The sequence below is a fragment of the Kogia breviceps genome, chromosome 10, assembly GCF_026419965.1.
Source record: "Kogia breviceps isolate mKogBre1 chromosome 10, mKogBre1 haplotype 1, whole genome shotgun sequence".
In the NCBI taxonomy this organism is placed as follows: domain Eukaryota; kingdom Metazoa; phylum Chordata; class Mammalia; order Artiodactyla; family Physeteridae; genus Kogia; species Kogia breviceps.
In genome coordinates, this window is record NC_081319.1 from 53134684 (window position 1) to 53414824 (window position 280141).

At 44.3% G+C, this 280141-nt stretch overlaps 2 protein-coding genes across 3 annotated transcripts; both read right to left on the minus strand.

Annotated features, from left to right (window-relative positions):
* Nucleotides 1–10650: 10650 nt before the first annotated feature.
* Nucleotides 10651–158078, minus strand: CMTM8 (CKLF like MARVEL transmembrane domain containing 8). 2 transcript variants are annotated; one of them, XM_067005842.1, is made up of 8 exons: nucleotides 158030–158078; nucleotides 157742–157824; nucleotides 113276–113332; nucleotides 111492–111646; nucleotides 101559–102621; nucleotides 16388–16561; nucleotides 12474–12590; nucleotides 10651–10997 (listed from the first exon to the last, which is right to left on the minus strand). In XM_067005842.1, exons 5-8 carry the CDS (start codon nucleotides 101703–101705, stop codon nucleotides 10914–10916), a joined length of 522 nt encoding a protein of 173 aa, XP_066861943.1. In that variant the 5' UTR covers nucleotides 101706–102621; nucleotides 111492–111646; nucleotides 113276–113332; nucleotides 157742–157824; nucleotides 158030–158078; the 3' UTR covers nucleotides 10651–10913. The 2 variants fall into 2 exon arrangements, with proteins under 2 accessions (XP_066861943.1, XP_058933412.1); XM_059077429.2 differs by lacking the exons at nucleotides 111492–111646; nucleotides 113276–113332.
* A 4737-nt stretch (nucleotides 158079–162815) lies between these two features.
* On the minus strand, nucleotides 162816–230247 carry GPD1L (glycerol-3-phosphate dehydrogenase 1 like). Its single transcript, XM_059077397.2, has 8 exons — nucleotides 229998–230247; nucleotides 215895–216072; nucleotides 201079–201219; nucleotides 199501–199639; nucleotides 184887–184999; nucleotides 173297–173530; nucleotides 172948–173054; nucleotides 162816–165623 (listed from the first exon to the last, which is right to left on the minus strand). Exons 1-8 carry the CDS (start codon nucleotides 230042–230044, stop codon nucleotides 165527–165529), a joined length of 1056 nt encoding a protein of 351 aa, XP_058933380.1. The 5' UTR covers nucleotides 230045–230247; the 3' UTR covers nucleotides 162816–165526.
* Nucleotides 230248–280141: the final 49894 nt, after the last annotated feature.

Genomic DNA, 280141 nt, shown 5'->3' on the forward strand with positions numbered 1-280141 from the left:
TACTTCTAGTAGAAGCTGTCAAACAGAGATGCTACATTGCACTCCTTCCGGGTTACTTTTAAAATGAGCAAGCAGGACTACAGAAATGAAATGTTATCAGTGTTCTGAGCAGAGTGTCCCTGTGGCCAAACTTGATATATCTCCAAATGTTTTGAAATAACAAAAAAAATCTACCTCATGACATCATTGGATGCCAGTGCTGTCCTGTCATCAGAAGACTGTCAATGTGGCAAAGTCCTGATACTTTTAGAATGTGGAGATACTCATGCAATCTGTTTTGACAAGTCTCCCAGGTGATTCTGACGACCACTCAAGTTGAGCACCATCATTGCCTAAGTTGAGGCATTTCAGGAATCGTAGTACCATGTTCTCTATTTGTGTGTACATTTGAAAGTTTTCATGACCCCAAAAAATTGCCTCTAATATGTTTTCTGTTTAGATAATAGTCACAGTGCCTTCATTTCGTTCTCTATAAAACAAAAATAGTTGCATCTCGGGGCTGCTGTGACAATGTGATAGCTGTGCAGGCGCTCTGTGACAGCTCCAGATGCATGTCGTTTTCCATACAGATTTACATCTTCACTTTTGTACTTTTCCAAGGCTTCGGAACCCATCATGGAGATGACAGGGGGTCTTTGTTGAAGTGAAGGCTTCAGGGAAGCAGAAAAACCCATTAGTGGATAATTTCCCCTCCTTCCAGGGGCCCTCATCCAATTCTCCAGCAATCTTCTAAATCAGTGATTTTCAATGTATGGTCCCCAGACCAGCAGCACCAGCAGCACCCCGGAACTGGTGAGAAATGCAAATTGTTAGCCCCACCCCCCCATCCGCCCCAGACCTGCTGAATCAGAACCTCTGGGAGTGAGGCTCAGCAACCTGTGTTTTGGCAAGGTCGGCCCTCCACCTCCCACGTGATTCAGATGCATGACGGAGTTTGAGAACCACTGGCGTTTCCGGAGTCCACTGGAGCTGAGACTTGGCTGGGTTTCTTGGACTGCCGTTGGCCCACGTGCCACCCAGCTTAGATCGGAAATAATCACTGGTGGTGGCCACTCTGTTAATCACTTTATCATGATCACTTAAAAGCCCGAGCGAGAGGCTTGGCAGCACAAGAGCTGCGTGCTGGCCGGGAGTGCAAGAGGCTCCACAGACCAGACCTGCGGCCAAGTACACCAAGGTGTCTACATGGGGTGATGACTTCTTGGTGGGAAGGGCTGCCCCCCTGGGGAGGAAGGGCTTTGGTGGGTGCAGGGCTGGGTGCACTCAAAAGAGTGAGGGGGCCCACCCACATTTGCCATCTTGTCTTGCCACCTCTCCAGCCACATCTAGCAGCTTCCACTCCTTTGGACCCCATGCTCAAGGCTGAATGAACGTCTCGCCCTCCTGCTATATCATGCCTCTGAGTGTTTGTCTGAACTCCCTTCTCCACCCACTGTCGGCTGGTTAACAGCTCTTTATCCTTCAGTGTGTGTGGTTGGGATGGCCCCTCCTCCTCCAGGAAGCCTTCCCTGACTTCCCACCACTTCCCAGTAAGGGTAAGGTGACCCTGGTGGGCTCCCATCATTTGATTAGGAAGTTGCATGGTTATACTGTCAAGTCATCTTTGGAAAATACCAACTGCCATGACTCCTATGAGGATTAGATAAACTAAGGCCTGGAAAATCCTCAGCACAATGCCTGGCACATAGCAAGTCCTCAACAGTGTGCAGGCTCTTCTGGGCCTTTATCCTGACATCCATGGCACCAATCACAATGCCTGGAACCCAACGGTGCATCTTTGTTACTTTTCAATTTGATAGTGGAAGAACCATTTATTTATGCTTAATTGCCATGAAGCCCAAGAATAATCACGACTATCAGGTGTGACTAACAAGTCACATCAATTTCACTGGTCTATTAAATTGAAACTAAGTCTGAACATGAATGCTCACTCTGCATTATTTGTTGTGCATAAGGAATAATCTTCTACTTGAAAATGGGGGGAAACCTATCTGGAGATTCAAGAAAAGAATAGCATGGAAAGAGCACTGGATTCAGTGTTAGAAGACCTGGCTGGGAATTCAGGTGCCTCAGAGTAGGAATCTCCAGATCTGCAAAGCAGGGGGCGGCGCTGCTTACTCACAGGGATGCTGTGAGGAGTGAATGAGATTACATGTGTTCAGGCATTCGGTACACGTTAGTGGACCCTGAAATAGGCTGGGATGGAGGACGGCTGTGTCTGACAGGTTGGGGCACTGGCAGACGGGCAAACAGCATTCTGAGCCAGGACCTAGCAAAAAACAAGCAAGCAAACAACAAAGCAAAAACCTCTGGGCTGCCCTTGGTTCAGATCTGCCCTTTTTGTTCATAAACCTTGACCAGCTTACATGCCTTGTACCATGTCCCTCTGATACCCCCAAGAAACGTCTGTAAACAACTGAGGGACACAAAACATTGCTAACGCTTGCTGCCCCACTCGGGATATTTGTACTTGGTTCCTGCCTACACTTGAGAATTTGGCGCTGACTCACACAGGTGGTCCCTGAATTACCCCCACCCCCGCCCAATGTGTCTCTGGAAAGCCCACCCTATGGTGGATGTCACGATGCAGACTGATGTCTGGCAGTGGTTGATGAGAGCATGGTGACACTGGATGGATCAGCAGTGAAGCTGACCTTGGACAATTTTCTCTCATTTTCTGATAATTTCCTGTGTGTTGCCATGACTCCTCAAGTAGACTGTAGGCTCCCTGTAGACCATCTGCTTTGTGAATGCTCTCCACTGGCTGTGACTTGCTATGCTTTGGGGCTGTACATTTGCAAGAGTGGGCCAATGGAGGACCCCTAACTCCTTTAGCAGTGGAACAGTCTGCATAAAGGTCCTGGTTTTATTTGCTTGACCTTTGGAATGAGGAGATGGGACTTTAGTTGCTGGTCTGCCCACAAGTGAAGTTATCTGGACCTCAGTGTTCCTATCTGTGATATGGGCTGACAGCACTCATTTTTGAGGTTCAAACAGAAATGAATCTGAAAATGTTAAGAAAGGTAACAAAGCAACATACAAATGTAGGGAATAATTAGCTTTTTGTGCTAACGTTTTCTATCAGCATCAGTATTCCTATGAAGTTATCAGCACAGGGGAGGGAAGGAAGGGGAGAGGGAGGAGAGGAGAGGAGGCTCCTTTTCCTTCTTTATCCATGAAATCAATCTTTCATAAATGAAATAAATGATGACCAAAGATGACTACACTTCCCTTCAAAAGGAGACCAAGGAATGGGCATAGTCCCCTGAATGGTTTTTATGCAATTGCTCTGGTCATCTGCCCACCTTTATAAGAGAACTTGAAGATGTTAATTTTTCCACAAATAATAAGGACCCTTTTTTTTGGACCTGCTGAAACCACTGCCTTCTCTTCTTTTATTTAAAAATATTTATTTCCTGATGATGAAGGTACTTCCTGCTCATTGTAGAAAATTGGGGGAAATTCAGAAAAAACAAAGAAAATTAAAATCACCCCATGATCCCACCACCTTTTACAGTTTGGTTTGCTCTTCCTTTTGTAAACTCCAAGTTATACCACAAACATTTCCTGTTAAAAATGACTCACAAAGGGTTTTTAGTGGCAGCACTGATTGTGATTTTTTTGTGTGTGTACAACTTATTTTTCTCCATTATATATTTTTAGGAAGACAGCACTCTAACAACTGATCTTCGTTTTAATAACCAATCTAGTAACCACAGTTCAAGCACAGCTTGAAAAATGTGTTAAAAATACAAAGTTAAATCATTAATGATGGTGACTGAATAAACTTGGGTTGTGATGCATTAATTTGTAAAGTCTCATTCAATGGATTTAATTAATTATTGAATCATTCTCCTACTGTTAGGGTTTTAGGCTAATTTAGTTTTTTCCCCCCTATTATACATAAGACCAGGATTAGCATCTTTGTGCATGAATCTTAGACTCCTAAGAGAAACATCCCCAAGATCAAGGGAATGGATAATTTTTTTTTTTTGGAATGGATAATTTTTAAGGCTCTTCATATGTATAGTGAAATAGATTTCTGGAAATGTACCACTTCATCCCTAGAGCCTATGCAGTTTTCACCTGGTTCCTTTCCTCACAGCACAGATGTTCTCTATCCACTACGCTGGAAGAGCTGGAAGCTCAATGATGTCATCACGAAGAAGTTTCTTTCCCCCTCCGTCACCTTCATTCCCCGACTGGCTTCTCCTTGTGGTCGCAAGATATTTGCCAACAACTTCCTGCCTACACATTTCCTCAGAACTCCTTTCCCAAAACTCCCCAGCAAGCCTGGTCATGTGCCCCTGCCTGAACTAGTCGCTGTGGCTGAGGTGGGACTGGCTTAGGCCATTCCTAGAGCACAGTGGAGCTGGCTTTCCCCGAAGTTGCTGGGGTGAAAGTGGGTGGTGTGGATGTGCAATAAAAACTAGGGTAGTCAGATAACAAAAGGCGGGGAGAAGGGATGCTGAGGCAGCAACAAGGTCGGCTACTTCCTGGATGAGTTATTCCGAATATTCTAGAAAAAGTCTGCCATTGACACACAAGTTTTCTCAAAACACACCTTCCAAATGGAATGTCTCTTCAACTTTCTTGCCACTCACCTTCCTAAGTTTCTGAAAAATCATCACCTCTAGGTTGCCAAGCACTTTCCCCCAAACCTGATCCTCTTTTATATACACCGAACACCCAAGTTTACTTATAGCAACACATATTCTAATCTTCCCCATTATCCTAGGTCATCAGCACCAGAACAGTTACCTCACCTTCCTTTACAGCTGTCTGCTTACAACTGGCAGCAAGAACACAGCTAGAACATTTATGTAAGGCCAAGTTAGGAAATACATCTCAGGTTACCCTTTTTCAGTGTAAGTGTGCACACGTCTGCCCCAGGTTTATATGGGCTTTCCTCGGAAATACGGCGGGTCTGGTCCCAGACCACCACGATAATGCAAGTCACAAAAATTTTTTGGTTTCTCGGTGCATAATAAAAGTTCTGTTTACACTATACTGTAGTCTATTAAGTGTGCAGTAGCATTACGTCTAAAACACAATGTACATACTTGATTTTAAAATATTTTACTGCTGGGCTTCCCTGGTGGCACAGTGGTTGAGAGTCTGCCTGCCGATGCAGTGGGACATGGGTTCGTGCCCCGGTCCGGGAAGATCCCACATGCCGCAGAGCGGCTGGGCCCATGAGCCATGGCCACTGAGCCTGTGCGTCCAGAGCCTGTGCTCCGCAACGGGAGAGGCCCGCGTACCACAAAAAAAAAAAAAAAATTTTACTGCTAAAAAATCCTAACCATCACCTGACCCTTCAGGAGTCCTAATCTTTTTGCTGGTGGAGGGTCTTGCCTGGATGTTGATGGCTGCTGATCAAGCGGTTGCTGAAGGTCAGGGCATCTGTGGCAGTTTCTTAAAATAGGACAACAGTGAAGTCTACTTCATCAATTGACTCTGCCTTTCACAAATGACTTCTATGCAGCCTGCAGTGCTGTTTGATAGCATCTGACCCATAGATCTTCTTTCCAAACTGGAGTCAATCCTCTCAAACCCTGCCACTGTTTTATCAACTAAGTTTACGGAACAGCCTGAACCCTCGGTTGTCATTTCAACAAGCTTCACAGCATCTTCACCAGAAGCAGACTCCATCTCAAGAAACCACTGTCTTTGCTCATCCATAAGAAGCAAACTCTCTTCTGTTCAAGTTTTATCAGGAGATGCAGCAATTCGGTCCATTCTTCAGGCTCCACATTTAATTCTAGTTCTCTTGCTATTTCCGCCACATCTGCAGACTTCTTCCACCAAAATCTGAGGGCTGGAACTTCTTCCAAACTCCTGTCAGTGTTGATATTTTTTACCTCTTCTCATAAATCAAGAATGTTCTTAATGGTATCTAGAACAGTCAATCCTCTCCAGAAGATTTTCAATTGACTTTGCCCAGATCTGTCAGAGTAATCACTACCTATGGCAAAGTCTTATGAAAAATGTTATTTCTTAAATAATAAGCTGAAATGACTCCTTATCCATGGGCTGCAGAATGGATGTCGTGTTAGCAGGCATGACAACAACATTATCTCATTGTACATCTTCATCAGTGCTCTTGGGTGATCTGGTGCCTTGTCAATGAGCAGTAATATTTGGAAAGGAATCTTCTTCTGGGCAGTAGGTCTCAACAGTGGGCTTAAAATAGTCAGTAAACCATGTTGTCAACAGATGTGCTGTCATTCAGCCTTTGTTGTTCCACTTACAGAGCACAGGCAGGGCAGACTTAGCCTAACCCTTAAGGTCCCTAGGATTTTCAGAATGGTAAATGAGCAGTAGATTCAACTTAAAATCACCAGCTGCATTAGCCCCTAACAACAGTCAGCCTGTCCCTTGAAGCTTTAAGCCAGGCACTGACTTCTCCTCTCTAGCTATGAAAGTCCTAGATGCCACCTTCTTCCAGGAGAAGCCTGTTTTGTCTACACTGAAAATCTATTGTTTAGTGTAGCCACCTTCCCGAATTATCTGATCTTCTGCGCAACTTGCTACAGCTTCTACATCAGCACTTGCTGCTTCACCTTGCACTTTTATGTTATGGAGACGGCTTTTTTCTTTAAACCTCATGAACCAACCTCTGCTAGCTTTAAACTTCTCTTCTGCACCTTCTTCATCTCCCTTAGCCATCACCGAATTGAGATTTAGGACCTGGCTCTAGGTTAGGCTTTTGTGTTTTTTTGGCTTAAGGGAATGTTGAGGCTGGTTTGATCTTCTTTTTATCCAGACCCCTAAAACTTTCTACATATCAGTAGTGAGTCTGTTTTGCTTTCTTATCATTCATGTATTCGCTGAAGAGCACTTTTAATTTCCTCCAAGAACTTTTCCTTTGCATTCACAGCTTGGCTGTTTGGCACAAGAGGCCGAGCTTTCAGCCTGTCTGGGCTTTTGACATGCCTTCCTCACTAAGTTTAATCATTTCTAGCTTTTGATTTAAACTGAGAGACATGTGAGTCTTCCTTTCACTTGAACACTTCAAGGTCATTGTAGGGTTATTAATTGGCCTAATTTCAATATTGTTATGTCTCAGGGAATAGGGAGGCCTGAGGAGAGGGAGAGAGACGGGGAATGGCTGGTTGGTGGAGCAGCCAGAACATACACATTTTACTGATTAAGTTTGTCATCTTGAATGGGCATGGCTTGTGGTGCCCCCAAACAATGAACAGTAGTAACATCAAAGATCACTGATCACAGATCACCATAAGAAACATGAAAAAGTTTGAAATATTGGGAGAATTACCAAAATATGACACAGAGGCATGACATGAGAAAATGCTGCTGGAAAAATGGCACCAATAGGCTTGCTCCACATAGGGTTGCCACAAACCTTCAATTTGTATAAAACACAGTATCTGTGAAGTGCAATAAAATGAGGTCTGCCTGTATACCTGGATTGTTTTTTTCTGTGAAAATCTCTTTTCAATTTAATAATTGTCTAGGGAACAGAAATACAGACTTTTAAATTGATTTTCTACCCAGGGCTGCATCTTCAGTTAGTGATTTTAAATGTCTGTCCTCTACGCAGAGATATTCTATGTATTTAACATCTTTTGTGTGCTGATACCCTGAAGGGATTTTCCTACGAAGGGAGCAATTTTAAAATGTACAAAAGCAACTGACACTGAACATTCTTATCTCTAGATTTTCTTATAGTTTTAAAATATTGGCTAAATATTTACCTTTTGGGGCTATGAGTTGGAAATAGCAATGGAGAGAGATTAAATGCCTAAAGCATTTCATTGATTTGCCATGAGTGTGGAAATACATCAAATTAAAACCCAGGGCGGGGCCTCCCTGGTGGCGCAGTGGTTGAGAGTCTGCCTGCCGATGCAGGAGACACGGGTTCGTGCCCCGGTATGGGAAGATCCCACATGCCATGGAGCGGCTGGGCCCGTGGGCCATGGCTGCTGAGCCTGCGTGTCCGGAGCCTGCCATGGCCGCTGAGCCTGCGTGTCCGGAGCCCGTGCTCCGCAACGGGAGAGGCCCAAGTACCGCAAAAACAAAAAAACAAAAAACCAGGGCTTCCCTGTTGGCACAGTGGTTAAGAATCTGCCTGCCAATGCAGGGGACACGGGTTCGAGCCCTGGTCCGGGAAGATCCCACATGCCACGGAGCAACTAAGCCCGTCCGCCACAACCACTAAGCCTGCGCTCTAGAGCCCGCGAGCCACAACTACTGAAGCCCATGTGCCACAACTACTGAAGCCCGCGCGCCTAGAGCCCGTGCTCCACAACAAGAAAAGCCACTGCAATGAGAAGCCCGCACACCACAACGAAGAGTAGCCCTTACTCGCCGCAACTAGAAAAAGCCTGTGTGCAGCAACGAAGACCCAATGCAGCCAAAAATAAAATAAATAAAACAAAAATAAGTTAAAAATAAATAAATAAAATAAAACCCACCCAGCTCTATCAAAGAGAACGTGAAGGTTCTGGAAGGGCTGAGAGGTGAATGCAGACAGGAAGCACAGACAGCAGAGTGTAAACACACTCTATAACTATCCCTGTAACAACATTTTTCAACCCCAGAAACCTATTCTTCTTGTTATGCTGGCTGTGTTGCATGTGGCTTTGCTTTTGTTTTTTTCTTCTTTCTCGAGAGAACAATTAAACCCAGTTCAAAACTTATACCTTTAGCTGAATAATAATCATTTTGTTGTCTAAAAACCCACACTTAAAAATTATTCATGAACAAAGTCTCTCAGCATTCAAAAGAATAAATAATTTCCTTTCAGCCAAAAATAAATGTTTTTTGGTTTTTTGGTGGTTTTTTTGGGTGAACTTTTAAGGCAACACAAAGGGTCATGCTCTTGAAAAGCCACATATAAAGACATGACAGCAAGTCCCCTCCGCATGGATGCAATTGGCACTACCGGTTCAGGAAAGGCCTACGGCTGGTTGTGGTCTATTTGGAAGACATTTCAAAGTGGCTTATGAAATCTTTTACTCCGGAAGTTACTTCCTATATATGTGTCCATGATTATAGAAATCACACACACACACCCCCACACAATCATAAAAGCAGGCTTCTTTCTTTATGACTGTTTCCAGAAACAGACCTCTTAGGTTACAGTTTTTCTGCCTCTTATGGAGACTTGACTACAATATAAAGTACTTAAAAAATCTCCCAGGTAATGAAAGAGAATGTAAAAAAGAATATATGTGTGTGTGTGTGTGTGTGTATATATATATATATATATATATATATATATATAACTGAATCACTTTGCTGTATACCTGAAACTAACACAACATTGTAAATCAACTACATTTCAATTTAAAAAAAATCCACCAGGTACATGCAAGGTGAACATGCTTCTGGGAGTGTGAGAGGGAGAGATGGACAGAGAGGCAGCACACACAAACCCTGACTAGTTATTTCAGCTCTTCTTGCAAAATCAGCAAGTCGGAGGCTGTCCGGGTGATGACTGGGAACGCCGCTCCAGAAAGATCGCAGCCCCGGTCACCTGCAGGTCTGCGTCACTGAAGCTGAAGCTTCATGGCTACATGCGGGACCCAAAGAGGGCTCTCGTATTCCCAAAGAGGGCTCTCGTATTCCCAAAGAGGGCTCTCGTGTTCCCCACGGCCCACCCACTCCCACACTCCACCCCACCTCTCCTTCTTGGTGTCCTCTCCCCCCTGCCTTTTTGGACACACAACCCAAGAACATTCTTCATTGTTCCTTTCAAAGGTCTGGGGTGGGTGTCATTAGACACTGAAGAAATCCCAACTCTCCTTTAGAGGGGAAACAGAGCTTGGCTAAGGAATTAGGAGAACAGGAAAACTAACGCAAACAACACACAACAGAAAGAAAACAGCACTGCCACACGAGCAGAAAAGAGGAGGCCATGGGGCCATGTCCACAGAGTGCACGGCTGAACCTTCTCCCTATCATCAACTATACTAACGTTTCAGTGGTTTTTTTGTTTTTCAGTTTGAAAAATCACCCAAGATACACTGCCATTCCAGCAAGAACCATCTTGCCGAAAAACACTTCCTCTAAGTGCACATCTGCCTCCGGAACGGGGTTCTTCCCACTATCTCATAATATCTTAATAACAATGTTACAAAACATTAGGGCTTGGAGATTTGGAGCCTTTTGGTCCGATATGTTCCACCAAATATGGTACCTGTGTCTCTGTGGTCAGCAAGACGGTTTTTAAGGTACATGCAAGTATTTATCCTTTTAATGGTTATGAGCTTATTTTAATCTGTATTAGAAAAAAATACCACCAGCACATCAGCCACTGCGCTCAGAGCACCACTTAAGGTGAGCTCATTACTAAGTTCTAAGGCTAGTGTCTCATTAGATGCTTTCTGTGCCAACCAGTTGGCATGTGAGACTCATGCCGCCGGCGATCCCCAGACTTGGGCAGATGGGTCTCTCTGACCACACTGGCCTGGGGGCTGTGGACAGTGTCTCCTGGCAATATCACCCCAGGCAACCCCGTGAGGATGAAGAATTCCCCACAGCCCCCAGCCTCAGGCTTCAGCAATAGGTCTCCTTTCTTGAGTCAGACGCCACATTACCCTGGATTGTGAAACATTTAATGAAAAAAGAATCTGGCATTTTAAAAAGTTACGTTTACAAATTTGATGCATTCTTAATATTAGCAATTTATCTACTTCTAATACATTGCCTAAGAAAATAAGGTCTATGAAGACATCAACAAGATATTTAAGATTCATTATAAGCTACAGCACTTTGCAAAGAAGTATCCAGTTTAATTGTAACAAACCACTGGTGAGCAAATTTAACTAAGTATATAAAAACATTAGTTAAATACAATTCTCTGGAAATATACATTATACCTACAGCTGTTTTTACAGTGAGATTCTTCCTTTTTTTTTTTCCCTTTTAATTCTCAAAATGGTGAATCACTGTATGGTCCTGGATCTCCAAGCTATAAAACTGAAATATGTGTTTCCAGCATAGCAGATGGTGACCAGGAAGGCGAAGAACTGGAGAAAACAAAGCATAATAGAAAGGGGGTTTAGGGCACATCCTAATTAGCAAAAGTTGTCATTTCACCTCTACTGAATAATGCACTTATGGCATCCCTTGACTCCAAGCTTTCTCATCTAAACCTGCTTTATCGGTTCAATTACCTTCCTTCTGAAACCATTTCAGGCTAGGCTGTTTTTCCTTTTTGGAACCTATCTGGAAAGCCTGGAGTCTTACTCCAATAAGCCCAGGGTGTTCACGTGGGGATAAATATGGTGGTGTGCATCTGAGAAAAGCCCGTGTATTTGCCCGTGTATTTCTAATTTAGTATCGGTGATTTTAGACCAAAGCTTAACCTCACTGTCACAGGCTCAGTTTACACAAACAAGCTGAGTGGGTGGAAGGAAGCCAGGGGCCCACATGGGGTGTGAGTGCAGAGCGGGGAAAACGCCGGGCCCTCTCCTGGGGCAACCACAGCCCACTTCCACCTGATTCTTCATTAAAAAAAAAAAATTTATTGACGTCCAGTTGATTTACAATGTTGTGCTAATTTCTGCTGTATAGCAAAGTGACTCAGCTATGCATATATGTACGTTCCTTTTCGTATTCTTTTCCATGACGGTTTATGACAGAATACTGAATATAGTTCCCAGTGCTATACAGTAGGACCTTGTTGTTTACCCATCCTATATAGACTAGTTTGCATCTGCCCAGCTGATTCTTGCTGTGTGCTAACTTGAGCCCTGTGACTTTTAATCTCACGTGGACCCATGCTCTTTACCCTTAAACAGATATTTTGAAATATAGGTGAAGAATTCGATGAACACCCACGGATCACCCACCAGCTTTAACATCATACGGTTGGTCTTCCTGTCTAACTGCCCACCTCCCACCCCATCACTTCTACTGCAGATGGAATATTATAAGGCCCATCTCAGAGAAACTTTTTTTTTTTTCAGAGAAACTTTTAAAATTAGTTTTTTAAATTTGAAAAATACATACTTATGGTTTAAAAATGCAAACAGTACAGAAGCACGTAAATTAAAAAGTAGAAGCCCCTCATCCCTCACTCCTCATGGTACAGCACAGTCCCTGGAAGGAACCTCTGCTGGTGTCTATCTTCCTAGGCATCCTTAGAGCATAAACAAACACTTCTACTTCAACAAACAGAATCCTAGTGTGCTCATTTCTGCCTCTCTCTCCCACTGACACTGTAGGCAGCAGAATTATTCTTAGAATACCTCAAACGTTTTTTCTCCCTCAAACACTTATTTTGTTCTAGCATTCGGCTTTCACTCAAGCGGACTCTTTCAGCCTCTTTGTGCTCCAGGCCATCGGGAGGCCCCATGATGCTCAAACCAGGAAGTTCACTGCCAAGGTGTCCCTCCCGCAGGTGATGCTTTTCCCTGCAGGTAACTTTGTCCTCCTTGCCCAGATCCTCAGCCGGCCTTGGGGATGGAGGAGGAGACCGTGGGGATGAAGTGTTCACTCACCGACGAGGCTGCCCAGCTGTTGAAGTTGTGACTGTCCCTCTCCGGGGAGACAGAAGACGCATCCACAATAGCGGCTGAGAGGTATAAGACGAAGGCACTGCCATTAAAGCACAGACCCTGGGAGACAGAGGCGCAGAGTGTTTAGGGAGCCTGGGAAGGTCTGGGCACACCCGGACCTCAGAAGCGGCCAGAAGCACACCCCGGCTGTGGCAAGGGGCCCACCTGGACTCGTGAGGGGGGCAGGGGACAAGGGCGATGAGAAGGCAGCTCCTCGGCGCCTTGGGGGTACTCGGTGCACGCTGCTTCCTCGCTTACCAACGCTTTGAGGAGTTGCAAAGGGGCTCCTCAGTTGGAGCAGCAAATAAAATATCCCAACCAGAAGGCAGACGCGTCTGACGTTTAGCATCTGCCAGCAGCAAGTAAAATTGTCGAAATTTGGCTGTAAACATCTTAAAACTGGGGGAGTTTACACAGAAACCCAGATTTCTGGATTCCCTTAGGAAGGGAAAAAAACAACAACAACAGAAGATCTAGCGATCCTGGGAGCACATTTCCAGCTTACTTCTCTGTGAAGAATATCCTGCAATGGTTGTTTAAGTCAGTGCATCTGGGTGGCAAGGATTCAACAGAGTTTACGCTCACTTGCATGACTTTCTGGTCTCTTCACACGTGTGAGTGTGGAACCCCAACGTGGAGGGGTCTCCTGACTGCTGGCCAGGGTTCTAATCACTACTCAGGCAGAGAAGCATCCGGAGCAGGATGACATCAGAAAAAAACTGCTGGATGGAAGTCGACAGACATGGGCCCAATTGTGCGTGAACCTGTGCAAAGTCAGGAGGCTCCAAACCTCAGTTTCCTTAGCTATAAAATGGGGCCACACCTCATGATGATAAATTCTGAAAATGCAAATCAGAGCATTTTAAAACCAGGGAGTTTCGAAAGGGAGCAGTGTTAAACAAGAAAAAAAAAAGTAACATTAAAGGCAATATTTTAAGTTCTCAATGTAATAAATCAATGAAGGAGGCTTCGGTTTGGAGGAGAGACAGACTAATAGACGCTCTAGGCCAGAGGTCAGCAAAATAAGAACCCAGACCAGCAGTCAGGAGACCAAGACTTCGAGTCCCTTCAGAACTGTCACAAAATAGCTAAAAATATGGAAGTGGCTTTGGCACTGGCTAATGAAGAGCAGCTGGAGAGTTCTGAGGCACATGCTAGAAATATGGATGTTTAAAGAGATTCTGGTGAGGTCTCAGACGGAAATGAGGAATATATGTTACTGGAAACTGGAGGAAAGGTGATCCTTGCTATAAAGTGGCAAAGAACTTGTCTGAAAGGTGTTCTAGTGTTTTGTGGAAGGGAGAACTTCAAGCAATGACACTGAACATTTAGCTGAGGAAATTTTTTTAGCAAAGTGCCAAAGGAGTAGCCTGGTTCCCCCAACAGCTTGGAGGAAAATGAAAAAGGAGAGAGATGAATTGAAGAAGGAATTGTTAAGCAAAAAAGAACCAGAACTGGGACTTCCCTGGCAGTCCAGTGGTTAAGACTCCGCACTTCCAATGCAGGGGGTGCAGGTTCGATCCCTGCTCAGGGAACTAAGATCCCACACGCTGTGCGTGCGGGTGCAGCCAGAAACACCAAAAATAACAAAACCAAAAAGAACCGGAACTTGAAGATTTGAAAAATTCTCAGCTCAGCCATATTGCGAAAAATGAGAAAGCTCTTTCAGAAGAGAACACTCAGGGTGTGGCCGAACAGCCTTTTGATAAAGAGATTACAGGTACAAACCACAGATCTAATCGACCATCTCAGCAGAAGCCAGGAATAGGTAAGGGATTATACCAGTAGAAACATTACAAGTTTGAACTGAAGGGGATGCAGATGGGCCAAAATGAAGGAGGGCTGTGGAACTTCTTGGATTCTATGGGGCAGAACCACAGAACTATTTGACTGCGAAATAGCTTTATCTTTCACGAAAAGAATGAATCACCCGAAGGTGATTCAGAGATCATCAGGGCTGCCACTCTCATCTCAGGCCCAGTGGGCAAGCTGGTTCCTTCTCAAAGGGTGGGATTTCTGTGAGTCAGGATGTCCCTACCCCCAGGGGCAGGGCCACCCTGCAGAGACACCAGGGTGACAATGCTACCCCAATGCACCAGGAAGGCAGAGCACTGAACCAAAAAAAGGATTGTTCTGGAGACTTAAGATCAGATGGAATTTGCCTTGTAACTTTTGGGCTTGCTGGGGACCTGTCACCCCTTCCTTCTTTCCTATTTCTCCCTTTTGAAATGGGAATGTCTATCTGTACCCATCTCACTGCTGTCTTTTGGAAGCACTCAACTTGTCTGGTTTCACAGGTTCATAGCTGGAGAGGAATTCTGCCTCGGGATGAATTGTACCTCAAGCCCCACCCATATCTGACATAGATGATACTAAAAGGAGACTTTGGATCAAGACTTTAGTTGATGCTGGAATGAGTCTGGGGTATGTTGAGATGGAACGAATGTATTTGCATGTGAGATTGTGAGATGGTCTAGATTGGGGGGGGGCAGAATTTTTAAAAATATTATTTTTATTGATACTAGTATAGTATTTTTAAATACATTTATTTTTATTTACTTATTATTTTTGACTGTGTTGGGTCTTCGTTGCTGCACGCAGGCTTTCTCTAGTTGAGGCGAGTGGGGGCTACTCTTCGTTGTGGTGCGCGGGCTTCTCATTGTGGTGGCTTCTCTTGTTGCGGAGCATAGGCTCTAGAGACTGTGGGCTTCAGTAGATACGGCGCGTGGGCTCAGTAGTTGTGGCTCGTGGGCTCTAGAGCGCAGGCTCAGTAGTTGTGGTGCACAGGCCTAGTTGCTCCGTGGCATGTGGGATCTTCCCAGACCGGGGCTTGAACCCGTGTCCCCAGCATTGACAGGCAGATTCTTAACCACTGTACTACCAGGGAGGCCTGGGGCAGAATATTATGGACTGAATGTGTCTCCCCAAATTCATATGTTGAAGCCCTAACCCTCAACGTGATAGTATTTAGATATGGGGCCTTTGAGGTAATTAGGGTTAGAGGAGCCCATGAGAGTGGGGTCCCCCTGAGAGGGTTAGCACCCTTCTAAGAAGAGACGAAAGGGAGCTCACTTCCTCTCTTTCTCTCTCTGCCACATGAGGACACAGCAAGACCAGCAGGCACCTGCAAGCCAGGAGGAGAGCTTTCACCAGAAACCAACTATACTGATACCTGATCTTAGACTTCTAGCCTCTAGAACTGAGAGAAATTTCTGTCATTGAAGCTTCCCGTCTAGGGTATTCTGTTTTGGCACCCAAGCAGACAAAGACAGGTTCTGTAACCTACACAGTTTCTTACCTATTCCCCCTACCCCGCCCCCAGGCTGCGTCTCCCTTTGTAATCATGCATCCAGCATGGAGTCAGGACAAGAATGCAGCCACTCTTGACTATTCCTGCTCCCCAAAGTGAGGTCACCTAGGTGTTCAACTAACAGTGACTTTCATTTTTCATTCTAACTCTTCACCTCTCAACATCAAAGAACTCTGGTACACGAAGGGTTAAAGCCACGGCCCCAGGAGGGGTTTGGAGGACAGAAGAACTGCAGAGGCTATGCCCTGACACACCTGTTCCTAGATGACACTGTTTATAGGGAATTAATAAAACAAGAGTGCACGTAGAGAACAGAGCTTCTCTTGATTCAGTCTTCTGAGGACCTGTTTGCTACTTTGCCTAAAAGGAATTCCTGGACCTTCCAACAGTGCTGTTTCACACTCAAGCGTAAAACACCTGTGCTGGGTTCTCCCTGGCTTTGCCCTCTGCTTTCTTGGCAGAGACAATCCCGAATCGTCTGGAGAAGGACTAAATTCCGTCCTACCTAATGGGCAGTGGACAGGAAGAACACCCATGGTTTCCTTACCACCGTGGTCCAGGGCACCTGGGGAATCCTGGTGTAGGTCATCGTTATGTAGATGATGAGGAAGAAGACGGTGAGTACCCAGTAAAACACAGCTACAAACATGACCCAGCCAAACGCAGGGACCCGGAAGTACTCAGTTCCAGCGATCAGTGTCCATACCAGCAGTCCCAGAACCTGTAAAAGGGGAGAGGCCATGGAAAAGAAAAGGGAGGTGGGAGAGAAAATGAAGAAGGAGGAGGAAGTGGGGACAGAGAAAAACGTAATTATACAAAGTGTCAATTACAATTTTTACTCATATATACGGGTACATGTACCAAATGTGATCTGGCCGCAAGCTCACGTTCTTGCAAATGCCAGGAAGGTTAAATGAATGAACAGAAGAACAGGCAGGGCAGAGACCAGGACAAACAAGAAACCCACACCTTGTTTCTGTGGGAAGTCTCTGCGCAGCTCTGCCCGGCCAGTTGTGGGCTGGTTTTCTCGATCTTTCTCCCACCCCCACCCCCAGGAGAACACAGAAACTCAAGTTTGTACATGATGATCTCAATTTTTAAATGTCAGCACTAATAAAGAGGGACGAAACAACACACATCTGTGGCTGGAATCTGCTCCTGATACCTGTGAAGGGAACAAGACATAAGTCATGCATTTATTCCAGCAAACCCGACTTCACTGCTGCTACAGAGCAAGACAAGCCCGAAGTCCCACCACATCACCACTGAGTGAAGGAAGGACGCTGGTCTACGCTGTGTGAGTCTCTGGTCCTCAAGGAGGGAGGCCACGGTGAGGTGTGCTTTCCAGGGCCCAGAAGGACTTTATTCCTAACTCATAGTAAAGGTGGCATCTAAACCCTATTCCCAGGAGACAGCATCAGGCGTGTGGGACGGACTCTGGCAGCAGATCTGGCTGCTGTGTAACTCGGGGCAAGCGATTTCCTTCCTATCTCAGCTCTCTCCATGGGATGTGGGACAAGACATGAAAGTGACTCTGATCACAAAGCTGGTCATTCGGCGTTGACACCTGAGCACCTGCCCTGAGCACATGCCACAGGCCAGGCTTCCTGCTCCGCGGGCCCTGAGGATAGAGCAGGGCAGAAACCAAACAGACCTGCTCATGCACGACTTAGAGTAGTCTCATGGGGGGAAATATCTGAATAGTTACAGTTGTGAAAATGCTCTGAAGGAAATAAAGGGTGTGACAAGGGTCTGTGACGGGGGCTGTGGCCTTTCTGGCAGGGACAACAAATGTCCGAGGGGGCTGTGCTGAGGAAGAGCCTGAAGACCCTCTGGGAGCTAGTGAGACGGGCAGAAGACATCGTCCCAGGCAGAGAGCATGGCATGGGCAGAGGTCTGCAGGGGAAGGGCCTTCTGGAACCTTTTAGGAGGGTGGAGGACGTTAGGACATGGGTACAAGATGTTAGAGGGCTTGGGGAGGGTCAGATTACGTGGGCCCAGGACACCTAAGGATTTTGTACTTTATCCTAAGAGCTACAGGAGGATTCTGAGCAAGACAATGATAAGATCAGGTTAAGTTTTCGCAAGATCACTCTGACTGCATGGCGAGAACAGGCAAGCAGAGTGTGGGGTAGGGGTAGGGAAACAGTTCGGAGACTGCTGTAATAATCCAAGTGGAAGAGGATGATGCATCCAACACCAAGATGCTGGTGAATACTGGGAGGTGAGTGATTCATTTCAGAAGGAGACAGGACCTTCACAGATTTGACAGATTAGATTAGGATAAGGTGGAATTACCCCCAGGTTTCTGGAAAGACTCCCCAGTGGATTAGGGTGTCACTTCCTCAGCTGGAAAGATGAAACAGGAACAGGTTAAAGGGCTGACCCGGGCTCAGTTGACAACCTATCCAGTCTAGGCGAACCAGAGACCTCAGGATGGGGTTAGAAGTGGACAGTCCAGGGGGAAGAGTTCAGGCCCCTCTTCAGGAAAGAAGACTTCCTGTCAGGATCACTGAGCCCTCAGACAGGCTTCCAGGGGACCTTTTAAACTGTTCACTGAGACAAGCCCACCTCCCTGGCAAGGTCTGGATGTCTGTACTGGGGAGCAGGGAACAGACTCTAAATGCTGCTGCTTCCCCTCCTTAGAGCTGAAAGTTGATGTTCTTTTATCTGCTTGATGTGGTATATGAATTCTGAAGAAACATTTAATGGAGATGTATTTTTGCGTTTACATCTGTGGCAACGGAACTTATTGAAAGTGAAGAAGCACAAAACAGGATAAAATCCCAGAAAGTGCCAAGCCTCAACACCCATGGGGTTCTGGTCCGGAATTCATCACAACTGACAGGTCATCTACACACACAGGTGTGCTATTCCGTTGGATCAGTAAGACAGGTAACACACCTCTCATCCAGCATGGCAGGGTCTGAAACAACAACAAGGGCTTCTTGATTCAAACTGAAGGGGTCAGAAGGGCCCTCTGTTGATTCACACAGGAAATAACCACAGGAAGAGCCACTGCCACGTGGCAGCTGTCTCTCCAGGAGCGTGCAAGAGTTTAAGAGTTGCCAGGATAAGCTTGTGCCAGCTAAACAGGCTCAGCTAACAGCTCTTGGCTCTGAATGTGAAAATGGTTTTCATTATTAAAGCAAGTGGAGTCCACTATCCAGAGATGCCCTGTCGAATGTGCTAGCGGCAGTCATCTTTTACACACAGAGATAATATCGCTAACTGAGCTGTCTCTCAATAAACAGGAATACTTGACCCAAGATCTTACCAGCAAACACAGGAAAAGAACTGTCAAGAAAAGAATTACTCTACCCAAGTGAATTTCCTAGGTAAGTGAAATATATCCAGAAGCACACTTTTTGTCTCACTATAACCAATACTGATGAAAAGCACTCTACAAAATGGTTACTCAAAGACAAAAGAAAAGAAAAAGAAAAAGAAAAAAAGAACAACAACAACAAAATGTTACTCAGCTCTGTGCATGTGTGTAACTAAATCTTTGTTTAGACTACAAAAATACTGTTTGTTTTTTCACTGATAAACATTATTTTAAGCCAACCCTTTTTTTTGAATGGTAAATCTAAGACTTAAAAAAGTTTAAGAAAGTGATAAGTACAGGTAAAAATAAGCACAGCAGTATAAAACACACAAAGAAGTTACAAACACCAGTTGTAAATTCTCAAGAAACCAATATAAAAATTTTACATCCAGCCTTCCTAACTTCTTTCACTTGCATTTATAACTACCACCTGCAAATCCTTTTCTTTCTCCTTTAAAAATATGGATCACTCAGTATATGGTGCCTATAACTTGTTTCTTTCAGTCAGCCATGCCACCCAGGACCTCTTTCCAGATCTATGTCGATTTTAACAGCTGCCCAGTTTTCCATAATTCATGTAACCAGTTCCCTATGGAGAAAAATTTAAGTTGTCTCCTTTATGTTTGTACAAAAAATACCCAGGGAACATTCTTATATAATGTATACCTTTGCAAACCTGAATTCCAGGATAGATTTCTAGAAGTGGAATTTCTAGAATATTTTAAGCTTTAGAGGTACTGTCAAATTACTCATCAAAAAACTTGTGCTAATTCATCCTCTCATCTGAGTATGCCTGCTCTTCCCTTCCAACCTCATTAAATGCCCAGGTTTTAAATGATTAAAAACCTGACTAAAAACAAAACAAAAGAGATCTCATGTTTTGCCCTTCATTGCTTGACTGAAGTACAGCACAGAGGAAAGTGTACAAATCCTAAATGAACAGCTCAATGAATTTTCACAAACTGGACCAACTTGTGTCACCAGCATCCACCCAAGAAAGAGAACATGATCAGCACCGCTGCGGCGGAGGGGGTGCTCCATCACGCCTAGTTACTCCTTCCCTCCTCCGAGGGTCCCAACTCTCCTGGTTTCTGTCATCCTGTTTTGGAACTTCACAGACATGGAATCCTATCGTCCATGCTCCCATGTTTGATTTTTCTCACTCAGCATTGTGAGTTTCATCCACAACACTGAACGTCATTTGTTCACTCTCTCAGATGCCCAGCAATGGTTCTCAAACGTCAGAATCAACTGAAGGGCTTGTTAACCTACAGGTGGATGGGCTTCTCCCCAGAGTTTGTGATTAGCAGTAGGTCTAGGAAGGGATCTGAGAATCTGCATTTCTAAGTTCCCAGGGTATGCTGCTGGTTCAGGGACCACACACTAAGAACAGATGTACTGTATCCTTCTTGTTTATTTTAGTTTGCATTTTCCTGATCAGTCGTGAGGATGGAAGAGCATCTTTTCAAATGCTTATTAGCCACTTCTAGTTCTGATTTATTGACGTTTTAAAAAAAATCACTTTCTTTCTTTTTTTTTTTTTTGGGGGGGGGGGGTGGTACTTGGGCCTCTCACTGTTGTGGCCTCTCCCATTGCGGAGCACAGGCTCCGCGGCCATGGCTCACGGGCCCAGCCGCTCCGCAGCACGTGGGATCTTCCCGGACCAGGGCACGAACCCGTGTTCCCTGCATTGGCAGGCGGATTCTCAACCACTGCGCCACCAGGGAAGCCCTAAAAAAATCACTTTCTTACTGACCTGTAGAAACCTTTACATAACAGGGATGGTAACAAACTATATATGTGGCAATATTTTCCCATCCAGCTTTTTAAAATTCAGTCTTCAGTCACATGGGAGTTTAAAATTTTTACACAGTTAACTGGTAGCTCTTTGAACCTTCTTCTATTCCTATGTGCTTAGGAAGGGCTTCCTCAGCACAAGATTATAAAACGATTCTCCTATATTTTCTGATAGCTTTGTGTGTATGCTTAAATCTTTCAACAAACTAGGATTGAACTCTATATACGGGGTGAAGAAAGTCCAACTTTATTTTTTTTCTAGCAGATGGTCAGGTGATCTATTATCACTTACTGGTGACTTCTCACATTTTGGGTCAGTTTCTGGAAACTTTATTCCACTCATCTGTGTTGACTGCTGTGCCAGCACCAATTCCTGCAGCTTCAGCATGTATTTTAGGCTTTTGGGTAAAGATGTCAAAATGGACACATGAATCTAACTTTGTTCCTTCCCCAAACCTTTCTAAAATTATCATCAGAATGAGATGAATAGGAAAGGAGACAAAAGTGACACATTTTTGGAAGGGGCTCCCCTGAGTACCCAGCATAATGGATGAAAACAGACCCAACCAGGGTTCAGAAATCTCAGAACCTCAGGTGCAAAGAGAAGATGTTTTGACCAATCAAAGGACCACCAAGGATCAGAAAACAGAAAGGCTTTTTTAACCTTTTCCAGAAGCAGACAGAATGTTAGAAAATAATGGCAAATGCTTTCAGATTGGAAAGTGGCTTCTAACCCAGAAATTACTCAGGAAAATAATCAGTGAAGAGAAAGAGGGAGACTTTTTTTTTTCAGATATGCAACATCTAAAAAAAAAATCCACCTTCCACACATTCTCTCTCAGTAATCTACTGAAGGATATGACCCAACAAAATGAGGGTATAAACTCTAAAAGAGGAACTACTGAGTAAACCAACAGAACTCTGTGGGAGAAAGGTGAGGGTAATCCCCAGAAGGAGGGGAAATCCAGGCATGACAAACGCCCCAGGCACAGAAGGTAACCAGGTCAGATCGGAGTGACTCAAGACAGGGACTTCCCTGGTGGTCCAGTGGTTAGGACTTCACACTCCCAATGCAGGGGGCCCCGGTTCCATCCCTGGTCAGGGAAGACCCCCCCCCCATGTTGCAACTAAAAGATCCTGCGTGCCGCAACTAACACCCAGCGCAGTCAAATAAATAAATAAATAAATATTTTTTAAAAAAACAAAAAACAAAAGATAGGCATGGTGAAGGCCATCACCACCGTGCCTTTTGTCACTTTACCTTCTTCTTAACCTGGTGAGTCGATTAGGGAATCTGCTCCACCCCAAGTGAGGGAGGAAGCCAAGAAAGAGGAAGACAAGGGATCCAGGAAACCAGAAACTCAGCCCAACAGAAAGGTAAAGGGAATTCCAAGGTGAAGGGAGATTCCCAGGAGAAATGCATGCAAGATAAAAATGAGAACTCTGATTATCTGATGGGAATGGCTTGTGGGAAACCTTACTGAAAGGCTATTATTAGCTACAAAGAAAAGTGAGCAAATTCTTAAAAAATAGGTACGTTATTAACATCACTAAACACCAAAAGAAACTATTTGCAGCTGTTTGTAGTTAAGTGTTCACCGTAACACTTGACTCTAACATTTACACAGAGATAATAAATACTGAATATTGACCTGAACAAATGATAACAAGGAGAGGAAAGCAATAAGGATGATGCAATGGACTGAATATTTCAATTAACTGCCTTGTGGAATGAGATTGATTGACCCACCCACCCCGCTTCCTGAATGGTACCAGATATCTGTGTTTTTTCTATGAAGAAGGTTTTTTAATACTGAAAACCTTCAACGTCATGACCTCTTGAGACTGTCAGCGAGCTGATTCCAACAGCCCTGCTGGACGCTCCGCATGCACATGCCCCCATGCAGCTTCCTTATTCTAGGGTCCTGTGGACCAAGGAAATTGATGCCTTAGATTTTAAAAAATCACACTGAAAGACACACTGAGTTTGTCTGTGCGTTCTCTCCTGCCTCTGAAGCCTCTGAACTTTGTGACAGCTGGTCTGCTAAGGATCTCATTTATTCAAATGTACACTGAGCATCTCTTATATGAGCCAGGGCTTTTTCGAGGCACTACGGGTTGGCTGATTTCTTTCTGACTTTAGCCTGGAACCGGCATGGGCACCATCTGTCCTTCAGCCTTGAAAACAGACAGGTGACTTCTGACAATGAACTAGGCTACCCTGGGAGCAACACACCAGCTGTTTCCAGCTGGCTTTGCCCCGGGGGAGTTGTGTTGATCCAGGTGTGAGCTCAGAACACCTCCAAAATACCTCATTGGGCTTTAGATCATTGACCGTATTAATTCCTTGCAATAAAGTGGCGTTGAAAACTGGCTACTGTAGACTTACTCTTATGTGTCCTGCAAGGAGAGAACCAAACAATATGACCATGCCAGGCTGTCTCCTCCTGCCATGTTTAATACCACACACACGTGACAACATTCAAACATTCAAAAACCTCACTGAGGGCTTCCCTGGTGGCACAGTGGTTAAGAATCCTCCTGCCAACTCAGGGGACAAGGGGTTCAAGCCTTAGTCCAGGAAGATCCCACATGTCATGGAGCAACTAAGCCCGTATGCCACAACTACTAGGCCCATATGCCACAACTACTGAAGCCCACGCACCTAGAGCCCGTGCTCCGCGACGAGAAGCCGCCGCAATGAGAGGCCTGCGCACAGCAACGAAGAGTAGCCCCCGCTCGCTGCAACTAAAAAGAAAACCCACGTGCAGCAACTAAGACCCAATGCAGCCAAAAATAAATAAATAATTTATTTTAAAAAAAAACCCTGGGCTTCCCCAGTGGCGCAGTGGTTGAGAGTCCGCCTGCCGATGCAGGGGACGCGGGTTCGTGCCCCGGTCCGGGAAGATCCCACGTGCCGCGGAGCGGCTGGGCCCGTGAGCCATGGCCGCTGAGCCTGCGCGTCCGGAGCCTGCGCTCCGCGACACCGCAAAAAAAAAAAAAAAAAACAAAAACAAAACCCTGAGTGTGCACTGGTGGTGCAATGATGTGGGAAAACAGACATGTTCTTTGCCTCTGGAAAAGGTCGGTCAATGGATATTCGACTATGAACTATGATTAAGTCCTATGAAAGGAAACTAGGCTGATACAAGAGTGTAAAGCACAAGCACCCAACCAGGTCTGGATGGTCAGAGGCAGTTTAAGATTAAGTAGGTGAATGGGAGTTAGCCAGGCAACATTTGGGTGATGGAGGGAAAGCCAAGACTCTGTGATCTCAAAGACATCCCATCTGATGACATGAGTCTCCCACAGGCTCTGATCCAATACACGAAGGTCAGATGGAAGTTCAGTTCCAGAGGAGACTGACCCATGGCTTGGCATCGGATGTCAGTCTCCAGACAGCACCTTTTCTCAAAGTCAAGACTCATTCCATAGCGGTTTGAGGGCCAAAGAATGTGAATGCTGGAAGAGACGTTCAAGAGATGTTTGGGATCAACAAGCGTAGAGCTAGTTAGTGGTCAGAGCAGAACCAAACATCTAGTCTGATGTTATTTTAATTTGTAGCATCGGGTCTTGATGTCTTTCTCCCCTTCTCCACTTCCCCATTCTCTGGCTGGGGTGATGCTAGCACTCGCGATAACGTCAGACTGAGAAGCAGAGCTGGCTCAGTAGGGAAATCAGGTACTCCAGATGCAGCCTGTCCTTGGCCAAGTTACCAACCTGAGCCTGTTTCCTTATCTGTAAAATGGGGATACAGAAACTTTCCTCATAGGGTTGTTGGAAGACAAAGTGAGTTAATATGTGCACAGCAGTGCCTGGGATCAGCTGGGTGCTGGGTCAGTTATTACTATTACGCTAGTATTATTAAAAGGGTTGACAGTCACTCTCAGAAGTCCGTCCCCCTCCTCCTTTCCCAGTATCCTCTTCTCTATCTTTCAAGATTTTTACACCTGTATGGAGCCAAGGAGTCTTACCTATGTCCACCTCCCTGAAATATGGACTGAACTCGAGGCCTCTCCTATGGGCAAGATGCCCAACAAGATGCCAGGCGAAGTGAACCAGGAGCATTTGACCCTTCAGCTCTGTCCTCTGTGCCTGTGTGGACACCCTCAATATCATGGTTACCATGTTCTCCGTTCCTATTTGGTTAAATGGCATAATGCCAAGGCCATCTGGCCTGGTAGAAAGATTCAGGCTTTGAATTCTTACCAGCTGTGTGACTGGGCAAATAACATTTATCTCTTTAACCAATATTTTTTGGGCACTTACTATGTGCCCAGGCTCCAGGTAATAGTAAGAGCATATTATGTCCTAGAGAGTAAGGAAGAGCTTTACATGCCTCACCTCACTTTAACCCACACAGCTGCCCTCTGAATAACTTTCATCAGGACCGTCTTACAAATGGAGAAACAGGCACTATGTGTTACATAACTTAGTCCAGACTTTTAACTATGGTGCCACATAATATCAATAACATGCCCCAAATCAGTTAATTTCTCCATGCCTCAGTTTCTTCACCTCTACCCAGGGATAAAATGTATCTTCTAGAATTCACATGAGACAAGATGCTCTATAAATGGTAACTACTATTGTGATTAATAATGGCAAAAACAGAGCGTTTGGCAGACCACAAACCTGCCCTGAGGGCCAGCCACATGCAAGGCTGAAGAGGCCGGCACCTGCTCTGTTTTCTTGCTGTGCTGGTTCGGAGCATCACCTAGAATGCCATCAGCCAACCCCTCCCAAGTGCAAGTCTCTGGGCAGAGATAAGCTCTGGTAAAATGAGCAGATGCCTTGATGCAAACCCATGCCTGGTTCTGCAAAACAAAATTCCTCAGAGCTGTCCGCTGATGCTGGGCCACCAGGCAGCGCTTGAGCTCATCGTTACAAAGCCTGTTATCTGCTGGGCTCTCACGTGGCACCTTGGTTCATTTAAAATAGAGACAAATAGAAAGAAAACAGGGATGGCTGCAAATCCTGTCTGCTCTGATGCGTTAAACATCCGATTCAGAGAATTGCTGTTTTTAACTCAATGAAGACCAAGAAATCCTGGAAGAAAGCTGATATATTACAGAGGTTGACATCAGAGCCATCTCAGGTCAGCAACCACACCGTGAGCACCTGCTACAAGCCAGACACAGTGCTGGGTGCTCAGAGTCCAAAGGTGAGCAGGGCACGAGTCCCCACTCCTGAGGACTCTACCACCTCGTGTGAGAGATGAACACCATCCAGTTCCTTCTTTTTCATGGGGGCTGAAAACTGTGGGCCATGGTCACCTGCAGCCCGCTGCCTGTTATGTACAATCCACAAACATGGCCAATGCTCATCCACTTAATCGTTACCTAAGGCTGTTCTCATGCTACAGCAGCAGAGTGCATGGCCTTTGGCTGCAAAGCCTAAAATATCTACTATCTGGACCTTTACAGAAAAAAATTTAGCCAATCCTGTTAACGGTCACACTTACTCTCTGCATCAGGAAATATACACACGTGCACATATAGTTGGCATATTTTTGTTTCCTGCGTTGTTTCAAATAAACCAGATTATTAACACATTGAGCAAGGGGAGATGACAGGGGAAAAGCGTGCAGCATTTCCCTGCACCGTCGAGGAACTGTATCATACTCCAGATGACAGCTCCCTACACCTGCTGAGCGCTGTCGAGTCACCTCCACGCCCCTTCCAGATCAGCAGTGCTTCTGTTCAGCAAGCATGGCGAACTTTTCCATTTACCCACTAGAGGGTGACCGAACACTGCTGATGAAAGATTTAGGAGCTACGGTCCCTCTTCGAGGGGATGAGATTAGAGTTTACCATCTGTCTGGCTAAGTTCCTACACTTGAAGCACATTCCACAGAGGTGGCAGGATGTGGAAGAATAAACTCGGTCTGGGACCCACCCATTAGACCCAGATGTTGCCTGGAAACAGATCTGACAAGAAATGTACTCGGCTGGCTTGCGATAAGGATTGATTAATACAAAGACTTGGAAGGGCACATTTAATCCATGCGCCCCGACTAAGCTTTACTGAAGTATGCTTAACACCTGCTGCTTTCTTCAACAAAAAACTGTGCCTCTTCGGGCCTCTGCTTCCCAATCTGGGAAATGGGGAAGACGGAGTTAGGAAAGCACTTTTCAAATGGGAGTGGGGAGACCAGCACCTGGGAGATGCATATGTGAATCACCCGGGGGTATTTCAAACCACTTTCTTCTTGGTCATCTTCCCACTTTCACACACCATGAGGGTGGGTGTCTCCCTCTGGCCCTGCTTGACTGCTCAGGTACCATTATAGGAGACCCTTGGGTGCTGCAGAGCAGAACAAAGCTTGAGGCCTACGTGATGCTAGTAGTTTGTGACTTAACCTTGCTGTTGCTTGGAACTTTAGTGTGACATCTATGATCAATTAAAGGCCTGCTCTGACGGAAACCACAGAACCTCAATAGTCCCAGCAGGAAACTGAATGGAAATCTGCATACTGGGCTGGTTTTCAAATATATTTACAAATTCTTTGACACACCTCTTGAATACAGGCTCCTCTCAAATGTTTCTGTTGAACGGAGTATGGCAGAAATGATGCTATGTGATTTGGGAGGCTAGGTCATTAAAAGGATCCAGCTTCTCCTGGGCTCTGGGCAAGTTAGCAGCCACGTTGTGAGGACACTCAAGCAGTCTCGTGGGGAGGCCCACACAGAGAGGAACAGAGTCCTCCCACCAACTTGCCAGCCAGGAGAGTGACTGCCTTGGTGAAATGGATCTCCAGGCACAGTCAAGCCTTAACTGACTGCAGCCCCAGAAGACACTGACTGAGCCCCAGGAAAATGCCTGACCCAGAACTGCCCAGTTAAGTTGATCTTGAATTCCTGATTCACAGACACTGCGAGTGATAATACGTATTTACTGTTGTTTAAAACTGTTACGCTTGGGGGGTGATCTGTTAATGCAGTAATAGATGACTAATACACGAAGTTCATCCACTGTGGGCTTGTGTCCAAGAGGCAGAGTGGTAGGGAGGGAGGACCAAAGACCTAAGTTCGTCACTAACTTTCTGGCCCCGCTAAGCCTCAGTCTGTGCCTCCAGGAGATGGGCATGGCACCATCTAGGTTGCTGCAGGGTCTGAAGGTGTTTTATGACTTGCAAAGAGCTACATAAACAGCAGTGATTACTGGTCTCACGCTTTTCTCCTCTAGGAAACATGATGCAATGCTTAGCAGAGCTGGCATCTTGACAGTAAGGGTCCTAGAGTATTCAGCCAGTGAAATAAAGTGGGGTCTCTTCCTGTAGTTAGAACCATGGGGCTCAGGGCATTGAGGACATGCTAGAGGACACGCTGGCACAGTTTTCCTGTGAAGGGCCACACAGTAAATATTTCGGGCTTTCTGGGCCATATGTGCTCCATCACAACTATTCAGTTCTGCCACTGTGGCATGAAAGCAGCCACAGACAATATGCAAAAGGATGGGAGTAACTGTGTTCCACGAAAACTATTTACAAAAACAGGTGGCAGGCTGGACTGGCTGGCAGGCTATCATCTGCCAACCTCTGCCCTCGAGCCTTGCTTCTCCAAGTGTGTGGTCCCCAGAGCAACGGTCACACCTCCAAGGAGCTTGTTAGAAATGCAGACTCTGGGACTTCCCTGGTGGCCCAGTGGCTTAGACTCCGTGCTCCCAATGCAGGGGGCCCAGGCTCAATCCCTGGTCAGGGAACTAGACGCCACATGCCGCAACTAAGAGTTCGCATGCTGCAACTAAAGATCCCGCATGCCTCAATTAAGACCCTTCGCAGCCAAATAAATAAATATTTTTCAAAAGAAGAAAAAGAAGAAGAAATGCAGATTCTCAGGCCACCCAACACTGAATCGGCATCCCTGGGGGAGGGGTCCAGCCACACGTTCTGAAAACCTCCAGCAGCTCAGCTCTGAGAAGGCCCACCTTCCTTCCCTCCTTTCCCCCAAACCCCATGCACCAGGGGCTTACGAGGGATCTTGGGTGACAGTGACGTGATCAAAGATCTCAGGCCTCACAAAGGACACACATCATTTCAGTATTCTCCGTGAATCAGTGAACAACACTGGATTCATGGTCCTGGGTCACCAGTAAGCAAAGGAGCAGTCGGTCCTGGTCAAATAGCTTAGAGTCTGCAAGAAAACAGAACAAACTGTGTGGTAGCAGCACTCTCAGGGTGAAGGGATTGGGTTCAGTGACACCCAAAGGCCTCCTCAGTCCCTGAGGCTGAGGGAGCCCTTTGTGGTCAGATGCCGGCCCGGCTCCCAGCCCTGCTTGCTTCTTTCAGCAAAGTTCTTTGAATGTTGGTTTCCTTCCATTTTGGTGAAGCGCTGGGGTATAAAAGGCAAAGGGTGGAAGGAAAAGGGATACCATTTAAGGAATAGAAGAGGGATGAAAGGCTTATAGGGAAGAAGCAAAGGGAAGGAGGAGAAGAAAGGAATTATGGGGAGTGGGGATCACTACAAAGCAGCACCTTCTTCTTTGACCTGGGGGGACCCTCCATCCCATCATGACGATAACTGTCTTGCCTCTCATCAGCATCAGTGTCTGCCTATGGTATTGGCAGTTACATCACTCATCTCATTCAGCCACACACAGCCACGTCGTGTAGAGAGTCATGATCCCCAGTGTAAGGTCAGGTCCAAATCCACAGTCTACAAAGCCGGGTCTGAGGACTCCTTTCCGCTATGGAACCTCCCAGCACCGCCCACAGGAGCACAGCTCTGCTTGAGGTCAAGGAAGCATCTCACACAAAGGAGCCTTCCTGTGTGCTGACTCTACTGCATCGCAGGCCCCCCGTGGGCACGTTCCCCCCAGGGGTGGGGCTCCACCTCTGTCCTCCGCCCTTGAGGCACCAGGAGAAGGAGGAGATCAGACAAAGCAGGTCAGACACTGTAAACAGTAGAGTATCAGAAGTCACACAGCCGCTCTTTAATGTCAACCTTAAAAGAACTGTAATAAAAACCAAGCAAAGAGGATTATGAACTGCTTTCCTCCACCAAAGGTGCCGAGCGCTTGACCCACAGCTGCAGTGGGTCGAAAAGCCGAACCCTCAAATTGAGGAAGCTGGATCAATGTGCTGGACGTGGGGGGCTGTGTAGCTCTCTGTCCAGGCTGCTATTCTATGCAGTCTGTCCTTCCCTCGGTCCACGTGCCCTTTGGGTGTCTAAGTGACTCTGAGTGAAGGAAATAAGGTTGTGCTTCATCTTTAGCCAAGGGCTCGGATCCCTCAGCAGTCAGGTCTTGCTTCCATGGAGCTGGAAAGGCCCTGGCAACGTGCTCCCCTGCTGGTCCAGTGGTTAAGAATCCATCTTGCAGGGACTTCCCTGGTGGTGCAGTGGTTGAGAATCTGCCTGTTAATGGAGGGGACACGGGTTCGAGCCCTGGTCCAGGAAGATCCCACATGCCGCAGAGCAACTAAGCCTGTGCACCACATCTATGGAGCCTGTGCTCTAGAGCCCGCGAGCCACAACTACTGAGCCCTCATACCACAACTGCTGAAGCCCATGTGCCTAGAGCCCCCACAACAAGAGAAGCCACTGCAATGAGAAGCCCACGCACTGCAATGAAGCGTAGCCCCCACTCACCACAACTAAAGAAAGCCCACACAGCAATGAAGACCCAACACAGCCACAAATAAATAAATATATAAAAATAAAGTTCCCTTAAAAAAAAGAATGGGCCTCGGGCCTGGAATACAGCATTACCAAGAGATAAAGAACCAGAGAGCCTGTGCAGGGCTTATCACCTCGTGTGGGAATATCTTTCCCTGTTTCAAGCGCAGTGAGTGTTCCCTTGTTCTGCTTTAGTATGTACACAAAGGCCCTCAGGCATGTCCCCAGCTTTCAGACTCCAAAGCGGAAGCATTGAGGCCTTTCTGCTGTGGCTTAAGAAGGGTGCTCACAGGCCAACTGTCCTGTGTTGGCCATCATGGGGGCTGCCTAGTGATGTCTACTATTGAAACTGATGTCTCTTCTCCACATAGGTAAAGCAATGTCCCATCCAGTTGTGTTTTTCTTGGTAACTCCAATTCCAAGGTGCAGTGGCAGAAGTGTTTAAAGTGCTGCCTGAGATTGGTGATCAGTACAAGGTGTTCTGCTCCCTTGGGACTGAAAACTAGTGATGGTACTCAGCTTGCCATCTGTCTTTAAGTCATTTCCATACTGTTTTGATTACTGCAACTTTATAACAAGTTTTGAAATCAGGAAGTGTGAGGCCTCTGGCTTTACTTTTCTTTCTCAAGATTTTCTGGATGTTCATGATCCTTTGAAATTCTATATGAGTTTTAAAAATTTTCTGTGCTTCGGTGCTGGGAAAACTGGACAGCTACATGTAAAAGAATGAAATTAGAACACTCCCTAACACCATACACAAAAATAAACTCAAACTGGATTAAAGACCTAAATGTAAGGCCAGACACTATAAAATTCTTAAGAGTTTTCTTAGAGGAAATTCTAAGATTCTTAGAGGAAAACATAGGCAGAACACTCTATGACATAAATCACAGCAAGATCCTTTTTGACCCATCTCCTAGAGAAATGGAAATAAAAACAAAAATAAACAAATGGGACCTAATGAAACTTAAAAGCTTTTGCACATCAAAGGCAACCACAGACAAGATGAAAAGACAACCCTCAGAATGACAGAAAATATTTTCAAATGAAGCAACTGACAAGGATTAATCTCCAAAATTTATAAGCAACTCATGCAGCTCAATATCAAAAAACAACCCAATCCAAAAATGGGCAGAAGACCTAAATAGACATTTCTCCAAAGACATACAGATTGCCAACAAACATATGAAAGAATGCTCAACATCATTAATCATTAGAGAAAAGCAAATCAAAACTACAATGAGGTATCACCTCACACCAGTCAGAATGGCCATCATCAAAAAAATCTACAAACAATAAATGCTGGAGAGGGTGTAGACAAAAGGGAACCCTCTTGCACTGTTGGTGGGAATGTAAATTGATACAGCCACTACGGAGAACAGTATGGAGGTTCCTTAAAATACTAAAAATAGAACTACCATATGACCCAGCAATCCCACTACTGGGCATGTACCCTGAGAAAACCATCATTCAAAAAGAGTCATGTACCACAATGTTCATTGCAGCTCTACTTACAATAGCCAGGTCATGGAAGCAACCTAAGTGTCCATCAACAGATAAATGGATAAAGAAGACGTGGCACATATATACAATGGAATATTACTCAGCCATAAAAAGAAATGAAACTGAGTTATTTATAATGAGGTGGATGGACCTGGAGTCTGTCATACAGAGTGAAGTAAGTCAGAAGGAGAAAAACAAATACCGTATGCTAACACATATATATGGACTCTAAGGGAAAAAAAAAGTCATGAAGAGATTAGTGGTAGGACGGGAATAAAACACAGACCTACTAGAGCATGGACTTGAGGATATGGGGAGGGGGAAGGGTAAGCTGTGATGAAGTGAGAGAGTGGCAGGGACATATATACACTATCAAATGTAAATTAGATAGCTAGTGGGAAGCTGCCGCATAGCACAGGGAGATCACCTCTGTGCTTTGCGACCACCTAGAGGGGTGGGATAGGGAGGGTGGGAGAGAGGGTGATGCAAGAGGGAAGAGATATGGGAACATATGTATATGTATAACTGATTCACTTTGTCGTAAAGGAAAAACTAACACACTATTGTAAAACAGTTATACTCCAATAAAGATGTTTAAAAAAAAAAACACAAGAAAAAAAATTCAAATAAAAAAAAAAGAAGATGTGGTACATATATACAATGGAATATTACTCAGCCATAGAAAGAAATGAAATTGAGTTATTTGTAGTGACATGGATGGACCCAGAGTCTGTCATACTGAGTGAAGTCAGAAAGAGAAAAACAATTACTGTATGCTAACACATATATATGGAATCTAAAAAAAAAAAAAAAAAAAAAAGGTTCTAAAGAACTTAGGGGCAGGACAGGAATAAAGATGCAGACGTAGAGAATGGACTTGAGGGAAGGGTAAGCTGGGATGAAGTGAGAGTGGCATGGACTTATATATACTACCAAATGTAAAATAGATAGCTAGTGGGAAGCAGCTGCATAGCACAGGGAGATCAGCTGGGTGCTTTGAGACCACCTAGAGGGGTGGGATAGGGTCGGGGGTAGGGAGGGAGACGCAAGAGGGAGGAGATATGGGGATATATGTATAGGTGTAGCTGATTCACTGTTATAAAGCAGAAACTAACACAGCATTTTAAAGCAGTTGTACTCCAATAAAGATATTTAAAAAAATTTTTTTTCTGTGCTTTTGCGAAAAATGCCATTGGAATTTTGATAGGATTGCGTTGAATCTGTAGACTGCTCTGTGTAGTATGGACATTTTAACAACACTAAGTCTTCCAATCCACAAACACAGATATCTTTCCATTTATTTGTCTTCTTTAATTTCTTTCAGAAGTGCTTTGTAGTTTTCATTGTACAAGTCTTTTGCCCCCTTGATTAAGTTTAGTCCAAAGTATTTTATTCTTTCTTTCTTTTTTTTTTTTTTTTTTTTTGTGGTACGCGAGCCTCTCACTGCTGTGGCCTCTCCTGTTGCGGAGCACAGGCTCCAGACGCACAGGCTCAGCGGCCATGGCTCACGGGCCCAGCCACTCTGTGGCATGTGGGATCTTCCCGGTCCGGGGCACAAACCCATGTCCCCTGCATCGGCAGGCGGACTCTCAACCACTGCACCACCAGGGAAGCCCAGTATTTTATTCTTTTTGATGCTATTGTAAATAGGATTGTTTCTTAATTTCCTTTTCGGATTATTCACTGCCAGTGCATAGAAATGCAACTAATTTTTGTGTGTGGATTTTGTATCCTGCAACTTTGTTAAATTCATTTACTTGTTCTAACAGGAGCTTTGTTTGGTGAAATATTTAGGGTTTTTTACATACAAGATCATATCATCTGGGAAGAGAGCGAATTTTATTTCTTCATTTCCTATCTGCATGACTTTTATTTCTTTTTCTTGCCTACTTAGTTTGGTTAGGACTTTCAGTACTATGTTGAAAGAAGTGGTAAGAGTGGACATCCTTGCCTTTTTCCTCATCTCAGAGGGAAAGCTTTCAGTTTTTCACCATTGAGTACATTGTTAACTATGGGCTTTCATATATAGCCTTACTTATGTTGTTTGTTCCTAGTTTGTTGAGCATTTTTATCTTGAAAGGGTGTAGAATCTTGTCACATGCTTTTCCTGGATCAATTGAAATGATCATGCAGCTTTTGTCCTTCACAATGTGGTGTGTTATACATTAACCTTCATATGGTGAACCATCCTTGCATTCCAGTCATAAATTCCACCTGATCATGATGTATAATCTTTTTAATGTGTTGTTGAATTGGATTTCTTAGTATTTTGTTGAGGATTTTTTCATCTACATTCATTAGGGATATTGGTCTGCAGGTTTCTTATAGTATCTTTGTCTCATTTTGGTATCAGGGTAATGCTCACCTCATAGAATAAGTCTGGTAGTTCTCCCTCCTCTTCAATTTCTGGGAAGTCTGAGAGGACTGGTGTTAATTCTCCTTTAAATGTTTGGTAGAATTCTCCCGTGAAGCCATCTTGTCCTTGGTTCTTCTTTTTTGGGAGGTTGTTGATTACTGATTTAATCTCTTTCCAAGTTATACGTCTGTTCAAGTTTTTAATTTCTTCACAATTCAATCTTAGAAGATTATATGTTCCTAGAAATTTATCTGTTTCTTCTGGAATGCCCAATCTGTTGATGTATAATTGTTTACAATAGTCTCTTGTGAGCATTTTTATTTCTGTGGCATCAGTTGCAATGTTTCCTCTTTTATTTATTTTGTTTCAGTCTTTTTTCTCTTTTCTTAGTTAGCCAACCTAAGGATTTGTCAATTTTGTTGATCTTTTAAAAAAACCAATTAAGTGTTTCTTTCTTGATGGTGAGGATCACATACCTCTACAGCACACATATAGGTATATATATTCATGGGTTTTAATATTCACTGATTGAAGGTTCACCTATTACTGCAACAGAAAAGAATCCACAGAGAAGGAGGTTAATTTGCCATATTACTGAAGACTGTCCAGGCAGTTTCCGTTATCAGTATATTCTACACTTCAGTCTTTTTGACCTGTCATATAAAAAATGAAATTTCTCTCTACATTAAGGACAAGGAGAGGCTGCAGCACAGCTTATACAATTTGGTAGTTTGGAATGGACCCTTCCAATTGCCTTCCAAAAACCCCTCATGTGCTGAATCTGATATTTTGTAATTAAGAAAAATGCAATGGGATTATTTTGGCAATTTTGTTTGGGAGTCTCAAATTCAAACTTCACTCTAGTCTTCCTAAAAGATGTTAATCAAGTTTCTGTAAATCAAAATTTATTTTAAAAGCCTTAGAGAAGCGCCATTCACAAGAGGATGCATAAAATCCTGTTTGGGAGCATAATTACCTTGTAACTCCATGTAAACTTGAGTTTTCCTAGACTGCATCTATTTATAGCACATCTGTGTGAAACTCCATTTTTCCCTCCTTCCACCAGCTGAATGAGGGGTTGCTAATATTACTGTACACCAGGACAACCAAAGAGACAGGCTTGCACGAGGCCAGCGCATGCAAGAAAAAAGACAGAGCTCTTTCGCTTGAAGAATGCTCAGTGTGGCCAGGGAGATGAAACAAACAGAAAACAACACCGCAGCACAGCCCAGGGTAAGGGCCTAGGAAGTGCAATCACATCAAGAAATGCTGAGAGGTTCATTCAGGAGGAGCAAAAAATGACTCTGCGTGCTCGGAGAGGACTAACAGCCTCAGGAAGGCCAGGATGGCAGGCATTGGTGAGGCGGGGGCTTGGCACCCACCGCCTTTAAGGATGTGGGCGAAGACAGAGGGTTGGCAGCGAGAGACACGGAGGGACAGAGTGGTTGGGGCCACACTGTGGAGAGCTCGGGACAGCAGGTTAAGGAGCTCAGATTTTATTCACCAGGAGGGCATGACAGGACCAGAGGCACTTTTGGAAACAGATTATTTCTGGCATCAGCATTTCTGAGTTGGCACACCTTCAAGATCTCCTTTGGCAACGGCTGCATGGGGTGAACCAGTCATGTAATCGAGCGCGGCCCGTCATCGGGAGGATCTGTTTCAACGTAATGTTACCTGGAAGGCCAGCAGGTCGGGGGAGTGCCGGGGCCCCTGCCAGGCTGCCCTCTGCACCACCTGGCTGCACCTGCTTCATCTTAGGAGCAGACCTGCGATCCTGAGGGAAGGTTCTAAGCCAGCTGTCCTGAGCCGGCTTATTTCACGGCTCCCATTAAGTGTCTGAATCCTAGGTGATGCCATCATCTACCACTGCTCCTGGGAGGGTAATGTCCCTCCACTCAGTGGGTTCAGATGCTCTACCCAGCATTTTACAGTCAGCCACTGGCCCCTTGGGACCTCCTTTGTGACTGTCCAGGAATACTGTACACACGACTAATCTTGGGGAGGACGTGGCACTTTGCCACATTCCTTCTTCCACCAGCTGAATGAGGAGCACTAAGGTTACCGTACACCAGGACAAACAAAGAGACGGGCTTGCACGAGGCCAGCACATGCAAGAAAAAAGACACAGCTCTTTCCCTTGAAGAATGCTCAGTGTGGCCAGGGAGATGAAACAAACAGAAAACAACACCGCAGCACAGTTGTATGGGAAGCCACATTATCTTAGCATCAATTTTATCCAAAGATTTGGGGGTAAGTTAGGGGGAAAGTGCTATCACAGATAAATAACTAAATACCTGCTATAGACTGAAAGTTTGTGTCCCCTCCAAATTCATATGCTGAAACCTAACCCCCAATGTGATGGTATTTGGGGGTGGGGCCTTTGGCAGATGATTAGGTCATGAGGGCGAAGCTTGCCCGAGGCCAGTGCATGAATGGGGGTTAGGCCCCTTCTAGAAAAGTCATCAGGAAGTTCCCTCCTTCCCTTCTGCCATGTGAGGACACAGTGAGAAATCAGCCATTTATGAACTAGGAAATAGGCTCTCACCAGACACCAAATCTGCCAGCACCTTGATCTTGGACCCCCCGCCTCCAGAACTGTGAGAGAGAAATCTCTGAGGTTTACAAGCCACCTAGTCTATAGTATTCTGTTACAGGAGCCGAACGGACTAAGACAGTACTTTTTCACAGAAAATCAAAACCAGAAATATTGCAGAGGAGAAGGCTCACAGGAATTTTAAAAATAAAATATAAAACTCCAAAAAAAACCCCAAATCCACCTGGACAGCATCAAGCCTCACCCTCAGATCCCTGAGTTCACTCTCAGAGGTTGGGGATATTTTTGGTTGAAAAACTTGATAAGCCCAGGCTTATAGAAATAAGACTTGTTAATATGCATACTTACTGTCACATTTCCTTCCACTGAGTGTCTAAAAATGACAATCCCTTCCCCTCCCCTCCCCTGGGAGAAGTTAATTATCCATGGCTCAGCTTGGACTTTTCTCTGAAGAACAGGCAACCGTGGAGGTTTTTTTAAGGCTGCCAATAACAATGCATCTCTATTACTGGAACTTCTTCCCTGCAGCTGAGCTACACCTAGAAACCCCTTAGTTTATTTCACAATTTAAATAGGCAGGCCATGCTCCACAGGGCATGGTCACAAACCAGTGCTCCTGTTAAAACTGGAATAAGATGCTGCTGCCAAAGGAGCTGAAATTTTAAACAGTTCACCAAGCTCCTTCCTGGGCAAGATGATGTGAGAGACCCCAGCCTCCTTTTCCCTTAGACGAGCTTAACAGTAATAATTCCCTAAATGAGGAAAAAGGGTCCACCTGCTACTTCCTGCACTCTGGCAGAGAGGCCTGGCAGAGCTTCACATAAGAGGAGGACACACAGGCCAATAAACCTGAGATGATTACACTAAATTGGCAGCAGCCCACTGGAGGCAGAACAGTTTAACAAATAGGCATTTATAAGATTTATAACAAGTCCATGTTGTCTTTGGAAAGGAGAGCCCAGAGAACATCTTTCACAGGGGATAACTAGAGGCATTTGTGGATGGAAGAAGGTTTCCACTACTCACGAGGTAGGACACCTAGACGGGAGAAATGTTTTCGTGTTACAAGCAAACAGCTTCACAACTGGGCCTCCAACACCACACTTTACTGTTCTTATGTAAATGGTCCAGTAGATCGTGTTGCAAGCCACCAGTGAAAAGTTTCGTCATTGTGAACACACAGAAATGAAGGGAAGGGCCCTGATGGAAAAATAAAGCCCAGCCAACTCAGCTGTAGAAACGTGGGGCTGGCATCCAAGTCAAAGTTCACCAGAAATACCCCAAATTCACTTGGCCAGTTTCAAAGCCATTCATTGCTGCATCTACCCAAATGTGTTGGCAACTAGCAGAACTGATCAGCCTTGGGCTGGGTCTATATCATTTTAAAAGGGGGGGAAAAAAAAGAAACAACTAGCATTCCTTGAGTCCATATTATGGGCTAGGGGATTCCTAAGTATCACCACCTATCAAGGCAACAACTTGACAATGTTGGTAATTTTGTCCACATTTTAAAATGCAGAAACAGAAGTGAGGATGGCAATATGCCCAAAGCCAGCAGCAGGTATAGGATCTGCACCTGATTTTCTGATTCTAGAGGCTGTGGTCACTTACAAGATCTTGGGCCGCCTCTCTGGAGTTATGCTCAAAAAGCCGGAAAGGGATGTAGCAGGTCAGACTCCTTGGATGACAGACACTGCTCTGTGACAAAGCCTCAGAGCTCTTGGGAGTCTCTTGGATACTAGGAAAGAAAAGCTTGTGATGACTCGGCCTCTGGTTCAGGAGCTACGGGGAACTATTTATGTGGGAGGATTATTAGGGGTAGAAACTACAGAGCTACAGTATGGGTGAAAGTTACCAAGTTTGAGAGTCAAAGTCTGGCCCTGCTGGTGTAAATTTTAAAACACACTTTTTTGTTTGTTTGTTTGTTTTTGCGGTATGCGGGCCTCTCACTGCTGTGGCCTCTCCCGTTGCGGAGCACAGGCTGCGGTCGCGCAGGCTCAGCGGCCATGGCTCATGGGCCCAGCCGCTCCGCGGCACGTGGGATCTTCCTGGACCGGGGCACAAACCCGTGTCCCCTGCATCGGCGGGCGGACTCTCAACCACTGCGCCACCAGGGAAGCCCCAAAACACACTTTTTATACATAGAGCTTGCTTAAGTAATTTGTAAACTACTTAAGACGAAGATGGAGAGTGAGGGGAAGAAGCGGAAATGGCTGTTTTACCGCAGATGCTCGCTCCCAGAAACCCATGAATGCATCTCGAGGAAGTGAACTGGGAACAGGAAGCCTGGCAGGCGAGTGGCAAGTGGAAAGCTACCAGGGCAGGTCCACAACATCCACCCCGCAGTCCCATCTCTGCCCCCAGCCCTGCCGGCCTCGGAAGCTGAGCAGCCGTCAGAGTGCAGTCAGGAGGACCAAACCTCTTCCAACCAAACGGCCTGAATCTGGCTCCAGCATCCTCAGGCTGTTTGACAACCACTATGCTGGACCTCACGGCCTCCCTGCTTATGGGAAAGGTCAGGCCCCAGGGCTGGCACCTGGGCCAGCGTTTATGGTGAGAGCTCATGCGGTTCTCCAGGAGGTCCAACCCCACCTGCCCCTAAAACACCCACTTTGCAGAAACAGGAACCAAGATCAACCAAGATGCCGTGGGGAAGGCAAGAAGCTCCCTCTGCTGTCTCCACCTCTGGATTTCTCTGTAGCCCAGCCACGAAGAAGAAAAAGGCCACCCGTGTTGCCAGTGTCAGTGCTCTGGCCGCTCAGGAGGAGATGACAGCAACTCAAGTCTCAAGTCTAACTTCCTGGGGAGGGACTTCCTTGGTGGTCCAGTGGGTAAGACTCCCCGCTCCCAATGCAGGGGGCCAGGGTTCGATCCCTGGTTGGGGAACTAGATCCTTTATGCATGCCACAACTAAGAGTTTGCATGCCGCAGTGAAGATCCCACGTGCGCAACTAATACCCGGCACAACCAAATTAAATAAATACTTTTTAAAAAAAAACTTCCCAGGGACACCATTGATGGGCCGACTTGGGTCAGCTGCCCATCCCCAGACCACCCAACTGTAGCCATGGCTGGGTTTGCGGGGGAGGTGGCTGCCACCATTGCCTCTTCCACTGCCACCCTTTGTAGAGAGAAGGAAATTCCTAGAAACCCTGTAAGCAAAGAACTCAACAGGTGTCTGGAACCAGGACAGCATTAAAAGTGGCCCAGCAAGCAAGCTACCTGGGTTACCAATCCACGAGGACATTAAAACCCTCATGGATAAAATACTAAACTTGATGTCAAGCAAAATGTAAATTAGCCTCATGTTAGCTCCTCAATAACTTTAAATGCTCCTAATAAGTTATAAACCCACCACTAAAGAACACTTGAAAGATGACCAAAATAATGACCTACCTGATAACTCCAAGGGAAAAAAAAAAAAGCCATCTGATTAATACAGAGCTAACATGCCGTGCAGAATAATCTGGACTGAGCTGCCTGCTAACTTGGGTTCTGTAGTTTAGCTCTGGGACCTGTGGTTTTTCCTCTCAAACACACATAGTGGGGCTTCCCTGGTGGCGCAGTGGTTGGGAGTCCGCCTGCCGATGCAGGGGACACGGGTTCGTGCCCCGGTTCGGGAAGATCCCACATGCCGCAGAGGCGCTGGGCCCGTGAGCCATGGCTGCTGAGCCTGCGCGTCCGGAGCCTGTGCTCTGCAACCGGAGAGGCCACAACAGTGAGAGGCCCGCATACCACAAAAAACAAAAAAACAAAACAGAACAAAAAAACACATAGTGTTCAAGTTCCAAGTACCATGGATATAGGCCTGTTCCCGGACTCCCATGGGAAGGGAATTCATCACTGAGCACTGAAGTCAGCAAACTTTTTCTGTAAAGGGCCAGAGAGTAAATATTTTAGGCTTTGCAGGACAGACAGTTGCAGTAGCTCATCTCTGTGGCTGAGGCCTGGAAGTAGCTGATTTGCAAACAAATAGGCATGGCTGTGTTTGAACAAAGATTCCTGGAAACTGGCAGCAGCACAGATTTGGCCCCCCGGCTGCAGTCTGCCAACTCCTGATCTAGCGGATTACAGACACAATTTCCCTGAACCTAAAAAGCGGTTTGGGATACTATGGTGGGGCTCCCCTACCTGTGAGGCATGCTGCGCCTCACCAGAACATCTCCCTGAAGATGTCAGGACAGGATGTGCCTCTCCCTCTTGTGTCCCAGAAGGGAGGCCGGAGGAGTCAGTCCACACACACGCCCACAGGCACACTTTCACCAACTGTGTGGTCCTCCCCCTCTCCCCATACAATTTTCTATTTTCAGCAGATTGTCAAGTGAACAAGCCGGTGCAAGACCCAAGCCTCACTTAGGTCCCCAATGCCGTTTAAATAGTGCCATGTTTCCCTGGGAAGCATGCTGGCACAGCTTTCACACCAGCAGGAAAATACACCTCTGACTTGGGTGTTGCTTTTATTTATATTTATTTTAAAAAATTTTTTGGCCTCACCACTTGTCTTTCGGGATCTTAGTTTCCCGACCAGGGATTGAACCCAGGCCCCCAGCAGGGGAAATGCAGAGTCCTAACCACTGGACCGCCAGGGAATCCCCTTGGGTGTTGTATTTAAACCCTGTCTCCTTGTGGGTCATGTAAATAAAACAGCTGGTCCTTAGCCGATACCAGCATTGATTTCTCAAGACCAAGGTAACTGCTGACATAGGAAAACTCCAGAAAAGGAAAGTCACGAACTATTGCCCAAGAAGTATAACAATGCTTTAAAATAAGTTTGGGGGGTCTTGGGTAGAGGAGAAAGGAAGCCATTAGCTGCTAAAGGAACCACTGTCCTAACCCCGAATGAAGGACGGGAAGCAAAGTAAGATCACACGGTCAAATAAAGTCACTTCTGTTTTCCAGTGATTTTGCGAGGAGAGAAACTAAGTTTACGTGGAGTTTCAGTGATGAAAGGAAACCACGTCTCCTTCCTCCATCATCTCACCTACCACACCCCAAGTCGAGGACAAAAAGCAAAAACAGATGCCAGGGAGGAGAGAAGATGGCGGAAGAGTAAGACGCGGGGATCACCTTCCTCCCCACAGATACATCAGAAATACATCTACACGTGGAACTGCTCCTATAGAACACCCACCGAAGACTGGCAGAAGACCTCAGACCTCCCAAAAGGCAAGAAACTCCGCACGTACCTGGGTAGGGCAAAAGAAAAAAGAATAAACAGAGACAAAAGAATAGGGACGGGACCTGCACCAGTGGGAGGGAGCCGTGAAGGAGGAAAGGTTTCCACATACTAGGAGCCCCTTCGCGGGTAGAGACTGTGGGTGGCGGAGGGGGAAGCTTCGGAGCCGTGGAGGAGAGCGCAGCAACAGGGGTGCAGAGGGCAAAGCGGAGAGACTCCCGGCACAGAGGATCGGTGCCGACCAGCACTCACCAGCCCAAGAGGCTTGTCTGCTCACCTGCCGGGGAGGGCGGGGGCTGGGAGCTGAGGCTCGTGGGATCCCAGGGAGAGGACTGGGGTTGGCTCCATGAACACAGCCTGAAGGGGTTAGTGCACCACGGCTAGCCGGGAGGGAGTCCGGGAGAAGTCTGGAGCTGTCGAAGAGGCAAGAGACCTTTTCCTCCTTCTTTGCTTCCTGGTGCGCGAGGAGAGGGGATTAAGGAGGTGGACGTTGGGAGCAAGTTATATTATTTTTTTCCCCTTTTTCTCTTTTTGTGAGTGTGTATGTGTATGCTTCTGTGTGAGACTTTGTCTGTATAGCTTTGCTTTCACCATTTGTCCTAAGGTTCTGAGCATCTTTTTTTTTTTTTTACTTTTAAAAATTTTGCTTCTTAATAATTATTTTTTATTTTAATAACTTTATTTTATTTTATCCTACTTTATTTTATCCTCTTCCTTCCTTTCTACCTTCCTTTCTCTCTTTCTCTCTCTTTCTTTCTATTTTTTCTCCCTTTTATTCTGAGCCGTGTGGATTAAATGTTCTTGGTGCTCCAGCCAGGTGTCAGGGCTGTGCCTCTGAGGTGGGAGAACCAACTTCAGGATACTGGTCCACAAGAGACCACCCAGCTCCACGCAATATCAAACGGCAAAAACCTCCCAGAGATCTCCATCTCAACACCAAGACCCAGCTTCACTCAACGACCAGCAAGCTACAGTGCTGGACACCCTATCCCCAACAAAGAGCAAGACAGGTCTACAGCCCCATCCATTAGCAGAGAGGCTGCCTAAAATCATAATATGGCTACAGACACCCCAAAACACACCACCAGACGTGGACCTACCCACCAGAAAGACAAGATCCAGCCTCAGATCCACCAGAACACAGGCACTAGTCCCCTCAACCAGGAAACCTACTCAACCCACTGAACAAACCTTAGCCACTGGGGACAGACACCAAAAACAATGGGAACTATGAACCTGCAGTCTGCAAAAAGGAGACCCCAAACACAGTAAGATAAGCAAAATGAAAAGACAGAAAAACACACAGCAGATGAAGGAGCAAGATAAATACCCACCAGACCTAACAAATGAAGAGGAAATAGGCAGTTTACCTGAAAAAGAATTCAGAATAATGATAGTAAAGATGATCCACAATCTTGGAAATAGAATACAGAATATGCAAGAAATATTTAACAAGGACCTAGAAGAACTAAAGAGGAAGCAAGCAACGATGAACAACACAATAAATGAAATTTAAAATACTCTAGATGGGATCAATAGCAGAATAACTGAGGCAGAAGAACAGATAAGTGACTTGGAAGATAAAATAGTGGAAATAACTACTGCAGAGCAGAATAAAGAAAAAAGAATGAAAAGAACTGAGGACAGTCTCAGAGAACTCTGGGACAACATTAAACACACCAACATTTGAATTATACAGGTCCCAGAAGAAGAAGAGAAAAAGAAAGGGACTGAGAAAATATTTGAAGAGATTATAGTTGAAAACTTCCCTAATATGGGACAGGAAATAGTTAATTAAGTCCAGGAAGCACAGAGAGTCCCATACAGGATAAACACAAGGAGAAACACACTGAGACACATATTAATCAAACTATCAAAAATTAAATACAAAGAAAAAATATTAAAAGCAGTAAGGAAAAAGCAACAAATAGCATACAAGGGAATCCCCATAAGGTTAACAGCTGATCTTTCAGCAAAAACTCTGCAAGCCAGAAGGGAGTGGCAGGACATATTTAAAGTGATGAAGGAGAAAAACCTACAACCAAGATTACTCTACCCAGCAAGGATCTCATTCAGAGTTGATGGAGAAATTAAAACCTTTACAGACAAGCAAAAGCTGAGAGAGTTCAGCACCACCAAACCAGCTTTACAACAAATGCTAAAGGAACTTCTCTAGGCAAGAAACACAAGAGAAGGAAAAGACCTATAAGAACAAACCCGAAACAATTAAGGAAATGGTAATAGGAACATACATATCGATAATTACCTTAAATGTAAATGGATTAAATGCTCCCACCAAAAGACACAGACTGGCTGAATGGATACAAAAGCAAGATCCATATATATGCTGTCTACAAGAGACCCACTTCTAACCTAGGGACACATACAGACTGAAAGTAAGGTGATGGAAAAAGATATTCCATGCAAATGGAAATCAGAAGAAAGCTGGAGTAGCAATTCTCATATCAGACAAAATAGACTTTACAATAAAGACTATTACAAGAGACAAAGAAGGACACTACCTAATGATCAAGGGATCGATCCATGAAGAAGATATAACAATTGTAAATATTTATGCACCCAACATAGGAGCACCTCAATACATAAGGCAAATACTAACAGCCATAAAAGAGGAAATCGACAGTGACACAATCATAGTAGGGGACTTTAACATGCCACTTTCACCAATGGACACATCATGCAAAATGAAAATAAATAAGGAAACACAAGTTTTAAATGATACATTAAACAAAATGGACTTAATTGATATTTATAGGACATTCCATCCAAAAACAACAGAATACACATTTTTCTCAAGTGCTCATGGAATATTCTCCAGGATGGATCACATCTTGGGTCACAAATCTAGCCTCGGTAAATTTAAGAAAATTGAAATCGTATCAAGTATCTTTTCTGACCACAACGCTATGAGACTAGATATCAATTACAGGAAAAGATCTGTAAAAAATACAAACACATGGAGGCTAAACAATACACTACTTAATGACGAAGTGATCACTGAAGAAATCAGAGAGGAAATCAAAAAATACTTAGAAACAAATGACAATGGAGACACGACAACCCAAAAACTATGGGATGCAGCAAAAGCAGTTCTAAGAGGAAGTTTATAGCAATACAATCCTACCTTAAGGAACAGGAAACATCTCAAATAAACAACCTAACCTTGCACCTAAAGCAATTAGAGAAAGAAGAACAAAAAAACCCCAAGGTTAGCAGAAGGAAAGAAATCATAAAGATCAGATCAGAAATAAATGAAAAAGAAATGAAGGAAATGATAGCAAAGATCAATAAAACTGAAAGCTGGTTCTTTGAGAAGATAAACAAAATTGATAAACCATTAGCCAGACTCATCAAGAAAAAAAGGGAGAAGACTCAAATAAATAGAATTAGAAATGAAAAAGGAGAAGTGACAACTGACACTGCAGAAATACAAAAGATTATTAGAGATTACTACAAGCAACTCTATGCCAATAAAATGGACAACCTAGAAGAAATGGACAAATTCTTAGAAATGCACATCCTGCCAAGACTGAACCAGGAAGAAATAGAAAATATAAACAGACCAATCACAAGCACTGAAATTGAAACTGTGATTCAAAATCTTCCAACAAACAAAAGCCCAGGACCAGATGGCTTCACAGGCGAATTCTATGAAACATTTAGAGAAGAGCTAACCCCTATCCTTCTCCAACTCTTCCAAAAGATAGCAGACGGAGGAACACTCCCAAACTCATTCTATGAGACCACCATCACCCTGATACCAAAACCAGACAAAGACGTCACAAAGAAAGAAAACTACAGGCCAATATCACTGATGAACATAGATGCAAAAATCCTCAACAAAATACTAGCAAACAGAATCCAACAGCACATTAAAAGGATCATACACCATGATCAAGTGAGGTTTATTCCAGGAATGCAAGGATTCTTCAATATATGCAAATCAATTAACGTGATACACCATATCAACAAACTGAAGGAGAAAAACCATGTGATCACCTCAATAGATGCAGAGAAAGCTTTTGACAAAATTCAACACCCATTTATGATAAAAAACCCTGCAGAAAGTAGGCATAGAGGGAACTTTCCTCAACATAATAAAGGCCATATATGACAAACCCACAGCCAGCATTGTTCTCAATGGTGAAAAACTGAAACCATTTCCACTAAGATCAGGAACAAGACAAGGTTGCCCACTCTCACCACTCTTATTCAACATAGTTTTGGAAGTTCTAGCCACAGCAATCAGAGAAAATAAAGGAATCCAAATAGGAAAAGAAGAAGTAAAGCTGTCACTGTTTGCAGATGACATGATACTATACATAGAGAATCCTAAGGATGCTACCAGAAAACTACTAGAACTAATCAATGAATTTGGTAAAGTAGCAGGATACAAAATTAATGCACAGAAATCTCTGGCATTCTTATACACTAATGATGAAAAATCTGAGAGGGAAATTAAGAAAACACTCCCATTTATCACTGCAACAAAAAGAATAAAATATCTAGGAATAAACCTACCTAAGGAGACAAAAGACCTGTATGCAGAAAACTATAAGACACTGATGAAAGAAATTAAAGATGATACAAATAGGTGGAGAAATATACCATGTTCTTGGATTGGAAGAAGCAACATTGTGAAAATGACTCTATTACCGAAAGCAATCTACAGATTTAATGCAATCCCTATCAAATTACCACTGGCATTTTTTACAGAACTAGAACAAAAAATTTCACAATTTGTATAGAAACACAAAAGACCCCGAATAGCCAAAGCAATCTTGAGAACGAAAAATGGAGCTGGAGGAATCAGGCTCCCTGACTTCAGACTATACTACAAGGCTACAGTAATCAAGACAGTATGGTACTGGCACAAAAACAGAAATAGAGATCAATGGAACAGGATAGAAAGCCCAGAGATAAACCCACACACATATGGTCACCTTATCTTTGATAAAGGAGGCAAGGATATACAGTGGAGAAAAGACAGCCTCTTCAATAAGTGGTGCTGGGAAAACTGGACAGCTACCTGTAAAAGTATGAAATTAGAACACTCCCTAACACCATACACAAAAATAAACTCAAAATGGGTTAAAGACCTAAATGTAAGGCCAGACACTATCAAACTCTTAGAGGAAAACATAGGCAGAACACTCTATGACATAAATCACAGCAAGATCCTTTTTGACCCATCTCCTAGAGAAATGGAAATAAAAACAAAAATAAACAAATGGGACCTAATGAAACTTAAAAGCTTTTGCACAGCAAAGGATACCATAAATAAGACCAAAAGACAACCCTCAGAATGGGAGAAAATAGTTGCAAATGAAGCAACTGAAAAAGGATTAATCTCCAAAATTTATAAGCAACTCAGGCAGCTCAATAACAAAAAAACAAACAACCCAATCCAAAAATGGGCAGAAGAACTAAATAGACATTTCTCCAAAGAAGATATACAGATTGCCAACAAACACATGAAAGAATGCTCAACATCATTAATCATTAGAGAAATGCAAATATGAGATATCATCTCACACCGGTCAGATTGGCCATCATCAAAAACTCTAGAAACAATAAATGCTGGAGAGGGTGTGGAGAAAAGGGAACCCTCTTGCACTGCTAGTGGGGATGTAAATTGATACAGCCACTATGGAGAACAGTATGGGGGTTCCTTAAAAAACTAAAAATAGAACTACCATATGACCCAGCAATCCCACTACTGCGCATATACCCTGAGAAAACTATAATTCAAAAAGAGTCATGTACCAAAATGTTCACTGCAGCTCTATTTACGATAGCCAGGACATGGAAGCAACCTAAGTGTCCATCAACAGATGAATGGATAAAGAAGATGTGGCACATATATACAATGGAATATTACTCAGCCATAAAAAGAAATGAAACTGAGTTACTTGTAATGAGGTGGATAGACCTGGAGTCTGTCATACAGAGTGAAGTAAGTCAGAAGGAGAAAAACAAATACCGTATGCTAACACATATATATGGACTCTAAGGAAAAAAATGTCATGAAGAGATTAGTGGTAGGACGGGAATAAAACACAGACCTACTAGAGCATGGACTTGAGGACACGGGGAGGGGGAAGGGTAAGCTGTGCCGATGTGAGAGAGTGGCAGGGACATATATACACTACCAAATGTAAATTAGATAGCTAGTGGGAAGCTGCCGCATAGCACAGGGAGATCACCTCTGTGCTTTGTGACCACCTAGAGGGGTGGGATAGGGAGGATGGGAGAGAGGGTGATGCAAGAGGGAAGAGATATGGGAACATATGTATATGTATAACTGATTCACTTTGTTGTAAAGGAAAAGCTAACACACTATTGTAAAACAGTTAATACTCCAATAAAGATGTTAAAAAAAAAAAAAGAAAGAAAAACTTATAAATTCAGATTCCAGGCCACTTCCCAATATCCAGGTCTCTAACAGTAACATGTAAGTCTGGTGTTCCGTTTTCAAACAGTGGCTTGTCCTGCATTTTTAGGAATAAATTATACACAAAAGCATTTTCTCATCAGAGGAAAATGTCCACCATATTGGCAAACAGACTCCCAAATCTGAGCTCACACCCAGTCGGATGTGAGCTGAGCGTGGAGCCCTGAAATATTTATAAATGGACAATGTTGGACATTAAAAAAAAAAAATCACAGCAGTCCATATATTCTATGACTTAGGGGGAAAAAAAGAGAGAGAGAGAGAATTGGGACTTCCCTGGTGGCGCAGTGGTTAAGAATCCGCCTGCCAATGCAGGGGACACGGGTTCGAGCGCTGATCCAGGAAGATCCCACATGCCGTGGAGCAACTAAGCCCGTGCTCCACAACTACTGAGCCTGTGCTCTGGAGCCCACAAGCCACAACTACTGAAGTCCGTGCGCCTAGAGCCCGTGCTCCGCAACAAGAGAAGCCACCGCAGTGAGAAGCCTGTGCACCACAATGAAGAGTAGCCCCTGCTCGCCACAACTAGAGAAAGCCCGCGTGCAGAAAAGAAGACCCAACGCAGCCAAATAAATAAATAAATAAATAAGAACTGAACTTAGGGGACTTCCCTGGTGGCACGGCACATAAGCCTCCACACTCCCAATGCAGAGGGCCTGGGCTCTGCAGATGGGAAAACCAAGGCACAGAGAGGTTAAGTAACACCGAGGTCGTGAACAAAGACAGAGCCCAGTCTCTTTGTGTCCTATATCAGTGTCCTTCCCACTGTCCCACCCAACATTCCAAGGCTCTGGAGAAGGACCTGGGCAGTGGAGGTGCCCAGGTGTGTGCTAAGGGGCATTCCTGCAAATCGTCTGTTTTCTTCTGAGCACATATACACATAGAGATGGGCAGGCAACTTTATACATTTGTTTCTCCCCATATAGAAAACTCAACAGATTACTCTGCAGCTTGCTTGTTTTTTTCTTCACATCACTAAGGTCCCTAACTGTCTGTAGACATGAACCTGCTTCTGTGTTGTCTGATGCTGCCGAGAGCAGGACCGTTTAGCCTGAAGGCATCCTCCTACCCAGGCCAAATTAGAGACAAGCGGTGGGTGGAGTCTGAGGGAGCCATGGCTCCTCTTCTATTTTTCTGAAAAGGAAGCTTATGTCTCTTCCATCCTGAAGTAGTAACATGAGTAATAATACTAATAGTAATAATACTAATAGTAATAATAGTAATAATACTAATATTAATAATAGTACTACTACTAATAATAAAAGAAGAAAAATATGCTTCTCTCCGTCTCCCTTTTTTGTTTTTTCTTTCTGAATTGTGCTCCTAACGGGAATGGCCTTAACTTGCACCTCAGTTTCTTCTTTAAGCAGTATCCTCTTGTCTTCTAAGAGCTTACACTCTGCCAGATTCTTTTGCTGCTTTGTTCTCCTTTGCACATTCCCTGAACATGGTCCTCCAGGGCCTTGTCCACTTGTCCTCTTGTCCTACCCTGGTGGTCCCCAGACCAGGAGCAGCATCACCTGGAAGCTCCACTCCAGACATACTGAGTCAGAGACCCTGCGGGGGGATCAGTGAGTTGAGATTTAGCGATCTTCCTGGTGATCCCAGGGTCTGAGAGCCGCTGCCCCCGACAATTCCAGCCCACAGTCACCTCCCCTCATCGCTGTGTGCCCAGATCCTCACCTTTAACCTCAACTTCTTTCCAGCTGCACATCCACACATGCAGGTGTGCTAACACTGACCCCAAGGACTTCTTCTCTCCCCCAGGGTCCCTTCTTCCCATACCCCAATGCCACATCCCCACCTGCCCGGATGAGCCACCAAGACACCCCAGACTCCTGCTGTTCCCTCACCTTCCCCATCCAATCGGCTACCAGGCCAGGTCAATTCTACCTCTTCTCTCCATTTCTAGGGCCTTACGTCTGGTCCTCATCATGTCTCAGCTGGCCTAACCTGGGTGCTTCCAAAGAGCTGGCGGCAGTATGGGACTCTACAAGAACTCTGAGCACGGCTGGTCTGAGTGAGGCCTACAGCCAGTGCCTCGAAGGATGTCTGCATGTAGTCAAACTACGTGTAAGTATATGCTATGCCTCAGCAATCTTATTCCTGGGTCTGTGTCCCCCATATTCTCACACAGGTCCATGGGTGACATATACAAGGATGGTTATCACAGCATCCAGGGTTGGAAGCAACTTGGCCAAGCATCCCTGGGAGACAGGATAGGTAAAAGGTGATAGACGCACACTCTGGGTGACTGATCGCATTGATGGCCCCAATTAACCTACTACCATGCCCCTTGCAATGTGACTTTTCCGCTCCTTCCTTCAAGAGGTAGAGTATTTCCCCACACTCTGAATATGGGTTGAACTTGCGACTTGGTTAAGCCAACAGAATATGATGGCAATGAGTGTGTGTAAGTTCCAAGTCTAGGCCTTGTGCATCTCCCTCTCTTGGACTCCTGTCCTGCCACCACGTGACCAAGCTTGGGCTAACCTCACGGAGGATGACCACAATATACCAAGGACCTCTGAGATTACCCAGCCCCCAGCAGACCCCAGATGAATGAGTGATACCAGCTGAGATGAGCAGGGCCAGGCACAGATCAGCCAAACCGCTCAACCAATCACTCAGACTCGTGAAAACTGAGCGACTGTTGTTTCAAGTCACTAAGTTTGTGGTGGTTTGTCGCTAAGCATAACTAACTGATAACACACACTCCAAGGAGTACTACGCAGCAACTAGAAGCAACAGAACAGATGGGTGGGTAGCAAAATGAATTGATTCTAACAGCATAGAGCTAACAGGAAAAAAAGGTGAGTGAGATAATTTATGCAAATGCAATTGTGTTAAGATATCCACACAAGTCAATAAAACGCATTTTATGGAAAAAAAGAAAACATGCAAAATCAAAGATTTACATTTAAACCCTAAGTATGGTTGCCATGGTGTAGAGGAAAAGGAGGATAAAGGGGAAACAATAAGAGGCCTTGCAGAGGTCAATGCTAATGTATGAACAGAAGAGTGATTTCGTAACCCTCCACGCTGACTCATCCTGTAAACCCCAGCTCAGAGGAAGCTCCTGTTCTCGGCCTAATGCACCAGTTCCTCTCCAACAGCTAAGGTGGCCTGTAAACTAAGAACGTGCATTTACCAGAGTTTGGTGATTGTCTACTGGTCTGTTTTCCTAATGAGATGATCAGCTTTGAGCGCAGTGTCTTAATTTTCTTGGAACACCCAGTGCCTCATATACTGCAAACATTTGTTGATAACAGAACTCTTTTATCCTGTAAAAAGGAGCTTATCCACCTTGGTACTACTGACATTTTGGACCTGATATTTCTTTGCTATTGGGAGTATGTATGTGTGGTAGAGGACGGTGTCCTGTTTACTGTAGGATATTTTAGCAGCACCCCTGCCTCTAATTAGTAGATGCCAATAGCACCCTCCCAGTTGTGAAAATCAAAAATGTCTCCAGGGACTTCCCTGGTGGTCCAGTGGTTAAGACTCCATGCTCCCAATGCAGGGGGCACAGGTTCGATCCCTGGATCGAACTAAGATCCCTCAAACCATGAGGTGCAGCCAAAAAAAAAAAAAAGAGAGAGAGAGTCTCCAGATTTTGCCATATGTTCCTTATGGGTCAAAACCACTCCCTGGTTGAGGAACATTGCCATAAAGGATTGGGCTACATGATGCTACGATTCTGAGACGGTACTTTACAAACAGTGAACATGTTTGAAACAAATAACGTCTAAGATGACTAAATTATACCACACTCTACAGAATACTTCTCCAGGAGGATTCAGATTGCCAACATTTTTCCTTCTTAGATGGTTCTCATCCAGTAGCCCGAAACTAGTGTCTTTGCTCACTACCCTAAGGGGAGAGATGAAATATTCAATACAAAATCCACTTGAGTTTTCACGCCCATGAGGATAAGTTTTTAGTCAAACCTTTTCTTTTCTTTTTAATTAAAGTATAGTTGATTTACAGTATCATGTTAGTTTTAGGTGTACAGCACACTGATTCAGTTATACATATTTTTTTTCAGATTCTTTTCCCTTATAGGTTATTACAAAATATTGAGTATAGTTCCCTGTGCTATACAGTAGGTCCTTGTTGGTTATCCATTTTACAGTCAAACTTTTTATTTACAAAGTTTAAATGTCCCTTTAAGCCAGCAGTAGATGCTGCAGATTTTTCTCATGACACTGCAGAGGCTGTTTATCTAGCCAGCGCTGCTGAAGCGGACATCCCTGTTCTGTCCTATTAACTAAACATGAAAACCGAGGCGTAACCACGCTCACATAATTCTGCCTCATTTGTCTTGTGTGTGCCACCAGGGCAAACACCAGGCATTTCAATAACCTCACCCAGACCTTCAGTAATCACTCAGGCTACTGACTCCAGACAAATATTTGCCTTGGAAGTCTCTCTATGGGGAGACGGAGCTCAACTAAGCTTCTTTTGTTCATATAGACTGAGTGAAACAATCTGGAAACCACAGAGCACTCACATCATTCATTTCTTGCAATTATACAAATCAAGGAGCAACAGGGATGGTTCTACAAAGATCTGACTGGACGCCCTTCCTTTTAGCAGCCTCCAACAACAAATCAAACAGGACTAAGAAGAACATCAGTGGGTGAAAGTCTATTGGGAAGGAGTACACTCACATGGTCTCAAAAGAGGTCCCCACAGACTTATGACAAGAGCGCCCCATTTTACAAGATCTGGCAGATACCCCTGTAACCCAGAGACCACACTCAGCAACGCTGCTGTGGAAACAAGCCATGATCATGTGCCTCCTGATGTGACCTGGTCAGAAACATACAGCACCACCTACCTTGTATTCTTGCCCACACTGTTTAACCTGAACCTCATCATGAGGAAACAGACAAACCAGGCTGTGGAACATTCCAGAAGAAAATGGCCTGTACTCCTAAAATGTCAGTGTCCTAAGACAACAAAAGGCTGAGGATGTTCCTAGATTAAAAGTGACTAAAGAGACATGGCCACCAAATGCAATTTGTGATCCTGATTGAATCCTTGAACAGAAAAGGTGGAGGGAAAGGATATTACAGGGACATACTGGGACATTAAAGAACATCTTGGGAATGCGAATATGGGCTGCATTAACTATATAGTATTGAACTGATGATAAATTCATTCGTGATAAAGGGATTGCAATTACAGAAAAGAGGATCTTTGTTCTTGGGAGATACACTGGAGTATTTAGGGACTGTCATATCTGCAACTTCAGGGTGACTGAACAAAAAATAAAATACACAAGCAGAAACTAACACAACATTGTAAAGCAATTATACTCCAATAAAGATGTATTTTTTTTAAAAACACACACCCACAAAGAGATACATTAAGTGTGGCAAAATGTTAAATGGGAAAGTTAAATGAAGGAGTCTAGGGACTTCCCTGGTGGCAGAGTGGTTAAGAATCCGTCTGCCAATACAGGGGACACGGGTTCGAGCCCTGGTCCGGAAAGAGCCCACGTGCCGCGGAGCAACTAAGCCCGTGCGCCACAGCTACTGAGCCTGCATTCTAGAGCCCCGCGAGCCACAAGTACTGAGCATGCGTGCCACAACTACAGCGCGCCTAGAGCCTGTGCTCTGCAACAAGAGAAGCCACCACAATGAAAAGCACACGCACCACAATAAAGAGTAGTAGCCCCTGCTCACCGCAACTAGAGAAAGCCCGTGTGCAGCAACGAAAACCCAATGCAGAAACACACACACACACACACACACACACACACACACACACACACACACACACACACGGAGATACAATCAATCAATCAATCAATCAAAAGAATGATCTGAAATCAGTAGTTCTGATGCATCAGAGTTCTCAAAAATCCTAGAAATTTCTCATGGATACAATAATGGGCTTCAAGATTGTGAATCCCAAGCAAAGATTAAAGTAATGTTTGTAACATGTTAACAAACTGAATATAGAGAAATCTTGCCAGGAAAGGCCTCCACTTCTCAGCAAGCAGTGACTCTCAGCAACTTAGAATAAGTCAATGAAGATTTTCTTTAAAAAACCTTACTTATTTACAACCCAAATTTATTTACTTTGGACTCTGAGACTTGTACAGTTTAGACAGTCAGAGAGTTCATGTAATGGTGACCAAGAACAATTTGCTGAGAAAAGGAGGAGGCTGCCCAGTTGGGCACATGGTTGTTTGTAAGGGTTGGGGATTAGAGAGAAAAAATTAATAGTTTTTTTTTTTGGTCACGCTGCTACACACGGGATGCGGGATCTTAGTTCCCCAACTAGGGATCGAACCCGCGCCCCCTGCAGTGGAAGCACAGTCTTAACCCCTGGACCACTAGGGAAGTCCCTACTTTAAATGGTTTAATAGGGCCGCTTGGATATTAAGACCAGGTCCTTCTTCAAAGATGACAAGTTTCTGCACCAAATGCCCTGGTTCCTTTGTTCAAACTTAGCGAGTCAATCTCTTTCTGTCTGGGATCTCAAAAGACCCTGAAGCTACAGGCAAAACTTGGTGTATGTGTGCACACATTTATGAGGAAAGGAAGCTTAGATTTCCCTGGTTCTCCACAGACCCCTGACCTCCGCAAAAGGTTAAGGGCCAACGCCTTCTGAGATATGCTATAATCCCTTCTCTGGGCTTGAAATACCCAGGGAGCTTCAAGCACCCCACAAGAGTACTTTTTAATTCAAAAGAGTCTCTGATTCCTTATTTTCTGTTTCCATCTCTCTCCCCAAGGTTCTGGCTTGTCAGGATGCCAAACTACCTTTTTGAAGCTTTGTTTCATCTTTTCCTCCCTTGGCCCAGGAAATCTTTGCTCTCAGACTTAAAAACTTTGAACAGAGAAGTGGCCCTAAGGTATAGGGAACAGAAAGATCCTGTTAAAGGCACTTGGCACCATAAACTGAACAGCAAACAAAGGCACACAATTCCACACTGTACTTTTCCCCCATTATTTGTTCCAAGTAGAGAATTAACTTGAAAGTGGTTATCTTTATCTTTTATATGTTATTTTATTATGTGATTATTTTATGCTTTATATAAGAAATCTAAACTAAAAGTCTAGATTCTAAAATGCTATTCTTTTTTTAAATTGATTTTTAAAATTGAAGTATAGTTAATTTACAATGTTGTGTTAGTTTCAAGTGTTCAGCACAAAGTGATTCTTTTTATATGTGTGTGTGTGTGTGTGTGTGTGTATATATATACACACACACACATATATTCTTTTTCAGATTCTTTTCCATTATACATTATTATAAGATTGAGCACAGTTCCCTGTGCTATACATAGGTCCTTGTCATTTACAGAGTATGTTATTCTTACTTAGGAACAAAAATTAGAAATTAGTGACTACTCTTAATTCCACCAAAGGAATGAGTCTATTTTTGTTACAAAATTTTCAGCACCAGAAGGAATAGTAATGACTAGAGAGTCCCAGCTTTCCATTTTACATATGATATGCAAAAATGAAAGTATCCTGATTTATCCAGTGTCACACAGCTAGCTGGCTACAAACTCAAAACTCAGAACCTCTAAAGCCAGTCCAATGTTCTCTGGAATACCACCCGGCTTCTCCACATTAATGCCTTCTGAAAAAAATATTTTTCCTCCTTCTTTGTTTTAAGACTATCAATAATAAGAACCTCTGGCTGGAGCCAAAAAGCATTCTTGGAAAACTGTGTGAGCTGTCAGGAATGTCCAGTACAATGTCACCACTGTGCCTGGAGAAGCAATGCTTCAGCTCCCCTGAACCCAAGTGGGTACAAGAGATCCCCCCCAGCTGTGTCTCCCCTCTGCCCCTCTTCACCCACCTCCACCCTACCTTGACCATTTCCTGCACTCAACTGGCAGGTTGGAAGATAAGGCATAAATCTTTTACTCTTACATTGAATGATTTATTGAATTGCCTTGTTCTTAGTTTTAAACAGAAATGAACAGAAATTTCTACATTGTTATTTAAAAGGTACCATGTTGCTTTTTATCCATGTGGCTGTCAAAGTATACTTTTTGAAAAGTTAAACACTTGCCTCTCATGTAAATATAGAGGAGACATGCCAAAGATTAAACTCATTGATGAAGGAATCAGTAGGATGACAAAGCTGGCTCAAAGGAGGGCACAAAAACCGAAGTGGAGGGAAAAAAAATCTATGGAAAAAACAAACTCTGGAATAGACTAGAAATTCTGATACGAAACTAGTTAGGAAATTCCCTGGCTGTCCAGTGGTTAGGACTCTGTACTTTCACTACTGAGGTCCCAGTTTCGATCCCTGGTCAGGGAACTAACATCCCACAAGTCGTATGGCGTGGCCAAACAAAACAAAACAAAACAACCCAAAACTAATTAATGTCCTACAGGGCATAAAGCGTTAGCCTTGATTGGTCTTTCCTACCTGGGAGAACTCATTCACATCTTAATTGGACAAAAATCATTTGCCACTTATTAATATCAGCCTGTTTTCACAGGGCTTATGAGTGAAAAATGATTTTTATATTTTCAAATGATTGAAAAAAAATCAAAAGAAAAATATTTTATGACACATGAAAATTACATGAAATTCAAATATCAACACTCATAAATAAAGGTTTATTGGAACACAGTTGAATGCATTTATTTATGCATTGTTTATGGCTGTGTTCACAATACAACGAGTTCAGTAGTTACCACAGAGATCAAACGGCCTGCAAAGCCTAAACTATTTACTATGTGGCATTTTACAGAAAAAAAAAGTCTGACTTCTGCCCTAGAACATCAGATGATCTTCAGGAGGCTTGTTAGACAGCATTCTAGTAGGATACAGAAAGGGCACTCGGTCATCTCTTTTTGCCGTATTTTTAAGTTCTGGATAAATTTTTCTTAAATCTTTCCACCAGATTTTGATGTTTCTCCCCTTGAGTTAATGATTCCTGTAGAAGAAAAACCTAGGTCTAGTGTAGGAACAGCCAAGCTAGATAGAATCCTGGCATTCTTATGGTTAAACCGAAGTACTCCAACGTGTTTACAAAATACAGGGTAACCTAAGCCAACGTTTTCATTGATTTAAATCAATGCTCCCTTTTGAACACATCTCCAAAAGGAGGCGTAGAAGGAGGAGACAGGTTTGAAAATGGTGTGGCAACATCCTCTGACCTCGGGCTGTTTGTCTAGGACCACGGACTGTTCTCCATGGAAATACACCAGACTCTTTGAAAAATGAACCCAACCACGGTGGGTTTAAACTAGCCATGTGATGAGGGGTTGGCAGACAGGGGAGAGCAAATGAAATATAAAATCAGGACTGTTTTCATTTTATAAGCAAAGCTGGATGTAAAAAAAAAAAAAAATTCCCACTAAGGTTTCTCTGGAAAGAGACCAAGAATTCTGAAAAAAATTTTTAAGGAAAGATTTCAAAAAGCAATGAGTCACATGCCAATTGCATGTCTCATATTTTAGATCTTCTAATACTCAAAGTTTTTAGTTAGGAGATTATCGAGAGTGTGTGGGGATTCTATGAACAAGGAACACTGCCAATGACCATGAAATGTGCTGGGAAACACAAACCAGGCCTCTTTGCCTTCGCCCTGGGGTTCCTTGGCATCTCTGACTTCTCCCTGGCTATCCTCATCCAGGGTTCCCTCATAAACAAACACTCTAAGTCCTTAAATTAGTACCCAAACTATTACCCCCAATTCTTCCCACATACAGATCTTCTTTTCCTATTTTAAACTGCCAAAGCCCCCTGAGTTTAAGAACTTTATTTTCTTTAACTACCACAAGCTAGTAATGAAGTATTCCTCCAGATAAGGCCAGTGAACAATAGAAGAAACTATCTTTCACCACCAGTTTGTGCAAGACGCTGTAACGACACTACTGGGACTTCAGACAGACAAAGCAACCTGGAGCATCCACCCCAGCAGTGACAGGGCTGAGACCAGCTATGGGGTTGTCGGGATGAGGCAACCATTTATTCCACAAGGGGAGTTTGAGTCACAAATGTTGCTTCATAGAAGAGAACAGCCTGGTTACAAGTTCAAGTTCAGACTGTGTCCATTCAAGGCAAGGAAATGGTGTGATCCCTCTTCAAAAGTAGAGGGCAATTTCCCTCAAATCATGTTTTTACACTAACACATAATACGGGGATTGATTCTTTGTCCAGTGGCTAGAACACCAATCTCCCAGAAAAACAACCATCTTTTGAGAGCAAACACATAGGGAATGAGCTGAAAAGGTAACCTCCTGAGGCTTATTAAAATGATAAAAACGTGGACATTGGGCGGGCTGCTCTGCTGCCCTGAACCGGCGGGGCCAAGGATCTACAACACACAAAGGCACCCACGCAAACGTGGGCACACACACACCCCCCTCCTGTGCCTCTGTGGTCGAATGAGGCACTGCTCTTCCCAAGAAAAACCTGGGTGAGCAAGGCGGAGGTTGCAACCCATGGAATCTCAAATCCAGTAGGAACATCTGAAGCAACACAGAACATTATGCAACCCTATGGGCACCATTCTCATGGAATAAGTCGACAGAGCCCTCGGAGTGAAGCAACACTGCAGCCCCAGCAGGTCACTTAATAAATGCTCCAGAAGAAGAAGTGATCTCCCCAGGGTCATCGGGCCAGTAATGGGGCCAGAAGCAGAACACGTGGCTTATCTCAAGGGAGTAGTAAAGGGAAACCAGATTCCTACAAAGGAAAACAGGTTCCAACTGGGCCAGGCTGAATAAAGACACACAAGGAACAAGCATCCACGGTCTGTCCTATGCGTTAACTATCTCAGAGGAGATGGCGTTTGGAAGCCTCAAAGGACAGTGAAAATTGTGAAAGCAAGGAGGAAGAGCATTCTTGGTGGAGGGACGGCAAGAACAAAGACCCAGAAATGGACAAGTGCAGGACACTTGCCACTCGGGAAAGCAGACGAGGCTGCATTTCACTGAGCGCCTTCTTCAACATGAATAAGGTTATCAAAGTAGATGTTGGGACTTCCCTGGAGGTCCAGTGGTTAACACCCCGAGCTTCCACTGCAGGGGGCACGGGTTCCATCCCTGGTCGGGGAACTAAGATCCCATGTGCTGTGAGGCGCAGCCAAAAAAATAGAAAATTTTTAAAAAAAAATTTTTTAATAGATGTAATGCTGGCTGATGAGGAAACACATGGCATTGCTCACCTACAGAGCCAGCAAGAATCTGAAGTTTCTACAATACCGATGGTGTGGCAGTGGGGAAACAGCTGACGGGACTGCCAAAGGGCACGGCCCTCGTGGAGGGGAAAGCTGGTAAGAGCCACCAAAATGTTTACCCTTGACCCAGGAGCCCCACTTCTGGGGACCTATCCCACAGATACACCTGCACAAGGGGACCATGGCCATGACTAAGCAGCTGACCAGCAGCAGCCTACAAGCCAGGGCCCAATGAGAGGGGACTCGCTGACTCCATCATGGTGCTGTCACCAAGGATGCAAGCAGCTAGCTGCCCAGGTGTGAGGACCCAGGGGGTGGCTGGGATGTCTGTACACGGAAAAGTAAAAATAGGCAGACAGACAGAAAGACAGGCAGACAGATATCGCAGGAAGAGGAGCTGTGTATAGAGCTTGTTAAGGTAAAAAGGGGTGGGAAGTAAAGATACTTGCTTGTATTTGCCTGAAGAAGCAGTTCTCGACTTTGCAACAGTTTTGCCCCCAGAGGCATTTGATGATGTCTGGAGATATTTTTGATTGTCATGAGGCAGGTGGGTGCTTCTGGCATCTAGTGCATATGCACAGGACAGCTCCCTGCCCCCCAACAAAGAACTACCCAGCCCCAGACGTCAACAGTGCTGAGGCTGAGGAACCCCAGCCTAAAGAAATGACAGAAGGGACTTCCCTGGTGGTGCAGTGGTTGAGAGTCCGCCTGCCGATGCAGGGGACATGGGTTCGTGCCCCGGTCCGGGAGGATCCCACATGCCGCGGAGCGGCTGGGCCCCTGAGTCATGGCCACTGAGCCTGCGCGTCCAGAGCCTGTGCTCCGCAACGGGAGAGGCCACAACAGGGAGAGACCCACGTACCGCAAAAAAAAAAAAAAAAATGACAGAAGGATAAATAAGCCTAAGGCTGTCCTGTGTAAGAGGCAGGGTTAATGACAGGGGTGGGGGCAATATTTCTGTGCACAGCTTTTCATAATTTTGCCTTTTGAACCATGTAGACATATTACCTGGTATATGCCTGTTTGGAAACTAAGTGCAATTAAGAAAACAGAAACACAAAGCCGTGATGTGTGTGAAACAAGAGAGGCTCCACACTGGGACTCGGGGACCAGCTCTGCCACACCCCAGCCTCCTCATCTGTGAAACGAGGCACCTCTGTAAGAGGAGCTCCACATCCCTTGGGAATCTCCTCCAATTCCAAGCTGCCCTGCACCACAAGGAGGTCACAAGCTAAGGTGATGTGGGTTGAGTGAGGGGGCAGACATTTCTCCTACACACAAACTCAAACTCAGGAATGCTCAGATTTTTTTCTGAATATTTTCTCCAATAATCACCTTGAAAAACACAAAACATTCTGTTTCCAGAGCATGTTGTTAAAAATCAAGCCACGAGGTAATCCTGGACAGAAGAAAATGAGAGCTACAGATCATGGGAGGGATTTAAGGAGATATAATCTCACCTAATTCATAGCCTATGTTCAATTACCAAGTCATACAGGCTGGGAAAATAACTCCCACTAGCCATCCACAGAGTGGCGGCAAAGGCCACCTCCTCCTCTAAAAAATAAATTCACGGGCTTCCCTGGTGACGCAGTGGTTGGGAGTCCACCTGCCGATGCAGGGGACATGGGTTTGTGCCCCGGTCTTGGAGGATCCCACATGCCGCGGAGCGGCTGGACCCGTGAGCCATGGCCACTGAGCCTGCGCGTCCGGAGCCTGTGCTCCGCAAGGGGAGAGGCCACAGCAGTGAGAGGCCCGCATACCGCAAAAAAATAAATAAATAAATAAAAAATAAATTCACACGGGAGGAACTAGGTGTAAGGGGGCAGGATGTAGGGCCCAGGACTTGTGCCCTGGTCACTGGCTTAACTCACCACGAACCAGGTGGGTGTCGGGTACCTCAGACCTTTAGGTGGGAAAAGGAAAATTCAAGATTTCCAGATTCCTTCCTTTCCTGGATCCAACTGTGACCATCCCAGTGAGGCCACCACTCATGCCTGCAAGACAGCTTGGTAGAAGGGGATGCGGGCTGAACTGGCGTCCTCCCTGTTTCACTTCCAGCTACGTGGCTTTCGATAAGTCACTTAACTTTTCTCCATTTCTTCATCTGATTAAGTGAAACGTCTAAAGACTCGTCAACAGGTGACCTTCAACAAATACACTTCTCCACCCAAACTCATCTTTGCCTCTCATCTCCCATGAGATTGCCAGCAGAGAAAGAAAAATAAAATCTACATCATATCCCAGCCCTACTCAGCCTGTGTCAGTATTTCTCAATCTTCAAGAGTACATGGGCCTCTTTAAAGTGAATATGATTCTTACAACAACCCTCAGAGATGGCTAAGTCATGTAATGTCAGTATGAATGAGAACTAAACGCACACCCTTTATTTCTTGTTTTTGGCCACACCTCACGGCTTGTAGGATTTTAGTTCCCCGACCAGGGATTGAACACAGGCCCCAGCAGTGACAGCACGGAGTCCTAACCACTGGACCGCCAGGAAATTACCAAACACGTATCTTTTACTTATAGGTTCCTCCACACTGATAAACCAAACCAAACTTGCAATTCAATAGAACACAAAACCATAAATCCAATAAACTTCTCATCAACAACACTAGTTATTTTTCAGTAGCAAGATTTTATGAAACCAGACCTCTTTGCAACTGAGATACGGTACTGAAAGCAGTGTGTCAGTTGTTTTGTGTTTACTAGCTATGTCATATCCTGTGTGGAAATACAATTCTCCAGTCACTTTGCTCCAGCTGCTGCAAGCCCCTTCACGAACTGTGGCATTACTTGGCCTCACTTGGTCTAACCAGACCCCTATATAATCAGTCTGTTTGTTCTTTTGTCATTAGCCCATGATGGATGACTACAGCTCAGCATCAAGCTGATGCAAACACAAACACAAGTGTCTGCCCTGAAGATGCCTGGCAACCCTTGGGCAAACTCAGAATGTCCAGAATTTGCTTGTAACACTACAGTTACTCAAAAATTTTTTTAATTTCTAAAAACACAAACACTGACTCCAACCTAAGAAACACTGCCATATTAGATCACATCTAAAACTCCATAATCTAGCACCAAAGTACTCGAAATTTGACCCCAGACTATCTTGCTTCACATAGGAACACATTTTAGAAGCAGCTTAAGTTACACATACCTTACACTTACCCACACAAAGGTTTTATGATTTGGACTGTAATTATTTTGAATGAATTTGAGAAAGAGTTGACATCTGTACAGTACTGATGCTTCACCATTCATGAACACGGTATAGCTTTCCATTTCTTTAGATCTTCATCTTTCATAGTTCTGTTCTATAAAGGTCATATATAGTAAGTTTTAAAAACTATATTTGCAAACTGTTTATTGCTTGTGTACAGAAATGGAATTGACTTGGCCATCTCCATGCAGTTGGAAGATACATGAAATAATGAGGATTTTTATATAAAGACTAATTTTCTAAAGTATTTATTCAGATTCTATCAATCTAATCAACTTTTAAAAGCCTCCCAAGAGGGATTTATATATTCTACTAAACTTATATCACACTAAATCCAATGTTCTAATTTAAATGTATTCTGATTTGGTAGAATAACTGTAGTTCCTGTCATACACAATGACAAAATATAAAACTTTACTAGCACCCAATAAATCTAACACTAAAATTTATTTGAACACTAAGAAAATAATTCACCTAGTAATAGTTTAATAGTATTAGCAGCTGAAGAATTTCGTGATTTTAAGAGTAAAAGTAATGATCACATTGGCCCCCAACCTGGTTAGGAACAAAATATCTGGGAGGTTTAAGTAAAACTTTGAAAAAAAAAATTCATGACTATGTGTCATGCTAATTCTGATAAAGATAAAATATTGAAGAAAAACTTCAAATTGAGAGAACTGAGCAGTTGTGTGTGTGTGTGTGTGTCTCTCTCTAAGAAAATGGTGGCAATCTTACTGTATTCCTTTCTAGCTGGGAACTCCCTTACCTCATCTGGGTTCAAATATCACAGAAGGTACCCAATAAAAACGGTAGTTATACGCAAGGGCTTAATTTCTAAAATATGCAAACAGCTCATACAACTCAATGACAAAAAAACAAACAACCCAATCAAAAAATGGGCAGGGGCTTCCCTGGTGGCGCAGTGGTTGAGAGTCTGCCTGCCGATGCAGGGGACACGGGTTCGTGCCCCGGTCCGGGAAGATTCCCACATGCCGTGGAGCGGATGGGCCCATGGGCCGTGGCCTTTGAGCCTGCGCGTCCGGAGCCTGTGCTCCACAACGGGAGAGGCCACGACAGTGAGAGGCCCGTGTACAGCAAAAAAAAACAAAAAAAAAAACGGGCAGAAGACCTAAACAGACATTTCTTCAAAGAAGAAAAATAGATGGCCAATAGGCACATGAAAAGATGGATGCTCAACATCGCTAATTACTAGAGAAATGCAAATCAAAACTACAATGAGGTACCGCCTCACACTGATGATGACCACAGAATGGTCATCATTAATAAGTCTACAAATAACAAATGCTGGAGAGGGTATGGAGAAAAGGGAACCCTCTTATGCTGTTGGTGGGAATGTAAATTGGGCAGCCACTATGGAAAACAGTATGGAGGTTCCTCAGAAAACTAAAAATAGGATTACCATATGATCCCGCAATCCCACTCCTGGGCATATACCCTGAGAAAACCATAATTCAAAGAGACACATGCACCCCAATGTTCACTGCAGCACTATTTACAATAGCCAGGTCATGGAAGCAACCTAAATGCCCATCAACAGAGGAGTGGATAAAGAAGATGTGGTACATATATACAATGGAACAGTACTCAGCCATAAAAAATAATGAAATAATGCCGTTTGTAGCAATGCGGATAGAACTAGAGATTATGACACTAAATGAAGAAAAGTCAGACGAAGACAAATATCATGATATCACTTTCTAAAAATCTGTACAAATGAACTAATTTACAAAACAGGAACAGACTTACAGACTTAGAAAACTTATGGTTACTGAAGGGGAAAGGTGGGGGGTGATAAATTAGGAGGTTGAGAGTAATATATACACACTAATATATATAAAATAGTAAACAAAAAGGTTGGGACTTCCCTGGTGGCACAGTGGTTAAGAACACGCCTGCAAATGCAGGGGACACGGGTTCGAGCCCTGGTCTGGGAAGACCCCACGTGCCGCAGAGCAACTAAGCCCGTGTGCCACAACTACTGAGCCTGTGCTCTAGAGCCCGCAAGCCACAACTACTGAGCCTACGTGCCACAACTACTGAAGCCCACATGCCTAGAGCCCGTGCTCCACAACAAGAGAAGCCACTGCAATGAGAAGCCCACGCACCACATCAAAGAGTAGCCCCTGCTCACCACAACTAGAGAAAGCCCATGAGCAGCAACGAAGACCCAATGCAGTCAAAAATAAATAAATAAAAAATAAAATAACAGGCAAAGATAAATATTTTAAAAATGCACTGATATAATAGGAAAAAAACCCAACTCGAAACTGCTTTAAAAAAAAGAATGTAGGTATATATATATAAATAACTGAATCACTTTGCTGGACAATAGAATTTTTTTTTTGGAAGGTTGGATTTGCACACCCAACTTTTTTTTTTTTAAGGGAATTCCTTTATTTTTATTTATTTTTATTTATTTATTTTTGGCTGTGTTGGGTCTTCGTTTCTGTGCAAGGGCTTTCTCTAGTTGTGGCAAGCGGGGGCCACTCTTCATTGCGGTGCATGGGCCTCTCACTATCGCGGCCTCTCTTGTGGAGCACAGGCTACAGACGCGCAGGCTCAGTAGTTGTTGCTCACGGGCCCAGCTGCTCCGCGGCATGTGGGATCTTCCCAGACCAGGGCTCGAACCCGTGTCCCCTGCATTGGCAGGTGGACTCTCAATCACTGCGCCACCAGGGAAGCCCCTGGACAATAGAAATTAACACAACATTGTAAATCTATTATACTTCAATAAAAAAAAAATTAAACCTGAAAAAATATACAGTGGTTACATGCTAGGGACCTTATATATTGTGTGTCAGTTCTCAAAGCAACATGTTGACGTATTTATTGGGTGAGTATAACTACCTACGCAGAAAAGGGGATTCAGTGGATGTTAGCCAGCTCAAAATAAAAGATGGGAAGCACCACAAACCTGACTCCACTGCACATCACAACTCCAATTCTAACGTGGAGGCAACTGGGCTTCAGAGGGACTGAGGGACCTGCCGCCCTCCCAGAGCTGAGAGGCTGTTCAGGCAGGCTGAGCCCAAATCTATCTGACCTTCCAGGAGACAAGTTCACCTGGAGAACAGTCCACAGCGAGGTGCCTGGAGCTGAGGGGATTTTTGTGAAATCTGCACACAGGAAATGGGGCTTTCTGGACAATGCAGGCTGAGGCCTCAGGAGCGGCCTTCCTCCCAGCCCAGAGAGGGACGGTTACACTTAACCCCTTGTGTGGGGGGAACACTGACTCTGCCCCAAAGGCTTGAGTTTCCAGAGCTTCTGTGTGTGCCTGTAGCCGGTGGCATGGAGAATGAGCTTGGGAAAAAGGCAGGGCCCACAGGCCCATGAGCTAAGGGTGATTTCTATATTTTTAAATGGTTGGGGGAAAAGAAAAGAAGACAAATACTTCATAAAGTGAAAACTACATGAAATTCAAGTTTTAGGGCTTCCCTGGTGGCACACTGGTTAAGAATCCGCCTGCCAATGCAGGGGATATAGGGTTGACCTCACATGCTGCGGAGCAACTAAGCCCGTGCGCCACAACTACTCAGCCTGCGCTCTAGAGCCCAGGAGCCACAACTACTGAGCCCACGTGCCACAACTACTGAAGCCCACGCACCTAGAGCCTGTGCTCCACAGCAAAAGGAGCCACCGCAATGAGAAGCCCACGCACCACAATGAAGAGTAGCCCCCGCTCGCCAAAACTAGAGAAAGCCTGCGCACAGCAACGAAGACTAACACAGCCAAAAAATAAAAATAAATAAAATTAAAAAAAAAAAAGAAATTCAAGTTTCAATGTCTGCAAATAAAATTGCATTGGAACACACGCAGGCTCAATCAGCTACAGGCTACCCATGGCTGTCTCACTGCAGTGCAGAGCTGCATGGCCTGCAAAGCCCCGAACATTTGCTCTGGCTCTTTATGGAAAGTGTGCCAAGCCCTGAGTCGAGTGTTTGCCCTCGGGCAGGCCCTGAGTTCCACCCACATTACAGACATTTAATTCTCCCAACGCCAGAAGGAGGTGGCATTGTTCTCCTTGTCAGAAAACCAGAACAGCCTCAACTTCAAAGTCATCTGTGCTACCTTCATACAAACATCTGAGTACAAAAAACAGGTGCCAGGCACTGTGCTAACTAAGTAGGGGGGAATTTAGCAGTGAACAAAACGGATACAGCTTCTGCTTTCAAGGACTTTATATTCCCAAGGGGAGAAAGGCAAAGAGCAGTATGTAGTTATCAGTCGGGATAAGGAATACACCGATCAGCACAGGGTAGTGTGGGGCGGAAGCCAGTTCTTTTTTTTTTTTTTTTTTTTTTACATCTTTATTTGAGTATAACTGTTTTACAATAGTGTGTTAGTTTCTCCTTTACAACAAAGTGAATCAGTTATACATATACATATGTTCCCATATCTCTTCCCTCTTGCGTCACCCTCCCTCCCACCCTCCCTATCCCACCCCTCTAGGTGGTCACAAAGCACAGAGGTGAACTCCCTGTGCTATGCGGCAGCTTCCCACTAGCTAGCTATTTTACATTTGGTAGTGTGTATATGTCCCTGCCACTCTCTCACATGGGCACAGCTTACTCTTCCCCCTCCCTGTGTCCTCAAGTCCATGCTCTAGTAGGTCTGTGTTTTATTCCAGTCCTACCACTAATCTCTTCATGACATTTTTTTTTCTTAGAGTCCATATATATGTGTTAGCATACGGTATTTGTTTTTCTCCTTCTGACTTACTTCACTCTGTATGACAGACTCCAGGTCTATCCACCTCATTACAAATAACTCAGTTTCATTTCTTTTTATGGCTGAGTAATATTCCATTGTATACATGTGCCACATCTTCTTTATCCATTCATCTGTTGATGGACACTTAGGTTGCGGAAGAAGGTTCTGTTGCCAGTCCCTGCTTTAAAAAACAAACAAACAAAAAACCCCCCAAGGGCTTCCCTGGTGGCGCAGTGGTTGAGAATCCGCCTGCCGTTGCAGGGGACACGGGTTCGTGCCCCGATCCGGGAAGATCCCACATGCCGCAGAGCGGCTGGGCCCGTGAGCCATGGCCGCTGAGCCTGCGCGTCTGGAGCCTGTGCCCCGCAACGGGAGAGGCCACAACAGTGAGAGGCCCGCGTACCACAAAAAAAAAAAAAAAAAAAAAAACAACCCCAAAACAAACTTTTTATGTTAAATTATAGACTCATAAAACAGTACAGAAAGGTCTTGGGTACCCATCACCCAGCTTCTCCCAATAGTGGCATCTTACGTAACTGTAGTACTTTATTAAAACCAGGACACTGATATATTGAGACAGACACAATACACTTAACTAGTCTACAGAAATTATGTGGATTTCATCCACTTATGCAAATACTTTTTTGGGGTATATGCTCATGTATAATTCTGTGCAAGGTCCCTACTTTTTACTACTATATTACCTAACTTCCAACTGAACCGCCTCCAGCATGTACCTGCTGCGGCCCCAGAAGCAGTAACATTTAGGGGCTACTCTCTATGTGCCCTGAGGGTCCTAAGCTTCCTTCTTGGGTCAGGTCAGATGTGCCTAGACTGCATCTCTGGAGACTCTGAAACGCTCCCTCATTCAACTGCCCTGCAATGCCAGGCCTGCAACTTCCCTCTACAAGGAAAGGCCGCATGGACCCTGCGTCTGAAGTTCCTCCCAGGCTTCTCTGAGGACAAGATCCAGGACACCACTCAACATTCCTGATATAAATGCCCACGTGAGAGAACTCTCAAAAAGAGCCAGGAAGGGTGGCAGGGATAAATTAGGAGTTTGGGATTAACATATACACACTAGTATATATAAAGTAGATAATCAACAAGAACCTATTGTACAGCACAGGGGACTATATTCAATGTTTTGTAATAACTCATAAGGGGAAAGAATCTGAAAAAAAGAATATATATGTATAACTGAATCACTGTGGTATACCTGAAACACAACACTGTAAATCAAGTATACTTCAATTTAAAAAAGAAAAGAAAATTCACACACACACACACAAGAAAAACAAAACAGGGACTTCCCTGGTGGCACAGTGGTTAAGAATCCGCCTGCCAATGCAGGGAACACAGGTTTAAGCCCTGGTTCAGGAAGATCTCACATGCTGCAGAGCAATGAAGCCCGTGTGCCACAACTACTGAGCCTGCACTCTAGAGCCCATGAGCCACAACTACTGAGCCCGCGTGCCACAACCACTGAGCCTGCACTCTAGAGCCCGCGCGCTGCAACTACTGAAGCCCGCATGCCTAGAGCCCGTGCTCTGCAACAAGAGAAGTCACCGCAATGAGTAGCCCGCACACCGCAATGAAGAGTAGCCTCTGCTCGCCACAACTAGAGAAAGCCTGCACGTAGCAACAAAGACCCAATGCAGCCAAAAATAAATATGTTAATTAATTAATTAATAATAAAAAAAAGAGAAACAAAACAAAATGAGCCAGGAAGAAAACCAAACAAAACAAAATGAGCCAGGAAGAAAACCAAGCAACCAAACAAACTATCCCTCAAACAACTGACTGGCTTCTTCTGTTCCAGTAAAGAGAACTATAATACCATTCATTTACTCAATAAAATATTTATCGAGTTCCTCCTGCCTTCCAGGTACCAGAGTACCAAGATGAATAGGCACAGTTCACGGCCTCTGTGAGCTGTGATCTTGGCCAGAGGTGGAGGCAGACATGAAACATCTAGAATGTCTACTCTAAGTCGTAAATACACTTTTTTCGATGATGCTATAGAATCAGTTACTTAGATTTTTCAATAGAAACACAACATGATGACTAAAAGGAATAAAAAATTATGAGTGACAAAGCAGAGTGCAGCAGTCGTGGGGGGCAGCGCCCCTCCCCAGCACCACCACGGTGTTCACTCACCTGCTTCCTCCTGCTCTCCCGGGCTAGAGTTTTTCCCATTTTCTTTTGTTAAATTTAAGTGTATATTTACATGGGGGTTTATATATACTCATAAAGCTACTTCAAATCCTTTTTAGAAACAAGTGGGCTACAAATAAAATATCCAGTGGATAATTATAAACGGAGTTTCAGAAAAGACACCAAAGGCATTCTGAATATCCAGAGCATCATTTTCTGGCCAGAAACTCACAGTGCGTTGGAATCTCTGCGTGGATTGCCTCATTTCTTTGCTATTCCTCCTCAAAGGCTCTCTACCCCAGTACTCAAATGGGGGTATGTGCACGTGTGTGAAATGTACTGAAGATGTTTCTGGCGTCAAGATCAATCCTGGGAGCCAGAGGCAGTAAACATCCTATAGTGGGGGAAGAGTCCCAAGCAATGGTCAACATTAGCCACACAGGATGAGCTCAAGAGATTGTGGTTCAGCACAAAAAAGAAGAAATTCAAGTGGGCTTTGCCCTGTTAGAGTCAATTAGCCAAGTTCTGCTCCATGACATGTAGCTGTCACGGACAAAATGACACAGATTGTCCCACGTGGGAAAAGAGCAAAGAACAAGACAGTAAGGAGGCTAATAGCAGCTCCTAGATGATCACGTGCTAAGGCCCATTTCTCAACCTTTCTTCATGATTGTCCCTCATTCCCAAGGAACCTTTGTAAACATTTTTTCCCTAATGTCCTCCACTTCTCCCCTCCATGAAACATGTTTTTCTTTTAACAAACATTTATTTAGTGCCTATGATGTGTAAGGAGATATTTCAAGCCCTGGGGGTATAGCAGTGAGCAATATAAACAGTCCTTACTCTCACATAGCTCTCATTCTAGTGGGAGTGTCAGCCCCACAAAAGTACGTATGTCAGATTGTCAGATGGTGATACATGTTATGGAGAAAAATAAGGCAGGTACAAGGAAGCCGAGTAGCTGGAGAGGCTGACCCAGGAGTGGAACAGGACATGGGGTCTTGTAGACAGAACAGATCTTGGCTCTTACTCCAAATGAAATGGATGGGGCATAATATGACACACCTTAGCAGGATCTCCCTGGCTGATTTGCTGAAAACAGACAGGGGCTGGGGTGGCAGAAGCAAGGGAATCGGTTAACAGGCAACTGTAAAAATAGGACAAGAAAGGATGCTGGTTTGGCGGAGGGTGGTAATACTGTAGGTGGGGAGAACTGATAACATTCTGGGTAGATTTTAACTTTCTTTTCTAGTATAACCAAATCACCATCATCACAGCTAAAAAAATTAACAGTAATTATTTAATACCAATACTCAGTCAATATTCAAATATCCCTGATTATCTCATAACTGTTTCTACCATTGACTTGTTTAATCAATATCCAAATAAGGTCCCTATAATGTAACTCACAGACATTTACCTTTTAAGTCTCTCAATCTATAAGGTTTCTCTCCCATTAATCACTTTATTTTTTCCTTAAAATTTGTTTTTTGAAGGAATTGGGTAATTTGTCCTATAAACACAGTCTGGATTTTGCTAACTGCATTCTTTTTTAAAAAAATTAATTTATTTATTTGTAGTTTTTTGGCTGCGCTGGGTCTCCGTTGCTGCGCACGAGCTTTCTCTAGTTGTGGCGAGCAGGGGCTACTCTTTCTTGCAGTGCGCAAGCTTCTCATTGCGGTGGCTTCTCTTGTCGAGGAGCACAGGCTCTAGGCAGGCAGCCTTCAGTAGTTGGGGCTCGCGGGCTCTAGAGCACAGGCTCAGTAGTTGCGGCGGATGGACTTAGTTGCTCCGTGGCAACTAATGTGGGATCTTCCCGGACCAGGGATCGAATCCGTGTCCCCTGCACTGGCAGGCAGATTCTTAACCACTGCGCCACCAGGGAAGCCCCCACTAATCTTTTAACATGTGTCTCTGACCCCCATATTTCCCAAAAATTGGTACCTAGCATTGAGTTGCCAATGAAACGTACAAGAAGAGACAGTAGGGCTTCCCTGGTGGCACAGTGGTTGAGAATCCGCCTGCCAATGCAGGGGACACAGGTTCGTGCCCCGGTCCGGGAAGATCCCACATGCCACGGAGTGGCTGGGCCCGTGAGCCATGGCCGCTGAGCCTGTGCGTCCGGAGCCTGTGCTCTGCAATTGGAGAGGCCACAACAGTGAGAGGCCCAGGTACCATACACACACACAAAAAAAAAAAAAAAAAAAAAAAAAAGAAGAGACGGTAAGTTGGCCTATACAAATCTGGGATTCAGGGGAGAGGTCCAAGCTGGAGATAGAAATTGGGAATCATAGGGACTTCCCTGGCGGTACAGTGGTTAAGAATCTGCGCTTCCACTGCAGGGGACACGGGGTTTGATCCCTGGTCAGGGAACTAAGATCCTGCATGCCTCGTGGTGCAGCCAAAAAAGAAAAGTGGGAGTCACAGACATTGAGAGAGAGCATTTAAAGCATGATTCTGGAGATCAGTGAGTGCAAACAGACAAGAAAAATGTTGTAGGGCCTGAGTCCCCGCACTCCCATGTTTAGAGTTGGGGAAATGAGGAGGTATGAGGAAAGAAGATGAGGAGCACATCCAAGGAGATAAAAGAGAATGAATTTAGGACAATAACTCCAAATCCAAGAAAAGAAGGTATTTAAAGAAAAAAGAAGTAGTCAACTGTGTCAATGTATTACACAGCTTCAGTAAGATGAGGACTGAAAGTTTACTGTTGGGTTTGGCAAAGTGGATGCCACTGGTGACCAGAGCTGGCTGGGTGGGGTAGTGACAGGCTGACTGGAGTGGGTTCAAGAGTGAATGGGTTGAGAAAAGCACAGGCCAAAATCCCTGATGAACACAGATGCAAAAAATCCTCAATAAAATATTAGCAAACCAAATTCAAGATTACACGAAGGGCTTCCCTGGTGGCGCAGTGGTTGAGAGTCCGCCTGCCGATGCAGGGGACGCGGGTTCGTGCCCCGGTCTGGGAAGATCCCACATGCCGTGGAGCGGCTGGGCTCGTGAGCCATGGCCGCTGAGTCTGCGCGTCCGGAGCCTGTGCTCCACAATGGTAGAGGCCACAACAGTGAGAGGCCCGCGTACAGCAAAAAAAAAAAAAAAAAAAAAAAAAAAAGAAATAACAAGTGTTGGCCAGGATATGGAGAGAAAGGAACCCTTGTGCACTGTTGGTGGGAATGTAAATTGGTGCAGCTACTGTGGAAAACAGTATGGAAGTTCCCCCCAAAATTAAAAATAGTTACCACATGGTTCAGCATTCAAATTCTGGGTATTTAAGCAAAGAAAAATAGAAACACTAATTAGAAAAGATATATGTACCCCTACATTCATTGCAGCATTATTTACAATAGCCAACATATAGGGACTTCACTGGTGGCGCAGTGGTTAAGAATCCACCTGCCAATGAGAGGACATGGGTTCGATCCCTGGCCCGGGAAGATCCCACATGCTGTGGAGCAACTAAGCCCATGCGCCACAACTACGGAGCCTGCGCACCACAACTACTGATCCTGCATGCCACAACTACTGAAGCCTGCGCACCTAGAGCCCTGCTCTGAAACAAGAGAAGTCACTTCAATAAGAAGCCTGTGCACTGCAATGAAGAGTAGCCCCCACTGTCTGCAACTAGAGCAGGTCCGTGAGCAGCAACAAAGGCCCAACACAGCCATAAATAAATAAATAAAATTTTTTAAAAATAGCCAACATATGGAAGCAACCTAAATGTCCATCAACAGATGAATGGAAGGGTGGAAGGGAGGGTGATACAAGAGGGAAAAGATATGGGAACATATGTATATGTATAACTGATTCACTTTGTTGTAAAGGAGAAACTAACACACTATTGTAAAACAGTTATACTCAAATAAAGATGTTAAAAAAAAACACAGATTAATGGATAAAGAAAATGTGGTGTCTATATACATATATACACACATATACAGTGGAGTATTAGCCATACAAAGAATGAAATCTTGGGAGTTCCCTACTGGCCTAGTGGTTAGGATTCGACGCTTTCACTGCCATGGCCCAGGTTCAACCCCTGGTCTGGGAACTGAGATCCCACAAGCCGTACAGCATGGTGATAAATTAAATTGAATTTAAAATAAAATAAAGTAGGGCTTCCCTGGTGACACAGTGGTTAAGAATCTGCCTGCCAATGCAGGGGACACAGGTCTGAACCCTGGTCCGGGAAGATCCCACATGCCGTGTAGCAACTAAGCCTGTGAGCCACAACTACTGAGCCTGTGCTCTAGAGCCCGTGAGCCACAACTACTAAGCCCGTATGCCACAACTACTGAAGCCTGCACACCTAGAGCCCGGGATCCACAACAACAGAAGCCACCACAAATGAGAAGCCTGCGCACTGCAATGAACAGTAGCCCCTACTTGCCGCAAGTAAACAAAGCCTGAGCGCAGCAACGAAGACCCAATGCAGCCAAAAATAAATAATAAAATAAAATAAATAAATTTACAAAAAATAAAATAAATAAAATAAAATAATGAAATCTTGCCCTTTGTGACAATATGGATGGACCTAGATGGCGTTATGCTAAGTGAAATAAGTCAGAGAAATACAAATGTCATATGATTTCACTCATTTGTGGAATAACAAACAAAACAAATGAACATACAAAACAAAACAGAAAAAGACTCACAGATACAGAGAACAAACTGGTGGTCACCAGAGGCGATGGGCAAAATAGGCAAAGGGGATTAAGAGGTATAAACTTCCAGTTATAAAATAAATAAGTCACAGGGATGTAATGTACAGCATAGGGAATACAGTCAATAATAATGTAATAACTTTGTATAGTGACAGATGGTTACTAGACTTACGGTGGTGATCACTATGCGTACACCTGAAGCTAATATAATACTGCGTATCAATTATAATTCAATTTTTAAGAAGAGCAAATGAGATGAGAGAAATTAGGAAATAAAGACAAGTCTTTCAAGAAGTTTTGCTGCAGAGAGTTCCCTGGTGGTCTAGTAGTTAGTATTCAGTGCTGTCACTGCCGTGGCCCAGGTTTGATCCCTGGTCGGGGAACTGAGATCCACAAGAAAGTTTTACTGCAAAGAGGAACAGACAAAAGGGTGATAACTGGAGGAGTATATGATCTTGAAGAAATTTGCTGTTGTTTTCGAGAGGGGTCCCATGAGAGCACAGTCTCTTCATGCAGTTTTAATACCACAGACAAATCACTCACAGACATAGAAAACAAACTTATGGTAAGCAAAGGGGAAATAGGGGGCAGGGAGAAATTAGGAGTTTGGGACTAACATATACACATATGTATATACTATACACAAAACAGATAACTGACAAGGACCTACTGTACAGCACAGGGGACCATATTTAATACCTTATAATAATCTATAATGGAAAAGAATCTAATACATATGTATGTGTGTGTATATATATACACACACACATATACGAATCACATTACTGTATACCTGAAACTAACACAATACTGCAAATTAACTATATTTAATTTTTTAAAACTGTAAATTACTAAAAAACAATGAACTGTACACTTAAAAACAGGTATTTTATGGTATGTAAATTATACCTAAATAAAACTATTTTAAAAAATACCACAGATAAACCATATATCTATTTGTGCACTATACGTATATATGCACTTATACATGAAAAGAGTAAGATTTTTTTTTTGTTCCCCCCCACTGGGAACCAGTTTTCGCTCCCTTGCAGATAATATTGCCTCTATTGGGAATGCATGTGCTAAAGTAACCAAAATGTTCCAAGAGAAGAATCCGGCTACCCGACTCCTCCTACTTCCATTAATGTAAAATGAGTTCTTTGCTAGCCAAGGAAAGTGTTTTCAGGTATAGCCACCAGATGTATTCCAGGGAAAGCAGAGCTTATAGCTACATGTGTACTTCTACACAAAATCCTCCCATGGTGGGTTACTAGATAATTCCATATTCTGACAGTCATACATAAAGGCATCAAACCTCAGTTTTCCCCAAACAAAGACAGGAGTTCCAGGGTCATTCACTCTCCAAACAGTTGGGTGCAGCGAACTAAGCACCCACCATTTGGAGTCAGAAAGACCTGGTTTGAATCCACTTCTGCCACTTCCTGGTTGTGATCTCAGATCACCATAACTTCTTTTAGCCTCATCTATGAAATGGGATAAGGGTAATTCCAGATATAGTGGGCTCATGCTTTTGCCTGTTTTCTCTCTCCTTGGAGATCTACCTTTTCTGCAATGGAATTTGAGAGGGGATGACTCCATCCCCTGGTACCAGAAGTAGACAGATGACCGAGGTGTGGCCAGTGTGTTCTATCTCCTTGTCCATACTGACTGGACCAGGAATGGCCATACGACTTAAGGTAGGCCAATGCGAGACCTCCTCCAGCACTTGGTTACCACTATGAAGAAAAAGATTCATGTTCTTTTTTTTTTTTTTTTTTTTTTTTTTTTGCGGTACACGGGCCTCTCACTGCCGCGGCCTCTCCTGTTGTGGAGCACAGGCTCCAGACGCGCAGACTCAGCGGCATGTGGGATCCTCCAGGACCAGAGCACGAACCCGTGTCCCCTGCATCAGCAGGCAGACTCTCAACCACTGCGCCACCAGGGAAGCCCCATGTTCTTTTTTTTCCCTGGAATCAGTAACTATAAAAATAATATTGAATTGTGGGTGGCATCTTTGTCATCATGTAGAGAAAGCCTTCCTGAGAACAAAGTCTACACAGAAAAAAGCATGGCCAAGAGATGGAGAAAGATGAGTTCTGCTATCATTTGTGCTCCTGGTTCCAGCCATACCTGAAGCTAGACCCATACCTCCATTTCTCAGATACATGAACCAATAAGTGCTTCTCCTTTCTGCTGTTGTTCAAGTCGGTTTGGGTCAAGTTTCCATCATCTACAACTAGAAAGGCCACGATTAACACGCTATTTCATTGTGGTACATTAAAAATGTTTATAAAAGTTCTACAAAGTGTCTTTCTCTGAGTAAACACTCAATAAACGGTACTGATCATTACCCTGTTATGCACCAGGTGCTTTGCCAGGCATCGAGGATATAAAGGTAAGTAACAGGTATTGTGTAGAATGAGCAGTTTGTGTATTAGGATGGGACAAAGCAGAGAGAACTCAACTTGGGAAAGGAAGAAGGGGCTGAGTTATCCTGAGAAGGAGTTTGCTGGGCCTGAAAGGGAGGGAAGGGAATTCTAAACAGAGGTAACGGAAGTATAAAAGCCTGAAGGTGTGCTGAAAGAGATGATCAGGGTACAGCTGAGCAAGCCACCTCAAATGTTTACTGGGACCAAGCAGGTAACGTAAATGAGTGAAACCTGTGAGGTATAAGGCAATGAACAACTATGACTCTTGGGCTCAGTTGTGAGCAATCTGGACGGGGTGGAGGACTGCATCAAGGTGAACACAGGGCCTGCAGTGGCATAAAACAGGACCCACTCTCACCTTCTCTCTTTATGAAGAAATGGGTTTTAGTTATTCACACGGCCATAGAGACAGAAACCACACTTCCCCAGCTTTAGTTGCAGCCAGATGTGGCTAAACCAACAGGACATGCCAACAGAGAAGAAATGACACATGCAACTTCCAGGTGGGGTCTTGAAGGGGTGCAGCCTCCACTTTGCCCTCCTACTGGCGCCTGGTGCAGACATGACACTGGGAAACAAAGTAGGATCTGGGACCATAGATGAACCCACTGTTCAGGGCAGAGAGAAAACAAGACAGAAGCAGCTGGATCCCTGGCACCTTGGAGCCATCCTATCTGCTCTGGGAAACTAGGCTTTTGGCTGCTGAATGCAAGAAAAACACATTTCTGCCTGGTTTAAGCTCCATATCTTGGTCTTTGTCACAACAGTCAAACATGCATTTAACCAGTACTCTTACAGGTAGAGGCCAGCCACCTTTTGGTTCCAGAGGATGACTGCCATGAGGGACTGTAGACCCCAGGTTGTGCCTTGATCCAATTTTCCAAGAGAAAAGGGAAATCTAGATTTTCTTTTCCTTTTTTCTTTCTTTCTTTCTTTCTTTCTTTCTTTCTTTCTTTGGCCATGCTGCTGCTGTGCAGCATGCGGGATCTTAATGCCCCGACCAGGGATCAAACCTATGCCCCCTTCAGTGGAAGCGCAGAGTCCTACCTAACCACTAGATCACCAGGGAAGTCCTGGGAAATCTAAATTTTCTTAAAATATCTGATTTTTACGTATTGGCAATGAATTCTGATTTTCAACACTATACAGGCCAGGCTCATTTCTGTTCCACGGGCTTCTCTGAAACAAAGACTTGTCATTAGAACAAATAACAATTTAGGGTGACAACACTGACAAGACATTCACAGTCCTGAATGTTTGGGCCACACAAGAGAGTTTGTACAAGCTCTTATCACTCAGTACAGGCCTCAGGGCAGCTCCACCTCCAGAGCAGCAGCTGTCCAAGCCCGAGAGCAGCGGCGGCCATGAGGTCTGACCTGCCTGCAGCCCACCATGCAGGGCCTCCCTGGATACCAGTGGCCTCTGCCAGGCTGAGCGCTTCCCTTTCTTTCTCTCCCTTCCCCCTTCTTTTCAAGATTAAAGAATTTCTCATGAGACAGGGATGGACAGCAGTGTCTGGAGATGTCACCCATTTGTGCAAAAAAAAAAAAAAAAAATAGATGGTGAGAAAGGAATCCCTCAGTTTCCTATGGAAGGGCTGGGAGCCTCACCGAACAGGTTCACCCAGACAGACAGCTCCCTGGAGAAGGAGTGGGAGGTGGCAGAAGACCCAGAAGGTATGACATCCACTGCTCATCCACCACCTGAGCGGCATGGGCGCCGGGCAGGGCCCCAATTGATCCTTCTAAAAGGTAATCTCCTGGCGACGCAACTTCAGTTGAGACCCCCTTCTGCCCAGGAAAGCAGGGGAATCACCCACACAAAGGTCCACGGTTAACCAGAGGCAACTCCTCTCACTGCCCAGAGGCGATGACGCCCATCAAGGTGGTCAGACAGGTGCAGACCACGTGACCTCCTCGCGAGCCCATGTAACGACAGGAGAAATACCACGGCATTACTGTTGCTCGAGGAGCACAATGAACAAAACAAAACCAATCACGTTATAGAAGAAGTAGTTCCCATTTATAGTGCCATCTGCCCTCTAGGGAGCTGGTTCCTAGCTTGCTGCAGAACCCTTGTTCTGTGGCGCCCTCACCGGATTAAGATGCATAACAGAGGAAGACGGATTTGGAGGCAAGGAGAATGAGTAAGCCAGGAGGGAAGGGTGACACAACAACACTAGAATGGAGGCACAGGTCAGTTTGCACTGGCCAAGCTCCAGCCCCCATCACTAGTCAGTGCCCAAAACTAACCCAGGACTTGGGCGGGTGGACTTCTTATGGACGTGGGAGACGGGCAACAATGAAGGGCAGGGGAGATGGGGGAGGAGGCAGGAAGACCAAGAGAACACTGGCAGGAGGCCTTTAGGCTCCGCCTACAGGGATACTGAGGTTCTGAGCCATTTCACCAATACCCTTGGCAATGGTAGAGGGGGAAAATCTGCCTTTCAATTTAGAGCCATATGCAGTCTCTCCTTTGGGTTGGGTCTGGGTCTGTGAAGACTGTGATAGGCATAGTAGATTGGAAAAAGGTAAAGAATTTCTAGAAACGTAAGAGAATTGAAATTAAAATTTGAGTATATCAATTAAACTAAAGAAAGAATTATTAAAATGGAAGATATAGCAATAACATTGCTACATATGTATATGAGAACACAGAGTTGAAAATTATCAGTTTAAAAGACATGGCAGGGAATTCCCTGGCGGTCCAGGGTTAGGACTCGGCACTCTCACTGCCAAGGGCCTGAGTTCAATCCCTGGTCGGGGAACTAAAATCCCACAAGCCTCGCAGTGTGGCCAGAAAAAATTAAAAAATAAATAAAAGACATGGCAGATAGAGTCTGAGGATCTAACACATATTTAGTTAAGAGTTTCAGAAGGAGATGAAATAAAATGAGAAAGGTAGGGCTTCCCTGGTGGCACAGTGGTTGAGAGTCCGCCTGCCGATGCAGGGGACAGGGGTTCGTGCCCTGGTCCAGGAGGATCCCACATGCCACAGAGTGGCTGGGCCTGTGAGCCATGGCCGCTGAGCCTGCGCGTCCGGAGCCTGTGCTCCGCCATGGGAGAGGCCATGGCAGTGAGAGGCCCACGTACCGCCAAAAAAAAAAAAAAAAAGAGAGAGAGAGAGAGAGAAAGGTAATACTTTCAACATTTCAAGAGATAATGGCTGAGGGTTTTCCAATATTGTTGAAAGATCAATCACTGGATTCAAGAATCCCAATTAAACCCAAGGATACATAAAAAGAAATCCTCAGCTTGACCTATTATAATGAGATTGCTGTACATACAAAGACAATTTTAAAAGCAAAAGCAGTTCAATTAAAAAGGAATGATGGGGACTTCCTTGGTGGCGCAGTGGTTAAGAATCCGCCTGCCAATGCAGGGAACACGGGTTCGAGCCCTGGTCCTGTAAGATCCCACATGCCACGGAACAACTAAGTGCGTGCACCACAGCCACTGAGCCTGTGCTCTAGAGCCCACGAGCCACAACTACTGAGCCCACATGCCACAACTACTGAAGCCCGCGTGCCTAGATCCCATGCTCCGTAACATAAGAAGCCACCGCAATGAGAAGCCTGTGCACTGCAACAAAGAATAGCCCCTGCTTGCCGCAACTAGAGAAAAGCCCGCACGCAGCAACGAAGACCCAAAATGCAGCCATAAATAAATAAACAAATAAATTCATTTAAAAAAAAAAAAAGGAATGATGAATTACGCTTTGACTGCCAACTCTGACAGCAACCATGGAAACCAATAAAACAAAAGAATAATACCTTCAATGAACTGAGACAAAAATGACCATCAGTTTGGAATTTGGCCTAATAATCTTTCAAGAATGAGGAAGAAAAAGATTTTCAGAAGAACAAAAACAGACGGGAGGTCTAAGATGGAAGAAGGAACAGTGAGCAAAGATGTCAGGCAACCATGTGGGTTGTGGATAAAACTAACTTGTTGATTACATACAACAAGTGTCATGCCTACCTTGTAGGTAGGAAAGAGGACAGAACTAAATCGCTAGACCATATTTTAAATTGTGAGGGATGTCATCTGAGTTAGAGTTCCAAGGTCTCTGTTTCTGTGTAAGAGCAAAGGAAAAATACAGATTCATTTTAACCTGGATGACAGACTAAGCCTGCTTGCTACGATAGGTAGAGAATCTACCTAACAGACAGAGCATAACTTCCAAACAAATAAGAGAATGGAAAAAAAAAAAGAGAAACACAAAAAAGAGAATTTAACCCGTCTAAAACATGGCAGTCCAGGCAGCCATCAACACAGAAGAGGCAGATGACAGTACATTGATATAATGGACTACAACTTGGAAAGCGAGTGAATACACACATAGCAACGTGGAAGATGCTGAGTGATGAATGAAAGTAGCAAGTCGTAGAAGAAAATAACACGTGATCCTATATTCTGTTAACAGTCAAAATAAGTCAAGGCTAAAAGAATGGCCGGACCATGAACTTTACAGAATACAAAGCCAGGACGGTGGGTTACCTCTGGGGAAGTGGGCAGGGCACACCAGGGGCCTCTAAGATAAGGTCATGTTCTATCTCTTAAACTGAGTGGATAGCATATGATTACTTGTTTTATTATTCTTTAAATTATATATGGGTTTAGTGACGTATGTTATTTCACACAAAAAAGTTTGAAGGAATCTTAGCTCTGGGGGCATGGTAAAGTCTGCAGAGGACACACCTCCCCACTTCTCAATTATATGTCAGCCATGAAAAGACTGTGGCTCCACCTTTTTTAAGTGCCTCGGGAGCTGGGAAATACAAGTGCCAACTGCTGGCAGCTAAGCCAGCCTGATCTTAACGAGTGGCCTAGTTAACCTGAGCTCTGGTCTTGTACCTGTCGCTAAATCAACCTAATCACCTAAAGAGAAGTTAAAAAAATCCAACATTCGCCTCCCAGGGCAGTGTGAACATCAGCTCATGATTTGAAATGTGAGTGAAAAGGAAAACTGCTCAAGATTCATGTCACAGTTAAAGGAACCTTAGCCATGACTTCCAAACTATAAGCTAGGAAAATATTAAATACAGCTATTATATAGATCTCCTCAAACATCCATCTCTAAAGAAACTTCTGGGCCTGTGAAATCCGAAGAAAGGTAGGGCCTCAAAGCACACAGACTTTCTTCCCCCTAACGTAAACCTAAAGCTGAAGGAAGATTGGCTGACAAATCTTCCATACTTTCTCCCCTCAACGGCCGCACGCGGGTGTCGGGCACCACAGTGGCTTTGTGCCTCCAAGAATCTTATTCAAGAATGTCCCTTTGAGTCTGTTCAAAGTTTAGTGCTTCAGATAAAGTGCTTCTTTGTCTAAAGCGATCTTTGATGCCTGCCAATCCATGACTAATATAGATTTCTTGTTGCATCTTTTAAAAACCTCAGTTCAAAGATTTTTGTCCTGCCTCAACTCCTTTCTGGAAACAAGGCAGGTTATAAATCAACGATAAACATGTCTTTCTCCTCTGAATTATTTTTCCCCCAGAAAATGGCACTTCTGATCATTAGATTTGGGAGAGATGAAGGAAAGGGGGAGACAAGATAAGAAGCAAGGTCAATGCCTTGTGTGTTTTCCAAAACACCGCATTAAACTCAGACCTTTGGAAAACGGACCGCCCCGTGGCTTTTTAGACCTTCTCTGAGTAAAGTCTACACAGGAACACAAATAGATGAAATCTTTCCACTGCACCTACAAACCTGGCATCACTCATAATTGTGGTTAGATCACTCTACTAATCTTTCACAGTCTAAATGAACTAATTGTGTGGAAAGTTAAAATAAGGGGGTCTTTGTGGTTCTCAATGTAACTTTTAAGCTTTCTTTAGTTAAAATTCTAATCCTAACCCTAACCCCACTACACACCACAGAGGCTAAATTCTATATTCACGCTCATTGCTGGGTGCATGAGAACTCAAAGAAACTAAGATCTGGTCACTCATTCCAAATGCAGCCCTGTTCAAGGAGGATTAATCTACAGAGTCTGGACCTACTGAGAGAAGAAATGAACCTACATTTACCCAAGAAATAAACTAATATTTCCCTCTGAGACAGGGCTTACTTATATTTTAGCTCACTTCATCTGCTCACCTGTGAAGTCATCATCACCCTTCTCATTATTATAAATGGAAGTTCAAGAAATCTTAGCTTGGTCATGAAAGGTCACAGAGCTAGAAATCAAACGCACATCTAGAGGGAATTCTCTGGCGCAACTGACAGGTTCAATCCCTGGTCGGGGAACAAAGATCCCGCAAGCCGCACGTCCAAAGAGAGAAAAAAAAGAAAAGAAAATGCACATCTAAATGGAAAAGGTGCAAGTCCTTAGAATATTCTAGAAGTGTGACAAATCACAGGAGGTCTTCCACCTCCAACACAGTGACCCTGGTAGAATCCAATGAAGGTGGCTGTAGCAAGCATTGCACGTGGAGCCACTCAGCTCCACTCCCCTCCCCTCTCAGCATTGCTTACTCTCAAGAGAGGGTGGAAGGCCAGACTGCCGCAGCTCAGGTCCCACACATGATAGAGCTCTGGCAGACACACCCATGCAGGATTTAGAAGCCAAAGACCACATCGTGGGGCCAGAAGACAGGCTTCAGCAGCTTCTGCATTCCCACCAGCAGACTCAGCCGAGGCAGAGTTTGTTTTTTTGTGGCAGCCGTAACTGAAATCCCAGTGTCCCATCCCTAGCTTCAGAGCGTTAACAGATAAGTCAGGGGGCACGTGGGGCCATGTGTCACAATGGAGGTCTAAGATCCAGCAGCAATGAGGAGATCCTGCTTCCTCGTCTTCCTAGGATAGGCCAGTTCTGTGGTGTTATACTGGGAGGTGTTGCTGGAAGCTCAGCCTAGAGCCTGCTCCCCCAGCTCTACCAAAAATTTTGGAAGCCATCTAGTGATTTATAATAAGTCTCTTGATGCTACCACTAGCTAAAGTGGATGTTGACGTCTGCAACTGAACCTTGACCGAGACAGTGAATATAGTACTTTCCCGTAGAAGTGAGTTTCCACTGGGCCGGTTACCATGAATCTCAAGGGTAGGTATGGAAGAGGGAGAAGCAACCAATGGAATTGTTTCACCTTGCACCCCACAAAGGTGTGGTTGACTCACTCACATATAATTTGAGAACTGTTTCCTCAAATCATGGCTCAACTAGAAATGGGAATGAAAGAAGCGATTCCCCAAAACCTGGGGCTGGCTTCGTATCAAGTGAGATAATAAAGTTGGAAATTCATTTACTTTTAAAAGAAAATGAATGGTAAAATGCTCATCTAAGGAAAAGTACTACCACCTTCCTGGGAATAACTCTAGCCATAAATCTTAGCAAAAAAAGGAAGCAAATTGTGTTCTGCATGTGTTAAATTTCAGATTTAAGTCCTTGAGATGAATAAAAGACCAAAGGCCAGCAAGTAATAAATGCCTCTTGAGTTTCTGCTCAAATTTGAAAATCTTTAAAAAACTATCCTTCGATATCATCCTAAGCATATTTTTCTTTTCATGTCTTACATCCTATCACTCATCATTCCTTTAAATAAAAATAGAAAAGTGCTATACCACTATATTCTAAACGCTAGACAAAGGTTCTGGAACACAATAACTATTCAACACATATTTGATGACTGAATAAGTAAGATACACATTATTAATTTACATTGTAAAACTCACAGCATTATAGACTGGAAAGGACCTTGAAGAGCTTAAGAATCAATAAGAAGATGTAACAGAAGACAAGGGAACAGCTGAGGAGTCTTCTTAGGAACTATAAAGTAGTGTAAATCCCTTTTCCAAAAATTAATCTATGTATTACATAACAACACAATCAAAAGCCAAGATAATTTGACAGAGGAAAGGGGACACAGCAGTGAATGACTTTTTAAAAAATTCTAAAATTTATGGCTGGGGTGGTTTACATTATCAGATGTTAAAACGTATCCTAGAATGACAGATTTTAAAACTTGGGAACAGGGCTTCCCTGGCGGCGCAGTGGTTGAGAGTCCGCCTGCCGATGCAGGGGAAACGGGTTCGTGCCCCAGTCCGGGAAGATCCCATGTGCCGCGGAGCGGCTGGGCCCGTGAGCCATGGCCGCTGAGCCTGCGTGTCCGGAGCCCGTGCTCCGCAACTGGAGAGGCCCAAGTACCAAACAACAACAACAACAACAACAACAACAACTTGGGAACAAAGACTGGAATAGACTAGAAAGTACAGAATTGAGCCCAAGTCGATACAAGAACCAAATAAATGAAATAAAGAGAGCAACCCAGATTAGTGAATTAAAAATAGATTTACAGATTATCATTATATCATGTTGGGACGACCGAGAAGATATCTAAAAGCAAAGTTAGAGCCCAACTTTCTACCTTCAGCTAAAATAATTAAGGTTAAACATTAAAAAGTACTATAAGAAAAACACAGGTTAAAAATTAATGTATAATTAATTATATTTAGTTTTGTCAGAGAAGTAGAACTGTCTAATGAACCAGACATAAGGAAAAAACATGACTGATAAATTTAAAGATAAGCTTTACATTGTGTAAATAAAGTCAAGGCATGAAAAGCTAGAAAAAATATTTGCAACACAGAAAGGTCAATACTCTTTATATACATAAAAAATGCCTTTACATGAATAACAAAAGAGCAGAACTTCTCTCTCAAGGCAGCTGACTAGACCTGCATGCTTATCTCTCCATCCTTCCCAAGTTCCACTGAAATGACCAAAAACAAAAAACACCACACACATGCAAATAATTTTAAAATACACAGTACTGCTGAGAAGCTGGAAAGAGCAACAGCAACAATCTATAGCCATGAGGGATTCCTGGGAGGCAAGAGGGAACAAACTAAGGATAAGCAATGGGGTTTCCAGTCTTCAGCCCTGGAGAGGAAAACAGAGGACCATCAAAAAGGGGAATTCCCAAGCAAACGCTCAGAAAAATTCAAAGATTAAAGGTAACAGCAGAAGTGGGAAAAGGAATGAGCCAAGGGTAATCTGATAAGGACTAAATTTAAAGACTTAGAGAGCTGTCAAGTTAATCATTCTCTCCACATCCCCTCTAGCAGTTACTTCTGGAAACAGTTCCCCAAGATAAAGCTTCAAGACTTCCAGATGCTTCAACAAGCAATGTGCACACCTCATAACAAAGCCCAAGCAGCCACACTGCCCCCAATGCCCCTTCTACCCCATTAATAATTCCTTTCCTCTGAGAAAAAGACACTGGATGCAGGTCATGTGGTGAAAACCTGCATTCGCTGCTGGGGGCACAGGGTTTCTCACTTAAGCTGAGCAGTCTCCAACCATCTCATCTACAATTACAAATCGACAATCATGAATCACCAAATGATTGAGGAAGACAGCCGTATAGAAGCAACAGACTCAACAAGCAGAAGTGGTCTCTTTGTAAACTAAGAAAAGCTTAAATACGACTGACCTCTGAACAACACAGGGGTTAGGAGCACCTCTGACCCTCTGCGGTTGAAAATCCGAGTATAACTTATAGTCAGCCAACCTAGGATCATGTGATACTTTAGTATTTGCTATTGAAAATAACTCACCTGTAAATGGAACCAGGCAATTCAAACCTGTGTTGTTCAAGGGTCAATACCCACGAGTCTTAAAGTGAGTCAGTAAAAAAGCAATCAGACTACAAAGTAAAAGAATGACAAAATGTTGGGAATTAAAACTATCAAAGCCAAAATAAAAATTCAGCATTTGGGCTGAAGAGCAGAACATACTCAACTGAAAACCACCTGAATTTGGGCTGGAAGTGTTATTGTCCTGGAACTCTGCAAAAGAACAAAGAAACGGAAAGTATTAAAGAAAAGTTAGGAGATACTGAAGACAGTTTAATCTCTTCTGGAACTTCTTTTGAATGAAGATTATTTTTTGAACGAGAAAACAGAAAAAAAACAGATGCAGGAAATACAAGGAATTTCCCTGCACTTAAGACAGATTTGAATATTAGTTATAAAGGGCCCAACGAGTACTGGGAAAGATGAATTTTAAAATGCCCTTCTGGATTCACAGTGGTAAAGCATATGATCTCTAAAGAAGGGGAGAAAAGTCCAAGAGCTTTCAGGGAGATTTTTTTTTTTTTTTTTTTGGTTACTTAAAAGGAAATTTGAAAAAAAAAGGAAGTGAGAACCTGATTCCCCCAGAAGAGTGGGTTTGAAGCCTAGTAAAACAAGCCCTTGACTTAAATACTATAAAGCTCACAGTTTACTGCAACCGATGCAAAGGACATGTTCTCAGCAGGGAACATCTGGCTAGAGCTGTCCTGAGAGAGGGGTTTCAAGGTCTTCCTGACTTCTCCCAGGCTGGAATGAGGGCGTTCAGCCTGCCCAGGCACAGATCCCACCAGCACTCAGGAAACTCCAGGTGGAGGCTTAACAATCTTTTACTCCCAACCACATCAACCTGATGCTCCAGTATAAATTACCTCATATGGTTGCAAAACTGCCTTTCATGAGCCATTTCACCCTGATATAGTAACAACATTCCACCTACAATTTCTTGCTACACCATCAACACCAGCTTTCTACATTCTCATAGGTAATTTAAGTGCAAGGCATCATTCATGTATGGTTGTACTGCAACTAAATCTGTGGGAATGGCAATCACGAGACCAAGGCGGGTGGGGGGGACTGAACCTTACAGGCCTGTCCAGGGACTACCAGACCATCAGGTCTCTTATTACCACCACCGGATGCTAGAAGAAAATGAAGCAACATCTTCAAAGAATTAATGAAAAGAAATTTTAAGACCTACAATTTTATACCAACCAAATTATTCAAGTATAAAAGTAAAAGAAAGATGTTATTAAATGTGCAAGGATTCAAAAAATTCAACAACTTCAAACCATTGCTAAAAGAATTACTCAAGGAGGTACTTCAAAAGTGAAAAATAAACCAAGAAAGCAGATAACACAAAAAACAGCATGAAAAAAATTAAACCTGTAGTCATCAAAATAGTTGTTTGGTAATATGGGTGGAAAGCTTCAGACAACTGGCAAGTAATTATTCCTAAGAAATCATTTTTTTAAAAAGTAGTCCAGGGATTGTAAAATGGTGCATTCACTTTGGAAACCAGTCTGGCAGTTCCTCGTACAGTTAAATATAAAGTTATCACACAATCCAGCAATTCCACTCCTAGGAATACATCCAAGAGAAACGAAAATATATGTCTACATAAAAACTTGTACGTAAATGTTCTTAACAGCATTACCAATAGCTAAAAGGTGAAAACAACCCAAATGTCCATGAACTCATGAATGGATAGATAAAATGTAGCCATACAACAAACTAATATTTGGCAATATAAAGAAATGAAGTACTGATTCATGGTTCAACATGGATGAACCTTGAAAATATAAGGCTAAGTGAAAGAAGACAGTCACAAAAGATCACATATTGTGGGATTCCATTTATATAAGATGTCCAAAATAGGCAAATTTTATAGAGACAGAATGTAGAATTAGTGATAGCATAGGGAGAGTTGTGGGGAAATGGAGAATGACTGCTAATGGGTATGGGGTTTCTTTCTGGAACGATGAAAATATTCTGAAATTGATTATGGTGATGGTTGCACAACTCTGTGAATATTCCAAAAGCCACTGAGTTGTACACTTTAAGTGGGTAAACTGTATGGTATATGAATTGTATCTCAATAAAGGTTATTAAAAAAACAAAAAATTGTCTAACACAAAGTGCATGGTGAGGAATAGGTTAAGTGTTATCTCTTGAATGGAATGTGGTTACACATCTTAATTCTCTGGGTAGTTAGAAAAATATGCATAAATATTTTGGGTAGATTTTAAAAAGTAACTCCAAACAAAATAGAAATAGAATTTATAACTTTCAATCACTAGAGGAAAACATAAGGAAAACCAAGAATTCTAAATAAGTTATCACAATAAATATGAATGTGTTAAAAATTTCCATATTGAAAGACAAATTCTCAGACTCAGTATAGAACTAAAATCTAGTTATATTAACCAGATGACAAAAAGAAAATTAAAGGTAGGGTTTCCTTTGAGGAGATAAAAATGTTCCAGAACTAGATAGAAGTGATCACACAACATTGTGAATGTACTAAATGCCATTCAATTGTTCATTTAAAAATAGTTAATTTTATAGACATACCTCATTTCACTGCACTTTGATTTAATGCACTTCAAAGATATTGTATTTTTTACAAATTGAAGGCTTGGGGCAACCCTGCATCAAACAAGTCTTATCGGCACCATTTTTCTAATAACATTTGCTCACTTTGTGTCTGTCACGTCTGTTAATTCTCACAGTATTTCAAACTTTTTCATTATGTTAAGTAGGGTTTTTTCTGTTTGTTTTTAAAAATTAATTAATTAATTTTTTTGGCTGCGTTGGCTCTTTGTTGCTGCGCGAGGGCTTTTTTCTAATTGTGGCGAGTGGGGGATACTCTTCATTGCGGTGCGCGGACTTCTCATTGTGGTGGCTTCTCTTGTTGCTGAACATGGGCTGTAGGTACGCAGCCTTCAGTAGTTGCAGCACATGGGCTCAGTAGTTGTGGCTCGCGGGCTCTACAGTGCAGGCTCAGTAGTTGTGGCACACGGGCTTAGTTGCTCCGCGGCATGTGGGATCTTCCCGGACCAGGGCTCGAACCCGTGTCCCCTGCATTGGCAGGCAGAGTCTTAACCACTGCACCACCAAGAAGTCCCAATCTTTTTCATTATTATTACATTTGTTATGGTCATCTGTGATCAGTGATCTCTGATGATACTATTTTAATTGTTTTGGGGCGCCATGAACCCAGTCCATGTAAGATGGTGAACTTAATCGATTGCTGAAATGACAACAGAGGATTTAGAATATTACATAAACTTAGTTGATAAAGCAATGGCGGGGTTTGTAAGGATTGACTCCAATTTTGAAAGAAGTTCTACTGTGGGTCAAATGCTGTCAAACAGCACTGCATGCTAGAGAGAAATCATTCATAAAAGGAAGAGTAAACTGATGTGGAAAACTTCACTGCTGTCTTGTTTTAAGAAACTGCCACAGCCTCCCCAACCTTCAGCAGCCACCGCCCTGATCAGTCAGCAGCATCAACGTCCAGGCAAGACCCTCCACCAGCAAAAAGATTAGGACTCACTGAAGGCTCAGGTGATGGTTAACATTTTTTAGCAACAAAGTATTTTTAGTTAAGGTATGTACATTTGTTTTTGAGATGTAATGCCATTATACACATAATAGCTTACAGTATACTGTAAACATAACTTTTATATGCACTTGGAAACCCAAGAATTCATGTGAGTAGCTTTATTTTGATATTTTCTTTATTGTGGTGGTCTGGAACCACAATATCTCTGAGGTATGTTATGTGAATCTCACTTCAATTAAAAAGGGACAAGAACATATCAGATAAATGCTAGCCAATAAAAGCTGGGGTGAGTGGAAGTATTAAAATCAGACAAAATAGAACACAGCAAAGTGATCTACAAGGCTGGTCTTATATATGAACATAGACACAAAACCCTCAGATATTATACTAACAAATCAAATCCAAGAGTTAAAAAAAAGTCTTAAAATCCACTAGTTTATTAAAAGAATACCTTATAACTAAATAGAGATTATCCTAGGAGTACAAGAATGATTCAACATTAGATTTCCTAATACAATTCACTCCATTAGCAAAAAGAAACAAAAACTTATATGATCACCTAATAAAAAGGCACCCCCCAGCCAAATCCTATCTCCCCAATTCAACAACCATTCCTGATTAAAATAGTTACACAGTTAAACCTACCTTCCTTAATTCAATAAAGAATATCTACCAGAACCTACAGTAAAACCTGTATTATCATTAAAGCATTAGAAACACCACAATTAAAGTTATGAGTCTGCCAAGGATACCCATCTCATCCCAGTCATTCAACATTACACTGGCAGTCCTAACCTATGTAATAATGAAAAAGAAAAGTATAAATATAAAAAGGAAAAGAAAACCATCATTGTTTCACAGATATTACTATAATTTACTTATAAAATAATAAAACTATTAGAATTACTCAAATAAAATTGGCTACACAGAAGAGTAAAACAAGATAATCAACAGCTTTCTTACAAACCACAAATAGTCAGAAATTGCCAAATCCAATTCATTTTTTATAAATCCTATTTATCAAATATAGTAAGAAGTACATAAGACTCATCTGGAAAAAACTTACGACTTCAAGAGCATCAAATGACCTTAAATAAATAGAGAGATACAATATTCCTAGGTGATAAGATTCAATATTATAAGGACATCTCTTCAAATTAATTTATAAATTTAATGCAATCTCAATCAAAGTTGTAGTGGAATGTAAGGAACACTGATTTTAAAAATCACCTCTAAGTGTTAGTGTAAGTATACAAGCACAGCAAGAAAGAGAAAAATTTGTATGATTTACCCTACTGAATATTAAAATGCATGATAAAGCTACAGTCAATTTGGAAATGAGTCAGAAATAGAACAGGGCCAAGAAATAGTTACACATATGTGGGATTTTAATATGATTAATGGTGAGACAACTAGCTATGCATTTGTGGGAAAAAAGTGAGATTACATTCTTATCCACACAGAAAGAACTTACAGCTTTAGATGGAAAATTTTTTTAAAAATTATTTTTTAAATTTATGTATTTATTGTATAATTTGTATTTATCAATAAATAAATACACCCCGTGCGGCATGCAGGATCTCAGTTCCCCAACCAGGGACTGAACCCAGGCCATGGCAGTGAAAGCACTGAATCCTAACCACTGGAGCACCAGAGAACTCCTACTGGTAAATATTTTAGCATTTAAAGAAACTATATTTTCTTCAAATATTTGTATAATCCTGGGGATAAGGAAGCCATGTTGAAGCAAACTAAACCCCACAAGGCTAAATAAAAGTAACATTCTAGATTTCATGCAAATTAGAAACTTATTTTGATAAAAAATGTCATGAATGATACTAATAACGAATGACAAAAGAAAATTAATACCCATAATACACAGGAAACATAAATCAACAAAAATCGATATGGAAAAATATCAAGATATTATTAAATGAAAAATAAATTGCAGGGCTTCCCTGGTGGCGCAGTGGTTGAGAGTCCACCTGCCGATGCAGGGCACACGGGTTCGTGCCCCGGTCCGGGAGGATCCCACATGCCGCGGAGCGGCTGGGCCCGTGAGCCATGGCCGCTGAGCCTGAGAGTCCGGAGCCTGTGCTCCGCAACGGGAGAGGTCACAACAGTGAGAGGCCCGCATACCACAAAAAAATAAAAGGAAAATAAAATAAAATAAAATAAATTGCAGACTATGTAATACACTCATTCGTGTGTATTTGTTTTATACTACGTGTGTATTTGCAAGTGTACTGAACAAGTGTACAGGAAAATGTGAATGGTAGGAACTTCCCTGGCAGTCCAGTGATTAGGATTCCGTGCTTCCACTGCAGGGGACCCGGATTCTATCCCTGGTCAGGGAATTAAGATCCTGCACACAGCACGCAGGGCGTGGCCAAAAAAAAGAAAAAGAAAGAAATGTGGAGTGAAGGAGGTAGGTTAATGGAGACCAGAGACATTCAGTTTTCACTCTACATATACATGATTTTAAATTTATCTGCACAATGAACACACTGCTTTAAGCTTCTGTAATTACATTAATGTATAAACATATTCTCATTATAAAAAATTTAAACCATACAAAAGATAAGGAGTTAAAAAGCAAACCTCCCTATTCAAACACATCCCCCAAACCAATCTTATTTCCCTCCTAGGAGGTAATTTTCATCAACGTCTTTGCTCCCTTTTATATCTCTAAAACATTTTTTAAAGAAAGAAAGAGCCCCGGGATTTCCCTGGTGGTCCAGCAGTTAGGACTCCACGTTTTCACTACCAAGGGGCCAGGTTCAATCCCTAGCCAGGAAACTAAGATCCCAGAAGCCAAGCAGCTGGCCAAAAAAAAAAAAGCCCCATTTTTTTAAATGGGCGAAGGAAAAATAAAAAACAGGTAGTTACTAAAAGAAAAAGTAAATGGTTAATAAGCATAATTAAAATGTTCAATTTTAATAATCACAGGAACACAAACAAAAACCATTTGCTTTCTGTGTGAAGTCAAAGACAAATATATGATATGACTGACATGTGGAATCTAAAATAATGGTACAAATGAACTTATTTACAAAACAGAAATAGAGTCACAGATGTAGAAAACAAACTTATGGTTGGGGCGGGGTATAAATTGGGAGTTTGGGATTGACATATACACACTACTATATATAAAATAGATAACTAATAAGGACCTACTGTATAGGCACAGCCAACTCTACTCAGTACTCTCTAATGACCTATATGGGAAAAGAATCTAAAAAAGAGTCGAGATATGTATAACTGATTCACTTTGTGTACACCTGGAATTAACATTGTAAATCAACTTTACTCCAATCAAATTTTTTTTAAAGTTTGCTTTTTTTCACATGTGCAGGGCTCCCCTGAATATTCGCTGATGGTCTGCCTGCTAGGTGTCTATGCCAAGTCAGTTTTTATTAATCTGAACATCTCCCACCCCAAGAAAATGGGCAAATATTAAAAGTTTGAGCATTTGCTGAAACAAACCCTGTTAAACACTGAAACACCACTAGAGGGAATGCAAACCAGTTTAAACCTTTCTGTACAACTTGGCAGTAACACATAAGCCAACCCCACCCCACCCCCTACACACACACAAACACACACACACACAAAACTATTAGAACTAATAAATGAGGTCAGCAAAGTTGTAGGATACAAGGTCAAGGATACAGAACTCATTTGGATTTCTACGATCTAGCAATGAACAATTTGAAAATGAAATTAAGAAAATAATTCCTTCTTCAATAGCATCAAAAAGAATAAAATACTTAGGAATAAATTTAACAAAAGAAATGCAAGACATGTATGCAGAAGACTATAAAACATTGGTAAAAAAATAAGAGAAGATCTAAATAAATGGAAAGACATCCCATGTTCATGAATTGGAAAACAATTTTTTTAAGGCGGCAATACTCCCCAAATTGATCCACAGGTTGAACACAATCCATATTAAAATCCCAGCTGCCGGGGCTTCCCTGGTGGCGCAGTGGTTAAGAATCTACCTGCCAATGCAGGGGACACGGGTTTGAGCCCTGGTCTGGGAAGATCCCACATGCCGTGGAGCAACTAAGCCCGTGTGCCACAGCTACTGAGCCTGCATGCCACAACTACTGAAGCCCGCACGCCTAGAGTCCACGCTCCGCAACGAGAAGCCACCACTATAAGAAGCCTATGCATCTAAACAAAGAGTAGCCCCCACTCACCACAACTAGAGAAAGCCCGTGCACAGCACCAAAGACCCAATGCAGCCAAAAATAAATAAATAAAATAAATAAATTTATATATAAAAAAGAGAAAATTTTGTTAAAAAAAAATCCCAGACGCCCTTTTTGCAGAAATTGGCCAACGTGATACCAAAATTCAAGAATGGGCTTGTATTTGGAAATACAAACCAAAACCACTATGAGATACCACTTCATACCTTGTAGGATGATTAGAATCAAAAAGAAAATAAATCTTGGTGAGGATGTGGAGAAATTGGAACACTCATATTGCTGTTGGGATTGTAAATCAGTGCAGCCACTTTGGAAGCTGTCTAGCAGTGCCTCGACATATTAAACAAAGAGTTACCATATGATCCAGCCATCCCTTCCTAGGTAAATGCCCAAGAGAACTGAAAACTATGTCCACAGAAAAACTTGTACATGAAGGTTCACAGTAGCATATTCATAACAGTCAAAATATGGAAACAACCCAAATGACCATCAACTGACGAATGAATAAACAAAATGTTATATATATATAATACAATGAAATATTATTTGGCAACTAAAGGAATGAAGTACTGAGACATACTACAGCCTGGATGACCCCTGAAAACATTATGCTAAGTAAAAGAAGCCAGACAGAAAGGGCCACATATTATAGGATTCCATTTATAAAGAAATGACCAGGATAGACAAATCCATAGAGATAGAAAGTAGATTAGTGGTTACCAAGGGCTGAGGCCAGGGGAGACCAAGGAGTGACTGCTAACAGGTAGAGGTTTCTTTTTGCAGTGACAGAAATGTTCTAAAATCAGTAGTGAAAGCTGTACAAATGTGAATATCCTAAAAATCCCTAAATTGTACACTTTTATAAGATCAACTTTTCGTGAATGATATCTCAATAAAGCTGCTTTTTAAACACGGCTATGCCCAAACTCATAGAACTCTACACTAAAAAGGGTAAATTTTACGTATACCTCTATAAATTTGACTTGAAAGAAGATTTATATACCCTGTTACTCAATCTTAAGTAGTCATCTGTAGAAAACATTAAAGACCATCCAGAAAGAGGAAGCTTAAAGAAAGTTTGTTACAACATTGTTACAGAAAAGAAAGAAACCTGAACTGAGCAGCAGGAACCTGGATATTTATGGAATACTAGGTGGCCTTTAAGAATGCCAGAAGAGAGCTTCCCTAGTGGCGCAGTGATTGAGAGTCCGCCTGCCGATGCAGGGGACACGGGGTTTGTGCCCCGGTCCGGGAAGATCCCACATGCCGCAGAGCGGCTGGGCCCATGAGCCATGGCCGCTGAGCCTGTGCGTCCGGAGCCTGTGCTCCGCAACGGGAGAGGCCACAACAGTGAGAGGTCCGCGTACCGCAAAAAAAAAAAAAAAAAAAAAAAAAAAAAATGCCAGAAGAGGGCTTCCCTGGTGGGGCAGTGGTTAAGAATCCGCCTGCCAATGCAGGGGACACGGGTTCGAGCCCTGGTCCAGGAAGATCCCACATGCCGCAGAGCAAATAAGTCCGTGCGCCACAACTACTGAGTCTGCATGCCACAACTACTGAAGCCTGTGCGCCTACAACCCATGCTCCACGACAAGAGAAGCCCGCGCACCGCAACGAAGAGCAGCCCCCACTCGCCTCAACTAGAAGAAAGCCTACAGCGTAGCAACGAAGACCCAATCAGGCAAAAATAAAAAAATTTTTTTTAAAAAAAAAGAATGCCAGAAGAAATTAATCACTGTTGTGGAAAGGTAACTTGCTGGGGAAAGGTAACTTATCAGGTCTCCCCAGAAACTGGCACATTTAGATTGGGTAATCTGAGCAGAGTTTAATAAAGGTTTTATTTAGAAAGCAGGGTGCAGTAAGACCACAAGCCATAGCGCAGTGCCTGGCAAGAGGAAGCGGCTGGGAGTGACCAGTCAGCAGAGCCAGGGAAAACAGCCGAGTGCAGAGGGCTGCCAGACAGCCCGCCTGCTGAGCCCCAGCAGGGAGGAATCCCAGGAACCTGCTCCCCTCCCACCTTAAAGCCTCCTGCGGGTGCTGGGAGGACATCGGAATCCAGTGGGACATCAGAGGGGACCCTGGACACGATCCGTGAAAGTCAGCCTGCAGGGTGGAGAGTGCATCCAAGTGACAAATGGAAGATGTCCAGCACAGATGGTCATCACAGCAGTAAACAAGGAGTAGTTTACAAGTGACTACATTTTTAAAAAACTACAGATAAGTAACATACAACCACTTAAGAAACTCTGGAATGGTTTACTCCAAGGGGCAAACAGTGGTTCACCCAGAGTTCCTCAATGGTGGTGCTGTTGGCAGCTGGCAAAGCAATTCTTCATGGTTGGGTACTGTCCCAGGCACTTTAGGACATTAGCCTCCCTGGCCCCCAGGGCACTAAACACCAATAGAAACCTCAGGCATTACAATAACCAAAGATTTTTGAAAAGCCTCCCCACTCCCAGACGTGGGTTGGTACCATGCCTGATAGTAACCACCGTGGGGGTGAGAATTCAAGGGTTTTTTTTTTCCTCACCTGCATTTTTATAATTTTTCTACCAAGACTAGGTATTGTTTTTGTGAAATAGAAAAAATACGTTCACTATTCTTTAAAAAGAACTCAACAGCATAGAATAATTTAGGTTCCAGCTCTCGGGAAACCCTATTTTGTCCTTCCCCTAACTTTGCTCATAACAGTAAGTAAATGAAAGGCGATCTGACATTATTACACGGATGACAAAACTCATTTTGAAGTCACCAATAACAGGAAGGGTGAGATTAACTCACCTTCTGACAAATCACTTTTATTCTTCATATACTCATAACTGCTATGAGATCACAGCATCCTACGAGTCACAGGTCAAGTACTAGATTGCTTCCAGCTTGTTATAAAACTTTAAAAGGAAGGAAACCATTACAATTTGGTTTCTACACGATGTTACATTGGCACAGCCTAGAGTATTTTAGCTGGTTTAGCTATTATCACTCACCCTTGTGAGAAAGCCAGGGCAAGGGATTTTGACAACAGATTTGGGGAAACATTGTGTTTTGTTCTCTGTTACTTCCCCCAGGCTCAAGCTGGGAGTCAGGTTCTTAGTAATTCTTTGTCTCAGTATTTTGTATTTTCAAGGCAGAAAGTAGCATTCTTCTGGGGGCGGGTCTAACTTAATCTCAGGGCTGGAAGAGTAATAGTTTGAAACTGCCCTGCCCCCATCCTGGGATAAAGAAGCAGTGGTACCATTTTTCACAAAGTTCAAGAAACCATCCATTGTAAGCTGCATCCTGACCCAGATATTAAAACATGAACAAAAAACGATCTTGGATCAATAAAACATAGTATACCATTTAGGGTGATCCTTAGCATTTTTAATTTTAAAAGTTATTCTAACATAAAAAAATATTTTTAGTTTAATAGGCTCATATTACTGATGACAGTTTAAATTAATACAACTTTGGGGAAAGATAACTTCAGGATATGTATCAAAACAGAATATGTAAATTTGTGTACCCTTTGACACATCAATATATACTTTAAGGAACTTTCCCTCAAGAAAGTCAACTGGAGGGTTTCCCTGGTGGTACAGTGGTTAAGAATCCACCTGACAATGCAGGGGACAATGGTTTGAGCCCTGGCCCGGGAAGATCCCACATGCCACGGAGCAGCTAACCCGTGCGCCACAACTACTGAGCCTGAACTCTAGAGCCCGCGAGCCACAACTACTGAGCCCGTGTGCCACAACTACTGAAGCCCGCGTGCCTAGAGCCCGTGCTCTGCAACAAGAGAAGCCACCGCAATGAGAAGCCCACGCACCACAATGAAGAGTAGGAACTGCTCGCTGCAGCTAGAGAAAGCCCGTGCGCAGCAACGAAGACCCAACACAGCCAAAAATAAATATATAAATAAAATTAATTAATTTTAAGAAAAGAAAAAAAAGTCACTGGAAAAGTGTGGGAAGAGAGGGAAAAACAGGAAGATTGCTACACCACTGGCTATACTAGTAAAACCTAGAACATGTTAGTTTTAAAACAAAGCTGAGGAAATAAAATATAGTACTTCTATATGACAGAAAACTATAATAATGCAAGAGATCCAAGACCCTGAAAAATGTTCATGGTACGTAAACGCAGGAGTTAACAAACCCATGAGAAAAATTATAAGAAAATACATGCATAGGGGAAAAAAAGTATAAAAGGAATTTCAGAAAAAAAACTAAGAAAATGGAAAGATAAAAAAATCAAATAAAGGGCTTCCCTGGTGGCGCAGTGGTTGAGAGTCCGCCTGCCGATGCAAGGGACACGGGTTCGTGCCCCGGTCCGGGAAGATCCCACGTGCCGCGGAGCAGCTGGGCCCATGAGCCATGGCCGCTGAGCCTGCGCATCCGGAGCCTGTGCTCCGCAACGGGAGAGGCCACCGCAGTGAGAGGCCCGCGTACCGCAAAAGGAAAAAAAAAAAAATCTCCTTAAACATCCATGAGTTTTCCTGATTGAGAGAACACACCAGGTCCTTAGTATTATGGAAGAAAACGGATTCCTATGAAGGCACATCATTATGATGTTACAGATCTCTGGGGAGAAAGAAGATTCTACAAGCTTCCAGAAGGGGGGGGGTGGGAATCAAGAATTGGAAATTTTTTTTTTAAGAATTATAAGAGCTAGAAGATAATACAGGAATACTTTCAAAATTCTGAGGGAAAACAATTTCCAGTCTACCATTCTTTACGTAGTCAACCTATTAATTATGTGTAACAGTGGAATCAAGACATTTTGAAAGACGCAAATCTCGATTTACACATGCATCCTTTCTCAGGAGACTACCAGAGGCTGTGTGTTCCCCCAGCGGCAGTGAGTCAAGACAGAGAAGGACACAGGTCATGGGAAGGAGGGGGTCCAACCCAGGAGAGAGGGAAAGAGAATCTCCAGGGTGACACGCAGGAGATCCCAGGCCATCAGCTGTGCCGGGTGGGCAGGCTGGGCGGGAGGAGGTCAGTAGCTCCCAGAGGATTGATCAAAAGGATGACCCTGACTGAGTACCTGCTGTCTCTCAGTTTCCTGAGAGGGGATTCAAACAACTAAGGTAAAAGTTTGTGTCTAAATATCTAGACAACTAAAAAACGGAAATAGAATTACAAACTCCAGGGAAAACAAGAAATTGGGCAGAAAAGGAAAAGCACTCATAGACCACTCAGTGGCTCCTCTGTGAAGTGTTTCCGGTATCCTAAGGTAGCACTGGTTAGTGATGTAACCCAAAGACAGGAAAGGTGTATGTATGATGGGGGTGGTCCAAGAGAGCTAAAGCCTCATCTTTCAGAGTGGGAAGCCACTGAATAACATCTACAATTGGAGGGGGGGGTTGGAATCAAGAACCAGCATTATAAACACATTATTTAGAGTTCTAAGAGATGTGAACGTGGGTACCTCTGGTAGAGCGATGGTGGGGGAAACTTACATTTCTACCCGTAGAACCATGACTCTTTAAAACTTGTACATATATAGACATGTCAAAAATGAAAACCCAACTCTAGTAGTAATAAGGACAATTTTTCTTACATATTTCTCCATTTTTTTCAACAAATGTATTTAAATCGAAAAGTATACATGCCAACATATCAACAGTGGTTATTTCTAGTAACGGGATTGTGGACCATTTACATTTTTTCTTTCACTTTCCAACTTCCGGAAGAAGTATGTAACATGGAGTTTATTGACCATAAATCAGAAAACAAGAGGTGTTTTACTTTAAGCCTGGTCCACATCCACCCCAGGGTAGAAGCCCCATCTCTGTCATTTTAGCTTCTGCTTGTTCTGCTGGAGCAGGGGAGCCTGCCAACTCCTTCATTCACACAGCAAATATTTGTTGAATTCCTATAAGCCAGGCCCTGCACAGTGATTCCAATACCCCAGCTTTGTTTTGGATCTCCTGAAGGCCTCAATGCCAGCTGGTGGAACCAGCTGGGGCATGGGCTAAGCCAACACTTCAAACTCCTCGTGCACTGGATCCACCTGGGATTGGTTCAGCTGGTCTGGGTTGGGCTCTGAGACTCTGGAGGAGCAAGCAAGCTACTTGATGTGCACAGGTTTTGCTGAAGGTTTCTCAGAGCAACCACTGGGGTCCTCAGTCACTTCGGCACCATCATGGCCCCATATAGGCTAGATTTCAATCCCACAGATGTTTAAGTGAAAGTATACGAGATACAGCAAAAGGGGCGCTGCTTAGACAGCTGGAAGGGATGCGCCTTGGCAGTTAAGAGCAGGACCCTGGAGTCAGGCAGGCCTGGGTTTGAATCCCACCTCCACCACCCCCAGGTGCGACCTACTTCCTCTCTCTAAGCCTCAGTCTCTTCACATGTAAAATGAGATAATGATTAAAGCTACCTTCACAGGATAGGGTTGTTGTGTGGTACATGAGAGCACGAAGGCATCTAAAGCGCTTGACGAGACACTGGCACAGGATGAAGACAATAAATAGTGGCCACCACTAGCTGTTAACGCGGCCGGCATCCTTTCTCAGCCACGAAGGGACCTAAGGGGCGATCACTTGACCTCTCAGCCTCCATGTCTTCCTACGGAGAGGAGAAGGCACATGCTCGGCCTCCTCCCCAGGAACGTTCTGAGTCTTAATCCAGGATGTGCACAGCACCAAACAGGAGACCCTTTGGTCTTCAAAAAGCACCAGACAGGGAGACCCTCAGATTTTATTCAGTAAACGTCTCCTGATTCACCTCGATTTTACTACCAGGAAGCTAAATTTTAAAAAAAGAAAAAGTCTTCTCCTCTCCTCTGATCTACGTAAAGTTTTGCTTTTAGGGAAAAGACCACCCAGGTAGAGAGCAGGTAAGAGAGGCACCAGGTGTCCCTGACACTCATTAACACAAACTCAATGCCCACCAAGCATCCTGCTCCCAGAACACACCACGACCACAGAGAGGGCCCAGCAAGTCGAGTTTCTCTCCAACGAACCTCCCAAGGGTCACGACCCTCTCCCCCAAAAGAGCCCAAGGTGATGAGACCTCGTTCAGAGAGGGAGTCTCTGAGTTCGGCACCTGGGGATGAAGAAGAGGCTGAGCAAAAAGGATTCCTTCGAAGCCCTCCCGAGCATGTGAACAAGCTCCCAGGCGAGGAGCACTGCGCGGGGCCCACCTGCGCCCCGGCCCCCCGGCCCCGCCCGCTCGCCCGCCCGGAGGCACTCACGATCTCCGCCACGATGAGGAGTCCGGGCAGGGTGCGGAGGAACTCGCGGTCGTAGGCGAAGCTGCTGCTGGTGGTGGAGAAGTTCTCCGCGAAGGAGCTGGCGGTGGTGGTGACGGTGTGCGAGCGAGCGCGCTGCGACTCCTCCATCGTCGCGCCCCGGCCGGGCCGGCCCCACCTCGGGGACCCCCGGCGCTTCGGGGCTGGCCGCGCGGCCCTGAGCCTGGGGACACCGGAGTGGGGGGAGGGGAGGGCGGCGGCGCGGGGACCAGGGCGCGCGGGGGCCACCCGCCGGGATCCGTCCGGCCGCAGTGTGTGTCCGGCGAGTGCACGGCCGCCCCTGCTCCTAGGCGCGCGGGGTCTCGGCCTGCGCGGGGGCCCCGGAGCAGGAGACCGGGCGAGGGGAGGCCGCCAGCAGCCAAGGGAGGCGGCGGAGGCCGGGCGGAGGGGAGGGGGCGTGGAGAGGGGCGGGCGCGCGGCTGGCGGGGAGAGACCGCCCCGCGGAGGCGCCGAGGAGCGGCGGTCGCTTCACCTGTTGCGGGGCTCGCAGCCGGGAGGGCGCGCTGGCGCACGCTGAGCGGCGGGCTACACGGGAGGTTGGGGGAGGGAGGGCTTGGGGAGTGGGGGGAGGGAGGGCAGGGGTCGCGGCCGCTCCGCCAGGCCCCGCCTCCCAGGGGCGGGCCGCCGTTAACCTGTCTCCTTCCACCTGGCGGCGACTAGCCCTGGGTCCTTGGACCCCGGGGAGAGCCAGGCCTCCGGGCCCTGCGGCTCCGGGAATGGAGGGGGTGGGGAGGGGCGGTGACTCCAGGGGCGTAAGAGCAGCTGGAAGTACGATCCGGCCGGACCTTAGACCCGAGATCGATGCGAGGCCGCCGGGACGGTCCAACCAGAGCTTCTCCCCCTGCCGCCGCTTCCGCTGCCGAAGCCCGGCGTGATTTCTTGCCCCTCCTGGCAGGAACAATTTGAGGAACCAACTTTTTCGCCGGGTTTGGAAGGCGAGATGCTTCTTGGCGCTCGCAGTGGCTCGATCCCCGGGATCCGTGGAGACTCGGGGCTGGCGCCTGGCCTGGAGATGAGAGCGGGGAGATATTTGGGATCCCTGGTCATGATGAATCAGTGTCCCATAACCCTCGGGAGGAAATGTTGGAGGAAAGCTTGAACGGTGTGTGTGTTGTGCAAACTGAAGTTTCAGACCAACGGGCTGTACTTTCCTGGGGTGCGGGAGAGGATGAGGGAGCCCCACACAGTGAGGCAGCTTGTTAGAGGGTCGGGCTGACCCCAGCTCCAACACCGCACTTGCATTTCTCAGCTGTGTGACCAGGAGCAAGGGCCTCCACTTCTCTCTGCCTCAGTGGTGCCATCTGTAAAATGTGTAGATGGGCGCCTTGCCAACAGAAGCATCTTCGTGTCGCTCTCTCCTTTTGTATTGTGAAAGGATGGCAAGAAACGTTCTATTTTATTCAGAAACCCCCAAAAGGAAAGGAAATAATCCTTGTTCACAAATAAAGCGTTGCTCTGGGGTCACCACAAAGCCATTCCCTCTTATCTGTCCCAAGGCACGTGTAAAAAAGATCAGAAGGGGGTTTCCCTGGTGGCGCAGTGGTTAGGGGTCCGCCTGCAGATGCAGGGGATGCGGGTTCGCGCCCCGGTCCGGGAGGATCCCATGTGCCGCAGAGCGGCTGGGTCTGCGAGCCATGGCCGCTAGGCCTGTGCGTCCGGAGGCTCCGCAGCAGGAGAGGCCACAACAGTGAGAGGCCCGCATACCGGGGGAAAAAAAAAAAAAAAAGATCAGAAGGGACATTTTTTTCCACAATGTCCTGTCAGCTGAGCTGAGAAAGCAAAAACTATTGCATACAATCTAATAAAACAAAACAAGGAATTCGTTTCTTTTAATCTAGGGCCTACTCAGGAGGACCTCAGGGAGAAAAGTTAAGGCTTCAGAAGCATTACAAAGACGACGATTTAGAGAAATTCCATCCATGAGCATTTGCTAAGCATCTTGGGCTGGTGGGTAAAGAGAACAAGAAATATAGCCCTTTCCCCGAGAGCAGCGGTTCCCAACGTGTGGTACCCAGACCAGCAGCATCAGTATCAACCAGGAACTCTCAGAAATGCAAGTTCTCAAGCCCCATCCTAGACCCACTGAATCAGAAATTCTGAGGGCAGGGGCCAGGAAGCTGTTTTTGAACCAGCCTTCCAGGAGACTGATACATACTGAAGTTTGAGAGCTACTGGTTTAGAGAAACCAATTTTGCAGCTGTGGAAATAAGAGATACACACATGGAATGGCTGAAGAAGCTGTCTGTGGCATCATGCAGGACATTTGGTGAAGGCAGGAAGGAAGTCGAAACAGCTCTATTTCTGTATTACAAAGGACAAGCCCTTCTCAGAAAACCCCTGAGGCCAAATGGATTTCAAAACTCTGATCTTTAATTTAGAAAGGTAAAAGTGTACATATACCATACACCATATAACACCCTCAGTGAGGTCTGGAGTGGTACTTTAATCAAATACACTAGTTTTCGGCAATGAAAATACGTGAATGAAGTAAGTGTGTGTTTGGCTTATCTACTGCAGTGCGATAAATGCTCCCAAACATCAGTGGTTTAAAATAACAACCATCTTACTCATGAATCTGTGGGTCAGGAATTTGGGCGGTGCTTGGCTGGCAGAGTCTTCTGTTCCACATGGTGTTGGCTGGAGTCATTACCTCAGCTGTTTTCAGCCGGTGACTGGGCAGGTGTGGAAAGGCTGAAAAGCCTTCACTCACATTCTGTTCACTCCCTTTCTGGCACTTCAGTGCTCCTCTACCTGGCCTCTCTCTCTCTCCATGAAGCTTATTAGGCTTCCTCATAACATGGTGGGTTCAGAGTAGTTGGACTTCTATACAGTAGTTGGCTTCCAAGAGGGGAAAAAATAAGCAGAAGCTGCAGATCTCTTAAGATCCAGCCTTGAAATCTACAGAGCATCTTTTCTGCCACTTTTTTTTTTTTCTTTTGCGGTACGCGGGCCTCTCACCGCCTCGCCCTCTCCCGTTGCTCCAGACGCGCGGGCTCAGCGGCCATGGCTCACGGGCCCAGCCGCTCCGCGGCACGTGGGATCCTCCCGGACCGGGGCACGAACCCGCGTCCCCTGAATCGGCAGGCGGACTCTCAACCACTGCGCCACCAGGGAAGCCCTGCCACATACTATTGGTCAAAGCCAGTGATAAGGGCAGCCTGATTCAAACAGAGGGGAAATAGACACCATGTCTGGATGAGAGAAGCAGCAAAGGACTGTGGCCTTTGCTTTTAATCCATGGCCTTTCATATTTTAATCCATGAAGTGGGATAAAAAAAGACAATAAATAACTTCACACCATAACTTCACACCAGGTTAAGTCATATGTTTCTACCAAATACATATTCTGCAAACTTGAAACTTTTGGTTTTCAGCTTCTTAGATTTCAGAATTACAAAGAAGCAATTATACACTGGTTGTTGACAAATGGACTGCTCCTTTCCAACTAACTGTTGCCTAAATTCAGGGGCTCATCTTCTGCCTGGAAGCCTCCTGATGGGATGTCCATTCCTTCAATGACATGTTTATACAATCCACCCTTCATCTACCTGCAAGAATTATTGTCCTGAAACCCCAGGCTCAGATCTGGGTTAATGTCCCACTGTGCACACTATAAAAGCCACTAGGAGGTGGTACACCTCAGGCTTCCAGCCCTTTTCCCAAACTGCTCTAGAATGCTTCCCATTCCAACCCCAAATACATTTTCACATGTCTCTGTAGGTGGGACCACTGTATGTCCATAACCAGCTTTTCTCAGCCTAGAAAGCCTCCTACCTTCACCCACAGCTCAAATCTGCATCCTTTGGGCCCATTTCAAAAGCCACCTTTTCTGTGATTTCCATTCGATTTCCATAAAGCTTATTCTTATCTTCTTTGCTCTAGAATTCATTCATTTTACGTACCACTCTTTACCACTTCTTTTTTTTTTTTTTTTTTTTTTTGCGGTATGCGGGCCTCTCACTGCTGTGGCCTCTCCCGCTGCGGAGCACAGGCTCCGGACGCGCAGGCCCAGCGGCCATGGCTCACGGGCCCAGTTGCTCCGCGGCATGTGGGATCTTCCCGGACCAGGGCACGAACCCGTGTCCCCTGCATCGGCAGGCGGACTCTCAACCACTGCGCCACCAGGGAAGCGCCTCTTTACCACTTCTTGAGGGACTATGAATCACCCTTCTTTACCTCCCTCCCCACCAAAGGAGGTGTTGAATGAATGCTGAAACCCAAACTTTATTATTCTTTTATTTTTAATGTTGATGAGGTCTAGCTTATTTTCTTTTGTTGCTCATGCTTTGGATTTTATATCTAAGACTCCATTGCCAAATCCAAAGTCATGAAAATTCACACATGTGTTTTCTTTTTTTTAATTGATTAATTTATTTATTTTTGGCTGCACTGGGTCTTCGTTGCTGTGTGCAGACCCTCTCTAGTTGTGAGTGGGGCCGCTCTTCGTTGCACTGCACAGGCGTCCCATTGCGGTGGCTTCTCCTGTTGCTGAGCACAGGCTCTAGGCACACTGGCTTCAGTAGTTGTGGCTCGCAGGCTCAGTTGCTCCGTGGCATGTGGGATCTTCCCGGACCAGGACTCAAACCCGTGTCCCCTGCATTGGCAGGTGGATTCTTAACCACTGCGCCACCAGGGAAGTCCCCCAAACTTTATTCTTAAATGCAGAAAAATATCAGAGGAAGAAAAGGTAGGCCCTGCCCTCCTATAAAAAAGACTTCATACAGAACAGAGCTTTGAGCTTAGACTTGTAGGAGGTATCTAATTCATTTAAATGGAGGAGAAGGTGGACAGGTAAGAAAGACATCACCCAGCCTATAGGAACAGGCGAAGCGACACCACAAGTGCCAGCATGAGTAGGCCAGGTACGAACAGATACAGAGAAATCTAAGGAGATCTGTTTGCATGGAAGAAGGTTTTTATGTGGGTTGTTGAGGGTTTATACAGAGTCTGAAATATGGTTTCCATTAGGCCATATTACCCAAGAAGCAAGCTATGAGATGTAGCACTGCCAAGAGTCTGTGGAGCCCAGGCCATTCCATAGGGACCCAAGGCTCATCAATAATTCAGTGAGGGGGCTTCCCTGGTGGCACAGTGGTTGAGAGTCCGCCTGCCAATGCAGGGGACACGGGTTCGTGCCCCGGTCCTGGAGGATCCCACATGCTGTGGAGCGACTGGGCCCGTGAGCCATGGCCGCTGAGCCTGCGCGTCCGGAGCCTGTGCTCTGCAACGGGAGAGGCCACAACAGTGAGAGGCCCATGTGCCATTAAAAAAAAAAAAAAAATTCAGTGAAAAAGTGGACACCTTGTGACTTTTACCTACTGTCTGAAAGAGGACCAAGGGACATTCTCATTTATAAAGAATTTTTTATAGATTCACCTAACACTCGTTTCTCTTCATTATTATTCTAGTTTAAAATTAATTATGATATTTTCAGGCAAGAATCATCAATGGATGTTAGAATTAGTGAGTGGAAGTATGATGAGAAAAAAGGATATTTACATCATCTCAAAGTATCTCCCAAGAAGATAGTTTTCCCTTTGAATACTTATGAATTCATAAGTAACTCTGCAGTGGGGAGACCTGTGAGACACCACCAGATGTCAAAGTCAGTATCATCAGATAGCGTGTACCTCCCAATCTGACGCATCGAGGAGAAGGCAACATCACTTCTGTGGTCTTCTTATCAAAATGAATAACCTGATTTCAGTCATGAGGAAAAAACAGACAGACCAAAATCAGAGGATATTTTGTTAAGTATTAAGGTCAAAAAAGACAAAGAAACACTGAGGAATTGTTCCACACTTGAGAGCCAAGTGCAAGGTGAAATGCTAGATGAGTCAGAAAAAGAACCTCAGGGGACTTCCCTGGCGTCCAGTGGTTAAGACTCCGTGCTTCCAATGCAGAGGGCTCGGGTTCGATTCCTCGTTGGGGAACTAAGATCCCACATGCCACTCGGCCAAAAAATAAAAAGAAATAGAATATAATACAGGTGAATTCAAAAATATACAATAAAAAAAAACAAAACTCAGTGAGACAGTGGGGGAAATCTGAATAAATTTTGTAGATTAGATAACAGCATTGTATCAGGTTAATCCCATGATTTCAATCTTGATACTCTTGTTATATAAAATGTTAATATTTGTGGAATCTGGGTGAAAGTTTACAGAAAATCTTTTTTTTTGCCACTTTTTGGTTAGTCTGAAATTATTTCCAAAAATTAAGAAAATAAAAATAATTATTTATGGTTGATCACAAATAGGGTTCTCTAGTTTCAAATGTAGTTCAGATTCTCCAAGCCCATTTGATTTTGTAGTTTATCCATCCCAGAGCTTCCTGTCTCCCCTCCTCTTGTTATTAATGTGTCTTGTAGGGAAAGCAGGAGTTTGGCTTAGAAGTGAGAATGTTCTTTCACTCAGTCCTGAAAGCTACCAGTCAGTCTGGTCTGTCCTCAACTTGAAAACAGGCAGACATGGGGCCCAAATCCATTCACCAATGAAGCTGTAGGTCTGTTTGTTTGGTTTCCAAGATGCTCTGTCAATTTGACCAGAGGCCTTAAGTCCTCTGGGGTTAGCAGATAAGGTCAAACAAGTAAATGTATCAGCTGGTTTTGTTTCAGAATGGCTTCTTGAATTGTGGTCTTCTAACCAGATACACTGGGCTTAAAAATCTTAACTTTGTAGAAGGTTCTTACCTCACACAAAGGAGTCCATTCACTCCCATTTTTCTTGAAACATATGATCCCCCGGGTCACACTTTATTTTTGTGTTTTAGTTTTAGAAACAGGGACCAGAAATATTTCACTTTCCGCTTACCATAAATCCACATTTGGGAACCTGGAAATGCAGTGAAATCAGCCCAACATTCAAACTCAGTTGAGGGGCATGTAATAGAGAATGGTGGAGTCTGTGGTGAACAAGAGCACAAATGCTCTAAAAGGGCCACCTGGGTTTCTAACCCCGTGATTGCTACCTTGCAAAACTTTGGGCCTAGTATTGCTAGAAATCCCAGTTTATTTATTTATTTATTTTCAGCCACACAGCGCAGCTTGTGGGATCTTAGTTCCCTGACCAGAGATCAAACCTAGGCCCTCGGCAGTGAAAGCTTGGAGTCCTAACCGCTAAAATACCAGTTTGTAAATATTGCCAATTAACGTCCATTATTTTAAAAGACTGTAATGTGTCACCTTTGTGGGCTGAACAACGAATCTGAGAAACCATCAGTTGGCATCACCTGATTCAGGCAAAGGGGGAAGGCTCTCTTCTCCCTTCCCAGGCCCCCCCCCACCTCTCCCTCCCCCTGGGAGGCCCTCTAGAAGTCTGGGAGGGTGACTCTGAGCGTGGAGGGGCTGGAGGAACTACTGAGGAGAGAGGTGAGTGAAATGTGAAATCAGTGGAGGGATGCTTAGGGTTGACCAGGGTTTTCTGGAGCCGAGGAGGTTAAGAGTGGGAAAATTTAGAGGGGTTAAGAGTCAGCTGATTTAGAACTAGGTGTTTAGAAGGTGTAATAATAATAACTAAGTAGTAATTAATTTATTATTGGCTTATTTTGGGTCAAGCACTGACTGCCTTAAGTTGAATTCTATTCGATTTTTAAAAAATCTTCTTGGGACTTCCCTGGCGCTCCAGTGGTTAGGACTTGGCGCTTTCACTGCCGAGGGCCCGGGTTCGATCCCTGGTCAGGGAACTAAGATCCCACAAGCTGGGCAGAGCCAAAGAATAAAATGAAAAATAAAAATGAAAAATAAAAATCTTAAGGGTGTTGATCTCAATGAAAAAGATGGGCTCCCCAGAGTTCTTAGCTGCGGCCAATGGCTCAAGAAACATTGATCTAATATCTACAATGTGCTGTGTACTACTGAACTACACAGCTCGGTATGACTGTCCCTTCCTTTACTGAATATGTCATCAGAAGCGGGGAGAGAGCAGTCAATGAGTGATGGGTGGGATCCCTGCCAGGCCAGGGGTGGGCCCAAGGTCAGCCTGCACAGTGGGAAGGCAGCATGGTCAGCCTGGGGACCAGGGACTGTTTCTTCCAGAAGCAGACATTTAACTGTTTTCAAGGGCCATTCGAAGTTAACTAAGCAAAGAATCGGGATAGAGGAGGAAATTCCAGAGGAAGGACACAATTCCCCCATCAGGAAGCACTGGATCGGTGTGTTCACTGAGATATATGGTTTTCAGCGCTCCTGGCTGTCCAGGGTAAAAAACAATGGGCCTGCTCCCTCTCCATTTGGTCCATAAACATTAATTACACTGTGCTTGGCAAAGGGGGAGATGGGGAGAAATTCCATCCATGAGCATTTACGAAGCTTGTTATCAAACCATACCCACTCCTGTTCGAGTCACTGAGAGCTGCAGGGGTGCGTGCGTGCGTGCGTGTGTGTGTGTGTGTGTGTGTGTGTGTATGTATGTTATCATCTTCCTAGAGGAGTGAATAAAGTCAAGGTCAGGTACTTGAGGCTCTCATGATCGTCAAGCTTTTTACTTTTTCTGCAAGTACTTTACAAGCAAGTAGAAAATGAAATTGACAATACATATAACATTTCCACCAAACCAAAGCTCAAAAAGAGGACTGGGAGGTGGGGGCGTGGGTACCATTCACTCCCTCCCGAGGGGCAGCTTAGTTGACCCCTCACAACAGGTCCTAGAGTGGAAAATGACTGAGGTTTGTGGAAGGAAGGGCAAGTTTTCCTGCAGCACCTTGCGGGGGCCCATTTATCACATTCAAACAATAAAACAGTATCAGTCACAAGCAAGTGGAAACCCTGGAACGTGTCAGAATGAGGCCCACGCGGCTGGGCGCTGGATTCAGAAAGGAGACCCAGTGTGTTTGGAGGAGCCGCCCTAGAAGTCCCAAAAGGGGTGGGAAATTGGAAGCAGCTGCTGCTAAAAAATACCCTGTGCTTGTGAATATCGCTTTGTGGAGGCTCCATGGGCCTAATCTACAGACTTTGCTTTGTAGGACTGAAAAAAATTCTAGGCTCTAATAATAATCTGAAACAGAGGTGAATTTGAGGGTCCTGTTGCCAACACCTTTTAATGAATAAAAGTTAATTAATGCTAATGATAGCGTTAATTAGGTGCCCACTGAGCAAATTCCTCTGACCCAGGTACTGGATGAGCAAAGACCTGTCCCCACGTAGCTGACCACACCCAAAGAAATGCCAGGAACCTTCCCAAATGAAATCAGAAGCACACCCAAAAATTGGACGGCAGAGATAAAGAGCAGAGTAATTATACCCACAAGTGTCTCTCCAGAAGACTCTGGAGAGGAACGCATTAAGCAAGCAATTTAGGGAGTGGGTGTTTGCTTACCAACTACCTTTGCTTTAGAAAGAATTAATTGGAGGGTTTGTTTATAGATGATTAACTGTTTGAAGGAAGAGAGAGGATGGAGCTGAGAAATTTAAAGGCAGCTAGGATCTTTAGCCAAAGAGTCCCAGAAGCACGAGAAACACCCCATCTGTACAAAGAGATACATCTGGGCTTCCCTGGTGGCACAGTGGTTGAGAGTCCGCCTGCTGATGCAGGGGACACGGTTTCGTGCCCCGGTCTGGGAAGATCCCACATGCTGCGGAGCAGCTGGGCCCGTGAGCCATGGCCGCTGAGCCTGCGTGTCCGGAGCCTGTGCTCCTCAACGGGAGAGGCCACAGCAGTGAGAGGCCCGCGTACCGAAAAAAAAAAAAAAAAAAAAAAACAGAGAGAGATACATCTAAATGCATTCTTGAAGAGTTGCTGGCAAATAAAAGGTAAAATGTATCATGGGGTTGCCTGTTTATAATGCCAAGAATCACCCCCTTGTGTATTTGTCTTGGAATTCCCACGGTCCAATCCACTTGGTAAGTTTGCTATTTCTTTGCACGCAGCATGTACTTGCCTTGGATGGTGGGGGAGAGGCTCCAAGCCTGGGTAGCACGTCCACATTTGCACAAGCCCAAGTCGTATTAGCATCAGGCTTATTAATGGATGGATGACATAACGGATGGATGACAAACTGCACTTGGGTTTCTCCCCTCCCAAGACCTGGTGAATCTGTAACCAGAAAAGCCAGTTAGGTCTCCTGGCACAGTCAGGGGTGGGGGCTGATGGAGTAGGCGCAGGTGCACTAGTTTTGTGGGATCTGTGCTTTTCAGAGGGGGGCATCCTGTGAGAGCTTCGGAATGTATTATAAACTAACTGCCCGGGAGAATGGAATTCACCGTGGACTCCTAGCCTCGTGCTTGGAAGCTGATAAGCATGCAACAAGATCTGAGGCGGGAATAGAGTAAAAAGAAGTACTTTTCATAAAACCACAGTACTGTGGGACCTCTAAACAGGTTGTCACAACTGAGACAGCGCTCGGCAGGGAGCCTCATACGTTATTCTTATTTTTAATTATTATTATTATTTTGGCCACACCGCACAGCTTGCAGGATCTCTGTTCACTGACCAGGGACTGAACCCAGACCAGGGCAGTGAAAGCGCCAAGTCCTAACCACTGGACCACCAGGGAATTCTCACGTTATTATTGTTTTGATGATTGTCTCCATCTTTAGGAATGGATCATGTCCACCCCATCACACAAGGAGGGGTTGTGACATAGGTTTTTTAGGCCCAAATTGGAGATTACAATCGCTTCTCATCAGCAGTCTTTTTACAGGACTGATTTTAGCAACTCTGACATGACAGAGACTCTAGCTGTCTTCAGATGTCCCCAGTCCCCTCCTTCCTTTAATAACAGAACTCTAGAGTTTTAGCAGGGCACACAGTCACCTAGTTAAGGACATTTCCCAGCCTCCCTCAGAGTTAGGTGTGGCCATGTAGCTAAACAAATAATAATAACAATAACAACTTACAGTCTCATAGGTTTCAGGTAACTATTCTAAGTGCTTTAGATGTACCAACCCATTTAATTTTCACAATAACCCCATGAAGGATTAGGAAACAGAAGTGCAAAGACATTAACTGACTTGGCCAAGACCCCAGATGGTAAGTGGTAGAACTGGGATTTCAACCCCAAAATGGGGGCCCAGAGTTTGCCTTCTAGCTCACATTCAGCCCAGTGGAATGTGAGTAGAACTTCCAGGCCCTGCCTTCAAAGGGGAGAGGCTCACTCTCCATCGCCCTGTCTCTCCTTCCTGCCAGTGGGAAATTGCCATCTTAAGCTATAAGATGGAAGCCGCCTGTTGAAGCTGGTGGGACAAGATGAAAGGATGGGTGCCCAGCACCATAAGCCTGATGCCTTATGCTCAGCGTGTTACAGGAGAGAGAAAGAAATCTTTATCTGATTTTAACCATTGCTATTTGGGGAGAGAAGGGTTAGGGTTAGGTAGTCTTCGTTACATTAACACTGTAAGAACATAACCTAATGAATCCACCTTAGGTCAAGAGTGAAGTCATGGAGGGAAGGGAAACATGTCTTTGAGCACCTACTGTCTTCACACATTGTCTCATTCATTCCCCACAGAAGTTCTGCAAATAGGCCCATATTTGGAATGAAGGATCTGAGGCTCAGAGTAGGTAAGAAACTTGCCTAAGACCACACAGCTCATAGATGGATGGGCCAAGATTTCAAGAAACCTTCTCCAAAGGCCTCTTTTCCACTGTTCCACAGTGATGCTCTGGGAAAAGGTGACTCATTTATAAGATGCATTTCTACAACATCTGTAACGTGATCCATACCCTTTTATGAGTTACTCCTCAAAGCAATCCGATCAGATTGGTGCTCTTAGTTCCATGCTGTAGATGAGAAAACAGGCAAGACAAGCAATTATACCCCCAGCATCCAGAGAGGGCTAGATTTAGAAGCCACAGCTGCAGAAATTCAAGGCTGATGATTCCTCTACAAAGAGAACAAATTTGAGAACCTAGCAGTCCTTATTTTTAAACTTGTGAAGTGTCTTCTCCTTTTTCAGGAATTTAAATGGTGGGGGATAGAAGGGGAAGAGGTCATTTGCTGATGATACAGAAGTGCTGTGTTTAGTATGAGTTTTACAGATTTTTCCTATTTGACTATTCAAGGTTTGTTGGTCACATCAGACCTTCTGAGTTGCGGGGGACAATTACATAAAGACCCCCCAACCCAGAAGCTGGCCCTCTTCTAGAGACAAAGGATGTGGTCACCGAGGGTCTCACTCATTCTGGCCATAGACAGCCTCAAGATGGGAGACCTGGGGACCCCTGGGTCCTCAGTACCACTTTGCCTCTTCTCCTGTTTCCTGCAGGAAACCAGCTTTCTCTGTTCCTGGTCTATCTGGGGGGATATGGTAGCCAAAACTTCTCTACTCCATTTCTCCTGGGTTAACAAGGGCAGCCAGACCATGCTGGAATCTGCATCTCCCACCCAAATTCTCAGGGAAGGGGTCCAAGAGTGCAGTTTAAGCTCACTGCCTGCCCCCTCATACAATCAACCAATCAACGATGGGATGGCTGATGCACCACAACACTGTGGATTGGGAGGGGCATTCCCATGGAAACAGCAGTGGCCAGATGACTTAGTACAAGGGGTCCTCAAATCTAGCTGCACATCAGTCATCTGAGGAACTTAAAAAACTGTCCAAGTCCAATCCCCACCTCCAGAAACTTTTATTTAATTGGTCTGGATGAGATGGAGTATGGAATCCTGGCATCAGTGTTTTGGGGAAAGTTCCCCAGGTGATTCTTTGTAGCCGTAATAGGGCATTTGCAAGGTATCTTAACAGCAAAGAGGAACATTTTCAGGAAGATTTTTAAGCAGGAAGCTGTGTGTTCTGAAAAGCTGTTTGCTTTGCTGTGATTTGTCAGTGGCTCCATTCCTCTTTATGTTAAAGAAACGTCTGAAGATCTTGCTACTTGAAGAGTGGTCCCTAGACCAGCCGCTGCAGCAGTGGCACTGCAGAACCTCGGGCCCTGCTCAGACCTGCTGGACTAGACTCTACATTTTAACAAAATCCTGAGTGCTTCCGTGCATATTAGAAGCACTGCTTTAAGCCCCTCAGTTCTCAAACCTGGTTGCACATTGGAATCACCTGGGGAATGTTAAAAACTACTGAGGCCAGGCCCTACCCCCAGGGATTCTGATTTAATTGGGCTGAAGTATAGCCTGGGTATGGGGATTTTGAAAAAAGCAAGTAGGGAAGTCAGTTCTGAAGATCCTACTCTGTTAGAATGGTGAATTCCAAGAAAGCAGTTTTCCTGCTTTGTACAATTTGCTGTAGGCTTAAGGATGGTAAACAGCTCCAGGCAAAAATACAGCCCTAAAGATTCGACTTAAACTTTTACAAGAATTGATTTGGAGACCGTATGCCTGTCCAACTCTCTACCCCTTCCCTCTCCAAGCCGTACCCCTAAGGTATCAGCCTGGCATTCTCTCCAGGCCCCTGCTTGAGGGCAGGGGAAGGGGTAATAAATATGAGTTTTCCAAACACCTCTGTGTCTACAACACAGGAGAGAGTTTTTCTCTTCTTTCTTTCTTTTTTTTCTAAGTGGGCTGCTCAGTTTATGTTTTGCCCTGCTCTGAACACTGCTCTGAACAGCTGAACTGAAAAGCACTCCAGAGTCCATCAAGCGGGGCAGACAGCATGGGAGGGAAATAATGGAAAACCGTGGCAGAACAATTGTCCTTTTATACAAGGTGACCTTCGCTGGGGGAGGGGACTCTTTTGTTTTATTATTCTCCAAATTAGCCTCACAGGAAAGGGTCGGTGCTCTCCCCCGAATGCCCATCACCCCAATCCTGGGCTTTTCTTTGTCACCTTTCAATCTCCCCAACTCCGTAGTTTTTCTTTTCTTGGGAAAGAATCACGTTTCCTAAAAAAGGGTTGAGGCAGATGTTGAAACTCAAAACCAAAGAACCTAAATCTGTAGGATTTCAGGAGCACCAGTGACCGATGAAATACGACAGAGTAGAGACAAAACTGAACAAACAGGGAACTGGGTCATCTCCCCAATACCTGGCTCCAAGAAGCAGCCACCTTGAACTATGAAAATATGCCACGGTTCCTTAGATCTTCCTGAACCAGGTCTTGAAATCGAAAGGTAACTTCCAGTGTGACAGGATGGAATTGTTGGACTTTGAGGTTGCCTCTCCAACATCGATCATACCCCTCCATCATTGTAGGGTTGGTTGCCAAGGTGGGAGAATGAGCCTGACCCCACCCCCAGCCCCTTGGCTGGCCCCTGATTGGTTCAAGGCAGTCGGGATACTCCTACCTCTGCATCCTGATTGCTTGGAAGAGAAGCCTATCTCAATATTGTGAGGGGAAGCTGGACTGAGGACCGAGCCTACACGAGGGAGGAACACTGAGCTAAAAAGCAGAGAAGCACCCCTCAACGTGGCCCTGAGGAGTCAGCGCATATGCAGCCCAGCGTCCGCATCCCTGGGTCGGGAGAAATCTGCAGCGTGCGTTCCACCCCACTTCTGAGAGCTACCCGAGGGACTAAGCTTAGGTGCCCGGAGTCTGTAACTGACTTAACAATGCTCCCTTTATTGGCCGCCTTCCCTTCCCCTTATCACTTCCCAGCGCTTTTCTCGTGTTCCCTTCAGATCCCAGAATAAACTACTTGTACTCAAATCCTCATCTCATGTCTGCTTCTGGGGGAAATCTAAGCTAAGACAGTTTTGTTCAAGTCGAACTTTTAGAACAAATAGGTAGCTTTCTCTTTGTGGATGCTGTGGTGTTTTTTGGTCCTCTGCCTGGATTGATTGACCCTTCTCCCTGGTCTCTGCTAGACAAACTCCTACTCGCGCTCCAAGACCCAATTCAGATTTGTCCTTCTCTGTGGGTTCTTCCTAGAAGACTTAGTCATGGCCTCCCTCGTGCCATCACTGGACTGTGAACAACCCTCCACCGTTGGAATGACCTTATTGGAGATGGGCATTTACCTGGCAGTCTTTCTTCCAAACCGAGGCAAGCTTCTCTTCCCCAGGGACTTGCACAGAAGGTGGCACACAGCTGTCATTCAATAAATATTTGTTGAGTCCATGTGTGAATCCCTGACATGATAACATGGTGGTTGTTTTACATCACTAAGTTTTGGGATGGTTTGCTACATAGTACTAGCTAACCAGAACAGCCATGATTAACTTTTTCACCTTGTGCATGCTACTTAAACTTTCAGATCTCTTACCTGAAAAATGGGGATGATAATAGTCATACATGCTGTCTAGCTGGGTTTTTGTGAGTGTAAGTTAAGGGATTTGTGCCTGGCACGTAGTAATTGCCCAAGGAATACTTTCACTAGAGTTCTTAATGGCAGGGCCAAACACTGAACTTGTGATCTTTTTTTTTTTTTTTTTTTTTTTTTGCTGTACGTGGGCCTCTTACTGCTGGTCTCTCACGTTGCGGAGCACAGGCTCCGGACGCGCAGGCTCAGCAGCCATGGCTCACGGGCCCAGCTGCTCCGCAGCATGTGGGATCCTTCCGGACCGGGACACAAACCCGTGTGCCCTGCATTGGCGGGCAGACTCTCAACCACTGCGCCACCAGGGAAGCCCTGAACTTGTGATCTTAAAGAGATGTTTAATAACCAACACAGCTGGCTTTCCAACAGGGTCCTTTTAAGCAGTTTCAGTTCTGAGACTAATTCCTCTCCCAGAGGTTTAGTTCTTCACCTGTCACAGGTGGTGTTTTGGGGGGCTTTGGGAGACAGGGGCTTGTGGCAGATGGGTACCCATTCCCCATCCCTTTTCCTGGCCTCACCCAGGGCCCAGAGGGCTCACTTTAACTGCCAGTAGGGCAAACAGGCTTCCCAATTCCCTTAATTCCTGATTCTCACAACATTCTGCTGCCATCGTACAGAAGATGAAGCAGTTAGCCTGTGCTAGCCTTGCAAGGGCCTCCCCTCCCCTCCCTCCAATCTCCTGCTGAGGCTCCCGAGTGGCTAAAGAGAGCAGCCTCCAGGGCAGTCTGGTACCAGAGCAGGATGGGAAAGGGTCAAGAGGAGAGCTACAGGGGCAAACCGAAGTCCTCCAGCTCAGCATTGGTGTCTTGATTGAATTTTCAGGGGGAAAACCATAAAGGCTCAAAAAAGATTAAATCACTTTCCCAAGGATACAAGGAAGTGGATGGCGCTCCCTGGAGGGATGGCCTAGTTATTCTCCTTATAAATATGTCTTTGAATGCAAGTTCCTTGATAATATCAGAGCAAGATTTTTTAAATTGTTTTGGTGGTGGAGGGAATGGGATGCAACCTAAATATATTCGAATCTTCTTTTAAATCATATTTATGTCAATTAGGTTGGGTTTTTTTGTTGTTGTTGTTGTTTGTTTTTTGTGGTAGTTGGGCCTCTCACTGTTGTGGCCTCAGGCTCCGGACGCGCAGGCTCAGCGGCCATGGCTCACGGGTCCAGCCGCTCCGCGGCATGTGGGATCTTCCCGGACCGGGGCACGAACCCGTGTCCCCTGCATCGGCAGGCGGATTCTCAACCACTGCGCCACCAGGAAAGCCCCTAGGTTGGTTTTTTGTTTTGTTTTTTTTTGCCGCACAGCAAGGCTTGTGGGATCCTAGTTCCCCAACCAGGGATTGAACCTGTGGCCTTGGCAGTGAAAGCGTGCAGCGCTAACCATTGGACTGCCGGGGAATTCCACAATATCAGGTAGTCTCCTTGAGAAAATGTTTCTCTCACTGGGCTGGGTCTAGGGCTGGGCTGAGAGCAGGGTGACAGTGATTAAGGTAACTCCCTCAAACCCTGGAAATCACTGGTTTTGAATGGAAAGGCACCCAACATTTTTCCCATTTTTCCAAGTAGGTTTACAGTGTGACTTAACTTCGTTCTTCCTTTTCTCATATGTTTCAACTAAGTCTGGGTTCTAATAAAGACTAAACTGACACATGTTGGCCTCCCTTGCTAGTGAGCAGTCATTATTTGCGGTATCTAAGGACTGCATACCGTAGTCAAATGCCAGAGGCTTGAAACTACTTCAGGCATGAATAAAAGCCGGCCTATTTTTAACTATTGCTGGTCCCTGGATCTCCCTGAGCCTTATCTGGGAGGCAGGAGTGTAGCCAGAAGCACAGATCCTGAAGCCAGAACACCCAGGTCTGTCATTTCTAGCTGTGTGACCATTGGCAACTAACTTAACCTCTCTGTGCCTTGGATTACTTATATATATATGGAATATATTCAGTCATATATTATATATATATATATATATATAATATATGACTGAATCACTTTGCTGTTCGCTTGAAATACTGTAAATCAACTATATGTCAATAAAGAAAAAAACCCCTGACCCTCTGGAGTTGACATTCTAACACTGTTGGTCGTAGACATCAAAGGTAGACTTACCATGAAGATCAAGGCTACAGGCCCTTCCAAAGGCTCTATGGGGGCCCCTACCAATGTCTTTTCATTTCTTGCCTAATTTTGTACTCATAATTGTGTATTCTCTTTCTTTAAGAGGGCCCTCAAAACTGCAGAAGCCTGAGTCTGCAAACCCCACAAAACCTGAGTCTGCCTTCTTTTTAAAAAATTATTTATTTATTTATTTGGCTGCACTGGCTCTTAGTTGCAGCACATGGGATCTTCACTGCTGCGTGTGGGATCTTCGTTGTGGCACGTGGGATCTTTAGGTGCAGCATGTGGGATCTTTTAGTTGAGGCATACAGGATCTTTAGTTGTGGCATGTGGGATCTACTTCCCTGACCAGGGATCGAACCCGGGCCCCCTGCATTGGAAGCATGGAGTCTTAGCCACTGGACCACCAGGGAAGTCCCAAGTCTGCCTTCTTACTGTTTATTACTAGTAATAATTATTATTTGGGTGATAATAATCATTATCATTTGTTGGGAAATGAGGCAATGTTGTAGGTGACTTCTGAGGTCTTATGTTATTACTCTGAATACCTATTCCTTTAAGTATCCCAAAGAAGGCCATCCCTAATGGACTCACAGGCCAGGTGCAGAGCCTTGTGGATCCAAATAGGAATTAGAGCATCTCTTCCTTTGTCACCTCCCCCATTCCCTTTGGCACACTGTGCCATCTAGTTAAGCCTGAAAGCTGTCAAAAAAGAAAATTGTTTGCATCAGCTGCTCCACTTGATTCATTCCCTTAAGGCTGTGGACTGGGCTTAGACTCTTTTGGTGAGAAGGGGGCTTGGGGACCATAGGGCTCCAAACCCTCATTTCACACACACAAGAGCAACCCAGGGTGCTCAAAACTAGGACCCGATTTCAGTACTCTTCCCTATAGCGGCCTGGATCTGGCATCCAGAGAGGGGACAACCCATATTTGTCAAAATATCATGTAACAAGTATTCAGGTGTTTTTTTCACAATGTACCTACTGCTCAGGTATCTGCAGTACACATGCAAATATAATTTCTAACCTGCCCCCATGGAGTGGCCTCTTTGGATGGCAAACAAGACTTTGCTCCCTTTAAATGCCTCTGTACACAGAGTGTGTGCAGCCCCACCTCACCCCATGCAGCTGACTTGGGAAAACAAACATATTTGTCAATAGGCACAGCCATTAAAGACCCATGCAGGAATTTTATTTTACAGGTTCTAAGTCCCTCTAGAAAACCTTTTTCTTTTTGGACAGGGAATATCTAAGGAAGTAGATTTTAAATAGTTGGTTTCATATCAGTTATCTTGTGCTATTTATTGCCATTCTGAAAAAAAACGTATAAAATAGAATTGTCTATCATGTAGATTCTGGGGGGAATTACATGCAAAATTAATTTACTCTTTAAGCCAGACAGCATATATAATTATCTGCTGTGGCTAGGATTGCAGTTTTAAAGAGTGCTGGGAATAGCAAGTGGTGAAAAACGAAAGATTTGGATAGGAGCTTTCAAATATTATTCCATTAGAACTGGTTTATTAACTTTGGTATTAAATTAACATATCGATGGCATACTCGTTCCAGGAACAAATTTTCTTTAAGTTTCTCCATGTATCCAAATGCCCACAGAACTTTCAAAAATTATGCTGGGCAATTTCACTTTTTTTTTTAAAAATTTTTGTTTTATTTATTTATTTGTCTGTGTTGGGTCTTTGTTTCTGTGTGAGGGCTTTCTCTAGTTGTGGCGAGCGGGGGCCACTCTTCATCGCGGTGCGCGGGCCTCTCACTGTCGCAGCCTCTCTTGTTGCGGAGCACAGACTCCAGATGCGCAGGCTCAGTAGCTGTGGCTCACGGGCTCAGTTGCTCTGCGGCATGTGGGATTTCCCCGGACCAGGGCTCGAACCCGTGTCCCCTGCATTGGCAGGCAGATTCTCAACCACTGCGCCACCAGGGAAGCCCCAATTTCACTTTTAAAAATGCCTTGAGGGACTTCCCTGGTGGTGCAATGGTTAAGAATCCGCCTGCCAATGCAGGAGACACGGGTTTGAGCCCTGGTCCAGGAAGATCCCACATGCCATGGAAAAGTAAAGCCCGTGCGCCACAACTACTGAGCCTGTGCTCTAGAGCCCATGAGCCACAACTAACGAGCCCATGTGCCACAACTACTGAAGCCCACAGGCCTAGAGCCCATGCTTCGTAGCAAGACAAGGCACTGCAATGAGAAGCCTCGGCACAGCAACAAAGACCCAACACAGACAAAAAAAAAAAAAAAAAAAGGCTTTTAGGGATTTTGCTGGTAGTCCAGTGGTTAGGACACTGCAGGGGGCATGGGTTCCATCCCTGGAAGGGGAGCTAAAATCCCACATGCCCTGTGGTGAGGCAAAAAAACCCATTGCCTCTTTTTTTTTTTGAATGTAAGTTTTACTGTGGGTGTGTATCACAGGTTCAATATATATGAATTATGTCAAATTGATTACATTGTTTTTCAAAATAAAGAATTTTTGATATTCTACATCAGCTTCATAATATAAATGCAGAAAAGCTACATTATTTTTTTTCTAAAGTTCAGAAATAGCCATTCTGCTCACTCGGTATACTATAAACCACTAACTATTATGTAACCTCTTCCTTCCAAAGAAATATTTCTCCACTCACACAAGTTTAATAGAATGTTCCACCATGAACTGACTTCCCGCCTTAGAGACATGAGATTTTCATCCTGAAATCTCTTTCTTACAAAAATGTCCAATTAGCATCCTAGCATTACAGAAAAGAAATGCTTTTTTCCAGATCTCAAATTCCATACAACTTTATCAAGACATCATGTATGGTTTTTTTTCACACACACAGACTGTATTTTATTTTTACAAGAGATAAATCAACTGACACCAAACATTGTAAATGGATGACCACAATAAAAGCAACAATGATTGCAATTACCAAACACGAAACACACTCATACTATGTCATAATATTGACATTCAGTGCAGTAATCCTCCACTGTAACCCACTGCCTTTTATACAATGGTCTTTTGAATAAAAGTTCGGGGCTTCCCTGGTGGCACAGAGGTTAAGAATCCGCCTGCCAATGCAGGGGACATAGGTTCGAGCGCTGGTCTGGGAAGATCCCACATGGCGCGGAGCAACGAAGCCCATGCGCCACAACTACTGAGCCTGTGCTCTAGAGCCTGTGAGCCACAACTACTGACCCTGCATGCTGCAACTACTGAAGCCCGCGTGCCTAGAGCCTGTGCTCCTCAACAAGAGGAGCCACCGCAATGAGGAAACCCGTGCACCGCAACGAAGAATAGCCTCTGCTTGCCACAACTAGAGAAAGCCCACGGGCAGCAACGAAGACCCAATGCAGCCAAGGATAAATAAGTAAATTTATTTTTTAAAAAAGTTATTCACAAGTTAAATAACTTAATTGCACATGATTTTTCAAAGCATAGCTTTAAAGTACTAGGGGATCTGAAATGGATGGTAATTTTTATTTCAGTTTTTTTTTTTCAGCCCGTGTGAGTTTACGTATCTTGTCTAGGTCTCATAGTAATATTGGTTAGCCAAAAAGTTCGTTCGTTTTTTTCCCTAAGATGGCTCTAGTAGCACTTAGTTGTCTTTAACTTCATTCGAAACAATTTTGTTAGATTGTATTGTGACAGCTGTCATATTAGCGTGCATTTAGAAAAAAAACTTATCAAAACTGGTGAATTTTTGTGTAGCCATTTTAATATTGAAGACAAGAAAAAAAGCAACATTTTTGGCATATTATGCTTTATTATTTCAAGAAAGGTAAAAACGCAACTGAAACGCAAAAAAAGATTTGTGCAGTGTATGGAGAAGGTGCTATGACTGATCGAACATCTCAAAAGTGGTTTGCGAAGTTTCGTGCTGGAGATTTCTCGCTGCACGATGCTCCAGGGTCAGGTAAACCAGTTAAAATTGATCAAATCAGTTGGATTTGATCAATCCAATTTGATATCGATCAAATCGAGACATTCACTGAGAACAATCAACATTATACCACACGACTGACATACTCAAAATATCCAAATCAATCGGTGAAAATCATTTGCACCAGCTCGGTTATGTGAATCACTTTGATGTTTGGGTTCCACATAAGTTAAGCGAATAAAGCCTCCTTGATCGTATTTCCGCATGCGATTCTCTACTGAAACGTAACAAAAACGTTCTGTTTTTAAAACAAATTGTGACGGGTGATGAAAGTGGATACTATACAACAATGTGGAACAGAAGAGATCATGGGGCAAGCGAAAGGAACCACCACCGACCACACCAAAGGCCAGTCTTCATCCAAAGAAGGTGATGTTGTGTATATGGTGGGATTGGAAGGGAGTCCTCTAGTATGAGCTCCTTCCAGAAAACCAAATGATTAATTCCAACAAGTACTGCTCCAAATTAGAACAACTGAAAGCAGCACTCGACAAAAAGCGACAACAGAATACGCATAATCTTCCATCAGGATAATGCAAGACCACATGTTTCTTTGAAGACCAGGCAAAAACTGTTACAGCTTGGCTAAGAAGTTCTGATTCATACACCTTAGGCACCAGACATTGCACCTTCAGATTTCCATTTATTTCAGTCTTTACAAAATTCTCTTACTGGAAAAAAATTTCAATTCCCTGGAAGACTGTAAAAGGCAACTGGAAGAGTTCTTTGCTCAAAAAGATAAGTTTTGGGAAGATGGAGCTATGAAGTTGCCTGAAAAATGGCAGAAGGTAGTGGAACAAAACAACGAATACATTGTTCAATAAAGTTCTTGGAGAAAATGAAAAATGTGTCTTTTATTTTTACTTAAAAACCGAAGGGGGACTTCCCTGGTGGTGAAGTGGCTAAGACTCTGCGCTCCCAATGCAGGAGGCCTCGGTTCAATCCCTGGTTGGGGAACTAGATCCCAAATGCATGCTGCAACTAAGAGTTCGTATGCTGCAACTAAGAAGTCCGAATGCCTCAACTAAAGATCCCGCGTGCTACAACAAAGACCCAGCGCAGCCTAAATAAATAAAAATTTTTAAAAAAACCGAAGGAACTTTCTGGCCAAACCAATAGTATCTTCTCTGGGAGTTCCCCAGTGGCCAAGTGGTTAGGATGCTGGGCTTGCACTGCTTCGGCCCGGGTTCAGTCCCTGGTCGGGAAACCGAGATCTCACAAGCTGCGCAGCCAAAAAAAAGAAAAATAAAGTGTCTTCTCTGACTCTCAAAACTGTCCCACCTTGAGGATAACTTACCTGGTCACCCTAATTCTACTGCAGGTCATGCTGGGTAAAGGTGTCTCCCTACAAAGACTGTCAGTTGTTTACTGAACGATTAACTGCCAGTCACCAAAGGACCGATATTTCCTACTGAGGTAGATGGACTAAGCCCAGTGTTAATGATTTCATTCTATTTACCGAATTGTGCTGGAGCCCATTAGCTAACCAGCAACTGGCCATTAACATGCTGGGAAAAGAAAAAAATAAATGATAGAGTTACAACAATATACCAGGCAGAGGAAAACAAAGGAGATGAACATGAGCAAAAGCCAGGGAGTGTTCCAAATATAGAAATGACCCCAGAATCTGTTTTTCCTTTTAATTGAAGTATAGTTGACTTACAATGTTGTGTTAGTTTCTGGTGTACAACAAAGTGATTCATATGTGTGTGTATATATATATATATGTATGTATGTGTATATATATGTATACACAGATATATAGATATCCAGATATATTCTTTTCCATTATGGTCTATTACAGAATACTGAATATAGTTCCCTGTGCTATACAGTAGGACCTTGTTATCTCAGAATCTTTTTATTTAACAAGATCTGCTACCGAAAAACCAAAGTTTATAATAACCTATCTGGGAAGAGAATCTGAAAAAGAATGAATATATGTATAACTGAATCACTTTGCTGTACACCTGAAACTAACACAACATTGTAAATCAACTATACTCCAATATAAAATAAAAATTAAATAAAAAGGAAAAAGAAAAAAATTAAAATAAAAAGTATATCTGGATGTTAAAAAACAACAACAACAAAAACCAATGTTTGGAAAAAATGGAATCTACCATGCAGTCAAAAATTATTAAGGGGACTTCCCTAGCGGTCCAGGGGTTGGGACTCTGTGCTTCCAATGCAGAGGGCGCGGGTTCGATCCCTGGTCTGGGAACTAAGATCCCACATGCAGTGAGGCCGAAAAAAAAAAATTAATAAGATCTTTCAATAGTTACAGTAATAGCACAGCTGGAAAGATAAAATTATTTATAGTGTATGACTTAGCTGTGACTGGAGAATGATATATTTTGCTCCTGAAAAAATTAAAATGATGTTTTATGAAATTTTAATCACTATCTAATCCTTTATGAAAAAATCTAGGACGTTTGGGGAAATGCATGCAAAAAGTCAGTTTTAATTCAGCAGTTCATATTTATTTATCAGAGTAGTAGAAATAGTTTTGATGTATAAATTTATTCCCATGCTGAAATTATTCCTAAAACATAAATTTCAGAACCACTAAAAATGGAAAAAGGTTTCCCTCTGACAATGAGGAATATTCAGGAACATTTTCACTGGGTGATTTGAGTCTTGTAGCTGTTTAAGGAAAAGTCTACTCTGAGCATGTTTCCTTCCCCAAATTATTAAAGCAATAAAAATTCATTGTATAATATTCCATCAGTAAAGAAATGCCAGAAATGAAAATTACTTCTTCCCTATTCCACTCTCCAGAGGTGACTATCATTTTTGCTTTCAACTGAAGTGGGATATTTTTTAAAAGAAATCTTTTTTTTTTTGGCTGCGTTGGGTCTTCATTGCTCAGCACGGGCTTTCTCTAGTTGTAGTGAACCGGGGCTACTCTTCATTTCTGTGCGTGGGCTTCTCATGGCGGTGGCTTCTCTTGTTGCTGAGCACCGGCTCTAGGCACGCGAGCTTCAGTAGTTGTGGCACATGGGTTCAGTAGTTGTGGCTCACAGGCTCTAGGGCACAGGCTCAGTAGTTGTGGTGCACGGGCTTAGCTGCATGTGGGATCTTCCCAGACCAGGGATCGAACCCATGTTCCCTGCATTGGCAGGCGGATTCTTAACCACTGTGCCACCAGGGAAGTCCCTAAAAAGAAATCTTTAAAGCTTAGAATAAATATGCTTTGTGAACAAAAAAAGTGAAAAAAATTAATAATATCAATGCCAAGATACTTTTTCCAAGGGGCAATTTCTCTTTACTTGTTAATGGTGTAAAAATCAATTTCCAATCATAAAGCCAAGATATTAATGATCCAAAAGATCACCTTTTTTTGGAAATTTTTATTTTGAAATGATTATAGTCTTGTTATACTGAATATTTTTCTCCCTAAAATTCAAATGTTGAAGCCCTAACCCCAGTGTGATGGTATTAGGTGGTAAGTTAGGTCATGAGAGTGGAAACTTCATAAATGGGATTACTGGCCTTAAAAGAATAGGCCAGACAGCTGGCTTCCTGTCTTTCTGCTACGTGAGGATACAACCCAGAGGCCTCTGACCAGACCGACCATGCCAGCACCCTGATCTCAGACTTCCAGGCTCCAGAACTGTAAGAAATAAATTTCTGCTGTTTATAAGCCACCCAGTCTCTGGTATTTTGTTATTGTAGCCCAAACTGACTAAGAAAAGTCTCAAAAGACGTTGCAAAAATAGTACAGAGGTCCCAGGTATCCTTCACCCAGCTTCCCCTAATGGTTACTTCTGACATGACTATGGTATACTATCCAAACCAGAAAACTGACAAGATCATTTCTTTTTGAAACACCAAGTGTTTGGGGGAAAATTCTGCCATAAATATGACAAGAGACCAGTTGGATTCTTTATAGTCAAATAAGATTATTCTCCAAGGTATCTATATAGTAGAAGGACCTAGTAACAACTATCATTATCATATGTAACCTGACATCAAGTCACAGGCCTGGATAGATGTCAACACAGAATATTTAATGGCCTTTGATGGACTACATATTGGTTTAAATGCTATGCCATCCTGGTTTAAATAAGCTGAATTTAAAGTAACAAAGGATATTGATGGAATGAATACATTTATACTTAATGGTAATGAGACTGGAAATACATTTCTTTTTTTCTTTTTTTTAATTGGAGTATAGTTGCTTTACAATGTTGTGTTAGTTTCTGCTGTACAGCAAAGTGAATCAGCCACACGCATATATATGTCCCCTCTTCCTTGGATTTCCTTCCCATTTACCTCACCACAGAGCACTGAGTAGAGTTCTCTATGCTATACAGTAGGTTCTCATTAGTTATCTATTTTATGCATAATAGTGTATATATGTCAATCTCAATCTCTTAATTCAGCCCCCCCCTTCCCCCCTTGGTATCCATACATTTGTTCTCTACATCTGTGTCTCTATTTCTGCTCCACAAATAAGTTCATCTGTACCATTTTTCTTGATTCCACATATATGTATTAATATACGATATTTGTTTTTCTCTTTCTGACTTACTTCACTTTGTATGATAGTCTCTAGGTCCATCCACATCTCTGCAAATGACACAATTTAGTTCTTTTTTATGGCTTAGTAATATTCCATTGTATATATGTACCAGTACCACATCTTCTTTATCCATTCCTCTGTTGATGGACATTTAGGTTGCTTCCATGTCCTGCCTATTGTAAATAGTGCTGCAATGAACACTGGGATGCATGTATCTTTTTTTTTTTTTTTTTTTTTGAGGTACGCGGGCCTCTCACTGCTGTGGCCTCTCCCGTTGCGGAGCACAGGCTCCAGACACGCAGGCTCAGCAGCCATGGCTCACGGGCCCAGACGCTCCGCGGCATGTGGGATCCTCCCGGATCGGGGCACGAACCCGAGTCCCCTGCATCTGCAGGAGGACTCTCAACCACTGCACCACCAGGGAAGCCCTGCATGTATCTTTTTGAATTATGGTTTTCTCTGGGTATATGCCCGGGAGTGGGATTGTTGGATCATATGGCTCTGTTCTTAGTTTTTTAAGGAAACTCCATACTGTTCTCCATAATGGTTGTACCAATTTACATTTCCACCAACAGTGCAAGAGGGTTCCCTTTTCTCCACACCCTCTCCAGCATTTACTGTTTGTAGATTTTTTGATGATAGGAAATACGTTTTTCTTTAAAGTACTATTTATTTAACTTAAAAAATATTTATTTATTTGTTTGTTTGGCTGCGCCAGGTCTTAGTTGTGGCACACAGGATCTTCATTGCCGTGTGCAGGATTTTCAGTTGGTGGCATGAGAACTCTTAGTTGCTGCATGTGGGATCTAGTTCCCTGATCAGGGATTGAACCCGGGGCCCCTGCATTGGGAGCATGGACTCTTAGCCACTGGACCATCAGCAAAATCCCTAAAGTACTATTTAAATACAACATCGCCTGGCTTCCCTGGTGGCGCAGTGGTTGAGAGTCCACCTGCCGATGCAGGGGACACGGGTTTGTGCCCCGGTCTGGGAAGATCCCACATGCCGCAGAGCGGCTAGGCCCATGAGCCATGGCCGCGGAGCCTGTGCTCCTTAACGGGAGAGGCCACGACAGTGAGAGGCCCGCGTACTGCAAAACAAACAAACAAAAAAAAACAACATTGCTTCAAATGGAAATCAGCAGCTGTACACAACCACAGAACTTATGGCACTGATATTTCAGTTGTAACAGAAAAGCCTGTCTCCCAGGCCACACTTAACATTAGTTCCTCAAAAGCACGGTTTTAATTTATTTTGGAAACACCTACATTTGGTGCATCCTTCACTCTTGAGATTACATTTAGCAAAATCCAAGAAAACAAATAATAAAGTAACGTGGGTATTACCACTGTACAGTTTTATAGTTATTAAGCAGGTGGTTTGGGGATTGGAAAACATAATGACAGTATATTTTTATAGGCCAGAACTACTGAACAGAGGAACATAGAAGGTCAAAGGGCTTTTCAAGATTAAAAAAAAAATCTATTTATTCAAGAAATACTTGCTGAAGATCACCTGGTAGGCAGGCACAGGTCTCGGCACTGGGTAAACAATGCTGGAAGAGCCTTTTTTTTTCTTTTTCACATTTTGACACCTCAGAAATAGAGAGGTCATTAATGGTGTCCTAAAATCACTGTTGGCCATATGGCAATTGTGGTGTAGTCATCTCTGCCTACAAATTTGTGAATTTAGCTATAATTCCTGGTTGTGATACTGGTTAACTGCTACCCTTCAATGGTTTGGTCAACAAATCATTTAAGAAGCATTTGAAGAAGTAATATGAGTCCTAGTTGTTGTATGAAAATCTTCCATTGACCCTTCCAGTAGCATCCTGAAAGCACAAAATCAAAACTTGCAAAATGGGCGTCAGGTCATTGGAAAAAAATTCTAGAGACAATAGTGGAGTACTTTTTTTTTTTTAAAGAAGATGTTGGGGGTAGAAGTTTATTAATTAATTAATTAATTTTTGCTGTGTTGGGTCTTCGTTTCTGTGTGAGGGCTTTCTCTAGTTGCGGCAAGTGGGGGCCACTCTTCATTGCGGTGCGCGGGCCTCTCACTGTTGTGGCCTCTCCTGTTGTGGAGCACGGGCTCCAGACGTGCGGGCTCAGTAGTTGTGGCTCACGGGTCTAGTTGCTCCGTGGCAGGTGGGATCCTCCCAGACCAGGGCTCGAACCCGTGTCCCCTGCATTAGCAGGCAAATTCTCAACCACTGTGCCACCAGGGAAGCCCCAGTAGTGGAGTACTTTCTAAAGAGATCCTGAATATATGACATTCTTGATGTCTTAGAGGATAATATCATGTTGGAAAACATTTACACAAAGACTCTGGATTGAAAAGTAGTTCAGAAGAATAAGACTACAAATGTGAATTTTATTACTCACGTATATATTATATCTACATACATGGTATATATGTGTGTAATATGTAGCATATCATACACATGATATATAAGATACATATATATGAATCAACAAATATATTTTCCTTCTACATAAATGCAAGAGGGATATATGATCAAATATATGTTTAAATAAACTTATTTAAAAGCTCAAAGAGGACTTCCCTGGTGGCGCAGTGGTTGAGAATCCGCCTGCCGATGCAGGAGACACGGGTTCTTGCCCCGGTCCGGGAAGATCCCACATGCCGCGGAGCGGCTGGGCCCGTGAGCCATGGCCGCTGGGCCTGCGCATCCGGAGCCTGTGCTCCGCAACGGGAGAGGCCACAACAGTGAGAGGCCCGCATACCGCAAAAAAAAAAAAAAAAAAAAAAAAAAGGCCAAAGAAATCCAATAGGAAAGGGACATTTTTTCAACAAATGGTGCTGGAACAATGGCTATCTATTTAAAAAAATAAAAAATAAAGAATACTGACCCCAACTTACACCATATACAAAAGTTATTTTGACAGCTTAAGGCTGTGGATATATGGTGTAAAAGTGTTTCAACTTTTTTGTATGGTTGAAAATTTTCAAAATAAAATAAGTCTAAAAGAGCTCTATCAATCAATGCAAAATAAAAATTCTAAGTGGTAAGGAGTCATTGTCCCCTAGTTTAATTGACAGGGTGTTTATTTTTCTTAATTGTACACAAGATAATGATGTATCTTAAAGTTGACAGAATTTCATATTTGAAGAAATACAGTGGTTCCTAGGATGGAGGAAAATACAGTCCTCTTTCACCCTTTGGGACATGAATCTGAGATTGGGAGGTGTTAAGTGCTATTACAGGGTGGTGTGAATGCACCCCTAAAGTAACCCTTACATGTTAGAGCTTTGCAGTTTGTATTGGGTGTCCACATTATAATTGCAATGAATTATAATTCACTGTAATTTCTTAATCATCTTGCAGGTAGGTCACACGATTAGCTCAATGTTCATTGGTCAACGAATGAATGAATGAACACATAAAGAAACTAGGGCCCACATCATTAAAAAGTCTACAAATAACAAATGCTGGAGAGGGTGTGGAGAAAAGGGAACCCTCTTACACTGTTGGTGGTAATGTAAATTGGTGCAGCCACTATGGAAAAAAGGATGGAGTTTCTCAAAAAACTGAAAATAGAATTACCGTATGATCCAGCAATCCCACACCTGAACATATACCAAGACAAAACTATAATTCAAAAAGATACATGCACTCCTATGTTCATAGCAGCACTATTTACAATAGGCAAGACATGGAAGCAACCTAAATGTCCCTCAACAGATGAATGGATAAAGAAGATGTGGTACATGTACATAATGGAATATTACTCAGCCATAAAACAGAATAAAATAATTCCATTTGCAGCAGCATGGATGGACCTAGAGATTATCATATTAAATGAAGTAAGTCAGATAAAGACAAATATCATATGATATCACTTATATGTGGAATCTAAAATTCAATACAAATCAACATATCTACAAAACAGAAACAGAATCACAGACATAGAGATCAGACTTGTGGTTGCCAGGCGGGGGGGGAGGGATGGATAGGGAGTTTGGAGTTAGCAGATGCAAACTATTATACATAGGATGGATAAACAACAAGGTCCTACTGTATAGCACAGGGAACTATATTCAATAACCTGTGACATGGGCTTCCATGGTGGCGCAGTGGTTGAGAGTCCACCTGCCGATGCAGGGGACATGGGTTCGTGCCCCGGTCCGGGAAGATCCCACATGCCGCGGAGCGGCTGGGCCCGTGAGCCATGGCCGCTGAGCCTGAGAGTCCAGAGCCTGTGCTCCACAACGGGAGAGGCCACAACAGTGAGAGGCCCACGTACCGCAAAAAAAAATAAAATAAAATAACCTGTGACAAACCATAATGGAAAAGAATATGAAAAAGAATAGATATATTTGTATAACTGAGTCACTTTGCTGTACAGAAGAAACCAAACACAACATTGCAAATCAACTATACTTCAATAAAATTTTAAAAAGAAAAAAAATTTAAAAAGAAAGAAAAGAAAGAAACCAGGGTACAGAAAAATTAAGTATCTTAACCTAAGATCATCCAACAAGTAAGGGTTCTAAGACTTGGTTCTTCTGACACCTCTTCCTGCTAAACCATTTACCTTTGATTGGGTTCCCTAAAAGCAGAGCCTGAGCTGAGGATGTCCTGTGCATGATTTATTGAGGTTGTTATCTCAGGAAAAACCTGTAAGGGATGAAGGGAGGCAGGATAGGGCCAGGGATTGAAGCTCCGTGGAGAAGGGAGTTCAGCCAAAGTCCAGCCTCAGCCTGCTCACAGGAACCCTGGAGAGGGAATGTCCCACCTTGGGGCAAGGGCGCTGGGCTTGTTTACTCCTATATCAGCCTGTTCACGGCTTGGGAGCCCCACCTTCTCATGTAGGGGGTAGGCATCTTTGAGCAAAGTGGCTCTGAGCCAAAACTCAATTGCAGCTAGAGAATGGGGGTGCCAGCCAGGGAAAGGGGGCCTGGGCAGAGCAACACAGCCTCCCCTCTACTGGTGGGAAGAATGTTCTCTTTAAGACTCAAGAGAATATACAATGGAATACTATTCAGCCATAAAAAAGAATGAGATTTTGCTATTTGCAGCAATATAAATGGACTTGGAGGGCATTACGCTAAGTGAAATAAGTCAGATGGAGAAAGACAAATACTGTATGATATCACTTATATGTGGAAACTAAGAAATACAACAAATTAGACTTCCCTGGTGGCGCAATGGTTAAGAATCCGCCTTGCAGGGGACATGGGTTCGAGCCCTGGTCCAGGAAGATCCCACATTGCCACAGAGCAACTAAGCCCATGTGCCACAACTACTGAGCCCGCATGCCACAACTACTGAAGCACACGTGCCTAGAGCCAGTGCTCTGCAACAAGAGAAGCCACCACAATGAGAAGCCCGTGCGGCAACAAAGAGTAGCCCCCGTTCGCTGCAACTAGAGAAAGCCTGCGTGCAGCAACGAAGACCCAGCACAGCTATAAGTAAATAAATAAAATTTTAAAAATATCTACAACAAACTAGTGAATATAACAAAAGAGAAGCAGACTCACAGATACAGAGAACAAACTAGTGGTTACTAGTGTGTGGGGGGGAGGGGCAATATAGGGCTGCAGGAGTGGAAGGTAGAAACTATTGGGTGTAATATAGGCTCAAGGATGTATTGTACAACATGGGGAATATAGTCAATATTTTGTAATAACTAAATGGAATGTAACCTTTAAAAATTGTATTAAAAAAAAAAGACTCAAGAGGAGAGGAGGCCTGATTTAGCCCACATTGTTTACCCTCAGCTTTATGCTTTGGTCACGAGGAGTAAAGAAATGAGGCTGAGCCTGCCAGTTCTGCTTTATGAGTGACAGCTCCACAGGGCGCCAGCTCTCCCCACGCTGCCTCCTCCCCCTCCTCCCTCCCCTTCTCTCCTCTTTCCCTCCCCTTCTCTCCTCCCCCTCCTTCTCTTCTTCCTCTTCTCTTCCTTCTCTTTCTTCTTTTTAAATTACCTAGTGACCAAGAGCCAAGCACAACAACTAAATGAGGTGCTCAGTATGAATATTATCCTCTAGTTGGTGTGCCAGCATTCCACATCCCCTTGCATTTCTTTACCACTTCCCTTCACACAAGCTCTCTAGCTAAGTCTCTTTGGTGTCTTTGTCCTAACACAGCCCTCAGGCTGCTGGGCACCGCTTACAAATGCCTGGCAGTTACAGACCTTCCCCAGGAGCCCTTAATCCCTGTGGCCCTGAGTCAAAGGGACCCTCCCACCATCTAGTTCCACCTTGGGTTTCTTTTGGGAACACTTCCTGATACATAACTTTCACATGAATCCTAGTCTCAGAATCTGTTTCTGGGAAATTCAACCTAAGACATTCCCTTTTTTTTTTTTTTTTTTTTTGTGGTACGCGGGCCTCTCACTGTTGTGGCCTCTCCCGCTGCGGAGCACGCACAGGCTCAGTGGCCATGGCTCTCACGGGCCCAGCCGCTCTGCGGCATGTGGGATCTTCCCGGACCGGGGCACGAACCCGTGTCCCCTGCCATCAGCAGGCGGATTCTCAACCACTGCGCCACCAGGGAAGCCCAAGACATTCCTTTTTATCACTCAGGGAAACTGAGATGTAAGTTGCCCAAGCAAAAAAAAAGTGATTAACACTGAGATGGGTCTCTTCTGGTTCTCAAATCCACATACCAACCATTCTGTTCAACACGGCTTTGTGAATCAAGGTCCTCATTAACGTCCAGGTCCCTCTGCAGGACAGCTCTGCACAAAATGCTGCTAGGAAGGGCCAGCCATGCCAAGCCGGCCACCTCTTTATCCACCATCCCAGGGTTCATTAAAGTTAGTTCTTAGAGAGTAGACTCTGCTGTCCTCAACTTTGCTCCCCTCCTCCTGTAGAACCCAGCAAATTTTCCAATATCCAGATATCAAGGACCAATGCCTGGCAATGATAAACTTTTCACTGTACCATAACGAAAAGGAGGGGAAAATGTCAATGTGGTAAATTTTGTATGACAGCTAATATATTCCATTTAAAGGACTCTTCTTTACTCTGAGATGGTGCCTTTCCAACATTTTTAATGTTGAAATATCCTTTCTTATATAAGGTAATAGTAAAAGTAGATAGCAGTTGACTTTTTTAAAGTGGTCTAATGCAACAATATTAAAGTTGGCAACTCTGTTATAATAGATTTTTTTAAGGTAATGGTGGGTGGGTTGGGGGGCAATTTTATTCCTTTTGAAATCCAGTAGTCCAGAAGTTACACTCTTGGGGGTGTACCAGGCCCTGCGGGTGTCAGGAAATTTTCTTATTTCAGTAGAACCCTTCCTTAATCATGACTACCAGTGTTAAACAGGATTCTCTTGATAGCAAGTGACAGAAATCCAATGATCTTAGATTAAAGAGGATTGTGCAATGCTCTCATTACTTCAAGAAGGTGCTGGTAGGCCTCACAGACAATGGAACTAAGCACTCAAAAACCACTGTGACTAGGAGTTTGGGATTAATATATACACACTACTATATATAAAATAGGTAAACAACAAAGACCTACTGTATAGCACAGGGAACTCTAGTCAATATCTCGTAATAACCTATGATGGAAAAGAATCTGAAAAAATACATATACATATGTATAACCGAATCACTTTGCTGTACACCTGAAACTAACACAACATTGTAAATTAACTATACTTCAATAAAAATTTTAAAAAACCTCACTGACTCTCCATGTTCCCAAGTATAACAATTGTGTATTTTTTAAATTAATTAATTTATTTGTTTATTTTTGGCTGTGTTGGGACTCTGTTGCTGCATGCGAGCTTTCTCTAGTTGTGGCGAGCGGTGGCTACTCTTCGTTGCAGTGTGTGGGCTTCTCATTGTGGTGGCTTCTCTTGTGGAGCACAGGCTCTAGGTGCACAGGCTTGAGTAGTTGTGGCACGCAGGCTCAGTAGTTGTGGTTCGTGGGCTCTAGAGCGCAGACTCAGTAGTTTTGGCACACGGGCTTAGTTGCTCTGCGGCATGTGGGATCTTCTTCCCAGACCAGGGCTCAAACTCATGTCCCCTGCATTGGCAGGCGGATTCTTAACCACTGAGCCACCAAGGGAAGCCCAACAATTGTGTATTGTTACATAACAAACCACTTCAAAAATCAGTAGATTAAAACAACAATAGTCATTTATTACGCTCATGAATCTGCATTGGACACGGTTTGGCAGAGAAGGGAAGGCTCATCTCTGCTCCATGCAGTGTCAGCTGGAGGCCTCACTTAAGGGCTGCTTCTAAGGTAGCGCGATCATGTTGGCAAATTGGTGCTGTTAACTGGGTGATCATCTGCACTGAGGGCTCCAGGTGCAGGTCTCTCCATGTAACTACTGCTAGCATGAGAGCTGGATTCTAAGGGCAAGCACCAGAGGGCCAGCCAGGGGGAAGCTGTATTGCCTCCTATGAGCTGGCCTCTTAGTCAGATGGTACCGCTCTGCCCCCCTTATCAGGGCAGGGCAGTCACGAAGCCCCACCCTGCTTCAAGGGTTGGGGATAAACTTCTCCTCTTGACGGGGAGTGGCCAGGTTCTGGAAAAGCATGTGGCATGAGAAATACGACCGTGGCCACCTTCTGGAAACACCATTGGCCACATCTAGCATTGTTTTCATTCTCTCCAGTGGATTTCTCCCAGGCATGGAAGGCATGGCCATCTGTGATTCTCAGGCTCCTATCTTCAGCTCCTTCATCGGAGAGGGATGCTCTCTTGCCTTTGGCCCAGCTTGGGGTAGATCTTTGTACCAGTTACAGTGGGAAGAGATTGAATAATGTGATTGGCTTATTTGGGGTTAGGGGTTTACCAATCACTGTGGCCTTCAGGGTGAGATCTGAAAGAACATAGCCCTAAGCATGGGACCAGGGGCATGATAGGGGCAAAACACAGAGCCAGCAGAGGGGGGCAGTACTATCCTGAGCAGACAGGTCAATAGATGTCCTCTACAGGGTTTGCTCATAAAGGCTGCTCTTCCCCTCCCCCACGGGGTGACAAGGAATGTGGCCAGGGCCCTGATAAATGGGATCTCTGCTTACAACCCCGAGAGAGGAATTGTATTACTTTATAGACCCAATTCTGACAATATAACTACAGGTTTGGGTGAAAGCTGTGGAGATTTACGTTTAAAGAAGCAAACCCGGCAGGCTTAGCAATAAATGGAATTCATTTCTTTCTGGAAGTTTCTGCCCCCGAGGAGGTGTGACGTTTCAACCTATATGCTCCTGATGGCTGCAAGCAACGCACATACGTTTCTCAAAACAACTTCTTCAGTTGAACACTTCAGCTTTTGAACGCCAACTTTGGCCCCCAAAACGCAAGCCACTTGAGGTCATCTGAATAAAATCGAGATTTTGGGATAGTCAAGACCTTCTACCATCTGGCTCCAGCTAAAAAAAACAAGCCTCCATTTCCACTACCAGTGTAAACTGTAACAGAATTTAAAATAACGTTTTAGGGGGACTTCCCTGGAGGTCCAGTGCTTAAAACTTTGCCTTCCAATGCAGGGTGTGCAGGTAAGATCCCTGGTCAGGGAGCTAAGATCCCACATGCCTCGTGGCCAAAAAACCAAAAGCATAAAACAGAAGCGATATTGTAACAAATTCAATAAAGACTTAAAAAATGGTCCACATCAAAAAAAACTTTAAAAATAAAATAACGTTTTAGGGAATTCCCTGGCAGTCTAGGGGTTAGGACTCCAATGCTTCACTGCAAAGGGCCTAGGTTCGATCCCTAATTGGGGAACTAAGATCCCATAAGCCATGTGGTGTGACCAGAAAAAAACAAAACATGTTTTAAACACTTTTCAGTATTTTTATTTGTCACCTTTGCTAGTTTCCTAGGTGGTGGATTATGGACCCTTTTTCTTTTTTTTTTTTTTATTGCAGTACGCGGGCCTCTCACTGTTGTGGCCTCTCCCGTTGCGGAGCACAGGCTCCAGACGTGCAGGCTCAGCGGCCATGGCTCACGGGCCCAGCCGCTCTGCGGCATGTGGGATCTTCCCGGACCGGGGCACGAACCCGTGTCCCCTGCATCGGCAGGCGGACTCTCAACCACTGCGCCACCAGGGAAGCCCTATAGACCCTTTTTGTTTTCTTCTTCATCTTTTTCTGTATTTGAGGAAACCTAACAAACATTACTTTGGGGGAAACAAAATTCTTCCCTCAGTAGAGGGGTCCTCTCAAACCTGTCAGGCGCTGCTGGAGCTCTTCCGTGGGGGAGAGCACACTGCGTGAAAGGCTGAGCATCTTCCATCACCTGACTGTTATCCCTGTGAGATGATCACAGCAGCCCCCAACCTGCCTCTCTCATGCCCAGGAGTGCAGTTCTGGGCTCTGGACCAAGACGCACAATCCTCAACCACCTTCCCACCACTGCCCCCTGGGTATTTTAAGATCCTTATCCAGGTCATCCCACACCTCAGCCTAAGCTTTGTCGCCAAGTTAACCAGATTCAGGATGGTGGACAGGAAACGCCACCTGCCATTCTAGTCAACAACGAATGTTGCCCACTATCAAGCCATCAGCCATTGCAGCACCCCCGACGGTATAACGTCCAATTTACCTTCATTTACAAGTGTCAAAAAGAATAACTTTCAAACATGTGTAAGGTCAACTAAGGCATCTGCTAAACCATTATGCTGGTCATTTTGAAGCCTGGATGACTCAGGAAGAGTCTATTTTTGTGCTTATTGTTGAGAGCAGCAGGAATCAACAGGAAAGCAAACCCCATGAGTGAGATCAGATCATCTCGGACAATGGGTTGTGGAGCCACTGTCCCAAAGCTGTTGGGTGAGTCTGAGAGTTAGGTCCCCCCCCCCCCACACACACAAACACACTGGAGCAGCCCAGGTGCTTCTAGGAGCTTCACAGAGCAGAGGTCAGAGGCAGATCAGGGGGCCTGGGAACCTGCCAGCCTCTGATTTGTGTGGGGTAACGGTCAATGAGGTAAGACAAGGAAATAAAAATGGTTTCTGCTTGCGCTGATGCAGGCCAGGCCCTTGGGCTGGAGTGTGTGTGCCTCTATGTGTGTGTGTGTTTCTGTGTATGTCTGTGTGTGTGTGTGAGCATATGTTTTCCTGACCAGCACAGACCTATCTCTGCTCAGTGTTGGATTGTTAAAACTTCTGAAACCAAATAGTCCTTCTCATCTTGCTGTTTATAGAGACTGACAGATTTCTTTTATTATGTAAGTTTAAAACGCTTTATGCCTCCTAAGACGTTTATGGACCCCTAACCCACCGCTGTGTGAGGGAGCTGGCCTGGTTTAGACACCTGGGAAAGCAAGCAGTCTGGAAATACTTAGAGAAATTAGATTTGCCAATATGTACCCATAGCCTAGCATTCCTCACTCCTGGGGATATGCCCAGAGAAACTCATTCCTGAGTTCGTGAGGACACATATAGAACATTCATTGCAGCATCCTATGTGTGACAGAGGGCTATGTCTGCGCATCACTGCGGAGTAGAAAAGTAAACTGTTGAAGAGAGGCAGACCATGGAATTCCTGGACCAGCCAGCGTCAATGAACTAAAGATACATACAGTAGTATGGACAGATCTTGCAAATATGATGTTGAATGATAAAAATTTAAAAATAGAAGGAGAGGGCTTCCCTGGTGGTGCAGTGGTTGAGAATCCTCCTGCCAGTGCAGGGGACACGGGTTCGATCCCTGGTCTGGGAAGATCCCACATGCCGTGGAGCAGCTAAGCCTATGCGCCACAACTACTGAGCCTGTGCTCTAGAGCCCGTGAGCCATAACTACTGATCCCACATGCTGCAACTACTGAAGCTCACGCGCCTAGAGCCCGTGCTCTGCAGCAAGAGAAGCCACCACAATGAGAATCCTGCGCACTGCAATGAAGACTAGCCCCCGCTTGCCGCAATTAGAGAAAGCCCACACGCAGCAACAAAGACCTAACACAGCCAAAATAAATAAATAAAATAAATAAATAATTTTTTAAAAAAAATAGAGGGAGAGGGGACTTCCCTGGTGGTCCAGTGGCTAAGACTCTGTGCTCCCAATGCAGGGGGCCTGGGTTTGATCCCTGGTCAGGGAACTAGATCCCACATGCCGCAACTAAGAGTTTGCATGCTGCAACTAAAGATGCTGCAACTAAAAGATCCCGCATGCCGCAACGAAGATCCCAAGTGCTACAACTAAGACCTGACGCAGCCAAATAAATAAATAAATAAATATATATTTTTTTAAAAAATAGGGATTTCCCTGGTGGTCCAGTGGTTAATAATCCGCCTTCCAATGCAGGAGATATGGGTTCAATCTCTGGTCGGGGAACTAAGATCCCACATGCCACGGGGCAACTAAGCCCGTGCGCCACAACTAGAGATCCCGCACACCGCAACTACTGAACCTGCACTCTCTGGAGCTCACGCGCTACAACTAGAGAGAAGCTTGCACTCTGCAACTAGAGAAGCCCGTGTGCCACAATGAAGATCCTGTGTGTGGCAACTAAGACCCGACACAGCCAAATAAATAAATTTAAAAATATATATATGTGTGTATATATATATATAATATATATATATATAATAGAGAGAGATCTAAAATAGTACTTCTCAACATACAGATGGCCAACAAGCACAGAAAAGACGCTCATCATCGCTAATTATTAGAGAAATGCAAATCAAAACTATAATGAGGTATCACCTCACACCAGTCAGAGTGGACATCATTAAAAAGTCTACAAATAACACATGCTGGAGAGGGTATGGAGAAAAGGGAACCCTCTTATGTTGTTGGTGGGAATGTAATTTGGGCAGCCACTATGGAAAACAGTATGGAGGTTTCTCAAAAAACTAAAAACAGAGCTACCATATGATCCAGCAATCCCACTCCTGGGCATATATCCAGACAAAACTATAATTCAAAAAGTTAATGCACCCTAATGTTCATAACAGCACTATTTATAATAGCCAAAACGTGGAAGCAACCTAAATGTCCATCAACAGATGAATGGATAAAGAAGATGTGGTACAGGGACTTCCCTGGTGGTCCAGTGGTTAAGACTTCACACTTCCAATGCAGGGGGCAGGGTTCAACCCCTGGTCAGGGAACTAAGATCCCACATGCCATGCAGTGTGGCCAAAATATTAAAAAAAAAAAAAAAAAAGATGTGGAATCTCAGCCCCACACAGACCCACAGAATCAGAGTGTATGGGGTGGGGCCCAGGAATCTGTGTTTTCTCCAGGTGATTCTTATGCAGCTGAAGTTGAATTACCATTTACACACATTTCAAATACATACATACATTAAACAATTCTCTGTATTTTCCCAAAGTAGGTTCATATCCAAAGAAATCTACACATTACAGTAAGTGCTCATGGGGAGAAGCACGGAACTGAGGTGAAGGGGGAAATCCAATGAAATAAATATAAAAGTGAGGCCCGGCCCGCTCTTGATGATAGTAAGTGATAAACTGAATGAGTAACTTAATTCTGCAAAATCCTAAAAGTAAACTGGAGAGAGAGGCACTGCAGACACAGGGAAATCTTTTTTTTTTTCCTTTTCCCTTTGTGTTAAGTGCACTGACTGCTCCAGCCAGCAGAGGTATACGCTGTGAAGTGTTCACACCTGTGCATGAGTAGAACCTCGGTTCTCCTACTCCCATTAAGCAATTTTTTTTTTTTTTTTTTTTTTTGGCTGCGTTGGGTCTTCGTTGCTGTGCACGGGCTTTCTCTAGTTGTGGCGACTGGGGCCTACTCTTCCTTGTGGTGCGTGGGCTTCTCATTGTGGTGGCTTCTCTTGTTGTGGAGCATGGGCTCTAGGTGCGCGGGCTTCAGTAGTTGCATCATGCAGGCCCTAGAGCGTTCGGGATTCAGTAGTTGTGGCTCGGGGGCTCAAGAGCACAGGCTCAGTAGTTGTGGCACATGGGTTTAGTTGCTCTGCGGCATGTGGTATCTTCCTGGGCCAGGGAATGAACCTGTGTCCCTTGCATTGGCAGGCGGATTCTCAACCACTGAGCCACTGGGGAAGTCCCTAAGCAAATATTTAAATATATCAGTTTGAGGGAATGCCAAAGTATTAGCCTGCCCAAAACGTCCACATATTTTATTCCAGCCCTGAGAGGATTACCTTATTTTAAGAGGCCTGTCAAACAGGTGAGAGGCTATAGTTGGAAGAAAAAAAACACTTTCTCCAGGAACAAGTTAGCCCGCAGATCCCATAGGATGTGGCCAGAAAATCAGGTCCAAGGATCCCTTGGCCCACCCAACAGGGAAGCTGAATGACCACAAAGAAACAAACTTCTCTCCTGTTATATTTTTTTTTCCTCTTTTGTTTGAGAATCTTACTTCTGACTGTTGGGAAAAGCAGAGCAGTGGTTTCCTTGGCTGAGCCCTTAAGCATTAGTTTATTTAGGAGCCAGAGGACCTGATAGATGTAGTGGTGAAAAGGTTGGCACTGTGCAGACCAGGAGCCCTGTTTATCTGGATGCCCCCTCAGTGGTGGAGGGGCTGAGTGGCCGGCTGGGATGGTTTATGGTAACAGGTCCCCAGGCTGGGAGTGGAGAAGGCTGGATTTATCCTAGGAATGCAAGTTTGGCAACAATTGAAAATCCATCAATGTAATATACCACAAAAATAGAATCAAGGGGAAAAAGCCACTCCTACTGTATAGCACAGGGAACTATATTCAATATCCTGTGATAAACCATAATGGAAAGGATATGAAAAAGAATGTAGGGCTTCCCTGGTGGCGCAGTGGTTGAGGGTCTGCCTGCCGATGCTAGGGGACATGGGTTCGTGCCCTGGTCCGGGAAGATCCCACATGCCATGAAGCGGCTGGGCCCGTGAGCCATGGCCGCTGAGCCTGCGCATCTGGAGCCTGTGCTCCGCAATGGGAGAGGCCACAGCAGTGAGAGGCCTGTATACCGCGAAAAAAAAAAAAAAGTATATATGTGTATAACTGAGTCACTTTGATGTACAGCAGAAATTAACACAACATTGTAATTCAAGTCTACTTCAATAAAAAATAAATTTTAGGGGCTTCCCTGGTGGTGCAGTGGTTGAGAGTCCGCCTGCTGATGCAGGGGACACGGGTTCGTGCCCCGGTCTGGGAAGATCCCACATGCCGCGGAGCGGCTGGGCCCGTGAGCCATGGCCGCTGAGCCTGCGCGTCCGGAGCCTGTGCTCCGCAACGGGAGGGGCCACAGCAGTGAGAGGCCCGCGTATTGCAAAATAAATAAATAAATAAATTTTTTAAAAGTGGGGAAAAAAGCCACATGATCATCTCAACAGACACAGAAAATGCATTTGACTAATTCAATACCTTTTCATGATAAAAACACTCAACAAACTAGGACTAGAAGAGAACCTCCTAAACTTGAAAAAAACAAAACAAAACAAACCTAAACTCAACTAAACTAAGCTCACATCAACTAAACTAACATCATACTCAATGGCAGAAGACAGAATGTTTTCTTCCTAAGACCAGGAACAAAATAAGAATGTCTGCCCTCACCATTTCTATTCAACATTCAACAATTTGACAAGTCTACTAGGCAAGAAAGTGAAATAAAAGTCATCCAGATTGGAAAGGAAGACATAAACTGTGTGTCATCTATTTGCAGATGACATGATCTTATATATAGATAATCATAAAGGGCCCAGTAAAAATTATTAGAACTAATAAACAAGTTCACCAAGGTTGCAGGATACAAAGTCAGTATACAGACCTTGTTTTATTGCACTTTACTATACTTTGCAGATACTGAGTTTTTTATAAACTGAAGTTTCATGGCAACCCTGCATCAAACAAGTCTAGTGGCGCCATTCTTCCAACAGCATTTGCTTACTTCGTGTCTCTGTGTCACATTTTGGTAATTCTCGCGATATTTCAAACCCTCCACCTACAAAAAGATTATGACTCACTAAAGGCTCGGAAGATGGTTAGCATTTTTTAGCAATAAAGTATTTTTAAATTAATGTATGTACATTTTTAAAGACATAATGCTATTGCACATTTAATACAGTATAGTGTAAACATAACTCTTATATGCCTTGGGAAACCAAAAAATGCATGTGACTCAATACTGTGATATTCGCTTTACTGTGGTGTCTGGAACTGAACCCACAATATCTCTAATGTATACCTGTACAAAAATCAATTATATTTATATACACTAGCAATGAACAATATGAAAATGAGATTAAGAAAAATTCAATTTATAATAGTATCAAAAAGTATAAAATACTTAGGAATAAATTAACATGAAAAGCATAAGACTAGTACACTCAAACTATAAAACACTAAAAGAAATTAATGAAGACCTAAGTGGATGGAAAGATATCCCATGACTATGAACTGGAGGATATATTGTTAAAATGGCATATTCCCCAAACTGATCTACAGATTCAATGCCGTCTCTATCAAAATCCCAGCTGGCTTTTTTGAAGAAATTGACAAGCTTATCTTTAAAATCATATGGAAATTCAAGGGACCCAGAATAACCAAAACAATCTTGAAAAGGAGGAACTAAGCTGGAGGACTCACTTCCCTATTTCAAAACTTAATATAAAGCTACAGTCTTCAAGTCAGTGTGGTACTGGTGTAAGAATAGACATATAGACCAATGGAATAGAATTGAGAGTCCAGAAAGAACCTCATACATCTATGATCAATTCATTTTTGGCCAGGGTGCCAACACCACTCAATGGGGCAAGAAGTCTCTTTCATAAATGGTGCTGGGATAACTGGATAGCCACATGCAAAAGAATGAAGTTGGCCCCTACCTCATGCCATATATAAAAGTTAACTCAAAATGGATCAGAAACCAAATATAAGAGCTAAAACTATAAAACTCTTAAATGAACACATAGGTTTAAATCTTCACACATATACACACTACTATATATAAAAGAGATAATCAACAAGGACCTACTGCACAGTACAGGGAACTCTATTCAATATTCTGTAATAACCTATACGGGAAAAGAATCTGAAAAAGAATGGATAAATGTATATGTATAACTGAATCACTTAGCTATACACCTGAAACTAACACAACATTGTTAATCAACTATACTCCAATATAAAATAAAAATTAAATTAAAAAATATAATAAAATAAAAGTACTCTGCTCAATACTGTAAAAAGAAATCTTCAAGATCTTGGATTAGGCCATAGTTTCTTAGGACATGCAAAAGCGACCAAAGAAAATGTAAATAGGACTTCATCAAAATTAAAAACCTTTGTGCTTTAAGGACACAGTCAAGAAAATGAAAAGAAAACCCACTGAATGGGAGAAAATATTTGCAAATCATGTATTTGACAAGAGACTTGTATCTAGAATATATAAGGAACTCTTACAACTCAATAATAAAAAGACAATCCAATTTAAAGATGAGCAAAGGATGTGAATATCAGTTTCTCTAGGAAGATATACAAATAGGCAATAAGCACATGAAAAGATGCTCAACATCATTAGTCATCAGGGAAATACAAATCAAAACCACAATGAGATACCACTTCACACCCACTAGGATGGCTATAATCAAAAAAGCAGAAAATAACAGGTGTTGGCAAGGATGTGGAAATTTGGAACCTTTGCACACTATTGGTGGGCACTTAAAATGGTACAGCTACTGTAAAAAATAGTATGGCAGTTTCTCAAAATGTTAAACATAAAGTTACCATATGACCCAGCAAGTCCACTCTGAGGTGTATATGCAAGAAAATTAAAAACATATGTCCACACAAAAACCATACGTGAATGTTCATAGCAGCATTATTCATAATAGCCAAAAAGTAGAAACAGGGACTTCCCTGGTGGTCCAGTGGGTAAGACTCCACGTTCCTAATGCAGGGGGCCCAGGTTCGATCCCTTGTTGGGGAGCTAGATCTCTCATGCATGCCGAAACTAAGAGCCCGCATGCCACAACCAGGAGCCCACAGGCTGCAACTAAGAAGTCCACATGTCGCAACTAAGAAGTCCTCATGCCGCAGCTAAGGCCTGAAGCAGCCTAAATAAATAAATAAATAAATAATTAATTAATATTTTTTTAAAAAAGTGGAAACAACCCAAATGTCCATCAATTGATGAATGTGGTATATCCATACAATGGAATATTATCCAGCCATAAAAAGAAATGAAGTACTGATACCTGCTACAACATGAATGAACCTTAAAAACAATTATGCTAAATGAAATAAACCAGATACAAAAGACCACATAGTGTAGCATTCCATTTATATGAAATGTCCAGAACAGGCAAATCCATAGAGATGGAGAGTAGATACAAGTGGTTGCCAGCAGCTGGGAGAAGGGGAGAGCGGGGAGGGATTGCTAATGAGTTTCCATATAGTGTGGCCAGCCTTCTTGGTTTGTCTGGGACTGAGGGATTTCATGGTGGGTCTCTCAGTGCTAAAGCTGGGACAGCTCCAGGCAAACCCGGAAGAAGTGGTTGCCCTATTCCGTATCTGTAAATGCAAGTGTTATATTAGGTTGTCTCTAAGGTCCCTTCTAGCTTACAAATTCGTTGAGATTTTATTTGTGAAAAAAAACAAACAAGCAACAACACACGATCAAAGCCCAGAACAAGAAAAGCCTGTTTTTCTTTCCCTGTCTGGTAAATGATACGTCCCGGGCAAGCTTGCTGTCCAGACCTCTTGGTCATTCCCAGGGTATCCATAGCCTTCCCTGAGTGTGGGAGAAGCATGGGTACCATCCATCTACAAAATACCCCTTTTCAGTCTCTAACCCCAAACCAAAGAGATCAGAACATCTGGATGTAGGACCCAGGCCAAGAGGATTTTTAAAAAATCTGCCAGGTAATTCCAGTGTGCAGCCAGGAACCAGAGACAGTGGGATCTGACACCTGCCCTGCCTCTCTTTCCCAGCCCCTCCCATGACTGGGCTAAGGGCTGCTGTGAAGTATCAGAGGAGCCGATCAGAGTCTCTTTCAGGAATTTGAACTAAGACATTTTGGGGGAAGCTTGAGAAAGGCAGGAGAGGCCATAGTAGGTCACAGGTGAGCGGTTGTGCAGGGGGGTGGGTTGAGAGCAGAGGTCAAAGGAAATTGAGGAAGATCAAGAAAAACTAAGCAGACAGGGACCCAAGCACAGATTTCATAGGAGGCCACAGACTAGTGACTGCTGGTCCCGCTCTGCTTCCATTCCAGGGTTTGCCTAATTCTGTGGAGTTTTATAATAAATCCTCTTTCTCTTAGCAGGAGGAGATATTGCATTTTCTAAAGATGGCTACAACAATATCTCCAGCCCGCATGCTCCCCTCAGTGTGACCTCACCACTTCCCCATCGGAAGGTGGCAGGTAATTTCTCCCTCCTTGAATCTAGGGGTTGACCTTATGTTGTAGCCAACAGAATGCAGCAGAAGTAACTCTATGTGACTTCCAACGCTGAGTCAGAAAAGCCATGCAGCTTCCATCTGGTACTCTGGGGACCTTCTCTCAGGGACCCCTGAGCCACCAGATAGGAAATCTGACTCCCCTGAGACCACCATCTGAATAGGTCATGTAGGCTCTCCAACTGGCAGTCCCAGCTGAGCCCAGCCCTCCAGGCATCCCCACCAAGGCGCCATATTGGATTCTCCGAACAAACCCATCCACTAGCTAGTACCACTGAGCGACCTCAATCAACATCATGAGAAGAATTGCTCAGCCTGAGCCCTGCCCACATTCCTGACCCACACAATTTATGGGATGTAATAAGAAGGTTGTTCTCAATCTACAAAATTTGGACTAGTTTGTTACACAACAAAATAGAAACAGGTAGTCTAAGAAAATCTGTATTCCTTGTCATCAAAGAGCCTGATGGGCACACCAACTCTTTCCCAGGGTTTGTCCCCATTCCTAACTCACCTTTGGTTTAGTTTGTTTTTTGTGTTTTGTTTTTGGCCATGCAGCGTGTGGGATCTTAGTTCCCTGACCAGGGATAAAACACACTCCCTCGGCAGTAGAAGCGTGGAGTCTTAACCACTGGACCACCAGGGAAGCCCCACCTTTGGTTTAGCTTTCATCAGGCCCCCAACCACCAACCTCCCACCACCGACAGGTGAAACTTGCACTGTGGATAGGAATTGCTGACACTTTTCACAATCAGAATTGTCCCTAGGGCTTCCCTGGTGGCGCAGTGGTTGAGAATCCGCCTGCCGATGCAGGAGACACGGGTTCGTGCCCTGGTCCGGGAAGATCCCACATGCCGCGGAGCAACTGAGCCCGTGAGCCATGGCCGCTGAGCCTGTGCGTCCGGAGCCTGTGCTCCGCAACGGGAGAGGCCACAACAGTGAGAGGCCCGCATACCGCAAAAAAAAAAAAAAAAAAAAAAAAAAAGAATTGTCCCTAAAAAAACCACAGCACAATTATAAAGTATTAAAAGAAAATATAAGAAATATATTGTTTAAAGTTGTGAAATATACATAAAACCATTTTAACCATTTTTAAGTGGTATTAAGTACATTCACATCATTGTGAAACCATGACCACCATGCATCTCTAGAATTTTTCATCTTGCAAACCTGAACCCCTACATCCATTAAACAACAGCTTCCCATTTCCTTCTCCCCTCAGCCCCTGGTGACCACCACTCTACTTTCTGTCTCTGTATTGGACCACTCTAGGTACCTCATGTAAGTGGAATTATACAGTATTTGTCCTTTGGGGTCTGGCTTCTTTCACTTAACGTAATGTCTTCAGGGTTCATCCATGTTGTTGCAAATGGCAGAATTTCCTTCCTTTTTAAGGTTGACTAGTATTCCATGGCATGTATATACTGAATTTTGTTTATCCATTCATCCATTGATGGACACTTGGGTTGCTTCCACCTTTAGGCTATTGTGCATAATGTTGCTATGAACATGGGTGTACACATATCGGCTTTCAATTCCCTGAAGTGGAATTGCAGGATCATATGGTAATTCTAATTTTAATTTTTTGAGGAACCCCTGTATTATTTTACATAGAAATCGCACCATTTTTCATTCCCACCAGCGGAGCACAAGGGTTCCAACTTCTACACGTTCTCATTAACTTTTTTTTTTTTCTGGCGTTGTTGGGTCTTTGTTGCTACACGCGGGCTTTCTCCAGTTGTGGTGAGCGGGGGCTACTCTCTGTTGCAGTGCGCGGGCTTCTCACTCTGGTGGCTTCTCTTGTTGCGGAGCAAGAGCTCTAGGCGCACAGGCTCTATGCATACGGGCTTCAGTAGTTGCAGCACGCAGGCTTAGTAGTTGTGGCTCACCGGTTCTAGGGCGCAGGCTCAGTAGTTGTGGCACACAGGGCTTAGTTGCTCCGCAGCATGCGGGATTTTCCCAGACCATGGATTGAACCCGTGTCCCCTGCATTGGCAGGTGGATTCTCAACCACTGCGCCATGAGGGAAGCCCTCTCACTAACTCTTGTTATTATTATTATTATTATACACATCCATCCTAATGGATGGAAAGTGGTATCTCATTGTGATTTTGATTTGCATTTCTTTAATAACTAGTGATGTTGAGTGTCTATTCATGTGCTTTTCATGTGCTTATCTTCTTTGGAGAAGTGTCTACTCAAGTCCTTTGCCCGCTTTTTCACCCGGTTGTTTGGTTTTTCATTGTTGAGTTGTAAGAGTTTCTTGTAAATTCTGTATATTAACTTATTATTATTTGGTCGCACTGCACAGCTTGCGGAATCTTGGTTCCCCAACCAGGGAACACGGGCCACTGCAGTGAAAGCATGGAGTCCTCACCACTGGACAACCAGGAAAATCTCTTGACCCCTTATTAGATTAATGATTTGCAAATATTTTCTCCCATTTTGTGGACTGCCTGTAAGCAACATTGAAAGAGCTGGGACTAATGCAACATTGTAAGTCAACTGTACTTCGGTTAAAAAAAAAAAGAGGGATTTCCCTGGCAGTCCAGTTGTTAGGACTCCACGCTTCCACTGCAGGGAGCATGGGTTCGATCCCTGGTTGGGGAACTGAGATCCCACAAGCTATGTGAACCAGCCAAAAAACAAACAAAAAAAAAAAAAAAAAGGAGAGAGAGAGAGCTGAGAAACAGCTGGGTACTTTCTGAGCATGGTACCAAAAGAGAAATAATAAAGGAAACAGTCAGTGGATTTAAATACATAAAAATATGTGTTAGCTATGATTAAAAAATACCACAAACCGGGACTTCCCTGGTGGAGCAGTGGTTAAGAATCTGCCTGCCAATGCAGGGGACATGGGTTCGAGCCCTGGTCTGGGAAGATCCCACATGCCGCCGAGCAACTAAACCCAAGCACCACAACTACTGAGCCTGCGCTCTAGACCTCACAAGCCACAAGTACTGAGCCTGTGTGCCACAACTACTGAAGCCAACATAGCTAGAGCCCGTGCTCCACAACAAGAGAAGCCACTGCAATGAGAGGCCTATGCACCACAACAAAGGGTAGCCCTCTCTGGCCGCAACTAGAGAAAGCCCACGCTCAGCAACAAAGAGCCAATACAGCCCAAAATATAATTAATTAATTAATTAATTTTAAAAAATAATAAAAAAACAAAACCACAAACCATATCAAAAGTCAAATGACGCAGGAAAACTTTTTTTTGCAATATATAGCAATGGATTTTTAATATGTAGCAAGTAAAATCCAAGTAGTCTAGTAAACAAAAGCTAAACCCCAATAAAATTAAACAGGGCAAAAGACACAAATGTATAGTTACAGAAGAAGAAATACACGAGCCTTTGTACACATAAAATGTCTTGTGGAAGCAAAACTGACATCTTGCTTCCATGAAGTCCCAGGTTTAGGGGAAAATACACTTTCAGGTCTGTCAAGTTCTAGCCCCTCGAATAAATGGACTCCTGAGCATTGCCTGTAAGGTGCTGACAACTTAAGGCAAACAACTTTATCCCTGACTTTTGCAGTGCTGCTGTCTGAAGTCTGGCCACGACCTCATAGAAATAACACTGTAAGGAGATTGCTGGTTTTCAGTCCTGAACATACCAACTGTAAATTCAGTCACCTTGGTAATTCTGCAGTGTTTGGCTTTAATGACCTGCTGTGTTTTTTTATTTGAATAGCAGATCCTTCTGGCTGTCTCATATTTCTTGCAAGGAAACTTCTTTCCTTTTCTTACTGCTATTATCTGAGTCTTCAATTCACTGGGAATCAATGAAATGCACATTAAAATAAAATATTAAAATATCAAGGTACCATTTTCACCTATTCAGTGGGCAAAGATGTATTTTGCCAAGATACTGCTCAATGCCAGCTGGGTGGGCAATAAGTTGGGCCCACCTATGTGGCTACTAACTTTTTTTTTTTTTTTTTTTTGCCACCCTTTCTCCTACCCCCACACTCCGCTAAAGCTCTGCTACTAACTTTTAAAATACACACTTTAGGGCTTCCCTGGTGGTGCAGTGGTTGAGAATCCGCCTGCCGATGTAGGGGACGCGGGTTCGTGCCCCGGTCTGGGAAGATCCCACATGCCGCGGAGCGGCTGGGCCCGTGAGCCATGGCCGCTGAGCCTGCGCGTCCAGAGCCTGTGCTCTGCAACGGGAGAGGCCACAACAGTGAGAGGCCCGTGTACCGCAAAAAATAAATAAATAAAATACACACTTTAAATCCTATAATTCTAGTACCTGCAATTCAACAATGGTTATTTAGGTATATCCTAAAATTAAAAAGAAACAAACACTAAAAGGTCTTCAACTTACAAACAGTCAAATACATTTTCTAAGTATATGTAATACTCTGGGGAAATACTCTTGATTTAATGTAAAATGAAAAAAGTGGGATCATACAGGATGATGTAAATTTGATAATAAAACCACATATATGGCATTTTCAAAACTCATAAGAAAAAGAAAGCATTTAAATCACCACCCTTTCCTTTTCTTTAAGGAAAAAATAATTGATATGACTGCTGTCGTTTAATAACAGAGCACACTAGAACTTACGAAGTTCAATTAAGGTGGAATTATATATAATGTTGTGTATTAAGGTCAGTTAAAGTGGGTGAGACTGGATGTGGCGGTTGGGAATGAGCAAAAGAAAAGAGCGGGGAAGAAAGAGAGCTGGGATAGCGTGGGGGGACTGAGAGGGACAGACAGACAAACCTAGAAACTTAGGCAGAACGATCAAATGAAATCAATTCCTAGAGCATTGTTTTCATGTCCTCTCTGCCCCCCTGGCCCCCACACACACTCCGGGCTATTGTTTCAGATGGTTCTCTAACAGAAACCAACAAGAACACAGTCTCTCCTGCAGTTACAAGTGAAAAGAAACTATGTTCACATTGAATCCTTGTCAGAACAGCAGGACATCAGAGATGTCTCAGAAGTTGTGGTGGGCTGTTCTGGAGACATAATAAATCTTATGGCAAACGGCTCTACACCCTTCCCTGGAAATCACCAATAAATGTTGTGCAGGAGCTCCCACCTCTGGAAGGCGGGGACTTGGGCTCAGGCTACTGAATTATTTATTAGAGCCCTAATTTACAACAGTGAAACCAGTTTAAACAAATTAAAAGGGCAGGGTAGCGCAGTAAGCAAGCACTGGCTGAAAGAAAAGAACAAGCTGTTATTTACAAAGGATGCACAGGCACAGGTGCAGACATGCCATGTGATCAGAGAGGCAGCATACCAGCAAATTAGCAAACGTCTCTTGCAGAGATCAAAAACAGGAGTAATTGCCCACAGCCGGCCCGGGTACCAGCTGCTGAGCAAGCGATCCTGGCTTCTGTCGGATACAGAACTGGTTCTGTGTAAAGAGCTTTGAAATGCTGGGTCAGATGAGGTCTCTCCTATCTCAAACTGAGACTCACACCTTGAATTGCCCAGGTTTGAGAATGCTTGACTGGATGAAAACCCTCCAAGGAGCCTGCTTTAAGTAACAGGGAATGTCCCAGAGCTGGAATTAGGAAAGTGTCACCAACACAGGAGATTTAGCACCCGGTTGCCTGGAAGATAAAGCAGGGTTCCTTGGCACAGTATGAGAGAAGCAGGTCAAGTTAGCAGCTTAGCAATTCAGCTACCCCTGGAGAGAACCCAAGAAGCCATCCAACACCAGTGAGTGCCCTGCTGGGTGTGCATTTCAGGAACCTCAGGGTCTTTGATTCTTGTGTAGTCACTCCTTCCAATAAGTCAAATTGGCCCAAGCTCTGAGGTGGCTGCAAATAATGTAACAGAAAGTTCAAGAGGACCTCACACAAGATGTGGTACATATATACAATGGAATACTACTCAGCCATAAGAAAGAGTGAAATAATGCCATTTGCAGCAACGTGGATGGACATAGGCATGATCATAAATACTAAGTGAAGTAAGTCAAGAAGAGAAAGTCAAATATAATATGATATCACTTTTATGTGGAATCCAAAATAGGACACAAATGAACTTATCTATGAAACAGATACAGACTCACGGGCATAGAGAACAGACTGGTGGTTGCCAAGGGGGAGGGGATTGTGGGAGGGATGGAGTGGGAGGTTGGGATTAGCAGATGTAAGCTTTTACATATAGAATGGATAAACAACAAGGTCCTACTGTATAGGACAGGGAACTATATTCAATATCCTGGGAGAAACCATAATGGAAAAGAATATTTTAAAAAAGAATGTATATATATGTATAACTGAACCACTTTGCTGTACAGCAGAAATGAACACAACATTGTAAATCAACTATACTTCAATTAAAAAAAAAAAGAGGACGGGCTTCTCTGGTGGCGCAGTGGTTGAGAGTCCGCCTGCCGATGCAGGGGATATGGGTTCGTGCCCCGATCCGGGAAGATCCCACGTGCCGCGGAGCGGCTGGGCCCGTGAGCTATGGCCGCTGGGCCTGCGCGTCCGGAGCCTGTGCTCCGCAACGGGAGAGGCCACAACAGTGAGAGGTCCGCGTACCGCAAAAAAAAAAAAAAAAAAAGAGGACCTCGCACATGTATCTGTGAGTTAGATAATGGCAGGATGCACAGAACAGACGTATCTTCCTGCCCCCTCCCTCCTGTTTCCTTTAACTCGGAAAAGTGGCCTTAGCCTCAGCGCTGGGGCATGGCTGTGACACTGGGACAGATGTAGGGCAGGACTGTGACAAGGAGATGTAGACAACACCTGGTAAAGGGGTGAAACTTTCTACCAACATGCAAAGTGGAGTTGTACTGCCCACCTGGAACCGTGAGCTGGTCATCGTAGCCATGAGATCATAACAGCACGACAGGGCACATAATCAGGGCACAGAGGAAGCCATCACATGGAAGGAAATCCTCGGAGAGATGAGAAGGCAGGGAAATAGATTTGACAGCTTGTTGCTGCCAGAGCTTCCTTAGCAAAGATAAGATCAGGATTGGGTTTATTTAAATAAAAAGAGACAAATCCTGGTGTCTACCCAAGATGTTTGTTCCTATTGTATTTAATCTGTTGACAGGAGCAGGAAAGAAGTCGGTTTGGGGTAAACACTGCTTCAAGCAGTAGCCGTTCCTCGCAGAGCAAGTTTGGACACTGGATGCTGAAAACGGACCAAGAAAAACCAGCACATCCTGGCAGCATGCCCTGCACAGGGGCTTCAGCTGTGTTTTTTGAGAAACACAGACCATCTTCATCAGCAGAGCTTTGAATGCACTAGGATGGGAGGTCAGAGAGCGGAAGGTGAAACTGGCTATCACACTCCAATTCCTTAGAAAAGGGACATACAGGTCCCTTCCTGAGAGCCATCCAGTCAGTTTTGCTAAACAGAACTGCAAACCCTTAAGACATGTAGAATCAATATTCCTACATTAAAGTGGTTTACAGGAAAAAGTTGAGATTGCTCCTAAAAGACATCTCTTTCAGAGCTTCTCAGGCCAGCAGGTCAGGGGAGTCACCCAGGGAATCTGGGACCTGCTCAAGACCAGTGAATCCGAATCTCTGAAAATCGTTTGCAGAGCCTTCCAGATGGTTTCAATATGAACGCAGGGTAAGAAATAGCAGTGTAGAGCAGAGCTTTTCTAACTTTAATGGGCATACATCTCACCCGGGGATCTGCTTAAACCTGAGTTTAATCCCAACAGGTCTGGGGAAGGCTGAGAGCCTGCATTTCTAACGAGCTCAGGGGATGGGGATGCTTGATCCAGGGCTACACTTAGGATGTCAAGGGCCTCTAGAGCTACCTCTTTAATTACGGGGATTGGATTAAAGTTTCTTATCAATAGAGTACAATTCAAAGCCAGGGATAAACCTTTGTATCATTTTGGTCAAAACAACTTTTCTTATCATGTGTGGGAGGAAGACAGGGCTAAGCAATCAGAGCAGGTGGGCAGAAATCAGAAGAATTTTAAATTTTGGTCACATTTTTCAGTAAACATTATTTCAACTGATGAATCAGTAAACTTAATGTGGTACATCCCTACACTGGAATATTATTTGGCCATAAAAAGGAATGAAATCTTGATACATACTACATGGATAAACCTTGAAAATATTACACTGGGAATTCCCTGGCAGTCCAGTAGTTAGGACTCCATGCTTCCACTCCAAGGGGCCTGGGTTTGATCCCAGTTTTGGGGAACTAGAATCCCACAAGCCTGTGGTGTGGCAAAAAAAAACAAAAAAAAACACCCCAAACAAACAACTATGCTAACTGAAAGAAGTCAGTCACAAAAGACCACATATTAAATATTGCATTTACATGAAATGTCCAGAATTAGCATATTTATAGAGATAGAAAGCAAATTAGTTGTTACTTAGGACTGGAGGGATGTGGGGAAAGGAGAGCTAGCTAAAGGGCAGGGGACTTCTTTACGAGGTCATGAAAATATTCTAAATATTCATGAAATATTCTATAATTGACTGTACTAAAAAACCATTTAATTTTACACTTTAAATGGGTGAATTGTATGACATGTGAATTATCTTTCAATAAAGCTGTTAAAAATATACTGAAAGGGCTTCCCTGGTGGCACAGTGGTTAAGAATCTGCCTGCCAATGCAGGGGACACGGGTTCGAGCCCTGGTCTGGGAAGATCCCACATGCTGCAGAACAACTAAGCCCATGTGCCACAACTACTGAGCCTGTGCTCTAGAGCCCGCGAGCCACAACTACTGAGCCTGCGTGCGCGCCTAGAGCCGGTGCTCCACAAGAGAAGCCACCTCAATGAGAAGGAGCCCGTGCACTACAAGGAAGAGTAGCCCCCACTCGCCGCAACTAGAGAAAGCCTGCATGCAGCAATGAAAACCCAATGCGGCCAAAAATAAATAAATAAATTTAGGGCTTCCCTGGTGGCGCAGTGGTTGAGAATCCGCCTGCCGATGCAGGGGACACGGGTTCGTGCCCCGGTCCGGGAAGATTCCACATGCCGCAGAGTGGCTGGGCCTGTGAGCCATGGCCGCTGAGCCTGTGTGTCCGGAGCCTGTGCTCCACAACGGGAGAGGCCACAACAGTGAGAGGCCTGCGTACCACCAAAATAAAAAATAAATAAATAAATAAAATAAATAAATTTATTTTTAAAAAATTACTGAAAGATCTTTGCAGTGCATATAAGCAACCAAACATATAAAGAATGTATAATATGGGCTTCCCTGGTGGCGCAGTGGTTGACAGTCTGCCTGCCGATGCAGGGGACATGGGTTCATGTCCCGGTCCGGGAAGATCCCAAATGCCGCAGAGCAGCTGGGCCCGTGAGCCGTGGCCACTAAGCCTGCGCGTCAGGAGCCTGTGCTCCGTCCACAATGGGAGAGGCCCGCATACCGCAAAAAAAAAAAAAAGAATGTATAATAATTTTATGTATTATATATGATATATATTATATTCTTTATATACTATCTTTAATATTATATAGAATATATTATATAAAATACAAAGATTATGTAAAGCCTTGTAGGAGTAAGTCTATTGAAAAAATAAAAAGGCAAACAACTCAACAGGAAAAGAGACAGAGGACGTGCACTGACAATTCACAAAAGAGAAAACCAGAAGGGTCAATATACACATGGAAAGAGGCTCCACTTCTTTGGAAGTCAGGGAAATAAACATTAGTATATCAACCAGGTATCAATTCAAACCCATCAGATTGGAAAAAGAAGTGCAAAAATTAGGATGATGACACTAAGCTATGCTAAATGTATTCTCATGTGTTGCTGGTGGGAAGAGTAGATTGATCCAAAATCTTTGGAAAGCAATTTAGCAATATTTGAGTACATCTAAAGTGTGTCTATTCCATGACTTGCTAGTATACACATGTGAGAAAGTCTCACCCATGTATACAGGAGGCATGCACAGGGATATTCTTCCTTTATTTTCTGTATTAGTAAAAAACTTCAACAACTTATATGCCATCCATAGGGAAATGGATAACTATATTGGGATTTATTCACATAATGAAAAATTAGCGTTTAAGAATAAATGAATTTGAGCTACTGTATGTAGTAAAATATTTAAAATATGATTCATATTACCTCCTAGAAGTAGTCTAAAGAGAGCAAAGGTACAGGAGAAAGTCAAGTTGGCAAATACATATGTGACTTGGACCTGACACTCCATCACCTCCACCACATTGCCTTGGCCAAGCCAGTCACACGCCAAGCCCTATCTTCAAGGGCTGGGAGATAGACTCCATCTGTAAAGTCTCATAGCCAAGGTGGATTCAGGGAGGGCGGAGGAATTGGGGCCATGATTGAAATGAAACAAAAGTCCAGACCTTGCCCTGGGCACCTCAGTCTTATTTAGCGGTTCCTGGGCTCTAGACCCCCTCCCCTCCACACCTCATAGACCTCCCTCAGGGCAATCCGACCTCATAACGGCCTCACCCAACACCTCTGACTCATCAGCTTTTGATCTGTGGTCCACAATGTTCTCTTGTCTCCTGGACATCTCCCTGCAGAAGGCCTCAAGCAATTCAAACCAAGTATGGATTTGTCTTTTTCTCCCCAGGTTCTTTCCATCTTGAACTTCCCTAATGTGTTCAGGGAGCTGTAAGAAGCAACTTAAACATGTTCTGACTCCTCAAGAAACCAGACACTATCTACAGACAAGGAAATTGAAGCCCAGAAAGGTTAAGTAATTTGCCCAAAGTCCCACCAGGCCAGAACTTGAATCCCCACCTGACTCCAAAGTCTTGAAACTAGATGTGGACCCCATGTAAGGGGCCAGAAGCTTTTAGAACTTGGTGATTTATTTTTAAGAAAAAGAATACAGGGAATTCCCAGGCAGTCCACTGATTAGGACTCTGCGCTTTCGATGCCGAGGACCTGGGTTTGATTCCTGGTTGGGGAACTAAGATCCCACAAGCCACACAGTGCAGCCAAAAAAAAAAAAAAAAATTTTAAGAAAACAAAGTTAGGTACAAGGCTGTAGAAGGGATAAGTACAAGTAAGAGTCTTGAAGCTTAAATTTCATTCACTTCCTGATAAAATAGCCTCTAAATGGAAATCACACTATCTCCAAAGATAACGAATAGGCAAACCAGGGAGACGATTCAGATGCAAAGAGGTTTTTTTCTTCACTGCATACCAACCTCCTGGCTGAAACTTCTTTAAAGCATGGAAGGAAGGTCCATCGTTTAGAAGTATTTCCCCAAATATGTTCCTGGAGTCTTTCCTGAAAATAAAAAGGAAGCAGATATTTTTGTTTTTGCCAGAATGTCGGTGTCAGAATAAGAGGGAGAAGAAGACAGACATTTAACAAAAACAGACATGAGTGGGAGTCCAAAATCAAGGAAGGGAAAGAAATCCAGAAGCAACAAAATCCAGTCCGATGTTTAAGTGCATACAGGTCAGAGTCAAAGCAAAACATCAAAACTTACGGTTCTGGGTTACAAAGTCAAAACGAAACCTAGATACTGGACAATTGCCCAGAACAAACTCCACTCAGCTCATAAGAAATGCGTGGCCTTCTCGCCACTTGACCAAAAAGCCACAGGAACAATGATGCTATTTTTTGCAGGCTGCCGACTGCCTGGGGCAAAGTCATTTCCAAAGAGTGACCTCTAGTGGACAGGAGGGTCATCGTTCACTGGAACAGGGAATTTCCTGACAAGCATCTTAATCGGTTTCAGCTTGCTTTTTATTGATGCAAGAAAGAGCCTTCTGGGGTTTTGCTTAAACAATGAATTTGTGATGTTTTAAATTTTTAATTAACGTTTCTTATTTCAACATTCCTCGTAAACATTTCACTTACATGACATATTCTGTGCCTATATAAACCTTCAGCACCACCAACTCTTTTTTTTTTTTTTTTTTTTTTTTTTTTCTGCGGTACACGGGCCTCTCACTGTTGTGGCCTCTCCCGTTGCGGAGCACAGGCTTCGGACGCGTAGGCTCAGCGGCCATGGCTCACGGGCCCAGCCGCTCCGCGGCATGTGGGATCCTCCTGGACTGGGGCATGAACCCGTGCCCCCTGCATCGGCAGGTGGATTCTCAACCACTGCACCACCAGGGAAGCCCCAGCACCACCAACTCTTACAGCTGTTAGTAAGACAGCTTTTTTTTTTTAACAAAGTTGTAGTTTTGAATAACAAAATTTTACTTTTTGTGGTAAAACTGGTAGGAGAGACTTTTAAATTTTTTGTTTCTTTTTTGGCCACACTGTGCAGCTTGTGGGATCTTAATTCCTGACTAGGGATTGAACCTGAGTCCCCGGCAATAGAAGCACTGAGTCCTAACCACCGGACTGCCAGGGAATTCCCCTGAATTCTTGATAAATACAAAATTGTGTATTTCTCGGATTTATTGGTTCGATTTAGATCTTTGTTATAAAGGTATCCCTAGTAGAGGTTATAGAAGTAATCAGAAAAAGCAAATGAGGTCAGAAGCGTGGTTGAGAGTCCGCCTGCTGATGCAAGGACACGGGTTCGTGCCCCGGTCCGGGAAGATCCCACATGCCGCAGAGCGGATGGGCCCATGGGCCGTGGCCTTTGAGCCTGTGCGTCCGGAGCCTGTGCTCCGCAACGGGAGAGGCCACAACAGTGAGAGGCCCGCGTACCGCAAAAAAAAAAAAAAAAAAAAAAACCCAAACAACAACAACAAAAACTAGGTGTTGATATATTCAGGGAAACTGGGTGGCCCTGAGAGGTTTCTGTACTATCTTTACAACTTCCTGTGAATCTATATTTCAAAATAAACAGTTCTTTAAAAGTTGCTTAAAACAAACCACTGATATAAAAGATGGTCAAGATATAACGTTAACTGAAAAAAAAGCAAGGTGTATAGTAAGCTCTATTTTGTGTAGGAAAATGGTAAAGGGATTAAGTATATATTTGCTTATGTAAAATGAAATTCTAGAAGAGCACATTAGAAACTAGTAACAGTGGCTACTTGGGCAGTGGGCAAATGGGCTTTATTTTGGAATCAAGTGACTGTTTCCCAAAGATTATTTTAAATAAGAGCTAACAAAAAAGAATCACAACACTTCTATCAAAGCATAAAAACATTGCATTTCCATTTGCAACAAGTTGAATAACACCAACTTGACAAACTACAAGTTCAATGATGTAGGTACTTTTCCAATGGCTCAATTTTACTCAATGTGTAAAATTCAGAGATGTTTCATTCCTTAGTTTTTGAAGCGGAGCTGAATAGTCACTTCTTTTGGCTTCAGCTAGACAAGGTTTTTATTTTTTATTATTTTTAAAAATTTATTTATTTATTTTTGGCTGCACTGGGTCTGTTGCCGTGTGCGAGCTTTCCCTAGTGGTGAGCAGGGGCTACTCTTGATTGCAGTATGTAGGCTTCTCATTGCCGTGGCTTCTCTTGTTGCGCAGCCCGGGCTCTAGGCACGTGGGCTTCAGTAGTTGTGGCTTGCGGGCTCCAGAGTGCAGGCTCAGTAGTTGTGGCGCACGGGCTTAGTTGCTCCGCGGCATGTGGGATCTTCCCGGACCAGGGCTCGGACCTGTGACTCCTGCATTGGCAGGCAGATTCTTAACCACTTTGCCACCTGGGAAGTCCTAGACAAGGTTTTTAGAGTTGACAGCAGGCATGTAGGGTTATCGTAAATCTAATGACATTTCTAATTAGAAGCTTTTGAAATGAGGAAGACAACTTAAGGACACTCCAGTGTTAAGGAAGCACATGTTAGGGAGGTCCCTGGCAGTCCAGTGGTTAGGACTCGGAGCTTTCACTGCCAGGGCCTGGGTTCAATCCCTGGTCAGGAACTAAGATCCCACCAAGCCACGTGGCATGACTCCCCCCCAAAATATATATATGCACACGTTATAAGTCCTGGACCTTTATGGCATTAATTCTGGAGAAGGGACAATTACATATACAAAATCTGGACTTAGCTAGTTAGTCCTGGGAGGAGAGGAAACAGACATAAACACAGTGTACCCACCCACATTCCAATACAGCATCCTGTGTCCAAACAAGCGATGCCAAAATAGACATTAGGATGCTATCGGGACCAATGTATAAATTCTCTGAAATCTCTTGATATTTCTGTAAGTTCCATCTCGTCTTAACTCTTCAAATGTCTTTTTAGCAACATCTTAGGGTAAGTTATGCCAGCTGCTGTAATAAATAACACTTAAATCTCAGTGGCATAATAATGATTTTTGTAACTATCAGTCCAACGTGGACCGAGGGTGGGGGGACTTTCTCTACACAGTCATGTAGGAATCCAGGCTTTAAGAGCCAACATACGGCTTCCAGGTCATCCTGGAAATTGATATCTAGTCAGCACGCAGGAAAAGAGTAAAGACAAACAGAATCATAACCCCAGGAAATGGCATTTTTTTCTTCCTTATGTCATTGGACAGAATTCAATCACCTAACTGCAGGGGAGACTGGGAAATGTAGTTTGTGCATCTCAGAAAAAAGTTTACAATTTAGTTAATATATATCCTTGTTTCTGCCATAAGCAGCTATAAATCTTTCTCCTTTAATATGTTAAGATTTCCTGCTTTTCACTGACCTTCACAGTAATCCTTTGAGCTAGACTGCACGGATATTATTCCCTCTTAAACAATGAGGAAATGCACTTCAAAGAGGACTTGGCTGCCTTGACGAAATGGATACTAAGAAAATGAAACATGATCTGGAACCCAAGCCTTGCGACAGTGCTACATCACCCACCCAAACGAAAGGGGATGCAGCTTGCTTCAGTACTCATCCAAACGAAAGGGGACGCAGCCTGCTTCAGTACTCGTCCAAACCAAAGGGGATGCGGCTTGCTTCAGTACTCAAATCAATCACACCTTCAGTAAATTAGTAGATTATGCTTATAGCTTTCTCAAACAACTTATTTCCTCAAAATAAAAAAGAAAGAAAAGGTTCACCATCAACTTAAGTTTACAAGTAGTCATACAAAGTTATAAAGATTATGTGGTGAAATTTTAATGGAAATATATTTGGGAGAATAACAAAATTGATCACATACAATAAATTCTGGACAAATTTCAGACTTTATTTTTTCAAAAATTGCCTCTCCCTCTTCGTTCTTCTGGAACTTCTCTCAGATGTATGTTGAATCTTGAATCTTATCCTCTACTTACTTCTTAAATTCTCATTTTCTCTGCTACCTTCTGTTAGTATCTTCATACCTATTTTCCAGTTTGCTAATTCCCTTTACAGCTCTGTCAAATCTACTCTTTAATCTGTCCAAAGACATAATGTAAATTATATTCATCTCAAGATGTTCTAATAGGTTTGTTTTCAAGTCTCCTTGGTTGTTCCTCCACCCCCAACAGTAATTTGACCTTAATACTTTAATCCTCCTTTTATGTCTCTATTTTTAAAATTACTCTTCAAAGCATCTCTCATTTTGCTCAATTAAATATCTGGGCATCTAATTCTTCTGTTTCCAAAAAGCTGTTGACTTTCACTCATAATGAACTATTTTGCAATTATTTTATAATTTTAAACGTGCATATTGAGTGGGAGTATTTGTACGAAGTGCATACTTATGGGAAGCCTGTGCAGCCTGGATCCAGAGTGATTTCTGCAGGTGTTTTTGTTTTTGCTTCTGTCAGTTACCTACCGGCATTACTGGCTCAAGTTCCGATGTTTATGTTAACTTGGCTTGTGGTTCCTGGATATAAAACTTCAAACCCAAAGCCTGTTTGTGGTGCTGGCATGATCACAGGTTTTCAGCAGAGACCTTTTTTCTCTACCTGGAGTCCAACTTTCTTGCTTCTGCCCATATATGTGTTTTCTTAGTTCATCTTCTTCCCAACAGTGTATCCCTTGGAGGTTCTAGCATAAGCTTTACAGCCCAAACCCCCAGGTGATAATGGACAGCACTCCCACACCCTCCCCTGAAGCCACAGAGCCACCTCAAAGCCTTACTGCTCTGGCCATCAGCCCCCATTTGTTTCAGGCTCCTGGGGATTTCCCTCACAGTCCATTTGATGGCTGCAACTGGAAGGTCTCCATCCTACACTTACAATTATATAAAAAGATCAGCAAGCAATAGAAAGGAACACAGACCAATGGAAGCAGATGTGTTTGAGGAATGCATTAGAGATAAAGCCTTTCTTTTAAAATTTGCCTTTTTATTGTTGTCAATGCAACACAATTCAGGGAGGAAAAAAAAGAGCTTCTTAAATAAAACTATTAAATAAGCTGATTTAAAAAAAACAGGATCAGTAGCACAGGTTTAGGGGATTAAATGTTTATTAAATCAAGCTTTTAAATTATATCCACCTACAGTCTGTAAACAAACATAGTACATGTGTAGGTAAAAGGCTCAGATTAGAGCTAGTGGAAAAACTGAAGATTCCTTTGTACAGTGGCACCTCACTACTCCCTAGGCCGATACCATGGGGCCAATGTTATAGCTAAGAGTTAAATGAAAAAGCAGAAGGAGTTTAGCTCAATTCCACCTGCTAGGATGGGTTTCAAGACAGTTATTTGTTCCACATTATAGTAGGTTGGATTATACAAGGCAACAGCGTAGTTTTTACATTCACAGATTTGGCTGAAACAGTATAAATTAAGCTTCTCTTCTAGATGTCTCCCTCCCCTATTACCACAATTAGTAAGAAAGGTGAATTAAAATAAATGATGGACCACAGGTGGTTATAAAAATAGATAACTTGTAGAGTAATAAATATCTACAGTTAGCAAAGCACAAACTTATATAAAATTTACTTTTTCCCATATGTGCAGAATATTATAATTATGTTCAAGAGGTACAGTCAGAAGACCTCAGAGTGGTAAGAGGGCATTTATAAAGAAAAAACACTCAAGTACAAAACCCAGAGTAGGAAGCTGAATGCAGATGAGAATATACAAAAGACAAAATCCAAATTCCTCACATCTGATGATCCTACTTGACAGACACCACAATTAGCTTACAGCCCTTCATGTATCTTAAAAAGCAACACTTTGTTACCTATGTACAAACTTTTCAAAAGATTAATTATGAGACAAAAATGGATTGACTTACCAGTGGCCCTAAAATCAATGAAACTTGTAGCATTTTGTGTGCTTTCATATACTTCTGTGTATAGGAGTTTTTAAAATTCCCACAAAATCTGTTCTATAATCATTTTGGGTATAGAAAGGAAAAAGTCCCAAGCTGGAAAATAAAAAAGGTCAAAATCTCAAAGTGACTGAAAATCCATGAATATGTAAGACATACATTCCCTTAAACACTTATCAAGTACTATGTTAGGTAACTGCAATGCTATCCTGAAACCAATCACATTTACGAAGATACAGTAACTCCCATTCTAATTCTAGAATTAAAAGCACTTAGTCCATACAATGTGCGTTTCAGCGAGGTTGACATCCACTTGGCTGTACCTCACAGTGTCACCTTAAAGATACGTCAAAGATCCATGGCAGACCTGAACTGTAAAGGTTCAGAATGAACAACACCACAGGTAGTCATTCATCCTCATTTTTTGCAGAGTGAAAGGTATACTCGAGCTGTCCTAAGGTCACCTCAGCCTGGAAACTGGTAAGTTTCCTTGCCAAAAAAAAAAAAAAATCTCCATAATCTGTCTGGGATTTGCTGGGTTAAATAAACAGGTTCCACCAACACACATTCTACCCCTTCAGGAGGGGTGTACAGATGCAGCTTTTCCCAAACTCACTGGACCTTGCCAGGGAACACCAGAACCACCAATGGATCCCAGGACACTTGTTTCCTATGGAACACGATTTGAGAAATGCCAATCTAAAATAAATTTTCTACAGTAGTGGTTCTCAAACAGTAGTGAGCACTGAAACACATGGAAAGCATGTCAAAACAGAGACACAATACCCCCACTTTAGAGGTCTGGTGTGGGACCCAAGAACCTGCATTTCTAAGAGACTCCAAGTGAAGCTGCTGGAGTGAGGTCCACACTGAATGATACCCTTCTAGACATGGACCCATGCAAGCCTCAGCTGCAGGAAGCCCGCCAACGGCCTCAAGAAAGGCTGCAAATGGCATTTGCTGCAACCAATTAGCAGGAGTTCAAACCAGCTCAGTGATGTCTGAGAGCCTCTGGCTGTGCCCCTACTCACTGGGCGACAAGGCACAGTGACTGCACCTTAAAAGACGAATAACAGCAGCCCCCTTTCAGGGGATCTGTGAGGTTTAAAGGAAATATTTGCACAAAAGTACGACCTGACAAAAAGCATCATACAAGTGTCATTAATCAGAAGAATGTGTCAGTCACAGCAGAAAAATCCGAGATGAGTTTTCTGCCTTCTGCCACTGCTGAGCCTTTATGAAAGCACATTCTGGTAGCTAATGAAGAGAAAAGAGGCTAAAAATGCAGAAAACTACAGTGAGAGGAAAATATGAGTGGATTACCTAATTAAAAATAAGTAATTGTTAAAAAAAAAAAGATCAACCCACAATCGAAGTAGTTAATTATGTTGGCTTTGAGATAGTGTTTAAAAGTTACAGTATGTTAATCTTTGAACTCACTCACTCGTCCACTTTACCATGTTAATGTTGGTTAAATTTTAACCTCAAGAGAATGAGAAAAAAAATTCCTTCACTGGAATACACAGGAATTAGATCCAAAACTTTTAGCTGTGATAGTTCCAATCTGATAAGCTACCACAGTGGGAAAATTTCAAAAGTGATTTTTAAAAAGGGCCTTTAATTTTGTTTCATAGAAATATCCACAGAATGAAAAAGGAACACACACTCACACGTTCATATATGTGCGTCTAGATGTTGCCCAGTAACATCTTAGCCAATGAACTTCATCTCACAATTCAAAAATGAACCTGTAAAAATTCATACACATCCATGATGGGATTACAGTCAAGCAAACATCTTGTTGCCAAGTCCCGGTTTCCATCTGAATCCCAATGACTGATTGGAAAGGCAGGCCTTTCCCTGACAGGTTGCAAGATTCACTTTATATATGCTCTGGATGGCTCTGGAGACAAGACAACATCTCTTGAACGGGCCTGCCTTCGTAGCAGATCTGGTACACCGCAGTGAACAATGGAAACCTGGTCAAGGGAACAGGAAAAAACAAGTTAAGCCATCTGGTCTACCTCACAGAACCCACTAGTCTTTCTCTCCTGCCTAATGGATTGCAGACTAGCATATGCTACTACTGGAAAACAAAGCGACCGCCTTCACATCCCTCCATTATTTGGTCTGCAGAGAGCCTCTGCACGGTGGCTGTAAGAACTTGGTACAACCTAAACCATCCCCTGCCTCGCTGTTTGGAGTGCGCTGTCTACACTCACATCCCGGGGTAGTCTTTACAGGGTGATCTGTGGTCAATGACATCAAGAGCTGTGGCTCAGGCTCTTGGCCAAATCTAGAATGAATCCAAGTTTTTGTCACCTTTAAAAGGTTGGAGAATAAATTTTAAATCACAGGGAGGTACTGCTCTTGCTTCTCCAAAATGAATCATCCAAGAATGAAGATGAGGCAGCCCACACAGCACCATAAATAATGCAGGCCTGGAACATTCTCAAAAGAATCAACGTGGGGACCCACCATTAGCGAAGTGCTGATCTCATGTTGGAAGTGGGGTTTATTCTGCCTTTTCTTCCAAGATGTGAACACAGGTATAAATGAAAGTTTGAAATGATGAGGGCATGAAGGAGTGAGCTAATAATCCACTGTAAGAAAAGATAACATTATCCCAGGGTACTGCTGGCTCAGCAAGTTATCTGTTTATTTTTTTTATGGCAAAAATCACTAAGGAAATAACTTTATAATTTCAATCAGGCTTTTAAACACACACACATACACACACAGCCTCAAGTGAGCTTGAAAGAATCACAGGAATCTTAAAAGCCATTCTGAAAATTTTCTAGTTAAGCATCCTATAATGACAATGTAATTTAAGAACAGCAAACAGTGCTGATTAGTCATATGTCTTTATGACAGTCTGTCACTGTGGGTTTTTTAAGGTTCAGAATGTTCTGGGGGTTTTTTGGAGTCAGGTAGAGAACCAAATCTGACTCCACAGCCTATTAACTTTGGGCAGGTTTCACAAACCCTCTGACCCTGTTGCCCATCTGCAAAATGGGGCTGGACACTCAAGATTATTGTAGTAACTGACTTACGTGTAAGGTGGACAGTACGACACTTGACATAATGGTGGATGTGCAATAAATAAACAGCTTATAAATGCAGCCACAGGGTGGCCACTGGGCCCCAGACTGTTCGAGAGTACAGGGTCCAAGTCTATAGTTTGTTCACCTCCGCATCAGCACAGCCTGGCCCAGTGCAGGCAAGGGGCAGGTGCTCAGTGAGTATTTGTTGAATAAATTCTTGTGAATGGGAGTTAGAGCCTGGAGATTTCAACCCCTTCCATGGCTGAGTTTTCCTCTTCCTAAGATGAGAACAACTTGTATGTCCCTCAAGCAGGGTGGCAGGTGGTAAGTGGCCACCCGAAACCATTCCCAAACCCCTTCTCTCCTTATCGAGATTGGAAATAGCCTAAAGCTCATTTTCTCAGCCTTTCTTTCACCTAGAATTGGCCCAGTAATTTGTAGCCAGCAAGACACAATACATCTGGGAGAGTTTCTGGGGAAGATCTTTCTCTTCTTGAGAGGCACTGGAGGAAAAATCTGCTACCCAGGCTGCCCTTGCTCCCTGCCCCTGAGTGCAGTTGTGTATGTGATGCTTGGAGCTGCTGGAGCCATCTTGAGGCTTTGAGGGAAGGTTAACAAGATCGCTAAGCTTCTAATCCAGAGGTGCTGAGCCAACACCAATAATGTCCACCTCCAGATTCTTTGTTATGTGAGAAAAATAACCCTACAGTTCAAAGCATTTTAACTGGGCGTTGCTCTTGAAGTCAAGAGCAATTTTCATGACCAGCCATTTCCAAAATGTGTTCTGTAGGTGAGATGTTAACAAGTGATACAGAGGTAGGGAGAGGGGGGATTTCTATCAGTAAGTAATTTATTTAACCCTCACAACTGCCCTATGAGGAAGATAATATTATCTCCACTCTACAGATGAGGAAACTGAGGCACAGTTTCTGACTTTGTAGCCAACACTCAACCACTAGGTTATAATGCCCGTCTAAATGCTATTTTCTAAATTTTAAAATGCTACAAAGCCAATTAGATAAGTTTGGGGAACTCTCTAAAGAAGGTTAGAAGTGAAAGGAGGACAAGGAAACCATAAACAGAATGAAAAGACAACCTAGTGGATGGGAGAAGATATTTGCAAATGGTATGACCAATAAGGGGTTAATATCCAACATGTATAAACAGCTCATACAACTCAACAAGAAAACAAACAACCCGATTAAAAAATGGGCAGAAGTGAATATACCTTTTTCCAAAGAGGAGATGCAGATGGCCAACAGGCACATGAAAAGATGCTCAATCATCAGGGAAATGCAAATCAAAACCACCATGAGATATCACTTCACACCTGTCAGAATGGCCATCATCAAAAGGAACACGAATAACAAATGTTGGCCAGGATGTGGAAAATATTTACAGTCCTGTTGGTGGGAATGTAAATTGGTAGAGCCACTGTGGAAAACAGTATGGAGGTTTCTCAAAACACTAAAAATAGAACTACCATACGACCCAGCAATCCCACTACTGGGCATATATCTGAAAAAAACAAAAGCACTAATTTGAAAAGATACATGCACCCCAATATTCATAGCAGCATTATTTACAATTGCCAAAATATGGAAGCAACCTAAATGGTCATCAACAGATGAATGGATAAAGATGATGTGGTACATATAAACAACGAAATACTCCTCAACCATAAAAAAGAATGAAATTTTGCCATTTGCAGCAAATGGACTTGGAGGGTATTATGCTAAGTGAAATAAGTCAGAGAAAGACAAATACTGTACCATATGACTTATATGTGGAATCTAAAACATACAACAAACAAGTGAATATAACAAAGAAAGAAGCAGACTCACAGATATAGAGAACAAACTAGTGGTTACCAGAGGGGACGAGGAGAGGGAAGTGGGGAGGGGCAATACAGGAGTGGGAGAACAGGAGGTACAAACTATTATGTATAAAATAAGCTACATGCATATATTTTGTAACATGAGGAATATAGCCAATATTTTATAATAACTGTAAATGGAGTATAACCTTTAAAAATTGTGATTCACTATACTGTATACCTGTAGCATATAATATTGCACAGCAACAATACTTCCCCCAAAATAAATATTTTTTTTCAAAAAGTGAAAGGAACGGGTTTCCCTGGTGGCGCAGTGGTTGAGAGTCCACCTGCCAATGCAAGAGACATGGGTTCGTGCCCCGGTCCAGGAGGATCCCACATGCCGTGGAGCGGCTGGGCCCGTGAGCCATGGCCGCTGAGCCTGCGTGTCCGGAGCCTGTGCTCCGCGGCGGGAGAGGCCACAGCAGTGAGAGGCCCGCGTACCACACACACACACACACAAAAAAAAAGTGAAAGGAAGACAAAAGATAATATTTTATTTAAAAATGGTCATAAACCAAATAAATCAGCTATCCTACTGATGGATACTGAGGGCTTAGATGTGTCAGGCCTCAATCATGAGCAGGGATGTGCATTATTATAAATGAGGCCCCAGCCCTCAAGGAGCTTACAACACTGTTATGGGCTGACTGTACCCTTCCCCCAAACTCACCCAATGCTCCAGCCCCTCAGAATGACGATATTTGGAGACAGGGCACTGAAGGAGGTAATTAAGTGAAAAGGGTTCATTAAGATGGACCGTGGGACTTTCCCAGCAGTCCAGTGGTTAAGACTCTTCCTTCCAATGCAGGAGGCTTGGGTTCGATCTCTGATCAGGGAACTAAGATACCACACGCCGGGTGGTGTGGCCAAAAAAAAAAAAAAAAGATGGGCCCTAAACCAATACGGCTGCAGTCCTCATAAGAAAAGGAGACTAGGACTCAGACGTACAGAGGGGCGACCACGAGAAGACGCGGAGAGAAGAGGCTTCAGAGAGGTCAACCCTGCCGACACCTTCGATTTCTGTCCTCTATAACTGCGAGAAACACATTTCTGTTGTGTGAGCCACTCCGTCTGTGGCATTTTGCTGTGGCAGCCCAAGCAGACTAATACAAACACCTGATACTCACACATGGTAATAAAGACACAGGCACAAGGACATTAAATAAAGCAAATTTCACAACAGCAGAAAAACCCCAACAATGTCTATTAATGTCTTAATGTCTATCAAGAGAAGATTGGTTAATAAATAAACTGAGGTTCTCCCACACCATGGAATGTTCTGCAGCCATTAAATGAGACCTCTAGGTACAGATGTGGAATGATTTTCAAAATACATCCTAGGGGACTTCCCTGGCAGTCCAGTGGTTAAGACTCCACACTTCCAATGTAGGGGGCACAGGTTCGATCCCAGCTTGGGGAACTAAGAAGCCACATGCTGCATGGCATGGCCCCCCCCCAAAAAAATTCTGAAGTGATGAAAAGGGACAAAGCAGACTGTGGAGTTCGCTACCCATCAAACAAACAAAAGGGCCATGTGGAAAGTTCACTGAACCCTGAGAAAGCCACCTCCATCTGGGGTAGGGATCAGGACCCACTTTAACCTATGCGCCTTTTTGTATGACTTTAATTTTCTTTTCTGACAAAAGCATGTGCCCCCACCCACCAAGTTTGAAAAATAAAAGTAAAATTGTAAGTTTATGCAATAAGTCCATAACACATTAGCAGCAATAGTGTCTAAAACAGGGGTTGGCAAACCATGGCCTATGAAGCAAGTATGGCCTGTAACTTGTTTTTGTGCCATCTGTAGGCTAAGAATCATTTTTACCTTTTTATTTTTTTCAATTTTTTTTTTTTGTGGTACGCGGGCCTCTCACTGTCGTGGTCTCTCCCGTTGCGGAGCACAGGCTCCGGATGCACAGGCTCAGTGGTCATGGCTCATGGGCCCAGCCGCTCCGCGCCATATGGGATCTTCCTGGACCGGGGCACGAACCCATGTCCCCTGCATCGGCAGGCGGATTCTCAACCACTGCGCCACCAGGGAAGCCCCATTTTTACCTTTTTAAAGAGCTATGAACAGAAACAAAGACTATAGGGCAGAGTCCTGTATGTGGTCTACAAAGATGAAATCTTTGTTATCTGATTCTTTACAGAGAAAGTTTGCTGGCTGCTGCTCTACACAGTAAGGTCAAAGCAGGGAAAATGATTTGTATCTGGAAGATACGAAAGAGGTTCTCTGAGGACAGACCTGGCTTGCCTTGTGGGCGATGATGGTTGAGATGCTCATAAGGGGGTGTCCAGGCAGGCCAAACAGCAGGAGAGATGCGCACAGGAGTCTGAGAAGGAGGCGGTTGGGGCCAAGAGAGGTCTGCTTCCAATAAAGCAGGGGTCACAGGACACAATGTTGGAAACAAAGTTGGTACTCAACTGAGATGCCAACCTAAGGCCTGTGGACCTCCTTCTCTAAGAGCAGGAGGCCTCTCTGAGTTAGAGGTGACCACAGCAGTCATCTGGTCTACGACTTTGACTTTGTGGATAAACGGCACAGAGCAGCTAAAAACATGACCTGCCCAAGACCACACAGCTAATGAGACACAAGGCCACTGGCCTCCTGCTCAGCGCTTTCTATAGCAGGGAAAGGAGAAGGAAATGGAGGAAGACCAGCATGGTGATGGCTGGAATGGAAAAGAAAGAAATCCAGGTAAGTGGCGGTACAAAGGGAGAATAGCAGGACTTGGCTCTACTTGTGCCACTGGGGGCAGGTGCAGTGGGGGATGGACCCATGGGACTCGACACTAGGCCTGGGAGAAGGGCAGGTGCCCCTCAATCCAGCAGTGACCTCACTAAGCACAGGGATGGCCGGGTCAATTTCTAATCAGAAGAAAATGGGACATGACTGTGGAGAGGCAGGTTTCTCCTGCTTGGTCACACTTGCTTTTAAACAGGCAGGTACTGATCCCAGAACACCTGTTCCAGCCTGTATCCTCCAGTAGTTAGACAACACACACAGACTCACACTGGCCAATGTGTCAACTCATAGAATCCTATCAAAGGACAGGACCCTATCCTATCTGTATACTGTGGGATCGTAGGACTCCATCTTGGTTGCACACAGATGCCACTTTAAAACTGTGATTGGGAGAGACTCACCATCATCAAACACCCAGGTATTTTTTTTAAGACTTAAAACAAAAATTCCTGATAAAGACTTAACCGTCATTAAAGTAGCCCCAATCACACACAGACCCATCAGTGTCTGCTGTTAAATATTAAATAGGTAAGGAAAACCATGCATGTCATGGGCATTTTCCTTTTAATCATGATTAAAAGGTAGTTCTCCTCCTCCGAGGCTTGTTTAGGACTCTCCCCTCTGCCTGGCTGGCACTGAAAGCCGTTTCAAAAAAATCAAATGCAAATTAAGGACGGAAGACAAATGCTCTGTTGCCCCTCATTTCTAACTTCCAATAGGGAACTGGATGGCTGAACAAGCGGAAGAGCTGGACGCAGGCGGCAGGATCAAGATGCAGGTGCTTGGGACCAGCAGCATCTAGACTTACCCATAGAGGGTAAGGGAGCTGATGGCAGACCCCTGACCCACCTCCCCATGCAGAGAAGTGCACGCTGGGGACCAGCTCCCTACTCTCCCAGGCACCCACCTCTCCAGACTATTACAGGAGAGTTAAGGATGTCCAGAATGTACCACACAAGCATTTACTGGGTGGTGTGGTGGTATCGTGATTATGGAGACAGGCTTAGCAAATCAACAAGAGGAAGGGCTGGGGCAGCCTCAGACGCTGGGCAGCTTCTGTGGGACTACGGGGCTTCCTCCCTCCATCCCTCAGCAGAGCAAGCTGATCCAAGCCACCTCTAACATGTGACCCGCCTGGACAGGCAGCAGAGGATGGGTGGGGAGACTACGAGGCTGCTCATCACACCTTAAACAGGGCACCTCTAGTGCTGGAGTCCTGGGGGGAACTTGTCCTTCCTTCTTTTCTGCATTGTTTGACATTTCATTAACAAGGCTATATCTTTTTATTAAAAAGACAAAGTAATCTTTTTTAAAAATCTAAAATGTATGTCACGTAGCTCTTACCAAACACCCTGCAGGACAAGCCAGAATCTCAAACTTCCTATTTTGTGCTATGCCCTACAGCGCTGAGCCTCCCTCCCTCGTTTTGTGTTTTGTGTAAATGCTCATTTTCAGGGTAGGCAGATGTTTCCTGCCATAGACCCTCACATCACACAAAGGATGGAACTAATCCAATAACTTTCTGCACACACTCATCAAATGCCTGTGCTCACGCGCTGACCAGGCTGGGGGTCGTAAGCAAGGCGGGGGGATGATAGCCGCTCCTCTGGCCTCGTGGACAGTGGGACACTCACTTGTCGAGCAGCCCCTTCTGTTTGAGTATGCGGTACACCTCGGCCGAAGTCTGAGGTCCTTGCAGCTTCTGCCCATTCAGCATCTCCTTTTCCAATTCTTCGATGGTCTTAAAAACAAAGGATGAAAACAATCTCCTGTAAAATCTAGAGCATCACTTATTTTAAGAGCAGAGTCGGGGAGGAGGGCTGCAAGCCAAGAAAAGATAATGACGTACAAGGCAGAGGGTGTAGGACTGAGGCGCTTTTAAGCAAAGGCAGATGTGGGGTTAGCAGGAGAAGCCCAGCACACACAGCCTCCACCCCCAGGACAGCGGCTCTCCCCAGCCTGGGATCCCACACCGGGGGCTACCTTTCCGGTCCTGGCAAAGGCCTCGGCCACCCTGCGGTTCCGGCCCCCATAGCAGGTGGTGATCAGATCAGCCACGCCGCAGCTCTCCAGGAAGGTGGCCGTGGACACCTGGCCCTTGCAGAAGATCCTGGCAAAGGAGATCATTTCCATGAGCCCCAGGCGGATGACAGCGGCTTTGGTGTTGTCGCCACAGTGGAGGCCGTCGCAGAACCCGGCTCCCACGGCCACGATGTTCTACAAAGGAGACAAGAAGCCCAGGGATGCCGTCACACGCCCGCTGGGGGAGAGAATGCAGGGAAGGCAGGGACACTGGCTCCCCTGGGTCCCACGTGACCCAGGGTTCTTTTTTTTTTTTTTTTTTTAACATCTATTTATTTATTTGGCTGTGCCGGGTCTTAGTAGCAGCATGCGGGATCTTCATTGCTGTGTGTGGGATCTTTTAGTTTCAGCATGCGGGATCTAGTTCCCCGACCAGGGATTGAACCCAGGCCCCCTGCATTGGGAGCTCGGAGTCTTAACCACTGGACCACTAGGGAAGTCCCACGACCCGGGGTTCTGCTTTTGTACCCGTGAGAGAGAGAGAGTAGAAAGAAGGGACCAGGCTCCCATATTCCCATTCACAGGGCAAAGAGCCCACACCTGTGCTCAGAGGGAGGCATCAGCCAGAATGGGAACGGTGGATGGTAGTCTCTGGTCAAATACTGTTTGAACAAACGGCTTTTTTTTTCTTTTATAGTTGAATAAATCAAATGCTTTATTCAACTATAACATTCACAGAAAAGTAGTCAAATCGTAAGTGCACAGCTTGATGAATTTTCACAAACCAGACACACCTGTGTAACCAGCACCCTGATCAAGGAGTAGAATGTAACCAGTGTACACCAGAGTGTAAGCCAGGAAGCCCCCTCTGACCTTCTCCTGGTCACCCCTGCACCAAAGGTAACCTCTCTCCTGACTTCTAATGGCACAGGTTTACTTTCCTTGTCCTTAAACTTTATATGAATAGAATCATACAGGGTGTAATCCTTCCTATCTTCTCTGTCTCAATTTGACATCACGTTTGTGAGCTTCAGCCGTATTTTTACACATAATGCATTTATTTTCATTGCTACGTTATATTCCACTTTGCAAATATACTGCAACTTATCTGTTCTGTTGATTGGCATTGGGGTAGTTTCCAGTTTGGAGCCATTACAAATGGCTCTGCTATGACACCTGGTACATGACCTCTGGTGGCCGTGAGCAGGCATTTCTGTTGGGAGCGTACCTGGGTCAGAAGTGCTGCGTGATGATGAATGCATATGTGCAGATCAAGTTTCTGCCTTTTGTTTCATTTAATAATCCCTGGGTTTTCCCTGGTGGTGCAGTGGTTAAGAACCCACCTGCCAATGTAGGGGACATGGGTTTGATCTCTGGTCCGGGAAGATCCCACGTGCCACGGAGCAACTAAGCCTGTGCGCCACAACTATTGAGCCTGCGCTCTAGAGCCCGTGACCCGCAACAAGAGAAGACACCACAATGAGAAGCCCGCGCACTGCAGCGAAGACCCAACTCAGCCAAAAATAAGTAAGTAAATAAATAAATAAATTTAATAATCCCTAAATGTTCTGAAGCGCTGGGTTGTTGCATGGCTCTATGCTGGACACCAGGCAGATCAGACACAGACTTGCCTCTTCAGAAGCTGATAACCTAGTTCAGGGGTCAGCAAATTAGGGCCAAGTGTTATAAGTAATGTACTGGAAACCAGGAACCCCCGTTCAGTTACATACTGTCTGTGGTTGCCTGTGTGCTGTCAACAGATCTGAGTAGTTGTGCAGAGACCTGTAAAGAGGTCTGCAAAGCCCACATATTCTAACGGGCTCTTCTGGAAAAAGTTCGCCACCCCCAACTTAGCAGGAAAATAAAACCTGTGCACAAGTCACAATGATGCTCAGCAGAAAGCGATATTCTGTAAGAGGTACTGAAGGTTGGGTCTCATTTCAACCCATGTGTACTGAGCATGCACTGTGGGAAGCCCCGCTGGACCCTGGAGGGGCTGAGGGTGCCCTCAGGGGGTGGGGGGCTGCAAAGATAGAATTAGACACAGGGCATCCTCAAGGAGTTGACAATATCACTGGGAAAAGACATAGAAAAGCACATCAGGAGACAGAAGGACGAGATTGCGCGGAGAAGCTTCATTTCAAAGCAGGGAAACCTGCATGGAGGAAGTGGCATCTGAACTGGGTCTCAAATCTTATATAAAACCAGACAATCACATATGCCAAGTAATGCCTGAGTGGAGGTGATGGGGGGTGGCAGTGGAGGGGTGGACTTGTTTGGGACACCAGTCAACCCTCAGGTTCCCAGCTCCTTCCATGTTACCAGCTCCCTCTCCAAGCGCACTCAATGCAGGAAAAAATGCAAGTATTTTGCCTCTGTATAACCACACAAGCATTTTGCCATAATACCTGATGCCTATATATGGATTTGTGCCTTAAGAGACTTTAAACTATGAAGCCAAGTTAGTAACAATGAGAAATAAGCTAAAATAAGTGCATTTCTTCCTCACTCCCCCTAATTTTTTAAAAATTAATTAAAGAGAACATTTTAATAAACATTCAGGACTATAAAATCTGAGGGATAAGGTAGAAAATGGAATGACCCGGGGAGGAAAAATGTCTTCTCTGGTTGGTATGCAGTTTTTTATAAACAGATCAAACACAGCACTGATGCGGCCAGGCTCACCCTGATAGGACGCGGCCACTTCAGATGAAAAAGTTCCCATGAGCCCTCTAGAAGCTTCGGTGGGCTTCCAACAGAGCAGGACCCTTTCCTGGCTCCCTGAGTGGCAGGAGATGAAGACAGCTGAATGAGGGGCCAGAAGGCAGGGGCCCTAAATGAACCTTCCCTTCCTCAGCAATCACATCAGTCGTTACTCTGGCTACTCCTCTGCAAAGGCCAGGATCCACGCAGACCCCAGCTGCTACAGCTGAGCTGAGGAATCCAGCCTCCAGACCCAGGAGCATGTTTTCATAAGGTACCACCTCTGCCTGTACCTGTAAGCTTCTCCAGTCCTTCCCACCACACAGGCAATGCAGACTGTAGGTCTCAGCAGCTCCCTGACGGCAACCACCAGCCCCGAGCACCTGCTGCGTGTGCACAGGGATGGGGGGAGGGCGATTCCTGGCCGGGCGCACTTGGCGTCTGGCAGCATCACATGCAGAGGAGAGGGGAGAGGCAGAGTGAAGGAGCTGGAGAGATGCTGACAGGTGAACGGGGATCCATTCTGCGGCTCTGCCCCAGAGCTGCTGAGCTGGGATGGAACAGCTGGACCTTTGAGATGGGACACTGTGCAGAGACCAGGAGCGAGAGAACACCCAAGGCTGGGCTCAAACAGGCCCAGTCACCCCTCCTGGCATAGCAGCCAAACTGAGGAAGCACGTAGGGAGATACGAGGGGCACACACATGACATCCAGAGGGCTTCTGGTTCTCAGTCTGCCTTGTCGCTGTGTGACCTTGGGATAATCACTCCACCTGTCTGAGCCTTCTTGGCCTTGGTTGTTAAATTCAGGGCTTGGACGAGATCTCTCAAGGCTCTTCTGGTGATGACATTCCTCCAGGGAATCTGGCTCAGTTGGGGCCTGCCCCGGGACTGCAGACAGTGGGACACCCCTGGGGCAACAGAGAGACACCTAAGAACGTGCAGAGGGACTGACCACAGAGACGACGAAGTCAACTGTTGGTGAGCCCACCAAATGGTTTTATCGAAGTTACCATGGCAACATGCCAAGGCCTAGCTTCCAAATGGTTAGATTATGGAAATGGCTCTCTGATGCCTCCTGGGCTGTGTCTCTGTGCCCCGCGCCCCCTTCCTCACAACGCGACCCACTCTGGAGGTCACTTGACAAACCAACCCCAGCCAACATCTACAGACTGGATGGGACATAACACGGACTTCCATTCAACAAGGGGCTCCTACGGATTATTTACGAAGCGCCTACAGTGAGCCCACCAGGCCACTGCACACACGGTCTCATCCAAATTCTCATGGCAACCCCGGCAAATGTGTGCCTGTCCCTCTGGCTGGCTCACCGAGGGTCAACGGCTTGCCAAGAACGCCCGGCTGGTAAGTGATGCACATGGGACACACCCCTGGTGCCTGGCTCCACGGGCCCACTGCTCCCTGTCCCCTACTGCTTCCATGGTACGGCAAATGTGGCCTGGCCACTCCCACCCCTCTCTGGGTCCAAGAGACCTTCCTGAGACCTCTGCAACCAGATATCAAAGAGGACTGCCTCTTGGGCCTGCATGGAGGCTCAGAAGGCAAAAGCGGGAGGCCTAGGAGAAAAGATTTATGGGAAGGAATAATAAAAATAACAACAAAAGTTAACCTTATTGATATGGGGAGGGGGAAGGGTAAGCTGGGACGAAGTGAAAGAGTGGCATGGACATATATATACTACCAAACGTAAAATAGATAGCTAGTGGGAAGCGGCCGTATAGCACAGGGAGATCAGCTGGGTGCTTTGTGACCACCTAGAGGGGTGGGATAGGGAGCGTGGGAGGGAGATGCAAGAGGGAGGAGATTTGGGGATATATGTATATGTATAGCTGATTCACTTTGTTATACAGCAGAAACTAACACATCATTGTAAAGCTATTATACTTCAATAAAGATGTTAAAAAAAAAAGTTAAACTTAATGAACTGTTTCTAAGTGCTTCATATATTATTAACTGATTTAATCTTCACAATGTTCCAACAAGGCAGGTCCTGTTACTACACACAGTGAGAGGCAAGGAAACTCAGGCACCTGGGGTAAGTAGCCCACCCAAGGTTGTACAGTCAGGATCAGGAGAGCTGGGTTTTGAGCCCTGGCAGCCCAGCTTCCTAGTTCTCTCCAGGGAGCAGAACACACAAGGCTGCTCCAGGCCAGTGAGTGGAAGGCACAGGGGCCAGCACAGCAAGACAAGAACTTTCTAACAAGAAGAGTTGACCCCACCCAATGGAAAAGACCAAAGCAAAGGGAGTGCGCTCTCAGTCACTGGAAGCATCCAAGCAGGAGCTGTACTGCATGAGCCCTGAGCTCCAAAGCGTGCTTCTAACCTTCTATGTCACTGCGCTCAGAGAAAAGGCAGAGGAGGTTGCCCGTGGCCCAGGGGCACACAGGTTCGGACCACCTCCCAGTTTCCCCTGGATGTCTGGCCTCCCCACCACGGGGAAGAGGGGCCGCTGCAGAGTCAACCCCTCCCTTCTAAGGGGACCCTGGGCCCATTTAATCACCATATGATGCATCCTGAAATCCTCACTCTCTCACCTACCACTTATCACTGTCAAAAGAAAACTAAACACACTGAGCTTGTTAGATCATGTCTGAATAGCACCCGAACAGATGTCCTCTGAGATCGCTCAGCTGTGAAATTTATCACTATCTGCTGGGCATTTAAATCTGCTTTAGGGCTTCCCTGGTGGCGCAGTGGTTGAGAATCCGCCTGCAGATGCAGGAGACACGGGTTCGTGCCCTGGTCCGGGAAGATCCCACATGCCGTGAAGCAACTAAGCCCGTGAGCCATGGCCGCTAGGCCTGCGCGTCCGGAGCCTGTGCTCCGCAATGGGAGAGGCCACAACAGTGAGAGGCCCGCGTACCACACAAAAAAAAAAAAAAAAAAAAAAAAAAAAAAATCTGCTTTAAACTATTCATGTGAATAGTGAAAATTTATTCACTATTTTAAACACAGAGCTAAAAATACCATGATTTTCAGAAGACAGTCATCCTTAAGCCCCTGCCCATTTCCCGGGTGATAGCAATACTCAGAGGCAATCATCCTCCGCGAAGTGCGGTCTCTGCAATCCTGAATCAGGGCGGGTTGGATAGGGCTCAGTTTCTTTCGCTCCCAACCTCCATGAAAAGACTACAAAACTGGAGGAGCAGCCCATGTGACCCGCAGTTTATGAAAACACTCTCACCACCTAGAGAGAATGGCCCTGCTGAAACCCAAGTCAGTATTTTCTGTAAGTCCAACAACCTGCCTGACTCTTCCTGAGGCCACCTCCGAGGACATCTGACCTCGCCTCGCAGAAACCTGAAAAGTGTAGGCTAACTACGCCGAGGTACCACGTATGGTTTGCAGGTTGGGTACTGTGTAAGGCCACCTGGCTGAGATGTCTAGGAGGCACAAAGTCAAGCCCACTCTCAGCCCACCAGGCTGCACACCCTGATGAGAAGCCGCCTTAGCGAGAGCAGTGTTGTCCAGCAGAGAAGTTTCTGCGATGACGTAAATGTTTGCTATCTGCTCGTCCAACAGAGTAGCCACTAGCTGCTGAGACTCACTGAAGACTAATGTGGCTACTGAGTCTGAAATGGGGCTACTGTGACTCAGAAACTGTTTTTTAAAGTTTCAATTAATTTGCATGTAAACACACACAGCCACATGTGGCCCTGGCTGAGACCGGGCACCAGGCTGTGGCCCACAGTACATTCATCACAGCCAAAGCCCCGGAGGAAACCTACACGCCCAGCAATTAGGGTGGTGAGCCTCACCACAGACAACCCTACAAAGAATGCCGAGCCTCTGTGGCACAGGTAATAGGTGTATCTCCCAATCTACTCTCCTTTTCTTCCTGAGTCCTAGAGTTCCTGATTTTCATGCAAGTATATGGCTACACAGAGAGAGGGGGAAATTTCCCAACCTCCCCTGCAGCAGGCGTAGTCACACAATTAAGTACTAAATGCCCATTAAGATGAAGCCAAAGTGTTACACTGTGACTCCCAGAACCTGTCTTAAAAGCCAGCTGCCACATGTCCTTTATCCTTTTTTTCACCCTGCTGCCTGGAAGGCAGATGTGACGGTTGGAGCTCTGGTCACCATCTTGGAATACAAGTACAAGAGTCATACCTTGTGAGCTGGAAGGAGCCTGGGTCCCTGAGGATTTGGTGGACTGGAGCTGTCATATGGATTCAGGATTTTAACACAAGAAAGAGATAAACTTCTACCTTGCTTAGCCGCTATTTTTTGTTTTAATTGTTTGTGAAACTCAATCTGGTTTTAATGCACAGGTTTTATTTATTTACATAAATTTATTTATTTTTAATTTTTGGCTGTGTTGGGTCTTTGTTGCTGCATGTAGGCTTTCTCTAGTTGCGGTGAGCGGGGGCTACTCCTCGTTACAGTGTGCGGACTAATTGTGGTGGCTTTTCTTGTTGTGGAGCATGGGCTCTAGGCACGGGTTTCAGTAATTGTGGCGCATGGGCTCAGTAGTAGCGCAAGGGCTTAGTTGCCCTGCGGTACGTGGGATCTTCCTGGACCAGGGCTCAAAATCCTGTCCCTTGCATTGGTGGGTGGATTCCTAACCACTCACTATACCACCCGGGAAGTCCCAGCCACTATTATTTTGGGTCTCTGTTAATGAAACTTAATCCTGGAAAGTATTTATTAAAAATAACATAGGTTGAGGACTTCCCTGGTGATGCAGTGGTTAAGAATCTGCCTGCCAATGCAGGGGAAAGGGGTTCGAGCCCTGGTCTGGCAAGATCCCACATGCCGCAGATCAACTTAGCCCGTGTGCCACTACTTAGCCTGCACATCACAATTACTGGAGCCCGCGTGCCACAACTACTGAAGCTCACGTGCCTAGAGCCCGTGCTCCACAAGAGAAGCCACCGCAATAAGCCTGCACACCTCAATGCAGGGTAGGCCCTGCTCTCCACAACTAGAGAAAGGCCTCGTGCAGCAACAAAGACCCAATGCAGCCAAAAATAAATTAATTAATTAAATAAAAAAATAACATAGGTTGAGCTGTACACTTATGGTTTCTGTACTTTTCTATATGAAGTACCTCTTAAACTTTACATTAAAACAAAAATTCACTGCTAGTGAAAGAAGCCAGACACAGAAGAGTACACATTGCACAACTCCATTATAAAAATTCTATAGTGTACAAAAGCAGATCAGTGGCTACTGGCTTGGGAGAGAGGGGTGAACTATAAAAAGACATATACGTGGGCTTCCCTGGTGGCGCAGTGGTTAAGAATCTGCCTGCCAACGCAGGGGACACAGGTAAGCCCTGATCTGGGAAGATTGCATGTGCCGCAGAATAACTAAGCCCGTGTGCCACAACTACTGAGCCCGTGCGCTAGTGCCTGCGAGCCACAACTACTGAGCCTGCGTGCCACAACTACTGAAGCCCATGTGCCTAGAGCCCATGCTCCTCAAAAAGAGAAGCCACTGCAATGAGAAGCCCACTCATCACCACGAAGAGAAGCCCCCGTTTTGCGGCAACTAGAGAAAGCCCACGCATAGCAACAAAGACCCAACGCAGCCAAAAATAAATAAATAAATAAATAAATTTACCCAAAAAAAGACATACAGAATTGTTTGGGGGTGATGGAAATGTTCTGTATTGTGGTGATGATTTTCAGGGTATATACAACCAACTGTTAAAACCCACTGCATTATATATTTAACTGGATGCAGTTTAATATACATGAATTATACCTAAATAAAGTAGATATTTAAAAAGGATTACTCCCGGGGCTTCCCTGGTGGCACAGTGGTTGAGAATCTGCCTGCCAATGCAAGGGACATGGGTTCGAGCCCTGGTCTGGGAAGATCCCACATGCCGCAGAGCAACTAGGCCTCTGAGCCATAACTACTGAGCCTATGCATCTGGAGCCTGTGCTCCACAACAAGAGATGCCGCGACAGTGAGAGGTCTGCGCACCGCGATGAGGAATGGCCCCCGCTTGCTGCAACTAGAGAAAGCCCCCACACAGAAACGAAGACCCAACATGGCCAAAAATAAATAAATAAATAAAATTTAAAAAAAAAACAAAACAAAAGGAATACTCCCGTATTGATAAAGAGATTAATTTAGCTAAGAGGTGAAGGACAATCTGAAGCAGTAAGATGCACTGGTACAACATGATTTTGCATTTTGAATTTTTTTTTATCCTTGTAAGGAAGTTATCTTTCTCCCTCCTTTTTTTTTTTTTTTTGTAGTATGCAGGCCTCTCACTGTTGTGGCCTCTCCTGTTGCGGAGCACAGGCTCCAGACGCGCAGGCTCAGCGGCCATAGCTCAGAGGCCCAGCCGCTCCACGGCATGTGGGATCTTCCCGGACCGGGGCACAAACCTGTGTCCCCTGCATCGGCAGGTGGACTCCCAACCACTGCGCCACCAGGGAAGTCCTTCCTCCTTTTCTACTTTTTGGTAAGTCAAATGCCCTCATGTTTTTGAGCACACAAAAAAAAATGTACTTCAAAAATTTGTTTAGTGTGGAGAAGATTACTAAAGGTTGTTCATGTGGAAAAAGTAAAACATGCAAAAAAGAATGCATATATGTGTGTAACTGAATCACTTTGTCATACAGCAGAAATTAACACAACATTGTTAAGTCAACTATACTTCAACAAAATAAATTTTTTTTAAAAAGTAAAACATAAACTGCTTGAACAGTAAGATCCACTTTTTGTTTTAAAAAGGGGACCTACACAAACGTGTACTTGCTAAAAAGACTGACAGGGGAGACAACAAACATTAATAGTGATTATCTCAGGATGTAGGGACTGTCAGTCATTTTCACTTGCTTCTCTACACCTCTCTGTTGTGTGAAACTACCTTTTATAATCAGGAAGAAAACAACAAAATGATTAATTACATAATCAGAGAAACACATGCCCATTTGCCCTGGTTGGGCAGGCTCTAGCAAGGGAGGGCTTCATTTCATTTCATTCAACTGCCTGGACACCAACCAGAAAAGTCAGGTCGTTCAGAGTTAACAAAAGAACACCGGACTGAATCTTAAAATCCATGATCACATTCTGACCATGCTAACATTTGCTAAGTTTGAGTCATTTACTCTTTATTTTTTTCAAAATTTAATTTAATTTAATTTTTTATACAGCCGGTTGAGTCATTTACTCTTTGGCTCTCTTATCTCCTTATCTGTCCAGTGGGAATGGTTAGACTCAATTACTGCCAAAGCACCTGTTTCTCAGTTTTTAAAACTCCTAGCTCTGATGCAAGCCGGCGGCAATGATGGTAACTGATCCTGTTTTAAAGGAAAGCCAGGAGAAGGACGATAAATGGTCCTCAACCCCCATCTGCCTCTGCCCCCCACGAACCACTCTATCATGGGTAGCGGGAGGCTTCCTGCCAACAGACATGAAAAGCCATGCTCAGTTCAGACACAGGACCAGCATGTGGTCCCATCAGCAGAAACTTCTCCAGAGCCCTCAATCTAGTATCTTTCTTCTCCCCCTGCTCCTATGTTCTGGGTGGGTTCTCACAGCTTCCCCATCCACCACGGAAAATAACCCAGTCACTTCAAGACAGCTTTGGAGCACACAGACCATGCTGAGCAATCAGGCCTTCATGGTGCCACTGCTGGCGAGTTGTCATTAGTTTAATGAAGGACTATTAAAAACACATAAAAATCTCAAACAACACAGCCAAAGCCAGCATCTTAAATGTATAGCAGGCCGTGTGCAATGTGAGAATCCCCCACCAGCATTCAAAAAGATGGACTGCCTGGGAGCCCAAGTCTTTCGTTGGCTTCAAATTTTTTAAATTCTCATTGTATGGAGACGTGACCACACATACACACACGATATTAATTCTACAAAATGGTTTTCAATTCTGACCAGGAAAAAAAGGTGTACACTTTGGAGAAAGCATGGGAAGGCACTCTTTGGACTGGTCTCCCCTGCATTCTTATGATCTTTGCAATTTTCACCCAACAAAGTGAGGCGAATGCCAGATTACTTAATTTTCTACCCTAGGTGCTCAAATTCCTGAAAGGCCACTTCTGCTACAAAAGAAATTACTCAAAAGTGACTCAAAGGGGTTATCCATTCACATGGAAGCTCTTTATTTTTCCTTTTTTTTTTTTTTGAGATGGCAGCTAAGGCAGCTCTGATTCCAAGGGGAGAAGGATGAGAGGTTGCAGCCCAGCTTCCCGTGGGCTGTTCCCCATAGTCAGGATAGAGGGACCCTGACCACAACTTTTAAAGGCAGAGGGGAACAAGTCAGGAGCCTAAGACCAAGTGGGGAAACTTCCCTGGACCCTCCCAAGCCACTAGCCAATAGAAGCTGGTTCTTTAATCTGATTTTTTCCCTTTACAGGCAAAGATAAAGCTGTTCTTAGAAAGACCTGTCAGCAGCAGATTGTTTTTTTCCTTTAAAAACAACAACTAACCACACCATCAAACCAATAGAGTAGCATCATTCAGAGGGACCAAGTTCCTCTTCCTGCTCAAGATAGTAAGTAGGAGAAATGTATAAATTAATAGAATACTTCACTCCCAGGTAAGACTCCACAATCAAAGTAGTCCCTGGTTTTCCAAATGTTAATGCTGTCAATTTCCCAAAGAACAAAAACCCACCCTTCTCCCAGATTTACAAATAAAAGCCAACCATGGGTGAGACAGGAAATCTAACCAGGGAAAGGCTGGGGCAAAGCAGGAAGTGATAAACAAGGCTGCCAATTCACTATTCTCCCCAGAAGTACGTGCACAGAACACAGAGGCCATTCTTCAGGACTGGCTGCAATGATGCTAGCAGTGGCCCTGTGTGATCACTCCTCCTGTGAGCAGAAATATCAAGGCTGCTTTACCTTCAGAGCACCGCACAGTTCAACCGTGTCTGCGTCATCCACCACTGTAATTCGAAAATTTGGAGTCTGCAGAAGTTCTTTGAAGAGAAGGCCGTTCTCTATCACCTTGCTGCCTATTGAAAGGTTAGAAAAAAGGAAATTAATAACAGCCTCTCATCTTAATTTTTGCATCTAACACAGTTCAAAATGATGTTTTTCTTATTACAAAAATAACATTTTCCTGATAGGAAATTTTGAAGGGTCATAGGACTAGAAATAGAAAATTAAAATATTCCACAATCTCACCACAGGATCATTAACAATTTGGCATACATCTTTAACTTACTGAAATAGGAATATACATAGTTTTTCTCAAAATTGAGAACAACATATGTGATTTCATGATCTGCTTTCCCCCATTTATGGCAGGAATAATTTTCAGTGACATCATACACTTTCTACATTACTTTAAATGGCTGCTTTGTATTTACTGCCTACATGCATTATATTTTATCTAAGCATCTTTCTATTGTTTGATATGTAAAACTGTTACAATTTTTTGCTACCATACACACTTATAAGCTCCTTCCAGGGGAGGAAAGTACATCCCTTTCTACCAAATTTGGCTTGACCAGAGGACGTGCTTGGACTCACAGAGGGTGGGGGACAGATTTCCCCACCCCTTGACCTTGGGCTTAGTCATGTGACTGGCTTTGGTCAATGGGACATTAATAGACCTGACATAGTGGAGGCTTGAAGCCTATTTGTGCAGCAGTAGGGCTGGATCCCTTGTCCCTGTGCCTTCACAGTGAGAATACATCCTGGTAGGTCTGCTGGACTCTACAGGAAGATGAGACAAAGGAGCAGAACCACCCCAGCTTTGATCCGCCAGTCTACAGCAGACCCACAGATGTGTTAGCTGTGCTTATTTTGGATGCCACAGAGAACCTGGGATTGTTTGTTACTTAGCATCACTATGGCAACAAGAGAATGGATACAACATCAACAAACATGTTTCTGACAACTGTGGAAGATGGAAATGCATTCAAAGGGTCCTCATTTTTTTTTTAAATTTTATTTTTTATTTTATTTTTTTAACATCTTTATTTGAGTATAACTGTTTTACAATAGTGTGTGAGTTTCTCCTTTACAACAAAGTGAATCAGTTATACATATACATATGTTCCCATAACTCTTCCCTCTTGTGTCACCCTCCCTCCCACCCTCCCTATCCCACCCCTCTAGGTGGTCACAAAGCACAGAGGTGAACTCCCTGTGCTATGCGGCAGCTTCCCACTAGCTATCTAATTTACATTTGGTAATGTGTATATGTCCCTGCCACTCTCTCACATCGCCACAGCTTACCCTTCCCCCTCCCCATATCCTCAAGTCCATGCTCTAGTAGGTCTGTGTTTTATTCCCATCCTACCACTACTCTCTTCATGACATTTTTTTTTTTTTTTCGATTCCATATATATGTGTTAGCATACGGTATTTGTTTTTATCCTTCTGACTTACTTCACTCTGTATGACAGACTCCAGGTCTATCCACCTCATTACAAATAACTCAGTTTCATTTCTTTTTATGGCTGAGTAATATTCCATTGTATATATGTGCCACATCTTCTTTATCCATTCATCTGTTGATGGACACTTAGGTTGCTTCCATGTCCTGGCTATCGTAAATAGAGCTGCAATAAACATTTTGGTACATGACTCTTTTTGAATTATGGTTTTCTCAGGGTATATGCGCAGTAGTGGGATTGCTGGGTCATATGGTAGTTCTATTTTTAGGTTTTTTTTTTTTTTTTTTTTGCGGTATGCGGGCCTCTCACTGTTGTGGCCTCTCCTGTTGCGGAGCACAGGCTCCGGACGCACAGGCCCAGCGGCCATGGCTCATGGGCTCAGCCGCTCCGCGGCATGTGGGATCTTCCCGGACCAGGGCACGAACCCGTGTCTCCTGCATTGGCAGGCGGACTGTCAACCACTGCGCCACCAGGGAAGCCCTATTTTTAGTTTTTTAAGGAACCCCCATACTGTTCTCCATAGTGGCTGTGTTAATTTACATCCCCACTAGCAGTGCAAGAGGGTTCCCTTTTCTCCACACCCTCTCCAGCATTTATTGTTTCTAGAGTTTTTGATGATGGCCAATCTGACCGGTGTGAGATGATATCTCATATTTGCATTTCTCTAATGATTAATGATGTTGAGCATTCTTTCATGTGTTTGTTGGCAATCTGTCTATCTTCTTTGGAGAAATGTCTATTTAGTTCTTCTGCCCATTTTTGGATTGGGTTGTTTGTTTTTTTGTTATTGAGCTGCATGAGTTGCTTATAAATTTTGGAGATTAATCCTTTGTCAGTTGCTTCATTTGCAAATATTTTCTCCCATTCTGAGGGTTGTCTTTTGGTCTTATTTATGGTATCCTTTGCTGTGCAAAAGCTTTTAAGTTTCATTAGGTCCCATTTGTTTATTTTTGTTTTTATTTCCATTTCTCTAGGAGATGGGTCAAAAAGGATCTTGCTGTGATTTATGTCATAGAGTGTTCTGCCTATGTTTTCCTCTAAGAGTTGGATAGTGTCTGGCCTTACATTTACGTCTTTAACCCATTTTGAGTTTATTTTTGTGTATGGTGTTAGGGAGTGTTCTAATTTCATACTTTTACAGGTAGCTGTCCAGTTTTCCCAGCACCACTTATTGAAGAGGCTGTCTTTTCTCCACTGTATATCCTTGCCTCCTTTATCAAAGATAAGGTGACCATATGTGTGTGGGTTTATCTCTGGGCTTTCTATCCTGTTCCATTGATCTGTATTTCTGTTTTTGTGCCAGTACCATACTGTCTTGATTACTGTAGCCTTGTAGTATAGTCTGAAGTCAGGGAGCCTGACTCCTCCAGCTCCATTTTTCGTTCTCAAGATTGCTTTGGCTATTCGGGGTCTTTTGTGTTTCCATACAAATTGTGAAATTCTTTGTTCTAGTTCTGTAAAAAATGCCAGTGGTAATTTGATAGGGATTGCATTGAATCTGTAGATTGCTTTCGGTAATAGAGTCATTTTCACAATGTTGATTCTTCCAATCCAAGAACATGGTATATTTCTCCACCTATTTGTATCATCTTTAATTTCTTTCATCAGTGTCTTATAGTTTTCTGCATACAAGTCTTTTGTCTCCTTAGGTAGGTTTATTCCTAGATATTTTATTCTTTTTGTTGCAATGGTAAATGGGAGTGTTTTCTTAATTTCCCTCTCAGATTTTTCATCATTAGTGTATAAGAATGCCAGAGATTTCTGTGCATTAATTTTGTATCCTGCTACTTTACCAAATTCATTGATTAGTTCTAGTAGTTTTCTGGTAGCATCCTTAGCATTCTCTATGTATAGTATCATGTCATCTGCAAACAGTGACAGCTTTACTTCTTCTTTTCCTATTTGGATTCCTTTTATTTCTTTATTTTCTCTGATTGCTGTGGCTAGAACTCCCAAAACTATGTTGAATAAGAGTGGTGAGAGTGGGCAACCTTGTCTTGTTCCTGATCTTAGTGGAAATGGTTTCAGTTTTTCACCATTGAGAACAATGCTGGCTGTGGGTTTGTCATACATGGCCTTTATTATATTGAGGAAAGTTCCCTCTATACCTACTTTCTGCAGGGTTTTTATCATAAATGGGTGTTCAATTTTGTCAAAAGCTTTCTCTGCATCTATTGAGATGATCATATGGTTTTTCTCCTTCAGTTTGTTGATATGGTGTATCACGTTGATTGATTTGCGTATATTGAAGAATCCTTGCATTCCTGGAATAAACCCCACTTGACCATGGTGTATGATCCTTTTAATGTGCTGTTGGATTCTGTTTGCTAGTATTTTGTTGAGGATTTTTGCATCTAAGTTCAACAGTGATATTGGCCTATAGTTTTCTTTCTTTGTGATGTCTTTGTCTGGTTTTGGTATCAGGGTGATGGTGGCCTCATAGAATGAGTTTGGGAGTGTTCCTCCCTCTGCTATCTTTTGGAAGAGTTTGAGAAGCATAGGTGTTAGCTCTTCTCTAAATGTTTGATAGAATTTGCCTGTGAAGCCATCTGGTCCTGGGCTTTTGTTTGTTGGAAGATTTTTAATCACAGTTTCAATTTCAGTGCTTGTGATTGGTCTGTTCATAGTTTCTATTTCTTCCTGGTTCAGTCTCGGCAGGTTGTGCATTTCTAAGAATTTGTCCATTTCTTCCAGGTTGTCCATTTTATTGGCATAGAGTTGCTTGTAGTAATCTCTAATAATCTTTTGTATTTCTGCAGAGTCCGTTGTTACATCTCCTTTTTCATTTCTAATTCTATTGATTTGAGTCTTCTCCCTTTTTTTCTTGATGAGTCTGGCTAATGGTTTATCAATTTTATTTATCTTCTCAAAGAACCAGCTTTTACTTTTATTGATCTTTGCTATCGTTTCCTTCATTTCTTTTTCATTTATTTCTGATCTGATCTCTATGATTTCTTTCCTTCTGCTAAATTTGGGGGTTTTTTGTTCTTCCTTCTCTAATTGCTTTAGGTGCAAAGTTAGGTTGTTTATTCGAGATGCTTCCTGTTTCTTAAGGTATGATTGTATTGCTATAAACTTCCCTCTTAGAACTGCTTTTGCTGTATTCCATAGGTTTTGGGTCGTTGTGTCTCCATTGTCATTTGTTTCTAAGTACTTTTTGATTTCCTCTTTGATTTCTTCAGTGATCACTTCGTTATTAAGTAGTGTATTGTTTAGTCTCCATGTGTTTGTATTTTTTACAGATCTTTTCCTGTAATTGATATCTAGTCTTATAGCGTTGTGGTCAGAAAAGATACTTGATACGACTTCAATTTTCTTAAATTTGCCAAGGCTAGATTTGTGACCCAAGATATGATCTATCCTGGAGAATGTTCCATGAGCACTTGAGAAAAATGTGTATTCTGTTGTTTTTGGGTGGAATGTCCTATAAATATCAAGTAAATCCATCTTTTGCAATGTATCATTTAAAGCTTGTGTTTCCTTATTTATTTTCATTTTGGATGATCTGTCCATTGGTGACAGTGGGGTGTTAAAGTCCCCTACTATGATTGTGTTACTGTTGATTTCCCCTTTTATGGCTGTTAGTATTTGCCTTATGTATTGAGGTGCTCCTATGTTGGGTGCATAAATATTTACAATTGTTATATCTTCTTCATGGATCGATCCCTGGATCATTATGTAGTGTCCTTCTTTGTCTCTTGTAATAGTTTTTATTTTAAAGTCTATTTTGTCTGATATGAGAATTGCTACTCCAGCTTTCTTCTGATTTCCATTTGCATGGAATATCTTTTTCCATCCCCTCACTTTCAGTCTGTAAGTGTCCCTAGGTCTGAAGTGGGTCTCTTGTAGACAGCATATATATGGGTCCTGTTTTTGTATCCATTCAGCCAGTCTGTGTCTTTTGGTGGGAGCATTTAATCCATTTACATTTAAAGTAATTATTGATATGTGCATTCCTATTACCATTTACTTAATTGTTTCGGGTTGTTCTTGTAGGTCTTTTCCTTCTCTTATGTTTCTTGCTTAGAGAAGTTCCTTTAGCATTTGCTGTAAAGCTGGTTTGCTGGTGAACTCTCTCAGCTTTTGCTTGTCTGTAAAGGTTTTAATTTCTCCATCAAATCTGAATGAGATCCTTGCTGGGTAGAGTAATCTTGGTTGTAGGTTTTTTTCCTTCATCACTTTAAATATGTCCTGCCACTCCCTTCTGGCTTGTAGAGTTTCTGCTGAAAGATCAGATGTTAGCCTTATGGGGATTCCCTTGTGTGTTATTTGTTGTTTTTCCCTTGCTGCTTTTAATATGTTTTCTTTGTATTTAATTTTTGACAGTTTGATTATTATGTGTCTCGGCGTGTTTATCCTTGGGTTTATCCTGTATGGGACTCTCTGCGCTTCCTGGACTTGGTTGACTATTTCCTTTCCTATATTAGGGAAGTTTTCAACTATAATCTCTTCAAATATTTTCTCAGTCCCTTTATTTTTCTCGTCTTCTTCTGGGACCCCTATGATTCGAATGTTGGTGCGTTTAATGTTGTCCCAGAGATCTCTGAGCCTGTCCTCAGTTCTTTTCATTCTTTTTTCTTTCTTCTGCTCTGCAGTAGTTATTTCCACTATTTTATCTTCCAGGTCACTTATCCGTCCTTCTGCCTCAGTTATTCTGCTATTGATCCCATCTAGAGTATTTTTCATTTCATTTATTGTGTTGCTCATCGTTATTTGCTTCCTCTTTATTTCTTCTAGGTCCTTGTTCACTGTTTCTTGCAATTTGTCTATTCTATTTCCAAAATTTTGAATCATCTTCACCATCATTACTCTGAATTCTCTTTCAGGTAGACTGGCTATTACCTCTTCATTTGTTAGGTCTGGTGTGTTTTTATCTTGCTCCTTCATCTGCTGTGTGTTTTTCTGTCTTCTCATTTTGCTTATCTTACTGTGTTTGGGGTCTCCCTTTTGCAGGCTGCAGGTTCGTAGTTCTATCTATTTTTGGTGGCTGTCCCCAGTGGCTGAGGTTGGTTCAGTGGGTTGAGCAGGTTTCCTGGTTAGGGGGACCAGTGCCCCTGTTCTGGTGGATGAGGCTGGATCTTGTCTTTCTGGTGGGCAGGTCCACATCTGGTGGTGTGTATCGGGATGTTGGTAGCCTTACTATGATTCTAGGCAGCCTCTCTGCTAATGGATGGGGCTGTAGACCTGTCTCGCTCTTTGTTGGGTATAGGGTGTCCAGCACTGTTCGTTGCTGGTCCTTGAGTGAAGCTGGGTCTTGGTGTTGAGATGGAGATCTCTGGGAGATTTTTGCCGTTTGATATTACGTGGAGCTGAGAGGTCTCTTGTGGACCAGTGTCCTGAGGTTAGTTTTCCCACCTCAGAGACACAGCCTTGACACCTGGCTGGAGTGCCAAGAGCCTTTAATCCACACGGCTCAGAACAAAAGGGAGAAAAAAATAGAAAGGCAAGAAAGGAAGGAAGGAAGGAGGAAGGGAGGGAAGGAAGGAAGAAAGGGAGGGAGGAAGAAAGGAAGGGAGGAAGGAAGGAGGGAATAAAGAAAGGAAGAGAGGGAGGAAGAAAGGAAGGGAGGAAGGAAGGAGGGAATAAAGGAAGGAAGGGAGGAAGGAAGGAAGGAGGGAAATAGGAAAGAAAGGATGGAAGAAAGGAAGAAAGAAAGGGGAGAAGACAAAATAAAGTAGGGTAAAATACAGTTATTAAGATAAAAAAATAATTATTAAGAAGAAAAATTTCTACTAAAGAAAAAAAAGAAAAAAAAAGGGGGGGTCGGTCTAACCCCAGGACAAATGGTGAAAACAAAGCTACACAGACAAAATCTCACACAGCAGCACCCACATACACACTCACAAATAGAAAAAAGGGGACAATAATAGTATATCTTGCTCCCAAAGTCCACCTCCTCAACCTGGGATATTTCGCTGTCTATTTAGGTTTTCCACAGATGCAGGGCACTTCAAGCTGACTGTGGAGCTTTAACCCGCTGTTTCTGAGGCTGCTGGGAGGGACCTCCCCCTCTCTTTGTTCGTACAGGTCCTGGGGCTCAGCCCTGGACCTGGCCCCGCCTCTGCGCGCAGGTCGTCCGAGGGCGTCTGCCCTTCGCTCAGAGAGGGCGGGGTCAAAGGAGCAGCGTTAACGGAGCAGCTGATTCGTGGTCTCTGGCTCACTCAGGCGGGGGGGGGGGGGGGGCACGGATGTGGGGCGAGTCCGCGGCGGCAGAGGCCGGTGTGACGCTGCACCGGCCCGAGGCGCACCGCGCGTTTTCCCAGGGAAGCAGTCCCTGGATCCCGGGACCCTGGCGGTGGCGGGCTGCACAGGCTCCCGGGAGGGCCGGTGTGGAGAGTGACCTGTGCTCGCACACAGGCCTCTTGGTGGCGGCAGTAGCAACCCTAGCGTCCCACACCCGTCTCTGTTGTCCGTGCCGACAGCAGCAGCTCGCGCCCGTTTCTGGAGCTCCTTTATGTGGTGTCCTTAATTCCCTTTCCTCGTGCCCCAGGAAGCGAATAGGCAAGAAAAAGTCTCTTGTCTCTTCAGCAGCTCCGCGCCCGTTTCTGGAGCTCCTTTAAGCGGTGCGCTTAAACCCCTCTCCTCGCGCAGCAGAAGGTAAAGAGGGAAGAAAAGGTCTCTTGCCTCTTTGGCAGCTCCAGACTTCTCCCGAACTCCCTCCCGGCCAGCCGAACTCCCTCCTGGCCAGCCGTGGTGCACTAACCCCTTCAGGCTGTTTTCACTCTGCCAACTCCAGACCTTTCCCTGGGCTCCTCCCGAGGCTCAGTTCCCAGCCCCGCCCACCCCGGCGGGTGAGCAGACAAGCCTCTCGGGCAGGTGAGTGCTGATCGGCACCGATCCTCTGCGGAGTCTCTCTGCTTTGCCCTCCGCACCCTGTTGCTGCGCTCTTGTCCGCGGCTCTGAAGCTTCCCCCTCCGCCACCCGCAGTCTCTGCCCGCGAAGGGGCTTCTAGTGTGTGGGAACCTTTCCTCCTTCACGGCTCCCTCCCACTGGTGCAGGTCCCGTCCCTATTCTTTTGTCTCTGTTTATTCTTTTCTCTTTTGCCCTACCCAGGTACGTGGGGGAGTTTCTTGCCTTTTGGGAGGTCTGAGGTCTTCTGCCAGCGTTCGGTGGGTGTTCTATAGGAGAAGTTCCACGTGTAGATGTATTTCTGAAGTATCTGTGAGGAGGAAGGTGATCCCCGCGTGTTACTCTTCCGCCATCTTCTCCTTTCTCTGGTCCTCATTTTTGTTCCCGTTGTATCCCCTCCCTTGGGACCGTGCTTAGAATGACATGGAGGATCAGTACTTTTCACGTTATTTTTTTTGGTTAGCGACTTTCAGTTCAAAACAAAAATAAAACTTTACACATAGAGCCTGATGTGAGATCTGCTCTGGTTGGTGGGATGCGGGGTGGCGCTCTGCTCTGGGAGGGCTCCGGAAATCAGGATGATAAAATTAACCAGCCAAGACCTAGCTCCCACGTGATGATCTCCACACAGAGCCTGGGGACTATGGCACTTTGGCCCTTCCTGCCTCGAGGGTCTCAAGCCTATCCCCAAGCTTGTTTTCACATTACAATCACCCAGGATCTTTAAAAACACCAAAGGCTGACCACACCCCAGACCCATTAAACTACAAGCTCTGGGGTGGAGCAGGCATCACTAATTTCTGAAGCTCCCCAGCTGACTCCAATGGGCAGACAAGTTGGCAAACCTCTGATTTAACCTCCTCTAGCCTCGTGAGTAAAACACTATGGCACGCTCAGGACTGTCTGAGGTTAAACAGGAATCAGGTGTGAAAACAGCCTAGGCTCACAACGATCACACAAAGGTCTATATAATAATAATAAGATAGCTGATACTTACATGCCTATGACTGATTTGCCCCATTGACAGACAGGAGGCCCAGAGAGGTTTACCAAGTTGCCCTAGGTCACACAGCTAGTAGGAGGCAGAGCCTGAATTGTAACCTAGTGCTCCAAGGCCCGCACTCCCTCTCTATACTATGTTCCTCTCAGGGGTGGGAAAAGAGAAGATAAACAAGCAACAAACATCACAATCAGAACTATGGTCTTCCAACGCAGGAAAAAAAAAAGAGGATTGTCAACAATCAAAATTACACCCAGAAGTAATATAATGTCAAAATGATCCAGGGGAGAGTGGAAAGAGGGTGGGAAACAGGTGAAATAAGGCCAGCCAGCAGTTAATCATTACTAAAGATGGGTAGTGGTGTCATGATACTGTTTTCCCTACTTCTGTTTGGTTTAAGAAAATCTGCCATCATATAATAAAATGTTTAAAATACTTACACCCGATACTTAGAAACACATTTTCAGGATCTCCCTGGTGATCCAGTTGTTAAGAATCCGTGCTTCCAATGCAGGGGGTACGGGTTCGATCCCTAGTCGGGGAACTAAGATCCCGCATGCCGTGCTGTGCGGCTCAAAAATAAACAACAACAACAAAAGAAACACATTTTCTATTCTACAGGCATTGCTATGATGTCATTTAGCTGAGTTCTCCTCTGTCCAAAAATTAGAAGTATGTCCGCTTGAGCAAACTCTCCTCTTCCTTTTTTAAACAGTCCTCCAGACCAGCAGCACCATTTCATCACCTGGGTTGGGCAAAGCAGCCCCGGTTTCACACTGTGCTGTTATTCCTGTCTTTTTCCTCTGTCCTCACCGCCACGGCCACTGCCTGGTGCCTCTGACACGAGGGAGGCTCACAAGCGTTACAGACGGGCCCTCACTCCTCCCACTAGAGCCACTTTAATCCAACCAGCAGCAGCTGTGAGTAACCTGACACATGGCAGGGAGAAGACTGTTCTCCATTTGCCACTGATACAAGGTGGCATCTGTTGGTGCCTCTGTGGCTGCAAATTACACATGGTATCCATTAGATAGGTGAGCTTGATTTATAGCAATCTTACATTTTCTCAAATTCACCTTTTATTTATTTTTATTCTTTTCCATTCCGTTTTTTTATAGGATATGGAATATATTATATATTGAATATAGTTCCCTGTGCTATACAGTAGGACCCTGTTGCTTATCTATTTTATATATAGTAGTGTGTATCTGCTAATCCCACCCTTTCCCCTTTGGTAACCACTGTTTTCTATGTCTGTGAGTCTGTTTCTGTTTCGTAAATAAGTTCATTTGTATCATATTTTAGACTCCACATATAAGTGATATCAAATGATATTTGTCTTTGTCCGACTCACTTCATTTAGTATGATTATCTCTAGGTCCATTCATGTTGCTGCAAATGGCATTATCAAATGCACCTTTTAAATTTTTAGATCTTTTATTGTTTTAAATCATGGATAAGAAAGCACTGACCGTATTATTATTACCAGTCATAAGCAGTGATGCAGCAAGCAGGGACCCATGGCATCTGGTCCAGAACAGGGAAGTCCCATCAGCCACGTGGAAGGGCTCCCCAAACTCAATATGAATCAGGACAGGAAAATCTCACTTCTCTTCCACACCAAGGTTTGGAGGTAATCAACCTATTTAATAAAACTCCTTCAAAACCCTCATCTCAGTCTGTAATTCCCTATTGTTTGTGTACCTAGAAGCTCCTTCTACATAGAAGGGGCTTATGAATCCTTGACATTTAGCATCATGACTGATACATATTTGTATCATTACATTTGGACAGTATTTGTGGGTTGAGTGGAAGTCTCGGCCTCTGTGAAGTCAGTCCCAAGAAGGAAGGGAGTTCTCACCACAAGGGGGTGCTGCAGTTCCCCATGCTCGTTAGTATTTTTACCAGACACTGAAAACAATGCCATCTTCTTCCTCCTCCACAGAAGACTCAAGTGGACTAAGCTTCCTGAATCTGTCATAATTAAAAATGAGTTGACTGCTAATGTCATCAAGAAAGGAGACCTGAGGGAACATATGTATATGTATAACTGATTCACTTTGTTGTAAAGCAGAAACGAACACACCATTGTAAAACAGTTATACTCCAATAAAGATGTTAAAAAAAAGAAAAAAGAAAGGAGACCTGGATAACCACAGCACAACGATCAAATCCGGAAAATTTAAAGTTGACACAATTATCTAACTACAACCCATATTCAAATCTCCCCCATTACCCCAGTGTTGCCTTTATGGCAACCAGGATACAGCCCAGGATCCTGCACTGCACTTAGTGTTCAGGTCTCTCTAGACTTCTCCTTTAGCCTTTCAATATCTGCTATAACACTGACATTTTCCAAGAGTGTGGACCAGTTGTTTTGTACCAATGTCCCTTCCTTTGGGCATCTGGTATTTGCTCACAATTAAATTCAGATAAAATATGAAAAATTTAAAAATATCACTTTCCTGTTCTATCTTACTTTCAACAGTTAATTTAATTCAGGTCACTCTTACCAGCCATGGACCAACCCACAGAGAAGGCAGTAGAAGCACTGGGTAAACAGAAGCCAGAGGAAGAGATGTAGCTTCTATGCATTTGTCTGTGTTCCACACCAAAAACGTCTAATGCACCCAACTGGGAGAAACAAGGCCAAGAGGCAGGTAAAAATCCTAGCTAAAATCTGCAGGGTTTTTTTTGGGGGGGGGCTGCGTCGGGTCTTAGTTGCAGCACGCGGGATCTTTCACTGCAGCGTGAGCTCTTCGTTGCGGCCCATGGACTTCTTTCTAGTTATGGTGTGCAGGTTTTCTCTCTCTAGTTGTGGTGCATGGGCTCCAGGGGATGTGGGCTCTGTAGTTCGTGACACACAGGCTCTCTCATTGAGACGTGAGCTCAGTAGCTGTGGCACATGGGCTTAGTTGCCCCCGGCATGTGGGATCTTAGTTCCCCAACCAGGGATCGAACCTGCATCCCCTGCATTGGAAGGCAGATTCTTTACCACTGGACCACCAGGGAAGTCCCTCCAGTCTACAGTTTTGAATCAAGGATCGGAAAAGTCTCAACCCTATAGAATGAATGGTGTAACCAGTCAATCCTAACCAACTGATGAGCAAATTGATTAATGGCAAATAGGATTGAGCTGGAAAAACTAGTTAACAATTATTTTTGAAAAATAAAAGTAATTACATAACAATTTGACAAGCTACATTAAAAGCATAGATGAATAAAAGAACTAACTATAAAAGAATAAAACCTATATACAGATTAGCATACATATGAAAATTTTTTTTCTGGAAGGATACATAGGAACTGCTAACAGTGATTCTCTTTGGGAAGAGGAAATAGATGGGAAATTACAATCTTAATTCTAATTTATACCTTCTTGTACTGTTTGAATTTTCTTACCTGTGACTATATTGCTCTTGTAAATATCAGCCTGGGTAATGTTATTAGAGGTCATTTTGTTTTCTTCCTTTTACTATTTGTGATAACTCTCCTCTCCAAAATTATTGTTTCTCCCCCCACAAAAAAATTTTTTTAAGTGCCCAGGTAAATGGATTGTCAACAGAATGCTATGCAGCTATGAAGATGTACACTGATAGAAGTAAATGAAACAATTATAAAAGAGTATATAATAACAACTACAGCCGTAGTTTGCCACAATAGAAAAAAATAATGAAATTTAAATGAAATTAAATATGGTTTTTGTAAGTCAGAGAAAGACAAAATCATATGATACTGCTTATATGTAGAACCTAAAAAACATGGTATGAATGAACTTATTTACAAAACAGAAATAGAGTCACAGACATAGAAAACAAACTTATGGTTACTATGTGGGAAAGCAGGGTGAGGGATAAATTAGGAGTTTGGGATTGACATATACACACTACTACATATAAAATAGATAACTAATAAGGACCTACATATATAGCACTGGGAACTCTTCTCAATACTCTGTAATGACTTATATGGGAAAATAATCTAAAAAAGAATAGATATATGTATACGTATAACTGATTCACTTTGCTGTACAGCAGAAACTAACACAACACTGTAAATCAACTATACTCCAATAAAAATTTTAAAATAAAGACATTTTTAAAAAATGGTTTTCTTTTGATTATCTCTATTTTCCACTGTAATCAGATAATGTCTGTACAATTCCAAATAAAAGAGAAAAAAGCAAAAAAAAAAAAAAAAAAAAAAAAAAAAACAAGTGAAAATGTCCTAACTTACAGGCATGTATGAGAACCTTTCCCCATACTTCCCATCTTACTCAAGACAGCCTGATCTCGCTCAGGTGCTCAGAGCTTCCTTTAACAAAGCTGCCAAGGAGGAATGATTCACATTGCCGGTATGTCTGACAAGGGTGGAAGTAAGTTCTGGAGTGGCAGATAAACTTAAATACACTTTTGCAAAGCACTTGCAAACCCAACAATATTACTCTTCTACGAGTCCTATAATATGGGCACTTGGGAATTCCAAAGCCCTTTTTAAAAGAAACAAAAATTTTCACAACACCAACGTGTAAGAGTAGAAACAGCTTTCTGTTTCAAGAAACAGGAGACCCAAGTTCACGCCTGGGTTCTATATTAGCTGTGTGACCTTGGGGCAGGTAACTTACTCTCTGGGCCTTGGGCTCATTCACCTGAAAGTGGGGATCATTCCCATCAATTTCTAGATCTCCTTGGAATCTAATGAGGATCCAGATCCTGTCATTTGTGAGTAAAGAAAAGCTGGGTTTCCCTTATAAGAAGAGGTACCAGAGAACTTACTTTCCCTGATCCTCCCCCCTGCCACATAAGAAGGCAGCTGGCTGCAAGCCAGGAAGAGAGCCCTCATCATAGAAAAGTGTTGGTTAAAACTTAATCTTAGACTTTCTAGCCTTCAGAACTGTAAGAAATAAATTCCTGTTGTTTAAAAAAAAAAAAAGAAAATAAAAGCTGGGTTTCTAAAGCCCCACCATGGATGTAACCACCTGCTTCTTGGTACAAGTACCCTTGTGTTTTTGTGTTTAACCTCGATAATGCATTACTGGATCACAGTGGGTCAACATGGTCTCCTTGGCTTTACTTTCACTTCAGAGGTTACTGAAACGCTTCAGTCCCACAGAATGGCCTCCTACATAAAATTCCCACCTCACTGAATGTCCACCCCAAGAATGTTAAGGGCAGGAGGGAAGAGTCCACTACAGAAAATTCCAGAAACGGAAAGTGTGCCTGTTAAGACACCCAACGTCCCTTCCCCAGGTGGCCCTCACCGATAGTGGTCTCGCAGAACTTCCCAGCGGCCACCTCATTGGCAATATTGGCTCCCATCAACACGCTGATGTCAATGCCCATCTTCTCTCGGATGATGTCGGAAATGAGTTTCAGCCCCTCAGGACCCTCGTCTATGCCCTGCAAGGATGTCAGCAAGTTAGGGGAAAACGAACCACCAAAGACAAGAGGCAGGAGATCATTGCTTTATAGGTCATCTAGATTCAGACTTCCAATGGCACATGCAACTTGAAATATCTCTCTTATTTACAACAGTAAACAGACATACTGTGTTATGTACCATTTAAAGAGTAAAATTAAATGAAAATGTAACCACCCAGGTTAAGAAAGAGAACACGAAGGACACCACTGAAGTCCCCTGTGTCTCTCCCCAAGTTCATCCTCCTTATTAGTGTTTCCTGGTCCCCGCCAGGATGAAGCCCTATCCTGAATGCTTTATGCCGTTCCCTTGCTTTTCTTGATCATTTTGCCACATAAAACTACACCTAAACAGTAAGTTATATCAGTATATTTTTGAAAACCTATAAATGAAACTGCACTGCTCACCTGTGTGCTGTTTTGTGCTATATTATTACTTTGGAGATTCACCCACACAGCTGCATGAATTCTCTGGTTCATTCCCATTTACTACTGTGTAGTATTCCACCATTCATTTGTCCATTCTATTGATGACTGACACTGAATTGTTTGCTTTCATAAACATTCACCTATGAACACTATGGAACACACTCTCTCAAAGAGCGTTCTTCCCCTGGCAGCCTGGGGAAGTTTATGGACTCATTCTCAGACTTCATATGCATAAAGCAAAATACATAAGATTACCTAGGAAGACAATTATATTGAACTATAGTTATCAAATGTTAAAAAAACACAAATTTGTGACAAAGTAATATACGTATGTTATTAATGTAATTATAAAAAGATGTCATGGCAGGTCTAATAATTACCATAATTTCCAAGTAGTGATGAGCATAAATGATACTTTTGAGATATCTGAAGCCACTGTAAAGTGATACAAAAATACCTGTAATTTCTATTGACCACAAGGTCACTGAAACTCTGGCCTGTGGCCTACATTCATAAGCGAAGGAAACGCTTGTTTCAGTTAGAGTTTAAAATGAATAAAAATGCAATTCCGCCCCCACATTTAGGTCCATGAACTCTTGAATTCTATCTGTGGACCACTGTGGGTGGTTTATGGGCTTCTGGTTAAAAACTCTCTCTTTCGGGAATAAACCCAGGAGTGGGAAGTAAAGATGATTAATTTCCCAGCAAATGAAAACGATGTAAGATTTCCAGAGCTGGTGGTTCTTTCTTTGGGGGACCCCACTCTCGCGCCCCCCGCCCCTGCCCCTGTGAACCCTCTCTACATAGAAAGCAGCCCCTCCTAAATGTGAGAGGAGCAAGGCTCGTGGACAGCGTGGTTTTGATTCTCTTCCAGGCATCTTAAAAAAAAAACAAATCCAAACCAGCCATAACTTCCCTTCAGCTCCTTATCTCCAAGAGGTGAAAGAGAAAAGGAAGTTCCCAGTAACCGGCGTGCAGCGAGGGCCCGTCACCTTGATGAGGGTGATGCCCAGCGCGTCCTTGGGCACCCTCCCCGTGATCTCTTCGCAGATCCGGTGGATGAACTGGTGGGGGATGACAAACACCAGCAGGTCTGCGTCCTGCACGGCCTCGCTGAGGTTTGCAACAGCAACCTGCGAGGGCGAGGGTGACACGGTTACTCCTAGTCTGAAACACATCTCTCCATGCGCTGACCAGGCATCAGATGCCTCTGGCTGTGCAGACTGACAGTCAAATCAGAGCTGTGTTTGTGCCGCCTTCCCTACTCGGGACGTGCGCAGACGTGCATCTGAGGCCAGCAGGGTCCTGCCTCTGCTGCTTACCAGCTGGGCAAGTGCCCTACCCTCTCCCCACCTTGGTCCCCCTCCCTGTAAAAGGCGGTCATGACCATCCTGTGCGGGTGGTTCTCTGTTGCTCTCCCACCCCCATCCCCCACACCCCCGCATCCATTTCCACCATTCTTTGCCCCACTCTCTCCCCAGGAGGCTGCACTCTGTGGGCTGTTTCCCCAGGTACCCTTGCTCTCTGGCTTCCAGGTGGCTTCAGCCCAAGGTGGGAAGAGAGACAGGCAGGGTGTTGACTTGCTGCTCCTGGGGCCACTCCTGCCCGGCTCGCAGGGGTGCTGGCCTGGCTTTCTTCTACAGCTCCACCTCCTGACCTGGTCTGAGGCAGCCCCTCTTCCACATCTCTAAGCTCTGGTGGGGCCGGTGGAGTGACACTGGTCTGTCCCCTTTGCCCTTTCAGGGGTGGCCATGGCTTCCTGATGCTAATCTCTGGACACTTCACCGAGCCCTTCTGGTTCCCTCGACTCCGCCCACGCCTCTGTCAACAGTCCTACGCTAAGCTCTCCTACATAAGCACTTTGAGAGCACTGTTGTGAAGAATAAATGACATAGAACAGAGTCTGGCACCTGGTAGGCACTCCATAAATGTCAGCTATTATGATGATTTCTTCCCTTCAGATAAGTACAAAGATGGGTTTTAAAATTTAACATGGGCACATACACACACACACACACACACCCAGAGGCAGAGGTGAGGCCACCGAGTGAGGCCACAGGGGCATGTGGTGTCTATCAGAGATTGCCTGTTGCTGCCCAATGTCTGTCCTCCCCCTTCTTCCTCAGCAAGAGAACCCCCAGTTTAGGGTGAGGCTCTTAACTGCCAGGAAAGAAGGTTACATCTCTAACTTCCCTTGCAGCTAGGTGCCCTGTGTGACTAAGTTCTGACCAATAAGGTGTAAATGGAAGTGCTGCGTGTGACTTCCAGGAAATGCCTTTGAAGGCCTTTCTTCCCCTTTTTGCCAGAGGGACTGTGAAGAGATGGCTGGAATTCAGGCAGCCATATTGGACCATGAAGACGAAAGCAAATGCTGAGATGGCAAAACAGAGTCCTTGACCTCATGATGCATCATTACGACGAACATGGTTTTTTTTTTTTAAGTATATAACAGATTTCTTTTTTATTTACGATCAAGTTCTGTTGGGCAACAAAATTAAATAAATAAAAGATGTGATGAACGTCTTTTATCTAAGAGAATAAAAGCACAAACGTTTACTTTGCTTAGGTCACTGTTATTTTAGGTTTTCTTTTTTTTCCCTTTATTTTTTATTTTTTTATTTTTTGGCTGTGCCGCATGGCATGTGGGATCTTAGTTCCCCAACCACGGATCGAACCCACACGCCATGCAGTGGAAGTGTGGGGTCTTAACCACTGGATGCCAGGGAAGTCCCTATTTTAGGCTTTCTGTCATATGTACCTGAACCTAACTGAAACTGACATAGTTCCCATTAAGCACTCCTGGTTCCCAAAATGAAGGGAATTGGATGCAGAATCTTCCCTGAGGAAGTGTTACCTGCCACAGGAACATCATTCAGAATGGATAAGCCTCCTAGGAAATCTAGTTTGGGAGTTGTGATGGAGATGCCAACTCCTCGACAAAATTTCTTCTCCCCTTTCTCCATAAACACAGAGCTGCAAGCTGGTCACTGGTCACCTAGCTCAGGACTGCATTTCCCAGCAGCCCTTGCAGTTACACAAGGTCAAGGACCAAGTTCTCATCAACAGAATGTGAGACGAAGCAGTGCACGCCACTTAAGGCCCAGAGCCCTTAAAACAGTGGCTGCTTCCTCCACACTTTCCCTTTCTACTTTTGTGCTAGTTGACAACCTAGATCTAGGACATGGCACAGAAATGAAGAAAGATGGGACCAAGAACAATGGTGTGAAGCAAAGCTGCTAGACCACTATTACGTGAGAGGGAAATAAATCCCTTTGTCCTTTGAAAGTCACATTATTGTCTCTCCTTTCAGCTTAGTCTAGCCTATTAACTAACGTGTGCAAGAGTTACTCCCTCACTGAAAAAATTCCCCAAGGGAATCTACCTGGCATTATTTCACTCCCTCCTCCCTTTGGCTGGTATGCAAGACCTGTCATTTACCACCCAGCCTTCATTCCCCTTCTTTCTAGCAAAAGTGCCTCTAAATTTCATTTCAAAAGCTACTGCTTCCACATTTTACCATGCAATTTGAGTGGAATAGGCCCCTCCCCTGCTCCATGGATGGTCCTTAAGTTGTTAAAGCCAATGGGCACATAAAACAATGGGAGCCAATGTTTGCTGGAGCTTCTGAGGAACAGTTGCTTCCTTATACTTCTGCAACAGCTATTGGGTCTTTCCTTGAAAAGTATGGGATGACAGTGCGAGGTCTGGAACAGCTACAACCGTTTTACAGATGTGAGGAGCAGAACCGAGACCTGCCGAGGGGCTCCCATGTGAATGAAGGCAGAGCAGAGAAACAGAGTAAAACAGGGCCTCATTGATATCACTTCAGCCACTGTTTCAGGCCGCACCGAAACCGGCCCTACCGGAATTTTTAGTCATATAACCCAAAACATCAGCTTAAGCTGATCTAAATGGCAGCATAGTCGTTCCCCATAGAGCAGATCACAACCCGGAGCTTAGCACTTCTCCCTCCTTATTCATACCCCCAAAGGCCGGGGGGAAACCTGTTTTCCTCTTCAAAGGGGCTTCTTCAGGTTGGTAATCTAGGCTGGATAGCAAAGACTCATCACCAAAACTCTACCTGCCCTATTAGTTCCCTGGCATCTGGAGATTTTACCTCCTCCAAAAAAGCAGTTACTTATTCTATTCCATTAGCCCTGATGCCAACATACAATTGCTCCGTTTGTCCCTGATTGGCAAGGCTCATTATGTTCTTACACATTCCCTGTGGTCCCAGCCAGGACCACCAGCCTTTGTAAGACCTCTGACCCCCCACTCCCCCTTGGGTTACTAGCCTTACTTAGGCAGGGACGTCTGCTCTCGACCCCCTTCTCAAACAGAGCCTGGCCACCTAAATTTTAATGAAAACCCTTCTTCTCTGGACCTATTGTTTCTCCTCTTCCCCATCCACCTACACACACACACACACACACACACACACACACAGACACAGACAGACAGACAGACAGACAGACACACACACACACCCTTTCCATCTCTTCAGACACACACACACACACACACACACACACACACACACACACCCTTTCCATCTCTTCAGAGCACTTCCCTGACATGGTGAGATCGAAAAGACACCAGAACCAGAGAAAAGCTGGAAAAGATGTACATTTGTGTCCCATGTTTGCAACTGATCAGCTGTGGGACCTGGACAGATGACTCCTGTTCACTGACCAGTCACCCCGCCTACAGAATGGGGATAAAAATCACCTTTCCTACCAGCTATATCACAGAGCACTTCAAATTAATATAAGTAACAGCACTCTGCAGTGATATGAAACAAGTGAAAGAGATTACTCATCAGAAAAATCTACCTGCCTCCTATAAATTCTTAACCTTTAAGGCATCGGCCCATCCCTATGTCCCCTGTTACAAAATATTCCCATGGAAGCTGCCAGTGAGCCCGGGATTTCTTCCTGTCTCTACATTTCTTTCAACAAATCAAAGAAATTGTGGTTGGTTGGGTGTGATGGGTCTCTGAGACAATATGCCTGGGGGCTCACTCAGCTCGGACTGTTGTCCTTCCATTGTCCTTGACCTTGCCCAAGTGCTTAGGGTTTAACCCACAGAAGCAACCTGTAACCTGAGCTGCATTTGTGCAGTGCACATGGGCCCGTGATTCCTGTTACCCAGGATCAAAATGAGCTCTCCTCAGCGAACACACTAAATCAAATACCCTCTTTCAGAATTAAAGCTTTAGCTAAGCCTCTATCTTATATTTTACCCTGAACCAAATGAGGACACTGCTTTGGAAACGCTGACCTATTTCATGGGTCACTTGCCAAAATCTTCCAGAGGGTATCCACCATTAAAGATCCTGAAATGTGTTGGGAAAGACAGCTCAGAAGAAAAGGGCTTGCCTTTCATTTGCAAGGAGGACAGATAATCAAATCAGAACAAAGGTATCATGGCTGGTCCGCTTGATGCCAGGAATCCAGGGCTCTTGGTCCAAGTTAATAAAGAAACTAATAATAATTAAAATCATTTAAAACAGAGCCAGTAAAGTCTGTGGGCCAAGGCTGAAGGTTCTTCTGTTTCCCCCTGGATTAACTGTCACTGTGCAGTGTGTGGGCATCTTGCCCCACCTCTACCATCAGTTAGCTAACTGGACACCACAGGCAACTCGCCTACATTCTTCAGGGAATAAGCATTTAGGTTAAACACAACAGCATGAGTAATACACAGAGCAAAGTACAGCTGGCATACAGTAGGCGTTCAAAAATATTGTGGTTTCCTCCTGTTCTCCTAACCTCAACTTAGGCCAAGATTGTAGGTGAAATTCACATCCTTGGCTCTACACTCAGAAAAATGATCCTCAGGTACAGACAACCTTAACTGATGATTCTTTTTTTTTTTTTTTTGCGGTATGCGGGCCTCTCACTGCTGTGGCCTCTCCCGCCGCGGAGCACAGGCTCCGGACGCACAGGCCCAGCGGCCATGGCTCACGGGCTCAGTCGCTCCGCGGCATGTGGGATCCTCCCGGACCAGGGCACGAACCCGTGTCCCCTGCATCGGCAGGCGGACTCCCAACCACTGCGCCACCAGGGAAGCCCAACTGATGATTCTTATATAAATATACCAGTGTGATAAGTGAGGTTGCTTCTGGGGGGAAAAAAGAAAGCTGCTAACCCCCTGAATTCCACAATACTATATGAGTAATATAAACTTATTATGTAGACCAGTGGTGCCCAAACTGTGATTCCTCAACCAACAGCATCACCATCACCCAGGAAATCCTTAGAAATGCAAATGCCTGGGCCTCCCCTGAGACCCAGTGAATCAGAAACTCCAGGGGTGGATCCAGTGATCCCTGTTAAGCTCTCCAAGTGGTTCTGAGGAACACTTAGGTTTGAGAAGCACTGAAGATGAATCCTCCAATGAAAATGAAAAAGCTAAACTCAGGCAGGAAAGAGTTACACTGAAGCTCCTACTGAACTGATATTCTAATTTCCAGAAGCCTTTAAGCCAAAATTAATAGATATACTCGCAACCCCACTACCCAAGTCAGTGGTCTTTTTTTTTTTTTTTTTAAATTATCATGGCCTAACCCTCCATCCCACAGGACACCAACAAAAGCAGTGAAATAGAACTCTCCAGCCTGGTTAGTTCTCCCTCACCTCTTCTGCTATCCCTGGCACTAAGCCAAACCACAAATAGCGCCTGGCACTATTCCAGGCACTGAGGACACATCAGTGAATGCAGGCCTATACAAGGAACCAAACCCAGAGAGTTAGTAACAAAGAAAAATATCTAAATTGGATTTCAAAACTTAAAAATTTTTGGACTTCCCTGGTGGTGCAGTGGTTAAGAATCCGCTTGCCAATGCAGGGGACATGGGTTTGAGCCCTGGTCCGGGAAGATCCCACATACCACGGAGCAACTAAGCCCATGTGCCACAACTACTGAGCCTGTGCTCTAGAGCCTGCAAGCCACAACTACTGAGCCCGTGTGCCACAACTACTGAAGCCCACGCACCTAGAGCCTGTGCTCTGCAACAAGAGAAGCCACCTCAATGAGAGGCCCGCGCATCACAACGAAGAGTAGCGACCTCTCACTGCAACTAGAGAAAGCCCACACACAGCAATGAAGACCCAATGCAGCCACAAATTAATTAATTAAGTTTAAAAATGATATCAAAACTTAACATTTTTATGCTTCAAAGGATATTATCAAGAAAGTGAAAACTCACAGAATGGGAGAATATACTTCCAAACTATGTAGCTGAAAATGGATTTGTATCTAATAAAGAATCCTTACAACTCAGCAATGAAAAGACAACCCAATTTTTAAAAATGGACAAAAGGTCTGAATACACATTTCAGATACATAAGATATACAAATGATATAAAAGATATACAAATGGTATATTGTTTTATATTTTTCAGATATAAAAGATATACAAATGTCCAATAAGCACATGAAAAGATGATCAACATCACTAACCATCAGGCAAATGAAAATCAAAACCACAATAAGATACCATTTCATACCCACTAGGATGGCTGGGATCAAAAAGTTAGATAATAACAAGTGTTGGTAAGGATGTGGAGAAATTGAAACCCTCACACACAGCCGGTGGGAATATGTATAATAGTGCAGCCACTTTGGAAAACAGTCTGGCAGTTGCTCAAAAAGTTAAACAGTTACCATAAGACCCAGCAACTGTACTCCTAGGTATATACTCAAAAAGAACTGAAAACATGTTCACACAGAACACTACACAAATGTTCCCAGCAATATCATTCATAATAGCCAAAAAATGGGAACAACCAAAATATCCACCAACTGATGAATGGATAAACAAAACATGGTACACCCATAAAATAGAGTATTAGTCAGCCATAAAAAGGAAGCACTGATGCAGGGTACAATGTGGATAACCTTGAAAACATTATGCTAAGTGAAAGAAGCCAGTCACAGAAGATGACGTATTGTATGGTGCCATTCACAAGAAATGTTCACAACGGACAAATCTAGAGACAGAAAGTAGATTAGTGGTTGTTTAGGGCTGGGGACAGGAGGAAATAGGAGGTGACTGCTAAAGGGCATGAGGTTTCTTTTTAAGGTGATGAAATATTCTAAAATTGATTGCAGTGATGGTTGCCCAACTTTGTGAATATACTAAAAACCACTGAATTGTACACTTTAATGGTAAATTGTATGTCTGTGAATTCTATCTCAATAAAGCTGTTTTTAAAAACAGAGCTGGCAAAGCTTAGAAGGCAAAGATGAGGGCTTCCCTGGTGGTGCAGTGGTTGAGAATCTGCCTGCCAATGCGGGGGACATGGGTTGGAGCCCTGGTCCAGGAAGATCCCACATGCTGTGGAGCAACAAAGCCCGTGCGCCATAGCTACCTGAGCCTGTGCTCTAGAGCCCGCGAGCCCCAACTACTGAAGCCCATGCACTGCAACGAGGAGTAGCCCCCATTCCCCGCAACTAAAGAAAGCCCGTGCCCAGCAATGAAGACCCAACGCAGCCAAAAATAAATAAATAAATAAACTTGGGGAAAAACAAAAAGATGACGACAAAGATGAGATGCCATGACAACTATAATTCACAGAAGATGCTGCAATCGTCAATCCTGGTGTCACAATGAGGTTGGTTAAAGCTGGACCGAGGCAGAGGAGCTCTCTACCTGGGTGACCTCCTCTAAACAAAGGCCCTGGACAGACAGCCATAACACAGGACCAACAATTTTTATCCTGCAGTGACAGGAAATAAGAAATGTTCTTCCATTCAGGTCTAAGGGGAAATCACAAACCCAGACTGCCCCAGCTTTAGTGAGAAGTTGATGACATGGTGATGTCATTGTTACAGAAGGTTCCCCTGTGGAGGCGTCACATATGAGCACGTGATGACCTGGAGAAGGGTCAGGCGGGCAGCAGTCTGGAATCCGCAAGACAGAAATGAGTAAAGCCAGCTTTTTAGCTCTAGATCCACATTTGCTCTGAGTCAGTTAATCTTATGTCTGGCTTTTCATCTTAAAAAATGGTAACAATAATCGGTCTTGTGTTGGAAGCCAACCTGGAGCCTCTGTGCCATGACAGGGTCACGGAACAACAATCCAAGACGGCGCTGCAGGGCAGTGCTGCGCCCAGCAAGCTGACTACATCTCTTCTGAGCTGTTTTGTAATTTTGTGCTTCCGCCTTGAAAAAGTACATGGGGGATTTGCCCCCCGTCCCAAGCTTAACCGTGTAAAACATCCTCTCCCCCCTCCCAAACCAAAACTTACGAATTGGGACTTTTTAACAGCAGCCCCTGGCTGGTGGGAGAAAAAACAAATAACCTGGAAATGTAGGGTTGTTTCTATGGAAAACACCAATAATAAAAAAACAATGGCCCTACATGGGAGTAATAAATGATTATGGGTATTGTTGGTTCTGGTATAAGGATAAATTAATCATACAGAGTCAACCGCCAACATTGGAATTGTTGACTCGTCCATTCAGACAAGGCTTCCTGCCCAGAAGAACACAGTGATAGATTAAATTGTGAAATTTATTGTAGATGATTTAGGGGTACATTGTTAAAACTTGTCCATGCGGACCTCTGGGACACATAGGAAAGTTCAGGAAACTTCCTCCTCCATAGTTTCTTTTAATGGCTTGTTACATATTAGCTTGGTTTTGTTATTAGTACGGATTGAACCTACTCTACGAAAAAACGATGTTTTGAGAACCTTTAGAATTACTTTAAAAGTACACCTAGAAATATTAGGGACCATCTATTATAAATATCTTCTGAGGTTTTAGTTAAACACCTGATGATGTAATCACTTAGGGTATATAAACCTGACTGTGAGAAAATAAAGAGAGAGAGACCATGCTTGCACATACACAGTGTTATTGATTTATTTAACCTCCCCTCACCAACGCTGTCCATCCCCTGGGTATTCCTGGACCTGCAGGAGCTGGACTCCCGCAGTCTTGGTCTAACACTAGTTGACTTTTTAAATGATCGAATGAGGTATTTGAAAAACTCTGAAATAAACATAAAATTTTTTAAAAAACCAACAAAAACAAAGCCCTAGCTTTGTAACAGATTCTTAACACTTAACAATTTATGTGAGTCATCTAATTTACTGCTCACAGCACCGCTAAGGAAACTACTCACAGGGGCCCATCTTACCAAGAGGAGGGGGGCTGCCCAGGCTCACTCAGAGCAGGCCCTCGACTCCAAGGTGTGCCCATCACCACCATGCTTCACCACTGTTCAACTTTTAAAATTACTCATTATGAGACATTTCATCCATACAAATTCTAGAATCTAGAAAGCACAAAGAAAAAACAATCAAGCACCTGTGTACCTTCTGCCAGCTTGAGAAATAAAACTTTCCAATACCCTGGGTGTCCTCTACCAAGTGTCAGCAAGGATGCGGAAGGATGTGAGTTCTCAAACCCCACTAGGTGTGTGGAGATGGGCACAACTGAAACAGGAGGGAAGAGGGCAGGGCACAACCTTTAAAAGAAGGACACAGCCATTGGGGATACAACATAAACTGGTTAGAACCAAGTAGGCCCAAGATGGCAGAAGATTCGACTTCCGGTAGACCTTGAGCCTCATTAACCTCTCATTATAATATATTAGCATATGCTAAACAACACACCCACAGGCACCATGACTGAAGGCCCCCCCCCCCCATAAAAGGCCCAAAGTGGGTGGGGTCCAATTGCTGGAAATTCTCACCCCCTCTCCAAGACTGTTAGAATACTCCTCCCACTCATTAGCCTATGAAATTAGCCAGCCTGTGAACACTAACAACCCCTGTAACCCCGAGGCCTCTGGCCTTCTGAGATGGCCCACACTCTGTCTGTGGAGTGTGTTTCTCCCTGGGTGCTCTTGCCTTTTGAGACAGACCACATTCTGTCTATGGAATGTGTATCTCTCTAAATAAATCCACTTCTTACCTATCACTTTGTCTCTCACTGAACTCCTTCTGAGCTGAGACATAAAGAACCTGAATTTCAGTACGTCCTGACACCAGATGTATGATTTTAATTAAAAGACACTGGGTTCGGGCTTCCCTGGTGGCGCAGTGGTTGGGAGTCCGCCTGCCAATGCAGGGCACACGGGTTCGTGCCCTGGTCCGGGAAGATCCCACATGCCACGGAGCGACTAGACCCGTAAGCCATGGCCACTGAGCCTGCGCGTCCGGAGCCTGTGCTCCGCAACAGGAGAGGCCACAGCGGTGAGAGGCCCGCGTACCACAAAAAAAAAAAAAAAAAAAAGACAGTGGGTTCAAGTCCCAATCTGGGTTTTGGCTGGTTCAAGTCCCCACCCGTGGGTTCAAGTCCTAATCTGAGTTGTGTGGTTTCACTATCACACTGGAAACCAGTGGTGCCATCTGGCGGATTACAGGCTGCATCCGTGTGACTCAGCGATGCCATCCCTGGCACAGAGACAAGGCCTTTCCCGGGGGCACTGTCTATAACAGCAAACGACTGGAAACCATGCAAACGTCCAGTCCAGGGAACGGATACACTAATTGTCATGAGCCTCCAAGGCTTCAGATATCAACCATCTGGGAGCAGAGAGTTCCTCCCTCATCCACACCTGGGCACCCGGGGAGGTGGGGGGTGGAGTCAGTCATGGGCCAGGCTCTGAGGCATGTGGCTCTTGACTCCCTCCTTCCCCCCTGCTCCCCTGTTCTCTGTGCAGGCAGAGAACCATCCGGCAGATTCACCTCCCCCCACGTTCCCTGAGCACTACGCTAGGAATGAAACCCCAGAAAGTCAAGCCCACATGCCTGGGGCAGGTGGAGGTACAGAGGGGTCCACACAGAGGGGAAGGAACTCTCTACAGAAGGGGAGGAGTAATCCATCTCGACAGGTATCAGAAGGGAAGCTCGGAGGAATGTTCTGTACCAAGCATGGTTAGAGATGACCTCAGGGGCCTTCCAGAGCCGTGGGAACAGAGGCGCCTTTACTCTTTCCTTCAGATACTTGGGTAACTTAACTGCCCAGCTCAGAACCCTAGGGAACCTTCCTCTCCCCACTTACTGCACCAGGAGTAACTGCAGGGAAATGCTGCCCGGCCCTAGTGCAGTGACACAGGGAAGTCATCAAGTCATCACTGTCTAAAAGGCCACAACTCAGCAGGCTCAGGAACAGGTGTGCCAGACACCAGCTCTGTGACCTGGGGCAAGTTCATTAACCTCTCTGAGCCCTGGTTTCTTCCCCTATAAAATCAGAATCACCATCACAGTAAGGAAGCTAATAGCACCAAGCTAAGAGGGTCACTGAGAACATTAAATGCGACTGTAACCAGACAGGGATGGGGTTCCCTGGAGAAAAAGAACAACGCGTGGCTTTCTTGACAGAAGAGAAGCCATCTTCGGCCTAAGCCATTTTGTGATCTGAGCCACAGTGCTTGCCTTTGAACACGTCTCAGTAATTAATGATCAAAAGGACAAACTTATCAGGCAAGAGAAGCAACAATAGCAAAGATAACACATCGGTTGTAAAGACTCCCAGTTAGGCTAGCCTAAAGCACTATCTTAAGCGGTTTGCAGGATTTAAACCTGCCTTGGGTTTAAACACCCCCAGATCAACTGGAACCTAAGGAATGATAATGTTGACCATTTCTGACCCTGGTAGCTTTCAATCCACTTTAGCCTGGACTCACTCAGTCTACCACCCAAGCCCCTTTGTGAGTATGCATGTTCCCTTAGCTGAAAACTTCCCCAATTTTCCCCCTCCCCCTTCCCTTTGACTATAAAATTGTAGCCCACTTAATCCTCAGGGCAGAGCTCCCTCGCCTGACCGCTTGCATCTCATACAAGCGTCCTATATTAATAAATCTACTTGTTGCCAAAAAAACACTTCCCCGATTTTGTTGCTGGGGAGACACTGCTTTAGGAAAGATCCCTGGTGTTCTCTCCTTACTTGCTCCAAGTAATAAATCCAAGAGGTAAACCCAGTTTTCGGGTAACATGATGATATATGTAAACTACTTTGCACAGGGCTTGACACCAATGAACACTGTAGCCAAAGGCAACTGGAAATCCTCAGTGAGCAAGGACTTTGCATCTCCAAACTTGCTGGCATTCATCAGCTGACAAATCTGTCTCCCCTGCTAGGAGTCAGGCAGCCACCTGTGCTGGTTTTCAAACAGACTCTTACAGAAAGCCATCCAGGGGTGAATCTGGAACAGGAGTTCGTGAATTCCACTCACACAAGCAGCCAGGTCACCATTTTCATTCTCAGGCTCACCTTCTCCTTCCTCCGCAAGTCACTGGAATGAGGCCAGGCAATAAGCTAGATTTTTCCTGCTCAGGCCTAATAAGCTGGAATTTTAAACTGTCAGTCTTACCATTTTCTATTTCCTCCAATCTTATTCGGTAATTTAGGTCTTGACCTTGATTTTAATTACAGACCAATAAAACAGGAGGGAAGGGGGCAGGGCACAAACTTTGAAAGAACAACATAGCCCAAGGACATGACATAAACAGATTAGAACCAAATGGGTCCAAGATGGTGGAGAAGTCAACTTCCACCAGACCTTGAGCCTCAGTATAAGCTCACTGTAACACATCAGCAAGCTAAATGACACACCCACAAGCGCCATGACAGTTCTAAGGCCAACCATAAGGATCAAAAAGTAGATGGTGGCCCAATTCCTGGAAATCCCCACCCCTTCCCAAAATAGCTAGAATACTCTTCCTACTCATTAGCCTATAAAATTACCCACCACTATAAAAACTGACAACCCCATACCCTGGTGCCTTTCTCACCTTCTGAGATGGCCCACACTCTATGGAGTGTGTTCCTCTCTAAATAAATCCACTTCTTACCTTTCACTTTGTCTCTCACTGAATTCTTTCTGCGCTAAGACATCAAGAACCTGAGCTTCATTAAGTCCTGAAACCAGGTGTGTGACCTCAGTTGGAAGACTGTGGGTGTTGGCTGGGTTTAAGTCCCAGCACGTGGGTTCAAGTCCCAAACTGAGGTGCACGGTTTCACCAGTGCATTAGCTGGCCTAGGGATGGACCAAAGTCCATGTGCTTCGAAAGGGTATGTGAGATAAAATTCATATTTTGTGGCAAGACAAGAAAAATATAAACAAAAAAAATTCTCTGCCCTTTGGCCTCCTCTCTCCTCTCTCCTCTCTACTGTGCATTGTGTATCTGCATTACACAAGGACCAAACCTTCCCCATCAGTGGAGGAAATACCTGCTCAACCATGAAGAGCAACATTCTCTTAGCATCAAGGAGACAACTCCTTAAACATAACATTCCTTCTTTATCTTGTACAGATTTGGATTGTATGAACTGTCAGTAATTCATTTAACATAAAGCCCTCTGTCTCAAAAAACTTATGTAACTATGCCTTGACTTCTAATGGGCAGAACAGTTCTCAACACTGAGATGCTATTCCCAAGTTATAATACTCAATTTGGCTCGAATAAAATTTCTACTTCTTTCTTAGACCGACTGATTAATTTTTTGCCAACAGGTATCTCGGGAGTTACCAAGAGACACAAGACAAAGGCAAAATTATTAGTTCTAGCTTTGATGTGACCACCACTCTGAATACCAAGAAAGTAGCCTGTGATGAGCTGCAATGTGTTCCCCCAAAATTCATATGTTGAAGTCCTAACTCTAGTACCTCAGAATGCGATTGTATTTGGAGACAGGTCTTTATATAAAGGTTATTATGTTAAAATGAGGTCACTGGGGTAAGCCCCATTGCAACATGACTGGTGTGTCTTACGACACAGATACACAGAGGAAGGACCACGTGGAGACACAGGAAGAAGAAAAGTCCAAGAGAGGCCTCAGAAGAACCAACCCTACCAACACCTTGATCTTGGGCTTTGTAGGGGAGCAGATTTTGCCACCTCAAAATATGCCTCTTTGGCACATTAATTATTTTAAGGTGGTTGTTTTTCAAGAAACAGCAGACAAGAAAGAAACTGAAAACCAAGTAGGAGTTGTCCTTTTGTAAGAAACATTTACATTCATGAGGGAAATCTCCATTTGTAAGGGGATCTCCCTCCAAGTACCTGCAAGAGCTGGGAGGACCAAATCTCTAGAAACTCTCAGGAAAGGGGAAGGCACTGACTTAAATCTGCGTAACCACCATACCCTTGTTTACTGTGCTCTCCCCACCACCTCCCAGAACTGATTCTCCCCACCTTCAACATCCTCTTTTTTTTTTTTTTTTGCGGTATGCGGGCCTCTCGCTGCTGTGGCCTCTCCCGTTACAGAGCACAGGCTCTGGACGCGCAGGCTCAGCGGCCATTGCTCACGGGGATCTGGGATCTCCCCCGACCGGGGCACGAACCCGCATCGGCAGGCAGACTCTCAACCACTGCGCCACCAGGGAAGCCCCTCCTCTTTTGTCTTTAGCTAAGGATAATATTTAAGGTGAGGGCTTCAGTCATTTTGGTGAATGACACAGTTTTCCTGGGTCTCTCCTATGCATACATGTTATTAAACTTTTGATTTTTCTCCTGTTAATCTGCCTCATGTCAACTTAATTCTCAGACCAGACAGAAGAACCTAGAAGGGTAGAGGAAACTTTCCTCCTCCAGACAACGTGAAGCCTCCTGAGCTGTGAGAAAATTAGTTTCTGTTGTTTAAACCACCCATTCTATCATACTTTGTTATGGCAGCTCTAGCAAACTAACACAAGGCCCATGTTCAGAGTCAGGAAAACCAAAACGGACCAAGCAATGAACCTGGTGGTAGAGAGGAACAGGAGACCGGGGAAGCAGCTTTCCCATCTCCCCACGTCCCAAGTGCTAACTCAGCTGAGTGTAACTTTTAGAATTAACTAAAGTCTTACCACGTTTTCTGGCAGCTTATGTCCAGGGAGATATTTTACATTTTCATGGTCATTATTTATGATGTCTGTCAGTTTTCTCCCATTAACCGTTTCTTCAAAGACCCACATCTTAACCGTGGAGGCAAACTTCTGAAGTTTCTTGACATTATCACCAATTATTTTTGCAACAGCTGAACCCCTGCAAAAGAAACAGTGGAAAAGAAATTTAAAAAATAAAAAAAAAAGAAATCAAACTCACTTGAGCAGAAGAGAAAAAGCACTAGATTATATTTCAGGAGACTTGTGTTCTGATTCAAGCACTGAGTTTAGAACTCAGATGTGATGTCGCCTCAGTCGCAAGCTGTTTTTTTGTTTGTTTTTTAAATAAATTTATTTATTTATTTGTTTGTCTTTGGCTGCAATGGGTCTTCGCTGCTGCACCCAGGATTTCTCCAGTTGTGGCGAGCGGGGGCTACTCTTCGTTGCGGTGTGCAGGCTTCTCATTGCGGTGGCTTCTCTTGTTGCAGAGCATGGGCTCTAGGCATGCGGGCTTCAGCAGTTGTGGCACGTGGGCTCAGTAGTTGTGGCTCGTTGGCTCTAGAGCACAGACTCAGTAGTTGTGGCACATGGGCTTAGTTGCTCCGTGGCATGTGGAATCTTCCAGGACCAGGGCTCAAACCCGTGTCCCCTGCATTGGCAGGCAGATTCTTAACCACTGCGCCACCAGGGAAGTCCAAGCTGTTTGAAACTTAGTTGTTTTCAGTCATAAAGGAAAGACAAGACCCAAGTGGATTACAGAAAAGGAGCACAGCAAGGGCATGGGTCCCCCCAGCAGACACCCAGAGGCCTCTAAAAGCTCCCTTTTTTCTGCATCTCTATTCACCAAACCTATTCTGGTAATGAATCAGTCTCCCATAGGCTTTCCCACAGGGGAAGAGAAGATGCTAGTTAATGCCAGTCCTCTGCACAACAGCCGCAGGTGTGCGGCTGGTCCCCGTGGCAGAGGTGATCATGGTCAGCGGGCACCTGTGCCCATCTCACAGGTGTGTTGAGTGCACACTGATTGGGCCGCGGGTGGTACCTAATCCCGGCTGAACCAATCAAGTTCTTTTATAGGAATCCGAACAGAGAAATAGTTTGTTTCTTAGATAACTTTCCTGGTGTGAGGAGCAAAGGAAAGAATGGTAAAGAGAACCTTGAGAATTCACGTGTCAGGGCATTCATTATTTTTTCTAATGATTTTTTCTAACGATTCAGACAATTTGTGAAATGGAGTAAGGGGTGATGACAGAAAGGGGGTGGGACCAAGCTAATGCAGAAGAACAGACTGGAGACAGTTATCCTTATGTTTATCTTTGGCTGCACAACAGAATTACCTGGGAGACTTGAGTCCCAGGCCACACCCAAGATCAATGAAATGGGTACCTCTGGAGTGGGATCAGGCATCAGCAGTGATTAAAGCTCCCCTGGGACTGAGGTGCGGCCAGAGTTGAGAACAGCTGCTCTGCACAAGGATCTAGAACTTTGGTGCTCTCCTTCCTCACAAAGGAATAGCTGTAAACATCAAAGCTCTGTGGCTTTCCCTGTGAAGTCCTTATTCTCAGTCAGCAGGACAGTTTATTTGCTAAATATCCATTAATCCAATTCTCCTCTGACACCCTGCAGAAAAAAGGCTGAGAATCTCCCCACCAGCACTATCACTTTTACCCTAATGTTTATCCTAATAACTCACACAAGGTCAAAGAGAGCAAGCGTGATTCTGGGGAACTGAGCAAACCGAGGAGGGGATCTATAAGACACTAGAAATCCAAATCTAGTAAATCAAGTGGGAAAATAAACTAGAATCATGAGCCCCCTACCCATGGTCCACAGTCTTACTAGAATACACCTGTTTCTCCCTTTACAGCTGCCTCCTGGGAAGCCAAGCATTGGCAACCGGAGACAAACTTACTGTGTTTCTTCGGAAAAGTTAGTTAAGAACATTTAAATAAAAATTGGAACTATTAAGAACTAAGCCCACCAGGGCTTCCCTGATGGCCCAGTGGTTAAGAATCCGCCCGGCAATGCAGGGGACACGGGTTCGAGCCCTGGTCAGGGAAGATCCCACATGCCGCGCAGCAACTAAGCCCGTGCGCCACAACTACTGAGCCTGCGGCTCTACAGCCCGTGAGCCACAGCTACTGAGCCTGTGTGCCGCAACTATTGAAGCCCGAGCACCTAGAGCCCGTGCTCTGCAACAAGAGAAGCCACCGCAATGAGAAGCCCACACCCCGCAACGAAGAGTAGCCCCTGCTCACCGCAACTAGAGAAAGCCTGTGCGTGGCAACGAAGACCCAATGCAGCCAAAAATAAAAAATAAATTTATTTTTTTAAAAAAAGAACTAAGCCCACCATACCTTGTCCTTTGGAGTTCAAATGGGGCTTAGAAGGACAGAACAAAAATAAGGGAACTCCAGTTGCATTTTTTACTCATGGGAGGTCAGCAGGACCTCACTCTACCTCCTCCCAGGTTTCACAAAGGACTTCATTCAGTCATTCATTCATGCATTTATCTCTGTTATCAAAAATGTCCTGAGCACCTACTGCACATAATGCCTTGGGCTAGATGCTGGTGATATAAAAGGCACAGCTCTCAAAAGCTTCCCACACACTTAAGAAAGATGAACAAGGTAAAAGGAATTCACAATCCTGTGTGTGATAAGAGGTGAAGGGGAATGAGGGACACGTGATTAGAAGGGTAAACTGCGAGGCACTTCTAACACAAAGGACTCAGATGCAATCCAGGTAATCCATGGGAAGGCTCGCCTGCCCAGCGTTCAGCTGAGGGAACACGGTGGACAGACCTGGCTGAGGTCCAGGGAGAAGACATGGGAATGGTGCTGAGGAAGACCATACCTCTGCAGAGAAGCAAAAAGGGCTTCATACACCAGGGATGGGAAAAGCAGGCAAAGCAGAGCTTCCAGCCAACACTCAGCTAATCACAGACACGTGAGGGAGCCGGGCCAAGCCAAGAACTAACCAGCTGATCCAGAGATGCACAAGCAACAACGTGTGCTTGTTATTTTCAGCACCAAGTTGGCGGAGGGTGGGCTGTTTTGCAGTGGTAGCTAAGGGATGCATCAGACTCAGCAACGCTGAGGCAACCAGAGGTAACTCCAGGTAATTCTGGGCCAAGCTATTGGATCAGCCACTCATGGATGGGGGAGCAGGGGAGGGGAGGGAGGAGATGGACGCGGGGAAGAAGCATGAAATTCAATTCAAGAATGAATCCAAGGAAGGACTTCCCTGGTGGCGCAGTGGTTAAGAATCCGCCTGCCAATGCAGGGGATACGGGTTCGAGTCCTGGTCCGGGAAGATCCCACATGCTGCGCAGCAACTAAGCCCGTGCACCACAACTACTGAGCCTGTGCTCTAGAGCCCGTGTGCCACAACTAGTGAAGCCTGCGTGCCTAGAGCCCATGTTCTGCAACAAGAGAAGCCCATGCACCACAACGAAGAGTAGCCCCTGCTCACCGCACCTTGGGAAAGCCCCCACGCAGCAACGAAGACCCAACGCAGACAAAAATAAATAAATAAAATTTTTTTTTTTAAAAAAAAGCATGAATCCAGGGAGATGAACAAAAAGATTCTAATGCCTATAAGGCCTAGTCTTGTTCTTTCTATATAACTTATACAATAATATATATTTTTGGAGATCAGAAATGAAAACACTTTAATTTGTTGTTTTAATCTCTTTCAGTACCATCTCCATTTGAACCAAGTATTTTCTTTGCTGTCCACCTTTTCTGTGTTGTTTATAAAATCTCAAAAGTATGCAATTCTCCTCAACATAATAAAGGCTATATATTCTATACAACAAGCCCATAGCTAATGACTATTCTTACCACCAAAAATGGGGAGATGGGGGCAGGAGGAAGCTCTTGGAGGTGATGGATGTTTATTACCTTGATTGTGGTGATGGTTTCATGGGTGTATCCCTATCTCCAAACCCCTCAAATATTAAGTATGTCTGAGTTTTCTGTGTTTCAATTACACCTGAATAAAGTTGTTTTTGTTTTTAAGTATAATCCATACCCAAAACTCCTTTGTGGCTCTGAAATGGTACTAAATGTGTTTGTCACATATGGGTAAGGAACAGGATCAAATAGCAAAGGGAGTGTTTTGGAAGAACCCGTGTGTTTTGAAGGCAACTACATAAAATCCACATATTAAGTGAAAACCCTGTCCTAAAAAGATGCCTGGCCTACAGAGGACCAGTCTAAAAACATGCACAGATACATTAGAACTGAGCCTAAAATAAAACAAAAATACTGCGTCCAGTCCAGTCCATGGAGGCAGTGTGTGTGTGGCTCAGCCATGGTCGGGGCTGGGGTCCCGTGGCCACGGTGGTGGCGTCTCCTTGTTTCAGAGGCTGTCCTGTAACTGTTCCAGCCCAGTCAGGCACAGATCGTTAACACGGCTGGGTCAAGGGCATAAGCAGCCATTGCTCAGGTCTGTGATGAGTCTGGTTTTCCCCCAAGTGAGGAGTGGGGGCCAGAGGTAGCCCCAATGGCTGAGCGCTTGCCCCCGCCCCCGCCCCCGCCCCACAGCACCAAGTAACAATGACGCATGTGTGCCCTTTTCAACTCTCCTGGCCTCCCTGAGAGAGCGCCAAACGTCTCCTGTGAGTGTTGCAGCCTTTCCCAGCTCCCCAGCCTGTGTGAATTTCCCTTCTTCCCAAAGTATGAGGAGGCCCCCACTCAGCCTTGGCAGGACCAGTATCTGGCAAGGATTTTATAATACTGTTTTGTTTCCATTCTACTGGTGGCTGCTGTTACCTTCTACTTGTGGTCTTTGGAGTGGTGATATAAAGTTTTCTTTTAAAGTCAACTTTTAAAGAAAGTCTAAGTGAATAAGCAGAACAAAAGCGACCGGGGCAGTTTAAAGGAGGTTTAATTCCATCTAAACCTCCACCTGGCAGATTAAGACAGGACACAGGAGGCTCGGTCACTCTGACCTTGGGTTACTCAACCAGGTAGTGGTAGAACTGGGAGAGGGACTCAGGATGGCTGACGGCCAGTCCTGGGTTTTTACTCTAGGGTATAATATCACATTTCCCATGGAATCATGAATTATCTTATCAACAAGTCTTGGGCCTCAAAATACAGACTAGTTTGCAACCTCAGCAATATTATGCCAACAAAATTTAAAAGGGACTTGGGGTGGGGGAAATCACGACCCAGTGCCAGCTGGGTACACACTGGGTATTTGACACAAGAGCTCATTTCATCTTTCCAGTAGCCACGTTATCCCCACTTTACAGATGAAGAAGTAGAGGCTCAGAGAGAATGAATAAGTTACCCGGTCACACTGTCCATCTAGAGCCAGCAGTTCTGGCCCAGATCTGTTTCCAAAGCCCACACTTTCTACTAATTCCTGTTTGCTGAGGGGTAGAGAAGAATCATTTGTTGAGAATACACATTAAGCACCTATGCCATGCAGACACTGTGCCGGGCACAGAGGACACAGGGGATAAAGCTGGTAAGTCTAAGGTTGGGGTGGGGGAGAATTCGAGCCAGAGGGAAGGGCCCATGGAGCAAAGGTGCAGGAACAGGAGGGGCATGGAGACTGTCCTCTGCTTTTACCCAGAGTCCACACCTGGTGGGAGGCAGAGGAAGGGGGGAGGGGAGAGGTTATGAGCAGGAGGGGGAGAGAGGGAGAGGAGGCTGAGAAAGGAGCAGAGGGAAGGGGAAGGGGAGAGGGAAGGATGGGGCAAGAGGCAGAGGGTAGGGGTTTGCTGACTACCAGGCGTCAGGCACTGTTTGTTTTTTGGTTTTTTTTGCGGTACGCGGGCCTCTCACTGCTGTGGCCTCTCCCATTGTGGAGCACAGGCTCCGGATGCGCAGGCTCAGCAGCCATGGCTCACGGGCCCAGCCGCTCCGCGGCATGTGGGATCCTCCCAGACTGGGGTACGAACCCATGTCCCCTGCATCTGCAGGCAGACTCTCAACCACTGCGCCACCAGGGAAGCCCTGCTTTTTGTTTCTTGACTGACACATAATTGACAAATAACATTGTATAAACTGAAGGGGTACAACCCCTTGGTCTGATACATTTATGTACTGCAATCTGATTACCACCAGAGTACTATTTTCAATACCTTACCCACATTATCAGTTTTAAGCCTTAGCAACCCTCTGAGACAGGGCCTATCACGATCCCCATTTTTCAAGTGAAGACACTGAACTCCCGGGGTCACACTGGTGGTCAGTGGAAGAGGAGAGATCCACAGCCCAGGCCATGTCTTCACCACTCTGCTCTCCCTCCCTGGGTCCCAGCTGGACAGACACCCACCTGCTGGAGGTCCTAACCTCCACTGGCAACATCACCCTTCCCCCAACCCCTTGGCATTCACTCACCTCTTCCTCTCTAAAAAGATGTGACATTTTAATCAGCCAAGGAACAGGATGCCTATCAAGTCAGGTTGACAATTCCCAGAACTGCAGGGGGTGCAGAAGCTTCCTGGCACAGAAAGGACCCCACAGACCATCCCTCTTTTACCAAGGAGGAAACTCTCTAGGGAGAACAAACAAGGGTTCAGCTAGATTCTCCCCATCCCATGCCCAGAGCTGATCCTACATGTGGATCCAAGGGAAGAGGGTGACCAGTTTTGGTTTAAATAACATCTACTTTCTTATTCATAAAAGCAATACATGAAAGACAAAAAAAAATTATAGAACCACTGTTAACGTTTTGTGTAATTCTTTGCAGTTAAAGGGCTTTTAAAGTACAATCAAATGCCAGAGTATAAGATGCAAATGTGAAAAATAGAGTATTTTAAAAATAGATTCAACTTGGTGAACGTTTATTTGATCTCTGGATAGGGAAGCTTTCTAAGTTTAAAATCAAAGATAGCAACCACAGAGGAAAAAAGATCAATGTGAACAACTTCACATAGAGAAAAAAAGGAGGGGGAGAAGCAGATGAAAAAAGTCTTTCTGTCTATCAAAATCCAAACTGCAGAGGAAAAGCCTCAAATAAAATGTTGCATTTAACAAAAAACAGGATGCAAAATTATATATGCCATATGATCATATGCATCACATGCAATTAACAAAATGCATACCACCTCACACCTGTTAGTGTGGCTACTATATTGTTTTAATATAGTGTTAGAATGTGCAGAAATTGGAACCCTTGTGCCTTGCTGGTGGGAATATAAAATGGTGTAACTGCTATGAAAAACAATACAGTGGTTCCTCAAAAACCTAAAAATAGAATTACATATGATCCAGCAATTCCCCTTCTGGGCATATACCCAAAAGATTTGAAAGCAGAATCTTAAAGAGATATTTGTACACCAATGTTCACAGCAGAAATATTCACAATAGCCAAAAGGTGGAAGCAACCCAAGTGTCCACTGATGAGACTGAACAGATAAACAAAAGCTGGTATATTCATATCATGGACTATCATTCAGCCTTAAAAAGGAAAGAAATTTTGGCACATGCTACAAAAGAAGTGAACCTTGAGGACATTATACTAAGTGAAATAAGCCAGTTACAAAAAGGACAATGACTGTACGATTCCACTTATGTGAGGAATTTATATGAACTCTCTCGAAGTTGGAATCCAGCTACGACATGGAGAAGCCCAAGCTCACCTGCTGCAGAAAGACAGACACGTGGCCATTCGCTCCCATTAGCCTGGCCAAAGCCCGCCCACTGTGAAAGGGGGCATCGAGGACCAAGAGCCCCAGCCCACTAAACACCTGACCACTGCCTTATGAGTGAGCCCAGGTGAGACCAGCAGAAGACTCTCCCCGCTGAGCCCACATTGCTGACCCCCCAGAATCAGGAGCTAATCAATGATTGCTGTTTGAAGCCATTAAGTTTCAGGGGAGATAGTGAGGCAGCAACAGATAATCAATGAAGTTCCCAGCACCCAACTGTGGAAAGAACTGAGCCCCAAAGTAGAATGATGGCAAAGTGCCACTAGGATAACCTTAAAGGAGCAGGGGGACTTCTGGCTTAGTTCTGACATCATCAAGCCTGGGAGTTAGGGATGAGGGGAAAAAGAAAGACCTGGATGGTTGACGACCCCAGACACAACTTCCCACCAGCAAGGATTGAGAGGCTTGGAAATACTCCTTGGCCTGCCACAGGGAAGATTTAGGGGACATGTGACTCTTCTATCCAATGGGACATGTTTTAGAAAAGGGTGGGCTTGGACTTCTCTGGTGGTGCAGTGGTTAAGAATCCACCTGCCAGTGCAGGGGACACGGTTCGAGGCCTGGTCCGGGAAGATCCCACATGCCGCGGAGGGCCTGAGCCTGTGCACCACAACTAATGAGCCTGCGCTCTAGAGCCCGCGAGCCACAGCTACTGAAACCCACGTGCCTGGAGCCCGTGCTTCGCAACAAGAGAAGCCACCACAATGAGAGGCCCGCCACTGCAGCGAAGAATGGTTCCCCACTCGCCGCAACTGGAGAAAGCCCCCACACAGCAACAAAGACCCAACGCAGCCGGGGCAGGGGGGAGTAGGCTCACCTCAGCACTGCTCACAGACTAATGGGTAGAAGCTGGAGGTGACAGATTCTCCTCTCAAATATAAGACTTTTCTAATAATTAATTTACTAGATTAATTTTAAGATCAGGTGCCTTAAAAGCAGTAAACTAGGGCTTCCCTGGTGGCGCAGTGGTTGAGAGTCCGCCTGACGATGCAGGGGACATGGGTTTGTGCCCCGGGCCGGGAAGATCCCACATGCCGTGGAGCGGCTGGGCCCGTGGGCCATGGCCGCTGAGCCTGCGCGTCCAGAGCCTGTGCTCCGCAACGGGAGAGGCCCGCGTACCGCAAAACAAACAAACAAACAAAAACTAGTAAACTATGATCGTGTCACGTCTATAAGAAATGGGATGCCTCCTTTGGAGGGAAACTGAACAGGATGATTTATTTATTTATTTTTTGGCCGCACTGCAAGGCATGGAGGAGGATCTTAAGTTCCCAACCAGGGATTGAACCCATGCCGCAAGCAGTGAAAGCACAGAGTCCTACCCACTGGACTGCCAGGGAAGTCTCTCCAGGATGATTTTTAAGACCTCATTTCAATTTGATTTTTCTTAAGTGGAACATTGTTATACTAGACTTTTTTGGGAGGGTAAGCTACTCAATATTTTTGTCACAATGGGATTTGTTCTCAGGTAAAAGTATGCTTCTCATTAAAAATGATAAGAATTTATAGAAACACGGACATTGGAGTTAGAAAGATCAGGGTTTCAACTCCACCTTATTAACCACTGACCTTGAAAAGTTTTCTAATCTCACTTTTGTCATCTAAAATAGGAATAATAGTAGTACAGCATAGACTTGTTGAGATTTAAATGAAATAACGTACATCCCAGACACAGAAAATGACCCTAAGTGGTAACTGTTATGATTATCCCCCTTAAGGGAGGGGAGGAAGTGAAGAATGATGAAAGAGGTGGAAGAGGGCTAAGATATGAAAATCAGACTCATCCCCAATATAGCTGTGACGTATACACTGCACAACAATAGAAACAGGTGTGCAGATCAGCCTGGCAGGTGTCCTCAGCCTGGCTCCTGAGGGAAATGGGTCTCCTCCCAGGTCAGCCCGAACCGCCACTACCTCTCCCTCCAGCTTCCACAGTAGAGGTGTGTCAGCGCTGCCTGTGGACCAGGAAGGGGTCGTTTTGACCTCAGGGGAGCTAACAGGCAGATGCCTAAACTGTTTTGAGCTCTCCACATGGGGGGTACAGCAAGAATCATCACAGACACTGAGCAGCACGGTCAAAAACGATGACACTGGGGGATGAAGAGCTGCCAGGCTGCATTCAGATGCTTCCAACAGGACAAAAAAGGTCAGCCACAAGTCCAGCTTCAGTCATCGGTGCAAAGTAGGCCAAAGCTCTCCCTGACCTTCAGTCCCAGGAGTCAAGCTGTGGTGAAAACAAGGGCAAAAGATAACTCCCAGAAACCCCTCCCGCTCTTTTATCTTTTCCCTTCCTCTGCCTCTATTCCTTAGCATTTTGTGATTGGCATTGGTAAAAGTACACTTCTCACTGAAAATGCTAAGAATTTATAGAAACATGGACATTGGAGTTAGAAGGAGCTGGGTTTCAATTCCACCTTATCAACCAATGACCTTGAAAAGGTCTGTTTTGTGATGGCTCTGGTCAAGGATGATGGAACTAACACAGACAGCATTTTTTTCATTAGCTGACAACTACTGAGTGCTAGTCACTTTGCACTCTCTCAGATCATCTCACTTCATCCTCACCATGATCCTAGACAGCAGGTACCCATGTCAGGAGCAATGATTCTTGGAGAGAAGCAGTTTGCTCAAGTACCTAGAACTTGATGGGGCCAGAAACCCAGGGGGTGGGAATCCCAAGTGCCTCCTTCCACCGCTGCCCGACCCGGCCCTCCCAAGGATGTGTGGGGTGTTTCTGGACTTAGACTGCAAACACAACCCTGAGGTTTTAGTTCTAGAACTGCATCTTGCACTGTGTCTGGGTGCCCTTCCCAAGGTTCTGGTGAAGGAACTTTGTTTCATCTTTGGAGGAACCTAAGAAGCTTTTGTTTTTTCCTTTCTGTTGCTATTGTGAGTCACCAGGACCAAGAAAAGCCATGCCCGTTAGAAAGCACCTCCCTGCATCCCCACAGGGGGCAGCACAACAGGGCTCAGCTGGATGCAAGAGGCCCCCTTGGCCTCCTCTCTCCCACCCTCTAGCGGAAAAGAGGTGAGTGAGGGAGGGCGGGACGGCCGTCAGTCTTCAGGTATCTGCATAGCAACTGATGATTATTTACATTGGAGGACGCACCAATGGGAGCTTTAGAGCCACCTTTCAGCTATAGATGTAACATCATTATTTCCATAAGCACTGAGCTGCTTCAAAGTCCCAAATGTAGGGACTTCCCTGGTGGCGCAGTGGTTGAGAGTCCGCCTGCCTGCAGGGGACGCAGGTTTGTGCCCCGGTCCGGGAGGATCCCGCGTGCCGCAGAGCAGCTGGGCCCGTGGGCCGTGGCCACTGGGCCTGCGCTCCGCAACGGGAGAGGCCACAGTGGTGAGAGGCCCACATACCACAAAAAAAAAAAAAAAAAAGAATCCGCCTGCCAATGCAAGGGACACGGGTACGATCCCTGGTTCAGGATGATCCCACATGCCAAGGAGCAACTAAGCCTGTGCACCACAACTACTGAGCCTGCGCTCTAGAGCCCACGAGTCACAACTACTGAAGCCCGCGTGCCTAAAACCCGTGCTCCGCAAGGAGAAGCCACCACTAGAAGCCCACACACCGCAACAAAGAGTAGCCCCCACTCTCTGCAACCAAACAAAGCCTGTGCGCGCAACAACGACCCAACACAGCAAATAAATAAATAAATAAATTTCTTTTAAAAAAAAGTCCCATATGTAAACACTGCTTAAGCAATTTCCTATTCCTGAGCATCTGGAAGGGCCCATCTTTTGGTAACCTGTTTTAAAATCAGCAGAAGGCTAAAATCCTTTAGGGAAAAATCTGTTCCACCCTCAGGGAATATGATTCAGCAAGTCTAGCTTCAGTGCTAATTCTGATGAAAGTTGTCTTTGGACCACATTTTAAGAAACATTACTAAAAACACTATTTAAGACGTCTACTCTTGCGACTTCCTTGGCGGTCCAGTGGTTAAGATTCCATGCTTCTGCTGCAGGGGACATGGGTTCGATCCCTGATTGGTGAACTAAGATCTCGCATGCCACATGAGAAAAAAAAAAAATTCAGAACAAAAACAAAAATCTAAAACGTCTAATCTTGTGACAGATATTTCATTCTACTTTGTACTTCTTTTGAGTTTATCTTCTAAATCCTTATCTATCTGTGACCTGAAGGAAGGGATGGTGTCCACTTGTGTCCCTATCCCTGGAAAAACCACCATATCTGCATGGAGCAGACAGTCAAATGTCTTTGACCAGAGCTGAACATTCAGTGGGCCCCTGGGCACCCTCTCTGTGTCCTTTTCTGTCCCTAAGTTCCTGAATCTCTCTGGGGAGTTCGTGAGCCTCTCTCTAGGATTGGCATGGCTCTGCACCCAGGGCAGCGACAAGGAAGCAGACTGTTCCAGTCTGATCCCATCATTAATGGAACCAGCAGCCAGCCCAGACCATCAGCACATTTCTCAATTGCTCTGCTCCAGTGTCACTAGCCAAGTTCTACTCCATTTCCTTGGGCTGGAGTGAGCCAAGAAAAAGTCAAGTACATCAGAGAGAAGCTGCGGGAAGCCGGGGGCGTGGGGCCAGCGCGGGGAGGGGGGATGTGGAGGGGGGCAGGGTCGCAGGAGGGTCACTTCACAACTCTTGTTTCAGGCCCAAATCTGGCGTAGCCCAGCCATGCCACTTCTACTGCACCTTGCAAAGGAGGAAAAGGTGCTGTCGTCTGTGGTTCTGTGGCCTCTTACAGAAGAGGAAACTATTGTTAAAGAACACGCGCTGAATGGGAGCTTTTTCAGTCTCACGGCCCACAAGGCAGCTGACATTTCACTCAAGTGACCTTGGGATCAGAACTGGCAAAGTCCAGCTGAAAGTCCATACGAAGCTGTGCAGTGGGCAGGTGCCAACTGCATTACATGTGGGACAGAACATTCTGTTGTTGGTTGAAAAAAGAAGTTTACAGAAAAGTGCATAATATCCTAGTATTTGCAGGGCAGAAAGATAAAAGAATATATGTAAACATTCGCTTGCATCTGATAGAATTCTTCTGGAAAGAACAGAAGAAACTGGTAACATTGGTTTTCTTCCAGGAGGTACCTTGGGAGACAAGTGTGGATGGGAGATGTTTCACTGTTTTTTTGGTGGGGTTTTTGGTACCTTTTAAACAATGTGAATTATTGCCAAATCATATACAATTACATTTTTACATTAAAAAGTTAGTTTTTAGACATTCACTTAGTGTTTACTTAGCATATGCCCAGCACTAAGGTAGATGCTGTTCTCAGAGTGGAAACAGATAATCAAATAAATCATCACCTTGCAATGACAGATGTCAGCAACAGAGGCACAGGGAGAGGCCCCTCACCTTGCTGGGATGGAAAAGTGGAGAATAAGATAAGGTTTCCTGCAAGAAGTACTTTCTGGGCCAAGTCTTAAAGACGGAGACCAAGTAACTAGTACCAACTGTTGCAGGACTCCTAGAAGCCTGAACTGTGATAAGTGTTCAGGCCACAAAAAACAGAAGGACTTTAAGGACATCACTCTAAACTATTCTATACTAGTCCATCGGATGTGGGAAAAATAGCGCGTAGCTGTGGAAAAAAGATTGAAACTATCAGGTGCTATACCATATTCTGCCTCCTCTCCCCCAGCCCACTTTCCTCTACAGTAACCCAAACACACCAAATAATCCCACTGTGTTAAGTTTCAGAAAGGTAACTAAAAGAGCTGACATTTAAAGTGCTTACAAGAACGCATGGCACAAAGTGCTTTATAAACGCTTAAGTCAAATAAAGCCTATCGGAGAAGCAAACCTGCGCAAACATCCCCCCAACGGAGAATTCCCAAAGTCCCTGAGCTACTGGGGGAGCCCGGCCTGTAGAACTTGGATTTTCTTCCTGATACTTTATTAAGATACTAGACTTCGCAGAAGCCGGAGCGGGACCCGCACTTGGAAAGGCAGAGCCGGCCCCGCCCTCGACCTGGATATCAGGCGCCCTTCAGTTCCCTCTGCCTCTGTTTCCTCGATTCGGAAACCCCAGCAAGAACGCTCGAGCCTCCTCCAACTCCTCGACCCAGGCGATGTGCCCAGGAGAAATGAAGAACGCCCTGAGGATGTTGCGCAAATCCCCCGGGTGTGGCGAGCAGGTGGCCTCCGTGCGCCCGCCGCGCAGTGCCGCTAGCGCAGACAGGTGCCCGCCGGTGCGCCGTCCCCTCTCTCCGCGCCGCCCCCGCGAGCACAAGGGCCCAGGGCCTCCCCGCCCAGTGCCTCGGCGCGGCCTCCCCGGACGCGCGGTGCCCAGCCCGGCCGCGACACCGCCCGCCCCGCCTCCCCACGCGCGGAGCCCGGTGCCCACGGCGCGGCGCGCACGCGCGCCCTCGGACGTCCGGCAGAGAAGCTTCCCGCAGGCGGAGCCCGCGCCGCCGGCCCCGCCGCTCACCAGTTCCCTGAGCCCACGATGCACACTTTCAGGGGCGCTGCTGCCATGGCCAGGCCGGAACGCAGCAGACCGGCGTGCGCCACCCCAGCCGGCCGCCCGCCTCCGCCTGCTCCGCCTCCCCCTCCTCCCGCTCGGCCTGAACCAGCTGAGGCTCGCGGCAGCCCCGCCCCTCCCGCCTCTCGGCCAATGGCCGCTACCACACCCGCCCGAGCGCACAGGGCCACGGCTGACAGCCGGGAGGACCCGCCCCGCCACTCCCGAGAACCACCGCGCACGCCCGGGCCCGGCTGGCCTCCCGGCCCCGCTCCGGCACCGCCCAGCCCTGCCCGAGGCCTGTCGGGACTTGTAGTCCGCGCCGCGCTGGATCGACGCTGCCCCCGCGCCCCTTTCCTCCCCGGGCGGTTGCGCCCTGACTCGTGCTCCGGGCGCCGGGGGCTGCACCAGCCTCCCCGCGGAGCAGTCCGGCTGGCCCGTGTGGCCCCCACTGCGACCCTCTCGGGAAGAGCTGCCGGGGCTGCAATTTGGAGCCGAGAGAGGATCCTGGATTGACTCTAAAGTCAACCAGACTTGGTCCAGAGCTCCAAGTGGCCACCCCATCCTCTTCAGCTTCCGCCTCCCTTGTGGAAACAAGAAACCACCTGGCGCCGCCGAACTTCGCGGTGGCCGTGTATCTTCTGAGGCCTTCGGGACTTGGCCGGACAGTAGTACCTGCGCCCTAGGGAGGGGGAGACCTGGACGCGGGCGGCGTCAACGTCACCCACTGGTTTGGCAGGACTGGCCTCCTCATGGTCTTCGCCCCAGAACACCAGGAGGGTTTGCGGTTCTGAGACCACGCTTCCCTCCTTCCTGAGAAACCGGACGTTGTGTATCCATTCTGAGCATCACTTTCCACCAGGTGCCGCGCTGGACCCTGAGGAGGAGGACAAAGCGGTGTGAACCAGGGTTTCTGAAAGTCCGCTGCAGCTCTGAGTCTCCGGAGCTTTTCAAAATTCCCACGCCCAGTCAGCACCCCAGACCAATTGCATCAGAATCTCCCGGAATGGGATACAAAACATTCAAATTTTTTAAAGTTCAAGGGTTGATTGCAAAAGGACTCAAGATTGAGAACCGGAGAACTAAAATATCGGTGGAGACTGGCTGAGGAAACAAATACTCTAGTACCTAGAAAAATACTGGGCTTATTAGTTTGATGCCTAGAGGATTAACTGTTATTTTTGTTTTCACTTCTACATTGTATGAAAAATTTATCTCTGTTACTTATGATACTTAGGCAAGGAACTACTTAGAATGAGTGGGACAGAGCATGCCCTCCACTCCTCACTGGTGGTTAACTCTCAGTTATTTGCCAGGAAAGATACCAAAGCGGGAATGATGTGAAAGATGGACTATCCAAGCTTTATTCATTTTTTTCCCCTTGCCATTTGTGTTACCAAAGAGGTTTGTCTAATTAAGTAATGAACTCATGTACTTGAGGAGTCAACATACTTTGCCAAGATTCACACCAACTGATCGGCTCAGTTTTAGCCTTTGCCTAAAAGATTTATTCCTTATATGGACGCTCCCATTCCCCAATGCTGCAACTGCACCTGCATGAAAATGAACTGCCTGGATGTTCTGTGGACCCATTCTGCACAACATCATACAGGGTTTATCAGTCACCGGAGATGCATGACACATTGTGCCAGGATGGACATAGTGAGTAGTCATTTATTTTCTAGACTGGCTACAAAGATCATGCAAAATTACATGTATCAACAGGGATATATACATACATAGTATAACTGTAAGGGAAAAGAACGGAAGGAAACGCAAAATACAGGATTGTGGTTCTAGTGGAGAGGAAGGTTGGTTATGCTTTACATTTTTACATATATTAGAAACATTTTTGTGTATGGATTTAATGAAGGTCGTGGGGGAGGGGAGAAGCTCCAGGACAGAGGATTGAGACAATCCAGTGCTGAGATGGCTGGTCCTCTGCCAGTCCCCCTCCTGGTCAGCTAAGATGGGAGGGCTGCCGAGGTAGCCCTGTGGGCCACCCAGAAGAGGGTTAAACAACCTGGAGGACAAGTTAGCCCATCTCATTGGACGTGTGAACTCTTGAGGGACCTGGAGAAGTCCCAGGGTGTATATGATTCGGTGCGTGGAAACAGCACCTGACAACATAACTTGGGGTACGCATGTATCTTGGTAAAAACTCACCAGGTAGCTAGGAGAAGCCAGGCAGCCCTTTAGAGACTCAGCCTAGCAATCTTCTTAGCCAGGTCATTGAGTTCATGCAGCACACTTCTGATTTTCTGCATTACAGGAGGCATGGCAACACTATTCCAAATTTTCCTATATAACTGGAGTCTCCTTTCCTCTCTTGGCTCCAGCTAACATTTTCCTCCGTTCTCTTCAGCCCTCACCACCTGCCTTCTACCCTGTCCCTAACACCCTCCCAGGGCCTTTCGACTCCTGCCTGCTACCCGGTCACAAAGCCAATGCTGCATGTCAGGTGGCAGCAACACTCCACTTGCAGGGCTCAACATCCGCCTGGTTATTTCTTGTTGCTTAACAAAGCATCCCAAAGTTAGATCTCCAAGCAACCACATTCATTTCTTTAGCTCCAGAATCACAGGGGAAGGCTCTGTCTACATGCGCTGCACGGTCAAAGGGGGCTGGGGGGCTGGAGGGTCCACTTCCAAGCTGGCTCATTCGCATGCTGGCAAGTCGGTGCCCAGTGCTGGCTGGTGGGCTGCAGGCCTGAGTGTTCTCCACGTGGGTGGGCTTCCCCAAAAGCTGCTTCCCCTCGTGCCTGCATCCTACCAGCAAACATCTCAAGGGAAAGGAAACGAAAGTTGCCAGTTTTTTAAGACTTGACCCCTAAATTAATCACAGCATCACTTCTGTCATGCGATCTTTTGGTCAAGAAATCACAGAGGCCAAATTCTAGGGGAGGGGACATAGGCCTCACCTCTCAGTAAAACAATGTCAAAGAAATTGGGGGCCAGGTTTTAAAACTGCCACAATCTGTAGTGTATTTTCATATTATAAGTGAGGACATTGAGATACAACAAGACTAAAAAAGACTTCCCAAAGTTCCCATAGGGAGTCAGAGGCAGGAATTGGGGATTCTGTTTCTTACACTCATCTGACTACTCATTCATTCAGTGTGTATTTACTGAGCACCTGCTGTGTGCCAGTCGTGGTGCTAGGTCCCAGGGATGAAGTATGAAACGAGAGGCAAGGTCCCTCCCCTCTTAGATACTTACATTTAGAGGGAGATACAGGGACAGTTGACAGGTAATTACCCTACGGTGTAATTTACTATGGCAGTCCAGAAGAAAAGCCTCTGTCCCAGATTTGGGGGCTCACGGAAGGCTTCTTAAATAAAGTAAGATCTTTGTTGAAGCCTGAAGAAAAAGGTGCTGTTGGCAAGGTGAGGGGCTGGCGGCGGGTGGGCACACAAAGGAGCTCTTCCAGACAGAGGTAAGAGTATCAGCTAAGTTTCAGAGATTACAGACAGATGACATGTTCAAGAACTAAAAGGAGCTCAGTACGGTTGGAAGGGAGAAGGAATAAGGGAAAGAGTATGAGATGCAGGGTAAATGGAGAGAAATGAAGGTAGGGAGGTAGAGGAAGTGCCTGATCATGATTGGCCTTATAAATGATATCAAAGAATGAGAACTTAAATCCTGAGGGCAAAAGAAGCCATTGTAGGGTTTAAAGTAGGAGCTTGACATCGTCAGGGCCAGGAGGCAGAGGCCAGGTGGGAGCCTGCTGCAATGTTTATTCCTTTTTTTTTTGAAATTAATTTTTATTGGAGTATAGTTGATATACAATGTTGTGTTAGTTTCAGTTATGCAGGAAAGTGATTCAGTTATACATATACCTATATATGCACCCTTTTTAAGATTCTTTTCCCATATAGGTCATTACAGAGTATTGAGTAGAGTTCTCGGTGCTGTACAATAGCTCCTTATCAGTTGTCTATTTCATTTCTTTCTTTATTTATTTATCTATTGGCCACACCATGCAGCATGCAGGAGCTTAGTTCCCCGACCAGGGATTGAATCCGGGCCCTCAGCAGTGAAAGCACTGAGTCCTAATCACTGAACCACCAGGATATTCCCTAGTTATCTGTTTTATATATAATAGTGTATCTATGTCAATCCCAATCTCCCAATTTATCCCTCTCCCCTCTTAACCCCCTTGGTAACCATAAAGTTTGTTTTCTACATCTGTGATGCAGTGTTTATTCTACATGAGAGGTGACACTGGCTTAGATAGGCTGGAGGCTGGTGTGGTGGTGATGACGATGGGGAGATGTGGGTGAAACTGAGACATATCTAGGAAGTAGAAAAATAAGACCTACTACTTTCTTGGGGGCAGAGAGAGGAAGGAGTCTAGAATGACTCCAGCTTTCAGGCTTGGGCAACTGAATGAGTATCATTTGCTAAAACAGGAAGAGGAATTGATCTGGAGAGAAGGGTGATGAGCTCAGTTCTGGAGAAGTTAAGTCTGAGGAGTCCATTTGGATTCCACGTGCAGATTTCAGGGAGGCAGTTAGAGACACATTTGCGGATCATCAGCACATACTTGGAAATTCCAAGGGGTCAGTGCCTAGGACACTGCCAAGCACAGAGTAGACACTCAGTAAATGTTGAGTGAAAGTGATTGACATCACTTACAGAGATGGGTCAAGTATCAAAGGAGGACAAACCAGGACAGGACTCTGAAATGGACTTAACATTTAAGAGCCTGAGAGGATGAGAAAGGAGCAGCAGGAATGCAGAGTGTGGTGTTATGGTTGCAAAGGAAGACTGCATTTCCAGAGAAGGAGGGGTGGTCACAGGGGAGTTTGAGAGTGGTCAGACAAGATGAGACCAGAGTGCATCTTTCAAGCTAGCAGAAAGAAGGCTGCCAGCAAAGTATGGTCGTGCAGGTAGCACACTGCACAAGGCCAGTGGGCACCATGCACATTGTGGACATTGCGGATTGGTGTGCTTGAGAGGACCATTTTCTGACAGAGGGGAGCAAGTGTCTTAAGGAAGGGATACCTTTTTCCAGTCCACACTGGAAAGGTCTGGTATGGGCTAACCACTGCCCTGGTTGTTGGTGGGTCCAGTGAGAAGACTTCAGTTTCAGTTCTGGGCAGAGATTTTAGTGGGTGGAGGCATAAATGGAAAGCAAAGAAATGGCGCTTGAGAGAGTGTAGACTCTGCTTTCTAGAAGTTTGGCTGTCAGCAGAAGATGAGGGCTAGGGACGTGTGGGGAGGGATGGCAAAACCGAAGGGGGAAGGGAAGAATTCATAGGGCTTTTTTTTTCCTTTAAATCATGCGGGAAGGGCTAGAACATGTTGAAATATTCCTAGGAAGGAACCAGTAGAGAGGAAGAGGTTGAAAACACTAAAGAGAGAATGAGAGGGAAAGTAGGAGAGTGAGAGAGGGATTAGCCTTAAATTAGATGAGATCATCAGAGAAGTACTCTGAGCAGGTACACCTGAGTGAATCAAAGGAGCCAGCACTCCAGGGAGGGGAAGCAGCCAGTGCAAAGGCCCTGAGGCAGGAAATAGCCTCCATGTGTTTAAGGAACAGAAAGAGCTGTAGAATAGTGAATAGTGAACAAATATGAGAGAGGGGAGAATTGCAGTCAGAGATGCAGTCAGGCCAGGACCTGGTGGTTCATGGTTTAAAAGAAAAAAAAAAAAAAAGGATTTCCCAGTAGTCAAATCTGTGTCAACACAAGCATTAAAGTAAATAATGATAAATAACAAGGATTTACTGTATAGGGAACTGTACAGGGAACTATATTCAATATCTTATAATAAACTTTAATGGAAAATAATCTGAAGAAGAATATACATATACATGTATAACTGAATCAGTTATCTGTACAACTGAAACACAATGTTGTAAATCAATGTACTTCAACTTTAAAAAATAATAAATAAGTAAATAAATAATAACTAAAAATAAATAAATAATGATAGTAATGGGCTTAAAGCCTTTGAATGAACTAAAAATTCATGGGTCTATGGTGATTAAAGAAATACATAAACAGGGCTTCCCTGGTGGCTCAGTGGTTGAGAATCTGCCTGCCGATGCAGGAGACGCGGGTTTGTGCCCCGGTCCAGGAGGATCCCACATGCTGCGGAGCCGCTGGGCTCGTGAGCCTGCGCGTCCGGAGCCTGTGCTCCGCAATGGGAGAGGCCACAGCAGTGAGAGGCCCGCGTACCAAAAAAAAAAAAAAAAAAAGAAAGAAAGACGTGAACAATCTAGCAGAAGGGAGGGCTCCTGCTTACCAGTAGCATGCCAACTAGTAAACACAGAGGGAAGGACAGTGCTCCACAGTCGCCAGTGGGTGCCAAAATTGTGGTAGAAGTTTGATGAGGGACAGGATATTTCTGGAGCCTCAAAGTTTCCACGCAAATTGCTTACAGGGGATAAAAAACTTCACAGTAGAGAAGACTGGCCGACACCATCTTAACCAATTGGGCAACATCCACATTACCCATGATGGGACACACATGCCTTCTTTAGCTGGCTCGAGAAGGCATTTAGTGAATATTGGTTTGTCGAAAAAATATTTTGAAATAGCTCCCAGGCCTTGGGATTTTATAGATTAAACACATTTTTACTTGTCTGGAAGTCTGACAGAGAATCACCAATTTTTTTTTTTCCAAGTAAGGATATAAACCATTTGCCGTATACTATTCTCATGTCATTTATTTTATTTATTTTGATTCATCTTATTTATTTTAATTTGATTAACTAATTTATTGAATAACTGCTGCATTCACAGGATTCAAAATCCAAAAGGATGGAAAGGGTATACAGTGAAATTCTCTCTCCCTCGCTTTTCCAGCCCCCAGTTCCCTCCCTTGAGGAGACATTGTTACCAGTTTCTCTTACGGACACATTATTCTGTTGCCTGCATCCCCACTTAACATTATTTCATATTGCAAATGCCAGTCAATGCCAAAAACTATGCACATAATGAAAACGCAAAATGAAGGATGTAAAGAATAAATTAAGCTCTTTAGAAAACTCTCCCCACAAAGTCTTTCTTTTCCTTATTTTTCTGTGGCACTGAAGATGTTTTCACAGGCTGGTATTGGTTAAATTCATTCCTCTAATTCCAGGGAAGATGTAAACTTGGGTCGCCCTCGAGAAACATTTTATCTACTCTGTCCCCCAGTACATGCATCACTGCTCTGCTTCCTAATTACACACCATACAGCTCTCAGTGGTAAAATTTGTGCTTGGTAGGACAGGCTTCAGCTGAAATTGCCCATCTTCAATATTGCTATTGACTGTCTAATTACAAAGTACAGATTTTTGGCCAAAGAAAACAGTGTCTCATTCTGGAAATTTATATGGGCTTTTATCTCACTTCCTTGGGGAAAAGAGACAGAATAGATGAAAGGCAGATTTCGCTGCTTGAAAAAACCAAATAGAGTTCCAGACACAACAGTAGCCAGAGTCAATTATAATCTGTTCATACCAAAGTATTAAATTATCAAAAGGGTTGTGCACCAGATTGTGTCCACCAAATGTACCTTTTCACCAGCCCCTTAGACTGGGGTGGTGTAAGGATTTTGATGCTTGTTTTAAAGATCATACTACTATAACCTACCTTTTTATATATATATAAATTTATTCATTTTATTTTAGTTTTGGCTGCGTTGGGTCTTCGTTGCTGTGCGCAGGCTTTCTCTAGTTGCGGCGAGTGGGGGCTACTCTTCGTTGTGGCGCACAGGCTTCTCATTGTGGTGGCTTCTCTTGTTGCAGAGCTTGGGCTCTAGGCATGCGAGCTTTAGCAGGTGTGGCTCATGGGCTCAGTAGTTGCGGCACATGGGCTCAGTAGTTGTGGCTTGTGGGCTCAGTAGTTGCGGCATGCAGGCTCAGTAGTTGTGGCTTGTGGGCTCTAGAGTGCAGGTTCAGTAGTTGTGGCGCATGGGCTTAGTTGCTCCATGGCATATGGGATCTTCCCAGACCAGGGATTGAGCCCATGTCCCCTGCATTAGCAGGTGGATTCTTAACCACTGCATCACCAGGGAAGTCCTATAACCTACATTTATTTAGGAGCCAGCTCTTAGCCAAGCACCGGGTATTATTATTGATTATATCTGGTGTACCAGCCACCTTGGATGACTTGGAGAACTTGGGAGTTTTAAATATGAAATTATCAGACTCAGCACTGTACCCTACCTGAGAGAGTTAGAGATACGTATTCAGTTTCTACCTGATTAAAAATCAAATGTTAACCTGGTCTTGGTTCTAGATTTGAGTCTTATTCATGTGCTTATTCAACACTAAACTCCTACCATATGCTGGGAGCTGAGGATACAATGTTGAAGAAAAGAGGCAAAGGTTAGTCTGGAAAGGAGATCAGATAAACAAACAATATCTTCCATAGAGTCCAGCCTGATGTTGCTCTGATAGCAAACAGGGGACTCTGGGAACAGATGGGAGTGGTACCCACTGTGCCCAGAGCACCAGGTAAGACTTTCTGGAAGAAGGATGTCTGAACTGAAGGATGAGTAGGAATTAAATGGGAGAAGGCTGAGGCAGAGAGAATAGCACATCTGAAGGCTTGGAGGCAAAAGAAACCTAGCTCTTGGTTCCTTTGAGGACTGAAAGTTCAGTCACTTAGAGGATAGAGCAACAGGTAAAGACAGATGAGGCAGACAGGTGGACAGGGACCAGGTAATGGAGAGTTCTCTTGTGGAGGTTTGGATTTTATTTTGAAGGCAGAGGGGGAATATTGAAGCATTTAGGCAGATAAGTGATGTGGTCATATTTGTCTTATAGACGATCACTCTGGTTGCATTTGAAGGAGTGAGTGGGGGAGGAAGTTAAGGATGACTTGCAGATTTCTGACTTGGGTCGCTGGGTGGGTGGGAGTGTTTTGAGGCAGAAGTTGCCTTTCTTGGCAAAAGCAAAATATCTGTTGCTTTTCTAGTTTTCCTCTTTTCTAGACCATGAAATCACATACCATGCCTGTGTTACATTCATGCCCAGCTGTATTCAAGATTGGTTGTAGTTTTCTGTAAATGGCCTGCCAGCATAAGAGATGTGATTAAATTTGTAAAAGATTGGCACTTTGGAGGAATTAGAATTTGTCCATTCTTAGGTCACTTCTCAATGCAAGACAGAGTTGGGTACAGCTTAGCCCTCATAATATCACTGTCACTCTCCTTGGTTTTTTTCTCCTAATTTTGAAAAAACCAAAGTAATACATACACATAGTTTTAAACTGTGTATTGTACTAAATACTACTAAATGGAAAGTGACAATCCACCTCCCTAGATTCCACTCCCTGGAAATAACCACTTTCAACTACTTTTGGTCTTTCATCTGATATTTACTTCCATATTTCTAAATAATGTTCTTATGCTACTATTTCTTTTTTTTTCTTTTTTTTAACATCTTTATTTGAGTATAACTGTTTTACAATAGTGTGTTAGTTTCTCCTTTACAACAAAGTGAATCAGTTATACATATACATATGTTCCCATATCTCTTCCCTCTTGCGTCACCCTCCCTCCCACCCTCCCTATCCCACCCCTCTAGGTGGTCACAAAGCACAGAGGTGAACTCCCTGTGCTATGCGGCAGCTTCCCACTAGCTATCTAATTTACATTTGGTAGTGTGTATATGTCCCTGCCACTCTCTCACATCGTCACCGCTTACCCTTCCCCCTCCCCATATCCTCAAGTCCATGCTGTAGTAGGTCTGTGTTTTATTCCCATCCTACCACTAATCTCTTCATGACAATTTTTTTTCTTAGATTCCATATATATGTGTTAGCATACGGTATTTGTTTTTCTCCTTCTGACTTACTTCACTCTGTATGACAGACTCCAGGTCTATCCACCTCATTACAAATAACTCAGTTTCATTTCTTTTTATGGCTGAGTAATATTCCATTGTATATATGTGCCACATCTTCTTTATCCATTCATCTGTTGATGGACATTTAGGTTGCTTCCATGTCCTGGCTATCGTAAATAGAGCTGCAATAAACATTTTGGTACATGACTCTTTTTGAATTATGGTTTTCTCAGGGTATATGCCTAGTAGTGGGATTGTGGGGTCATATGGTAGTTCTATTTTTAGTTTTTTAAGGAACCCCCATACTGTTCTCCATAGTGGCTGTATCAATTTACATTCCCACCAGCAGTGCAAGAGTGTTCCCTTTTCTCCACACCCTCTCCAGCATTTATTGTTTCTAGAGTTTTTGATGATGGCCAATCTGACCGGTGTGAGATGATATCTCATATTTGCATTTCTCTAATGATTAATGATGTTGAGCATTCTTTCATGTGTTTGTTAGCAATCTGTATATCTTCTTTGGAGAAATGTCTATTTAGTTCTTCTGCCCATTTTTGGATTGGGTTGTTTGTTTTTTTGTTATTGAGCTGCCTGAGTTGCTTATAAATTTTGGATATTAATCCTTTGTCAGTTGCTTCATTTGCAACTATTTTCTCCCATTCTGAGGGTTGTCTTTTGGTCTTGTTAATGGTATCATTTGCTGTGCAAAAGCTTTTAAGTTTCATTTGATCCCATTTGTTTATTTTTGTTTTTATTTCCATTTCTCTAGGAGATGGATCAAAAAGGATCTTGCTGTGATTTATGTCATAGAGTGTTCTGCCTATGTTTTCCTCTAAGAGTTTGATAGTGTCTGGCCTTACATTTAGGTCTTTAAACCATTTTGAGTTTATTTTATTTTTTTATTTTTTTATTTTTTTCTGTACGCGGGCCTCTCACTGTTGTGGCCTCTCCCGCTGCGGAGCACAGGCTCCGGACGCGCAGGCTCAGCGGCCATGGCTCACGGGCCCAGCCGCTCCGCGGCACGTGGGATCCTCCCGGGCCGGGGCACGAACCCGTGTCCCCTGCATCGGCAGGCGGACTCTCAACCACTGCGCCACCAGGGAAGCCCTTGAGTTTATTTTTGTGTGTGGTGTTAGGGAATGTTCTAATTTCATACTTTTACAGGTAGCTGTCCAGTTTTCCCAGCACCACTTATTGAAGAGGCTGTCTTTTCTCCACTGTATATCCTTCCCTCCTTTATCAAAGATAAGGTGACCATATGTGTGTAGGTTTATCTCTGGGCTTTCTATCCTGTTCCATTGATCTCTATTTCTGTTTTTGTGCCAGTACCATACTGTCTTCATTACTGTGGCCTTGTAGTATAGTTTGAAGTCAGGGAGCCTGATTCCTCCAGCTCCATTTTTCGTTCTCAAGATTGCTTTGGCTATTCGGGGTCTTTTGTGTTTCCATACAAATTGTGAAATTCTTTGTTCTAGTTCTGTAAAAAATGCCAGTGGTAATTTGATAGGGATTGCATTGAATCTGTAGATTGCTTTGGGTAATAGAGTCATTTTCACAATGTTGATTCTTCCAATCCAAGAACATGGTATATTTCCCCACCTATTTGTATCATCTTTAATTTCTTTCATCAGTGTCTTATAGTTTTCTGCATACAAGTCTTTTGTTTCCTTCGGTAGGTTTATTCCTAGATATTTTACTCTTTTTGTTGCAATGGTAAATGGGAGTGTTTTCTTAATTTCCCTCTCAGATTTTTCATCATTAGTGTATAAGAATGCCAGAGATTTCTGTGCATTAATTTTGTATCCTGCTACTTTACCAAATTCATTGATTAGTTCTAGTAGTTTTCTGGTAGCATCCTTAGTGTTCTCTATGTATAGTATCATGTCATCTGCAAACAGTGACAGCTTTACTTCTTCTTTTCCGATTTGGATTCCTTTTATTTCTTTATTTTCTCTGATTGCTGTGGCTAGAACTTCCAAAACTATGTTGAATAAGAGTGGTGAGAGTGGGCAACCTTGTCTTGTTCCTGATCTTAGTGGAAATGGTTTCAGTTTTTCACCATTGAGAACAATGCTGGCTGTGGGTTTGTCATATATGGCCTTTATTTTGTTGAGGAAAGTTCCCTCTATGCCCACTTTCTGCAGGATTTTTATCATAAATGGGTATTGAATTTTGTCAAAAGCTTTCTCTGCATCTATTGAGATGATCATATGGTTTTTCTCCTTCAGTTTGTTGATATGGTGTATCACGTTGATTGATTTGCGTATATTGAAGAATCCTTGCATTCCTGGAATAAAGCCCACTTGATCATGGTGTATGATCCTTTTAATGTGCTGTTGGATTCTGTTTGCTAGTATTTTGTTGAGGATTTTTGCATCTATGTTCATCAGTGATATTGGCCTGTAGTTTTCTTTCTTTGTGACGTCTTTGTCTGGTTTTGGTATCAGGGTGATGGTGGCCTCATAGAATGAGTTTGGGAGTGTTCCTCCCTCTGCTATCTTTTGGAAGAGTTTGAGAAGGATAGGTGTTAGCTCTTCTCTAAATGTTTGATAGAATTTGCCTGTGAAGCCATCTGGTCCTGGGCTTTTGTTTGTAGGAAGATTTTTTAATCACAGTTTCAATTTCAGTGCTTGTGATTGGTCTGTTCATATTTTCTATTTCTTCCTGGTTCAGTCTCGGCAGCTTGTGCATTTCTAAGAATTTGTCCATTTCTTCCAGGTTGTCCATTTTATTGGCATACAGTTGCTTGTAGTAATCTCTAATAATCTTTTGTATTTCTGCAGTGTTAGTTGTTACATCTCCTTTTTCATTTCTAACTCTATTGATTTGAGTCTTCTCCCTTTTTTTCTTGATGAGTCTGGCTAATGGTTTATCAATTTTATTTATCTTCTCAAAGAACCAGCTTTTACTTTTATTGATCTTTGCTATTGTTTCCTTCATTTCTTTTTCATTTATGTCTGATCTGATCTTTATGATTTATTTCCTTCTGCTAAATTTGGGGTTTTGTTGTTCTTCTTTCTCCAGTTGCTTTAGGTGCAAAGTTAGGTTGTTTATTCGAGATGTTTCCTGTTTCTTAAGGTATGATTGTATTGCTATAAACTTCCCTCTTAGAACTGCTTTTGCTGTATCCCATAGGTTTTGGGTCGTTGTGTCTCCATTGTCATTTGTTTCTAAGTACTTTTTGATTTCCTCTTTGATTTCTTAAGTGATCACTTCGTTATTAAGTAGTGTATTATTTAGCCTCCATGTGCTTGTATTTTTTACAGATCTTTTCCTGTAGTTGATATCTAGTCTCATAGCGTTGTGGTCAGAAAAGATACTTGATACGATTTCAATTTTCTTAAATTTGCCAAGGCTAGATTTGTGACCCAAGATATGATCAATCCTGGAGAATGTTCCATGAGCACTTGAGAAAAATGTGTATTCTGTTGTTTTTGGGTGGAATGTCCTATAAATATCAAGTAAATCCATCTTGTATAATGTATCATTTAAAGCTTGTGTTTCCTTATTTATTTTCATTTTGGATGATCTGTCCATTGGTGACAGTGGGGTGTTAAAGTCCCCTACTATGATTGTGTTACTGTTGATTTCCCCTTTTATGGCTGTTAGTATTTGCCTTATGTATTGAGGTGCTCCTATGTTGGTTGCATAAATATTTACAATTGTTATATCTTCTTCATGGATCGATCCCTGGATCATTATGTAGTGTCCTTCTTTGTCTCTTGTAATAGTCTTTATTGTAAAGTCTATTTTGTCTGATATGAGAATTGCTACTCCCGCTTTCTTCTGATTTCCATTTGCATGGAATATCTTTTTCCATCCCCTCACTTTCAGTCTGTAAGTGTCCCTAGGTCTGAAGTGGGTCTCTTGTAGACAGCATATATATGGGTCCTGTTTTTGTATCCATTCAGCCAGTCTGTGTCTTTTGGTGGGAGCATTTAATCCATTTACATTTAAGGAAATTATTGATATGTATGTTCCTATTACCATTTCCTTAATTGTTTCAGGTTGTTCTTGTAGGTCTTTTCCTTCTCTTGTGTTTCTTGCTTAGAGAAGTTCCTTTAGCATTTGTTGTAAAGCTGGTTTGTTGGTGCTGAACTCTCTCAGCTTTTGCTTGTCTGTAAAGGTTTTAATTTCTCCATCAAATCTGAATGAGATCCTGGCTGGGTAGAGTAATCTTGGTTGTAGGTTTTTTTCCTTCATCACTTTAAATATGTCCTGCCACTCCCTTCTGGCTTGTAGAGTTTCTGCTGAAAGATCAGCTGTTAACCTTATGGGGATTCCCTTGTGTGTTATTTGTTGTTTTTCCCTTGCTGCTTTTAATATGTTTTCTTTGTATTTAATTTTTGACAGTTTGATTATTATGTGTCTTGGCGTGTTTATCCTTGGGCTTATCCTATATGGGACTCTCTGTGCTTCCTGGACTTGATTGACTATTTCCTTTCCTATATTAGGGAAGTTTTCAACTATAATCTCTTCAAATATTTTCTCAGTCCCTTTCTTTTTCTCCTCTTCTTCTGAGACCCCTATAATTCGAATGTTGGTGCATTTAATGTTGTCCCAGAGGTCTCTGAGCCTGTCCTCAGTTCTTTTCATTCTTTTTTCTTTCTTCTGCTCTGCAGTAGTTATTTCCACTATTTTATCTTCCAGGTCACTTATCCGTCCTTCTGCCTCAGTTATTCTGCTATTGATCCCATCTAGAGTATTTTTCATTTCATTTATTGTGTTGCTCATTGTTGCTTGCTTCCTCTTTATTTCTTCTAGGTCCTTGTTCACTGTTTCTTGCAATTTGTCTATTCTATTTCCAAGGTTTTGAATCATCCTTACTATCATTATTCTGAATTCTTTTTCAGGTAGACTGGCTATGACCTCTTCATTTGTTAGGTCTGGTGTGTTTTTATCTTGCTCCTTCATCTGCTGTGTGTTTTTCTGTCTTCTCATTTTGCTTATCTTACTGTGTTTGGGATCTCCTTTTTGCAGGCTGCAGGTTCGTAGTTCCCGCTGTTTTTGGTGGCTGTCCCCAGTGGCTGAGGTTGGTTCAGTGGGTTGAGTAGGTTTCCTGGTTGGGGGGACTAGTGCCTCTGTTCTGGTGGATGAGGCTGGATCTTGTCTTTCTAGTGGGCAGGTCCACGTCTGGTGGTGTGTATCGGGATGTTGGTAGCCTTATTATGATTTTAGGCAGCCTCTCTGCTAATGGATGGGGCTGTAGACCTGTCTTGCTCTTTGTTGGGTATAGGGTGTCCAGCACTGTTCGTTGCTGGTCCTTGAGTGAAGCTGGGTCTTGGTGTTGAGATGGAGGTCTCTGGGAGATTTTCACCATTTGATATTACGTGGAGCTGGGAGGTCTCTTGTGGACCAGTGTCCTGAGGTTGGTTCTCCCACCTCAGAGACACAGCCTTGACACCTGGCTGGAGTGCCAAGAGCCTTTAATCCACACGGCTCAAAATAAACGGGAGAAAAAAATAGAAAGGAAAGAAAGGAAGGAAGGAAGGAGGGAGGGAAGGAAGGAAGGAAGAAAGGAAGGGAGGGAGGAAGAAAGGAAGGGAGGAAGGAAGAAAGGAAGGAAGGAAGGAGGGAAGTAGGAAAGAAAGGAGGGAAGAAAGGAAGAAAGAAAGGGAGAAGACAAAGTAAAGTAGGATAAAATATAGTTATTAAAATAAAAAATAATTATTAAGAAGAAAAATTTCTATTAAAGAAAAAAAAACCGGATCGGTCTAACCCTAGGACAAATGGTGAAAACAAAGCTATATAGACAAAATCTCACACAGCAGCACCCACATACACACTCACAAAAAGAAAAAAGGGGACAATAATAGTATATCTTGCTCCCAAAGTCCACCTCCTCAACCTGGGATATTTCGCTGTCTATTCAGGTTTTCCACAGATTCAGGGCACTTCAAGTTGACTGTGGAGCTTTAATCCGCTGCTTCTGAGGCTGCTGGGAGAGACCTTCCCCTCTCTTTGTTCGCACAGCTCCTGGGGTTCAGCTTTGGACTTGGCCCTGCCTCTGCGCGTAGGTCGTCCGAGGACGTCTGCCCTTCGCTCAGACAGGACAGGGTTAAAGGAGCAGCTGATTCAGGGGCTCTGGCTCACTCAGGACAGGGGGAGGGAGGGGCACGGATGCAGGGCGAGCCTGTGACGTCAGAGGCCGGCGTGACGCTGCACCGGCCCGAGGCGCACCGTGCGTTTTCCCGGGGAAGCAGTCCCTGGATGCCGGGACCCAGGCAGTGGCGGGCTGCACGGGCTCCCGGGAGGGGCGGTGTGGAGAGTGACCTGTGCTCGCACACAGGCCTCTTGGTGGCGGCAGCAGCAACCCTAGCGTCTCACACCCGTCTCTGTTGTCCGTGCCGACAGCCGCGGCTCGCGCCCGCTTCTGGAGCTCCTTTATGCGGTGCCCTTAATCCCCTTTCCTCGCGCCCCAGGAAGCGAAGAGGCAAGAAAATGTCTCTTGTCTCTTCGGTAGCTCCGCGCCCGTTTCTGGAGCTCCTTTACGCGGTGCCCTTAATCCCCTCTCCTCGCGCCCCAGGAAGCGAAGAGGCAAGAAAAAGTCTCTTGTCTCTTCGGTAGCTCCGCGCCCGTTTCTGGAGCTCCTTTAAGCGGCGCGCTTAAACCCCTCTCCTCGCGCACCAGGAGGCAAAGAGGGAAGAAAAGGTCTCTTGCCTCTTCGGCAGCTCCAGACTTCAACTGGACTCCCTCCCGGCTAGCCGTGGTGCACTAACCCCTTCAGGCTGTTTTCACTCTGCCAACTCCAGACCCTTCCCTGGGATCCGCCGGAGCCTCCGTTCCCAGCCCCGCCCGCCCCGGCGGGTGAGCAGACAAGCCTCTCGGGCTGGTGAGTGCTGATCGGCACCGAACCTCTGCGGAATCTCTCCGCTTTGTCCTCCGCACCCTGTTGCTGTGCTCTCGTCCGCGGCTCTGAAGCTTCCCCCTCCGCCACCCGCAGTCTCCGCCCGCGAAGGGGCTCCTAGTGTGTGGGAACCTTTCCTCCTTCACGGCTCCCTCCCAGAGGTGCAGGTCCCGTCCCTATTCTTTTGTCTCTGTTTATTCTTTTTTCTTTTGCCCTACCCAGGTATGTGGGGAGTTTCTTGCCTTTGGGGAGGTCTGAGGTCTTCTGCCAGCGTTCGGTGGGTGTTCTATAGGAGAAGTTCCACGTGTAGATGTATTTCTGAAGTGTCTGTGAGGAGGAAGGTGATCCCCGCATCTTACTCTTCCGCCATCTTCTCGCTCCCCTACTATTTCTTTTTAAAGTAAAGTTTTGGGGTAAGTAATATGTTCATGTGGTCCTAAAATAAGACATGTAAAAAGAAATACAGTAAAGAGTCTCCCTCCTTCTTCTGTTTCCCAGTCAGTCTACTTCCCACCCAATCCACTTTCCTCAGGTCACCACTGTTAGTTTTCTTTTCTTTTTTTTTTTTTTTTTGCGTTACGCAGGCCTCTCACTGTTGTGGCCTCTCCCGTTGCGGAGCACAGGCTCCGGACACACAGGCTTAGCGGCCATGGCTCACGGGCCCAGCCGCTCCTTAGCATGTGGGATCTTCCCGGACCGGGGCACGAACCCATGTCCCCTGCATCGGCACGCAGGCTCCCAACCACTGCGCCACCAGGGAAGCCCTAGTTTTCTATGTGTACCTATATATATGAAAATAACATTATATATTTACTTTTCTTTTTTTCACACAAAAGGTGGCATAGTACCCCTCATCAATCAGGGTGAAGTAGAATGTGTTGCAGTAACAAACGATCCAGACACCTTAACGGCTTCTTTCTCATTCATACTCCGTGTCCTCCCTTGGTGGTTTCACGTTTTCCTCATACAAGGTTGCAAACCAGCTGAATCTCTGCCATCTGGAGTGTCACGCTTGTGTTGGCAAGAGGCAGGGAATATAACAAATTGTTCTTAGGCCCCTAAAGGCTTCCTCCCAGAGATGATACGTGTCACTCCTGCTCCCATTCATTGAGCAAAGCATGTCATGTGGACCTGACTGTTTAAAGGGGGCAGGGAAGTGCAAACGTATCGTGCGCCCAGGACTCAGAGAGCTAGCTGCATGTGATGGTGGACCACATTGATGGTCACCTCATAGACGCACCGCTCTGCACCTTGCTTTTTTTCAGCTAGGAACATATTTAATCATGCCCTATTTGCTCCATTTGAGCAAATTATTTTTTAAATAATTTTTTTAAAGGAGATGGACATTTGCATTTTCCCCAATGTTTCCTTTGCAAAAAAGGCTGCAGTGAATATTCAGATGTTATTTTGCACACACGTGAATATATGTCTAGGATCAATTCCCATAAGCGGCATTGCTGATTCAAATAGTATATAATTTTGTAATTTTGATAGGTATGGTCAAATTGCTCTCCACAGAGAATAGGCCAGTTTACATTCTTCCCAGAGCCTTGCCAAGGGAGGAAGTGTATTACCAAACTTGTGGGATTTCACCAGTTAGATGGGTGAAAATATTCTCACTTTATTTTTACACTATTATTTTTACACTCTTACTATGAATAAAGTTTTCTGCTACTTCTTGATTTGTATAATTCAAATGTCCTGTAATAGTAGATGGGGAGTTACTTCATTAACACTGCTGCCCACCCCACCTCCACCACTCCACATGCACCTATTTCCTCCCCAACATCCTCTCTGCTCTGTAATTGCATCACAGTTTGGGGTCAACTCAGTAATTAGTTTGCCTTTTTATGACATGTAAACATATTTAGCTATAGCACTGAGAAGTGTATTATAATAAGATTTCCTCTCGTGTATTCTTTCTCTCCCCTTGGACTTAATAATTGCCTTGGTTTTTTGCTCACATTTTTTTTTTCTACCAGTCCTTAAAGTTTTATTATTTGCTCCATTGGATCAAGTATATTCATATCAGTAGTTTTCCTCAAATGATCAAATGTATTGACTATTTTATTGATCCTATCTTTACCTGGTGATTTCCTTCCCACTGTCTTCTGTCTCATACAACATCCTGACCTATCTGCTCTCTAAGCCTGCTTCTTGGATCCCATATCCTTCTTATTCTTGGATCACTCCTTAGTTAAGTAGAGCATATCAATCAAGAACTTCTTAAAAATTCTGTTTCTAGGTCTTTAATGGCTTTGTTCTGACCTCACCTTGATATTGGACTAGTATGACATCATTGGGTAAAGATCATTTTCTCTCAGACTATGGAGACGTTATTCATTGGCCACTAGTATCCAGTGATGTGTGAAATAATACAGTTCAGTTCTGTTTGTCCTCCAGGATCCATTCTTCCTTTTTCCTTTAGTAAGAAAATGCCTGACTTCTAGCTTCGCTGGAGATCACATTTCCTAGCCTTCCTTGCAGTGTTCTCTGGACAGGTGACTTAAGTTCTGGACTGAGTTGAAATCCTGCTTTCCACTTCTAGATTGTAACCTGGAAGGAATCAGTGTCCAAAGTCCTTTCACTTTTCCCTCTTTCCCGAGAAGGGATTGCAGACATGATGGAGGGACCTAGGTTCACCCCCTAAACTCAGAAAAGCTGGACTGTGAAGATTCCTGAGCTCTACCTCTGAGCTATGGCTGGAGCTGGGAATAAATTTCTATTCTGATTACACTGCTCCATTTTCTGTATCTCTGTGTTAAAGCCACTTAGATTATTCCCTACTACACTGTTCCTTTCTATACGACCTGTGTTTCTTTCTCTGAAACTTTTAGGATCCTCTTTTTAACCCCAATGTCCTGAAATTTCATGATTATGGCCCTGTCATGGGTCTTTCTAAACTCAGAGATGCACTTTCCCTCGGAATTATTATGTTTTTCAATTCTTGTCTCATTTCTTGAGGAATTAGATCCTATCTATTCTATTTTCTCTGTAGTTTCTGTCTGCAACTTTCATCATTTAGCATTTGTGTCCTTCACTGAAGTCCTGCCCCCACCCTCACTTTCTGGATTTTATCTTTCAGCTCTTTTGGTGCTTCAGTTTTGTTTTTTTTTTTTTAAAGGCTGTGTTGGTGGTTTCAGTTTCCAAGAGTTCTTTCTCATTATTCTTTTTTATCTCCTTGAACATATTAAGTATAGATTTTTTTCCCTTTCGTTTTCTTTTGTGTTTGCATTATTCTGTGTGTGTTATCTGTCGTGGCAGAGGCTTTTCCACACGTTTGGTGTTGTTATCTGTCATGGCAGAGGCTTTTCCACACGTTTGGTGTTGTGAGCTGTTGTTCATAGTTAAGCGTGAGGCACCTCTAGGTGGCTTGGGCAGGCTTGTCAACAGAGGGGCAGCAGGGCTTTTATGTAAGGCACTCTCAAATGTTATTATCCTGATGACTTTTCTCCAGAGCAGGTTAATTACTCAAGAGGAGAGTTCTATAGTTTCCTGTCAGGTTGGAGGGCATATGCCTCATCCTTAAAGTTGAGGGGGAGAGAGATCTCATGTACGCTTCAAACTCGCTTTCACATATAAAGGTATTAATGATTCACTTTAGCGAGCCAAGGATCATAACATATGTATACTGTAGCATGTTTGTTTGTTCATTTAACAAATATTTATAATGACTCCCTCAGTGCCTCTGTGTGTGTGTGTGTATGTGTGTGTTTAATGCTGGTAAGACAAAACTGAGAAAAACCCCATCTCTGCATTGGTTTGTAGCAGATGTGATCACAATGTATGGTCAGATAAGGACTGCCGTGATGGGGGTGGCGATGCCAGGTAGGGGATTCACTTGTATTTTGCAGGGAAAGGGGGAGAGTGGGTGGGGGAGGGACTCTACTCCTTTCTGCCCATTTTACAGATACGGAGTTTCCCTTCCTGCTTGTCCCCGCTCCTGCCCCCTCCAAAAAAATAAACCCAGGTCTACCAATTATATATTGATAAATCAATATGTGTTGGTAAAACCTTTGACATGCCAATACTCCTGAGAAAATGAAAGGCTACCTGTCGTTCATACCTTGGTATTAATTACGTTAACCAGATAATCACTTAAACTTAACTAAACTATGGGATGTTAAATGTAAGAAAGGAAGATCACTAACTGCCAGTCTAAGAGAAAGCTGAATGTATTTGCTTGTCTGGAAAGGGAGAGCTATGCCATTCAGTCTGAGTTCAGAGTGTTACCCAAAAACTGGGTTTGCCTCTTGGTGAGTGTCGAGCCAAAAGACACAACCAAGCCAGAGATGGAGAGAAGGAAGGATTTACTACTTGCAGCAAATAAGGAGGACACTGGGGATCTTTCCCAAAGCAGTGTCTCCCCAAACTTCAAAATTGGGGAAATCCTAAGCTAAGGGAACATGCATACTCATGAAGGGGCTTGAGCTGAGTGAGGAGTCAGCATAGAATCAGGGCAAAGGTCGACAGAGTCCAAGCTTCAGCTGATTGAAGCCACAGTGGTCAGGAAAAGTCAACATCATCATCCTTTAGGTTCCAGTTGATATGGTAGTTGAGCCCCCCCAAGTGGGGTAGGATTAAATTCTGTAAAATAGCTCAAGAAAGCGCTTCACGCTAATCTTTACCATGAAACAGAACTGGGAGTTTAGAACTGGTTTATTATCTTCGCTGTTGTTACTTTTCTTTCTTGGTAACAATACTTTGTCCTTTTGTTTCCTTCAGATCATTACTACTGAGACCCATTCAAGGGCAAGCATTGGCCAGGCTTAGATCATAAAATGGCTTAGGCCAAAAATGGCTTCTCTTATATCAAGAAAGACATGCCTGGTTCTCCTTCTCGGGGGAACCCTTGACCTTATCTGCTTACAAGAGCAGAAATTGGAAGGGCTAGGTACAGAGCAAGAAGGGAGCAAGTAAAAACTAGGTAGCCTTCTGAGCTCTGGTCTCTGCATGGTACACAAGGAGGACTGTAAACTCTCCTTTGTAAACAGTCACTTCCAAGTGTGTCACATCAGTGATTCTGAGAAGCTTAGATCCAAACAGATCCAGGAGGGGCCCAGGACAGGATTCAGTAGACAGGATTGTCTAAAGATAGTTGAAACTTAACAAGACACTCTTGTTGTTTTGTTTTTTAAAACAGGGACCAAGTGGTTCCATGACAGTGTGGATTGAGTTTACAGGAAGCTTGGAGGCCTTCCAGGTGGGACATTCCCAAGGTAGCATTATGGGGTCTGAAATAAAGGAGGAAGACTCTGACAGTGTCAGGGGGATGTAGAGAGTGTTAAGTGTGTCTGTTTGGAAGAGGAACTTAATAGACTTTGCTGCTTTACCTAGGGTCTTAGGGTCTCTCTCCCCTACGTCTGCAACCATTCCTGGTGGTCTTGGCTCCTCTCTATGCAGTAATGAGGATGTTGGAAAGTTGATCACAGTTAGCTGAATCAAAAGGAACCCCACCCAGTCCTTTGGGACAGGCTCTCCATTTAGAAACCATCTTGGGACTTACCTGGTGGCGGTGGCGCGGTGGTTAAGAATCCACCCGTCCGTGCGGGGGACATGTGTTCCATCCCTGGTCCGAGAAGATCCCACATGCTGCAGAGCAACTAAGCCCGTGCACCACAACTACTGAGCCCATGTGCCACAATTACTGAAGCCTGTGCACTAGAGCCTGTGCTCCGCAACAAAGGAAGCCACCACAAAGAGAAGCATGTACACCACGACGAAGAGTAGCCCCTGCTCTCTGCAATGAGAGAAAGCCTGCGTGCAGTAATGAAGACCCAACACAGCCAATAAATAATAAAATTAATTTTTTAAAAATTAAAAAAAAAGAAAGAAACCATCTTGCACAGCCTTTGGTCTCTTTTTAAAAAATAAATTCATTTATTTAGGCTGTGTTGGGTCTTTGTTTCTGTGTGAGGGGTTTCTCCAGTTGCGGAGAGCATGGGCCACTCTTCATTGCGGTGCGCCGGCCTCTCACTGTCGCAGCCTCTCCCGTTGTGGAGCACAGGCTCCAGATGCGCAGGCTCAGCAGCCGTGGCTCACGGGCCTAGTTGCTCCGCAGCATGTGGGACCCTCCCAGACCAGGGCTCAAACCTGTGTCCCCTGCATTGGCAGGCAGATTCCCAACCATTGCGCCACCAGGGAAGCCCCCCTTTGGTTTCTTTTTGTTGCCCTTCTCTGACTTGAGTCTTTGTTCTTAGTTTTTCCTTTTTGATGTCTTTTCTCCCGACTTTCCCACAGGTTTTAATTCCCCCATGGTCCCCAGGATCCACCTCTGTGGACATTCCTGAGCTGTACCTTCCTCTATTCCCATAGGGTCCAGATCCTTCACCTCCATTGCCAGTTAGACTTCGGGAAATTGTGTAAAATATGGAACAGATCAGTGATGAATATCCTAATATAAAAGAGCTCTTATAGGGGCTTCCCTGGTGGCGCAGTGGTTGAGAATCTGCCTGCCAATGCAGGGGACACTGGTTCGAGCCCTGGTCTGGGAAGATCCCACATGCCGCGGAGCAACTGGGCCCGTGAGCCACAATTACTGAGCCTGCACGTCTGGAGCCTGTGCTCCGCAACAAGAGAGGCCGCGACAGTGAGAGGCCCACGCACCGTGATGAAGAGTGGCCCCCGCTTGCCACAACTAGAGAAAGCCCTCGGACAGAAAGGAAGACCCAACACAGCCATAAATAAATAATTTCTTTTAAAAAGAGCTCTTATAACTTAGTAGAGAGAAAGCTGACTATCCTAGCAGAAAATTGAGCACAAGACATGAAAAGAGAACTTGTACCAGCAGAAACACAAAGGACCAATAAACATGTAGAAACATTCAGGATCAGAGGTAATATTTAGATGAGGGAAAGAACAGGTAACCTTTTAAAAATTTATATCTTCTAAATGTTTTATAATAGATATTTATTACTTCTGTAACAAAAGAACAGCAATAAAATATGTTCAAACCATCTGGGATTTAAGTCCTGCTTGGTTCATCTTGGCTGAAGAGTTTGTAAAGGATGGAACAGGCTTTATGTATTCCCCATTCAAAAAAAACATTTACTGGGCTTCCCTGGTGGCGCAGTGGTTGAGAGTCCGCCTGCCGATGCAGGGGACACGGGTTCGTGCCCTGGTCCGGGAAGATCCCACATGCCGCGGAGCAACTAAGCCCGTGAGCCATGGCCGCTGGGCCTGCGCGTCCGGAGCCTCCGCAAAACATTTACTGGGAATTCCTTGACGGTCCAGTGGTTAGAACTCTGCACCTTCACTGCCGAGGGCTCGGGTTCAATCCCTGGTCGGGGAACTAAGATCCCCACAAACCGCACGGCACAGCCAAAAAATAAAATAAAATAAAAATTAAAAAACATTTACCTTTGAAGAGGGGTACCCAGACCTTAACACAGGGGAGAGAACAATGATCTTTTTTCCGGTTTCGTAAGATATAGAATCTCTATTCCCAAATGGGAATGGTAGGAATTCCTGAGCCAGCTTGAAAGAGGCGATAAGAGATTTCTGAGCAGGCCTCTGATGTTTTAGATCCTGCTTTGTGGGGCAGCTGCCTTCAGAGAGAGCTGATAAGGACTCAGTGCCGATGGTTTCCTTGTCAGCTGATTCCTGGAAGAGAAACTGGTCTTTGGGTGTATTTCCAGAGGCACTACCGTGATTCCTGGGAGTCACGGAGAGAGCTGGACAGAGACAGAATGGGCCTCACAGGAAGGGGGATCTTAGCACGGGGGTCTCAGAGCAGAGCCTCGATGACTGTTTGTAAGAGAACCTGCTAGACGGGCCCATCCTTGGTGGACCAGACACCTTAACGGCTGCTTTTGTACTATTCACATTCTATGACTATTTGTCCATGTAACTGCCCCTAATGGCACCAGCAGGACCAAACTAGGAGACAAAGCTGAGTTTATAGCTCGCCATACACTGCCTGCACAAAGGCAGGGGAAGGCAAGGTGGAAAGGGATTAGAATAAGGAGTTTGGTCTGTGACCTTGATCAGGACTGGATGAGGAGGCAACTATGCAGGACTGGTGAGGAATTTTAGGGATTCAAAGAATCTTAAGGTGCAAAGTATCTGTTGATGGTTTCCACTGAAGGGTGATGTATCTTTCAGGAAGTTCCTATTCTGAACAATCTAGCCTTTTGTCTCTGCCTAATCTTCTGGAACAGTAGTCATGCTAATGAGGGCAGTGGAATTCTAAAGTTAAATCAACACAGCCTCTGAAGGGTGTGGTGGGCAGGTGGCCTCAGTCCTCTGGGCCCAAGCTGCCTGTGTTGGGGGGGAGATGGTTTGCGTTCTCATATTTAAAGTTGAATCTAAGAGAAGAGTGCTCTTTTTTGTACATTTTAACTCCCCTTGCTTTCCCAGGTCGACTGCTTTACTGGGAAGAGGACACGTTAACTGCCCATCAGTCCACCTGCGTTTAGATTTCTTATCCCAGGTGAGCCCTTGTACAAATCAGCCCAGTGGTGTTCAGTGTCCCAAGCAAGCTCTTTATGTAATTCATTCAGTCAATGCTAGTAGTATTTACCATGAGGCAGGCTCTGTGTTTAGCATTTCACATTCATCATTCATTTATTTATTCATTCAATAATTTTTCAATGAGCACCTATATAGTGTCAAGCAGAGTGCCAGGTGCCAAGTATACAATTGTGACCAAGACACGGCTGCTGTTCTCAGGTGGTTTATCCTCTAGAATGTCATCTGCAAAGCAGTCCCAAGGGATACTGTGTTAATGTCCTTTACGGAGGAGGGGACAGGAATGCAGAGTGCTCACGTGATTTGCCCTGTCTTCCTGGTTGCACATGGTGAGTTTGCAGGAATCCTGGTTAATCTGACTCTTAACAACCCTGCCCTTAATCTCTGGTGTTGGTCTGTTTACCCCTGGCCTGGTCACTCTGTGATGTTAAGGCCCAAAGATCCTGAGCTGTAGAGCTGAGACCCTGGACTTCTACTTGGCCGCCTTCCTGGTGTTCCCGTGGCTCTAAACCCCTTGCTTCCTTGGCAGCCTCCAGCCCAATGCAGGATTAAATGGGGAACTAACTGGTCACTCTGGTGCTAAAAATAGTCAGCAGCCACCTCTTCCCCTGAGATACTTCAGATCAGTATCCCTCCTCACTTCCTCCAGAGGAAATGCAATGCTCTGCTATTGTACCCTTGAAACATACCCAAGTTGATTCAGCAACCAAGAAATGGAGTTGAAACTAGAAATGGAGAATTTCCTGGAGGTCCAGAGGTTAGGACTCCGCACTTCCATTGCCGAGGGCGTGGGTTCAATCCCTGGTTGGGAAACTAAGATCCCACAAGCTGCATGACATGGCAAAAAAAACCCCCCACAAAAACAAACAAAAAAACTAGATATGACTCAGGGCTACAATTCAAGTTTTATGACATCCCACTGCACGGTTTTTGAAAGATCACTATGGTGCTTGTCAAGACTGGGGAATAGGGGCTTCCCTGGTGGCACAGTGTATAAGAATCCGCATGCCAATACAGGGTACACGGGTTCGAGCCCTGGTCCGGGAAGATTCCACGTGCTGCGGAGAAACTAAGCCCGTGAGCCACAACTACTGAGCCTGTGCTCTAGGGCTCGCGAGCCACAACGACTGAAGCCTGTGCACCTAGAGCCCATGCTCCACAATGAGAGAAGCCACCGCAATGAGAAGCCCATGCACCGCAGTGAAGAGTAGCCTCCCCTGGCCGCAACTAGAGAAAGCCCGCCCACAGCAACGAAGACCCAACGCAGCCCAAAATAAATAAATAAAAACAGGTAGTCAGAACATCAAAAGATTACTGTTAATTAAAGAAAACCAGGCATCTCAAGTTAATGAATTTAGCCCTTTCCTATGTATGGGCGGATGCAAGAGTCTGAGAGCACTGAAATCATTCCTTTGATATGCACCTTAACTATCTAGGACCAGTGTCCTGCTTTTCTCCCTCCAGAATCCTGTCAGGGTGCACAGTCGGGAGTGACTTCAGTGGCCGAGGGCCTGGCAGCCCCTTGACTCCATCCTGAGTTCCCTCAGGGCTCACTGTGGGAGGGCGGTGGTGGCTGTAGTGGCTGATGACTGCGACATCCTTCACGACTGGAAGTAAAAGACGTCAGTAGGTGGTAATGCCAGGCCATGGCCACATGAGCACCAAGTGCAGGTCCTGCTGGAACCCCGCACCCCAGCCTTTCTCTCCCCTTTTCAGTTCTGTGTCCTGGGGCAAGTTTCCATATCTGCACTCAAGAGTTTTTGTCTGGCCCAGCCTGAAAGAACTTTCTAAATCCTAAAGACAATGTATATCATACAAACACCAGCTATTGTGATTGAAAACAACTGAAATGCTAAAGGACAATTAGAACCAGATAAAAACATAGATGAGTTTCGAGAGCCTTGTGAGAAAGTAGTACTTAGCCATGGTGAGCACTGTTGCATGCCTAGCCAAGATCCTTAACATTAAAGGGTTAAATTCATCCAAGTTCTTTCATTTTTGTCTTCTGAGAAAAGTGTCACTGAAAAGTAGCATTTAACAGAAGTTCTGAACTATTAGTAAGTGTTGTCTACATGAAACCCTTCATTTTGTTTGCAAATGGAGAACCTGAGACCCAGGGAAACTAAGTTGGTCTGACGAAGGCCACACAGCAGGTTCGTGTCAGGCTGGGTCAAGAATCCCACCTCCCGTTGAGGCCAGCATTGCCTCCCTCCATGTTTCTGATTCGGGGTGTGGGGAGCACCCCAGATTTCTGCCCTGGTTTCCCTTAGATGATACATTTCCTCCAGGGTCACTCCTGCTCTCGCCCCCTTTTCCTCCCCCAGCTCTGTACTCCAAATCGACGCCCAGCCTGGCACATAGTGGGCACACACAGACCATGATTCTCCTGCCCCACACTAACCATCTCCCTCTCCCTAAATTGGCTAAATTGCTCTCCAGGTTGCTAAATCCAGCAGCTTGTATAGGACCTGCCCCTCTGTTGGCCTGGAGGCGAAACTTGACAATTGAATGGAGAATGCATTCATTAAAGGGTTTTAGGTTGTAAGGATCTCAGGTTCCCCCGCCCTCCCCCCAAGGACTTCACCTAGGCTAGTGATAGATAAGTAACTTTAATTTTACCACGAATCATTTAAAAAGCATTTCTTCATCCCATCACTCATTTATGATTTCACTTACGTAATAAATATTTATCACACTCCTACTCTGTGCCAGGCCACGCTCCTGAAAATAGTGGTGCAAGGGCAGACACCAATCCTTACACCCACAGTCCTGCAGTTTGTCTGGAAAACAGATATTAAACAAATACTTGGGGGGGTGTCCCTGGTGGCGCAGTGGCCGAGAATCCGCCTGCCAGTGCAGGGGACACGGGTTCAAGCCCTGGTCGGCGAAGATCCCACATGCCGTGGAGCAGTTAAGCCCATGCGCCACAGCTACTGAGCCTGTGCTCTAGGGCCTGTGAGCCACAACTACTGAGCCCGTGCGCCGTAACTATTAAAGCCTGTGCGCCTAGAGCCTGTGCTCCGCAATGAGAAGCCACCACAATAAGACCGCGCACTGCAACGAAGAGCACACCCCGCTCGCCACAGCTAGAGAAAGCCTGCGTGCAGCAGCGAAGACCCAACACAGTCAAAAATAAATAAATAATAAATAAATAAATTTATTACGAAAAAACAAAAAAACAAATGCTTGGGACTTCCCTGGCGGTCCAAGCGGTTAGGACTCCGTGTTTTCGCTGCCCAGGGCCCAGGTTGGATCCCTGGTTGGGGAACTAAGATCCCAGCAGCCACGTGGCACGGCCAAAAAAACAAAACAAAACAAGACAAAACCAAAAAACAAATACAATCAGATGTGGTGACTGTTCGGACAGGGCATCTGGGGTTCAGATGCCAGAGACATCTGAACAGAGCCAGAGGACAGAGCCGGAGGACCTTCTCAGCGTTGGCCTCCACAGTGGGCTCTGGAGGAGGTGCCCAAAGGATGCACAGGGAAGGTGAGATGCAGAGGGGAGAAGAGTGATGTGCGGGGCCTGGGGGACAGCCTGAATGAGGCTCCTGTGAGGAACCAAGAAGGGTCTGTGTGTCTGATGGACTGAGAGGGGGCTGGAGAAGGTTCCGAGGAGAGGGAAGAGGCAGCAGGGTCAGATCAAGGAGGGCCGTGTACTCCATGCCAAAGAGTCTGGGCTTTGTCCCCAGGGCAGGGGAAGCCACAGAAGTGTTCTTTAAGCTGGAGGGAGACATGGTCAAATTTGCCTTCTTGAACATTAATTCTGGCTGCAACTGAAGAGAACGATTGGAGACAGAGTGGGGCTACCATTACTCTGGGGGAATCGTGCCCTTGGCGAGGGCAGAAGTGGGAAACACGGGGTAGATTTAGGATAAAGATAAATGGTAAAACCAGTATTATTTTTGGTAGCTGAGTGTCTGTGCAGGATAAGAAAGAGGGAGGAATTGAGAGTGATGTTGTTCAGCCTGGGTATCTGATGGATAGGGAGCGAGAAAGATGAAGAGCTTGTTGGAAGCACATTGAATTAACCTCCATACATGTGGAAGGTGGGAGGATTGAAGTGCAAACTAATGCGGAGGAGTCCAGACCTCGCCTGTCGGAGAATATAGCCAGCAGCTATTTAGTTAGTTAACTATTTTATTTTTTTGATTTTTAGAATCAAGGTATAGTAATTGATTTATAATATATTAGTTTCAGGTGTACAATATAGTGATTCACAATTTTTATAGATTATACTCCATTTAAAGTTATTATAAAATATTGGCTCTATTCCCCGTGCTGTACAATACAAACTTGTAGTTTATTTATTGTATACGTAGTAGTTTGTACCTCCTAATGCATCCTAATCCCCTACCTCTATTTTGTCCCTCCCCCTCTTACCTCTCCTCACTGATAACTACTGGTTTGTTCTCTGTATCTGTGAGTCTGCTTCTGTTTTGTTATATTCACTAGTTTGTTGTATTTTTTAGATAAGTGATAACATACACTATTTGTCTTTCTCTGACTTATTTCACTAAACAGAATGCCCTCCAGGTCCATCTGTGTTGTTGCAAATGGCAAAATTTCATTCATTTTTAAGGCTGAGTAATATTCTGTTGTGCGTGTATACATACACACACACACAAACACAAACACACACACACTCAGGTTGCTTTCATATCTTGACTATTGTAAATAATGCCACTATGAACATTGGGGTGCATGTGTCTTTCCAAATTAGCATTTTCATTTTCTTCAGAGATATACCCAGGAATGGAATTGCTGGATCATATGGTAGTTCTATTTTTAGGTTTTAAAGGAACCTCCAAACTATTTTCCACCGTGGCTGCACTGATTTACATTAGTTAGTTAGTTAATTTTTATTTATTTATTTATGTTTTATAGCACTTTTTGTTTGTTTGTTTTTTATTTTATTTGTTTTGGCTGTGCTGAGTCTTAGTTGCGGCATGCGGGATCTCCATTGTGGCATCCGGGATCTTTTAGCTGTAGCATGTGGGATCTAGTTCCCTGACCAGGGATTGAACCCAGGCCTCCTGCATTGGGAGCATGGAGTCTTACCCACTGGAACACCAGGGAAGTCCCTCAGGAATGCCTTTCTTTCCTGTCTTCCTTTAATGTCTCTGAGCTGTCCTGATACAATTTTTTTTTTTTTTTTTTTTTTGCCACGCCACTCGGCTTGTGGGATCTTAGTTCCCTGACCAAGTGTTGAACCCGGGCCCCCTGCAGTGGAAGCTCAAGTCCTAACCACTGGATCACCAAGGAAGTCCTGTCCTGATACATTATTTAAAGGTGACAATCAGACTATCTGCCTGAACAGGTATCATGCTACCTGAAGCCAAGAGTATCATATTATAATCAAATAGTCCAGCAAGTTTGTTTGATGTATGCTTACTGATTCAGAACCGGTTAAAACATACAGAAGTAGTCAGGACTCAAAAAAGGCCATACTTTTCTATAGTTAAAACACATTTTTCGTGGTTTTTTTTCTTCTCAATTTGTTAGTTATCTATAATCATATTTATGTCAATGTTTTTGTCTGGATATCTCATCATGAAAATTTTCAAACATACAGAAAAGTTGAGTTTTACAGAGAACACCCATATGCCCACAGATTAGATTCTATAACTGACAACATTTTGTTAAAGGTGCTTTAGCACATACGTATCCAGTTAGCCATCATCAATTTATCTGATTTGTTTTGTTTTGTTTTGTGTGTTTTTGGCTGTACCACATGGCTTGTGGGCTTTTAGTTCTCTGACGAGGGATTGAACCCAGGCCCACGGCAATGGAAGCTCAGCGACCTAACCACTGGACCGCCAGGGAATTCCCCATCTGATTTTTAAAAATTAATTAATTTATTTATGTCTGCGTTGGGTCTTTTTTGCTGCGTGTGTGCTTTCTCTAATTGCAATGAGTGGGGGTACTCTTCGTTGTGGTGTGCAGGCTTCTCGTTGCGGTGGCTTCTCTTGTTGTGGGGCACGGGCTCTAGGCATGCGAGCCTGAGCAGTTGTGGCACGTGGGCTCAGCAGTTGTGGCACACGAGCTTAGTTGCTCCGCGGCATGTGGGATCTTCCTGGACCAGGGCTCTAACCTGTGTCCCCTGCATTGGCAGGCGGATTCCTAACCACTGCGCCACCAGGGAAGTCCCAATCACATTTATTATTTCTGCGATTTTGTTTCGTGCTGCTGAGTCAGCCCTGTGGGGGAGGGAGAGAGGAGAACACCGCCGAGCCAACCCAGCTTTCCCCAAGTTCCCCTTCGAGGAAGATCGCGCGGGAAATCTGAGAGGCTGACAGAATTTTCAAGCTGCAGGGCCAGTACCGCCTCTAAAAGTGCTTGTCAACTCTGGCTGCAGGCTGAACGCTGTCAGTTGGGAACATCACTGCCCCTCCTCCCCCCACCAGATAGAAAGCCAAGCTTGCAGCCGTTCCCTTGTTGACCTTGTCTCCATTTCCCAATGACTCTGCTGTGTACACAGAGGTTCACCTTCCGCGCCCTCACTATGGCTCTTTCACAACCCTCTCTGCCGGCTCTTTGCAGATTGATCTGTTAGCATTAACGCAATTATCAGTTTACCCTTATCATAATCACCATAACAGCTCCTACTAAAATTTACTTTTACGATAGTCATTAATGGAATCTGGCTCCGAAGTGACTCTCAAACGTTTTCCTGCCTCTGGGAGAAGCCCAACCGAGCCTTCATGCAGCGGGAGTGGGTACGTTCTCTGGCAGGAACCACACTCCTAAGTGCCTTTAGGAAACCGCTCAGGGCTCCAGCCGGACTTTCTCACTCACCCGAGCTCCTGGCACCATCCCTGTGTCATCTCAAAAGGCAAGTCATGCAACAACAACGAAAAATGCAGGTTAAGGGAAATTAAATACTGTAATTTATCTCACACTGTAAATTAATTTTATAGGGAAGACACAATTAGGTTACTCTGGAGCCTTTCAAAGCAGGCTGTTCATTCAGAGGTAAGCCTAGTTTGCCCCCCCAAAATCAGGTTCCCGTTCCTGCAAATTTCGAGGAGAGGCTGCATTGAATTGTTATTTCGAGTAAGATTCTTTTTTTTTTTTGACCGCGCTGCGCCGTTTGTGGGATCTTAGTTCCCCAGCCAGAGGGATTAAACCCGGGCCCCAGCAGTGAAAGCGCCGAGTCCTAACTACTGGACCGCCAGGAAATTCCCTATAAGATTCTTTCAACAAATGATCTGTGAGATCCTACAACGTGCAGGGCTCTCCACTAAGTGCGGCAGCTCAGGGAAGGGAGGGGCAGCTGTGTGCAGCTAAGCGTCCCGGCAGGCTAACCACAGGATCAATTCTGACCCTGGAACTGGTGGTGCACAGCGGGGTGGGGGGGTGGGGTGTGGTGGCTTTTGTTGCCTTTTTAAGGAAGAATAGGACTTTGACCCCTCAAAATGGAGAAAAATGGTATGTTCTAGTTCCCACTACTGCATAATAAGCTGCCCTAAAACTTAGTAGCCAAAAAGAATCATTTTATTATGCTCACAGACCCTCTGCGTCAGCAATTCAACAAGAGTACAATGGAGACAACGGTATCCAGGTTCCCCAACTAGAAAGACTTCAAGGCTGCAGGTGACCCCACAGCTGGGGGCTGGAATTATCTGGAAGCATCTTCACTCACATGGGTGGCAGTTGATACTGCCTACTGGATGTGACCTTAGTTGGGGTTGTCAGCAGGATACCTGACGGTGGCCTCTCTGTATGGCAGGGTCTTCCTCACAACATGGTGGCCGGCCTCAGGATGGTCAGGTTTCCAACTTGGTGGCCCAGGGCTCCAAAAACGAGTGTTTCCAGAGAACCAGGCAGAAGCTGCATGGAGTTTTCTGACCTAGCTTTGGAAGTCACAGCGTGTCACTTCCACCACATCCTATGGGTTACAAAAGAGGCACCAAGGTGAGCTAGCTCAGTTTCAATAGGAAAGGACAGAGACCTTCACCTCTTAATGGAAGGCATAGGGCCATTTAAACACCTGTGACAGGTGTGCTGAGAACGCACAAGAGCATGTGGTGTGCTTCCAGCTGCCGGGTGGTCTGTGCTGCTGGTATTTCCCGTGCAGAGTAGAAAATAGGGCTGTGAATGAGGATTAGAGCCCCGGTTTGAAAAATCTTTACTGCCTTTGTGGCAGGCGCCATATCTGAAGCCACACATCACAGAAGAAACAGAACTTTGTTTTTCTGTGAGTCAATCTGCTTTTTCTTTTGAGAAATTCCATCAGGGCGTGGAGACTTAATCTCAATTCTGGCAGTTCTCTGCCACTCTGGGTCACTCACTGAGAGCGAGGTCAGTGCCCCCTCCCCCATTCTCCAGGGTGGGGCATATGCAGTGGGAGGGAGCGAGGTCAGGGCTAACTTCCATCCCAGCTGGCATCAGCCCAGATGTGCCTGTACCTGATTTGTCCTGGGATGTGATTCCAGCAGGGTGTGCCATGTGTCCCTTACTGCTGGGCTTCTTGAGCTTGGCTCTAGTTCACCTAAAACTGCCCCCTTCACAGGGCATGTTGGAGGGGGGTGTGGATTTTGGCTCCTCTCCTGCACCTCCCTGGGGCTGCAGGGAGTTCTGGGAGGTGCTTTGGGAGCTTCTTTGTCTACCTACTGTGTTTCACTCCTGTGCCAGGCCAGCTGCACAGAGACTGCTCAAGACCTCAGAGGTAACAATCAGGCTCCTTCCCCTCTAGAACCTCCAAATCTATCTGGCAGCTCTCCCTCACTCCCTTTGCCCTCAAAAACCAGGTTCCCTCCCCTGCAAGTTTCAAGTAGAGGCTGCATTGAATTGCTATTTCAAATAAAGTTGAGAGATACCATTCTTTCAGCAAATAATTTTAACCTCTCTCCCTTACCTTTTTTCCACTCCAAGCAAGGATTCCTTAAGATCTAACCCAACAGTAAACCCCTGGGACTCTGGAATGTGAATTTGACCACATTCTTCCAAAACCTTTTTGTATTTATGCCCAGAGGACCTCTCTTTTCCAAACTCAAAGGTAAAGATTGGACTCAGGTCCTGAGTCATCCATTCCCTGACAGCTCCTCAGCGCAGGTCCAGGGGCTAAGAGTGAAGAGGGAGAGCAGTGATCACCTCATATACTGAAAACATTCCCATTACAAGCCTGGTGAGGCAGGCACGGAGGTGCACTGCTCACATCCCCTTTCAAGGAAGGGCTGGTTGCCCAGCTCTGAGAAGTGTGCTTGTCTGGCAGCTTCCAGCTTCTAGCTTCTTCAGAATCTGCCTCAGCCTCCCCACCCCCGCCAGTTGTGGTAAAATAGATATAATGTAAAATTTACCATCAGTAGTATTTAGTACATTCACAATATTGTGCAGCCATCACCTCTATCTAGGTCCAGAACATTTCATCACCCCCAAAGGAAACACCAGATGCATCAGGCAGTCAGTTCCCTTTTGCTCCCTCCCCCCAGCTCCTGGCAACTTTCCATCTACTTTCCGTCTCTGTGGATTTGCCTACTCTGGATATTTCAGATACATGGAAGATATGGCCTTTTGTATCTGGTTTCTTTAGCTTAGCACATACAAGCTTCCTCTCTTGGCCGTTGTGATTAGTGCTGCTGTGAACATTTGTGTGTAAGTTTTTGTTTGAACACCTGTTTTCAATTCTTTTGGGTATATTAACTTAGGAATGGAATTTCAGGGTCATATGGTAATTTTATGTTTAACTTACTGAGGAACCACCAAACTGTCTTCCACAGTGGCTACACCCTTTCACATTTCCACCAGCAATGTATAAGGTTTCCAATATTTCTGCATCCTCACCAGCACTTATTATCTGTCATTTTGATCATAGCCAACCTAGAGGGTGGACAGTGGTATCTCATTGTGGTTTTGATTTGCATTTCCCTAATGATTAATGATGTTGACCTAAAAAAATGCACAACGTGAGAGTTGTGAGTTAAGTTTTATTTGGGGCAAAATGAGGACTGCAGCCCAGGAGACAGCGTTTTGGATAACTCTGAGAAAATGCTCCGAGGAGGTGAGGGGAGGGGCCCGGATATAGAGGAGTTTTGCAACACAGGGCAGGTAGTCAGGAACCTCAAAAGATTCTTAATTAAAGAAAACCAGATATCTCAAGTTAAGGAATTTAGTGCTTGTCTATGTATGGAAAGATGCAAGAGTCTGGGCTTACTGCAATCATTCCTCTGTTATGCACCACAGCTATCTGGGGCCAGCATCCTGTAATTTTCACCTCCTGAGTTTCCTCAGGGCTCACCGCAGGGAGTGGCTGCAGTCTGAGGCCGCTAGATGGCAGGTATTCTTTACAGACCTGAGTTTCCTCCCAGCTTATCAGCTCACGATGGAGGGCTGCAAACGTTGATGGCTGTGACATCCTTTGTTTATTGATATGTTAGGAAATATTCCATGTATAAATATTCCATTTATCAGTGATGTTGAACACCTTTTCATTTGTTCCTTAGCCATTCATATATCTTTGGAAAAATGTCTTTTCAAATTCTTTGCCCATTTTTCTTTTTTAGTTTTTTTTCGGCAGGGGGGTGGGTAGCACTCCCCCCACCCTGGGGGGGCCTTGAAGCTTATGGGATCTTAGTTCCCTGACCAGGATTTGAATCGGGGCCACGGCAATGAAAGCGCTGAGTCCTAACCACGGAACCGCCAGGGAATTCCCCTCTTTGCCCATTTTTAAATTGTGTTGTCTTTTTCTTGTTGAATTGGAAGGGTTCTTTATATATTCTGGATACCTGCATCAGCTTTTAAGTTGAGATTCTCTCTCCTGGGGCATCCCCTGGCCAATGACCAGGTAAGACAGCAGTAGAAGGTCTTGGCCAATTCCATTCTACAGAGGATGTCTCTACAGGGAGAAATGTTGCCAGGTCTGCCTCACAGTCAGTCTGAGATCTCACCCTGCCCAGTCCTGCTTCCTCCCCTTTTTTCTCTTGCCAGTGTCACTCCCAGTAAATCTCGTGCATGCCCTGCTCCATCCTAGCAACTGCTTCCCCAAGTATGAAACCTGCAACAACCAGATGACAGTGGGCTTATCCATTCTTCTTGTTTGACTGAATGTAGTCACAGCCAGGTGACCACATCAAGATGGGGTGGGGGTGGGGGAGGGTGTGTTTCATCCACTCGACTGTTTTAATTTGGGGCCTATAGTGTTCAAACACATGCACACAACACACACACACACACAAGAGAAAAAATATGTAATACTAATATAAGAACATTTTGAATTGTAAACTTTAAATATTTTCAAATATACTTTTTTGTTATTTCTGTATTTTATTTACTTATTATTATTATCTTTTTTTTTTTTTTTTTTGGCTGCACTGCATTGCTTCTGGGATCTTAGTTCCCCAACCAGGGATCGAACCCAGGCCCTCGCAGTGAAAGCATCGAGTTCTAACCACTGGACTGCCAGGGAGTTCCTGTTTATTTTCTATTAAATTGAAGTATAGTTGGTTTACAATGTTATGTTAGTTTCAGGTGTACAGAAAAGTGATTCAGTTATACATATATGTGTATGTATATATATATATATATATATATATCTTTTCTTTTTCAGATTCTTCTCCCTTATAGATTATTACAAAATATTGAGTATAGTTCCCTGTGCTATACACTAGGTCCTTGTTGCTTATTGTTTCTTCTTAAAGCAATCTGGGTATTTTGTATTTTCTAGAAGCTCATCCATTCACTTAAAGTTTCAAAATCATTACTTAAAAACATGCACATGTATAATAGTATTTTAATCAAAATTGTGTTATTACAGGAAATTTGGAAAAGTAAGGAGAAAATAAATACCACTTATAATCAACTTAAAGAGAGAGAATCACTCTTAACATTAAGGGGTATTTCTTCTGTTTTAAGTTTAAAAAAAAATCCTACATCTTTGTTTTTATACCTATGTTAAAAACAACACAACAGGCCCAAAATGGAGTTGCTTACGCTACACCCAATGATACCAAAGAGTCTTAACTTAATTACAGTTTCAGCCTCTCCCAGAAATGGAATCTCTCTGTCTTTTTTTTTTTTTTTTAACTTTTTTGGCTGCACTGTGTGGCTTGTGCGATCTTAGTTCCCAATCAGGGATTGAACCCAGGCCCTGGCAGTGAGAGCTCAGAGTCCTAACTACTGGACCACCAGGGAATTCCAGGAATCTTAAACTAGTCAGTCTGGAATCACATGATCAACACCATTAGGTCATCTGCCTGATAGACCCTGCCAGTGCCCTAAAGGAAAGTGACTGCGATTACCAACCCACTTTTTTGCCTAGTATAGCTTCCTTATTCCTGCTCCCTTCTGGCTACACAAGCCTTTCATTTCATTACTCAGTTGTAAAAAAGAATGAAATCTTGCCGTTTGCAACAACATGGATGGACCTAGGGGGTATTATGCACAGTGAAATAAGTCAGACAGAGAAAGACAAATACTGTAAGGTTTCACTTATATGTGGAATCTAAAAACAAAGCAAATGAACAAATATAACAAAACAGAAACAGACTGACTCATAGATACAGAGAACAAACTGGTGATTGACAAGGGAGGGGGTAGGAGATGAATGAAGTAGGTGAGGGAGATTGAGGTACAAGCTTCCAGTTGTAAAATAAATAAGTCACGGAATATAATTTGTAGAATTGGGAATATCATCAATAATATTATAATAACTTTGTATGATGACAGATGGTTACTGGGACTTACCTTGGTGATCATTTTGTAAGGTATAAAAATATTGACTCACTATGTTGTACATCTGAAACTAATATAATATTGTAAGTCAATTGTACTTCAATTAAAAAAAAAAGTCTTTTATCCTGCGTAGCTTCTTAGAGCTCCTTTCTGTCTGCTAGATGGATGCTGCCTGGTTTGAACCAATTTTTGCTCAAACTCAAAAATTTCAATAAGCTTCAGTTTGTCTTTTCACATCTCCTTTAGAATTTCTATGTTCTTTTCTTCTTTTTTTAAAATACATTTTTTTTCTGAAGTTTAGCTCTTTATTAATTCTTTAATAGCTCCTAAAATTTTTATATTAATCTTACTGTTTCCTAGATTGTTACTAATTCTTTATTTTGTCTTTGTAGTTTACTTGGAGTAGTCTTTTAGTCCATCTTAACTTCTAGATAAGACTTTTTGTCCATTTATTTTATTCTTCTTGTCTAGGATATGGTTTTTGTTTTTCTTTTGGAACAGCTTTATTGAGTTATAATTTAGCTACTGTGAAATTCATCCATGGTTAAATGTATAATTCAGTGATTTTTAGTAAATGCACTGAGTTGTGCACACATCACCACAATCCACTTTAGCCCATTTCCATCATGCCATTTTACAACTCATGCCTGTTTGCAGTCAGCCCTCATTCCCACCTCCAGCGCCAGGCAACCACTGGTCTGCTTTCTTTATCTGTAGATTTGTTCTTTCTGGACCTTTCATGTAATGGAATCATATAGTATCCAGTCCTGACCATAATGTTTTTGAGGCCCACCCATGTATCAGTACTTCTGATTTTTTTAGGTATGTCCACCTAATCCTTTCTGGTGGTTTTCCCCCTAGATTCAGGCAGAAATCAGCACTTTGTCGAAGTCTCAAGAGGACACTTTTGCAAATCTCCGGAACTCTCAGTGCAACTCCCTTATCTCTGCTACGTTTCTCCAGATCTTTTAGATATTTTATAAACAACTTTTTTGCTCTTATTTAAAAACAGTTTTTTCCCCAAAGTCCTCAGAATGATGCTCCCTTTCTCTTGAAAGCTGCAGAATCTCTTCTAGGATGTACAGATTCTCTCCTCTGTGAATGAGGAGATGGTCACTGGTCAGGTGACTGGACTGTTCTTACCCCCTTCATTGAGGGAGGTATCAGATTTCTCCCTTCAGGCTGATGGAGAACTGGACTGCACTGTTTTCCAAAACAATTTCTGGTGACCCTGAGGCTTTCTTCTTTTTCCTTGGCTGCGTTGGGTCTTCATTGCTGCGCACGGGCTTTTCTCTCTAAGAGTGGGGGGCTACTCTTCCTAGCGGTGCACAAGCTTCTCGTTGAGGTGGCTTCTCTTGTTGCCGAGGACGGGCTCTAGGCACGCAGGCTCAGTAGTTCTGGCTCCTGGGCTCTAGAGCACAGGCTTAGTAGTTGTGACGCATGGGCTTGGTTGCTCCGTAGCATGTGGGATCTTCCCGGACCAGGGATCGAACCCGTGTTCCCTGCGTTGGCAGGCGGATTCTTAACCACTGCGCCACCAGGGAAGTCCCTGTGAGGCTTTCTTCTGACAGAAGCAAAACTTTTTTCTGCTCACATTCTAAGATTCTCCGACTGCAGAACCAGTCCAGGAAGCTGCCCAGTGGAGTGAGAGGGCCATCTGCCTCCTGCTTGCTGCCCAGCCCTCCTAGTGAGCCCAGAGGCACATTCTCTGTCAGATGGGGTGCATGGGGGGCCCTTTCTTCTAGCACTTATTGTTCTGGGGTTGCTGCCTGAGAGGATGCTCACCTCCCAAGATGCAGCGGGCACATCAGTAACGGTAGTTGTTGTAATTGAATAGGGAGGATGCCAGACAGTGAGGCCCAACTTTGGTTTAGACCAGTTTATATTTTTTAAAAATTTTTATTTTAAAAGATTTTTATTGGAGTATCGTTGATTTACAATGTTCTGTTAGTTTCAGGTGTACAGCAAAGTGAATCAGTTATGCATATACATATTTCCACTCTTTTTTAGATTCTTTCCCCATATAGGTCATTACAGAGTACTGGTTAGAGTTCTTTGTCCTATATAGTAGGTGGTTCATAACAGTTTAGGTCAAGCTAGCTTGCCTAAACTAGCAGGACTTCTGCCTTGTTGTTTGTCATAATGGGGAAATAAGTCATCTACTTTGTGGCTGTCCATGGTGCAGAGAGCTGAGTGGGTACCATCACGAGTGTGTTTTACGATCAGTGTCTGTTCAAACACAGCGTTTAGTGGGAAGGTATTTTTTTTTTTCTTTCAGACTGCCATGTGTGACCTCTATCTTTCACTTGTCTTCCTGTGTCATTCAGGAGCAGCAACTTAGCAAGTTGGGAGGTGCTGGGGGTTTACCCCCTGTTAGCCTTGAGGCAATCTAAGGATTTTGTATTTGATTATGTAGGAATTAGTAAACTCTTGACAGTTTCAGAGTGGAAATGGAGAGATGAGTGGGTCCCGGGTCAGAGTTGTGACTCTGGAATGGAGACTAGTTATGGGGCTACTACCACCATCTATAATGCATAAGGCAAAAATGGTGGTCTGGCCAGGGTGGGGCAATTGGGATGGAAAGGAGGGAAAAGTTTCTCATTTTTTCCTTAAAAAATTTTTTTTTTGTGGTAAAATATATGTAACATAATGAGGGACTTCCCTGGCGGTCCAGTGGTTAAGACTCTGCACTTCCACTGCAGGGGACACAGGTTGAATCCCTGGTTGGGGAACTAAGATCCCACATGCCTCATGGAGCAGCCAAAAAAATTAAATGCATAAATAAAATAAAGGATATGCAAAACAAATTCAATTAAAAAAAAAAAAAGCTTTAAAAAAAACCCCATAATGCCGTACCTGGAGTAGTCAAATTCATAGAGACAGAAAGTAGAATGGTGGTTAGTTATCAGAGGTGGAGGCGAGGAGGACAGGGAGTTAGTGTTTAATGGGCACAGAGTTTCAGTTTTACAAGATGAAGAGTTCCGGAGATGGATGGAGGCGATAGTTACACTGCAATGTGAATGTACTTAATGCCACCGGACTGCACACTTAGAAATGCTTAAGATAGTAAACATTATAACGTAGAATTTTAACCTCTGTTCTATTTTCCGTCTCTATGAATTTGCCTTTTATCTTTTGCTTGTTAAATCTGTAAAGATAGCTTGAGTTCTCTTCCTGCCAGAAGGTTGAGGGATAGAATGAATGGATATACTCTTTTTTTTTTTGCCGTCCGCGGGCCTCTCACTGTTGCGGCTACTCCTGGTGCAGAGCACAGGCTCTGGATGCGCAGGCTCAGTGGCCATGGCTCACGGGCCCGGCCGCTTCGCGGCATGTGGGATCTTCCCGGACCGGGGCACGAGACCGTGTCCCCTGCATCGGCAGGCGGACTCTCAACCACTGCACCACCAGGGAAGCCCCTGGATATACTCTTAAGGGTTCTTCCAATCATTGTTATTTTTTTCTCTCTCTCTATATATATATATAATTTAAAAAAAATAAATTTATTTATTTTTGGCTGCATTGGGTCTCTGTTGCTGTGTGCAGGCTTTCTCTAGTTGCAGCACGTGGGCTTGTTGCGGAGCATGGGCTCCAGGTGCTTGGGCTTCAATAGTTGCAGCACGCAGGCTCAGTAGTTGTGGTGCACTTAGTTGCTCCACCACATATGGGATCTTCCCGGACTAGGGCTCAAACCCATGTCCCCTGCATTGGCAGATGGATTCTTAACCACTGCACCACCAGGGAAGTCCTGCAATATTTTTATTAAAAAGTAACATCAGTGGGCTTCCCTGGTGGCGCAGTGGTTAAGAATCCGCCTGCCAATTCAGGAAACATGAGTTCGAGCCCTGGTCCGGGATGATCCCACGTGCCGTGGAGCAACTAAGCCTGTGCGCCACAATTACTGAGCCTGCGAGCCACAACTACTGAGCCTGTGCGCCACAACTACTGAAGCCCGTGTGCCTAGAGCCCATGCTCCACAACAAGAGAAGCCACCGCAGTGAGAAGCCTGCACAACACAATGAAGGGTAGCCCCCCTCTCGCTACACCTAGAGAAAGCTCACGCGCAGCAACAAAGGCCCAATGCAGCCAATAAATAAATAAATAAAATAAAATAGTGAAGTGTTTTACTTTTTTTTGTAGATGAAATTCACTTTAGTTCTTCTTGATTATTTTCAATCTTTCTGTTTCCCTTGTTAAAATATTTCATATCATCTTACCACCCCCTTGAGATAAAGAAGTACTTTTGGACAAAATGTGATTCCAACCAGAGAATATTTTATATAACTTAAAGGTTGTGCTTAGTAAAATTTTATCACTTGCTTCCTCAAGAAAATTTAGATACTATAAATTTAGCCTCTAACCTCCTTTGACATAATTCTCACTCTCACTTTATGACACAGTCTCTTCTGTTTTATTTAATGGTTTAATAGAATCAAGTTTGAAACTGGCTGGAAAGCAATTTCAAGAAATGGTTTACAGGCTACGTTCCATGGGCAAAGTTAGAGGATTTATTGCTCTTGGATATAACATTATTATTATTATTAAAAATTATTTGTTGATTGCTGATGGCTGCACTTGGAGCCACGTGAGACAAAGAAACCGTAATCACTGCCCTACGCCCCATTATCTAGCAAATAAAAACGATATGTCTCTATACGGTTTCTCTGGCTCTGCCTCAGATATTTTCCCCGTAGAGTGAGACGATACAGTTTCACCTTATTTTCACTGGCTCTCTTCGAATGTGTATTAGATTCCATGGCAGTCAAGTTGAACTCCCGAAGAGAAAAATCACTAGTGCTGAGGTGTACCAGTGACCTCTGCTGGCACGTAAAGTTGATTCATGACTCCAGGACGGGTTGCTCATTTCTGTGTGTGAGTGTTGGAAATAACCTTAGAGGTTAGTGTCATTCCAAACTTACTGGAAGAGAAATTTCCCCATAGGAATGAGATAAAGGGATTTCTTCCCTCACAGCGGCAAGGACACTTGGCAAACTCTGCTTGTGCCCACTTCGACAAGAGTTGTCTCTCTTTAGCTTGTTCATGCCCACTGTACACTTTTTTCTCTGCAGGCCTGTTTACCAGATTGACAAGGGCAGGGGCCACGGGGGGATGCTCTCTGGACTAAAGGCCCTGCCCCTTTTGTTCTGGATTCCAGCTGAAAGCAGAGTCTCTTAAAGCACAGCTTTCCAGCTCTCTAAGGAAGAAAGGCGGGAGGGAAGGAAGGATAGAAAGAAGGAAGGAAGGGAGGAAGGAAGGCATTTAGAATTAGGCAGTCACTCAAAAGATTTATTTGTTTATTTACTTATTTATTTATGGGACTTCCGTGGTGGCACAGTGGTTAAGAATCTGCCTGCTGATGCAGGGGACACAGGTTCGAGCCCTGGTCTGGGAAGATCCCACATGCTGTGGAGCAACTAAACCCGTGCGCCACAACTACTGAGCCCGCGCACCTAGAGCGCGTGGTCTGCAACAAGAGAGGCCACCGCAATGAGAAGCCAGAGCACCACAACAAAGAGTAGCCCCCACTCGCCAGAACTAGAGAAAGCCCGCGCAGCAACGAAGACCCAATGCAGCCAAAAAGAAAAATAGAATAAATTTATTCATGTTGAAGTATAGTTGATTTACAATGTTGTGTTAATTTCTGCTGTTCAGCAAAGTGATTCAGTTATACATATATATATTCTTTTTTTACATTCTTTTCCATTATGGTTTATCATTGGATATTGAATATAGTTTCTTGTGTTATACAGTAGGACCTTGTTGGTTATCCATCCTATATATAATAGTTTCCTTCTGCTTACCCCAACCTCCCAATTCTTCCCTCCCCAACCCCCTCCCCTTTGGCAACCACAATTCTGTTCTCTGTGTCCGTGAGTCTGTTTCTGTTTTGTAGATAGGTTCATTTGTGCCATATTTTAGATTCCCCACATAAGTGATATCATATGGTATTTGCCTTTCTCTTTCTGACTTTCTTCACTTAGTGTGATAATCTCTAGGTCTATCCATGTTGCTGCCAATGGCATTATTTCACTCGTTTTATGGCTGAGTAATATTCCATTGTCTGTATGTACCACATCTTCTTTATCCATTCATCTGTCGAGGGACATTTAGTTGCTTCCATGTCTTGGCTATTATGAATAGTGCTGCTATGAACATAGAGGTGCATGTATCTTTTTGAATTATAGTTTTGTCTGGATATATGCTCAGGAGTGGGATTGCTGGATTATATGGTAATTCTATTTTTAGTTTTTTGAGGAACCTTCATACTGTTTTCCATAGTGGCTGCACCAACTTACATTCCCACCAACAGTAAGGAGGGTTCCCTTCAAAAGATTTTTGTAATGGACTGTGCTAGGCTCTCTGGTGATGGGGCAGGGTGAGGGGGAACACCAGTAAAATATAGAAGGAACCTTTCCCAAGCAGGGTATAGGTAATTAGAGAGGATAAACCATGTGTTCCAGTGACTTCAGGACAAGGTCAAAAGTGGGAAGTGCCACAGGGGGTCTAGATGGAGAGCTGGGGAATCCAGAGCACAGAGCAGACTTCTAGTTGGTCCTCACATCCATCAATAAGGACACAGCAAACTAAAAATGCACCATACCTTCCACAATCTCTCTTTCCTTCTACCTTCCATCAATTATTTCTCATAAAAGGAGCAGATTTCTTAGCAATAGAAAAGGAAAGACGACAGAATGAAGAGGATACCAAACATTTAAAAATACAAAAAAGGAAATAAAGAATCTACGAGCTCCATATGTTTCCAACCTGCTTAGAGAGGCTTAAAATATAAAAACCACCTCTTTGTAACATTTTTCCTTTTCAAGAAAAGGGAAGAAATACATTTTATATTGCAATTGAGTGTGCATATTATGTGTGTGGGTGTGCGTGTCTGTGTCCAAAACACAAGTTTTACAAACCAATACTTGCGATGAAAGAATTATCTGTTCTTTTTTTTTTTTTTCCGGTATGCGGGCCTCTCACTGCTGTGGCCTCTCCCGTTGCGGAGCACAGGCTCCGGACGCGCAGGCCTAGCGGCCATGGCTCACGGGCTTAGTTGCTCCGCGGCATGTGGGATCCTCCCGGACCAGGGCACGAACCCGTGACCCCTGCATCGGCAGGCGGATTCTCAACCACTGCGCCACCAGGGAAGCCCTGTTATCTGTTCTGTAGCTGATGGTGGCTAGGGTGTAGAGGGTGAGGGAAGAGAGCACTCTGGTTTTTGGTTGAAGCAGTTGGGTCAGATGCTGGTGTCATTTACTGAGATGGAGAAAATGGGGGAGGGACATTTTTCAGACTTTTAGAGAGAAGAAAGTGAATGGAATAAAGATCTCTGGTTCATCCATGTTATGTTTGCATTACTTACGATAGTGGCTCTCAGACAGTTTGACTGTGACCCACAATTGGACAGACATTTGACGTCAAGTTGACTGCCACATCTACCTATGTGAGCACGTGTGCGTATGAGAGAGCGTCTGTATGTCCTCCTTCCTGAGCAGGACCGCATAAGCTCTGGGCTGACAGATGGGTTGAAAGATACTAGCTAAAGAGAGGACCTGCTGAAGTGGCGGGGCCATCATGAACGGGGAGGGAAATTCTCAATGTTTCCCTTAATCCCAGGCTGAGCTCCCATCCAGAACCTACTTCCAGAACCTAGCGGCTAGTTATTTTCAAAAGGCCAAGGTGGCTGACAGATCAAAGACAGCTATCCATTCTCTCCATTGCTCCATCAGGAAAAGAATAGGAAGGAGGGGCTTCCCTGGTGGCGCAGTGGTTGAGAATCTGCCTGCCAATGCAGGGAACACGGGTTCGAGCCTAGGTCTGGGAAGATCCCACATGCTGCGGAGCAACTAGGCCCGTGAGCCACAACTACTGAGCTTGTGCATCTGGAGCCTGTGCTCCGCAACAAGAGAGGCCACGGCAGTGAGAGGCCCGCGCACCGTGATGAAGAGTGGCCCCTGCTCACCGCAACCAGAGAAAGAAAGCCCACGCACAGAAACGAAGACCCAACACAGCCAAAAATAAATAAATAAATAAATAAAAATTAAGAAAAAATAAAAAAAACCAAACAATAAAACAGTAAGATTAAAAAAAAAGAGAGAATAGGAAGGAAGAAGCTCTAGGTCTTGTCTTGCTGTGAGATAAAGCTAAATTGTGAAGCCTGAAGAGCCGTCTCCATTTTTTGCAGGAATCTGCAAAAAATCCTCTTGTGTAAAATCTGAACATATTCCAAAAAAATTTTTTTTTTAAAAAGAAATAAAGAAAAAGGGAATTCCCTGGTGGTCCAGTGGTTGGGACTCTGCGCTTTCACTGCCGAGGGCGTGGGTTCAACCCCTGGTCAGGGAACTAAGATCCCACAAGCTGTGTGGCTGTGGCCAAAATTAAATTAAATTAAATTAAAAATCTGAACATATTCAATTTTCTATTAGTTTTTTGTTGTTGTTGAGCTAAACATACTGAAAAATATATAGAAAAATTTAGCAAATACTCCCATTTCCAACATCAAGTGTTTTTTTTGTTTTTTTTTTGGCTTCGCTGCCCGGCTTGCAGGATCTCAGCTCCCCAACCAGGGATCGAACTCAGGCCCTTGGTAGTGAAAACACTGAGTCCTAACTGCCAGAGAGTTTCCCCAACCTCAAGAATTAATAACTGTTAATGTTCGTCTGATTTGCATCTCGTCTTCTCATTAAGGAATGTGAAACATTATCGATGAAGCCGGCATACCCTTTTTTTTTTTTTTTTTGCGGTACGCAGGCCTCTCACTGCCGTGGCCTCTCCCGTTGCAGAGCACAGGCTCCGGACGCGCAGGCTCCGCGGCCATGGCTCACGGGCCCAGGTGCTCCGCGGCATATGGGATCTTCCCAGACCGGGGCACGAACCCGTGTCCCCTGCATCGGCAGGCGGACTCTCAACCACTGCGCCACCAGGGAAGCCCCGGCATACCCTTTAATCACTGCCCCAACCCGATTCCTCTCCTGTTCTGTGCCCTGACCTCAGTCAGCCCTGATGAGTTTGGTCTGTATCTTCCAATCCATGTTTTATAATTTTCATACATAATCATTTATAGCTAACGTAAGGTATTAATTTACATATCATTTCATTTATTTATTTATTTTGGCCGCACTGGCATGTGGGATCTTAGTTCCTTGACGAGAGATCAAACCCACGTCCCCTGCAGTGGAAGCACAGAATCAACTGCTGGACTGCCAGGGAAGTCCCCACATATCGTTTTATTAATAAATGACTCCTTGGCTGGCCATGGCTATTCTCACTCAAGCTAGTCTCCCAGAACTCCAAAGTTTGTCCTCTCTGGGCGTGACAACAGCCAATCTGGGGGCTGATACAGATCTGTGGATGCCAGTGCAGCATCTCTGGCCCAGAAGTGAGAGTATTACCGAGGAAGTGAAGCGGGCTCTGGGGAATTTCGGTCCTGCACCTGCTTCCTCAGCTTAGAGCACTCTCAGCTAAAAATAGCAGAAGTTGCCCACCATCTGCAAAGCGCAGCTGTGAGGGCCCCTGTTTGGAAATGAAGGGAACGTTAGCATCGCTAGTCATTTCCCAAGAACAATCTTTGTTCACGAGGCAAAATGTACTGCGTGTATTAATTGATGGAGGGTTTTCTCTCATGACCAGTGATATGTGGTAGGAAGCACCCTGGAGTGATAGTCACTAAGGGATCTTTCAGACACACGTAATTCCTTTGGCCGTCCCTTTAGGCATCGCTGTAATCACATCAATCTGGGTTCTAAATTGAACTTATATTAATCAGAAAAGGAACTCCTTAAACAATATTAAGGTTCTTACAGAATCTTAGTGAGGACCAAGGAGTCGGGCTTGGAGGCCACGGAGCGGAGAACAGTGCCCAACGCCCTGCTCCAGCGTTTCCTCCCAGACAAAGCTCATTTCTGTGACTTTCAGCTTGTTTGTGGCTATGCTTCCTTATACTAGAAATATGTTTATAAACTAAAAGTGTGTGTGTGTGTGTGTGTGTGTGTGTGTGTAATACCTGTACATGGTACAAAATTCAAAAGTTATGAAAGGATAAACAGGAAAAAGAAGTCTCCTTTCCTCTATCCCAGTGGCTCAATTTTCTTTCCCAGAGGCAGCCTTATTTTCAACTCATTGCATGTTCTTCCAGAGAAATGCTATGCCTACGTATATATGTTTATAGATTTGTTTTTCCTTATACAAATAATAGCACACCATATACCATAGAGTTTGTAACATGCATTTACCACCTAACACTATATTTTGGAGGTTCTAAATGCAAACCTGCATCATTCTTTTCAGCAGCTGTATCACTCAGTCTAGGGTAGGTTAGGCTACAGTAACAAAGAGCCCCCAACATGTGATGGCAGCATTACCCTGACACCAAAGCCAGACAAAGATGTCGCATGAAAAGAAAACTACAGATCAAAATTCCTCACGAGCATAAGCACAAAAATTCTTAATAAAACTCTATCAAATCAAATTGATCAATGTAGAAAAAAGGATTATACACCCAGACCAAGTGTATTCCCAGCATATCCTGTGTCCTAGGTATGAAAGGTTGAATTAGCATCCAAACATTAATTAATTTAATACACTATACTTATAAAGTCAAATAAAGTAAAAGACTACATGATCATTTCCATAATATAGAAAAATCCAACATTCAATTATGATAAAAGCCTTCAATAAACCAGACAGAAGGGTACTTCTCAATCTGATAAAGGGCATCCATGAACAACCTACAGCTAACATCAGTCTTAATGGTGAAGGACTAAATGCTTCCCTTCCCAAGACTATCTACTCTCATCACTTCTATTTAGCCCTGTACCGGAGGTCCTAGCCAAGATGATAAGGACAATAAGAAAACAATTCAACTTAGAATCAAACAGAACAAGATACTTAGGAATGAATTTATCAAAAGTAGTGCCAGAGACTCCCCTGGTGGTCCAGTGGATAAGACTCCACGCCCCCAATGCAGGGGGCCCAGGGTTTGATCCCTGGTCGGGGAACTAGATCCCACATGCGTGCCGCAACCACGAGTTCACATGCTGCAACTAAGAAGTCCTTATGCCTCAACTAAGATCCCCAGTGCCGCAACTAAGACAGGGCACAGCCAAAATAAATAAATAAATAAATATTTTAAAAAAAGTAGTGCCAGATATATACACTGAAAACAATATATTGCTGAGAGAAATTAAAGAAAATATAAATAAATACATATTAGGGGCTTCCCTGATGGCACAGTGGTTGAGAATTTGCCTGCCGATGCAGAGGACACGGGTTTGAGCCCTGGTCTGGGAAGATCCCACATGCCGCGGAGCAACTAGGCCCGTGAGCCACAACTACTGAGCCTGTGCGTCTGGAGCCTGTGCTCCGCAACAAGAAAGGCCACGATAGTGAGAGGCCCATGCACCGCGATGAAGAGGGGCCCCCTCTTGCCGCAACTGGAGAAAGCCCTCGCACAGAAACGAAGACCCAACACAGCCAAAAATAAATAAAATAAATAAATAATAATTAAAAGTGAATATCTGCACAAAATAAATAAATAAATAAATAAATACACATTATAAGTTCATAGATTGGAAGACTCAATCAATATTGTTAAGATGGCAATTTCCCCAAAAGTGATTAATTCAACTGACAATACTTAACAAACTCCCAACAGACGAGTTTTTGCAGAAATTAATAAGCTGATCAGAAATTTTTTTTAAAAAAATATTTATTTATTTATTTATGGATGCATTGGGTCTTAGTTGCAGCATGTGGGATCTTTCTTTGTGGTGCCCGGCTCTTTGCTGCCGCGCACAGGCTCCTTTCTACTTGTGGCGTGTGGGCTCCAGAGCACATGGGCTCTGTAGTTGCGGTACGTGGGCTTAGTTGCCCCGCGGCATGTGGGATCTTAGTTCCCCGACCAGGGATCGAACCTGTATCCCTTGCATTGGAAGGTGGATTCTCAACCACTGGACCACCAGGGAAGTCCCCGATCAGAAGATTTATATAGAAATACAAATAATCTTGCAGAGCCAAAACAGTTTTGAAAAGGAAAAACAAAATTGGAGCACTTATGTTGTTCAGTCTCAAAAACTTACTATTAAAGCTCCAATGTGCATAAGGTATTATTATGCCAATTAGGGTACCAATATACTGAGATGTGTTGCAAAAGAGATGACTCTTGAAAACATTATGCTAAGTGAAAAAAGCCAAATGCAAAAAATGAGTATAGTATGATTCCATTTAGGTAAAGTGTCCAGAAAATACAAATTTAGATACACGGAAAGTAGATCAGTGGTTACTTGGGACTAGATGTGGAAGGGAGATTGTCTGCAAAAGGGCTCTAGGCAATTGGAGGAAG

Excerpts from the sequence above, each read along its gene's own strand:
- GPD1L (XM_059077397.2), bottom strand. The coding sequence starts at position 230,044 with ATGGCAGCAGCGCCCCTGAAAGTGTGCATCGTGGGCTCAGGGAACTG. Across the intron at positions 201,220-215,894 it reads ATAAGCTGCCAGAAAACGTG|GTTGCTGTTGCAAACCTCAG; the intron begins GTAAGACTTTAG and ends TCGCCCTCGCAG. Across the intron at positions 165,624-172,947 it reads CAGAAGGGGCTGCTCGACAA|GTTTCCATTGTTCACTGCGG; the intron begins GTGAGTGTCCCA and ends TCCCTTGACCAG.
- CMTM8 (XM_059077429.2), bottom strand. The coding sequence starts at position 101,705 with ATGGAGGAGTCGCAGCGCGCTCGCTCGCACACCGTCACCACCACCGCC. Across the intron at positions 16,562-101,558 it reads TCCTCATCGTGGCGGAGATC|GTTCTGGGACTGCTGGTATG; the intron begins GTGAGTGCCTCC and ends CCCCTTTTACAG. Across the intron at positions 12,591-16,387 it reads AGGTGCCCTGGACCACGGTG|GGTCTGTGCTTTAATGGCAG; the intron begins GTAAGGAAACCA and ends TCTGTCTCCCAG.